The sequence below is a fragment of the Misgurnus anguillicaudatus genome, chromosome 25 (genome assembly GCF_027580225.2).
Source record: "Misgurnus anguillicaudatus chromosome 25, ASM2758022v2, whole genome shotgun sequence".
NCBI lineage: Eukaryota > Metazoa > Chordata > Actinopteri > Cypriniformes > Cobitidae > Misgurnus > Misgurnus anguillicaudatus.
In genome coordinates, this window is record NC_073361.2 from 7,410,870 (window position 1) to 7,695,578 (window position 284,709).

The window sequence follows — 284,709 nt, forward strand, 5'->3', positions numbered from 1 at the left end:
GTACTGTGAAGATTGGGTGCACATCCACACTAACCCACTCAACTCTCCCTTTCTCTCTCTCTCTCTCTCTCTAACTGCCTGTCTCCCTGGCTTTCATTGCTCTCTCTGTCTTTTACATGTCACTAGAAGATTAATGTACTTAGGACAATAAATCTGAGAAGTTATTGATTGAAGTCATGATTAAAAGAATAGTGTACCCAAAAATGTACTCACCATGTCTTTCAATTTGTTCAGTTCATTTCAAGGTACAATTTTGCATAACAATAAACAATCAATATAGATAGTATTAAAATGCAGGGAAATTTGGAAATATATAATACTATAGAGTGCAGATTAAAAAGTATTCACTCAAAAAATGATGCTAAATAGCACTAAAAGTGGTTCACTGGCTTGTAATCACAGGGAAGCACTTTAAGCGGGACATATCACCCATGTTGAACCATAAGTGGTGCTATAGACATGCATTAGCACCACTTATGGTTCTAGAGAGGTGCTATATAGGTGCTCTGTAGTGCTAAAATTGTTCCTTTATGATTACAAGCTTTTAGTACTATTTAGCAAATTTTTTGAGTGTACAGTAGTAAATGCTAAATGGGCATATCCATGCATGTCCAGTGTCAACATGCATGGGCAAAATTAAAGAGCAAGTATGGTCTGATTCACGCACGTGTGTACTTGTTTATTAGTACGTTAACGATATACAAAAGGTACAAACCCCAAAGTAAACGATAATGCAAGTTAAATCTCTTTTCTGGGACTACAACAAACATAAGGATTGTAGGCAACAGTTTACTTCCTGGGCCTGTTGACGTGGACATGACAATCATCATATCAATATTCTCACAACTTGATTTATATAATATATAGTGGCACGTCTTATATTTTAAAGAGCCACACAGATCCAAAATCGAAAATGGCCTGTATTGCAGTGTGTCATGTAGCTGTCCATCAATGTAAACAATGTGCAAAGTAGTTGAACAAAAAAGTGCACGACTAATAAAGTTATTGGCTTCTAAAGTAGGGAGTCGACTCCGAATCGCTGAAACGAGTCGTCATATGGATTGAATCTCCTGCCTGACTTTATCCACGTAATACCAACACTTTGCATAATAATCTCCACCTACAGCAACAAAAACTAAGACCTGCCCACAGCTAGTTACTGTGTAAACATCATATCACGCCATGTTTTCAGATTGTGTTGTTTTCACTACCAAAGGATGAAGATGTATGAAGAATCTGTGGTTAAAATTAATTTTTCAAGGAGGGATTTACTAAACGTTTGGCTGTAAAGAATCAGTGGTTCCCTTTCAGTCGGTCACTACGACGTCACGTTGTGACCGACGAATTGGGAATTGGGAACTCGCTTAGAGAGACCAATCTGCTTCGTATACTACTAAAACGCCAATGAACTTGGCATTGAGATATTTGCATAATGCTGGCGCCGCCCCGCCAGGTGCGTATATAAGGCGCACGTGCAAATAGGGAAATCAGCTTTTTCGCTTCGAAAGCCGGCTTTATCTGACTGAGAAGCTACTATGTGCTCTTCTGGGAACGGTTGCTGAAGTTGATTGACAAGCAGTACTAACACAGCGGACGCTCGCAGTATTCCACTGCTCTGCATATTTTTTGTTTTGAGTTTAGTGTGTGCGTTGCCTTTCCCTGTGCGCATCATCAGCTGAGCACCTAAAGAGTGATTTCCCTAAAAGAGTGATACGTGAGAGCTCTGTGTCTTTTTAAAGACAGCCACTCTCTCGTATATTCGGAGATCGGCGTCCTTTTCAGGATTGCTTTTCGTCCATGCGATCTTGGATGTGAGAGGTATAAGGGTTCCAGTTACGGTCACGAGCGCTGTCTTCATGCTTGGGCATCAAGCACTCTGAGGCTGCGCTCGTGGAGAGTTTTTGTTCTCTCTGTGAGAGCATAACCCTCTTGGATTGCGGAGACGACTGACGTTTCTACGGGAATGCTGTCCGCGTCTTTGCAGTGCTGACACCGCCATGGTGCGACTGTCAAGCGCTCGCATGACGCTCTTCGCATCACTACGCTGAGGAAGACGGAGGATGCGTCCTCCACCTACCGGCCTTTCATCCTCAGCCGGTTGAGGTTCCGGTGGAGACGGCAGAGTCGTGTTCTACGATGTCTGCCGAATCTATTGGACCTCCTTCTGGTCCCGTTCACTTCTGCAGCATCAGAGGGGTGTCCAATTTTCCTCCGAAGTGGAGTCGTTCCGGAGATGGCGGCCGTGCCCGCTCGAGCGGCGGTAACGGTAGAGTTGGAGAGGTTAACCCCTCTCCGCCCGAACCGTACCGCCCACGTGATTGGTATTTCGGAGCTGCTCGGGCCTCTCGGTCCTCTGCTCCTGTGCCTTTCTTCCCGACGGCACGAAGAGCTGACGTGGTTTGCGGCCATCCGGCCGTTCAGCTTCAGCTTTCACCCCTCACCTCCCTCACCAATGGAGCCGCTAAGGGCGGGGACCCTTCAGTGGAGCAGGGGGTTGCGATGCAGCTGCGGTCCTGGAGGGACCACCCAACCCTTCCCTCCCGTGTTTGTATACAGTCGTCCGGTGACGGGTGCTGCCCATCAGGCATGCGGAGAGGCGGCCTCAGCCCTGCGCGCAATAACGTTGCTACGGGTTCACCAAGGATTTACGAGGGAGGCCGCGACCGTCAGTCGTGCGATGTTCACGACAGTGGTTCAAGATCGCCACCTTTGGCTGTGTCTGGCTGACGGACGCAGGCAAGAACAACTTCTTGAATGCTCCTGTCTCACAGACCGGCCTCTTCGGCGAGGCCGTGGAGTCGTACAGCTCCGCTGCGCAGACTGAGGCGATCTCTGAGGTCATGCCCGGCGAAGGAGAGCTGCCCTGGGTAAAAACCACCACGCCGGCTCCTCAGTCTGCCTCTCGCCGTCGGCGTCCTGCGGCGACCACCTCCGTTCCCCTCCTCGGACCCCATCTCGGCAGCGCGGGGGAACCGGTCGTCAGCAGCTCGCCCCGCCCGCTTAGCCGCTTCCCGTGAAATCGGGAGTTTAAGTGGCCAGTAAGCGGGCGACCTGGATTGGCAGAGGATCACTCTTCAGGAGACGGTGATTCGCTCCTTTCCCCGATAGAGGGTCGGGTGGAAAATTCTTGGTTTGCATATGTTCCACCGGCTGTTTAGCCGGTACCCACTAACCACACACAGAGTGCATTCCTCTTCCCTCTCCAGGTCTCCAGAGGATCGAGAGAGCCGTGAGCGGGCACACACCAGCTCACCCTACCTCTCCTCTATCGCCAGCGGGTGTTCTGAGGAGTCCGAGCCCTCCACTCAGGAGACCGGACCACCAGCAACCCCTTCGGAGTCTGCGTCCTCAGCTGAGGAGACCGGGCGACCGTTTCCCTCAGCGGGCTCAGGTCAGTGTCACACACACACATACTGTAGATGCTTATGCTGTCACGGCAGACGCACCGGCAGTCCCGCCTGTCCCGCCTCGCTGCCCCGCCGCGGGTACACGGGTAGTGTCGTTAATTCTCCTCGTACGGTGCCTGGGTGCTTGGCTTCAGTTCCCAGCCCGTTTCGTTGGGTTTTACGCACGATCCGCCTCGGTTACGAAATACAATTACCGGCACAACCCCAAAATTCTCGGGCTTTCGTTTCACTATAGTGAAAGTGTCCGATGCACATGTACTGCGTGCATAAGTCGATGTCCTGCTGGCGAAGGATTATCGAGCCGGTCCCTCTTACCGAGATGATGATATGATGATAGGGTTTTCCAGCCTTTATCTCATAGTACCCAAAATACGCTGTGGGTTACGATCGATTTGATTTACGCCCGGCTCTACAGAGGTGGTCTTTTTTTGGATGATAACGCCGAGGCTCGTATTTCAATATTCAGATCGGTTTGCAGCCTTAGACCTGTAAGACGTGTACTTTTGTGTCCATCTCCGCTCGCCTTAGACCGTTTTTTCGCTTTGCGTCGTGGGGTGGGCATATTAATATTAAGTACACCATTCGAGCTGTCTCTCTCTCTCTCCGTGTCTCCATGAAAGTGCTAGTCACGGCATTAAAATATCAGAGAGAGAGCGTTGTTCGCATTCTGCTTTTATTTACGTCGACTTATAATAGCCCGTTCTTGGCAGACGTGCGCGAACACAGAGAGTTAATGCTTCGGCATCTCGCTCGTTTAAGTCATCAGGTCGACTGGGAAAGAGCAACTTTGCCCCGTGCAGAGGATCCTTTTTCTCAGTATGGAATTAGACTCGATCAACTAATTGGCGTGTTTTACAAGAGCGCGCAACTAGTCAGTTCTGACTTGCCTCGGTTAAATTCGAGGAAGTACGCGGTCCCTCTGATACAATTTCAGAAGCTCCTGGACATATGACAGCATGCTGCAGCCGTGACACTGCTCGAGCTGGGTCATATGAGACCGCTTCAGCGTTGGCTTTACGATCGAGTCTCGAGGAGAGCGTGGCGCACTGGCATACATTGTGTAAACACTACACCTGCGTGTCAATTAAATTTCCCCGTGGTAGACCCAGCATTTCTGATAGCAAGATATGCCTCTGAGGGGTCTCCTGGCATTCTGTAGCATACGATGCCCTAAGCACGGGATGTTCAGCCACGTATGACGGGCCTGCAGTCTGGGGTGTGCATAGCACCCCAACTGCCGCGAGCGGTGCGCTGTATATCTGGGACTTGTACGCTCCGCTATGGAGATGCGAGGGAAGGATGTATTTTTCGACACCGATAACTTTGCGACTGTTGCGTTATTTACCGTTAAGGCGGTTTTGCGCTCTCGTCACCTGTCGCATCTCGCTCGTCATCTCCTCCTTTGGAGTCAGAAGCATCTGAGGTCCCTTCGTGCCATTTACATCCTGGGATCGCTCAATACAGCGGTACGCGCTTCCGAGCTGCGCCCCCGGCGAATGGCGACTCCACCCCCAGACGGTCCAGCTAATTTGGAAGAAGTTCGGTTGTGCGTAGATAGATCTGTTTGCGTCGCCGGACGATACCCACTGTCGCCTATTTTATTCACTAACCGAGGGCAGCCTCGGCGTGGATGCGTTGGCACACAGCTGGCCGCGGGGGGTGCGTAAATACGCATTCCTTCCAGTGAGCTTTATTGCGCAGACACTGTGCAAAGTCAGGCAGGACGAGGAGAGCCTTTTATTAATCGTCCGTACTGGACGACCAAGAATTGGTTTTCATAGTTAATGCTCCTCGCGACAGCCCTCCCTGGCGGATTTCCCTGAGGAAGGACTTTCTTTCTTAGGAAGGGGCACATTTGGCACTCGCGCCCCGACCTGTGGATATCCATGTATGGTCGTTGGGCGCGCGCAAGGTTTAGGTGATTTATCGCAAGCGGTATCTAACACCATCGACGCGGTTCGAGCACCGTCCACAGGACGGGCTTACGCGCTTAATGAAACCTTTTCGTCACCCGGTGCTCTTCGCAACGCGAGGACCCAGAGAATGCCCTTTAACATTATGCTTTTATATCTTTAACATGGGTTAGATGGTAGGCTGTCCCTCCGCCATTAAAATTGATATCGCCGCTATTTCTGCTCATCACTCACTTATCTACGGCAGATCAGTTGGCCAGCATGATTTAATTATTACATTTTAAAGAGGCGCTCGCAGGCTAAACCCCTCGCGCCCTCCCTCTTTTTTCCTGAGACCTGTCCATGGTGCTGAAGCCTTCAGGTCTCCGATTTAGCCTTTGCAGTGTGCAAGTCTAAGTTTTTATCAATGAAAACTCTGACCCTGCTAGCATTGGCCTCCATGAAGAGAGTAGGAGATTTACATGCATTCTCTGTTGACGATTCGTGCCTTTAGTTTGGTCCTGCTGTCTCACTGAAGACCCAGACCAGGCTACGTGCCCAAAGTTCCCACCACTCCCTTCAGAGATAAGGTGGTGAGCTTGCAAGCGTTGCCTTTGGAGCAGGCAAACCCAACCGAGGCTTTGTTGTGCCCCGTACGTGCACTGCGATTCTACGTGGTCCGCACGCAAAGCTTCAGGACCTCAGACCAGCTCTTTGTTTGTTATGGTGGCCAGCAGAAAGGGAAAGCTTTCACTAAGCAGAGGATGTCTCATTGGATAGTTCATACTATCGCCCTAGCTTACAATTTGCAGGGCATTCCTTGCCCTTTAATTTGAGAGCCCATTCCACACGGAGTGTTGCCTCATCTTGGGCTTTAGCTCGTGGTTCCTCGATAACAGACATCTGTAGAGCTGCTGGTTGGGCGACACCTAATACGTTCATTAGATTTTACAATGTTCGTATCGAGCCTGTATCCTCTCGTGTTCTTTTCCTCACCAGGGAGGGCACGGAGAGCAGACTCGCAAGTCGGCTTGCAGCCTCCGACTGAGGCTCCAAATTGAGTTTTCAGTATGGAAGGCTAACAGAGCAAAAATGCGTAATGGTTTGATTTGCTCTCTCCACTGCCTTGACAGCCTTTGTTGCGGAGCATTGGCTGTCAGCCTTTCACTAGTTGTATTCTTACGAACCTACGTGTTTGGCCAGGGCCCCACATTGCGTCCCAACGGGTTCCTTTGTGAGTATTATTCCGTGGGGTTAATCCTACTAGCCCACGTTTCCCTTAGCAGAGCACTGCTTTGCTTACACAGCCACGGCTGTCATTTAGACCTCAACTACGGTTGACTTTCGCCCACCAATAGCCCTTAACGGGGCGGTGGCTTCCGCAGCGTCCCTATACCGCTCAGATAGGGAGCTTCCCAGTCGCTGGCACTACTGTGGGTTAAAGGAACATCTAGTGCCCGGCCTTCTGCCTTAAAACCTAATTCTCCTTATCCTTAAGTGGAACCGGAGGGCTTTACGCAGACACTGGAAGAGGTCAGCCCTCAGTGGCGTTTTGGTAGGGATTCCCAATTCGTCGGTCACGACGTGACGTCGTAGTGACCGACTGAAAGGGAACGTCTCGGTTACGGATGTAACCCTCGTTCCCTGAAGGAGGGAACGGAGACGTCACGTCCCGTCGCCACAGGTGCTGCCACCTGCTGTTTAGGCCGGTCACCTTCCGGCTTTCTCAGCGAACAGAAGCTGATTTCCCTATTTGCACGTGCGCCTTATATACGCACCTGGCGGGGCGGCGCCAGCATTATGCAAATATCTCAATGCCAAGTTCATTGGCGTTTTAGTAGTATACGAAGCAGATTGGTCTCTCTAAGCGAGTTCCCAATTCCCAATTCGTCGGTCACGACGTGACGTCTCCGTTCCCTCCTTCAGGGAACGAGGGTTACATCCGTAACCGAGACGTTACAATTACTTTTTCACGGAGGGCTTTAATTAATGTTTGGCTGTGAAGAATCAGTGGTTAAAATACCCACTTTATTTGGAACAACATGCGTCTCCTAACCACAACCTGTAAGTATGATTATAGCTACATACTTGCTTAAATTAGTGTAAAAATTATGAATGATGTGTATTGATGTTGTGTTTTAAACTCTTAATATACTATCAGAGAGGCACGTTAGCAAGCGGATAATGCATGCTGCACTTACGGTTTTGCTATGGCCCAGTTAGCTTACATAAATGCTTAAATGAGTGTAAAATGTTAGTTTCTATCGTACTTACTGCACTTACGGTTTTGCTATGACCCGGTTAGGCAGACTGAGTTGTTGAACGCCTTCACACGAATCGTTTGGGGATCCCTGAGAAATGGGGTAATTTCAAATGTATATAGGGGAGAGCGGGGTAAGATGAGCCAGTTTTTACATATGTTGCCTTATCTGCCTGAAAAAATGAGACAGAAGTCAAACAAAACCATCAACCTTTATTTAAGGATGTCTCCTGTCAAATGAAATGATAAGAATGCCATTATAACAAAGGGCTTTGAAAAGGTGGCTTCTCAAAAAAAAGTGCTCTTGTGGCTCAACTTGCCCCAGCTGAGGGGTAAGTTGATCCATGTGAAGGGGTAAATTGACCCACTAACTTTTTTTGTTTAAACCCGAACATAGTTAAAAAATTCACACCATTCTTAAATTTAATTTTAAGGGTGCCAAAGAATGCATTGAAATAATGTGTTAAATTGTTATTTGATATTTACATAGAAGGTATGTAACTTTATTAAGTGCAAACATTATCCAGAAACGTTTTTACATGTCCATTTACAACCCTAGGATTTGTCATTTTAATGAAATTGTCTATTTTTGCCCTATTTGGAAGGGTAATAATAATAATAATGTTGATTGCTCTATTTAATTTTTTTTTAACTAAACATCATGGTGGGGTACATTGAACCGCTGGTTCAATTTACCCCACAGCATTTGGTTCACTTTGCCCCACGGCCACCATTTTGGGAAAAACTGCCTAGTTTAGTAATTCAGGCTAATCTTTAGCTAAATCATTGACCTGGTTTTATACATTAGCCTATCACCAATATGTATGGTATAAATATTTAGACCTGGATAAATTTGCTTTAACATAACAGCCATTATACTTGACATGTATAAATTTAACTTTGATGGGATAAAAACAGTTTTTTGTAAAAAAATCATACTTATCTCTTTAACTTGTGCTTCTCTTTACCATAGTCAAATAGAAATGATGGTTGCTACCTGGATTTGTGGTCAGATGGCTACAAATCTGTATGGTAGCCGAGATACAGGGGGTGGGTCAACTTACCCACTGGCTCACTTTGCCCCACTCTCCCCTATTGAGAAAATTACAGTGTTTTTTGACCTTGCATGCATTTAAACCTGTTGCCCGGGACTTATAAACAAAAAAAATCGTCATCTTACTGGATCTTTAAATATTTTGAAGCTATCATGGCTTTTCGACTGTCATGTTTTTAAGTTTATTTGAAAAAGTCTTAGCCCAACGTGGCAATGTACAATTTGTGAATGAAAGATTCACAAGTAAGTCTGATATTTTTATTGAATCAGCTAATCTAGTTCATGACACCTGATTCATTCATTTATTTATAAACTGGACTGAAACTGATCTTGTGTTCTTGAACTTAAAAGGTAATGAGTGAATACTTTACAACTAATTTCAAACGTGCACTGTTTTACATAATGCACTCTCAAAAATGAAGGTCCTACATGATGTCATAGATTTTTGTTGCAAAAAAAGCTTATTGTTAAAGAAAAGGTTCTTTAGATGAAAATAATGTTTACAGTAAAAAGTTTTGACTGAAATGGTCTTTGGGGAACCAAAAACGATTCTTCCATGGCAGGGGTCTCCTGTCCACGAACCGGGTTGGAGACTCATGTTCTATGGCATCACTGTGCACCTTTATATACTTAGAGTGTGTGTAACCTATATGTGTACCCTGGAAAGACACACATAAAAGCCAACTTTTATTTTTAAAGTCAACTCTGCTCCAGTCATTTCCAGCAGAGAAAATGTGAGGTGATAGTTTTGTATTTTAACTGTGAAGTGCACCACATTGCATTGGTGAAACATGTGGCGGCAGTCAAATAAACTACAAGCATCTGAGTCTGTGACTTGTGTCAGCAGTCAGGAGGGTCACATCTGTTCTTCAGCCTGAGGTTAAAATCTCAAGTAAACACAGTGCCCTGTGCAGTCTGCAGGAAATGATGACAAAATAAGAACTGTCAACATCTGTCATTGTTGCAGTGGCATATATATTTGAGAATAATAATAATTTGGGTTATATTAGTAGCTAATATTATTATAGTATCATTATACTATTGTAATTCACACTTATTGTAAAAAAATATAATACATTTATAAAGATTGAAACGACAGCAAGAACAAATATAGATTTTGTGTTTTTGGTAATTTGCTTAGTGTTTTTGCAGTGCTAAAAAAGAATTATGAATTATGTCCATACGTGATGAAAAAATTATTTAAACATCTTAAAAAATATTTCATGTAAATGACAGCAAATGTGGGTTTGTAAATATGCAATGGTGTTATAAGTATTAACATGTTTAACACTTTTTGAATGTATGAGTAAAATAATGTGAGTAAATGTCATTAGGCATGAGCTGTGGGAAACATTCTCTTGCCTAAACACTCAAAACCATTAAATACTCACAGACTGCAGTGACTGATGTCATACTGCCATGAGCTGTGTGTGTGTGCACGCGCACAGTGGGATTATTAAATCCCTAAATAGAAACACTTGCACACTTTAGTAGTAGTTACATCCAGTATACTGAAAAGAACTACTGTATGATTTCAGAAGATATGTGTGTAAATAATTCTTCAAATGTGCTTTTGTCTTCATTTACCTGAAGTCAGTTTTATTACTGCAGTGGTATATCCTATATAGCCTATTAAGGTTGTCAAAGGGATTTTAGCACAGTTTAAGAAATTATGGTCCTCTTATCTATCCAACTATGCTTCCCGTTCGAGGGAACGCAACGCTGCATCATGAAAATACACTTGGGGATGATTATTGGGAATGTCATTAGTGTGTGCACATCTGAATAATGTGTAAAACTAGTCACGGACACAGGATGGTATAAATACGTAGTAAAAACAGTGTACGTTAGCTTGTAAAAATGAAGCACAATTGGCACAAGGAGTTATGGCAAGGACACGCAGAACCAAGTTCCCTCGAAAAGTAACCATGGTTACAGTCGTAACCGAGACATTTACAAATTTTTCAAACTTTATAAAAAAACTCTTTATACTTAAAAAAAAAATGTATTACCTTCTGTGTGGTTGTATGAAGCCAATTCAAGGTTGTTTGTAGTTTCAGTAGCATGAGCTGTGTAAGCAAAGCTGTCCTTCTATCTGTTAACTTTAAGACACAGTAAACAGACTTCAACATTAAGAGGAGGAAAAAGAGAAACAAGGATTCACACTCTCCTTTATATCTCTCGTTTTCTTATTTATGGGAGATTTTTGAGAGATTACATTTCCATTTATTTGGGTACCCAACAAACCTGTTTCACATACATTAGCATTACCCATCACCCTAATCAGGCATCTAAGGAATAACCAATACACGCCCTTTGCAATGCATTATGGGTAAAAGGAGATGATGTCTTGTATAATTGTTTGTTGCAGTAATGCTCTGTTATATTGTGTGTGTATAGAGTTCTGTAGGTAAGGGATGATGAATGTTAGCATATTATGCAGTCAACCGGCCAAAGCGTCATTGGCGTGTATTGTTTTCTCCCTCTTACTCTCTTATGTTCTTTTGTTATATTTTCAACAAATCAATTGCATGTGGACAAAATACTGAGCAGTAGGCAACTCTTAAAGATCCAAAATTTCACTTGACATCCACATGATCCTTTTATAGTGATTTTACAGGTATCACCACATTTTATTAATTTCAATAATGTCATACAAAAGGAATGTAAAAATAGTTTACCAAAAAACTAAGCTGCTCTTATACACAATAAATGTGAATCTCCATTCAGAAATTAGTGGGATGGTGACACATAGGGCTCTATCATACACCCGGCGCAATGCAGCGCAAAGCACGTCGCATGTGTCTTTTTCTAGTTTCGACCCGGCGCAATTATAATTTTCATGTTTAGTGCCACGTTGTATAAATAGCAAATGCATTTGCACCCATGTTTACGCCCATGGGCGTTCTGATCTAAAAACAAGGTGTGTTCAGGCAACAAAAATAGACTACGCTATTGACCAACAAAAACCTGCTCTAAAGTCAATGGCGCAATATGTTTTTTGTTATTTAAAGAGGGTGCTAGAAATATTCACCTATAAATGGGACGACAATGCAGGTTTGCTTATCACATATTAATGCTCAGCAGAACAAAAACGCTTATAAATATAAAAAGATTAAAGGATTGAAATGTAAAAGATTATTATTGAGTCTCTTGGCCATAAATGAGGACCGATTATGAGACGTTAGAAGGTGTAAAGAGCTTCTTCACCTGTAGCCTGGTAAGTAAATAAATGCTTTGCTTTAAACAAATGCATCTGTTTTTAAATGTTTTTAAATGCTACCTTATGGATTTATTGTATATGATGACTCTGTGGATATGGTGAGATGAGAAACTTTTTAAGTAATGCTTTTTAAAGATCCCATGGCGCTGTAGTGCTGAAACGATTCGGGTCTCCGCACGTTTATAATTTCTTTATCTCTTGTTTGTATTGAGTTCAAACCTTTTCTTGTATATTTGCAAATAATTTTATGAGATTACAATGATTATGTGGGATATAAATACATTTACAGCAATTAAAAGCCTGCTATTTTTACTTCTATGACTGAAAGAAAACGGCTTTTACAAGTTTTACTCAAAAAAATTAAAATTTCAATAAAAATAAAAACAACAATTTTTTTTAAAATTATTCTTAAACTGGGGGTTTTCTTTCGTATTTTCAAAGTCCATTATCTAAATAGGGATTAGACATAGCGGCAGCGCAACTGGCTTTTAAAGGGGATGAGAGATAAGACTCTCATTGGTTTATTGCACATTACACCCAAAACACACCCATTACTCATTACGAGAATAGGTACAACCCTTTTCGACCGTGAGCTTGGCGCACAAACCATTTTTCCCGTCGTTAAATTAGCAAAAGTGGAATCGCACATGCCCATTTAGACCGTGCGCCTTACGCTTTAGACAATGCGCTTAGATCATTAAAATAGGGCCCTTAATCTCTATGACAGGTATACAGTATATATGAAAAAACAGAAAACATTTCGGTTCACTGTTTTGTATGTTAATCTAACTTTCAGCTCCTCCTCCTAACACCCTTAACAGTTTTAATCAACCTCAACATTGATTAACGTTTTGCCGAACTCCAAAAAGGTTAACCGTTATTACAAGTCAAGCAAACCTCTGATAAACAACAACATCACAGCATCGCCTGAAGACGACACCGTGCTGAGGTTAACACAGAAACGAGAGAGCGGGGGAATAAATCTACAAAGCAATAAAGATTGCCTGTTGCTGGTTAAATTTAGGATACAGTCAGGCGCATAAAAAGCAGGCTTACTTGACAGGCTTAATGTGGGCGAAAGGAAACAATTCTGAAATGTTTGAGGATTTATCAGAAAACATAAACATTCACACAGCATTTTGGTCCCAGAAAATTTCCGTAAAATAGGCTTCTGTATAAACACAAACACGTCCCGTAAGGGGATGTGCACTCCAAAGCTTTTAAATGCGGCTGAAACACCAGGCGGACACAGACTGTGAGCTTTCAGCCGACTGCCAGCTTTCTTCAGCTGAGCGTTTTGGTGGCTGTGATACTTCTGCTTTGTTTATCAGTTGTTGAACGATGCCTCAAATAAGTTCTCTGAATAAGTAATATGTAATGTTTCCTAATGGCTTATCATTATTAATAATAATTTAATAGATCTGTGGCTTAATACCAATAGGGTTAATGTTATTCATTTTTTTATAAGTAATTAGTTATGAAAAAAATAGGTAGACCTTACCTATTTTTTTTAGTTTATCATAGTAATTAGAGTACAGTAATGCGTTACATAGTAACGCGTTATACCCAACTCTGGTTATAATGTATTCTTATTACAATAGAAATTGTCACGTTAATATTTTTCCTTGCAACAATATCACAGACAAGATAAACACATTTAGGCATCCCTGTGCCGATAAGTCACATTGCAATGACCCACATAAATAGTCATAAAACATTCCTCAGTTTAAAAAGCCAGTAAGATGCAAATTTTAAGCATCCTATCACTGTTTATAAGTCCTGGACAACGGGTTTAAATCCATGCAAGGTCAAAAAACACTGTAATTTTCTCAAAATATAAATTTAAAATTACCCCATTTCTCAGAGATCCCCAAATGGTTTGTGTGAAGCCGTTCAATGACTCAGTCTGCCTAAACCCCACCTTTCAGTAGCCTACTCTGCTCTGATTGGTCAAGCGACACATTATCGACATCAATACACATCATAATCATAAGTCCAAGTTATGAAAACGATGACAGACACTAACATTTTTACACTCATTTAAGCAAGTATGTAAGCTAACCGGGCCATAGCAAAACCGTAAGTGCAGCATGTGTTAGCCGCTTGCTAACGTGTCTCTCTGACAATATATTAAGAGTTTAAAAAACAACATCAATACACGTCATTCATCATTTGTCCAAGCAATAAAAACGACGACAGACATTAACATTTTTACACTAATTTAATCAAGTATGTAGCTATAATCATACTTACAGGTTGTGGTAAGGAGACGCATGTTGTTCCAAATAAAGTGGGTACTGAACCATCTTTCATTGCCAAACGTCTAGTTAATCCCTCTGTGAAAAAGAAAATTTTAATCACTGATTCTTCACAGCCAAACGTTTAGTATATCCCTCCTTGAAAAAGTAATTTTAACAACAGATTCTTTATATATCTTCATCCTTTGGTAGTGAAAACAACACAAACAGAAAACACACCGTGATATGATGTTTATACACTAACTAGCTGTGGCAGGTCATAGTTTACGTTTCTCCTGCGGGCAAGGCTGTAGGCGGGGATTATTATGCAAAGTTTTGGTATTACGTAGATAAAGTCAGGCAGGAGATTCAGTCCATATGACGACTCTTTTCAGCGATTCAGAGTCGACTCCCTACATTAGAAGCCAATAACTTTATTAATCGTGCACTTTTTGGTTCAGATACTTTGCACATTTTTTACATTGATGGACAGCTACATGACATGACATTTTCGATTTTGGATCTGTGTGGCTCTTTAACATGAACATGTCTGCAACCTCATGTCTACTCCTAAGTTTTGGTGGTCACAGTATTGCAAAGCTGCTCTACCAGTTAGCAGGGGTGATTGTAATGTTCATGCTTGGCATTATACCAGAAAGCTACCACACAGCACCACTGCATGTTTTTCTTCTAGACAGAAGGAAAGAAAGCATGCTGGCCCTGGCACCTTTGGATCAGGTTCAGTTGTTGTTTTCTAGTGCAAGCACATCTTTAAAATGTAAGATCCTGCAAGGCTAACAGATCCACGGAGATGAGTCACAGTCTTGCCTTTTTTCAACTGGATCTATTGATTTATTTGAAGCACCTGAGCAATCCTGACAATTCAAAAGTCCTCAGGTGTATTAGCACTATGGCTTCGACAAATACCCAACTGACATTTTCGGAGAGAGCACTCATGAAAAATTTACTTGCCAGGAGCTTGTTCAGAAATGTCACATATGGCCAAATGTGAAGGTTGTTGAGCCACGGAGTATTGAAACATGGATATGGCAATAATTTATAAGACCGAGCACTGAGGGTGGTCAACAATGGGCGATCATTTTAAAAGGTTACTGATTGCTTTAATATTTTTGTAGATTTATCAAACCATTTATCCATTTTTTTTCTCTGAACAAAGACGTCAATGCTAGCATTAAATTTATTATCAGAAACTTCATCTTGGTTTTCACCCAGACTCTGCTTCAAAGATCAATAAAATGCACCACTTTGCCATTTTTTCCCAAGCCGCACTGAAGTTTTCCTGGAACCGGCATTCTCTTGCTCTTTTATTCTAAGTGATCATTATAGACGATTGTCCTTGTGCCATTTCCACATGTTGTTGAATCATGATAATTTCCATGCCCACTTTGTAAGATTTAAAGTAATGTTGAAATGCGTTCTTTTAGAAATGGGCTTTCTCTTAGAGCTAACAGGTTCCCCTTTACCACACGAGCAATCAAAAGATCCCATCAGAATCAGCCCTGACAGCCAAACCACGTTCTTGCCCCACAATCAGAGATTCAGATAAACACTTATGTGCCATGTGACAATCTTACTGTGAGGCATTTTCATAATCACCCACTATGGAGGACACGCGAGAAGCAATCAGCCAGGCCGAGCACCTGACACAGCATGAAGCTCTCATCAGCCGAGCCCATTTCAGCCTTCTGAGGAGAACCAGATGGACGGTTACACCTGCTCTGAACTCACAAACCTCTTTTTACACACCACTAGAGAGTTTTAAGTAGTAATTGTTGAAAGTTGAACATTTGTTAGTTAAAATGAGGGCTATTTTTGGCAAACACTATTATTTGCTGTGCAACAAGCAGTGTAATTCTGTTTCAAAACGCAGCTTTTGGGGTGTTTAAAGACAGCTTAGGTTCACTTCTAATACAAAAGCTTTGATAAAAAATGGAAAGCAGCAGTATACTGCCTTTTAAGTAACATTATTTTACTAAATTTTAGAACGACAAAATGGCAACTATTGCTTGCTGGGTCAGAAAGCAGTGTGATGAACTCAAATATGGTGAGAACAAGAGCATATTCATACTAAAAACAGATACAAATACTTTAAAGGGGACATATCACAAGACTTTTTTAAGGTGTCAAATAAATCTTTGGTGTCCCCAGTGTGTATGTGTTATGTTTTAGCTCAAAATACCACATAGAGAATTTATTATAGCATGTTATAGCAAGATTGCCACTTAGTAGGTGTGAGCAAAAATCTAAGCTACTGGGTTGATCTTTTTCACCTTTTCTAGGTACAAAGAAGCACTGGGGACCCAATTATAGCACTTAAACAAAAAAAAGTTTTTCATGATGTCTTTAATGTAATTAGATTATTTTATTTTATTCTTAGACTTTATTTTATTTTATTCTTAGACTTTTTAGATTATTTTATTGCCTTCATTGCACTGTAACCAGGGCCTGAAGTTAACATTTTTTACCTTTTTTTCAGCCAGTTTTTTTTTGCCTGAATAGTGAATGATAACACTGTCTTTATTGTATGAATTAAAATATTTTTTTTAGAGCTACAAAAGTGACTTTGTCTTTGTCTTCAGTCTGTGTCATTAATGTTAATCAAACAACCTAAGTATGTTAGGTTACTGTCTCTTTAAGACCAAATAAGCACAGACTGGTTATTGACTCTCTACACTTAAGACATAAAGAATTGTTTTTTATTAAAAAAATAATACTGTGAAGATCATTTTGTTTATATGTGCCCTGTCAAGAACAAAAAGATTTTATGTACGCAGGGCCGCATTAACAATAGGGCTAGGCAGGGCTAAAGCCCCGGGGCCCGAACTAGGAGGGGGCCCGTGATTGGCTGTGGAGCAGATTGACTACTACTAGCCATCTGATTGCCAAAGCCTTACCACGCCCACTACAAATTAGCCCTGTTATTTAGTGTTTCTTTACCGTATATTCCATGCATTATCATCGAATCATTATCATTAATATTATTCAGTGCTTTAAGTATTCTATATTATATTTATGTAAAACAACTTCAGCAGTGTTTTAGAAAAATGTGTTCTCTCTGTAGTTGGTGACCTAAAGTGGTGGGGGGGCCCTGCAGTAACTCATAGCCCTGGGGCCCTGTGAGCTCTTAATGCGGCCCTGTATGTACGCTTGGTTTTTGGACGCGTCTCTCCGTATGTGCACTATTGAGTACCCTTAAACCCGCGCGCGCACACACAAACGGAGAGGGAATTCCAAACTGCACACATAAACGCCCCACATACGTTGTTTTTCATTACTCTATTTGCAAAATGAATGTAAATGTACTACAGTATAAGACACAGTAGCGCAACTCTCTATAAAGTTGACACATCAAGAGTTCTGATCTGTCACAGCAGCACTACACATCTGTGCAACTGTGATTGTACTGTAGCCTATGTCAGCATTGCATTCTCATCCCATCTCACCAACAGTGTAATACTTACTCGCACATCTAAACGTAGTCAGAGAAGTGCCTCATCTTCTTTCCAATCACATGAACGTTGCGAAACAGCAGTCGCATCCTCTCAATGAATCACTCAATTTGCATCAGTGATGTGCGGGTTGATACGAAATGAGCGGGTGCCTGTGGTCACCTGTTGGTCGGGTCGTTTGAAATTAAGATGCCTATTAAACAATTGCTACTTAAAAAAAAATGCAGGCCAAGGGAACAATATTTATTTTTTTATTTTTTTGCGTTCCGAGTTAATTGCGGGCGGGTAAGTTGAAAATGTCGGTCAGGTGCCGGTTGTTTATACATTAACCTGCGCATCACTGATTCGCATTGGCTACCAGTGTTACCCGCCAATTGCAAAATTCACTCGCATTTGGCGCGTGGTCGGATGTTAATTTCAGGCCCTGACTGTAACTAAAAGATGCATCAACTTTAAAAAAATTACTTCAATTGTTAAAAACTTAATTTTTTCAACCTAAATTTGAACATTTTTAAATATTTTAGGTGTTACCAATTTTTTTCTTTTTTTCACCTTAAATTTTCACTTTAAGTGAGAAAACGTAAGATGACAAACTTCAAATTCTAGGCATTATTTCATGAAGTAATTTTTAAATTGATCCAACTTTTACTTTTTACAGTGTGAATGTTATCTTGTTAAGTAGTTTTTGTGTCATGTGTTAGCCTGGTCTCACTGTGAATACGTAGTATTAACAAGTAAACATACTTTTTTTGTACATTTAAATAGATACTGATGCCTACGATGTAGATGTATTTGTTAAATTTAATTGCAGCATTATTATGTTTTTACAGCCACAAAACGTAAAAAAGATGGCAATGTCGCAAATCTGTGACGTACGCAATGAGCGTTTGATATCACTGCTGTAAAGCAATTTGTCGTAAAACTTCTTGAGGTGTAAAATATGAATTCAAATTCATAACTAACGCGCAATTTGATGTTTACGGTTGCTAATGAAAACTGGGATCAAGATCGCTCGATAAAGAGCTAAATTTGGATCTGTTACTTGCAATTGTATGATTTTTAAAGATGTGGATTACAGCGAATGAATAAAATGAACATCTTGTGAATATATGTTGTGTTTTGGTGAAATTATTATTGCATAGAAGAATAAAGCATAGGAGAAAATGCATTTTTGTGTGTCGTGGCAAACAAACTAAATATTACAAAATGGTCAATTGATTACAGAAATGTTGTTCATTTTGAGGTTTTAAAGTGTAGTCTTGTTTAATATTATGTGATTCTCTGAAAGTCATGAACAGTTGATTAGGTAAACAAGTAAATAAAATTAGTCTTAAATAAGTCAGAAAATATGACTGAAAACATGTCATTATTATGAGTAAAATACGCCAATGCCTGCGCTTTTAATATTTATAAATAGGAATACATACAAATTTGTACATGTCACAAGGTGACGATCATTTGTGACCCGGAAGTGTTTCCGCCCGGACCGGAAAGGCAGAACACCGGAACTTCCGGTAGCGCCGTAAGAGGGAAAATCGCCGAATTGGATGCACCTGTGCCTAGTTATGAAGAGCGGTTGGTGATTGGAGGACACGCTAAACAGGGCAGTACTTAAGACCATGTTTAATCACAGTTTGGGAAGCTTTTTGGTGTGTTGAAGCGCTGTGTTGTGCTCGTCTGGTGCGTTGCTGGTGGCTGTCTAAACTCTCTCTCTCGTAGGCTGAAGTTGTATGGTGGTGAAGACATTCGTGAACCTTAAAGGGAAACGGGAATGGAATATATTGCAAACGGAGACGAAGTGCAAAGGATTTGAGACCGGCATTGATGTGAGTACTCAGAATAAATTGGAAACGCATTGTTATTGATCTGCCTTTGTGTTAGATACCTCCAGGAGAAGGAGGGCGGCCCTACCCCTAAGATAGCGTGGTGGGTGAGCCGAAGGAATATATACTGAAGCAGCCACAACGACGACACTACCAACTAGGCCGTATATTTCATCGCCGGATCCGATCTAAGCGAAGTGGAGGAAGACGGGTGCCCTCTGTGTACACTTGAGTGTGGTGGGTGAGTCTTTGTGCTGTGGAAACCTTTATTTTGACGTGGTGCTGTATATTGCTGTGGATTGCTGTGTATTACTGTGTGTCTTGTCAGATAAACCCCCGCCTTCACACACTTCGTCGAGTGAGGACGAAGAGGCTGCCGGTCCTAGAATAATATAGTACAGCATATGTTGTGAGTGTGCTCCAGGTTTAAGGCAACAGTACGGTGCCTCGGAACGATTTTTCCCCGTCTCGACATTGGGCGGATTTGGAGAGTGGCAGTGAAGAACGGAAGGATTAGCAGATGTGTGAGTACGATCAGGGACTAGCATTGCTGATGTGTTCAACTGTGTAGAAATTGCTGTTGCAGAGAGAGAGGTGTAGAAATTCCACCGTCCCGAGGCCCCTGTCCAGTGTTGGATCGCGTAGCGAGGAGAGGGCAGCGCTCGGCCCGGTGAGACGGTGTGACGTCCACCCCTCTGTAACCATCGAGCCAGTCGAGAGGGTTCACCCCCGACGCCACGTAGGAACTGCTTACCCCATCTGACACATCGGAAAATTGTCGTAAGTCTGCCACTTTTGCCAAAAATTATATACCAACCTCTTTGAGCCCGTTGATTGACAGAGACGGAGAACGCACTGTACCCGATCGGCATGGAGTGAGCATCACGAGAAGGAAACGAGTGAAACCTGTACTTACGGTACGCTGCGTCCAGCAGAGAGGTGAGAGCCATACGAGTTGAATTAACTGCACCTTTGTGTCCCAGTCACCGTCTGTGGAGAGAGAAAGAGAGAGAGTGAATAACACGAGAGGGAAACGAGTGGAACCTGTACCTACGGTACGCTGTGTCCAGCAGAGAGGTGAGAGCCATACGAATTGAATTAACTGCACCTTTGTGTCCCAGTCACCGCCTGTGGAGAGAGAAATAGAGAGTAAGAGTGAGCGACACGACAAGAACTGTGCGAGCACGAGGGAGAAGTCCCCACGAAGAAAGCCAGGTACGCAAACAGGACATTACTTCCAACACCCACATTGTCTTGATTTCTGCCTCCAGGAAGAAGGAGGGCGCCACGGACAGCAGAGACCAGGCAGGAGCCTGAGCCTCCCACCCTGGTCCATAGAGCCTTGGACCCCCGTTGCCCCCTTTCTCCCTGTCCTTCTCTTGGCCGTGGCCCACCTGGAGGGCGGAGCCAGATATTAGTTTTAATTCCCCTTTCCCCATTTCCCCAGTACATTTTAAATATTTAATAAATAAAGATTATTTTATACTTACCTGTCCTCGTTGTTGTCTGGTCATTGGGTTGGTTTTGGGGACCTCCTCGAGGTGGAAGTTGAGAAGTGGCGTGGCTTTAGCCATTAGCAGCCAGCCCCTGGGTGTGACATACATATGAAAAGTTTCGTTGCAAAACGAGATAAATCCCTTTTTTAACATTTTTGTCAAAACATGTTTATTATTATGTTATCATGTTATTATTTTGTTTTATTGTGCTACTTAGCTGTATTTTTTAAGTTATGAAGGTTTAAATCAAAACAAACCAACTGCAGTTGCATTGAAATGAATTGGAATGCACAACCAAAAAACGCGATTTCTGAACAATTAACAAAACGGTGGTTATCTCGTTTTGCAACAAAACTCTTCATATGTAAAGCTGTTAATACATAAATAATTAATGTATTAGTCCTGTCAACAATTTGATATTATACGTTTCAGTGTGTATGAAAACATAAGTAAATGTATGTGTGTTAAATCCACACTTTATGTAAAAATACACACATTTTCTCACAAGATCACGTTGCATGTGTGGAGGTCTTATTGTTCCACATCATTTACACAATTTATCCAAAGCAACCTACAGTGCATTACTAGATATACATATTATTATTATCAAATCACTTATTTAGGAGCCTTATGCATTTACAGAAGGTTGTTGTCTAGGACAGTAGTTCCCAAACTTTTTTAGCGTGCGGCCCCCCTTGTGTACGGTGCATTCCTTCGCGGCCCCCGAAAGAAATTTTGTGACAAAAAACTGTTCTAAAACTCAACATTTTACTAAAAAACACAATAAATTATACAAAAAAGTAGTGCTTTTGGTTAGTATCCTTATTTTTTATGTTTCATTACACAGAATTCATGATAAATTAATGTATTTTATAAAATGTCATAAAACTGGGGCCCCCCTGGCACCATCTCGCGGCCCCCAGTTTGAAAACCACTGGTCTAGGAGGTGTACAGTAAGGCAGCTCATATGTCTTATGCACTGATGAGGCGAAATGTGTTATCCAAGTGCAACCATACATTTAACTGATCCAAGTGCAACTAAGCAATTAAACCAAGTGAACAACAGTAATCCAAACAACAGCAGAGAGCAGCGGACATCCATTATAAAGACCCAACACTAGAATAACAGGAATATTTATAGGGAGACTTGCAGTGTCAGATAATAGTACGACACTATTAAGGCAAGGCCACAAAACTACTTTACATGCAAACTGGGACTAAGATCTGCAATGCAAAATGGAGGCAAGACAAAACAAGATGGCTGACAAGCATGTAGACATATGACAGCTTACATTTTCCATATTGTTCAACTGGTAGAGCATATGGCATTGACAAGCCCTAATACAATTTATACTTTGAATGCACTGTTAGTTACTTCGAATGGATGCATCTACTGAATGTAAATAGGGTATAGTGTAGTGAGGTTGAATAAGTGGTTAGAGAAATGATGGAAATGACAGCCAAAAAAAAATTTCCAAATAAGAAAAAGATCATATGTCATAAATAACCCAGAAGAGCCTTGAAAGCTCTCATTGTGTTGAAAATAATCTGACAGATTCTCTCCAAAAGCAGAGATTTGATTTTTTGGAATGCTTACCAAGCGAGTAGCATGCCCCCCCTCCTCTTTTCTCTGTACAGTTGAATTAGCTTTAATAAATCTGCAGTCATTTCAATGTGACTGCTGCAGTTCTGTTCATGAAGCCTAGGAATTGGTTGATAGCAAAGAGATACGATTTTGTTCTGGTGTACAATTATACACTGACCCATCAGGATGTACTCTGAAACTTTCTGTTCCCTCAGAAACACATACATGTTTAAACATTTAACATGGTTTGCATAGCTGATTAGATGTAAAATGATAAAAAAACGAGGATTAACCAGAAGGTAATCATTTTTCTTTGTGGAGTTTGTTGATCTTAGAACTCCACTGAGCAAATATGTTAAAACAAACTGATGGCACGATTAGTTAGCCAGTATTTTTCTTTTCATATTTAAAACAGCCAGCAAGCCCCTTTCATTTCTCTGTGGTGAATAACAACATTAAAGAGAAACCTACAGGGTTAGTTATCAAGCACCTGCCTTGAAGGCAGACATCTGTCGGGTTTATTTAGAAGGCATATGAGCAATATGAGCAAAGGCCTGAGTGCCACATATTCAGAGAGAGATCACGGTTTGAGCTCAGCTGCTTAGTGCCGGTGCTCATGCAATCTGTTTTATCGCTGCAATGCCTCAAAAGACAACAGATGTCGGTGAGATACATTAGGCAATGGCTGGAATAATCAAATCTAAACACAAAATTGTTTGAAGTCATAAGACATTCGTGTATTATTGTAGTTACAATAAATAGAAAATGAAAACAATATATACATTGTAATGCAGGGAAGAAACCGCAAGCATTTCTGCTCACTATGTTCCATTACCGAAGCACTATCTAAAGCTCTTCAAACAAAATTGTATCGATAAATATCATAAGTCCATCATAGGTTCTGCGTTAGTTTTCATTTATACTTTTGCGTCGTCGTCCGCGTCGACGTGCAAACACGCGCGCAGGCCGCTGGTATGCAGTAACCACACGTGTAACCACAGTAGCAGCGCGAACGCCAAAGAAGAAGAAGCTTTGGAAGTTAAGCCACAAACGAAGAAGAAACAGCAACTTGTTGTGTATAATTTGAGAAGAACAGCAATGATGGATGTAAATAAACAGCGACTTTTGTTGCAGTTTGAGTTAAATCACTCCTCAACTTGGCCATTCTTTGTTTTCACCATCACAAACGGAAATACCTATGGACGCAGTTTTTTTTACCTGACGGGAGGGGTTCTGGTGGACCAATCACAGCGCTTGCGGTCCGCGTAGAACTGAGGCTACGGGCGTAGAACCTACGCACGACTATAAATCGCCCTTTAAAATTTAAAGAGATATCAGTTCTGCCTGTTTCAGAGTGTGGTTTTTAGCTTAGCAATATGCTAACATTAAACTCTGAGCACATTGCGTGGGAAATTATTAGATCTCTATTTGTGTGATGTGCATGTCTGAAATAAGCTAGTTTTTATTTTTTATTGGTTTATTGTTTACTTACGGAGCCCCTAAGGGACATGGAGCAAAAATTAAATAAAGTTTAGTTTCACGTGTGAAACTATCGAGTGCGGACGTGAAACTATCGCGTTTAGTATTGAGTGTGCACGTGAAACTATCGCATTTAGTTTCGAGTGCGCAGGTGAAACTATCGCATGTGCAGGTGAAACTTTTGCACACGCATGTGAAAGCGTGCGCACGCGAAAGTTTCACATGCGCATGCGATAGTTTCATGTGCGCATGCAAACTAAACTTTTTTATTTTTTTTACTCCAATGTCACATTAGGTGCTCAGTATTTACTTGACATGGACATCAAAATTACATATGTTTTGTTTGAGTATTTTAGCATACATGCACATTTTCAACACCTGTCCACAGGAGGCTTTTTTGTAAGAAACAAATCGGAGGAAAATAATTAAAAAATATAAAAAAACTTAATATATAAATGTAAATTATTTCAAAAGCTATAAAGCAATAGTAACATAATAAAACATAAATCCAGTAACAAGCTATTTATGTTTTCTTGTGATGGTTCAAATCGACAGCCTTACAGTGGGCCAAACCAAGGCAGAATACTACATTTGAAATTAATTACATTTCTTTATAGCATATCTTTATGTTTTCATTGTTTGTTACATTTTAGTGGTCTGGCATCATAGTGTAGATAAACGTCGTAAACAGATCTTTACGAATGAATAAATTCACCTCCGCCGGCATTGTGCCACCAGCCGACGTTAATAAACTGATTCATGGTGTAATGCATTCTCTCGGGTGCGGCCGTAGCCCTTTTATGCAGCCTGTTTATGTGCGCTGTGATTTCAGAGTCAGCTGAAAAGGGTTATCCGCAAGCAGACGATAAATTATGTTTTTCACACTGTAATTTATAGAGGTGAGCTTGTGTTGCATGGGCAATTTTTATTTTCCATTTCCAGTAGCACAGAGGGTTAGCAAAGATAGACCCGAGGACTTGACTTGATCCTTCACGGGCATCTCTCCTGCTAGTGCCGTGAGGAGGTGGAAAATACTCATTTCACATCCTCTTAGGAGAGGTTGACTGCAGCACAGAATGAGTTACAGGAAAAAACGCTGCAGTTTAAGGAAAATATTGCTCCTTTTGCTACAGTCAAATATGCATTTCAGCATAGTGGCTGGTAATGATAAATTATTGCCTTCCAGCTTTAAATTTTATTGTTTTGTTTGTGCATGTTTTAGGGGTATACCTGAAAAACTGTTATGTATTCTGAATAAAATTATTTTTTGCAGGCTTTAGAAAATGCATTGAAATGATCTACATTGCTTCTAAATGCAATATATATATATATATATATATATATATATATATATATATATATATATATATATATATATATATATATATATATATATTCTAATATATATCTTCAGAAAATGCCTCGCCATAAAGGCCGGAGTAAAGTTTTTTTCGCATGTATGCGAACGTACGTGCACAGTCAAACACACACCCTTGCAAGGTGTAGTTATTTTGACTCGTACCTGTACACAGATGTACGACGCATGCACATTGCGACAAAATATAATGTATCTCCATATATTACATTCTCCTGTTAGGCGTATGCACGACCTACACATACAATGTACGTTTCAAAAATCTGGCGGTGCGGCTCTTATTACAAAAAGGGTCCTCCTCAACATTATTGTCTCTCTCAGACACATTTTACTCTATGTCACTTTAACTGTCAAAAAGCTCTGACAAAATCTCATTCGTAGAAAACATTTGGCCATTTTCATTGACCATTGAGATTGAGCATAAAGAGAGAGCCCAAAGAGAAATGGTTTAGAAGGCTTCTGCACAAGCTTTTATATGTTTGCTATGCCCATGTTTACAGCGAGAATTGTTTTCCACCACGGCACAGGAAATATAAAAGTTCTCATTAGAATTAGGATTTTTCATTTCCTCCATATTACGTGAGTGGTTCTCGCTGTTTGGTTGTTGAATATTATATTGAATATATTAAATTTGTGAATATTATAATATTATAGCAGTGAATATTATAAAATTATGTTTTATACAGCTTAAAGAGCCTGGGGTCAAATTGACCCCAAAGAACACAGATGCTACAAAATGTGTAGAGGACATTGAAAAAATGTATCATCATGTACATTTTAGGTTTATTGACTTGTCTTCGTTAAATTAGGAAAAGTCACTGAATCTGAAAAAAATACAATCATGTATTAAAAGAAGTTAAACTTTGAATGGGGTCGGATTGACCCTAAACATAATAGGACGGTTAATGTCTATTTAATGTCTAAATAAGCATATTCTAGTTGTTCTCATTAATATAAAATGAGATAATGATATTAAACAAATGTTGTCAGCACATAGTATACATTTATTTTTCAGAAAATTGTCAGAATCTGTTAAACGTATGACAATTGAAATGAGGAGGCATCACATTGAAACTTTATCCCTTGTGAGTACTGAATAAAACCTGAATAAGACAGTCAGATGCATCACGGCGCCTCCTTATGTGTGGTTCAGTTTCTTAATTTCTACATTTTGAATTCTGACTGTCATCATTTGCAATGTTTCTAGTTGCATCGTTAGTGATTTTGCAACTGTTTACCAGGTCTGGTCCAAAAAGTGGATTTTTTTTAAAGTGGTGGTTTAGCAAGCACTGCAAAAGTGAAAGACAATGAAATGACTAAAGTGACATTTGTGAAAAGGCATTTCTATTACTTACTGAAAAGCAGTAAAATGACTTGCCTGATAAAAAAATGCTAATTTACAAGAAAACATGTCAGGCTCACTTAAAGGGTTTTGCACCTCAATTCTTCATATATATATATAGTGCCAACAAAGATGCATGCAACTTGTGGTACAAAGCTGATTCTTTGGGGTGTGCATAAATTACTGTACTGTACCATAGTTAATGTTAAATATATTTTATTTTTTTATTTTATTTAACCTTAATTTAACCAAATAATCTCATTGAGATTTAAAACCTCTTTTTCAAGAGAGAACTGGCCAGAATGTCAGCATAAGTTCCTGTAGCTTAACTGGTAGAGCATTGTGTTAGCTCCACAAAGGTCATAGGTTTGATTCCAAATGAAAACACATGTATAGCCTGCACTGTGCTTTAGTTTAACACACAAAAAGCCAGAAGTCCCTGAAATTACCTGGTGTCACTTTAATTAGTCTTACCATGATAAACAGATGTAGGGTTCACTTAAAATACACTCTTGGCAGTAGACCCATTTGTCAAAGATGCAGTCTGTTTTGTGGAGAGGGCAGAATCATCTCGCTGACCTCCAATCCTTACGTAGATCCTGGCCAAACATGTTAGTTCTGCAGCTCCATATGCTCCATCTACTGAGATAGGGTCAAAGAGTCACATAACAAGTAAGAGATAACAAATAAAACATTTTAATGACAGAAATGTACACTAATGAACAGAGGAAACACTAAGTGCATTCCCACCCACACATAATTGCTTGTTATATAACAGCTTCATGAGAACATCCAAATAAAATATGCTACGTATGAGAACGCAAGGTCACCATCACAATCTTTGCTGTTTATCATCGGGTGCATATGTTAACTTTGAGCTGACCTTGGTTCGATTATTCGAAATGGAGTGTATGCGGTACAAGATAAAACATTTGTGCAATTTGTCCATCTCTTATTTATGCGTTGTGCTCAGGTATTGGGTATCAGAAGAGGTTGAATTGATAGTTCCCTATCTTTCTCTGTATCTTTCTGTCACACCTACACTCAAATAATAGCAGTAAAATTCAATCTACTTTCTGCCAGATAACCTGCTGCCCTTTGTTTTTGCACTTCTGAAGGGCAAAAATAATGATTTCTGATTTGGTATGCATTTTCCCGTCTCGTATGCGGCGCCTCTGCTCGTGAAGAGAGACAAGAGGATTTGAGGCTTATTAGAAATATTCACTGTGCTCTGCTAGTATTGCAGGTTTGATAAAGAGAACTGAGGCAAGGTGAAACTGACGGGCCGCTGGAAAACAAGCTAAGTTCAAACAAACACTATGGTAATAAATTAAAGAGGAATAACTAGATTTCGGGGGTACTGTGTGTCTCCTTGGTTATTTATAAAACAGCTTAAAGAATGAGTTTTTTAGGAATTCAAATTCTGTGTGGTGAAGTTTGCAATAACTCTCATGGCCAAAGAGAATAAGTAGATATCGTAGACTTTTTTTTTGCACTTTTCTATTTCTATTCTATTAACATCTGTCAGAAATGATTGTTTTCAAAGAGGTTTTTCAAACTCTCAACCCCTGTTTATCATTGGTCGACCAAAATCAACATAGTTCAATGGTTCAGTGTTGCTCTGTCATATTGATTGAATATATAATATTTGCAATATCTAAGTGATCTGGTTGGATGATAAGGGTAAAATGTATATTTTACATGATTACTTGGGAACATGATTGCTTTGCCTATAAAAAGAAAAAAAAATCCCATCTTTTTTTAAACATGTATTGTCTCTAGGCACTGTTGAAACTTAGTAAACTGAAAATAACTTTGTATAGCACTTTATAAGACTAATTGTTTTATTGTTTTTCTTAATGTAAATGTAGTAGTGTTTATGAAAATAACCCAATATGGATGATCTACCTGACAAAAGTCATAGTAAGCATGTTTAAAAAGTGAGATAGTAGTAGATATAGCATTTTAACATTCACAATATAAACATTTAACCTTAGTTGTTAATAAAGATTATAAAATTAACTTTTATGAATGTTTAAATAGATGCTAAAACGTACAATGTGGACGTTTGCAACATTTAATCGTAGCATTATTAAGTTTTTACAGCTACAAAACGAAAACCATTTACACATCCTTCATAACCATTTTATCGAAAATGTTACCACCCTAACCCTACCCCAAACCCTTTTTATACAAAATTATTTAAATGCCCAGTGTATTATTTTCATATTCTGTAATGAAATGGACACAAATATCTAGGGAAATTTAAGCAACAATAGCATTTAAAAATATTTTAGGCCGCTAATACAGTCCTACCCAAAACAGTTTATTAAAATAATGTACTGATAGAAATAAAAAGCATAATAGACAGACCAGCGTAATCACAATAACTTAAATCTTTACATCTGTAAAGCTGTTAATACATAAATAATTACGGTATTAGTCCTGTTAACACATCAGTATTAGACGTTTTAGTGTGTATAAAAACATAAGTAAATGTATGTGTGGTACAACAATACACACTTATTCTCATGAGATCACGTTAGACTATCAAGCAGAGTGTGTTGTCTTTGACTAGCTGTCTTCCAATTTTTCACAGAACAACCTCCTGGATAGCAACTTCAAAAGCGGCCACTAAAGAGAAACTGCCCTTCTCTCTGTCATTGAAGCTCTGAGACTGTCAACAGCAGCTTCAAAATCCTACGTACTCATCCTGTTAACCATGACATCCTCCTGTCAACCCTCAGGATAAAGGGCTATGGACTGGCACTCCAGTGGTTCGAGTCTTACCTCTCAGGTAAATTGTTCAGGGGTGTCCTGGAGTGGTGAGGTCTTTAAGTCTCATCATTTTAATACCGAGGTGCCTCATGGCTCCGGACTGGGGCCACTGCTCTTCTCAGTTTACATGGCAGAAATTAGGTTCTGTCATACTGAAACATGGCATTTCTTATCATTGATATGCTAATGACACGCAACTACATTTCTCATTTCAACCAGATGATCCCATGCTCGCATCTTGGCATGTTTGAGTGATATACTGTATCTGACTGGATGAAGGACCATCGCCTGCAGCTGAACCTTGCAAAGATTGCTATGGTTCTCGGCCGACCCAACGATTCACAAAATCACAAGTCCCTCTTATGCACTTTCTTCTGGACAAAGTTCAGCCAAGTTGTTAGCCATCTTCAAGAATCAAGTAATGACACATCTCTTTCCTCAACACCTGAAATCTTCAACATCTTTCCTCTCCTACTCTTTCCATATATAAAAAATGATGTTATGTAAATTCTTATGGCTTTGGAGCACTTACACACTGTTGCTCTTTTGTTGATTTGATTTGCTTCTATTGTTACATCATTTGTAAGTCACTTAGGCTAAAAGTGTCTGCTAAATGATTAAATGTAAATGCAAACATGAGCAGCAGTTACAGACACATAAACATAGACAGATTTATAAATAGTGGTTAAACCACATTTGAGTCCAGGCCAGACTTTCTCTCTTTAGTACCGAATCATTCTCTTTTCATCTTACAACAGACAGTACCATTTTGAGTTATAGCTGAATAACACAACAAGAACTACATTTGTACACAATCTGAAGAAAATCTGAAAAGAATCAAAGAGTGCAGAGACTATGGGAAAAATAGTATGTCAGACAAAATAGTAAACACTATATAGGGTGAATTCACATCTGTGACTCTTTATCACATTGAGATGAATGTCAAAAAGTTCACTTACCTGAATTTACCCTATGATTTGTATGTATATAATTCAAAAATATATCTTATTTAAAGCTCTTTTTATTTGGATTGAAATATCAAGTCTGGTGTATAACGCTCGCCATCAATGGCAGAAAGCCCATGCTATTTTTATATACACCATGATGTCACAGTCTCTAGAGTATTACATATGAGTCTGTATCGAACACCTAATACTTCTGAATCTTCATTATTCTTTACTGTCCCTGGATACTATATGTCTCTGCTCTGATAACAAACAGATGCGTGTTACGGCTCATCTTGTAAAACTGAAAATCTCAATTACGGACATATCAACAAAATCCCACAGTGGCAATCTGTTACTGTTCAGCCTGAACAAGTTTATCACTGCTATTTGTGTACTTGATAGCAATGAAAATCTGCTATATTGAACTGCCTCGTCTTGTCATCTTGATAGCTTTTGTGTCGGTGGGTTTGTGTTTTTTGCCTCTCAAAGATTAATTGCCCCCGCGTCTCCGGATGACAACAGCATTTATGGGAGAACAGGCCAAAGAAGTGGGATGTCAGTGTTTCAGGTATACATTCCCTTATGCTTTCGCTTGTTTTCTTTTATAATTATTTTTTGGGCCATTTTTGCCTTTATTGATACACAATAGTTTTTTGAGAGATGACAGGAAAGTAGAGGGCGGAGAGAGGGATATGGAATCGACAAAGGACCTCGAGCCGGGATTCGAACTCGGGTCGAACAAATGTCGGAGCGCTGCCCACTACACCATCGGCTCCGACGACTTGTTTTCTTTTGATCTTGATCACTTGCACTCGGTTTTTTCGCCATGTCTCTGCTTGTGTGTTAAGTATGAACGACACTTTTATCCAAAGCCACTTACAGGACAGTTTGAAGAATTGAGCATCATGTAGGTGATGCTGATTTAAAAATGAAAAGATACTGTAGATACAAAATTAATATTGTTCTTCTGGTCTAAGTTTAAATACATTTGCCTCTTGTTTACTTTCACCTGCTTCGCTCCACTTTATTGCTGCCTATATCAACCTCATAAAATCGCCCTTCCGTGATGCTATCACAAGTGCTTTAAATGTGAAGGTCCAAGCGGTGTGCCTTGAATACTAATAGTATACAAAACTATCAACTTTCATAATTCAAAGGGTTTTCAAGACAAAAATGCTTTTAAAGACCAAAAAGTACTTACTTATTTTACCTGTATAACAATCACCACTTTTGGGGACACTTTTGTTGACGGCTTTGGAAAACTACACAGTTTATCCTTAGAGAGGCCATTATGGTGAAAGCCCAGGGCTGTCACATTTATCTGACACAAAAAGCCGGACTATAGAGGCACCTGGTCCTGTGTGCTGTCTCTCTGGGCTGTAATGTAGAGAGATTAGTGAGTTCTCTGATGATTTCCTCATCTTCTTCCACATTATCGGCTGTCTGTCTGGACACCTCCGGCCCTGGACACAGCGCCTCCGAAGAGTCCACCTTGAAAAAAATCCTTCACTTTTCATTAGACCAGGACAGGCCTCGTGGCACAAGTCAGCCACTGACATCAATCTTGCATTGCTGGTTGATGCCAGGTTTTTAGTCACGTTCAAGGATACACGCATTTATCCAGTGTGTTGCCGCCTTCATGGTCTGGCAGTGTGGAAATAGTTTGAATTCCTTTTTTTATGTTTATTTTTTGTAGTTTTGCAGGCAATAAACTCTTGAATGCATGTTGAAATGTAATGTTTAACAAGCCTGAAAACAGGAAGATTGCAACATGAAAGACCACACAGACTGATTCTGTAACAGTTGCTGGCCAGCATTTTTCTTTATCTTAGTTTCTTAGTCATACGTTTCAGGGTCGGTTCATTCTAAAAATATTGTCAATAACAGCAAATTGTATTCTTTAGTGGAACTAAAAAGGAGAATTTAGGCATCATTATTGTGGATAATAATATTTTTATAAATAATTTAGTTTTTCATCTTCTTTGTATTTTGAGCAAAAACTAAATTATTATTGAACTCGTGCACTATTATTCTTCATCTTATGAAATCATTTACTTTATCTATAATTGAGAAACAGACTGCATTTTCATGTTTATTGTCGGCCCCTAGGCAAAATGTTAAATGCTCTCTCATTTGTATCACTTTGGATAAAAGCGTCTGCAAAATGAATAAATGTAAATATAAATGTGATCTTTCCCTTGATAGCTCTCATTTTCACACATCGAGTACCATTAGTTCTCTCGTGTCTCATAAACATTTGTGGTCTGTCAAGATCGTTTATTTGAGGTTGAGTTATGACGAGCTTGAATAAATAAGAGCAGAATTTTTTAGCAATTCTGTAAAGTCAATTTATTTAAAAGATGAGTATTTACAGCTGTACTTTAAAACAAACCATAAATTCAGTTGACTGATGTTGGAAATATCTTGGTAGCTTTTCCTTCATAAGGCCAATAAAGCTTGAAGTGTTCATAATGAATAACAAATGTGACAAATAACAAATTATGAATTAACTTTTTACAGTTTATGTCACTGACTGAGACAAACAAAACCACTCATGGCCTAAGATTCACAACTGGAGTGCAGGGTTGCCAGGTCTGCGTAACAAAACCAGCCCAATTGCCAATCAAAACAAGCTTAAAACAAGTTCAATGATGTAGCTCCTGAATACCAAAACTCACAGCATGTCCTTAGCTTAAATACATATTTTACAGTCATTGCACAGTTTCTTCTTGCATTTTGTTGTGTAGTGCACAGTCTCCATAAATGAAATCATCTTGCTTTAGGATTGACAGCTGATGAACTAAATCCTTTTAACTTATACCTGTGGGAAATAAATAACCCATGCCAACAATTTAAAAGTAGCCAATTTTCGTAGACCGCAGACTTGGCAACCCTGAACATGGGGTTGAGCTAAGAGTCCAACATTTTAATTTATAGCTCTTTGCTTCCACCTTGTGGTGTTTTATGTTTTTATTTCCAATTGTGTACATTATTTTTTGAATGTAAGTTTGTTTTTAAATATACTGTTGAATTACCATGAATGCATGTTTTAATGATTTCTTGCTGTGGTTTATTTATAAACTCATTCATGTGGATGGTTTTTACATTAATGTAATACACATTACATTTCTTATGTTCAGATCCTGTGTTGTGTCACTTATCCACCAGGGGGCAGAATGTGGATGGGGATGTGAAATGAGTGTGTATAACAACAAAATTGTACACAACCCAAAATCAGTAGTGCTGAAATAACACTACAGACAGGCTGATTATACCCTGCAGGTGGAGTGACACCTCTGAAGGTGAAGGTCTGATAATATCTAAGACTGAGACAGTGAGAGTCTCATAGCAGTATTTGTGCATTACTACGCTCTACCGTATGCAAACCTCTTTCTGTGTGCTATTATGTAGTTTGTAACGCTGACCATAAAATCAATAAAAGTATAACAGTAGTTTAACCCGATGACATCAACAACCAACATGAAATCATCAAACTAGAACATGCTAAATGAATGACAAGTCATTGCAGTTTTTTGATTGGCTACACCGTCAGAAAAAGGGAACAAAATTGTACCTTTTTCTGTCGCTACCTTTTGTGTACCTATATGGGTATACAACACATAAAAAACTGTGTACCTCTTGGGGTTCAATATTTTACCCTTAGGACCTTGTGTACATTAAGGAACAATTTGGTACCAGTTAAAGATTGATCATTAAGGCACAGGAATGTACCCAAAAAGGTACCACATTATATTATGTTTAGTAAGGTACAAAACAGGACCTTAGGGTACCACCCCAGTGATGGAAAAGGTATAGTTTTAAACGATTTTTCTGACGGTGTACAAAAGTTTGGACAATTCCTGGCCACTTTTTGCTTTATTCAGGGCCTAGTGCTGTCACTCAGGACACCTGTACTAGTGTTATATGTAATGTGTAAAAATCATTTATGAGTTTCTCTTAAAGACTTCATTAATTTTATATGTTTTAAATTATTTTAGTTAAACAACCACACATAATGTAGTTACTAACATTCTACGATTTTAAAGTTAATTTAACCAAATTGTTTTGATGTATGCCATAAAATTTCAAAGACTTGTCAGTGGTCATGGTTCAGGTTTTATGGCTTGTACTTTGTCTTGATTTTTGACATTTTGATATCAGCTAAGCTATTGACATATTTTATCATCAATACTGTACAAAAAAGCTTCTCTCTGATGACTTACATTAAAGTAACCCATGCATTTTCCCTTGGGCTATTGTAATACAATGTCCTCTTTTGAGGACTAGATATTTAATTGCTCCAATAGCTGTTACAATCTCAATATTAATGTAAGAACACAAACATAATGTACATACACTCTTAAATTAAAAAATAAAGCTATCACTGTGGAGGTATCTTTTTTACTTGAGTGCATGTGACCCTCGACCACAAAACTGGTCAATTTCTAAATTAAGATTCTGAATATATAAGCTTTCCATTGATACGGTTTGTTAGAATAGGACAATATCTGGCGAAGATACAACTATTTGAAAATCTGGAATCTGAGGGTGCAAAAAAATCTAAATATTGAAAAGAATTCCTTTAAAGTTGTCCAAAGGAAGTTCAGTAGCAACACATAACTAATGATAAAAAATTATATATGTATATTTACTGTACTGTATATTTTTAAAATATCTTCATGAAACATAATCTTTACTAAATATTACTAAATATCCTGATTTTTGGCATTAAAAATCAAAACTTTTGTCCCATACAAATGTATTGTTGGCTATTGCTACAAATACACCCATGCTACTTATACTGTAACTGGTTTTGGGGTCCAGGGTTACAAATTACTATCCCAAAGGTACTTATTGGTGCCAAATGTACACATATATGTACCTAAAAGGCACACATTAACACATTTTCTAAAGGATACCATCCCAGTGACATGTTTTACAACTTTTTCTGAAGTCTTAAAGAGCACCTATATTGTCCGATTCATGATTTTACATTTCCTTTGGTGTGTAAGTGTTTGTTAGTACATGTTAGCGATATGCGAAAGGTACAAATCCCAAAGTAAATTATGCGAGTTATCATTTCCATCCTTAATCTCTTTTCTTGTACTACAACAAACACATGGATTGTAGGCAACAGTTTACTTCCTGGGCCTGTTGACATGGACACAACCGACATTATCATAATTCCTCCCGCTTTGACTCACAGCCTGTAAGTTAACTTCTGTTAGCATTGCGTTGTGAGCAAATCTTTCATTCAAACATGGTAAGGAGCGTCACATTTCCGTCTGACGAAGTATCAGGCCAATCACAATGAGTGTTTGAGGAAGGCAGGGCTATCTGGAGCTACAAAAATGTACGGTATAAAAACTAATTTGAATTTAACAATAAACAACGCAACACATTGTATTATACCAAACACACAAAATAACGTTGTTTTTAAGCAATGAAATAGGTGCTCTTTAAGGGAGTCATTTGTCTATATGCTTTCATAAAAAATCTTTAACAACCAAATAACATTTCTGTTTCATAGAAGGTGAATAAATGTTATTGATACTATATTAAAGCTACTTTATATACAGAAACTGGCTGAAAGGTTCTTTGGGGAACCAAAAATGGCATTGCTGTGATGAATCATTTGTGTCACCCTTAGTTTTAAGAATGGATGTAATATTGGTCTTACTATCATAAATGATACAGTAGCTGAGATTATATTTCTTGTTGAGGAGAGGTCTTTAAAAAAAATTTCCAAGCAATCAGACCTCTTATGCCTGATGGGGCAAAAAATCCCCTAGATTACATTTTAAGAGGGACACAAGCCATATCTGTCACAGAAATGCTACGCTAGGTCTGAGATCGGAGCTCTAATATAAGTTGATTCATGTGAATGAGTTTTGCAGTCATTTCTTCTGTTTGATAATAGAATCAGTTCCACATGGCCAGCACTGTTATATGAAACTAAAACCAGCGATGAAATACATTAATCTTAGCAGTTTCTCCATTCAGTCTTCTCAAATAGCAGAGCAGACACACTGGAACCTCCACAGGCTGGCAGATGGGCGGTAGGTTATAATATATGAAACGATTCTCACACCCACGTTTACTTCATGCATTTGCTCCTGCCCAACTGAGCATTGTTGTTTTGGCCAGAGAAATGCGTGTAAACTCTACTAGCCAATTCACAGTTTACCCTCAGAAACCCAAAGCTCATATGTAAGATAGACATTTAATGGTCACATAAGCAAGGCCTTTTCATTTCGTAAAACCCATGAGGTTTTACAGTGTGCAGCTGTGAGGAATATGATGCGGTTGTCAAGCAACGACTATGAAAACTTTGTTTGCAGAACTTGTTGTGCCATATGTAAACCTCTCAGCATTTTATAGTTCACGTAAGCATTTAGCATTCAAAATTAATATGTGTCACTGTTGTTGCTTCCCGTACTTATTTCTCTGTGCCACTGTAATTGATGCCACATGGTTCACGATATAGATACATATAATGCCTCTATAGTTTCTATTTTAGGGGTGTCCTAGATGGGATTTGGGCCCCTTTTGCTTGACTTCATGCGGGGCCAAGCAGACCGATCTGCGTTTGACATCACAGTACCGCAAGAGCGTTTTAAAACCATATGGAGCCCTCTACTTTCAAATCGGGTGGTGGTACTGTGATGTCACACACAGATTGGTTGGTGTGGCTCCACTGAAGCTGAACAAGCTTAATTTTGTGTGTCTTCCTAATAACCGACTAACAAGCTGAGTTGAATCAGGTGTTTTATATAGGATGACATTGCTGTCATGACCATAGCCAGCTATGAGTTCACCAAGATCCGGACCTCTGTAAATTGTTCATATAAAAATAACATCTGAATTTCTCCGAATGACTGATTAGTTTTTCATACAACTCATGTTGGCATCCGTGTATATAATTAAGTTTAGTTGGTGTAAAATTACTGAGATTGAGGGTGCGGGTGCAGAATTCGCAGTGTTGCCAGATCCCATTATTGAGAATCCTCTTTAGGCGTAGTGTTTTAGCAATTAATGAGAGACTTTGGGATATGTATAAAGTGATGATTAGGTGTAGGTTAGTGTTAGCGTTTTCTCTGAGTTAACTTATGGGGTACAAAGATGAAGAACAATTGGGTTTAAATGAAATATGTCAAATGTTAACACCCCAAGTGTAAAGCTAATCTAAACAAAACAAAACAAAAGCATTAAGAATTCTGCAGTATAATATTTCATTAAATTTAGGAGTTAACCTTAAACAAAGTGATCCTGAAAACATTCATAAGAGCACTAAAAAAATTTATTGTAAAGTTGTAAAGTTCTTGTTCATATAATATTGCAATTACTATTACAAAAATAAGCATTGTTGCATTGTTAAAAATATTTATTTTATCCAACCTTAGTCAACAGTCTCAGTCCATCCCCCAAAACAGACAGACAGAGTGTGTACCCAAAGTGTAAACTGGCAAAACAGTTAAGACAGAATAAATTAGATCCCAGGTAAACAAAATATACTTGAATGTACTAAAACTACACCTAAATACTAGCAAGTGCATTTGTAATTTATATAATGTTATGCTACAAATATACTAATTAAATGTAAAGTTCTTCTTTAGTATGGTGTCTCAAAATTAGGGCTGTCAATAGATTAATCACGATTAATCACATACAAAATAAAAGTTTGTGTTTGCATAATATATCTGTGTGTGTACTGTGTGTATATATTATTTATATATAAATACACACATACATGTTTGAATTTAAGAAAATTTTTATTTAGGTATATTTTTTATTTATATTTATAATATGAAACATATCAATATATGAAGAGTTTGGTTCCAAAACGCAATAAACGCCATTTTTGAAAAAAATGAGTTACTGCCAAAATCAGTATTATATCAGGTCAATAGTTAAAAGTAAAATCTTAATTTTACGCAAAATCCAATATCCGCCGTGTTATTCTGTCATCTTTTCTCCCTTTTTTCCCAAAATGCGATAAACGCCACTCCCCCTTTTTTACAGAACGCAATAAATCCATTTCTGATATTACAGCCCACCAGTCACGCAATGTAAACAAACAATGGCGGACGCGCTGAGTACACGGAGTCCTAGTTTTCCTCATCTACTTTGTACTTCGTGATCAACAAATAAAACAAAATAATACTTTAATTGCATCGCTAAACCTGTGATGGTTTTCTGTGATGGGAAAGAAACGTAAGCCATCAACATCTAATAATTTCCCTGTGAGGCACTCGGGAGGCGGCCGCTTGTTCTCCCGACAGCATCAAGCTTCTCATGCTAACACATTGACCCCAGAGGATCTTATGAAAAACTTTACATAATTTTACTCAAAGTCAACGAAAATCGAGCAGGACCAAAAACATTTTACAGCGACAACGCCAAGTAACCGCAATGACAGTGATCTTAATATGACAAAGTAAGTGTTTTGATTAATGCCATTAATGTTTATATTTTTAATTAGTGTGTACAACTAGTCAACTAAATGAATATAACATGGCAAAGATGAATGCACATTTATATAGGCGATTGATTCAATAGATTTATAGCATTTTGAATAAAAACTTATCATGGATTTATTGCATTTTGTGGAAAAAATAATCAGTTTTTAAAATAAATCTTTGAAAATCAACCTATGGATTTGAATTTTTTATGTTTTTATAACCTAAAGATGCTATGTGAAAGTTTGTAACAGAAAATAGTTGTTTTCATCTTGTCACTTTCTTGGTATAGAAAACACGTTTTTACCAAAATTTGTCAAAATGGATTTATTGCATTTTGGAACCAAACTCTTCATATATATATATATATATATATATATATATATATATATATATATATATATATATATATATTTTTTTTTTTTTTTTTATGTATGTATGTATGTAAGTGCACACACAAATGCAAAAAATATTTTATTTTGTTTACAATTATTAATCTTATTAATCGCAATTAATCTTTTGACAGTCCTACTAAAATAGCATGGGTATGTACACTTAAGTTCTTAAGTTAATCTTATGGGGGCGGTTTCCAAGACAGGGCCTAAACCTAGTCCCAGACTAACTTCAATGCTAGTGCTGTCTTGACCGAAAACAACTTGCTCTGTCATACCTTAAAATATATCAGTGTGAGTGTTGTGTCTGAAGATGCACACTAGTAATGTTTATTTATAAATTATACATTATTATTATTTATCTAAGGTCTAGTCCAGGGGCATAAAGCTCTACTGGGGCACAGGCCCCCCATTTTTTTTTACTTTTTCTTGAAAGCCTGCGGTGTGCAAGATACAATTTCCTCTGCTTATCCCACTATTCCAACATTGCAACAAGTACTGGGAAAGACAAACATTTATTTAAAAATAATTAAGTATCATCTTCATATATACATATATACAACATTATTAACATGTTTAAAGGCATAAAATGTTTGGAAATAATGACAGGAGAGAAAATATGTTTGTGCACATTTGCATTTTACATAATGATTTATAACTTCTTTTTTATTTTTAAGAATATTTTCATTTTATGACTGCTACTAAAAAAAATCTATCTTAGTTACTGCTATTATTTACGTAATGACTTAGAGCTAGTGAACTAAATATTAATTTCATATCTGAAAATACAGAACAGTATAACACAGTTTTTGTATGTGAACAATGCAATTTTATAGACTATTGACAGAGGTTTTCCTGAGATTTTTCCTCTAATGTTTGAGCCCTGACAGGGTAAGATGTTATGTGTCTTTACTCCCTTATTAAACTCATCATCTCTCATTTTTGCTTCCCTTTTCCTGCTTTGCACAAAGCATTTCTGATGTCCATCACATGCGTCAATGATCGGGTGAAAATAAGATTTTCATTATTATTTATAAACTTACGTTAGTCTTGTCATGTTTTCATAAACCAACTCAATCGCGTGTACTTTGTATGCGGCTGCGCACGGCAAAACAGTCGCACACGGACATGAATGGGTGCGTGGACGCAGACATGAATTGGGGCGTGCACGCGTCAGTGCGACTGCTGCGTCGCTTTTTCAAATGTGAATTGGGTAACTACATTGCATATAGATCCGTTTTGCCGCGATTGTCTTTGTAAAGAAATATAGTTAACTGCTAAAATGTAAACTTGAGATTTACACAGGGGCACAAAAGATTTACACTGGGGCATGTGCCCCAGTAAAAGGGGTCTAGCGACGCCCCTGGTCTAGTCCTGGCTTAAGCTAATCCCTGTTTGGAAAACCATATCATAAAGTACTCAAGACAAATTTGTTATATTGGTACAGTATATTAGCTACAAAATTATTCCCTTTAAGTGTATTTTAGTGCACTTTTTACCTGGGATAGGATTTGTTAACTCATAACACCCCACCTTGGACCTACGGCTATAATTGCTGTAGGTTAATTCTTGTCTGAATGTGTGTGCACTATTGACCTGCAAACCAGCCTTGGTGACCAGCCATGACTTGGTTACAGTTGATTATAGCATGATCACAGAGCTGTCAGAAGTGTTTCACAGATGTTCTGTGTGACAAAACGTTTTGGCATGTTTGGCACTGGAAATCAAGAGGAAAGATTTAACAGTTTACCTGCTAAACACTAAATGTCAGCCATCTGGAAGATGTGCCTCATTACCATACAGTAAAGACACAAAGCAGGATTTTTTATAAAATGTTCTGCAATTTCCAAGAATTTGCCATCCAACTCGATGCGGTAAATGTGGAGAGAAATGCTCATATGTAATATTTCCAGAGCTGAGGGAAGAGAACAGTTTGATCCATTAGTCTTCACTTGGTGTGGTTTGCGCTGCGTTTAGTGGAGGAAATTCCAGATGCACAAGGCAATGACCTCATGGGATGTGAGAAAGGCTAAAGAAATCATGAAGCTGTCACAAATGCCCCCAGAGAAGTTCACTCCTTATAAACTATGTCCCTCAGAAAATTAAACAGCCTACTATCGGGAACAACCATTACAGTCCCAATACTGTGGTGCTTGGCAGGAACAATTGGATAACTTGGAGAAGAACAAACTAGGGAAACTGAGCTGTTTAAAACCTTGGGTGAAGTACAACAAGCCCGGTGGCTTTAAATGTCCCTGTGAATTTTGAAATTGCTGGGTTTTATTGGTTTTCAGGGAAAAGGGATCTTAATAAGCTATACATCAAAGAGAGATTCAAATAAATTCAGCTACCATTACATCATCTACTGTGTCTATTTTGTAGTGCCAACCTTGTTGTTTAGTCTGGCTGCATTGTTCAGTCTCATTTTCCTCTCGTATTTCGCTGCTTTCTTGGAAGATATCACCAGTTCCCATTTGATATTGTTTTCTATTAACTAAAAGGGACAGCCCTTGTGCATCTGTTCTCACAGTAATGATTGGGATAAAATTAAATTCTTTAACTTATTTGTTAAATTAGGCACAATATGGTTGACACTATGCGCCCATCACCGGTATTTCAAATTTCTACCAAACGAGAAAGAGAGAAAACTAAATGGGGAATGCTTCAGCATCCAAAAGTAAATTAGACTTTGCCACAAGACCGAACCTCAGTCCTACGTCCAGAATCCACAGTGGCGAAAGTTTCTAGAGACACGCAGGCACGTCCTGAAAAGTCAAATGGGAAAAAATGTTGTCTTTTTAGTGTCTGGTCAGGATCTTTCGAGATTCTAGTGTCAAAGTCACTGGGCTTATTGTGGTTTCGGAGTTGACTTGGACTCCTTTCACAGGAAGAACAAGGGGCGATGGGTTCATACCGACAACCCCAAATGCACTCTTCTTTCCCAGGCAGAGCAGGGTTGACTTTGCTTCCACATGCAACTGGGGACTTGAAGTGGTACAGAGTATAAATGCAACAAGCCCTGTGCCAAAAGAAGCATGCAATTACCTTACTCAACCAGAGGGCACGCATAGAGCTATTCTTTGTCTGGGGAATGGATGCATGGTTGGTTATAATTGAATGGAGCATACACCGTCATGGATAGCTAACTTTGATTTAAACCACAGCTTTAGCAAACTCTAGCCTACTGTGTGGGATCTGCTGTTGCATTGTGAGAGAATTCAACCAACTTTTTCTGTAATCAAAGCGAATTTTGATTAGCATCCCAAATTTAGATTTGATCCAATGTTAAGGTCATGTAGAATAGAATCTGATATGCCCAGTGATTTAATGCAGTTGTATTTTTTTGGTAGACCTAACCATTTCATGCTCTGTGAACCAACCAAGGTGCTATTTAATTACTTCACAATCCAGTACTGAATATTTCCCAGCCTTAGAAGATATCCCTTCAATTTAAGGAAGTTTAAAGTATTCCTTCCAGCAAGAAATTCAAACAGAGACCCCAGTCGAAGTCCTTTTAAGGAACTTTGCAATGCCCCCTCTAGGTCTTGTTAGAACAACTGGGCAGTTATAATCCCTAATAAACACTGAGCAGACAGCTGTGACGCAAAACAGATCAACACAAACGCAAGATGACAGCGAAGCAAACAAACATGACAGAGAAGAACACAACAGATGCAGATTTTCCCACTGCTGTTCTCAATCTATTATCATTTATCAGAGACAAGCAAGGCTTATTGTCTTTGATTATTGTCTTTGAGACTTGCCTCTTTGACAGCCCACATGACTTTCCCAACACAAATATTGCTTGTGGTTTTCTCATAGCTCTATTTGTTGAATATCTGTGTAGTGTTTAGTTTGGTCTGGTCTTTGTAGCTGCTTTGAGACATTGATAGACGTAGAACAAATCAGGCAGCAAAAGCAACAAGGTTTACTTTATGGCCCTATTGACTCATGAAGCTGGGATTTGATGTAGGTGCATTATGGTTCACTGCTCGTGCTTAAAAATATATTACATCCATCCCGAAGTCTACCACTTCCTCGTTGTCTGGCCATACAGTAAAGAAACCCTATTGTGAGAGACAGATTTCATTGGTCCCATTCATCCTGTAAAACCGCATGAAGTCTGTCTACTGCAAGTCTATGTTGAGACAGACTGTTTGACACACAAACTTGGCTGATTTTGTGTGCTCAATGTCTGGCTGTGATCGGCAAAGCATGCTGACAGATCAGACCTTAAAGCACAGCATTTTTGTGATTACACACGTGCACAACACTTTCTAGAAACACCTCAGTGTCAACATCATAAACCTTTTGCTAAACAGGAACTCCTGCCAGCAACCCCTGGTATGGTAGCCTCAGCTGGACTCTATAAATCCACTCCAGAGAGTGCAGAATGGCAAAAAAGAAAGACAGCCATTGAGACAGTTCTGCTTTCCCTTGCTCATGAAAGTGTTTGTGGGTAAAGACCTCCTTTTGTGTCTTTCCATAAATCGATGGATAAATGTCTGGGAGTGTTGTAGATTGTTTTCCCAGAGCGTTGCTGTGTAATTTGGCTAAATGGGCTTTGCCCTGCATTTAAAATGATCCAGTAAACGATCCCATGGCTGCAAAGTAAACAAGTTGGTGCACTCATAAGTATACAATCAACCATAATTACTGTTTAAGAGAAAGCATATAGTACTCACCTGAAAAGTAGTCATGACTATGGGCGTCAGCATCAAATGACTGGTCTTAACTAGGATGGCAGTAGACATTTTTAACACATTGCACACAGGGTGGGGTCTGTCTAGCTGTACAACCTGTGAGTGCTCTAAAAAGGCCCTACAGGGACCCAAAGGCAACAGCCCACATTTAATAAACACTAAATAAAAATGAAGGACAGAGCTTATATGGGGTGTTGGCTGTGTTAGCTAGAAATGAGTCCTGTAGACCATCTGGAAGTCAGCGTGATGTCACACCTTAATAATGCCACATAAGCAAAACACTAAAGCTAGAAACCACTTAGGCAAAGCTACCAATTTTGTCTATTTGACAAAATGTCTAATAATTACAAAGAATATAACTCTTGCCTCTCACTGTCAAATTATGAGATGAGATAAGATGAGGTAAGGCAAAATAAGATGAATGCACTTGAACGCCTCCACAATGTTGTATTTACCAGTTGGAAAAAAGATATTTTCCACAATTAGAAACATTTTGTAAAACTAAAAGTGGATGTTAAAGGGTTTTTATGAAACCATACAGCAAAAAAAATGTCTTAATTCCAAAAAAATACTGGGTTGTTTTTAACCAAGCGTTGGGACATTGGGATATTTAACTGCCCAGCATTTTGGGTTAAAACAACCCAGCATAGGTTAAATTACAACCCAGTGGGTTGGGTTTGTCTCTTTCTGACCTTTTTGTCCATTTTTGGAGTGTATGATAACGTGCAGCACATGTGTAGCATGCCCACACATCACTGATTAAATGTCATTTTTAGAGGACAACACCTCTCAAAAATGAAAATTCTGTCATAATTTACTCACTCTCATGTTGAGTTACAAATATGTGTACATTTCTTTGTTCTAATGAACAAAGGAAGATATTTTGAGAAATGTTTGCAACCACATCGTTCCTAAGCCCCATTTACTTTCACAGTAGGAAAATAGAATACTATAGAAGTGAATGGGGCTCATGAACAGTTTGGTTGCAAACATTCTTCAAAATATCTTCCTACTTCTCCTTTGGTACTTCTATAGATAATCTTAAGAAAAAGTGTATTTATCTGTGCTATGTTGAGACACCATAAATATGAACATCTTGGTTATGTATGTAACCCTTGTTTCCTAAATGAAGGGAACAGAGATGTCACATCGGTGACCCTCAAAGGGAGTGGTGGGAACTTTGGGCATATAGCCGGGCCAGGGTCTCAGCATTACACTGGAGTCAGCGGGCCTTTTTAGGCACAAGTTATAGACTGAAAGCACGTTCAGGTCCCCTGCCCTCTTATCGAAGCCAATGCAACCAGGTTCAAAGATAAATGGAGATTTTGTGGAGCTCGACTCACTGCAAAGCCCGAAGGGTGAAGTCCTAAAGTGGTTTCAGTCCCAAGAAAGCATAGAGGGGGACCGAGGTGCATTAAAGCCCCTTGCCCCCCTAAGAAACCTAATGACCAGGTCATGCTGGTAAAGCGATCTACCTGTTATAGGTGGACGGAGATCGCAGCGATATACTTAAGTCATGGAGGGGACAGCCTTCGATTCAACCAATGCTGCAACAGATGTCTTCTTAGTGAGAAAAACACCACTCAATGAATAGGTCCCACTTTTAAGCGTAAGCTTGTCTAGAAGATAGTGCACTACCTACTGGGGTAAGCCACTTTAGGACCTCCGCATCCCATCCAAAGACCATTTAGAGTTTTCCACAGGTCCGAACGCGGGTGCCAAATTGTGTCCCATCAGGGAAATCTGCCAAGGAGGGCTATTGCAAGGAACATGAGTTCGGGAAACCAAGTCCTGGTGTGCCAGTAAGGGCCCATAAGTAGGATGTGCTCCTTGTCCTCCCTGACTTTGCACGTTGTCTGTGCAAGTAGGCTCACTGGGGGACCCAGAGGCCAGCTGTACACCAGTGCATCCATGCAGAGTGTTCCCTCAGACAGGTAGTAACATAGCTAGCATTGAGAGGTTTGGTGGAGTCGCCATTCTCCTGGACTTCCAGTCAGAGATGAGGTGCATGCCGTGGTGTGTTCTGTGAGTGCACGAGGAGGGCAGGTGAGTGTATGGTAAAACTTGCTTGACTCCGCAAATGGAGAGAAGGGAAGTTTCTGTTGTGTTTTATTTGGCATATTGTAAAATTCGCTGATATATCACTCCGCCGCCGGAAACGGAAAAGGGGTCTGTTTACGTGTGGTTGTAGTTTTTTCGCTCGGTTTCTCTCAGAAGAATTTTTTCCCATATTTGATGGCTCAGTGACCAGCCTTAGGTTTGAAGTTGAGCTCGATTGCGACTGTCTATTCGCTAGACACTGAGTTCCGTTCAGCGTCCTTGTACGGCAAAGTGGTTGTCGCCATCAAGTGGTCGGGAGTGTGCTAACGCTTCAGACTCAAGTATAGAGTGGAAGTATATACGCGGCTGTGAGGTATCTAAATAAATAGTTCCAATATAGCAAATAACACGGATTGCAATCATACATTGCGCCGATATATTTGTTTAATCATCAATGAACACCACGAACCACTCTGTGAGTAGCACAGTTTTGAAAATGAATGTTAAGTGTTGTTTTAATGACATGTTTGTGCAAGAGACGCTTCTAAACGAGTCAAAAAGTCAAGACACGACCCATTGTCAAAATTTCAGTGTCCATCACAATAGTGCATCCAAAACAAACCTGAAATGAGACTCAAAGTGTTAAACACCGGAATTATCCTTTAAGATTTTTATAATATTATAATATAATATTATATCATATATTATATAAAAAACAATCGGCTAGGTTTACCTGTAGGGGTTTGGGTAATATGCTAAAAATGCCTAAATCATGTATAAAATATATTTACTTTAGCTCCGCCCACCAATGTCTGGTTGGAGCACTAAAGTTTAAAAATAGTCACTGAAATTAATGGCTTCAGTAGCGCAGGCAGTTGAGTTTATGGCTCATGAAGCAGGCTTTTGATATGATGTTGCTGATTTGAATCCGCCTTTTGCCGAACTCGCTCTTCTTTCTTTACCTATCACATTGAAAATGCATTTATTTGTAGGGAGGGATTTATTTTCCCAATAATTTCATTATTTTAATAAATGTAATATTTTACATTCTATTTTATTATTGCATCCTGTTAATCTACATAAATACTGAGGTGCAAATATTATCTGCCAATATAGCATCAAATTACTATTTACACTCATTGCAAATTTAATCATTTTGGTCATTAAATTAAACTTATTTTCACTTACTATTTGCACTTAGTGCCATAAAATTATGTTGGCTTTTTTTAATTGAAAATCATATCCCACATTTATTTTCATATGACAGCGTGTTAAATTGAAAGTGATAATGTGTTGAATTTAGAGCTCATTCCTGTGATGAGAGGGTAATGTTTTTAGATGGTCTGAAAGTCTGCATTGTTTCTCTTCTAGACCTGATGTCATGCTTTGTGTCGAACCTTTTAAAGATTCCATTCATGCTGGGCAGTTTGAATGATCTCATCCACTTATTCACTAAACTTACTAAGACTAAACAAATGTAGCCAGGAAATCCATTTGGATGGTAAATATAACGCATGAGAAAAGATTTCTGGGTTCAAGTTCAGACACTTTCACGCTGAACTACTGAACTCAGAAAAATCTGCATCTTATTTGCTGACCAACAATTCAGCAATACAGTTGAACCAGGCACTATATTACCTGTGAAGTCCAGGCTAAAGTCTCATAATCCGAATCTGAGATTAGGAGCATCAACATTTTAAATTTTTCATTTTAGGTTTTCTAATAATGGGTCACATATGGTGGCCATGTGTTTTTTAAAGAAATATTTAAAAATGCATTCTTCTCAACCTGATCTGTAAACAGGTGAGATGTGACATGCATTTTGCGTTAAATTTTTTCTCTGCGTTTGCTCATTTAACCGATTTGAAGACACAACCCTCACTGAGAACCTGCATGACTGTGCTATAAAAGAAATGTTTTAAATACCTAAACTCCAGCCAGTGGGCAAACACTGCTCAGTAAGTCTGGTGTGCTTGCCAGTGCTGTGCCGGATGGCTGGCACCACTTTACGGGATCCAGCTTTAATTGTGCCTGCTGCTAAACAACTGTCTCCACCCTAACGCCACAGTAAACAGCGTGGCACCAGTCAGTAATAACTCCACCCTGCCCCACAATGAATGTGTGTGAGTTTAATTAGAGAAAAATAAAGGACAAAAACAGATGGGTGGCAAAGTTTCTTATGTGGTCAGTCCTGCACTAAGTAACCGCTACACTACCTGACAGTTGGCACTGTGTTAGCACACGTCAATTCAATTGCATATGGCTCTCAGGTTTTTCCTTCATAAACCATGATTTCCTGTCCTTGACCTTAAATAGACACACCATGGATGTAGCATTTTCTATCCACTGTAAGCAGCAGCAGCTGTTTTTAAAGCATCATTAACATTTTATATACAAAGATAAAAGTCACGTTACTTTGAAATCTTGCAAAAAATACTTAGGACCACACAATGAATGTGGGTAGCATAATGTCACGCTCCAGGACCTTTTTTTAACACATTTACAATTAATAATAATACATTTAAAAAACTTAAGAAAATCAACATATTGCTTTTGGTTAATCTGTGATGTTAGGAGGCACATTTACATGACAATGACTGTCGTAAAAACAGAAACGTTTTTCCATTGCACTTTAAATACATACATACAACAACATTGTAAAATCGACCCCAATCACTCAGTACTGCAAAAATGACAAAATGCTATATCATCTCAGCAGTTAAGTTGGCAATGTAATGCGTAATATATTCAATAAAGAGAATGCCGAGAAAATAGAGACGGAAAGTTACACTTTTCTCCTGCCGGGAGAGACAATAGGGCTCATTTAAATCTAAGCCATACCCCCTGTAAAGCCGTTTTGAGATACAGACGTTCTAGCATCATATGTAGTATTTTGTGACAGAAGTCCGGATGACAACATGCAAAAATAAACATGACTCTTTTTACCTTTATGTTGATCACAAGTCGAATCCAGTCTGTTTCAGATGTGTGAATCATCCAATTACCATTTTTGTCCGCAAATGCGTATAATCCGTGAAATATAGTTATATAGTCTATTGTTTACATCAGATTTCGCATGAACGTCTGGTAGTAGAATATAATATACAATCTGAGGACTGTTTACATCGTAACATGTAAGGGTATATGAGATTACACTTTACGTTCCTGTAAACACTTGAACCCGCCTTCGAAGTTTGTATTTAAGATAGGGAGGTAGTATAATAGATAATCCAAACAGCGCCGTTGAAAACGTGACGTCCTTAAGAGATGTTACCAATCGCTCGCTCGTTCCTCCATCACCCAATGACTTCATGAAAAATATTGATAGACAAAACATATAGCCAATTCTATAATGAATTCAATGATCTCTGTGTGACTTTTTTGTGTGTGTTTGACTTCATGCTGCGCTGCAAGAACTGACAGACAGATGACGTCAAAATACCGCGAAATGAAAGCGAGAGCGAGTCGAAATTAAAGTACTCTCGCGGTGCTTTGACGTCATGTGGCGCCGCATTAAGTCGAACAAGCCAGTGACGCAGCTGACGTACGACGCGGCTGACTGTTATATGTTGCGCCCCAGCTTTTTTTTCTTTTTTTTTGCACCCGAGCTTCATTTACAGTCTGGGGAGATGCATGCTGTAAGTTTGAAAAAAAAAAACTTATCAAGCATGTCTGAGGAACAGGTCAGCCGCGTCACTACAGTCACGTGACTTCACGCGGTTGACAACAGAACCGAAAGAGAAGACAATGCTGAATAAATTCATATGTAAATACACACAGATAGTGACTCCCCGCTGCACGCTAGAATCCCCGGAAAAACAAGCTGCTTTCAACCGCAAAATGTACGCTTTTAAATATACAAAAACTGCTATCTCAAACATGGAGAGGCTTCTTCGTGATCTCAACTAACAGATTCTGCAAAAAAAACGTCTTTTACGGAGAGACGTTTCCGTGACGGGTCACATATGTCACAAGCGAGGGGGGTTGGAAAAGGACTCGGAGCACACATGCAAGATAGTTCGGGTCTACTCAGTTCCGTTCGGCAAAAACCCATTCAATTTATATTACCAGAGGCCGCTAATATTATACCCGACTTGTGTCTGACTGAACGCATTATATGCATGCACATGATGTCACAGTTTTCACACATTTGCATTTTTGTTGTTTTAAGAGAAACAATAACAGTGCTATTCTAAAAAAATAGCAATTACACTTTTTTCAAATGTTTGTGTTTTCAGGACCCTAAAATGTTGGGTAAACGAACAGCCAAAAAGCATAAAATCCCATTTCTAAAGAGCCTCTAGATCTTCTATTGGTCGAACACCTTTTCGCAACGTGGCCTGATCTGACTTCAGATTCCCTGTGAAATTGTCCAGCTGCGATATTTTTGACTACAACTTTCCCTCTCAGCTCTATTCGATAAGTTATTCACAAAGAACCTGTTAGTTTATTAGCCTCGCTGGTTTCCTGTGCCGCTGCTCAGCATCAATGATACCTTTCAGAGCCGTAAGCAGAGGGGAGAAAAGGGCCACAAAAGGCTCTTTCTGTAGCCTGCTGCTGGGCTGCTGTCTCTGACCTACATGCCTCCCTCCTTCACTGCATTTCTCAGCAGCTTCTCAAAGCCGCAGAGCCAGACGGAAACATTGAACAAGTCAGCGAGCTCTTCCCAGAAACCCCAACTGGGAGACGAAAGGAAGGAAAAAGCTCTCACGTCTCGACTCAAAAGGCATATCCACCGCCATCCATCGCTATAACAACTTTTGACCTTTCTTCAGGTCACTACACCAGGTTTACACTGCAGATTTGTTCACACTGTCAGAAGTTTTCAATAAGAACTGATGTATTGAGGTGCTGAACAACCGTGTGACACGACAAGGTTGAGGGGATGCAAATTAGTAGTAATGTGATGTGGCAGCTACCAGCTGAGGTGAAGACAAGTGAAGCTTAAGTGATCTGCTTTAGAGCTGTAATCTGGCCTTAAAAGTTAGATCTGACAGGGCCCGAGCCTGACAGAATTTGGCCAGAGCCTGAGAAATACATTTTGATTGACAACTCTTTTAAAGTCTGGATCCTATTTATAGCCCAATGTGCACACGTACACAGCTTTTGACAAGAATGAGTCATTTATACATGTTTTAACATAATTTATTCATAACTAACGTAGGCTATAGGCCACTTGGAAGTTGGAACAAAGAAATTAAAGAAGTCCTCTATTAGATCGTAACATCTCAGCACTCTAAATAAGCCACTTAGCCTATAAATAGGCTAACACGCCAATACAAATGAGTCTTTCTTAACAAATTAAATGTAGATAACTTCTAAATAAAGATGGGTGTTTGGCAATAACAAAATTAAGATAAAAGCTTCGCGGGATTAGCTTCCCCACTTCTCCCCACAATCCGGCCTCAACGCGATCCTGCGCACACTCATGGTGCGTCCAGCAGCACTGAACACCCTTTCACTGCTGCTGCTACTGGCCAGGATGCAAAGTACTGATCTGGCTAATTTTACAAGTTTTGGGTAGGATGGTTTTTTGATCTTTCACCAGCCAAGAACATCCATTTCATTTTCCATGACAGCCATTTTAATGTAGTGAGTGACCTTGTCATCTTCCCAGTCAGCTTGCTGTACAATTTCCCACTCCGCAAAATTTGCTCTTTTTGGCGCAGGAGGAGTGGGTTCGGAGAACTCTGGGTCTTGAATCTCCACATCTATTGCACCTGCAGCCATGCAGGCATGAGCTCGTACTGGATTCCAGTCTGATTTTGTGACAACATTCTCAGCTGGTTAAATTTTGGCCAAAGGAAAGTTGCGATCTTGTAAAGATCCTGTATTATCACTTTACGCACAAGCCATTCTTCATGATGTTTTATGCATGACAGCTTGCTGAGTCGAGTTTAGATCATTGGGCTGACAGTAGGGTTTCAGTTTCTTACACCAGAGACACACAGATTAGGTGTTGGATACTGGTCTCCCTCAAGTTCTTGCTGTGCTTCATAGGATGGCTTAGGAAAGTCTATCAAAAAGCCCAGTGTGTCCAGTGCTATTTTTTCAATGTGTGCATTCTCCCCTCGTGCCATCAAACTTTTCATGGAGCTCATGATAAATGGTCTGTATAGAAGTCAGTGTGAGGTACACCGTACATTTACTATTTGCCTGACTAATGATTTAGCAGCAAAAATGGTATCTCCTATGTCTGGAGCACCGTGGGCTTTGGATAACTCTGCAGTGTTGAGTCCATATGGTGCAGTACCGTATTAATGACATGGTCAAAGCAGTCTAATCTCTGGTATGGCCACAGAGCTAATTTAATGTTTGCCTCCTCATCGGTCACCCATACAATTTTGCTATGAGAGAGGAGGCAGCAAGGCGAAACATTGGCACCAGTTTCAATATGTCTCATCTGATATTTTATTCTGTCTTTGCCTCTTCCAAAGGGAACATTGTAATTGTCAGGGGTTTGGTAAATGGACTGCATTTATAAAGCGCTTTCATAGACTCATGGCCATCCAAAGCACTTTACAATTTGCCTCAGAATCATCCATTCACTCACACATTCATACACCAACAGTGGTGTCAGCCACTCTCATCAGGAGCAGCTGGGGTTAGGTGTCTTGCTCAAGGACATCTCGACACTTGGCCAGGTGGAGTCGGAGATTAAACCACCAATCTTCCGGTTTGTAGACAACCTACACAAACCACTGAGCCACTGCCGTATTATTTACCAGTTCCATATCCTCACCTATGAAATGGCATGTGATTGTTAAAAGGATGGCACAGTCGGAATGACCACAGACACGTGGACAGAGGATTACCAGAAGTTATTTGACAAAGTCTTAATATTCTGTACTTAAGCTTCCCTCATTTCTTCCGCCATGTTAGGGCACCTCTTCACAATTATCACATGGCGGAGAATACTAGAGTTCACCGGAACCCTCCCATACACAGCCCTGACATTAATTAGTTCTTGTGCCAACTTTTCAAACCCCTCGCATTTACAATATTAAAAACCTTAATGTGGTCACCAGCAAACCAGCACCAAAACACAACATGGTCTTGCTGGTTTTTCCAGCAGGGTTGTTTTTTTTAAAGGGATGGGTTTTGATGTGGTAACAAACAATTCTATTGTAGGTTGATCCTGGGCACTGGCAGGTGTTGAACAGCTTGGATCAATATGGCTTATCAGATACGAAATCCCTGTCGTTTTGTTGTCGTACTTTAACAGAATGTTGCATTTTCGTATCACCCGCTGGCTCATAATATATGTTCTCATTATGCACAGGGTCAAAACATTTCCACACCTCAGATTTTGCTTTAGTTGCTAATGCAACCAAAACGTAATCGCCAGAGACAAGCCTCCGTTTCACCTTCTCAAGAACCATATTCGCATCTTTCTTGCGCTAATCGAAATGACCGCTCATTTACCACAAAATCTGGAGTGCAAGCCAGAGCCCGTGTAAAATGATAGAAATTATGCCTTAACCCTGAGAGGTTCAGTCGGGTTCAAGCATAATTTCTATCATTTTACAGATCTTCAGCTCTAATCGGCTTCCTATCAGATAAGCCTAATTTAGAGAAGTATCATGACCTTTTAAAATGCAAGGTGTATTAAACTAAAAGTTTCTTTGTGTCTGTATTTTTCTAAAGCTGCAGTATATTTTAAAGACTCTGTGGTTAAATTATTGGACTGTTCCCAATTTTAATCTCTCATCTGGTGAAATTGCATAAAATAATGTGCTTTGCATGACTGGTAAGCTAAATGTGATTTCACAACGTTTCTGTGGAATTTTAATATCTAATGCCAGTGAAACTAACATAATCTGTTCTGCATAACTAAATTGTAGCCTATTTTTCATGCAAAATTCAACATTTTGTCATTAACGGTTTTCAACACAAAGCTATCATTGTCAAGTGAAGACAAAAAAACATCTTTCAAAACATGTTTTATTATTTCAGAGATTTAAAAATAAGTTAAGAGATTGACCTGGATGACACATATTAAGTAAAACATTTAACATCATTCTCAGTATAAAATACATTTTCTTTGTATTTTACAATAAAACACTTCAACAAGAATTTGTCTTAAAAAAACCTAAACAGGATTCATTTTAAATCCCGTACTTCTTTGTTGTGCAAACATACACAGTTACAAATGCTTTTTGTATAAATCTTTGTTGAAGTTGGTCAAACTCTATATCCAATATATCCACACTTCATTGTTGCTGGAAAAGTCATGTAACTCTAGCAATAATGTTATTTTTGTAAACATATGATCAGGCACTGCACAGAAGAACAGTTGAAAGCATGTTATTGCATCGCCACTAACAACTTCATATACATATTTATTTTTACAGTACATTAACAAAGAGGTCCTTCTTACCAACCGAAAATAAACCTGAATTCATCCAATTCAACTATGCCCTTTCACTTTTCAGGGGGTGTGGTGGCTAAAAGTAAAATTATTGGTACGTTCAAGTCACGTCAGAATGATTGTATTTGCGTAGATGAATGCCACCAAAATGTTGCATGTTGCAAAGTCATGAAACATTACTCCAACAACTGAGGTGTCAAGGTGCATAACAAATATTATGTTCTCCATTATTATCTTTGGTAGCAGAAGATGTGACCATTCCTAAAATAAATGTTGTTGTGCTAGCACCAATCTTGTTAGTCAGGCTGTAAACATCTGTTTTATTTCCAACTGAAATTACTTGAATGCACATCATGTCATAATAATTTCCGAATGTATAAGAGGGAACTTCCCAGGAAGACCTAAAGGCAGCAATTATGAATGAGTGTGAACACTAATCACCCCAAACCAGTTTAAATAAAGTTACTGACATCACCTGATGTGTGGCCAAAGTTACAGTAAAATTACAGTCAAATCTCTCACTATGGTTTGTATGTCTGTCTGCGTGTGTGTATGTGTACAGAGACCTTCAATAAACTTCTTATAATCAGCATTTTTTCCATTTCTCTCGACAGTAGTAATGTTTTTGAAGATCACACGACAGTCACACGAAACATAAAAACTAAAAACGCAACCAAACAGATGACAATACACAAACAAGACTCGTAAATTCCTATTGTAGAAAAAAGATTAAACCAGTTGGAGGTGGCTTGCCGGTTCTGGATTTTTAAAGCTGGTTTGTCGGGTCATCAATCCTAAGCACCTAAAATGTCCAGCAAAAACAGTCTAACTGGCCAGGCTGGCAGACCAGCTAACCACCTCATGCTGGTTTGGGATGGGTTTTCAGCAGGGTGGGTGGATGCCTATGGATCTATGAAGGACACTGCAATGTAGCGTGTGCCACTGGTGGTTGGTAGTCCTTCATGGAGGTGTGTGAGTCTACCCGGATGCATAAAACTCCAGCCTTTTCTAGGAGACTCTATGGAACAGTTATATCTGTGAAATCGACATCCTCCACCCTAAAACAGAAGAAAATGTATTTAATCATGAGTTTAAACACATGTTAAGATTATATTCATTGATATATAAATATCTCCTGGGATGCTGTTTTATTTGTAGTATGCCATAAAATGGATGCCCGAAAATCATCACACAACATACACGTAACCAGTGACATCATGTGTCATGTTAAAATACATGCCTGCTGCAGACGCTTTGAATGGGTTTATGAAAAAAGAGATGCTCTCATTTGCCAGATACTCGCTTAACACTAAACTCTGATTACACCTAAGATTAAGTTAGTATCTTGTATTTCATGAACGTGAGCATTTCTTTTATATAAACCCTTTCGACGCATGTGCGGCAGGCTCGTTTTTTGACATGACGCATGATGCACCAAACACATATTTTGACATGATTAGCCACACACACTGACACTCAAAACCAGTGTTGGGAAAAGTTACTTTTAAATGTAATGCATTACAATATTAAGTTACTCCCCAAAAAAGTAACTAATTGCGTAACTTAGTTACTTTTCATGGAGAGTAATGCTTACGTTACTTTAAGTTACTTTTGCGTGACTTTTTCTTACTTGCTCTCTTGTAGGCATTGCAGGTGTTTTTTATGATCGCAAAAATGTCAAGCTCTGGCCTGCCATCTCTGTTTTTGACTCAAACTATTCCTGCTTGGGTGCACAGAGTGCGAAATTGTACGTTAATATGTTCAGTTTGATTCAGTACATTTTATTTTTAAATTGAATCAGTTAAACTGAAAATTAACTTGAATATTAATGTGTACATTTAAAAAGTAATGCATTACTTTACTTGTTACTTCAGAAAAGTAATATTATTACGTAATGCGCGTTACTTGTAATGCGTTAACCCCAACACTGCTTAAAACACATATTTTGAATTTGCACGTAACACTGTAACTTAACCTACAACGCAAGCTTACCTGGAAGTCCAACCCTTTGTTGTTCAGAGCAACATTAATAGTAATTGTTGATGAATCATGATGCGGTCTCAGATAGGCTTGTCTGTCTGGAGTATACTTCACCACAAAATTCATAACAGCATAGGCCTGAATAAAAAAAACAGAAGGCAAAATCAAAATCCAACAGAACTTTAACAGATGTGTGTTTGGAACGGTCAATGATTTTTTTTTTTAGTTATGTGATAAACAGTATATTACAGTTACATGGCGCTGTATTATACTGGAATGGTTGATTCTGATTGGAAAGTTCAGAAGTTGTTATTTATGCAAATCATCTCATTAAAACAACTGGCATCTTCGTCTTGTTTGAACTTGGTGTCTTGGCTTAAATCCTAAAAAAAATTCTTAGTGGACAGTTACAAATTAGCTAATAAAATATCAAATCAATGTTTAATGTTGAATAAATTACTCCTGGGGGAAGAAGTCATGTATTAAGCAGGACAATTTACATCAAGCAGGTTTTTAGCACAAAATGAAGTCATTCAGGGTGATACAAGACCACCTGATCATCTTGTTGGTATTCATTCTGTGATTACAACCATCTGTACATTTTCCCTTACTTAACATTTTTGCAAATAGGAGTAATACATTTAGTTATTTTATTATTATCATTATTTACTGCCTTTTTGAATGAATGACCCCAAAAAGCTGATTCATGGTGCCAAGTTCACATTCCATGTGTTAAATCAACCAGAGACCTACAGTAACAGTGCTTATCTAGTGAACATTATAGAAAGGTTTTACAAAGAACAGCAAAAAAAGAGAGGGAGAGAGAGAGAAGAAGGAAGAGAGCAAGAGAGAGAGAGAGAGAGAGAGAGAGAGGGAGGAAGAAAGCAAGAGAGAGTGAGAGCGAGAGAGGGAGAGAGAGACATTCCATGACTCAAGTCAACCATAAACTATTTCTATCATCCCTTCATCTCCTGATCTCCGGCCTGCACTCCTTCACTTCGATCTCTGCATTTGCCTAATGGTTGAGTAGAAGTGTTACCTCCCATCAGAGTTGACTATCTTTAAGTAACAAAAAAAAAATGTTTTCCTGATGAAGAGATATCTAAGTGAGAACAACTGAACTGAATCTAAACCTTGGATCTGTAAGATCTAACATTTTTGACATAGTCATGTTGGGATCAATCACTCTCAGACAGGATCAGTTGGGATCTATCAGTCTCAGACACTTCTCAGGAAGTGTTGCAGTTGTCCCTAACTGTGGGTTCACACCAGATGCGAGTTCAATGATTTACGCGAGTAGATTACATACAAAGTCAACGCAAAGACGTGATCAGACGCGTCCTCGCGTGGGGCGATGAGAATGATGCAATATGGGTGGCGCGTTTGCCGCGAAACCACATGCTATTCGCCTCAAACGCGTCTTCACCCAAGTTGAAAATATTCAACTTGAATGAAAAATTTGCATGACACGAAGTTAAATCCCAAGAGTAATCTAAAGCGAGTAATGCGATGCCCCGCATTTGATGTGTAGGTAGCATAAGACTTTTAAAATCCTGCTAATGTGCAATGTACATCAACACACTTACTGATGTGACTGAGAAATAGTGGGGTTTGGATGAGGAACACAATTTGTATTATTTTTAGATGACAGCGGTAGTATAATTAACAAAATTGTAATAAATTTAAGATGCGGGAAATCTATTCTGGCTCAGTATGTTTCTCAAATTTGGTATGGCAAAAGTTAAATATTCTCTTTGACTTTGTATTGGATTTATATATACAATATGGTTTCCCAATAATATGGAAATTGGTATCTTGAATTATGGGTTTCTGCTTTGTGACATTCCCTGAATTTGTAAACCTCAAGCAAAATTGTGGGATGGGGCTGTGGTCAGATTTTTGTTTTTGGCAATCAGAATGCTATTAATAACTTAATTTAAAAAGCAATGGGTGAATTTCATTCAGTAGTAAACACCCTTCTTACTGTATTCTGAAGGGCAGCACCCTCCTGGTGGAAATCCTGAAATAGGTAAGACAATTGTGTCTCATAATTTGGCTGCTTGAAAGTAATTTGGTGATAGGAACAACATCAACAACATTTCTCAAGATTTATGTGGTGTTTCTTTCCAGAAGTGGGCTCCAATGGTTCTCTGGAATTAACCAATTTTGTCCAAGCATGATGTACTGTACAGTACTGTATTATTGTGCGAGTCTATGAACATCACAGATGAATTTGAGAATTACAAATATATCCAAAGTATCCATCTTTCATGCATGGAATCCACTGCAGTGGACAGCTATTTAAAAGCCATTTCTTGCATGTGCATGTGGTTTTGATGAAATAGTTGCACAGCAATCTCTACTGGGGACACTTGTGAATCATCCTATATGGTGCCTATCAGTGATGGGCAGTAACGCGTTAGAAGTAGCGCGTTACTGTAATCCGATTTCTTTTTTCAAGTAACGAGTAAAGTAAGGGATTACAATTGCAAAAACAGTAATTAGATTATAATTAAAGTAATTAGATTACTGTTACTTCTCCGTAAGCAGGCTGTGTTACTGCGTTATTTAACCTTGATTTAACCTTGTTGTTGAACATGAAGAGACAACATGGAGCGCTGAAGAGAACAAGACCATGCAGCGTTTAATGCTTGGAAGTACTGACATTACTTTGAGTTTAACCCAGTTAAAGGTGACAAAAACATCGGCGTCCGCTGTACATTCTCCGTGGGAATAAAACTTTTATCTACAACGAAAAATTCCACCTCAAATCTGAGCAAACACCTAGCAAGCCGGCACAGGACTGTGAAACTTGCTGAAATAAACCCTGAACCCCCAGCTGACATGACCACTGCGTCTCCATCTCATACAATGTTACGACGTAAATAGTCCTCAGATTGTATATTAAAATTAGATTGTATATTGAAATTTGATGTAAACAACAGATTGTATATCTATATTTCATGGATTATACGCATTTGTGGATAAAAATGGTCATGGATGTATTGTATTAGACCGTTTTCATGGGTTATTCACACATCTAAAACAGACTGGATTCGACTCGTGATCGTTATATCAACACAAAGGTAAGAAGTGCTGTTTATATTTTGCATGTCGTCATCTGGACTTCTGTCACAAAATACTACATTTATGATGCTTCTGTATCTCAAAACAGAGACCATACACTGATGCTAAACCCGTAGACCTTCTAAACGATGTATAGTAATGTTAATATTATTAATGTTTGTAGACAGTAGGCTATATAGATATTGTTAGCAGCGTTAAAAAAACGACGTCATAACACCAACGAATAAGTGCGCGTCAAGAGGTTTCATTTGATTCAATTTTAGATGATGGAATATACAGAATGAATAGAATTAGGCTGAAAGGTTTGTTGCTTTATAGCATATTCAGATCATCCATCATGTTTGTGAAAAGAAACTTAGTAAAGTAACTAGTAAAGTAACTAATTACTTTCTTGTAGAAGTAATCAATAACTAATTACTATTTTCAAGTAACTTGACCAACACTGGTGCCTATATGGTGTGTACTGTAGTTGTTTTTTCTCTAAACCAAGATGGCCAAAGGCTATTTAGGAATGAAAAAGTTGTAACGTTAAGTAAGGAGTCATATTTTTGTTAAATTTCCCAATTATTGACTTTACCTGAGGGTTAGGTGTGCCATAGTCTCGCGTAGCCAGAATACTGAAGGTCTGGTGTTTTTCGCTGCTTTTTCTGGACAAAGCCCGCCCACGAGCTGTTTGACCGACATATCAAACAACCAATCACAGTTTGTTTCATCTAGCGTCACGTTTCGGACTCCCCACAATAACGAGCCGGCTGGCAACAAGTCAGGTTTTAAATAACCAGTCGCAACCGAATAGCATCTAAATAAACAACATTACTCACCATAGAACAACGTTGTGCACTTCATCAACAGCCACACCAATGAGATGCTCCCGTTAAACGTCTGTTTGAAGCATATCTCTCCACTTTTTAACACATACAAGCAATTCAGGAGAACTGAACTTTTTGACTCAACTAACTGCCTCAAGCAAAACTCTTTGACGTCTTTTAGAGAGTCGATGCCGCGAACTTTGCATATTTTTGAAAATCCAATGTTTAGCTGATCATGATAACTGCTCATTATTATCCACGTGAACACGACTGATTCTCTTCCTCAATGGAACGTCACAGCTTTGTTTTCCAGGGACCGAAACTAATCGCGACACTCGCGTCTCCTGGAAATCCGTTTTTTTCAACCAATCAAAGACGACTTTAACATTCTCACAAGGTTTCCAGAAAAGTGTACGAAAAACATCAGACGTTCAGCCAACAGTTTGTGGGCGTGACGTCTGAGGCTGAGACTAGGTGTGCCATTGCTTGACATTTTGTGTTACCTTGCTCAATTTTGCTATGCCCTCCTATACAAAACATAAGACTCACCTTATGTTGAGTCTTATGTAGGGTGAGTCTTATGTTTTTCATATGTCAAAGCAATGGCACACCTAACCCTCAGGTACAACAGGTACAACAACACGAAGGTAGCACAGTCTAAAAGGTGGCAAAAAACGAGAGAATATCAGACCACACCTCGGAGGTGTTCCCACCTGGCAGCCTATACCAAAATCGAGTGAACCTATGTGCATCACGTGTCTTGTCAAAATAAGTGCCTGCTGCAGACGCGTCCAAAGGGTTTATGACAAAAGAGACGCTCGCATTTGTCAGATACTCGCATAATCACATGCATAATCAAAGTTTACTGTTACTGTCTTGCGTGTATTTTGTGAACGTGAGCGTCTCTTTTATCATAAACGGTTTTGACACATGTGCAGCAGGCACTTATTTTAACAAAACACGTGATGCACATGGTTTACATGACACAACAAACACATATTTTGAAAACACAAGCAACACACATGACACTCATTTTGCGCCCCTCGGAAGAGCAAACACGAGCCGCCAATGCCGTCCGTGTATGTTCGCGTGCACATAAAAAAACTGGATTTTTTTTACCTAGCCTCTCATAATCCATGCGTGGAAGGGATACATAGGCCTATAAGTGAAATTGTCATGAATAAGGTCACAACGCAAAAAAAAAATCATATTGGTATGGCCCTGTCATTTTTCATTTTCTCAACATAGTCAGTAAAGAATAAAATGCCATGGAGACTACAAATATAGAGAAGGGGAGAAGAGATGGATATACCTCAAAACAAGCTCAGACGTAATGATTTAAGAACTGATTATAGCTTTGGTTCAAACCCAGACAGATCAACTCACCTTGGTGTAATAGCCAGAGAAGACCTTGAGACTCACAGGGGAGATGAATTCCCTGATAAAGTGCAGCCACTCATTTTCAAAATCAATCTGTTTCATATGTATGTCGTCCGTCGGCACACTCTCATAGCCTCCAGTGATCCGCTGGTCCTGAGGATGAACACATAATAACAGTGATAAACATCGAATGTTATCAGTAAATAACACAAACAGTGAGTTCCACCAATAAACACAGTCTGTTTTTGAAAACCCTTCATGACTATAAAGGAGTTATTTTTTAATGAACTGCTTGATTCAGTTAAAAAATCTAACTACAAATGATTCATTCACAAATCAGATGTTTTTTTGTCTTTTTTAGGTGAATAATATTCCTTTTCGAGTCTTGGATTTGAGCAATTCCTGTGCAAAGTGTGCCGACTGTTTTGAAGTCGGCAGGTTTATCTGACCTTGTGTTTTCCACCAGACCATGATCCAAAGTTTTCCATCTCCTCCACCAGCTCATCGCAGGCTTTCTCCGTCAACACAGGGAACCAGAAAACATCTGGGCATGGCTGCAGAAACATAAACAGCAGCTTAATATCACACTGACACCTCGTACAAGCACGATTTTCACATTAATAACTCCAAGTCAGCTAAACAGCATATAATTTTTTTTTAAAGGGAAATAAAAAATAAAATCAATGTTCTGCGTGTGGGGCTGTGATGCTAACTCTTATAACACTTTTAGGGATAGAATAATTTGGTTTATTGGAGTTTCACTGTGCTTGGCTTCAGCGCAAAGAAAAAAACAGTGCCACGTAAAGCAACAACTTTAAGAAGCTTCTGCCAACTGGTACCACTGGCAGACCAAACCAAGCAAATTTGCAAGTGGTTAGCAGCATCACTTTTATGGTTAATGTCTACTTATCTCTCAACAAAACACTTACTGGTGGACTAGTAATTATGACACGATTCAAGTTAAATATCGTGTCTAGTTTACTTACTGCACAAAAGTCTAATCTGATAATAATGTTTAAGGTTGTTTGTACCTGCTCCAAGTTGTTTTCTGTGAAAATCCGTGTGTAGTTGGCGTGGATGTATTTTTCTCTCCAGTCCTGTGAAAAAGAAAGAGGATTATGTCTTAGCTGTATTTGTCATTTCCCCAGCGTGCCGGCCAAACACTGTTCACTTCATCTGCTTTCATTCAACAGATGGACAAAGACCAGGCCTGATGGAGGTCAACACACGTTTACTCGTTCAGCACTCTACTTTATTATCAATGACAAATGTACCGTCTAATAAAAATAATTTCTGGATTCTGACTGCTTTTGTATTACAGAAAACATTCGGTCATCTGGTTACTTACCAGTGGATTTTCAAATATTTGCCACAAGTCATTGTTTAAATGAGATGTGTTATAGTTGGCTGTGGAAATAAGCCTTCCGAACTCGTGCCGATTTGTAATGTACATGAAAACTCCCTGTAGTGGACAAAGAAAATAAGATGAGATCCTACAAACTTTATGACAAACAACCAACAATTCAAAGGAAACTGTCAATGTAAAACAAGTATTTGATTTATTCCAGATTATTCCAAGTGTTTCAGAAGAAATCCCCAATAATCAAATAGTCTGTGAAAAGATGTAGAGGAGGTCTGTGAGTGGGAACAGAACATGGATAATTTTTGGGAATAAAGCAATTCCAGGAATCATCATTCCTGATTACTACTCTAGAAGCAGGGACAAGGATTAAGATCCAGACTTACTCTCAGTCTAGGCTTTCTTTTTAGTCTTGACCGTGTCAAAAGTAAGCACGAATGTTGAATTTAAACAGGTGCTAGATTCGTTGCCCAGGCTGAGATAAGTCAAGGAGCTTATGAGGGTAAGCTTTTTGTGCTTGGGAGGGGATTGCTCTTAAACCCAGATGTTACTGCGGGAAATGGGCTACTATAATGCATGGGATCTTTATTACTGCCTTCATAAGCCTTTCCACCACTTAACTCAAGGTGCAAGATTTTAAAGTTCTGCATACAGTATAATATGTGGTGCTTTCTCTCCAGGTTAACTCCATCAGAGAGCAGATGTAGCTTATCAAACTGAAAACAACGGCATCACCTTCCCAAAGGGATGGGCTTGTTTATTTGAACACACATCTGTCTGGGTGAGATGCGTTCGTTTCAGAATGACTGAAGCTTCAAAATAAATATTTGAAAGCCTACAGAGACATGCATCTACATTATTGGGACAGAAAAACCATATTATAATCATATACTGAACTATGTACAGTAAAATAGAGATTTATGGTTTTTCCTCATGCATCCCTGGACGAAATTTAACCATCAGCATAGATACTCTAGATTATATCATTAATATTGTTTTATAATACATATACTGTATTATAAAATATTAAATGTTAGTGCAAATTGTCATTTGAATATTTTTTTAAATGTATTATGGCTGGATTATTTCTTGCTTACCATTTGGAAAAGAGATGCCTTGCTTTACAACAAATATTTGTATTTTAAGGAAGTAATAATCAAAACAAGAGGAACCTTTGGGGCTCTGAGCATATGGAATGATTCCGGAGAAGGAGATTCTCTTTCTCTGTGTACTGTCTAAAATGAAGGAAAAGCACCATGTAAAATATATAACGAGAGAAAGTACAATGCACATAGAGAATAAGGAAAGAAATGGACCTGCCACATAAAATCTTTCCAGGGCAGCGCTTGAGAAATGCTTGCGCAGCAAAAATCCCTTATTTAGTTTTTAGTTGGCCAATTTGGTCAGAAAGGAGCTTATGCGAAGCTTTAAGATGTCCTGAGCAGTTAGTCGACATTAAGCGTTTAGAAAAAAAGCATAGTTATTAGTGGGATTGCTTTTTAGTTTTTAGACCACATCGCAGCCAGCCAGAGATTCCCATTCCTATTGGATGAAGGTCATGTGATAGATGTAACAAGAGGATGATGAAGAAACTGTAAATGAACCACAGCTGCCATAAAGAAATAAAGAAGTCATGCTTTTAACACAAACAGCACATTGATATACTTTGAATACTTGCCAGTTACATCCTGGTCACAAAAGAGCAGCAGATGTTTAAAAGCATTGAAAAATCTAACGTCATATACAAACTTGTATAGATTAACATATTTACTTTAGAAGTAAATGCATCATTTATCTCTAAAACAAAGCTTACATAAAAAGACATTTTAATAATATTTACATGTTGGCTTGTATTATATACCTAAAACCACATTTTTGTTTGCTGATTTAGATACTGTATAATGTGGTTAATGAAACTATGTACTGTACTAGTGTATAGCTCTTTGTTACAGTAGTCATACCAGGTCTCTGGCATTCCTGCACATGGCCATGTCAGGGTCCAACCTCTCCAACACAAACACATTCTTTTGGTTCAGCTCATTCCTCAGCGTTTGGCCCTTTATCAGGTAGATATGGGCCATGAAGGGGATATTCCACACACCGCTGTTATCACAAGAGAGAAGTCGGGTCAGGACGTGCATTATGCTTGAAATGTGCATATAAGAATCCTTTATAATTATAATGTTGTGATCCTAAAAGAAATCCATTTTTTTAAGTTTTGGAAATCATGAATCATGTCTACAGCATGTGGGTGATTCTCGTGAAATTAGACTTATGAGGTGTCATGAAACATTTTGATAAAGTAAATGCTATCAAAATAAGAAACATACGGTTACAAGCATCTCTTCACGTACTATTTTGCACATGATTTCAAATGACATCATAAAAACCAATTTTGTTGTTTTTTCCACATTTAAGGAGAACATTTTCATTACCGCAATGTGTCCATGACTGGATTTGGGTTCTTTGACTTGGAAATATTTATAATTAAAATTCTAAAAAATAAAAAGCTTCAGTGCATGTTATACTTTAAACATTTACAGTAAAGAAACATGTTGTACTTGGTGATCATTGTTAAATGTACAGACAATAATAAGGAATAAAATGTGTCCAAGAAAAATGTTCTCATCCTCCGCAACAATTTTCAATCATTGTTTAAGGAACTAACATTTAAAAAAATTGTTGGAAGGGACATAATTGACTGTGACACTCAAGATGGCTACCAGGTAAGCAGTTCTTATTTTTTTCTCTCCAGATAAACGTTGAAATTTTGTTTTTCATAGTACCTAGATAGCTTTTTAGTTCTCATTACCGAAACATGAGTTTGTAAATGCATATATTTAATGTAATATCATGTTGCGGTAATGATAATTTTTTATAATGATAATCTAAAAAATGTAAATAATTCTATACGAAATATTTTTAAATCCTCTAAAAATAATGGTTATAGTAAGTTCAGACCTTAATCTTATATGTGCAAAAAATTTGGCTTCAAGGGCTTTTTAAAAAATCTGATGCTGGACACCTTCTAAGTCTGGATTTCGTGAGAATCACCCATGTTTGTATGATGTAACCATCAACTCCACCACTAGTGATACTTACTATTTCATTTATTTTTTGCTTAATTGTGTGTTGATGATGGACATAAACTGCACATGCTTTTTACTTTTTAACTTTGGTAAATATTTGGTCAGCTTTGCATAATTAAAATGTGCTAATCCATGTTTAGGAATTGATGTGAGCCTTACAGTAGTTTGTATATCTAGTCTAATACATCTATTTTTGGTAAAAATGAATATGACTGAAGTTCTTTTGGCTTTAACTCTTTTTTCAATCATTCCTGTATCAGACCCAAGATACTCACACACGCTTTCCCTGCACAATATCAATGTAGTCCTCTGATCTGGCGTAATAACCATCCAGGCTCAGGGCTCCCCAAAAATTGGACCACAGTTTTCCATGACGGGTGACAAGCGGTCCGATTATTTTTCTAAGTAGAGAGATAGATTAAGGAAAAGTTAAATTACATAAAAATCACTGGGCCTTTGTCTCTGCTGCTAGTCAAGCCAATAGATGAACCAAGACACTGTGATTATTAAATAAATAAATGACAATAAATCAAAGGATGAACACAGGAGAAAGTAAAGGGAAATCTGTTGTTAGAAGAGAGTAAAAGTCCGATGTCAACAAAACACACTTGGTCTTGGACTTTTACTGGATTACACACAGTGTATAAAAAACAAGTTCAGCTTCTGAAGTCACACAGTTAAACACTATTGTGTTTTTATTGTGAAAACGCTAGAAGCGCACAAAATATCACTTTGCTGAGGTAAACATGTCATTCACATTAGTGGAAATTATAGTGTTGGTCAACAATGTGAAGCAAGAAAGTAAAATTCCACATGCCCACAGTTACGAGTTACAATTTCACACCACAACCCAGAGGTCACAAGAGAGATTTCCCAAGGTTTCTTTAAATATCCAAGTCAGGCTTCCTCCAAACTCATGCATAATACTAAATGCAGCTAAGTTTAAACTTGTTTATTGCAGGAGTCCATGCAATGCACCACAGACTCTTTCTATGCACCATGGGAAAAGAGGAAGCCACCCTGGCAAAATGTTGTGTTTGGTCCACTGTGATATGTGTGTGGTTTTAGCACTTGACCAACATCAGATTAAGATTCCAGATTCATTAAATAATTGTAGTAAAATGTAAAATTACCTGTTTTGTTCGATGAGGAGTTTAAGGGTCTGTCGGTTGGTGATCATAACATCTGCATCGATACTGAAGTAATAGTCACATGAAAGATCCTTTCTGCACAAATCCCTGTTGGAAAAAAAATAATTTTATTTAAGAATAAAATAAGTCTTCTGTGTGTTTATGTGAAGTCTTTAGCGCAAAATATCTGAGAGATAATTAATTATAACATGTTAAAATTGCCACGTTATAGGTGTGAGAAAAAATATGCTATTTTTGGGTGTGTCCCTTTAAATGCAAATGAGCTGATGAAATACAAACACTGATCACCATAATGGTGCATTGTTGATATTGAAACTTCATTGTGCTGATAATTATTTTCTCCCTCTCTGTCTGCACTAAATGGCACTGCCCTGATTGGACAGTGCAGATTAAGGGGTGGTGGTGGTATTATTATTACAAGATCCCCTTGTGACATCACAAGGGGAGCCAAATTTTGATGACCTATTTTTTTCACATGCTTGCAGAGAATGGTTTACCAAAACTAATTTACTTGGTTGTTATTATTCACATTTTCTATGTTGATAAAAGCACTGGGGACCCAATTATAGCTAAACATGTAAAAGTCAGATTTTCATGATATGTCCCCTTTAATATCTGAGAGCAAAATGAGACTTTTCCTGAATCTCCTTCTAAGATTTTTTATCCAAATGAAAAAAAATCACTAATTAAACATGCATCTCCTCAAGTTTCAGAAGACATCTCAGCTATGTCTAAGGTAGGGTGACCATCCGTGCCATTCTTCCCTGGCCAGGATTTCGAGTGCGTCTTCCGGAAGTCGTATTTGTCGACCTCATACGTCATAGAGGATTATTATTATTATTACAGAAAAGCAACCGTTAACTTTAAGGTAAGAATGAAACTACGATTGTATGTCTTATGTTTTTAACTGAATGGCGTATGCGGTCAAGAAATACGACTTCCGGAAAACGCACCGAAATCCTGGCTAGGACGCGTCCGGGAAGAATGGCACGTGTGGTCACCCTATCTAAGGCATCTGAAAAAAGCTTATAATGGAGTCATTTAAATCTCCTGCGCAATGAAACAACAGTAAAAATTCCTTTGGTTATCATGTTGATCAAATTTGTACTGCCACACTTTAAAACACAATGACAGGTGTCTGTAGAAAACATTTAACATCTGCTTTAGCAGCTTAAACCAACATTTTTGGCCTAGCAATTTAGACAAACAACTTGAATGAGATCCCTGTGGCAACAGTCACTGACTCTGAACACAGACATGAAGTTAGAATCTAGCAAGAGCACACCTATCTAGTCTCTAACTGTGCATAAGTTACAACTTATCCTAATTTTGACGGAAAGAAACACTAACTTACAACCTACACACTACTATATATTTTTGAATTGCACCATTAAACTGAGTTGAAGCGTAATGACACGGTCATACTAGAGTTTTCCATCTGCTGACTTCCATTCATGAGTATGCCAATGCTATAGACCAGAAAAGCAAAGCTCATGCATAACAAATTCATATTTCAATTCTGACTGGCAATTGTATCACGCAAAGACGTGCGACCAATAGATGATCAATATTTAGGAAAATTAAAAACTGAAAATAACGGTAGGCCTATGTTGGATAATTGTAGGTAAACGTCATATTGTGCACCCACACATTACTTTATGAGAGTTCACAACTTAGCTACATACGTTCTGCACACGATGTAACTACAGAAGAGTCAAGTTTTAAATAGGAAAAATATTGAAACTCTTTGTAAATGTTTTGCGCAATGCTAATGGTCTAATCAGATTCAATGGATTGTGCTAAGCTATGCTAAAAGTGCTAGCGCCAGACCCGGAGATCAGCTGAATGGATTACAAAACAGTAAAAATCAAATGTTTAACTCTAGGAGAGCTGGAAAATAAGCATATTTTCAAAAAAAGTGGAATGTCCCTTTAAGAACAAATGTCTATTTTACAATTGTGCATGATGAGTCCCTATGTATGGTACGAGCAAAAAAATAAAGTAAGCAACATAATGCTTGATTTAAAAACAACTTAATTAGTTTACAATTCTTAATACAGCCACTTTATGAAAGCAGACATGCAAGAGAAAAATAAAGTTTTGGTGCTGGTCTGGGAAATCTGGAAACAGCATCACTTTGCTCTGTGCCAAACTGAGGACAACTGGAAGAGTTTGCTTTTTCATTTTGTTGGCACATTGTTACAGAAGAGGTGGATTTACAGCTTTGTGGTGAGTTGTATGTTATTGTTGTGTTTTTCTGTTTATAAGGAGCTGACATGTGGCTCTCAGAGGTAGAGGTTTGCTTCAATCGGAAACGACAAGTTAAGAGTCAGTTTTGCGTTGTAATTTTCTATGTTATTTGCATATTTTCAAGAGTTACTCTCAAATTAGGGGAAGGCTTACATGCCCATGTTCCGCGCTTCTCCTTGACTTATGTTTTCTTCGGGTCCAACGACCTTAAAGCTGCGGAATACATCCTTGTTCTCATCCCAGAATTTCTGTATGTGCTTCTCGTGGTAAACCTCACTGAAGAAAGAAGAAGAACGTCCATGAACAACCTGAAATCCAAAAGGTGAAATGTTTATCATTGCTTTCTCAGCCAGACACTTACATTGTTATGAACAAAGACATCCAGTTTATCTTTGGGATAATCTAGAGTCAGGAGTCTCTGTAGGAATTCTGGCAGGAATGGAGTCGGCTGCTCAATATATACACCAACAGTCACCCGTGGAAACATCTGTTTAGATAAGGAGAAAACTTGTCAAGCATTAAACGGAGAGCACTTTATCTTGCAGTGAAAAAAGATGTTTTTACTAGGTGGACGGTATGACCAAAATATCACATATCGTATATCACAGTATGAGGATCTTTAGTTTTGGACAACTCAGCATATTAAATATTTTACTATTTAAAAGTATTTTATCTCCTTTGATTGATTTCGCTTTGTATTTAGAACTTGATGCACAAAACAAAAAAGTAAATCAATAAATCAAGTATAATTTAAAATAAATAAATGCAGTCTTGCAATTTCACAGTTTTAAGTTAAGCTGGTAGCATAAGCTGGTAGCTGGTTTTAACTGGTTTAAGGTGGCAGTAGCCTATTTAAGCTGGTCCTCCCAGCCTGGCAAAGCTGGTGTGTCAGCTGGTCTTTCAGCCTGACCAGCTAAGTCCAGCTAGACCAGCTTAAAAAATGACCAAAACACAGCTAGACCAGCTTGCTACACCAGCATTACCAGCTAAAACCAAGCTGGGAGACCAGCTAAAACCAGCTTATGCTGTTCTTAGCGGGATTTTTCAATAGGGATGTAACAATAAACCCAGGGCTCCCAAGTCTCACGGATTTACTGTGAGACATGCATTTAAGCCAGTTCACATGCCGTACCTTGTATTTTTTACACTGAGAAGACATAACTTTTCCTGCTGAACAAAAAATGGACGAGGCACAGACATACGCAAGTTCTCTGCCGTGTTCATGGCTTTCTCAAGTTTTTATATGTGCTCAACTTTACGCAGTGTCCCAAAAAAAACAACATGCAGATGACATTAAGGTACCACAAGAAGAGTCGAGCAAGTATACGGATGAGTCTGATTTCAAAATGCTTTCGCACTACTCTATGCGATGAATGCGGTAAATAATGCATGTTGGGGATATATATCCAAATTCGTGCTAAATTATCATTGATTCAGTCAAAAACTCTCAAACTGCTTTAAAACCAGAAGCTTCTTACCTGAAACTAAGGAAATTACTAAAGACTTTCTAAAATTAATGAAAGGACTAAAGATGTATTTATTATAATTGCCGTCATCAAGGCATTGTGATGAATTTGTCTGTCTTTTATCAGACTTACCAATTGTTGTAATTTCTAGTTTTGTGCCAGTCAATTATGGACAATGGGTAAAATTGAGAGGCTTGCACAAACTTGAGAGAATTGGGTGGGGATGGGGGGCCTCTGCTGCAAAAACTTGAGTGTCCCCTCCCCTAATAGAGGTAATCTCACTCCAAACTTTTGATAAAACTTGAGATCCCTGAATAAAGCATACAATTAGTATTGCCAAATGGATTGTTTTTGCTCTAACAACTTCTACTCTAACAATCTATTCACATCTTCAACATTTATTTATTTTCATCTTCTTCACCACTTTTATGCTGTATGCTTACCTCCAGCAGCCGCCTACACAATCATGTTTATTTCAGTGGAAGCTTGGGGACTTCAGGCAATATGAGCGACAGTGACCATTGGAAAAAGATCAACGACTACCAATGAGAGTAAAGTAGTGGAATTCCCTCATCCGTCTTTCATCATTCACTGAGATGACGATTACTCATTTGTTTATAATTAGTAGAGGTGTTAGTGAGACCAGCAGGGGGTGCTCACCCTGTGGTCTGTGTGGGTCCTAACACCCTAGTATAGTGATGGGGACACTATACTGTCAAAAAGCACAGTCCTTCGGATGAGACGTTAAAACGAGGTTCTGACTCTCTGTGGTCATTAAAAATCCCAGGATGTCTTTCAAAAGAGGTGGATGCTGCACATTGGTGGTGGTTGATGAGAATCCCCCTTTCATATGCAAAGTGCTTTGAGTACTGCAGAAAAGCGCTATACAAATGTAATGAATTATTATTATTATTTATTAATATAATTGTTACTAGGACCAGAACTAGAAACGCCTCCTAATGACCTAATTAAAATAGATGAGTGACAGCAAAAAAGTCAATGGCGGTGTGCATGCAGCATTTTAAACAATTAAATAATTATTTATTAGTCCACACTGATAGGTATTCAAATCATATAGAACTAGATTTCTGTTGATTGGCCATAGCCTTCCCAGAGCGTCAATCTATGCAGGAGGTCTTAAAGAACCTGGAGGTTTCTTTCCCATGACACCGAGCTTAAGGTTACATGGATCGGTCACCACTACTTTGTGGTTCTTGACCAGTCTACACAGCTCACTAGATAAAACAGGGCCTAACTGGCACCATGTAATTTTCCAGTTCCGACCCTGGCACAGTGTTTCCGAAGGGAGTGTCTGAAGATCGAGCCAGAGGTCTGTAAATTGTTACTGACAGTAGACCAAAGACTAAACAGGAGACACAGAGGATTTTACAGAGTCTAGACTGGGACGGTTTCTTTTACCAGGGTTCTTTCAACCTCAGCAGTGTGAGAATCTGAACCCTTGTCCACTCTTCAGCAACCAACCACAAAGCAGATTAAGATGATGTGACCAAGCCACTGCCTCGCCCTGACAAATGACACATTTCAGGAACTGGGTTAAATCTGAGCTCACCCTTGATGAAATACTTTCTAGCAATAAATCAAATATGACTTGTGGGCTGAAAAAAAATTTGGGACTGTTTGAGACATTGCTGAGATCTTTAGAAATATATTTGGGAGAGAGTTATGAAATTGCTGGCATCTTGTTTGAAGATGCAATGTCAGAGATCCAAGAGACTTGGAATCAAAAACTGACAATATCAATGATGAGGTGGGGTGTTTTGTAAAAAACCTTCCAGAAACGGTCATGGTTCTGCCATCTTATCCTTTGTTTAATCCAGTCTTGTGGCACAATCATGACAGGCCCATGTTTTGTGTGGGATCACGTGGTCCTAGTATGGGTTTTAGTAGACCACGTGTCTTGTCACTTTTACCTCGCTCCCTTGTCACCCTCATTGTTTAATACTTGTCACCTGTTGTCTTCATTAGTTCTCCCCTATTTAAGGTCCTTGTGTTTGTTAGACTGTGCCTGTTCATTGTTGTTTCATGTATTGTTCCATGCCACATTATAGCCGTGTGAATACTTTGTTAGTTTAGTCTTTTCCCAGTGTATGTTATTTTTGCCCCCTCGTGGGTTGTTTGTTTTGTTGTTTTTGTCTTTAATAAATTCCTTATTTTTGTACCCCCGTGTCTGCACTTGGGTTCTGTCAAACGTATTGTGACAGAATGAACAGGCCCACTGAACCCAGCAGACACATTGACCTAGCAGGTGCCTTTGCCTGTTTTCGAGATTCCAGGTTGGCGATACGCAGAACACCCTCCTCTAGTGGGACCGCTATGTCTGTTCGCGCTCCTAATCGCCAGATGGCGGCCGCAACCAGAGCTCCTCATCCCGTCCCACTTTTTCCCATCTTGGAGGGTAGTGCCAGGGGGGTTGTGGCACTAAGCGATACGAGACCCTCCTCTCCTACCCCAGAAAGCTCCACTCCACCTGTCTCCCTCCGTGGAAAACGTGAGAGGAGGGTTATGTGGGATTCGACATCCGAGGGGTCCTCGTCGGAGTTTGCCACTCCTATCACTGTGCTCACCTCTCCTGCCACGGCTTCTGCGCCACGCCTGAGGAGAAAGAAGAAGAGGAGGGGCTGATATCTCAGCCTGGTCTGTCATCTCTCACTGAGCAACCAGCGCATCTCCAGCCGTCGGCACTGCCGCTGCAGCCTCTGCCACAGCCGGCACAGCGCCTCTCGTCTCGGCTTCTCAGCCCGCTGCAGCGCCTCCTGTCTTGTCTCCGCTGCCAGATGCAGCGTCCCCTGTCTTGTTCCATGCCTCGTTATATCCATGTGAATACTTTGTTAGTTTAGTCTTTTCCGAGTGTATGTTATTTTTGCCCCCTCGTGGGTTGTTTATTTTGTTGTTTTTGTCTTTAATAAATTCCCTATTTTTGAACCCCCGTGTCTGCACTTGGGTTCTGTCAAACGTATCGTGACAGAAACATTCATATAACCACTTATCGATGCGCACCTACTACTCATGGTCCCTTTTTGCCAACCTTAGCTGAACCCTGGGAGTCTGGGACAAATTTTCAGGATAACCACTATATGTTACCCTGTGGATAAAACCCCATACTGAGCTGCCCGCTAAAGAGAGGTCTGGTTGACAGCAACACCCCTGTAAATGAAACTGTCAAAAAACCAAAAGCCATTTCCTGCACCACAGCAGAGCACAACTCTTCCTCTTCCTCAAGTGGCTCCTTATGGGCATTTATACTGTTTTAATGAATGCCTGAAGAGTACTACGGCAACTCACTTGCTATTGTTAGATACAACGTTCCCAAGCTTGACTTCTCCTGGTTTATCTCAATGTGATGATAAATTCGGGGGAATGTGTTATTTATCTTAAACATTCAGTCATTTATTATTAGAACTGGAAGAGTTTTATTGCTTTATTGGTGATTTTAGTATTCTGGTGCTGAGAAAAAAAGGAAAAAAATGTGGCTTTGGATGACTTACTTCAAGCTGAGACAAATCCACCACGTCATGGTCACAGCTGGTACAGCCTTGCTCATAGTTCCACATATTGGGGATGTAGTTAGACAAATAATTCAAGTATATCTGGAAAAAGAAGAGTTTGATTATTTTGTATGCTCAAACACTGCTAATGTAGCCCAGCTGGTAGCACATGGCATTACAGGAATACAAAGGGTGATGGGTTCAAGTCCACGTGTTAACAGCTTAGATATGTTCAGTTATTTAGATAAAAGCATTGTTTGGTCAAAAAGTTACTTTCCAAAATGTATTCCAGGTGGTAAAACTGATTTATGTTTCAGTACGGATAAAAAATGTCTATCCTTTCCCCAGCCCAGCCTATGGTAGTTTTGGTTGGAACATTAAACCAAAAGTGATTCGTGCTGTCATAAACTACACTTCAACTGCACTGCTATTATTGCAAGACTGTGAATTTAGATTTATGGCAAAACACAGATCAAATGATAAATACAAGCAGCTGTATATCTGCGCTGAAAATTTCCTGGACAACATAACAAAAGAAACATCTGATTTTCACATTATTAAAATTTAAATATATATTGGGAAAAGAACTGTGTGTAGGCATATTGGAGATGTCTGTGTTTATCTTAGATCAGGATGCTGAAACAAATGTACTTTATAACATAAACGGCTTGCCTAAACTTTGCTGAAAGCCATAAATATTTATCTTTAGTGGTTGTTGATTTGTTCGATAAAAGTGTCTGTGTTTTCCAAATCCAAACAGCCTCATCAGATGAAAAATTATTTACACTGACAAATATTTACATTCTTCCAGTAGCTGCACAGAAACGTTAAACACACAAGAATAAGCTTCATAACTTTATTCACACCCAAAAAGACCAATTTCAGGTGGACATAAACAGGAACCCAAGCCCAAGGTGGGAACCCACATGTTATTGCCTACTGCCCTACTAAGGGACCACCCATAAATCTTTTATTCTTCTGTCATGAGCACAACAAGAAAAGTCAGGCAAGCAAAAATTATATCTAAAATCTGATTGACAACATTAAAAAATTAAGGAAATGCTTCTATGCAACTTGTATCAATATTATCAGTGCCATATTTTAAGTAGGGAATAATTAACAACGGGCCGTTGAATTATTTGGAAATAATGTACACCCAAGGTGGTTATGCGGCACGACGCAAAGCCGGTGTGCATTATTATCAATAAATTGTCTCCCTAACAAGCTGATGAGTTAAATCAGGTGTTTTAAATAAGGAGACATCTAAACTTTTTGGGAGGGGGGCCTCGAGGACCAGAATTGGGAAGCACTGGCTTATACTACATTTACCACAAACATTACTTTGGTGGTTATCCATTCAATGGCCCAGTGGTATAAGTAGAGTTGTACATCATCTGAAAGCTGAATAAATAAGCTGTCCATTGATGTATGATTTGTAAGGATAAATAATCTAAATATTGAGAAAATCACATGTAGTTGTCCAAATAAAGTCCTTAGCAACACAGCACTAATGGTGAATTCAGTTTTGATATATTTACATTAGGAAATGTACTATCCTAATGATTTTTGGCATAACAAATTATAATTTTGACCCATACAACGGCTTGTTGGCTATTGCTACAAATATACCCGCGCTACTTATGACTGGCTTGTAGTCCAGGATCACAAACCTCTATTTACTTTGGATTTAGCATTTACTTTAATCCAAAGCACCCTTTTCAACACATTACAAAGTGTATTTTTTTAATTACATACATTTTTGTGTGTTCCCTTGAGATTGAACCCGTGATGGTTTGGGCCACTATCCCAATGCTCTACAAATTGTGCTATGGAAACGTACTGTACACAGATTCATTGGCACAAATTCAACTAATGAAAAACTTTAATCAACTAATTTATTACAAACTGTCCATTTGCTTTGATCAGCTTTGCGTTTCTGTTCCCTGGCAAACTCTGTATCCTCGCTTCATTTGAGCAAGTAAGCCTTTGGATGCAGACTGGCAAAAGAGCCATACACACTTTTAACATGCTGTTTTTGATTACAGGAAGTCAGAAAGTAAAACTAAGGAGGCGATCTTCAATTCAAACCAGCCTCAACCACACTACAGATGGTATCCAGATGCACTCTGTCTAAATGTTCTATGTTCGGTCATGTTAGATGGTTGTAGATAATTTAACGTTAAAGGTAGCAGCTAATGCAGACAACCTGTGGACACCAAGGTCTTGACCTTTGGCACTCCGAGGTCAATTGGTTAAACACTGCAAACTGGAAATAGGAGCTGCCCAGTCTTTGTAAACGGAAAGCCGGTGACTTCTGTTCATCACCTACTAATGTGGATCCTCAAGCCTTGTTATTTTTAATGGTCCTTGTGTTTATGAGAACATTTGTATTCCCAAGAGTCTGATAAGTATCTCAAGGAGGATTCCCATGGATTGACACAGGGCTGTCTGGACCATAAAGCATGGGTGGTAAGTTCTAGATCAGTGGTTCTCAATCCTGGTCCTGGAGGCCCACTGCTCTGCACATTTTGTATGTCTCTTATCTGACAGACAATGAGATCTCTGGTAATGAGCTGATGATTTGAATCAGCTGTGTTTAACAAGGGAGACATACAAAATGTGCAGAGCAGTGGGCCTCCAGGACCAGGATTGAGAACCACTGTTCTAGATGGATGAATATTCACTTGAAACAGCACTAATATTTGAGGAGCAGGAGAAGATGACTCAACACACCACCTGGGGTTTGTTTAATATTATACAGAGGGACATAAGGAAATTCTCAGTTAAAATTATCCTATCATTCAGACATTCAGGGAATGTAAAACTGCCATACTCAACAGCTGGACAGTAAGAACGGGGCGGTGATGCTGAAATTGTTGCGAAAGTCAAGTCTTAATCACAAATTGTACACTGACAGATTCTGAAGAATTGCATGATTTGGAGGATATTAGTGTCGTAACTACTCTGGAAAATGTCTTGACAAGTGCAGTTTAGTTTCCTGTGCTCTGAAGATGTTGTGCAGGGACATTTTGAAATGTTTATCGTTTGGTTAAACAGCCAATAGCCATGAAACAGCCATAAAACATGTTGTGTTATTTGCTAGTGACAGTCTCTGTGAGAATGGGGGATATAACTTAACATATAACTTACAGATTAGACCAGAGTGGAATTAAAGCCACAAAAGTCTATATTTAATATCATAGGTGTTGATATAATAGATTTTTCTTTTTAAATCTGTGCATGTATTTAGAAGACAGTCACCTTGGTGTTCACATTTCCGTGTATTACAGCTGGCAGACTGTTGTAGACTGTGTTCCTCACTCGCACTCGCTCCGTCCCAAATTTCAGAAGAACTTCATCTGAATGTAAAAAAATGGAATAGAAAACGTAACTAGTGTTTGGTCTCAGTGAATCTCACCACTAAATTATTAGGAATATTTATTATATTTCTGTGCAGATCCATAGATGTTTGTGTGGTTGTTAGGTGGTTGCTTACAGATCAAGTCAAAAGAGCCAAACCCCAAGTGATGCTTTTGTTCCTGGATATGGCTTATGTTTCCCCTTCAGTATAAGTCCACAGATTTTATTACTAGCAGTGGCTCGTGACTTCTTTTCCGAGGAGGCATGAATGCAAAACTCGTCAAAACATCGTCGTGTGTGGATCGTCATGTCAAAATATTTGTTCGGTGTGTCATGTTAACCCATGTGCATTGCACGTCATGTCAAAAAACATGCCTGCTACAGAAGCTTCGTAAGGGTTCATATCATAAAAGAGATGCTTGCGTTTGCAAGATACTCACTTAATCTCATGTGTAATCAGAGTTTATTGTTAAAGAAACAGTATGTAGTACCGTGGCCAAAACTGGTACTGCAATCACACAACTGGTGGCCAATACACAATATGACAACATAAACATCAGTTGAGCAACTCCACTTTTTAAATGACAATATCCTGGCCGGACCACTGTTGTCAGTGATAAAAGTATATGAAATGAAAATTATTCCTTAATGTCTACCCTGAAAAAAATGAAGGTAAGTGGTTGCAATCAATTCACCCAAGCTACATTTAAACAAAAGTTTTATATTTTATTTTACTTTACTAATCTTTTTGTTTAAATGTAGCTTAAATAAATTGATTGCAACCACTTACCTTAAAAAAACTGATTAAATTCAATGAATCATTTTTTTCAGTGACATATCAGGGCCATTTTATGATTAATTGATATACATTTATTACATACTGTTCCTTTAAAGGTTTTAGCCACAAGTTTTGTTATTGCAATACCAGTTTTGGCCACAATCCTACATACTGTTCCTTTAAAGGAACACGCCCAGATTTTGGGAATTTAGCTTATTCACAGTATCCCCCAGAATGCGAATCACTGCTACTTGGGCGGAGTGATTTGCTCGCAGCACCCAAGAAGCCCCTGGTAGCAGTGCTTCGCCTTTTGAGAATATAGTTCCCAGTACGTATACTGTTAAAAGATAGCTGTGTCTCATATGACCTTGTTATTTGTACACGGTGTGACTACACAAATCACAACACATAAATAGGAAAATTTTGCGTTATTTTGTCTCTTATTGGGAGCAGTATGATCGCTGAAGCCATTCACTTCCAGTCTTTGTGCTAAGCTAAGCTAGCGGGAGCTGCGTCAGACAGAGTTACAGCACGCACGGAGATGAGAAAGGTATGTATGGACTTATCTAACTCTGGGGGATATGGTGAACAAGCCAAATTCCCAAAATCTGGGCGCGTTCCTTTAAGTGAGTGTCTTGCGAGAGACTTAAGCGTCTCTTTTATCATGAACCCTTTCGACTCATAAGCACCAGGCACGTATGACATGACATATGATGCACATACAGTCCTGCTCAAAATAACAGAATCACAATGTGACCAACCAGAACAATCAAGCCTTTCAGCACACTTTCCACTGCTACGTGGCAAACAAGCCACCAGCAGGTTCAGCAGATCCTCAGAAAACAAACAAGACCCAGCACCCATGACATGCACGCTCCCAAGGCTGTGCAATTGGGCAATTAGTTGAAAGGGGTGTGTTCAAAAAAATAGCAGTGTCTACCTTTGACTGTACAAACTCAAAACTATTTTGTACAAACATTTTTTTTTCTGGGATTTAGCAATCCTGTGAATCACTAAACTAATATTTAGTAAGTTGTATGACCACAGTTTTTTAAAACTGCTTGACATCTGTGTGGCATGGAGTCAACCAACTTGTGGCACCTCTCAGCTGTTATTCCACTCCATGATTCTTTAACAACATTCCACAATTCATTCACATTTCTTGGTTTTACAGCATTTTTGATATCACCCCACAAGTTCTCAATTGGATTAAAGTCTGGAGATTGGGCTGGCCACTCCATAACATAAATTTTGTTGGTTTGGAATCAAGACTTTGCCCATTTACTAGTGTGTTTTGGGTCATTGTCTTGTTGAAACAACCATTTCAAGGGCATGTCCTCTTCAGCATAGGGCAACATGACCTCTTCAAGTATTTTAACATATGCAAACTGATCCATGATCCCTGGTATGCGATAAATAGGCCAAACACCATAGTAGGAGAAACATGCCCATATCATGATGCTTGCACCTCCATGCTTCACTGTCTTCACTGTGTACTGTGGCTTGAATTCAGAGTTTGGGGGTCGTCTCACAAACTGCCTGTGGCCCTTGGACCCAAAAAGAACAATTTTACTCTCATCAGTCCACAAAATGTTCCTCCATTTCTCTTTAGGCCAGTTGATGTGTTCTTTGGCAAATTGTAACCTCTTCTGCACATGCCTTTTTTTAACAGAGGGACTTTGCGGGGGATTCTTGAAAATAGATTAGCTTCACACAGACGTCTTCTAACTGTCACAGTACTTACAGGTAACTCCAGACTGTCTTTGATCATCCTGGAGGTGATCATTGGCTGAGCCTTTGCCATTCTGGTTATTCTTCTATCCATTTTGATGGTTGTCTTCCGTTTTCTTCCACGTCTCTCTGGTTTTGCTCTCCATTTTAAGGCATTGGAGATCATTTTAGCTGAACAGCCTATCATTTTTTGCACCTCTTTATAGGTTTTCCCCTTTCCAATCAACTTTTTAATCAAAGTACGCTGTTCTTCTGAACAATGTCTTGAACGACCCATTTTCTCAGCTTTCAAATGCATGTTCAACAAGTGTTGGCTTCATCCTTAAATAGGGGCCACCTGATTCACACCTGTTTCTTCACAAAATTGATGATCTCAGTGATTGAATGCCACACTGCTATTTTTTGAACACACCCCTTTCAACTAATTCAACTAATTGCCCAATTGCACAGCCCCAAGAGCGTGCACACCATGAACGCCGGGTCTCATTTGTTTTCTGAGAATCTACTGAACCTACTGGTAACTTGTTTGCCACGTAGCAACAAAAAATACACCAAAAACCTTGATTACTCTGGCTAGTCACACTGCACTGCCATTATTCTGAACAAGACTGTAGGTTCCCATGAAGCACTCAGCACATTTTGACATGACGAGGCACATGACACCCCAAAGACATATTTAGTTTTTTTTTGTATCCTTGCCACATATTACCAGCTAGTCTTTCTTAAACATAGTAAAATAATTATGCATAAGTTTATGGCTTATTAAATGTGTTTAAAATCATGCATGCTGTGCAGATTATTTAGCGTATGATATAAAATAACCAAGAGAGAGATTTTACAACATATTATGAGCAGTATGCTCTCCAATCACTCTCATGCTGCTTAATGTCCTTAATCGATCGATCCGCGTAGCGTGCATGATGTCAAAAACCCCTCTCTTAATGGGGTAATTTGGTATTCGGTGACACGTGGCTGTATGTGTAAGTTTCGCATTCCGGCGTGTTTGCCCTGACCCCGAATCAAGCGAACCGTACCCAAGACCACCTTTGCAAAACATACTAGGGCATTCTTAACATACCACACCCTTATACAGTATGGGGCAATAAGACTAGCAAAACAAACCGTAGTTTGGGATCAAACATACTTGGGTACAATACGATTCACATAATGTGAATAACAACTAAATCACAAACCAAATCACAACATGATGCAAAAACTTTACTTCAACTATGCATGGTCCAAAAATTGTGTTTTTACGGATTGACTCACCCACTGCACCATTTAAATTTTGGAAAATCTCACACTTGTGGTCCAAGGTCATATTAAGATTTTCCTAAAAATAAAGAGATGTTAGTTTGTGTACAAAATCAATATATAACCTTTGTGCTTGTGTAAATGTTCAGGTGGTGTAATTTTAAACAGTAAGATTGTGTTTATGTGCTTTGATGCATTTTTAAGCATTTTATAAGGACGCAGTCAAGTTACAAGCATGTTTATATGTTCTGTGTATAAGTCTGTTCACTAACCCTCTTAAGTGGGTCCACGTAGATCTTTGTGTAAAACAGCTGATCGTCATCGTTGTCATGAAGGTCCCACTGGTTTACAATCTTGTTTATATATGGTGCATAGCCAATAAAGCCTGTAAAAACATTACAAAGGGTTTTAATGTGTAATAAAATATAGGATGTAATAAAGGTGTGTGAACTGCTAAAATTATATAGGATGCCCAGATACTGTATGATGGGTGCCTTTTAAAAGCCTCAATCTCAGTCCAATTTATGGTGTGGCTCCATGAACCCTTAAAATACTATAAGGAATGACAAAAACCAACAAGCAAGAAGTGTTGAGTGGCGTTGTCTAACCTCAGACAGGAAAAGTTTCTACATTTACCCAGAATGGAGTCTAGTAGGGAGGTAGGGCCTCAGCTATGCATTGGGGTTTCTATATCTTTCCCTAAAGCTCACCAACCATAGTTAGAAATTGTAGGGTTTGGCTCTCACATCGGCCTCCATACAATTTTGTCATTCTTCATTGTCGTCCTTTCATTAACACAACTGTGCCATGATCCATCCCACCCTTAACTATTGTTTCTTTTACTCTTAATATTCTTATTCCTGATTCAAAAACCATGCATTCTACATACAGTAAATCCCCTGATGCTTTCGATGACAATAGTTGGAAGAATTAAAATGCACAATGTCTCAAAGTTTTACTAGTAATTGAGAACCTGAAATTCTGAAAAAGATCAACTACATACAAGTATGATGTCAATTTATTTGGTAAATTATTTTATTATCTTAGAATAAATGTAGTCAACTCATATGTGGTGGCATGCACTTAAATTACAGTCCGGTAAAACCCTTGACATAATGTTCAGGTTCGAAAGATTAAATCCAGATGTAAAGGATTATGACATGGTTTTAAATCAGAATTAGTTTCCCACTAAATGAAACATTGCTTTAACAACCTTGGATTTGGGCAATGAGTGGTGATCAAAAAAGGGATAAGCTGTTTTACAAAAGTACACAAATGGGGGATTCACTAGGAATAAATCACACACGCAGAGCACAAGTAAACAATGCTCAGTCTGCATAGTTTTTTATTTAATAAAGAAATTATGTAAATCAGATAATGTTGTAAACACACCCACAAAATCTGTGCCGAACGCATATCTCCATCTACAACAGCAGTCATGATTACTAAGTTGAGGATGTTGCAGCAGATTGCCACTATTCATCATATTAAGAGACGGTACAACATTGTCAGATTTAGGTTTTTAAAATGCAAAAATGTATTACAATATTTCATGAACAAATCTGTTGCCATTGCTGCTGAAATAATTGCGAAAATAGCGTAATGTTAATTCCATTAAGCAAATACCATTTTTTATTAATAAAATCTATAAAAATGCACATTTTCATATAGGAGGCATTTTTACACTGAAAAGATTTCAATTTGAATTAGGTGTTTTCACACCAAGTTTTTTTAAGCCCTCCAAACGCTCTTGGAGCAGTTCAGGGTGTGTATGTGAACAAACCAAGTGATCTCAGACCCCCCTTAAAGGACCCAAAAGTGAGCCATACTCAGACCATACCCGAAGGTGGTCTGAGTACGGTTCGCTTTTGGGTTCTTTTGTGGTTACATTTCTTTTTGACATGTAAAAGCAATGAGGTCCTGGTTCGCTTTGTGGGTGTTTTGACGTAGCAAAATCAATTGCTGCACCGAAAGCAGGGTCTGAGTTCTTATGAAGATGATATAGAAAGGGTATGAGATCACTTTAGGTCTGAAGAGGACCAAAAAAAGAACTGATTCCCATTTTGAGTAAAACACAGTGCTCCGAATCTTTTATGTTTCCACAAACTGATGGACATGACATCCCTTGTCCAAAAGAAACAAACATTGGTCACCACAATCTTCTGGACAGCCTAAGGGATAAAACCAGCCTTTAATTTGGAACGTGAATGGTATCGAACAGGAAGTCCAACACAAATAAATTTGTCCCGTTAATGACACAGACTCAACGCCCTGACAGGACAATACACCAGACCAGTGACCACCACATTCAAAGCAGCAATTCACTGGTTTAAAATAGCCTGGATCAAGACAGCATTAAGACAAGCAAGGACCACATGGTTTATGTGTTATGATGGCCGATGTGACTGTTCTTCATCTAAGAGCCTGAGCAGGATGGACGGACACACACGTACGCCCACGGACTCACATAAATGCACCATTCACTCGAGCCCTTGCATGAATAGAGCTCTATGCCTCAGGAAATTCCACAGGGTGACTGGCCGCTGCTTGGTGGTTTACAAAGAAAACACATTCTGTATAGTATTTCACAGATAACGAAATTTTACTGTTTTTCTGTGTTCTCTGTTATCTCTCGGTTTGCATTGTCCTAAATCCTACTAGACCAAACAAACCAACACAGCAGCGTTCGGGGAAAACTATGTTGTGAAGATCTGGGTCAAATCACTGACGGTCATGACCTTGTGTGAACAAAGTCTTCCCAGTCATTGTAGCCTGAGTTTAGCTCTTAGAGGAATATTCCACTTTGGTAATAAAACAATTGGATAATTGAATTATCTCTCCCTTTATTTAGTCAAGAAAAAATATAATTTTTTAAGGAAATTACAGGATTTTTCTCCATACAGTGAAATTAGCATTGACGCACATCTGGAGGTCTTGCGACGTGAATGAGGCATTTAGCGCGGTAGACGCGATTCCGCCTTGTTCGCGCAAATGGCTCGAATTGAGCGTCTGGCACAGTACTCGCGAATGGAGCTTTTTGTGCATTTTGCGTTTGACGCGAATTTGCTGCGGATTTTCACGCCGCGTTAACCAATCAGGAGCCTGCTTGCTGCTGTGGTGGCAGCCCCGCCCAGAGTCACGGATTCAACATGAAGGAATGCTTGATATTGGCTCTTATTTCTAGAGAGACAGGAATAAAAAGGATCTCGCTTGGAAGAGTGTCAGTGAGGACATTGGGCAACCAGGTAAGTTGTAAATACACATGTTTGAGTCACGTGACCGTGCCGTTTATTTTCCCCCTATAGTAAGGTGACCAAATACAAACCGGTAACTCCCTTGATAAATTCACAAAACATCAACATCAGCCATCTTGCAAACAGAAAACCGCATAGCACTTGCCCTTCCCACAAGAAGCAGATTTCGCCTCTGTCACGCCTCAAATGCTTGCTTTTTGTCTACTTCGCTCTAGACGCGCAAATGCATTCAAACTGTTCAAGCAGCAAACTAGGCACGGAAGACGCCTCAAATGCGGTTGGTGTAAACGCAGCATAACACTTCCGTCTGATGGTGACTATGGTCATGTTGGACAAAACTGAGAACACTTACATCAAATGTACAACGTACAAATTAATATTCATTGACTCGTATTGTCTTATGCATTTGATGTAATTTGCTCTTGTCTTGAAATTCGCTTACACTTATGGTGAGCAAAAAGCAGTTAGTGAGAGACAATAGGCCTCACTACCCTTCATAAATTCATACACTAGATGGTAGACTATGTCATTTGGGACACAACTTCTATCTTGGTTTCTTGTTGCTTTGTTTTCAATTGATTTGATTAAGTACAATGGATTTGTGGACATCTTTCATAATAACTATCATGTAAAAACAGAACATCTTGATGGGTCATTGCACAAACAGGGTGTTTCCATTATATCCCACTGAGTGTGCATGCTTTTACTCACCTCCAGAGTTAAGAAAGCGTTTCCCATTGCGAACAGAGGGGTACTTCTCTGTAAGTCGTGAATCTGGCCAGATAATACCGTCTGCAGAAAACACCACCTTATGATTGGACTGCTGGAACTTTCTTAAAATCTCCTGAGGTCCACCAGCAAAAATGAGATCATAACTGAGGGAAAAGGGAAAAATATTAATCTGTCATCCTGTTTACTACGCCAACCTATTAATCAATTGATCAGCAGTTAGTCATACTTTCAAATTAAGGATGTTATAAAACAGTTATATAAACAATATTTTCTAATCCACCACTAGTTTATTTGATCAGCTGTGTCTATATTCAGTGCTGGAATAGAATGGAGGGCATTTCATAGGCGCTTAGGTCTTGCATTACAGACACTATTAATATGCCTGGTAACGCAAGTTACTATAAATGTCATCATAGGAAATGAACTCTGGGGGAAGAACCAATGTTTTCTCTTGTCTGAGGAACACCTGTGCACACAAATTGTTTTCCTATTCCAGCACGACTGAGAATTCATCTCTGGAATATATGACACAGACTCAATGTGGCAATATGTTTTCAAATATACATGTGCATGAAATATTACTAAGAAAATATAGTAATTAAAAAATAACAATAAATAACAAAGAGACAAGCTGCATGGGAGTTACCTAATGTTTAGGTTATACATAAGGCTACCTTTTCATTTAAACACAGCATTGAATTTTGTTATCCTAAACTTCTTGTTGTTTAAGCGACCTAGAAATATCTCTAATTCCAGATTTGGTTGTGTATAAATAGCTGCGTTAAAGTTCAGAGAGATATGTTATAAGGACTTGATTTAAATGCGTTTTATATTAAGGAGGGTTTTATATAAATGAGCCATGGATAAACACAATTGCATAGCAGGGTAAACATGAAGTTAACTTCAAACACTGGGATTTTCTGCTCTGTGATTATAATAATGAGATTTCAATTCAACACCACACCCAGACCTGCATGGCATGGCAAAGAACTCTCGCTAAACTTTCATTATAAAACAACATGCCATCATTTTCCATGAATGATGGAGGTTAAATAACAGGCTATTTTCATGGCTGATTACTATAAATTGAGCAAAATGCCACCATTTCGGCAAGAGCCTTGGTTTTAAATGTAGGCTTACCAAATTGTTGAACAAATGCCTATCTATTTTGGCTTTAAAGTCTTGCTGTTTTCCATTAAGTCGTTGATAGTAACACAATGTCTCCCACTGATTGAGTATAAAATGTATATGCTTTTACATGAACGGTACATTTGTTAAAGTTGATTGAAAAGCTACTACATACATTTTGACAATTTAGCAGGAGCTGTTGATGAATATTATTACTATTTTATTACAGGTATTACAAAAAATGTCTCAGTAAGAGTATTTTATTATAAACATATATAAATTAATATTAAAGTAGTACAAAAAAGAAACTTGTCGACTGGTACTGTTACTTTATAGCAGTGGTTCTCAAATTGGGGGGCAAGATGGTGTAATTAAAACTTAAATAAATAAGGGTACCAAACAAACAGCACTGCATTATATAATTTATATATTAATATAATTCAAAATCTAAGTGTAAGGGTCTGCACCATAGACTGTAAAAAAAGATGTCGTGACGTCACCCATAGGTTTCTGAAGATCGTTTTTGAAGCTTAAAGTATGCGTTGCCTGCCGTCGCCATCTTGGCGTCATCGCGCATCATTCACGGATATCCGAAAATGGGTAAAGAGGCGGGGCGTGGGTGAAGCTGAGGTGTCTGGTTCCTGAAACCACGCCCGCCTAGCTCGATTCTAGTGACAGCAGTGGCAGTTCACCCGTCACTAAAGCGGCCTCGCCCTAATTATGCAGAACTTTAAGTCTTAATATAATTTAACCGGATGAGTTACAAAAAAATCACCCTTCTCACATTTATCACGGGCAAAATTAGCTATACAGACAAAACTATTTTTGTACCAGGCTGTAAACAAATTATTTTCTACTGTAAAGTTGGCCATTTCAACATGGTGGTCAATGGGAATTGAGTCCCTTTTGGAGCCTGCCTCTAGCGGCCAGTCGATGAATTGCAGTTTAACTCTTTCTCCGCCATTGACGAGATATCTCGTCAATCAAGAGAAAACGCTTCCCCGCCAATGACGAGTATTTCCGTCTTTCCGCAATACCGTTATTATCCACTAGGTGGCCATTCCGCAACTTTTTAAAACCAGAAGTATTGCCCTATGGCAAACAGCTGCATGTCCGTGTCTGTTTTAAAGATCGCTCTGAATGGGATCTCTATGAAAAGTCCGTCACAAAAATGGAATTATCTCTGCTTTTTGCACAAAATGTGGTGTTTTTGCAGAAACCTATCCATATTCAAAAGCTGATTACAAAAGAACTGCTGAAGGTAGGATGAAACTGTTTTTTTTTTTTTTTTGAAAGCAGAGGGTCTGTTCTTTCATTTGTTATATTGTATGTTTATATATTTGAAGAAGAACATTTTCTGGAAGGCATTAAACTTTTGTGAAAATCATGAAAAACCCTGGCGCTGGCTGGCAACTTTTTTTAAAAACGCTGGCGGTGAAAGAGTTAAGTCACTTCCGTATTGGCTTCATCAGAGAGCTCGGAAGATTGCCCCTCCGTCTGCACCCTACACAAGGGGTGTGGGCATCCCAGAAAGTTTGAGAACCACTGCTTTATGGTATATCTGCTGTCATTTTTGGGCTTGTTTTTTTTACTCAGAAAACTTACTGAATTTAAGGTTAGCACGTGATTCATAACTCGGGGTTTAAAGCATTGTTAATCTACTTACAGAATTACAAGTTTAAAGAGCTGCTTAACAAGGGGTTAAAAGTGTCCTAAAAACTTACACAATACATCAACTCATGGATGTTTTGTTTGGTCACCCAGCCTGGCCAAGCTGATGCTAAGCTACTGAACCTTAAGAAGTCTCTTAGGCCACATCCACACGAAGCCAGTGCTTTTCCTATCCAATCTTTAATTTTATCCGATCCAATCATAAATTTGGAGTCATCTCAAAAAATGTGTATGAACAAATGTGATCAAATGGCCAAAACAATGCCTTATGGGACGTGTTGTAGTGTCATTGCAACAAGTTGCCATTCAGCTCTTTGACACATAGGTTTTAAATACAGATCAACATTCACAACGAGAAATGTGTACAAACTGGAATAATGCAGAGATCAAGGAGCTCCTCACTATCTGTGCTGAAAGCGCAAGTTCATGTTTAGATCAGAAAATAAATTCACGTGTGTAGTCTATGATGACCAAACATATACATTTTTCATGTATTTTTCTTAATCTGTGTGAGCAAAAGGGCTGAAATATACAGATTGGCTGTACACACAAAGATGCAAGGGTGCTGGTTTTAGATTTATCCACTCTGGGACAAGGCTACCAAAACGCCAGATCCATCTTGACGAAGTGCCAATTCAATAAAACATTTGTGCGTATACAGCTAAACCCTTCTCCGTGTGGACGGGCTCTTAACCTCACAAGCTGACAAGTGCCCAACATCCTACTGAAGCCACCAAACCAGGCCTCAGCAGTGCAAATCAGCTGTGACTAGTTAATGCTCGCTTGTTTAAGTGTTTTTTCCAACTACAATAATTAGTTCATGCATATGACCCATACAAGCTAATGCTGAACCTACCTGTCCACAGAAAGAACCACCATGTCCTCTTGATCAGCTAGAGACTCCATGGCCTCCTTCAGTAAGCGAACCTTCTGACCACCACCAATGGAATGACCGACATCTCCTCCCTTCCAAGTCTCCCCCATTCCCAGCACCTGTGTTAGCATTTAGCACAGTTATCAAACAATTTTCACATCTCAAATAGATTACTGACAGGCCAGAAAATCATTTGTGTACTCATTGGTTTCTATACATGCAAAGTTTTTATGGTAATATGTTGAGGTCTCGTATCACCAATAGGGAATTATTTGATGTTAACTAAAACATAAAAAACTGCTAGACACATAAATGTCACACTGTTATTAGTAAGCTATGAACAAATTTACTTTGTTATATCAGTCTTACCTTCACAGTGTAGTTAAAGTAGTTGGCTGACTGCATAAATCGCAGAAAACCATCCGTCTCTTGTGTGGCAACAGTAAGTACAAGCAGTTTGTCTGTTGACAGAGGAAAATAAAGAGTAAACAAACTGGAGAATAAAACAGAACGTCAAGTATAACATTTTCATATATTACAATAACATGACAGTTTTGTGACTGTGGTTAAGTTGGGTTTAGAAAGCATATCCAGAGAGCTGTTTTCTTAATGGAAAGTACACCGTTTAGTAATCTTCAGCTTCCCAAACCCCGCCGTGCACTAAAGAGCCTCATTACCAAAATATATATGTTGCTCTTTGCCTAGCGTATGAAGTATTGGATATCTAGTTACTCCAAACCAATGTACAACCAAACCTCAAACCTAAGTCAACACTTGTAAGACTGAGTCCGAAAGTTCATCACCTCCTTGTGTGAGGATAAATACATGGTGAGTGTTTTGGCAGTATCCTTTGCGTAATGAGGAATAGTGTTGCATATGGTGGCGGTAAGCGTGGTGCTGACGGTTAGTTAGCAGATAAAGGTTTTAGTTTTTCAAGCACCCGTTACATTTCCGCTGGACGTGCCGCAGAGGAAGGACGGGCCCTGACACTGTCAACATGTATTTTATTCTGACTGCAGGAATGACAGTAAATTCTTGATTTGTATGAGCTGGTACATACATGTCACAAATAAAATATATCATAATGTGAAATGCATGACATTGTTTGTTGGTTTCTTAAATGAAGGCAGCTTAAACATGCATTTTAGTCGGGGCTAGGATAAACCCTGTCCGGAATATCGGCCTTTAAATTGGATCAGAATAAAAAAATAACAATACAATGACGTCAACATTGTGATGATCTTCAGGACATTGTTTTTTCTTGAGAAGTCCTTATCTAGAGAATGTAAAACTGACTAATGTGTTTTTCAGAATTTCATGTCTAATACTCTGAACCAATGCATGTTTTCCCTGTGGAAAGTTTTTAGACTGATATGGGGGGACTTCTCTGGAATTCTGCAGAATGCATTAATGTTTTGGCAATGTATGCTATTCCAAAGCAGTTTTACAAGAACAGTGCTTTATAAACTCACAGTGAACCAGCTGATGGTGAGAGTGAGAAGGGAAAAATCACTAAATAACATTTTTATTTCCAGAAGAAACCTTAAGGGAATCTGTGATTTATATTTATCCCAAGAGTGTTGCTGTCCAACCTCATGTATGTCTGAAGTTGAACCTTGAAAATTTCAAATAATATTTATTTTTCATAAGACCTAAGCTTGGAGCTTGAAAATCTTTGGTGTTTCAATTTTTGAATAAACCTTTATCAAGCATACGTTTGGTTTTGTTATTTTTCAATGTCGTCAGGCGGTCTAAGCTGGAAGTGCAGAGCTGAGCTATTACATGTGCTGAGAAATCCAGTTGCTCCTGCTATAACTCATAGCTGGAAATGAATCATGTGTTCCTTTCTGAAATAAAGGAGGCTGAAAACATTGACCTGGCGTTCAACTTTTAAGACACACCTAGAATACATTTAAATGTGCCGTGTATACATATTTCAATGTCAAAATACATTTTATATCACAGTTTTATGTGCAGACAACTATGAGGAAAATATTTTCACACTGTGCTTTGTGGACCTTTAAAAACATTGCTCTGTTTGTGCGACAGAGGTGTCAAGTAACGAAGTACAAATACTTCGTTACCTTACTTAAGTAGATATTTTGGGTATCTATACTTTACTTGAGTAATTATTTTTCAGACGACTTTTTACTTCTACTCCTTACATTTTCACGCAATTATCTGTACTTTCTACTCCTTACATTTTAAAAATCGCCTCGTTACTTCTATTAATTTCAACTTGTTTTCTTTTTTTACATTCCGGCTTGTCATCGTTAAAAAAAACCCTATCTTGATAAATTGCATCATCCAGATGAATGCGATTGTGATTGGATGAGAAGTATAAACATACACCATTCCGACTCCCTATTGGTTTGTACGCAATCCCCGCCCCCAGCTGACTGCAGATGATCAAAAGTTTGTTCGATAGCGCTGCACAGAGAAACATAAAAGAACCGCGAGAGCGATTAGAAAGCATGCAGAATTTCTCCCCTCGCGATGCTTTGATATCATCCACCATCTGTTTGTACAGTAACAGAACGCGGCATTCTGTCTTCAAATGGAAAAGTACGAAATAAAACTCACGCATCACTTTCAGGTCAGTTCACATTCACAAGCCTGTGTAAATGTATAACTGGCTGCTGACACCAACTCACCTGTGTGATTTAGTGTAACAATACCAATTTATATCATGTAACTTCAGTTGTTCAACTTATATGACATTGTGCTGCGTTGCGTTTTGAAGCATGGCAAAGATATCTATGCTAAAGACATTGTTGTTTTGTATATGCTAATAACTGCCGTAAATTTTATTTGCATTAACAAAACCTACTTAGCTGAATGCTTGAGTGTTAAATCAATCAAACACATAACCATACATACAAACTTTTGCTTTTGTTAATAGACATCAGCTGTTTCCTTAAACCTGACTTTTAATTTACTTACAATAAAGACATTTAGTAATTCTCCAAAATTGCTTTGATTTATACTGACTAAAGTTAAGTATACAAAAGTCCATTAGCTACACAAGTACAGATGCAGAAATATAGGCTATAATATATAATTGCATATTTATAGTTTGTGTTGCTGTCAAAATACAATTATAAATGATAACAATAGCATATTTCTATTCTCACACACACTATAGTTGTGTGATTTTGTTGTTTTTTAACTTAAGAGGGCACCACTGTAAAAGTTTGGCCACCAGCACTGCTCTGAAGATTGACTTTTTGCACCATTACAATATTTATAGGCAACTAGTCATTATATCTTCCTCTCTATGGAACACATGTTAATGCTCAGTAGTACACATATATGGATCTTTAATGCAGTTGTTATCAAACATTTTTTGCGGCCTCCCTTGTGTACAGTGGATTGACATAAATAGTCTAAAACTTAAAATTTGAATTAAACAAAACATTTTAAATTATACAATTTATTGCTTTTGTTTAGTAGCCTTATTTTTCTGAGGTTTAATTACACAGAATTTATAATAAAGTAATGTATTTCATAAAATATTATAAAACTGGGGCCCCTGGCACCATCTGGCGACATCCAGTTTGAGAACCACTGCTTTAATGTATTTGTTTGCATTGTATTGAAATGCGTTCATTTTTAATGGGCATATACCGTATGTGGTTGAAGCAGCCTAGTGCAGGGGTAGGCAACATGGAGTGCCGATGTCCTGGAGTGTTTAGCTCCAGGTCTAATCAAGCAGACCTGAACAAACTAATAAAGGTTAAAGTCACCTGAAACTACAGGTAACCAAGGTTTTATAAGGGTTGGAGCTAATCTGCAGGACATCGACACTCCAGGACTGACGTTGCCTACCCCTGGCCCTAGTGCATCCCAAATTTTTTAACATTAACATTTTAATAACACTATAGTTATTATGGCCTTTAGAAACATTTTTTAGAGGAGATAGGGTAGTGCCCAAAAGGCCCCTGTGGTGCGGCCTAGGCTTTTTCTCTAATGACATTTTTTTTCCTTTCATTACTTTTACTTTTATACTTTAAGTAGTTTTGAAACCAGTACTTTTTCACTTTTACTTGAGTAAAAAGCTTGAGTTGATACTTCAACTTCTACAAAAGTCTTTTAAAACCCTAGTATCTATACTTCTACTTGAGTAATGAATATGAATACTTTTAACACCACTGTTGTGCGAGCAGCCTGACATAGCATCACAGCTCAACCAACGGCAGATGGGAAACTTTGTTTTGTTTGTTAAAGGAATACTGGATTGGTAAATAGCTCAATGGTTGTCAAATGCATTGGTATTGGACAATTTAATTACATAATGATTGCACCAGGAATAGACAACAAATTAGGTTTTATTCTCACTGTGTGTCATCTGTGTAGTTACAGTGCTACAACTAATACTACAGTATTACGTATGGCGAATACACATCCAGTTACTTCTCTCGTGTTTTTTTAAGATTTCTCTGGGGCTGTTTCTCAAACACCCGAGATGACGGATGACTGAAGTTACCCAGTCCTTCACACCTTAGCCCAGAATTTATTTTCACACACTGCTCCACTGGAAGGTCGTTCTTCCCCCGCAGCACGTCCAGCGGAAATGTAGCCGGTGTTTGACAAACTAAAACCTTTCTCTGCTAACTAACCGTCAGCACCGCGGTTACCACCACCATATGCAACACTATTACTCATTATGCATTGCACAGGATACTGCCAAAGCACTCATTATGATATTTGTCTAGCTTCTGATATTCTTATGCTTTCAGGCATTTGCCTGTGCACAATTCGTACCATAATAAGTGATTATGTTCAGATTTAAACTATATTTGTATAGTTTATAAAGCACTGTTCTTTGTAAAGCTGCTGTGGGATAACATGCACTGCCAAAACATTCATTCATTCTGCAGCATTCCAGAGAATCCCCCCACTAATAATATAAAAACTTTCCACATGGAAAACATTCATTGGTTCGGTCAATGTAATGAAACACATGAGTCAAATATTAGACATGCAATTCTGAAGAACACATTAGTCAGTTTTGTATAGATAAGGACTTCTCAAGAAATACCAGGATATCCTGAAAATCATTACAATATAGACGACACTGTGAGGTTTTATACAAGAAATGAACCCAAATGCATACGTGACACGAAATTAATAATTTATTACAAAAAACAGGGGGAAAAAAACCCACGATGGGGCAAAACAAGACAGGATGAACGCAAGACTAACCTAACATTAAACTGAACAAAAACCAACAATAAACTCTTCACTACATTTAACAGACTAGACTAAATATTCTTAATACTCACAGAAGCAAGACACAGTAACACGACAAGGAATGTAACAAGACGCACGAGCACAGAACAGCAAACACAAGGACAATAAATAGGGAGAACTAATGACGGACACAGCTGAAATTAATGACAAGTAAGGGAGCGGGTAAAATTTCCCACATAGAACATGGTACTGCCAGGACCCCGAACATAAAGACTAGATATAATTTAACACATGATTCTGACGGGTCCTGACAGACACTGTATTGTTAAATATATATTTTTAATTTTGATCCACTTAAAATGTGTTTTTCTCATGGATGTGTCTGTGGATCTGGATATATTGTACAGTAATGTATATCCAATAAAATGTCTAGGTTTCACTGAATCTCATCTGAAAGAGACCCTTTCTTTAATGTCTGGGTTTAAGGTATCAGTAAATCAATCACAATGAAACCGGAATGCTACCTCTGATAAAATGTGATATTTGCCAGACATCCTTTTCTTTTTTATTCATTTTTAAACACGAGTAATGCTAAAGCAAAACAGATTAACTGTACAAGAAAAGAAAAAAAGCTCTTTGTTGTTTTAGACAGCAATGACATTAAATAAATAGCAAGTAGAAACTGTAACTGAAGTAAAACTGTATGTAGTAAATCACACGCATATCAATGTTTGAAAGTCAATTCTTATGAAAAAATATTCATGGTTTTGTGGTTACTGCAGTTGTTTTGTGTTTTACTACAGTTAAACTACAGGTCAGCTGAATGCTTGAATCTGATTGGCTGATGAACGTTCTGAGGTGTGCAATTATTTTCTGGGAAATGCACAGCGAACGTAGTTCCAGGCAGCTCTTGACCACATTATAGTTCCATATCACTTCGCATAGTTATCTGTAATAACGGACTAACAAAAACAACATGACAGACGATTTTCCAAGGCAATGACAGCGCTGTTTAGAGACCCACAGAGGTATCGTTCACACAATCTCTCTCTCGCTCTAAAATGACGTTTTATATCCAAGTGAAATGCCACTCACAGCCAATCACAGTGGCCGCAACACATGCTCCGGTCTTGCATAAATGTAATTGGCTGGCTCGCACTAGGTTATTTGCATAAGGCGATCAAATTGGGTGACACATGCGTTGGCACTTGAAAAGTTCAGAAATTTTTTTAACTTCTGCCGCGAGCTGCAGAAGAAGATCCACAATTCAGTTCGGCAACGAATGACATCACCCATTAAAAGTAAATGAGAAGCATTAACGCTTTCGCCCCGTGTGAATGTACCGTAAACGTGGGCATGGTTGTGCCCAAGAGACTTGTGTTAAAGAACTGGAAATAGCGGACATGATCTCTGATATACAAATGGAAAGACTCTGATTTTTGAGAACTAACTCCATTGAGAAGTTTTCAATTACCTGGAGTTTATTTCTTGACCATTTGAATACTAACAGAGCTCTACGAGCCAGACAAAACCCTAATTATACACATTTATTGTGTTAATCTTGAAATATCTCCATACACTGTATTAAAGGGACTTTTTTCTTTTTTCCCCCCTTTCATATTAATGTATTCATTCCTTATTTGCTTTACTACTGTTTATAAGGTCCAAGACTGCTGTATGTTGTTGTTTGTCTGTTTTGTGTTTATAACTGAAAACTTAAAATAAATATATATAAACACGTCAGTATTCAATAAAAGTAGTAAAGCCAAGATGGGAACGTTTGCTGTCCAACTTAAATAAGATGAAGTAAGCTCCATTTTGTTAGAAACCAACATACAATGTAATATATTAAATATTATGATCACACCATATACACACCATAAACACACCAAGTCCTACCAATCTACATTTTACTTTCATTTAAGCGCCAAGCATTCATCTTACATCCATTTGCTTTGTTTGACTCTTTATTTTGATTAAAGTTTTATGAACCACATTTAATAAACTTCTTTTTCTAAATCTGACACGCTTTTACCTTATCAAGCTCTTGTCTAAAGTTTTACAATTGTTTACACGTGACGTGTGTATAATTATTTTACAATATCTATCTGCCTTTATTCTATACCACTCTATGGCTTCAGTATACTGAAATATGAAAAATACTGAAGAGTCCCACCAGAAAATTTTAAAATTGTTTTACTCTATGCACAATTTAAAACCTATTTTCCGGCATGCCTCTCAGCGCAGTAGGCATCTTAAAACATTTACATAATGGATGAGGGGGGTAATAATCATGGGGGTTACGTTCTCTCTGTTGTTTTTCCCTAAGGCAAGCATATAAACACCAATTGCTTTGACCCAGCAGTGACCTAACCTCCACTTGGTCCCTTAAGACAACAGCAAAAATCAAATGATCACAGTAGCCAGTTAAGTTTATAGTAGCCACCCTGAAGAGATAGAGGGTTGGCTCACAAGTGAAGCTCAACACATTTGGAGAGACTCGGTTGCCATGGCTACAAATAAACAGACACTGGGTTGTGAAGAGGAACGACTACTGGCGAACAGCACCGACTGTGAAGATGTGAAGATAACCAGGTGACCTACACATTCCACACCACTTAAATACAAGATCTGCCAAGAAATTTCACAGTAGGCTAATGACTTCCAAGCCTCATTTAAGTAATGTTACCATCTGATATTTGCCCATGCAAAACTCATTTTGTTAGCGATAAAGAAGAGCGTTCTTAGGGGTTGTTGGGACCCATCCCAAAGCAGGCCTACTCAAGTCCCTAGATACTGTATGTCTCAAGAAAAGGTCACACTGCACTTTTCATTCCATTGACTTTAATTTATAAGCATGCAAATGCGTCAGACCGGAAATGCAAGTTTGTGCGATAGGTTTTGCACTTTGCTGCATTCCAAAGTTCAAGTTTGGTGAACTTCGACCTGTGAATCCATCCAAAGCGCGACCTTCTCAGGTGGAGGATAAACTGAAAAGAGTATCACACAATCCTATTTTGTACAATAATAAAAAGCAACCATAATGGTGCAAGCACGTCAGAATCAATCATGTGTGAATAAAAAAAAGTTTTAGCATGTGATATCCTATCCAGTTGCTACCCAAAGGTTTTGCATAGAAATTTGCTTGCTGAAAGTCTAGTGTGACCGCAGCTTAAGTCTATGGGAAAAATCGTAAGTCAGATCTCTTGGCCTGTAAAGATCGATCATTCTTTGCTTAGCATGTCTTTAATCTTGACATATATTGCATATGGAGAAAGTCAACTTCACAGGAACTGAGTAATAATCAGTGACTATACAGGACCTTCTACTCCAAGCCAGCACATATTACTTTAATCACACACTTTAATCATCTGTGATTTAAAAAAATTCACCTGATTTGTTTAGCTTTCAATACATTTGAAGACGTAAGAATGAGAAAAACAGAGAAGTCATATTATATTACTTATTATAATGGGAGTATTCAGACTGTAGGGCAGTAATGTGTGCTAATGGAGTGCACAGACCGTACATAATGTGCTTTGATGTACAGTCCAGAGAGGTCACTTTCCAATGCTCAAAGGAATTCAATTTTCCACCTAAAAACACTGTTTTAGCTGGAGCTAAAGTAAAATATTGCAAAAACATTGATGTGGATCAACCCGAGTCGACAGTCTTTAACAGATCAGTTATGTGATTCATATGAATGCTGTGTGAGACAGGGCCATCTGTGTAAACCTTCACATTTCTTATGATACACTCAATGAACTTTCAAGTTACAGCAGCAGAGACAGGGTCTACATTTCTAGGAAACACCAAAAGATTGCTATTTCTGAACTCTATAACCAGGAAACTAGAAAAGCCACACTGTTTTCTCTTTGGCACTTTAAGCTTGTCTTATAAGCAGTGGCTGTGGCCCCGGAGACAGAGTATGTTAAAGAAAGCTCTCAGTCTAGAATAACATGGACTTTTCACACTTTTTTGACTGGTCTCTGTTGGGCCGATTAGGTGAGTAAATCTTTAAAATGGGCCACCTCTTTGTTAAGGCATAGTGAGACCCAGAGTGATGCAGATGTGGCACAAATCATCAAAACCAGAACTATTTGCGAGTCCAACGTATCATCAGTGTCTATAAACATTTGCATACATAAATAAAAGAAAAACACACTTTATTCACATGCTGTAATGCAGTTTTTGTGTAGGGCAAAAACCCTAAATGGCATACTCAATAGGACATATTAAGGGGAAATTTCTCAGACAGGAAATTGTTATATTAGGTAATTACCTACATTTAAACTAACTTTGAACTTTTAATTAGTGTAAATAAAGAACTCTTTAGGATGCCATTGTCCTCATGCGGGTTACCAGGGTTGTGCTTGAAAAACTTTGACGTAAAATGCGATGCGGTCAAAAATTTGGGTGCACCTAACTTTTGTTCTGGTGCACCTAAGGAAAAAGTTAGGCACACAAGTGCAACCAGTGAAAAAAGTTAGTCTCGAGCCCTGAATTTAAGTAGTTTTTACAAACATACCTTAAAAAAACAACACTGGAGACACAACAATGGCACTGATATGTTAAAATACGTTAATGCAAGATATTTTAAAATTATGGCAGCTCAAACATGCATTTTAGGACGGGACTAGGAGAAGCCCTGTCCGGGAAACCACCCTATAATGTCATGGACAGTGGCAGCTCGTGACTGCTCATTCGAGGGGTGCAAAATCAAAATATGTGTTTGGAGTGTCATGTGTGTTGCTTGCGTTTTCAAAATATGCATTTGTTGCATTATGTGAACTATGTGCATCACGTGTTGCTGCACACGCTTCAAAACAGTTTATGATAAAAGAGACGCTCAAGTTCACAAAATACACGCAAGACACTAACTTAACAATGAACTCTGATTTTGCATAAGATTATGCAAGTATCTGGCAAACCTACCTGTTCTCACCAAGATGCGTACAAATGACACGCAGTGTGATTATCGCGCAATAGACACGCCAAACTCCGACCCCGCGTGCACACGACACGCCAGTCCTTCCCATTCACCCATATGGCGAATCGTTTCGTGACGTTTTATTTATTGTTTTCTCATTTGTCCTCTGTTTTTTAAACCATTTTCGCTTGGGTTAAGGGTAGATTTCACATTTGTTTAAGCAGGTTATTAAATATACAGGTTTCTCTATGTTTTTATCTATATTTAAGCCGTGGTCGCTTGGAGTTGGAGTTAGAGTTGGGGTTTGGGTTAGGATGTCATTTTTATATAATAAAAAGTTGTTCTAACCCTAAACCCAAGCGAAAATGGTAAAAAAAACAGAAAACAAATGAGAAAACAATAAATAAAACGTCACGAAACGATTCGCCATATAAGTGAATGCGAAGGACTGGCGTATCATATGCACACAAAATCGGAATTTATTGCATCTATTGCACGATAATCACACTGCGTGTCATTTGTACGCTTTTTGGTGAGAATGGGTTGGGCAAACGCAAGCGTTTCTTTTATCATAAACCCTTTAGACGCGTCTTTAGCAAGTCTTATTTTGACAAGACACGTGATGCACATAGGATCACTCGACGCGCAGAACACATATTTTGAAATTACGAACCACACACATGATGGGCCACATACATGTTGTGACGAACTTCGCATCCAGCGCCCTCGAAAAAAGAAGTCACCGGCCGCCACTGGTCATGGAGCAAATTTTTCATACAGGGTCTAGCTTTAAAGCTTTTTATCAGGTAAAATTGACTTTCAAAGTGTCAGTTTACTGTGTTTTTCTATATGAATAGTTAAACATTTGTTATTAAATCATTCTTTAAAACAATGGCTAAATAGTTAAGGAATTGAGACACTACGCCTGTCCACTATCCAAACAGAATGGCACCCGTTTGACCCCCAAAACCTGGTTTGTTTGCAAAGTGTGAGCACTTCATACCATGCATGGTTTGTTTAATCGCGTCCTGGCCAGCTTGCAGAGGGGGAGCGCAGGCATGTGAGAGGTCTGTGCGTCATCGCATCCCAAATGGCTCAAAATAAAAAGCTACAAATGTAACATTGTGATGGGCTTCAGTGTTAAGAAAGTGATTTTCTTTGCAATCTAACAACAAAGTGTGCTTGGGCAAGGACAGAAAAAGTACAGCATGAGTGCAAGCCTGTGGGGGAGTTAGACTCTGTCATGGTTTAAGGCAACCGTGTCAAATGGGAGTGCACCCTAACACAAAAGTGGTCGTGTGGGATAGACCAGGTACTAAAATTTACTCAGATCACAATCTTGTCCAAATACTTTTCACCCTTGAAGGAAACGCCAAACCCTAGATTGCTCCGGGGTGTTGCCTCTACAGTTGTCGCACTATGAATGGTTTTTAAAGGTGTCTGATAAATGGCCATAAACTCATTGTCATTGTGTCCAGGCGCAAGTTAATGTTATCAGTGGCATTATCAATGGTTTGGGGCTTGCACACATTTGGGAACCGAGATGTACAGTACAATTTAAAAAGGGTACCACCCAAGTGACGGCTTTTGCATCAGCTATGCTTCTAAAATAACATACTGCACTGCAGCTAAATTATCAATAGATTATATGTTTTAAAACACAGACTACCATCAGCTGGAATATGGCAAATCCTAACAGGGCTGCAGACAGTTCTGGAAAACAAATAAACACTTTACTGAGTCACATAACCAGTGTTGGTCATCTTACTTTAAAAAAGTAATTAGTTACAGTTACAAATTACTTCTCCCAAAAAGTAATTGAGTTAGTAACTCAGTTACCACATTGTAAAAGTAATTAGTTACTCAGCAAAGTAACTGTGACGTTATTTTTTATGTTGTATAACGCTATTACGTTCTATAACAACTTTAATATCAAAGATGTATATTAACTGATTGAAAAATAAAAACACTATATACAGTATTTTATAAAATTTGGTATTTATTTGAACTCAATAGATTGCAGCCTGCCATATAGAAATAAAAACATGTAAAAAATAAATATTGTGCAAAATTAAGACACACAAATGTAAACTTGGGTAAAAAGAAACAAAGGAAAACCTGGCCATTAGTGCAATCTCTGTAACTGTATATTAGGCCTACTGCACAATAAACAGAACACTATCCAACTCTTAAATATTCAGTACAGTAACAAAATTAAATATTGAAAATAAATAATGTTCACACATTTTGCATTCAAGTGCAAAACTAAGACACACAAATGTAAACTTGTGTAATAAGAAACAAAGGAAAATTTGGCCTTTAATTAGTGCAATTATCTGTTTCTCTATAATGCTGCACAATAAACAGAGCACTATCCAACTCTTAAATATTCAGTAAAGTAATACAAATTAAATATTGAAAATAAATAATATTCAGTTATTCACACACTTTGCAATCAAGTGCAAACTAAGACAAACAAATGTAAACTTGTGTAAAAACAAACAAAGGAAGATCTGGCTATTAAGTAGTATAAATCTCTGTACCTGTATATTATTGCACAGAACACTATCCAACTCTCTGTGTATGTAGATTAACATGTTGTTTGTTCTCAGTGAGAATGAACAATACATTAATCTATACTAAAATACTCCTCTCATCTAACAACTAAACCAGTGGTTGTAACGTAGGAGGAGAAGCTTTTCGAATCTTTTGTCTGACAGTCTGTTCCTCTTCGGAGAGAAGACAAGCTTGCCCAGGCTGAACAGTCTCTCAACAGGTGCACTAGATGGAGTAGCAGCATTGTGACGTAGTGAAATTTTCTGGATGAGAGAAAATTCACACAGAGAGTTAAAGGAACAGTATGTAAGAAATTTATATCAATTAATCATAAAATGGCCCTGATATGTCACTAGACATTAAGAAATAATTTTCATTTCACATATTTATATCACTGACAACAGTGGTCTGGCCAGGATATTGTCATTTAAAAAGTGCAGTTGCAGCCCTCAACTGATGTTTATGTTGTCATTTTGTGTATTGGCCACAAGTTGTGTGATTGCAGTACCAGTTTTAGCCACAAGTTTTGTTATTGCAATACCAGTTTTGGCCACAATCCTACATACTGTTCCTTTAAAGTTTTGTGCTGAAGATCTAATATAGTCTGCCACTTGGTTTTCTGCTGAAGATGAGGTTTCCTCCTCATCCTCCTCAAAGGAAAAGAAATCGTTCTCTTTGGCTGAATCTGTGTGATGTGAAGATGTGCTGGGACCCGGCTGTGGTTCGTCGAGGACAATTCTTCGGCACTCTGCCAGCAAACTTGCCTTAGCCTTATCCTTTAACTCCTGTGAACGCAGCCAGCGAAGTTTGAATTTTGGAAGCGTTACAGCAGCAAGTATAGCCTCTTCATTTCCCAGGACATCAGCAAATCTGGTTTTGATAGACTGAAATGATAAAAATAATAACATTAAATGTATGTATCAACACAAATCAGTGATATTATTATTATTATCATGATTAGTAGCAGTTGTATTTATTATTATGTGTACTATAGCAATGTTCACTTAATAAATAATAAAATATCAAATAAAAGTTCTTACTGTGACTATGGCATCAGGAAGGTCCCTCAGTATTTGCAGGTCACTTTTAAGGGCTTCTGTCTTCAACATTAATGTCTCGATCGTTGGTAAGAGTGTACCATAAAAACAGTTGTCTTCTCCCTGAAGTATATCCAAGGCAACTGTAAGGGGCTTCATCGCAGTACAGTACTCCTTTAAAAACTGGTGTTCCCTTTCTGTTATCGCTGCTAGTCCTAATTTGGATGAAATGGTGTTAAGGTCTACCATGGATATTTCACAGATTCTAGCCAGGGCATCATAGAAGGAATTCCATCGTGTTGTACAAGGTACAAGCAGCTTTTTTGACACCAACTCATCAACTGTTTCAGTAGCCAATGCAGATCGACTAGTCTTGTTCCATAAGGCAGTACATTTGGCAGTAGCACTTCTATAAACAGCCTTTGTTCCAGATTTTGACAGCAGCCACTTTTCAACATCAGTGCATGAAATCAGATTTAGTGTGTGTGATGCACATCTCTTGTGGGGGGGCAAAGTGATCACAACATCACCATCATCATCAGTTGCATGTAGAGCATCATTAATGTCTGTAAACGTCACCTCATCTTCATTGTCTTCTTCAGAATCACTTTCCTCAAGTGGCTGGTACCTCTTAAATGCTTTAACAAAATTAGAGCCATTATCAGTCACTGTTGCTGTGATTTTGTGTGTTATCCCATATGTTGAGTGTATATTGTCAAGCTCAACTGCAATGGCGTCATGAGTATGATGCCCCTTAAACCGTCTGCAGGCAAGAGCTGCTTTCTCTCTTTCCATGTTATTTGGATTGATCCAATGTGCTGTCACACCCAGGTAACTTTTATTGTGGGCAGTCCAGATGTCTGCTGTAGTTGAAATGTACTCTAGTTCCCCAAATGACGTTTTGAGCTTAATATTCATTTTTTCATATTCACTGTCAATGAATTTAGCAAAAGTGTTTCGGCATGGGGCAACCCCCCTTCCTCCTCCTCGTATTGGTATTTTAGCAAGGATCGCTCTGAATGACTCAGACACCACAGTTGACAGGGGGAGCATGTTTTCAACAACATACCTTGCAATCAACGTGTTCAGCTCGGGCTTGGTCACCTGTTGCTGACCCGAAAAATCGAGCGTTGCTTGTTTTAACAGAGTGGCTCCGTCTCCTTGGCTGGAGCTCAGGCTAGCTGCATCTGGGGTTGGGTTAGCGGCATGCAACAAGTGTCGTGTTAGCGTGTGTTGATGTGAGGTGCTTCATAAGATTTGAGTTGCTTGAGGCAGACGTCGATAAAGTCTTTTTTCCTGGGCATAGCGTGCATGTAACGTAAACATTCTTGCCTTTAATTTCAATTAACGAGAAGTAATGCCGGTACTTCCAGTTTGCGAACGCAACCTTTGAATTTCCCCGGCTCATCGCCATTGTCACTCACGCTGTCTTGTGTTGGTAGTCAGCGCGGGCACCGCCCACCCAGCCAATCATCATCGCATTTGAAACGGTGTCATCATCCCCACCCCTGCTCTCTCCAGGCAGCTGATGTGTAGCAAAGCATGACACCCCGCGCTTTATTCAACCAAATTGTAGTAACGCAACACTTTACATTCTCAGTAAAGATAACGGCGTTGCAACGATGGGACAAGTAATTAATTAGATTACTCCGTTACTGAAAAATGAACTCCGTTACTAACGCCGTTATACTTAAACGCCGTTACTGCCAACACTGCACATAACTGACCTTATTAAACAGTCTGATCCCTCAAGATCCAGACAATACCACAGCGCCCACTCATTCATACTGTATGTCACTGTGCTTCTCCAACAGACCAGCATTTCCGAATCGGTGTAGGGAGCTGTGTTTTTTATTTGTTCAAATTGCATAGGCACGTTAAAAAGTATGACAAGAACTCATCACATTTCTGCCAATACAAGTAACCATAAGTAGTTTAGTACTACACAAAAATGATACAGCATGACCTGATCCTCGTCTACAAACACAGACAAGCAGATGTTTAACACTTTCTAAACTTCTCTTCCGTTACAAGTTGGCAACTAAATGTGTTTTTACTTAAGGATGAGTAATCTAATTTAAAGTCTGGCCGCAGAACAAACTCGGGAAAATCGGTTCTTGAGATGATCGTTAGACAGACATTATTTTAGCAGTCCCCGACTAAAATAGAAAAACTTTCTCTGTCGGGGCCTGGAAATTTTCTTGATTGATTAAACATGCGCCTGTGTCTACAACCATGTAGTATGCTGGCGGAGGGGACACACTTTTGGGATTTAGACGAATTGCATTTGTTGTAAAAGCCTGCTGAATGGAACACTGCATGACATCATCAGCACCTGTTTTTACACAATAGTCAGTTTGGGGCTTGTACATAACAGTAACACTTATTTATAATTCCCAAGCTGGAAAAACAATTCCAATCATAAGGAAGAGAACCAATGGGGGTTGTTTGCCCGACGTCACCCAAATCACGTTTTTGACCGTACAGAAAATAGCCCACCCAAATGGTTGCTTACAGATTGTGTGGTCACTTCCTTTGCTGAGTGTTGCCATAGAGTTTAATTGGCAAGAGCAACTAGACAAGCCAACATAGGAGTTGCTTCTGTTTGTTTGTGGAAATACTCATAAACTCAAGCTCTAAGTCTGCACACAACACTTACAAATGACTTTTTCCCCTCTATAAAGGGATTATGGGAAATCTGAAGGCATGCATTACTGCTCTGCTTTGGATTACGGCTCTTGGACTGTTTGTGCTACAGAGTGAATGATGACACATATTTTATAGCTTCTTAAAGAGAGGTGTAAGCCAAGCCATATCTGAAGCCATATCCAAAATATCAAAGAGACTAATCACTACATAATAAAGTATGGCAGTAAGGAAATGTAAGTCTTTGTTACTTAAGCTGAAAAAGACCTCTTTATTCATATTATGACCACATTAAAAGCATTTTGTCACTTTACTTTAAAGGGGACTTTTCACAAGTTTTTTAAGATGTCAAATAAATCTTTGGTGTCCCTAGAGGATGTATGTGAAGTTTTAGCTCCAAATTCCCCACAGATAATTTATTATTACATGTTAAAATTGCCACTAGGTATGAGCAAAATGTGCCGTTTTTGGGTGTGTCCTTTAAAATGCAAATGAGCTGATCTCTGAACTAAATGGCAGTGGCGTGGTTGGATAATGCAGATTAAGGGGTGGTATTATCCCCTTCTAACATCACAAGGGGAGCCAAATTTTCATAAGATATTTTTTCACATGCTTGCATAGAATGGTTTACCAAAACTAAGTTACTGGGTTGATCTTGTTCATATTTTCTAGGTTGATAGAAGCACTGGGGACTTGTCCCCATTGATATGATATGTCCTCATTAAGCAATAAAAGACCACTCACAAGATATAGTAAGATAAGATAATCCCCAGCATCTCAGAGTTCTTTTCCAGTTTAAGAACACCTGAGTAAGTGTCGTTGTTGCATCCAGTAATTTCCAGTATTTCGTTGTAACATGATCAAGTTAAATCTCTAAATATCAACGAACATCAAAGGAGAAACCTGGTGGGGATGTAGCTCAGTGGTAGAGCGCATGCTTTGCATGTATGAGGTCCTGGTTTCAATCCCCAGCATCTCCAAGTTCTTTTCCGGTTTAAGAACACATGAGTAAGTGTCATTGTTGCATCCACTAATTTCCAGTAATTAGTTGTAACATGATCAAGTTAAATCTCTAAATATCAATGAACATCAAGGGAGAAACCTGGTGGGGATATAGCTCAGTGGTAGAGCGCATGCTTCGCATGTATGAGGTCCTGGGTTCAATCTCCAAGAGCTTTCCTGGTTTAAGAACACCTGACTAAGTGTCGTTGTTGCGTCCAGGAATTTCCAGTAATTAGTTGTAACTTGTAACATGATCAAGTTAAATCTCTAAATATCAATGAACATCAAGGGAGAAACCTGGTGGGGATGTAGCTCAGTGGTAGAGCGCGTGCTTTGCATGTATGAGGTCCTGGGTTCAATCCCCAGCATCTCCAATTTCTTTTCCGGTTTAAGAAAACCTGAGTAAGTGTCGTTGTTGCATCCCATAATTTCCAGTAATTAGTTGTAACATGATCAAGTTAAATCTCTAAATATCAATGAACATCAAGGGAGAAACCTGGTGTGGACGTAGCTCAGTGGTAGAGCGCGTGCTTCGCATGTATGAGGTCCTGGGTTCAATCCCCTGCACCTCCAAGAGCTTTTCTGGTTTAAGAACACCTGAGTAAGTGTCGTTGTTGCATCCAGGAATTTCCAGTAATTAGTTGTAACATGATCAAGTTAAATCTCTAAATATCAATGAACATCAAGGGAGAAACCTAGTGTGGACGTAGCTCAGTGGTAGAGTGCATGCTTCGCATGTATGAGGTCCTGGGTTCAATCCCCAGCATCTCCAAGAGCTTTTCCCTTTTACGAACACCTGAGTAAGTGTTGTTTTTGCATCTTATTTTACAAGTTTGTATAGTAGTTCCTTGTTTCTGCTTCTTGCCTCCAGTAAGATGAAACCCCTAAACATCTTAGCCACAGTGTTGTGTATCAAACTGGGGATGTAGCTCAGTGGTAGAGCGCATGCTTTGCATATATGAGATCCTGGGTTCAATCCCCAGCATCTCCAAGTTCATTTCCGGTTTAAGAACACCTGAGTAAGTGTCGTTGTTGCATCCAGTAATTTCCAGTAACTAGTTGTAACATGATCAAGTTAAATCTCTAAATATCAATGAACATCAAGGGAGAAACCTGGTGGGGATGTAGCTCAGTGGTAGCGCGCATGCTTAGCCTGTATGAGGTCCTGGGTTCAATCCCCAGCATCTCCAGGTGCTGTTCTCACTTTATGAAAAAGCTCAGTAATTTCATGATATTTCTCATGTTGTATAGTAAAAATGAAAGCTTTAAATACAACCTACTGGAAATCTAGCTTCTTGGAAGCTCTACGTTTGAGCTTATTGCACAAGTCACAAAATAATTTCCAGTAATCAGTTGTAACATGATCAAGTTAAATCTCTTAATATCAATGAACAACAAAGGAGAAACCTGATGGGGATGTACTTGGTACTTGGTAGAGCGCATGCTTCGCATGTATGAGGTCCTGGGTTCACTCCCCAGCATCTCCAAGTACTTTTCCGGTTTAAAAACACCTGAGTAAGTGTCGTTGTTGCATCTTATTTTACAAGTCGCATAGTAGTTCCTTGTCTCTGCTTCTTTGTCTCTAGTAAGATGGAAAACCCTAAACTTCTTAGCCACATTGCCACATATAAAGCTGGGGATGTAGCTCAGTGGTAGAGCGGATGCTATGCATGTATGAGGTCTAAGTTCAATTCCCAGCATCTCCAATTACTTTTCTAGATTAAGAACACCCGAGTAAGTGTCGCTGTAGCATCTTATTTTACAAAGTCGTATAGACCCTTTTACAGCCCACGATATCAAATAGTCTGCGTGCGCATTTTGGCAACAGAAGTGGTATTATTCCCCATTGGTGTGTAAACGAGAAAGTTTATTAAAACAATTTCCCAGCATCTGGTTTGGTTGCCCTAATATAATTTACTATAATATACGTATATATGTATCTGGCCACTTTATATTTGGCCATCTGCTAACGTCTTCTATCCACTACACTATAGTACACGGATCTGGTAGCTGTGTTGAAAAAGTTGTTAACTAAACTTTTAAAATAACTTTCTCTGTCTGTGTTGCTTCACTGCTGATTGCGATTATTTATTAGACAATTCAGCAAAGTTTTTTTTCATAAGGGGTTATACATGCATTATTACATGGCTCGTTGGAATGCTTGATTCTGATTGGCCAGTCGCAAAATTTGCAGATTTGTTATTTCCAGATAACAACAGCTCAAAACTAATAACACACGGTAACCCAGATGCTGCAAATAATTTTGATACAGTTTGAAATTACACCGAAAATAAATATAAATACGTATTATAATAACATATATGACATTATATTTACAAAAATTAAACCAAATAGTGTTTTATCTTAAAAACGAAAGTAAATGTATCTGCATTTGTTAAAAATGAGCAAATAAAATATTTTAAATCAATATTTAATGTTTCTTCATTTAAATGTTCCTCCGCATGGTTCTGAACACACACTGTCGGGACTTATATCTGTGATAACAGCCAGCAAAAAAATGCTCTTATAATGCAATAAAATGCAAGGTTTATAGAAAACGTTACAAAATAAAAAACATTGAAAAAGTACTTTAAAAAATACCTTATTTTTGTTAATTTTTGGTTCCGATTCCAAAATATTTTACTGTTATAGTATTTCAGCAAGTGCTACTGAAGGATGATAATCTTTAGTAGGAGCTTTATGCGCGTCATAAAGGACAGATGTGCAGACATGGCCCTCGGAGGTCATAACTGACATAAAAAATAAAAGCCGCATTGCACAGAAACTGTACATTTGGCCAAATTTGTGCAGGGACTCAAAAAAGAGAAGTTTACAACAGTTTATAAAATTTTCTTTTCGTGCTCATGTGTTTTTTATTCTCAGCCAACTTGCAAATCACCATCTGATTATTGTGCCACTGACAATCATTTAACAGTCTGCCGATCACAGGCCTCCAGCAGAACTGTTTATATAAACCAGACTTCTTCAATCAAGCATGTGGTTTACTGACACCATGTTGCACAAACCCAAATACAGGCTACCTCTGCCAGCTCCAGCAGTGAACGCTATAGACAAGCGTATATGTTGTCTTTTATAAATATAAGACTTGGTCTCGGAAGTCATAAATCTTACACAGCCGTCCAGCCTATATGGTGTTAGGACTACGTGGGTGGATGTTGAGCTCACACAAGGGGTGACAGTTCCTCCGAAAGGCATTCCAGAACAGATGACATTAGGAATGTTCAGACTTAAAACACGGCACTGTTCGGATACAGAGGCTGACGGATGGGTTACAGACTGTGGTGATGTCATGCCTCAAAAGTTTCCTGTACCTCTTTTTCTCTCTGTCTCTTTATGCTTGTCTCTCCTGTTTCTATACATTATATTCTCATGTGTTCCACAATTGTTTGCGTCATTAGATTCCAGTAACAGTTAATGTGGCAGAGGTCAATTACTGGGAGCAAACATGCACAAAATCTCAGATCTGGGGTACTTAAGGCACCCATTTAGATTTTAATCTGTTGGGCATTTTATTTGGAAAGTTACTGTGTGTTGGTATGTGGTTTGAAGTCAACATGAAATTACAGTTGATCTTATTTACTTAATGCGCATGACTGGTCCTGTTGTGCACGGGTCATTAGTGCATACTATTAAAAAAACATTTGCTTAACATAATTGTTTATTCAAAATGTAATAACTTGCTCCACCTCTGTAAACAACTTTAATTTTCAGATGATGTCACAAATTCTGCTTTATTTTTCAAACCCTTTTCTCCAAATGCCTGACTTCACTCTATTATTGCATGCAAGTCCCTTAAGGGAATTCGCGCCACTGGGCGGCCATGTCTGCAATGCCTCTGGGCAGTTATTTCAGTTATCTAAGTCTAAAGTCCTATGAGACAGATATCTCTAAAATCATGTGCTAAAATCACAATTAAAACACATATTTCTGACCAAAAATTAAACCTGACTTCAACTGTATCATAACTTTTGTTTCTTAAGCTCAAATCAAGGTAGTTTCAGCTACTGTGCCTCGTGTGACTGTACAGAGCTCCTCCCCCTAGAGAATCATCAGTGTTTATCGATTGATGATAGAGACAGAGCGCAGTTATGCAAATTTGAAAACCACGCCCACCGGGGGGGAATTCAATCCAACCGTCTCCATTGACTTTGTATTGCGAGAAGCCGCCTCCTTGTCATTTCTGGCTTATAACAAAAAACTGAATAATGCCTAAAAGCTGCTGTGTGACAATATGTACAGCTAACAAGCCAAAGAACACAGAAATAAGTTTTTATAAGCTGTCGAGCCGTAAAACCCAGTCTTTAAGGAGAATAAAGTGGATCGCCGACTACGTTTCCCCCTAGTGGACGCAGTTCTACTAATAGAAGTACTATGAAAAGTTGCCTGTATCCATTTTTGTGTCTTTAAACGCTCGTTTTTTGGGGTCGACAGCTTATAAAAACTTATTTACAGATTAAACTTAAAAACAGAATAATATCTAAAAGCTGCCGTGTGACAAGGTGTACATCTAACACGCCAAAAAAATAAATAAATAATTTTTTATAAGCTGTCGACTTCAAAAAACGAGCGTTTAGACACAGAAATGGAAACAGGCAACTTTTCATAGTACTCCTATTAGTAAAACTGCGTCCAATAGGGGGAAACGTAATCGGCGATCCACTTTATTCTCCTTAAAGACTGGGTTTTACGGCTCGACAGCTTATAAAAACTTATTTCTGTGTTCTTTGGCTTGTTAGCTGTACATATTGTCCCAAAGCAGCTTTTAGGCATTATTAGGTTTTTTGTTATAAGCCAGAAATGACAAGGAGGCGGCCTTTTGCAATACAAAGTCAATGGAGACTGTTGGATTGCTTTCCCCCCCGGTGGGCGTGGTTTTCAGGTTGTGACGCGCTGCGCTCTGTCTCTATTGGTTCTTTTAACCGGAAGGCGGGACTGCTGTTGCCAGAATGACCATAGTGAGCGTTTATAGTAATAGATTTGTTCAATCTTGTTATGCCCAATATCTTTGCTATCAAGCAGTAAATGTAAAGATTTTGTCCATTATAAATAATAAATATCTGTCCATATAAAACAGACCTTTCGGCACATTTTCCACTATGTGAATCAGATACAAGATAAAGTAGTATAAATAGGGGTGCTTTCAGCCCTGACAAAACATTGTACAACGTTTTTTAAACAGAATGGTGATGTGTTGAACACCCTGTTACAGTAACTGCACTTGCCGTCCAGAATTAAAGAGAACATTCCAACTTGGACCTATTGCGTGAGCTGCCTCTTTAGTACCGCATGGTTTATTTACATGCTGCTGATGATTTTGCTGACATTTTTGACACACCCACCAAACAAGAGAAAATGTATCTCAAACCCAATGCATACCGTTTCCATAAAACATGTTCAACCTGAAAACTGTAGCAAAATATTTCACACCGATTTGAGCTTGAACGTGCCTCAGTCAGGTTTACAATGAACATCTTACCTGATTATTAAAGGGACAGTTCACCCCAGAATTATAATTTCTTCACGCTCATTTCATTACACACCCACAAGACTGTTGTTCATTTTTGACAAGTCTAAGAGCTTTCTGACACCCTGATTGACAGCAATGCAACTACAACATTAAAGGTCCAGAAAGGGAAAGAGACATTGTGAAAATAGTCCATGTGACTGCAGTGGTTCAGTCATCATTTCATGAAGCAACAAGAAAACTTTATGTGCCCCCAAAAAACAAAAAGAAAGACTTTAATTCCACATTGTCTTCTCTTCTGTGTCATTCGAAGGATCATGGCGCATGCACGTGGTGCTGACAACAATGCGTATGCTTGAATTGACAGGCGCCGCCACATTGGTCGGGGCATGAGCACGCCATAAACACATCAATCTCTGATCTGACCTCCTGCATCAGCATCATTTTGCTGAAAAGCGTTCAATGACCCCTCTAGGCATTAATTATGTCTATGTGCACATGATGCTCGACGGAGCACTCTGCGTTCATGGCAAATGTGTGATGCTGATGCAGGAGATCAGATCAGAGATTGACACGGAATAGAAGAACATATGGAATTAAGTCTACCTTTTTTGTTTTACAAAGAGTATTCTTGTTGCTTCATGAAATGAAGATTGAACCACTATAGACCCTTTTACTTGTTGTACACAATGATGACGTGGCAACGTATGCGCGCAAAGTTTGGCAACGGAAGTATGGCAAGAATCAGCAGGACTTCATCTTTTTCAACACAGCTACCAGATCCGTGTTCTATAGTGGACTGGACAGAAGACGTTAACCGATGCCCAAATATAAAGTGGCCAGATACATATATACATATATTAGTATATTATATTAGTGCAACCAAACGCAACAACCAGACGTTTGACGCCTGGGAAACTGTTTTAATAAACTTTCTGAGTTGCTAACACGTTAGAACCAATGGGGAATAACACCACTTCTGTTGCCAAAATGGGCGCGCAGGCTAATTGATCACGTGCGCTGTAAAAGGGTCTATAACATGTTTGATTTTAACCATTTCTTGAATGTTGTAGTTGCATTGCTGCCAATCTGGGGGTCAGAAAGCTCTCTGATTTCATAAAAAATAGAAATTTGTGAAGGTCTTACGGCCTTGGGGGTGAGTAATTCATGACAAAAATGTAATTCTGGAGTGAACTAATTCTGGAGTTTTTTTGTGATTGTTGCGGCACGTTTTCTTAAAAAATGTGATGGAATATGCAGGATATATCTGTGCAATTTTATGCAATGAAATTGCGGGAACTTGCAAATATTGCGGGAACTTGCAAAAACCGCGGTTGGATGAAAAAGAGAAAAAAAGTGCTTCATCAGCATCGCAGGGTTTGCAGCTTTTCAAAGATATTCACGTCGCGTAATTACGTCACTTCACGTTCCCATGGCAACAGGGAACACGGCTGCGCTTGTGTGAAGTAAATGCAACATTTTTCAAGTTTCTTCTAAGATATATGTGACTTTTTGCTACGACAATGTGGGGATTATGAAACCATGCAAGCACTGCTTATTTTGCGCGCAAAAATCCGCAATTTATCCGGCGAAAGTGCGGCGTATTTAAAAAAATTCGGGCCCCGCATAAATATGCAGACTTTGTGCATTGCATTTTTCTGGAGGGACTGGAAAGTTCTAAATCATAAGGGATTTTCATGGATTTTTCATACCATTTTTAGTGGTAAAGAGCACCTATAGAGCACCTCTACAGAACCATAAGTGATGCTAAAGCATGACTATAGCACTGCTTATGGTTCAACATACAGTAGCACAATATGGTTCTACACAGGTTCTACACAGGTGATGTTTAGCACTAAAAATGGTTCCTGTGATTAGGAGCCAGTGAACCACTTCTAGTGCTATTTAGCACCACGGTATCTTTGAAGAACTTAAAAAAATTGTTCATATCTGGCACAACGGATCTTGACATAGCAAATTTGACAATGTATTTGTGTGAATGAGATCTGAGAGGTTTGGCAAAGGAGAAATTATTTTTAAATGAACAATGAAACAAAATCTTGTGCTGATTTATCAGAACGACAAAGGATTAGCAAACAGATCTTTAGAAAGTTGACAAGGCTCATCACTTCAAGTTACTAAAGCCATTTTAACACAATAAATTATGAAAAACCACATGGAAAATGTGTCTGGTATTTGTCCCAGGATCGTTTGAAACCCCGGATTCACACTGTCAGTGATTCGGTTCAAAATCTGAACGATAGCTTTGTTTTTGTGTCGACACGTCCTCACTACGATACATCTCTTATGGCATTGTTGCTGCCTTTTGTTCACGCAGGATGCATTGTGGAAATGTTACAGCAATGTTACTAGGTCCCCATCCTGGGAGGACATGTTTACCTTCACACAAAAGGCACTTTTATGCTAATTTTCAGGATGACTGTGCTGTGTGAAAGAGGTTTAAAACTCATTACAAATCCTTTAAATGTAAAAAAGAAGATTTACTCTTACTTAGATTGTGTTTAACTGCAGATGCTAAATGTTACTGTATTGAACCTCGATATACTAATTCATACAAAGTGAGTACCTTTACCCAGCATTGTGTATAAAGTTACAGCTGTAAAATACTCAATTGTGACATATTGCTGCATTTAGGGATTTTGGTTTTGGCAGGTTTTCAGCAGCCTTCATTCTAGAAAGATACTTTGAATGCTATGAAGTACTTGTACTTTTTCCCAGCATTTGATATAAATACTGTATAATGCTATATAATGAGCACATTTGGATACTCTTTTCTTACATGAAGACATTCTATTGTTTATAACATTCTGGCCATTTTCCCAAGTAATACATTTCATCTAAAAGCACCCATCACTTTGTCCCAGTACTGGGTTGATGGATGGGTTAAGTTAGTTGCCTTGTACTATATAAAATTTAAATGTAGCTCTAGAACTCTCAAAGTTAAAGATTGCTGTAGTCCGTGTGGCTTGGAAATGTGTTGGGAAATGATGTACGCCAAACTGTGTGTGGGTTATATTTTTCCCTCTGGTTAAACTTGTTCAGTGCTCGACAGAGCAACTTTATATTTATGTACTGTAACTAAGAAAGGGCAGCGTCTGAAAAGTTTTAATAATTTTTAAAAGGCTGTACATTTTTACCATCACAAATGAATTATTTTACAACCAAATTGAATCCAGAAAGTAGTTTAAAACCTTCAAAGAGACACTTAATCCTTTACTCTGTAAATCAGCTGTGTGCTTTCCTATTTTGTTACAGTAGTAATTGCTCTATAAATTCAGAGCCTTGTACTTTTAAACTAAGTGTTATTCCACATGCTACACAAGTCTAACAACAAATGTTTCATTTACTAGTGAAATGTGTGCAGGAAATATAATCGAATTTCAGATTTTTTTATATGTGCCCCCACCATCCCGAGCAATTCAATTGCCATGAGCTCCACGTGAGCATGGATGTAATGATTTATGTTAAATAATCCAGCATCTTATGATTTAATGCAAGCAAGAAAATCTTTTGTAAATAGTTTACATCAATGTCTCAAAAATTTCATTTGATTAGAGAATTTAATATTTATTTTCATTGACATACTTTTGGTTTAAAAATGTTCCTCATCCTTTATCATTTTGGGGTATAAATGGAAATAATAATAATCACAGACGTTTGAAGTGATCTCAGTTTTATGGACCCCACTGTTTGTCAGTCACACATCCTCTCATACAGTGACACGACTGTGTGAAAAAGTCTACCTGACATCCCTCACGTTCAAGATAGGAGGTTGAGACGGAAATTTAACACGTGTATGTATAGCTTGGGCATGGCTATTGATATGAATGAACTATTGGTCAGTGTCAATAAATTCATTAGTGATGAGCTACCACCTAATAACCGTATACTGTTATTATATAATTTATGTATTCTGATCTGGAGAGGAAAAGTTTTACGCGACACAGCAGACGCGACATCATTCAGCATTATTAATATTATAACGGACTCTTACCTGGTGAAGTATCCTTGTTTATCTCCATGCCCTGAGAATAATGAACAGAAAACATCAGCGTGAAAATAAAAGCGCGGAAACACTGCGTGGACTCCATCACTGCCTCAGCTCCCGAGAAACGAACAACTGTGTAAAATTATTGCGTCACTGATGGTCAGTGCGCAACGTCCGAGCAGCACGGGGGCCAATAAAAAAGTCAATTTTCAGAGATCACCAACGTGAAGTCGTGCGTCTATAATATAGTCTAACTGTTAATAAATGTGTTAAATATTTCCTCAGGAACAAGCTGAGTTGTTACAGTGCCCTCGATCAGTGACAGGAGTGCGTGTGATTGAACAAGTACAGCTGTGTTCGAGCGCACTCCTCCGCCTTCTCACTTGCCCTTCCTCCAGTCACAGTGCTCAAACTCAAATAATAAAGCCCCCCTGCACCGCCCTCATTTACACCCCACTCAGAATAACACCATTATACGAAACTTTATAACCAGGCATCACGATGAATTTTACTGTAACTGAAAGACCCATGCATATTCTGAGGATCGGACCTCTTTAATTGTCTCAGACTGCTATTAAAGGGATAGTTCACCCAAAAATGAAAATTCTGTCATCGTTTTCTCCCTCTCATTATATAATAAAAAATTCTGATGAAAAAGAAGGAATACATTTTGTAACCAAACCGATCATGAGCCCCATTTACTTTCAACGGTCGAAAAAAAGAATATGAAAGTGAATGGGGCTCATGAACGGTTTGGTTACCAACATTCCTCAAAATATTCCTTCCTTTGTGTTTATCAAAACAAATAAAATATACAGGTTTGTAACAACATGATAGTGAGTAAATGATGTCAGAATTGTCATTTTTGGGTGAAAAAAATTAAATTTTCATTCGGATTACTTTCAAGTTTTCTGCTGACTACATGACTAAGACAGTGAATGAATACATTTTTTATCATTAAACACACAAATATGTGGTTTCCTATACCCATGTACCCTATTACAAAACCCTTATCTGAGAATATCCTTAAGAAAATAATTAATTTAAAAATGCAAAAAAAGTTATCATTTATGGATATAATTAGTCTGTAGTAATTAACAATTACTGTAGCAAGAATCTAATAGTAAGAATCTAAGACTTTTTGTGTATAAAAATAAGATACGCTTGGTGAAATGGTATTTCCCAAATTTATATTGAAAAGTGGCATAAGGCATATTACAAGATTCTGGGAAATTTTCAAAGTACTATATAAATGTGATATATTATTTAAAAATCACAAGTTTATATATATATATATATATATATATATATATATATATATATATATATATATATATATATATATATATATATATATATATATATATATAAAATTGTGGACACACTTGACTAAAATGATCTTAAAAATTTAAGCCGAAGGTGTATGGTTAAATGCTTACAATTACTTTTGTAAACAAATATACCTGTGCCAAACAGATAATTTTTTGTTATTAAAAAAACTTACATTATATTAAAATATTATTTTAAAATATTATTTTACACTGAATATGAAGGAAAAAGCTATCAATAAGAGCCCAGATTAAATATGAACTCTTTCTATACTCTTTAAAATTCATCCTAAATTGAAAATTTTAGAAGCTTCTTAAAAAAATGACACACATACAGTTCAACAATTTCTAGGCAAAGGGTGACAGCATTTCAAATAATAAAATATTAAAAAGTTTTGGTTTATTTTGGATGCTTTTAGTCACCAATATAATTTCCAAAGTTCCATTTGTGTATTGGATGAGTTTATTATTATTATTATTATGTTATATTTAATAATGTATAAATAAAGAACGAGTGAGTGTGTCCAAACTTTTGGCCTGTACTATATATATATATATATATATTTCAAAGAAACTTTTAGGTGAAAAAGGTTTCTCACATTAGTCTTCATCCACTGCACTGCAAAGAACCACTTTGAGAACCATTTTTGGACTACATTTGTGCACTACAAATATATTTCCGCAATACTTTCAAAATAAAGACCCTCAGAGCATTGTAAACGATATAGTTGCTATAGAATTTATGCTTTTTAATATGCTTTCAAGCTTTCAGACATATGGCGTTGTTTCACACAGTTGTATAATGAGGTAATCTGGTTCATGTCTAAGACTCTTAGGAGTCTCTGATTAATGTCACTGAGGCCAACATACACATTTTTATAGATTTCAAAGTCTTACTCCTGCGTATGAGCAGTACAATTTCTCAAAACATGGTCAACAAAGATCTTCCACTCCCTGTAGCCCATAAATAATGTCTTGTCATTGACTTTCTCACTGGAGGTTAAAAACATTCTGTGCAGATATAAATAATACCAGAAAAGATAAATGATAGCAAACTGTCCTTTCAATATGTCCCATGACACTTTATGGGTTTCTGAGAGAGTGGGGTTAATTTTGACACAACGTTGGGGGGATGGAGGTGCCGGGGGGCTAAACCATCAACAGCTGAACTCACTTGTGATTTCTCATTACACAGTGAGAAACATGTTAACCTTGCAAGCTTCTGCCACATCTGCTCCTGGTTAGTCAGATGAGGGACAGTACAGATGTGAACATGCATGTTCAATTTACAAGCATCGTCTGTGGGCACTGGGCCGTTAAAGAATTATTTTACAGCTTTATAAAGAGAAACTTTCACAGAAGTGAAACAGCGTTGTTAATGCATATCTTCATTGTTTGAAGCAAAAGAACAAACAAAAAAAAAATTAATGTTATGACTTCCTCTTAAAAATAGAAATTAAGAACCCAGTTTACGACCATTAAATCCATAAGTTTTGACTTTTCATGTTGTTTCAAATTATCTTAGGAAAGAGCGACTTATTACCAAGGGAAGTGAAAGTGCATTGGGTAGGAAAACACACCCTAAAGTCTTATAAACTGTATACTTTAGCAATGAACTGATTGTAACCAAAGCTGTAGACTGACGTGCACCTCTCCAGAAATTTAACTGTATTGTGTTTCTGATGATAACAGCTGTAATTGCTCTTTGTGCTCTTAATCTTTGTAATCAGAGACCCTACCAGAGATCATTGCTGCTTGGGAAAGATTACAACTGAACCTGCATATTATTTTTTATCGCTTAAGTATGGTTTGGGCAATGCCACTTTCTGTATTGGAGTTTCACTCTTTCTCGACACGCTAGTTTACTTTCATGCATTTCAAATTGTAGTCTAGTTATGGTATCGAAACATGTATTGCCTTGTGACCTATACAACGTGAACTGTGTTGTGAGGTAACCCCCAGAATGATAAAAATGCCACAATCAGTGCACCACCGTCTCTGGTGATATGGTTGTGTGCTTGCAGAATTATATATACACGATAAATGCAAATCGATAGGTAGATCACCAAGTAGAGCATATGGCATACACTGATGCATAACAGGACCTGCAGATAGTTAAGTTAATGACAAACAATAGCAAAACAATAAAGGGTCATTTATTTTACCCCCATAATATCACCTAAGGGATTACGTTCAAAGAGAACAAGAAGAGGTCTTAATACCGAACCTTGTGGCACTCAATGCTTTACCTTAGTATTGACAATTGTTTAATTTTACAAACATCAGTTCAATGTGGCATTGGTTGGAGATCAGCAAATGCAAACATAATTCTTCAGCCTGCTCAGTAGTATCAGTAAAGACATGGAAGTAAGATCAGATGATGATGGTCATTCGTAACAATACTTTATTATTACCATTTGGATGTAATAAAGAACATAGAACAATTACATTTGAAATGGTCTCTTGGAAAAGGAATATATTAGTGTCTATTCCAGACAATTATCTTTTAAAAACAAATTTGATATCTAAAAAAGTTGAAAACCTGACGTGTTCCCTGTTCTAATGTACTCGAAAGGCAAATTCATTAGTTTTAGAAGACAGCTCCCTGCAGGCATTAAAACCCGTCATGAATCTCTCTTTAAAACTGTCATTTCTTTTTTATTTCCATCTGACAAACTCTGACAGGCACTCTGAATCTTGATGAAGAGGAAAGAACCGGGCAATAAATGAATCTGGATTAAACATTATAACAGAGCTTGGGACCATTTGTCTTCAGTCTCAATGTAATACAATAAAAGTATAGCCCACCTAGTTTTTCCACAAGTAGAGGGAGAAAACCCGAAAACATACCATATTCGCTATTTTGTGGTGCTGACTGCTCTGCCAAATGGTTTTCCGATCACAATAATGAGTCATTCATCCAAATTCCCATTTTCTCATAGACCCGATGATGCTACTGTGTAATTACTTTCAACATCAGCTTTCTTATTTTTTGTCAAATGTATGTCTTTTATCATGCCACTTGTGTTAATTACAAGCTGGCATCTATAGAGGTCCACTGCCTCCTTGATAAACCATCCGCTGTTGACCTGACCACTTGATTTCTATATCTGTCATCAGTTTTGAGTGAGGTTAGAGGCTTGGAAGACAGGGAATTGCAAAGACAAAATCACAAAGCGAACTTGACCACCAGAGAAAGTCTATCCGTCACATTATCCATCACAAAGTATCCACTTAGAACCCATCATTCATATGGGTGGTACAGCATGCAATATATGCATCCTCAATGGCGCCATCTGCAATGCTCAAAAAGCCAGATAACTGTGGGACAGACTGTTCTAGTCATGTACATTTTTAGTAAGAGGCAAAAAACACATGTGAGTCCATTTGCCACGTAACCACGGCCATGGTAACTTTTCTGAATTGAATTAAAGGGATGGTTCACACAGAGTGGGAAAAAAAGGGAAATTAAACAGAAGTTTCAAGGTTTTCTAAATACTATGTGCAAATGTGCAGCAGTCTCTATGGCTTGTTTACTACAAATCTTCTAAAGCTATATGATAGTGAGATGTGCTTCTGTCCAATGTGCTCCTGTATAGCTTAGTGGTAGAGCATTGCACTCGTAAATGTGCAAAGCTAAACAATTTCAAATCTCCGCCTTAAAACATTAATGCCTAATTAATGTCATAGACATACAAAAGGGCACCTGACAACATCCAAATCCTTTACGTGTGGCAAGAATGGCTTATATTTCAAAAAATCTGCTGCACTCGGACAAGCAAAAGCACATATGTCTCTTTAAACCCTGGCGTGGTGCTAAGCACGTTTTAAGACCGTTTTTATAAATATGAACGTTGCCGTAGATTTTTGCGTACGCACACCCTACGATGGAATCTTTGCATGCTTGATAAAAGAGGCCAGTATTGATGCCAAACTGCATAACATTATAAACATTATAAATTATATTTGAGAGCTATAACTTCAGTCATACAAACCACTTTTTGGTTATTGTGCCTTTTTGTCCTATTAGAAGCTTGACAGCATGTGGTCACTTTAAAAATGTGGCCACAGTTTAATTGTAAACAGCAGCATGCTGCTAAATTTATCTGTTTGAGTTCAAAACTAAAAAGTTATATTATGATGTTTAAATGAACAAATTTTCAGGGACATCTTTGCTTCAAGAAACCTTCAGTACAAGATGTAACCACAGAATGGCGCCATAATCTTGGCCAATGTCATGGTTAGACCTGAGATGGCTCAAAGGTGGAGCTCCACTGGACATCTTTAGTTGTCCTCTTGGGAGATTTCTCCTCAGCTTAATTATACAGGATGAGCTTTATAAGCAGTCTCTCATTAGAGTAATACAAAACGGGATCATTAGACAGGCCAGGCTAAAATAAGATGGGCGGATGTATTTATACACCCTGACCATCATTATATTCAGGACGGAGTCAAGGCCGGATCTTACATGGAATGCGCATTATAAGCAAGATTTAGTGGTCAGCTATGCAGTACAGAGAAATATGTGGGTAGCATGTTATTTTGTGGAGGAGACCAAGTGAAAAGTCTCACAGCAGTATCTCCAAACAATAACTCAGCCAGAGTGGATATCTAAACATTGCAGTTTCCAGCTGTACAGTATATTGAGAGCCAGTTCTTAACGTCCCATCTCACTGTGAAGTGTATCTCCCAGCTTTGTTTGCACAGATGTTTGTTAGACCTCTGTTTGGCTGTGTGGTCTTCACACACTGATACAGGAAATTACATTTGTTGGGCCTTGTAGCTTGAATAAGTAAGCAGTGATGTCTTTATTTGCCGATCACACCAGCATTCTTACACATCTTTCAAACAAAGCTGTCAGAGGGTCTGATCAAATAATATGAATTGCACCCAGTTAAGAAAGCACACACTATTGTACTTACGTGCACCTCAGCTGAACCCTACACTGGGAGGGGGCACCCTTTCAAAAAATATACCTTTGTTTGCAACTAAAGAGTTCATATTAGTATCAGAGGTACATACTGGTACCAAAGAGTGCATATTAGTACCACAAGGGTATGTACTAGGACCTTTATAATAGGTGCTGCCCCAGTGATAGCTTGGGACTTTTTATGTTTTTGACAGTGCATACTGTAAATCAAGGTTAAATTAAACAGGGTCTGGGTCTGAGGTAACGTGAAACTCTCCTATAATGAGTACAGGAGGCTCCTGGTATTTGATAATCAGCTAGAAAAGATGTCATATTTAGTAAGATAAAATATAAATATGTTAAAATTATGAATTAAATTTTAAGATAAAGATCAGGGTAGTACGGTATTTGACTGCAACACACATTTTATCATACCTAGACTGTAACATTACATTGCCTTTTGTGCCTTAATGAGGTTTGCCATGAAGGATATTTTTCTTGGATCAACATTGTTTGTCCTCAAACAACATTCCTATCAACCAGATTTAGTGAATTGGAAATGCTCGGGCTGGGGGCCTGAAAAACCTTGTTATTAACTTATCATTTCCTTTAGATTTTAGGGGTAAATAATGGTTAGTCTTAGGACAGGGTGTGGGATATGGTTAGGACTGTGAAGGAATAACAGAAATTGAACCAACATAAACAAAACCAGAAGGAAGCAAGTACGTATTAACCAAACCATAGTCAGTAGCATACATAAGGATTGGCTCTTAATCTCACGCTGATCACAGCTTTTAAGATTTGAGTCCAGTCCAGTGATGAGTAGTTTATATACATGGTTCAACGTCAAACCACCCAACTCAAATCAAGCATGTGTACAATTTTTGTCTTAATATCTAAGCCGTTCAAACAGTTATGGAAAGGAATAAGACCTATAAATATCTCTGTACACTACCTAATTTTACGTTCACACTCAATATACGAATACAAATGCTTAAGAAGTTGCCCTTGGGTGCAGGTTAGCAAGAATGTTTTTCTTTTCTTCCCAAATCTCCTATTCTAGTATGCTTATAATTACCAAAGACAAATGTTCAAACCGTACAACCTGGGTCATTTCACATGATTACATACCAGCCTTGACATAGTTCTAGCATTTCTTTTGGCAAACTCCTTTAGCCAGTAAGTAAACACACATTACCAAATACCAAAAAAGTACATGGTTACATCAGTCTCTTCAAAGTCTTTTGTTGTTACTCTTAGCAGTTTGTGGTAAAGCACAGCAAAACTCGAATGCAAAGTCGCCTGAGCAATAGTTGCCAGTGTGTACTCAAACCAAGCCTTACCCATAGTTCACAAGGGCATTTTCTGGCAAAACATTACATCACCATCCTGCTTGGCAAATTGGTTTGGCTCTGTCTGTTCTTGTAATATTGAGGAAACCATGAAGCCAATTAGTCTGACTGACCAGTTTAATAACAAGACTACTACTACAGCTCTGATATTTAATTTGAATAAACACTGCACATCCAGCAAATCATTTTAGGTCTAAAAAGCACATTTGTAAGTGAATATAAAACAATATCCCGTGCATTAGAGAAACATTGGCAATTTATTACACATTAAAGTGTTACAGACTGTCAGAAATACTTTATTGCATACAAACACTCCACCGTTATATTACAGTAAACTACCAGACTGCTGTGTATTCTTCTTCAAACAAACAGAGACACATAATTATATCAATCTTAATAAACAGGCCAGATTTATATTTTGTTTTAAACCAATTCCATTAGAGAACAACAAATAACAATGAGCAAACATGGCATAAAATCCTCCTGCAGGACACATTAATAGAAAGAAATAATCTGAGAGATATGAATATCTATGCCCAGGAGAGCTGAATTCTCAACCAAACCATCTCTTTATTGCATTCATGATGAAAGTGTATTGCCTCAAATCTTTTCATTACACTAATGCGATGCTAAAAATCTTCATTTCAACACAAAGTAAAGTATTCACCCACAAGACATTTTCTTGGTTCTTGTTGTACATTGTAACTTAAATAGCAGTTGGTTAGCTACACAATAATAATAAATATGAATGTATTAACAATACAAAAATCTGGAATTTATAGAATGTGACCTTAATAAATATATGCAGTGGATGAACTCGAGCATCAAAAAACGTGCCAAAATAAATAGCTTTAAAAACAGAACCAAGAGCAGTATCTTGAATAATACATTCGGTATAATAAGACATGATCAATATATGTGCATTCGTAAACGATCACATAGATGTTTTCACTGCAAGCATTGGTGGTTTGCAAACCTGAGTCATAATATATATAATAAAATCATTCAAGAGCTGAATAAAAATGTGTGTACACATATAGATCAACATTGCCCTCTGCTGGAAACTCTGAGTACTATTAAAGGGGTCATATGATGTGACTTCATGTTTTCCTTTGTCTTTGGAGTGTTAAAAGCTATTTGTGCATATTTAAGATCCATAAAGTCTCAAACCCAAAGAGATATTCTTTCTAAAAGTGAAGGCCCTCCTAAAACGCCTCATTTAAACATGCCCATGCAAAAAAGGTGGTAACTTTTGTTGTGCATTTGGAGATAATATTCCAAATATTGTAAGGGGTGTAACATTTCCACCACCACACGCTTGAGGTATTCGGCCAATCACAACACAATGGATAGCTGGCCAATCAGAACACATTGTGCTTTTCAACTTTGTAAAACTGACATGTTTCAGAAAGGCGCGACATAGAGGAGCAACAATAATGTAAGGTATGTGGAAAACACATTGCATTACACCAAACACACAAAATAATGTTATTTTTAGCAAAGTCATATGACCCAATGCCAAAAAATTCTCATTTATTAGTTAAAAACAATATATGCAATTATGTTTCCTTAACCACTTGCACTTGTTTTAGCATTAAAGCTGATTTGGCGTTTTATAGTTTTTTAGGCATTTAGTACGGGTTTTACTGCATGATATACATTGTGCTACTTATCTTAACTGTATATTTAAATATAAAATGTAAATTCATCAAATGTATCATATGGCTTCTGAAGATTTGGAATATAGAGCATGAGTCATATGAACTATGTTTATATAAAATATATTATGCTAAATATCTCTTTGTTTTCCACAGAAAAAGTCATATGGATTTGGAGCAACATAATGCTAAATAAATATTTCATTTCTACATTTAGCAGAGGTAACTTGGGCATGTTAAATTTCTGGAAAAACTAGTCCTGTAAAATGTAATTTGTGCATTTATATTATAACAGTATAACATGTATAAAAATTAAACAATACACTTTAATCATTACACAAGAAAAATATCTACACTATGTTAACATGCATTGCATTTGATTTCACATTTGTACGATGCCTAAAAATAGTTTTTCCTTATTATCACCCATTTCCATAGCTCAAAACATCACGCCACCCTCTCGTTCCTCTGCAGAGCAGTTAGTTATTCGTTTCAAAAAACATGAAGTCCTGAAAATCAAAAGTACATCAAATATGTTATAACTATTGTAACACTTTACTGAGGTGTCTCACACATCATAAAAGCGTATTCTCTATTTTTTTATACTCACAATAAGGAAGCAGGTCCCGATCATCACTGCCTTCATTCTCACATCAAGATCCATTGGAAACTGTATCCCGAAGTTGTCAGAGTCCGTGAAGGCCTCTCGGAGAAGACCTGTCCACTGTTTGCTGATCTTCCCGATACTGACTTCATCCATAGTCAAGATCTTACAGTGGACAAAACAAATTATAAAATACATAAAAACACCTTTAAATGATTGCTAATTCACTTCTAAAATATCATTATGCAAATAGTCAAACTCTGATCAATAGTTCCCCCTAGTGGGCATTCACAGACTAATCCAATCAGACAGTAGACAGCAACACAAAGACATACATTTTATTTAAGACCCAAATAAATCCATTAGCAACTACTCTATTTTATGTATGCTGCTAATCTGCTGCAAAATATTCATAATGCTACTACTTTTAAAGTTTAGCTTACAGAAACTAATAACTGTCTTAAATGTCAGACTAGTTATCCATCACATACTTTACAGTAGGGGCAGTATCCAGTACTAGGTCTTATTTATTTAGTGGCAAGAAAAGTATGTGACCTTTTTCGAATTTCATAGTTTTTTTATAAAGTTGTCATAAAATGTGATCTTATCTTTATCTAAGTCAAGGGTATAATAATATGTGTCTAAAAATAAAAATAAAAAAATTATAAAACAAAACTTCTGATCTTTTATGCCTCACCAACAAGAGCTTTTAGGGAAGCTACGATCAAGAACTGTTGCTTTACATAAAGCTGGAAAGGGTAACAAAGTTATTTCAGAATAAGACATTAGAAATTCACCAGTCTAAATGCAAACAGTCTACAAATGTAGACACTTTGAGACTGTTGTTACTCTACCAAGAAGTGGGCACCCAGTCAAAATGACACCAAGAGCACAACAAAGACTCATCAGTGAGGTAAAGAAACAACCTTGAATGACAGCCAAAGATTTAAAGGCATCATTGGAACTTGCTAACATCTCTGTTCATGAGTCTACAATACGTAAACACTGAACAAGCAGGGTATCCAAGGCAGGACATCCACGGCAGGACACCAATGCTACTAAAAAGTACATTGCTGCAAGCCTGAAGATTGCAAAAAAGCACATTGGCACTCCACAGCGGTATTGACAAAATGTTTTGTGGACTAATGAAACCAAGATTGAACTATTTGGAAAAAACACAACGCTGCATCTGACGTAGAAAGGGCACGGCATATCATCATGAAAACTGTATCATCATCCCAACTGTAAAGTATGGTGGAGGAAACATCATGATTTGAATCTGCTTTTCTGCATCAGAGTCTGGCCAGCTTGCAATCATTGAGGGGAAGATGAAATCCCAAGTATTTCAGACAATTCTTCAGGATTATGTGATAATATCTGTACGTCGGCTGAAACTTTGTGGAAGATGTGTGATGCAACAAGAAAATGACCCAAAACACCGAAGCAAGTCCACAACAGATTGGCTTCAGAAAAACAAAATCTGTTTTTGGAGTGTCCAGACCTCAACCCAAAAGGGATGCAATGGATTGACTTGAAGAGGGTCATACACATGAGACGTCCAAAGAAAATGACAGAGCTAAAGCAGTTCTGCCAGGAAGAATGGTCTACAATTCCTCCTCAAACATGCACATCGTTGATCAACAGCTACAGGAAGCAATTTGTTTAAGTTATTGCTGCCAAGGGGGTCATCCAGTTATTAATTCGAAGGGTTCACTTACTTTCTCCACTGTAATTTTGAATGTTGAATGAGTGTGTTCAATAAAGACATGAAAGATCGGAATATTTTGTGTAATCATTTTTTAGAAACATTATGTTTGTCAATACCAGGAAGATCAGATCACATTTTATGACAAATATTTTTTTTGACACTGTATGTTAAGATATGTGAGTGCAAGCTGTTATCAGTCAAGACAGCTCAAACATTAGCCCTGTCCGGGAAACCGCCACACAGTGATTGGGTAAAGATACCTCAAAGTCCACATCTGGTAGGCAGCTCCAGCCACAGAAAGGTCCCCGGAGCTTGAGAACAGGCTCTCTATCCTCATTCTCTATGGTGAATTTAGGAAGGAAAGGGTGCCACTGCTGCCGAACATAACCCACTGTGTTTCCTGGAGGAGCCTGGATTTCCAGCTAAAGAGGGAGAAATACAGGAGAACAGGGTGTGCAGAAAGAAATTAATGAAAAATTGCTCTATGACTTGTAAACATCTTAAAGAGTACTTAGACCAGAGATGGGGACTCGAGTTTGAGACTCGGACTCGAGTGCGACTTAAGTCGCACACACAGTGACTTCAGACTCGACTTGAGACTCGACCCTCAAAGACTTCAGACTCGACTCGGACTCGAGCCGCGCGACTCGTGAACAATGTTTATTTTTAGGAAACGTCTGATGAGCTCGCTGTCATAGCTCCCTCCGTTACCTACAACCTGCCCACGGCGTAACACGTCATGTGACGTATCTGCTCCGCGCGCGCGGCCGCGAACATACATGAATGCACCGGCCGCTGCTGTGGCATTCATCTGGGGCCGGTTGCACCAGCTGTGCGTAAGTTACAACGTAGCTTAGTTACGACGTAAATGGGCACTAAGTTACAACTTATGCACTAATAAATGTTTTTGCGTTGCACCATTAAACTTAGTTTAAACGTAACAATACGTTGTAACTAAATATTTACGGAAGCCCCTGTCCATGAATAACGTTTGGAATAAGATGTCATCCAGATTATATAACATCGATGAGCTCGTATTAATTATGAAGAGCCGCAAATTCGTCAACGAGTTTTCAAGAACTGTTTAATTTTCTGTGTATCCATCAATTAAAATAAGATTTAAAATTTCTTCCTGTTTATTTTCTCTTCCATGTGTGGGATATACATTTTCAATTAAAAGTGTAATGTTTTGAGTTCGATAACATATGCTTTAACGTCTTTTTTTAACTTTCAGTTTAGGCGAGACAAGAATGAGTTTGAAATTACGTACTGTTCAGAATATTTCCTGTTTGCCCATTATAAGGCTTGTGATTGGGTTAAGAAAAATAAACGTCATTCTATGCGACAACGCATTACTTTATGGAGAGCTTACGACCTACTAGCTACGTTCTGCCTTAAGAACAAGTGGTGCAACCGAAATAAGTAAAGAGTTAGTTATAAACTAGCTAGTAGTCATGTAGTCATGTGAAAGCAATAAGCAAATCAGCTTACTACCATCTCAGAAATATTGCCAGAATTAGATGTTTTGTCTCAAGACAGGACTTAGAGAAACTTGTTCATGCTTTCATCACCAGCAGGGTGGATTACTGCAATGGACTTCTTACGGGGATCCCCAAAAAGACCATTAGACAGCTGCAGCTCATACAAAACACTGCTGCCACAGTTCTGACGAGAACCAAAAAATCTGAGCACATTACTCCAATCCTCAGGTCCTTACACTGGCTACCTGTTACATTTAGAATAGATTTTAAAGTATTGTTACTCGTTTATAAATCACTTCATGGCTTAGGACCCAAATACATGACAGATATGCTAACTGTATATAAACCTAAAAGATTACTCAGATCATTAGGATCAGGTCAGTTAGAAACACCAAGGGTTCACTCAAAACAAGGTGCGTCAGCATTTAGTTATTATGCCACCTCTAGCTGGAATCAGCTTCCAGAAGAGATCAGATGTGCTTCAACAGTAAACACTTTTAAATCTAGATTAAAAACACATCTGTTTAACTTTGCATTTACTGAATGAGCACTGTGCTGCTTCACACTGACTGCACTTTTAACTCAAGTCACTTTTATTTCTGTTTTATTCTTTTTAACATTTTAAAGTGTTTTTATTGTGATTTTATTGTGTATCTATTATTTTTACATTTTCTTTTTTCTCTTTTATATATTGTTTTCTCATTTCTATGTAAAGCACTTTGAATGACCTCTGTGTATGAAATGTGCTATACAAATAAACTTGCCTTGCCTTGCCTTGCCTTGCCTAGTAGTTACTAAGCCTCTAGTTTGGACTTTACGTCCCAGTTTAAGTAAGAACTTAAAAACGACTGGTGCAACCCTACCCTGAAGCTTTGGGTAGTGAGTGTGACGGATCCGCGGTTCGGCTCGCATGCGATTTGCGGATTAATATGCAATTTAAATAGGGTAAGTTTATCATTGTTTCTAAGACTTGCAATTGTTTAAATGGTTAAATAATTTAACCGCAAAAAGGTGCTCAAGTGAGCAGATTTCTGTACGCACATGCGGTTAAGTGTGTCCGGTCCAGCTCCAGTCAGGTCCAGAGTTGCGCTACTTTGTGTCATACAGTGTAGTCCATTAACATAGATTTGCTGAATAGAGCAATGAAAAACAACGTAAAATTTTTATGTGAAGCGACTGCATCTTCTTCCTGAAGCGCTCCGCCTGTGTTTGAGCACGCGTTTAGTGCCCTCAGTAGTGTACATACAGAGAGAAGTGTTTCAAAAGTTAAGCCAACATAAAATCTTTCTTTTCTGGACAAGGCACATACATACACGCAAAATGATCTCACAGTATTCTTTTTCTAATAAAACATTTTTGTTTATGTCTTAAGAAACCAGTCAGAAACCAATCTGGGTTTATTTGTTCTTAATAAAAAGACAGTAACCTCAATTAACCTACTTAAGTCTGTGTCATTTATGTTAATCAAACAACCCAAGACAAACAGAAAATCACTTCTATTGCTCAAAAATAATAATAATAATATTTAATTTGTAAAATAAAGAGAGTGTTATTATCCATTTAATTTAATTTATGTACATAATGCTAATTTTAGACCTTACTTAATGTGCAACTATGTTCTTTTTTATAAATGTTTATAATTTCTTTATTTGTTATTAGAGTTTTATTTGTTACAATGAGACTTGAGACTTGACTTGGCCTCTAGCCCAGAGACTTCAGACTTGACTTGGACTGAAGCTCAGAGACTTGAGACTTGACTCGGACTCGAGCTCAAAGACTTGAGACTTGACTCGGACTCGAGCTCAGAGACTTGTGAGCATCTCTGACTTAGACACATATGTCAGTATCTTTGTAAATATAATTGCACTACATATCAAACCATGTGGTATCTGTAGGCTAAAGACAGCTTTTTTACGTTTTTGAGACTTTTAGCTTAATGGTGTCAATGTTTTTTAAAAGATGTATAAATTCAGTTAATCTAGGTCCTTGCAAAATGAACCTCAGATTAAGTTCATCATTAACTCTTTACATGTTACAGCTTGCACAAGTGAACAGCCTACACTACATTAAAATTCAAGGCGAATTACATTGTATAACAAGGTAAACATTTTTATCAATATGTGTATTCCCTGGGTTTGAACCCATAACTTTTTGTGCTGGTAAGGCTATATTTTACAACTGAGCCATACAAGAACCTATAATTAGTATCGGCAGATGAAACCAATTTTTAAAAACAGTTGATTAAATCCTGGCAAACAAAAGGGGCGCATCAGAAATTGTCCTATGTAATTATTATAAAATAGTTGAGAATGATGGTAGTTTGTTCTGTGCTGCTAGGATATTACAACATAATAATTTGAAACCATGTGTAAAAAGTAAAACCTTAGCCACTTTGGAGCTTATCAAGCTGGGGATGTAGCTCAGTGGTAGAGCGCATGCTTTGCATGTATGAGGTCCTGCGTTCAATCCCCAGCATCTCCAAGTGCTTTTCTATAATAAGAACACCTGAGTAAGTGTTGCTATTGCATCTTATTTTGCAAGTCGTATAGTAGGTCCTTGTCTCTCCTTCTTGCCTCTAGTAAGACGAAAAGCCCTAAACATCTTAGACACTTTGGAGCGTGCCAAGCTGGGGATGTAGCTCAGTGGTAGAGCGCATGCTTTGCATGTATGAGGTCCTAGGTTCAATCCCCAGCATCTCCAAGTGCTTATCCGGTTTAAGAACACCTGAGTAAGTGCTTTACACGTCGTATAGTAGTTCCTTGTCTCCGCTTCTTGCCTCTAGTAAGACAAAAACCCTAAACATCTTAGCCACTTTGGAGCTTATCAAGCTGGGGATGTAGCTCAGTGGTAGAGCGCATGCTTTGCATGTATGAGGTCCTGGGTTCAATCCCCAGCATCTCCAAGTGCTTTTCTTGAATAGGAACACCTGAGTAAGTGTTGCTGTTGCATCTTATTTTGCAAGTCGTATAGTAGGTCCTTGTCTCGCCTTCTTGTCTCGCCTTCTTGCCTCTAGTAAGACAAAAAACCCTAAACATCTTAGCCACTTTGGAGCGTGCCAAGCTGGGGGTGTAGCTCAGTGGTAGAGCGCATGCTTCGCATGTATGAGGTCCTGGGTTCAATCCCCAGCATCTCCAAGTACTTATCCGGTTTAAGGACACCTGAGTAAGTGCTTTACAAGTCATATAGATGTTCCTTGCCTCTAGTCCGAAGAAAAACCCTAAACAACTTAGCCACTTTGGAGCTTATCAAGCTGGGGATGTAGCTCAGTGGTGGAGCGCATGCTTTGCATGTATGAGGTCCTGGGTTCAATCCCCAGCATCTCCAAGTGCTTTTCTGGAATAAGAACACCTGAGTAAGTGTTGCTGTTGCATCTTATTTTGCAAGTCGTATAGTAGATCCTTGTCTCGCCTTCTTGCCTCTAGTAAGACGAAAAACCCTAAACATCTTAGACACTTTTGGGCTTACCAAGCTGGGGACGTAGCTCATTGGTAGAGCGCATGCTTTGCATGTATGAGGTTCTGGCTTCAATCCCCAGCATCTCCAAGTGCTTTTCTGGAATAAGAACACCTGAGTAAGTGTTGCTGTTGCATCTTATTTTGCAAGTCGTATAGTAGTTCCTTGTCTCGCCTTCTTGCCTCTAGTAAGACGAAAAACCCTAAACATCTTAGCCACTTTGGAGGTTATCAAGCTGGGGATGTAGCTCAGTGGTAGAGCGCATGCTTTGCATGTATGAGGTCCTGGGTTCAATCCCCAGCATCTCCAAGTTCTTATCCCGTTTAAGAACAACTGAGTAAATGCTTTACAAGTCGTATAGTAGTTCCTTGTCTTGCCTTCTTGCCTCTAGTAAGACGAAAAACCCTAAACATCTTAGCCACTTTGGAGCTTATCAAGCTGGGGATGTAGCTCAGTGGTAGAGCGCATGCTTTGCATGTATGAGGTCCTGGGTTCAATCCCCAGCGTCTCCAAGTACTTATCCGGTTTAAGAACACCTGAGTAAGTGCCTTACAAGTCGTATAGTAGTTCCTTGTCTCCGCTTCTTGCCTCAAGTAAGACGAAAAACCTTAAACATCTTAGCCACTTTGGAGCTTACCAAGCTGGGGATGTAGCTCAGTGGTAGAGTGCATGCTTCGCATGTATGAGGTCCTGGGTTCAATCCCCAGCATCTCCAAGTACTTATCCGGTTTAAGAACACCTGAGTAAGTGCTTTACAAGTCATGTAGAAGTTCCTTGCCTCTAGTAAGACGAAAAACCCTAAACATCTTAGCCACTTTTGGGCTAACCAAGCCGGGGATGGAGCTCAGTGGGATAGCGCATGCTTTGCATGTATGAGGTCCTGGGTTCAATCCCCAGCATCTCCAAGTGCTTTTCTGGAATAAGAACACCTGAGTAAGTGTTGCTGTTGCATCTTATTTTGCAAGTCGTATAGAAGTTCCTTGTCTCCGCTTCTTGCCTCTAGTCAGGCGAAAAGCCCTAAACATCTTAGACACTTTGGAGTGTGCCAAGCTGGGGATGTAGCTCAGTGGTAGAGCGCATGCTTTGCATGTATGAGGTCCTGGGTTCAATCCCCAGCATCTCCAAGTACTTATCCGGTTTAAGAACACCTGAGTAAGTGCTTTACAAGTCGTATAGTAGTTCCTTGTCTTGCCTCTAGTAAGACGAAAAACCCTAAACATCTTAGCCACTTTGGAGCGTACCAAGCTGGGGATGTAGCTCAGTGGTAGAGTGCATGCTTCGCATGTATGAGGTCCTGGGTTCAATCCCCAGCATCTCCAAGTACTTATCCGGTTTAAGAACACCTGAGTAAGTGCTTTACAAGTCATGTAGAAGTTCCTTGCCTCTAGTAAGACGAAAAACCCTAAACATCTTAGCCACTTTGGAGCGTACCAAGCTGGGGATGTAGCTCAGTGGTAGAGCGCATGCTTTGCATGTATGAGGTCCTGGGTTCAATCACCAGCATCTCCAAGTGCTTTTCTGGAATAAGAACACCTGAGTAAGTGTTGCTGTTGCATCTTATTTTGCAAGTCGTATAGAAGTTCCTTGTCTCCGCTTCTTGCCTCTAGTCAGGCGAAAAGCCCTAAAAATCTTAGACACTTTGGATTGTGCCAAGCTGGGGATGTAGCTCAGTGGTAGAGCGCATGCTTTGCATGTATGAGGTCCTGGGTTCAATCCCCAGCATCTCCAAGTGCGTTTCTTGAATAAGAACACCTGAGTAAGTGTTGCTGTTGCATCTTATTTTGCAAGTCGTATAGATGTTCCTTGTCTCCGCTTCTTGCCTCTAGTCAGACGAAAAGCACTAAACATCTTAGCCACTTTGGGTGTCATTAAGCTGGGGATGTAGCTCAGTGGTAGAGCGCATGCTTTGCATGTATGAGGTCCTGGGTTCAATCCCCAGCATCTCAAAATGCTTTTCTGGAATAAGAACACCTGAGTAAGTGTTGCTGTTGCATCTTATTTTGCAAGTCGTATAGTAGTTCCTTGTCTCAGCTTCTTGCCTCTAGTCAGACGAAAAGCCCTAAACATCTTAGCCACATTGGAGCTCATTAAGCTGGGGAAGTAGCTCAGTGGTAAAGCATGCTTTGCTTGTATGAGGTCCTGGGTTCAATCCCCAGCATCTCCAAGTGCTTTTCTGGAATAAGAACACCTGAGTAAGTGTTGCTGTTGCATCTTATTTTGCAAGTCGTATAGTAGGTCCTTGTCTCGCCTTCTTGCCTCTAGTAAGACGAAAAGCCCTAAACATCTTAGCCACTTTGGAGCGTACCAAGCTGGGGATGTAGCTCAGTGGTAGAGCGCATGCTTTGCATGTATGAGGTCCTGGGTTCAATCCCCAGCATCTCCAAGTGCTTTTCTGGAATAAAAACACCTGAGTAAGTGTTGCTGTTGCATCTTATTTTGCAAGTCGTATAGTGGGTCCTTGTCTCGCCTTCTTGCCTCTAGTAAGACGAAAAACCCTAAACATCTTAGCCACTTTGGAGCTTATCAAGCTGGGGATGTAGCTCAGTGGTAGAGCGCATGCTTTGCATGTATGAGGTCCTGGGTTCAATCCCCAGCATCTCCAAGTACTTATCCGGTTTAAGAACACCTGAGTAAGTGTTGCTGTTGCATCTTATTTTGCAAGTCGTATAGTAGGTCCTTGTCTCCGCTTCTTGCCTCTAGTCAGACGAAAAGCCCTAAACATCTTAGCCACATTGGAGCTTATTAAGATGGGGATGTAGCTCAGTGGTAAAGCATGCTTTGCATGTATGAGGTCCTGGGTTCAATCCCCAGCATCTCCAAGTGCTTTTCTGGAATAAGAACACCTGAGTAAGTGTTGCTGTTGTATCTTATTTTGCAAGTCGTATAGTAGGTCCTTGTCTCGCCTTCTTGCCTCTAGTAGGACAAAAAACCCTAAACATCTTAGCCACTTTGGAGCTTATCAAGCTGGGTATGTAGCTCACTTGTAGAGCGCATGCTTTGCATGTATGAGGTCCTGGGTTCAATCCCCAGCATCTCCAAGTGCTTTTCTGGAATAAGAACACCTGAGTAAGTGTTGCTGTTTTATCTTATTTTGCAAGTCGTATAGAAGTTCCTTGTCTCCGCTTCTTGCCTCTAGTCAGACGAAAAGCCCTAAACATCTTAGCCACATTGGAGCTTATTAAGATGGGGATGTAGCTCAGTGGTAAAGCATGCTTTGCATGTATGAGGTCCTGGGTTCAATCCCCAGCATCTCCAAGTGCTTTTCTGGAATAAGAACACCTGAGTAAGTGTTGCTGTTGTATCTTATTTTGCAAGTCGTATAGAAGTTCCTTGTCTCCGCTTCTTGCCTCTAGTCAGACGAAAAGCCCTAAACATCTTAGCCACATTGGAGCTTATTAAGATGGGGATGTAGCTCAGTGGTAAAGCATGCTTTGCATGTATGAGGTCCTGGGTTCAATCCCCAGCATCTCCAAGTGCTTTTCTGGAATAAGAACACCTGAGTAAGTGTTGCTGTTGCATCTTATTTTGCAAGTCGTATAGTAGGTCCTTTTCTCGCCTTCTTGCCTCTAGTAAGACGAAAAACCCTAAAAATCTTAGCCACTTTGGAGCTTATCAAGCTGGGGATGTAGCTCAGTGGTAGCGGCATGCTTTGCATGTATGAGGTCCTGGGTTCAATCCCCAGCATCTCCAAGTGCTTTTCTGGAATAAGAACACCTGAGTAAGTGTTGCTGTTGCATCTTATTTTGCAAGTCGTATAGATGTTCCTTGTCTCCGTTTCTTGCCTCTAGTCAGACGAAAAGCACTAAACATCTTAGCCACTTTGGGTGTAATTAAGCTGGGGATGTAGCTCAGTGGTAGAGCGCATGCTTTGCATGTATGAGGTCCTGGGTTCAATCCCCAGCATCTCCAAATGCTTTTCTGGAATAAGAACACCTGAGTAAGAGTTGCTGTTGCATCTTATTTTGCAAGTCGTATAGTAGTTCCTTGTCTCGCCTTCTTGCCTCTAGTAAGACGAAAAACCCTAAACATCTTAGACACTTTGGAGCTCAACAAGCTGGGGATGTAGCTCAGTGGTAGAGCGCATGCTTCGCATGTATGAGGTCCTGGGTTCAATCCCCAGCATCTCCAATTGTTTTTCGGAAAAAGAACACCTGAATAAGTGTTGCTGTTGCATCTTATTTTGCAAGTCGTATAGTAGTTCCTTGTCTCAGCTTCTTGCCTCTAGTCAGACGAAAAGCCCTAAACATCTTAGCCACATTGGAGCTCATTAAGCTGGGGAAGTAGCTCAGTGGTAAAGCATGCTTTGCTTGTATGAGGTCCTGGGTTCAATCCCCAGCATCTCCAAGTGCTTTTCTGGAATAAGAACACCTGAGTAAGTGTTGCTGTTGCATCTTATTTTGCAAGTCGTATAGTAGGTCCTTGTCTCGCCTTCTTGCCTCTAGTAAGACGAAAAGCCCTAAACATCTTAGACACTTTGGAGTGTGCCAAGCTGGGGATGTAGCTCAGTGGTAGAGCGCATGCTTTGCATGTATGAGGTCCTGCGTTCAATCCCCAGCATCTCCAAGTGCTTTTCTGGAATAAGAACACCTGAGTAAGTGCTTTACAAGTCGTATAGTAGGTCCTTGTCTCGCCTTCTTGCCTCTAGTCAGACGAAAAGCCCTAAACATCTTAGCCACATTGGAGTTCATTAAGCTGGGGATGTAGCTCAGTGGTAAAGCATGCTTTGCATGTATGAGGTCCTGGGTTCAATCCCCAGCATCTCCAAGTGCGTTTCTTGAATAAGAACACCTGAGTAAGTGTTGCTGTTGCTCCTATTTTGCAAGTCGTATAGATGTTCCTTGTCTCCGCTTCTTGCCTCTAGTCAGACGAAAAGCACTAAACATCTTAGCCACTTTGGGTGTCATTAAGCTGGGGATGTAGCTCAGTGGTAGAGCGCATGCTTTGCATGTATGAGGTCCTGGGTTCAATCCCCAGCATCTCCAATTGCTTTTCTGGAATAAGAACACCTGAGTAAGTGTTGCTGTTGCATCTTATTTTGCAAGTCGTATAGTAGTTCCTTGTCTCGCCTTCTTGCCTCTAGTAAGACGAAAACCCCTAAACCTCTTAGCCACTTTGGAGCTCCACAAGCTGGGGATGTAGCTCAGTGGTAGAGCGCATGCTTCGCATGTATGAGGTCCTAGGTTCAATCCCCAGCATCTCCAAGTGCTTTTCTGGAATAAGAACACCTGAGTAAGTGTTGCTGTTGCATCTTACTTTGCAAGTCGTATAGTAGTTCCTTGTCTCAGCTTCTTGCCTCTAGTCAGACGAAAAGCCCTAAACATCTTAGCCACATTGGAGCTCATTAAGCTGGGGAAGTAGCTCAGTGGTAAAGCATGCTTTGCTTGTATGAGGTCCTGGGTTCAACCCCCAGCATCTCCAAGTGCTTTTCTGGAATAAGAACACCTGAGTAAGTGTTGCTGTTGCATCTTATTTTGCAAGTCGTATAGAAGTTCCTTGTCTCTGCTTCTTGCCTCTAGTCAGGCGAAAAGCCCTAAACATCTTAGCCACATTGGAGCTTATTAAGATGGGGATGTAGCTCAGTGGTAAAGCATGCTTTGCATGTATGAGGTCCTGGGTTCAACCCCAGCATCTCCAAGTGCTTTTCTGGAATAAGAACACCTGAGTAAGTGTTACTGTTGCATCTTATTTTGCAAGTCGTATAGTAGTTCCTTTTCTCGCCTTCTTGCCTCTAGTAAGACGAAAAACCCTAAAAATCTTAGCCACTTTGGAGCTTATCAAGCTGGGGATGTAGCTCAGTGGTAGCGGCATGCTTTGCATGTATGAGGTCCTGGGTTCAATCCACAGCATCTCCAAGTGCTTTTCTGGAATAAGAACACCTGAGTAAGTGTTGCTGTTGCATCTTATTTTGCAAGTCGTATAGTAGGTCCTTGTCTTGCCTTCTTGCCTCTAGTAAGACGAAAAGCCCTAAACATCTTAGACACTTTGGAGCGTGCCAAGCTGGGGATGTAGCTCAGTGGTAGAGCGCATGCTTAGCATGTATGAGGTCCTGCGTTCAATCCCCAGCATCTCCAAGTGCTTTTCTGGAATAAGAACACCTGAGTAAGTGTTGCTGTTGCATCTTACTTTGCAAGTCGTATAGTAGTTCCTTGTCTCGCCTTCTTGCCTCTAGTAAGACGAAAAACCCTAAACATCTTAGCCACTTTGGAGCTTGTCAAGCTGGGGATGTATCTCACTGGTAGAGCGCATGCTTTGCATGTATGAGGTCCTGGGTTCAATCCCCAGCATCTCCAAGTGCTTTTCTGGAATAAGAACACCTGAGTAAGTGTTGCTGTTTCATCTTATTTTGCAAGTCGTATAGAAGTTCCTTGTCTCCGCTTCTTGCCTCTAGTCAGACGAAAAGCCCTAAACATCTTAGCCACATTGGAGCTTATTAAGATGGGGATGTAGCTCAGTGGTAAAGCATGCTTAGCATGTATGAGGTTCTGGGTTCAATCCCCAGCATCTCCAAGTGCTTTTCTGGAATAAGAACACCTGAGTAAGTGTTGCTGTTGTATCTTATTTTGCAAGTCGTATAGAAGTTGCTTGTCTCCGCTTCTTGCCTCTAGTAAGACAAAAAACCCTAAACATCTTAGACACTTTAGAGCGTACCAAGCTGGGGATGTAGCTCAGTGGTAGAGCGCATGCTTCGCATGTATGAGGTCCTGGGTTCAATCCCCAGCATCTCCAAGTGCTTTTCTGGAATAAGAACACCTGAGTAAGTGTTGCTGTTGCATCTTATTTTGCAAGTCGTATAGAAGTTCCGTGTCTCCGCTTCTTGCCTCTAGTCACACGAAAAGCCCTAAACATCTTAGCCACATTGGAGTTCATTAAGCTGGGGATGTAGCTCAGTGGTAAAGCATGCTTTGCATGTATGAGGTCCTGGGTTCAATCCCCAGCATCTCCAAGTGCGTTTCTTGAATAAGAACACCTGAGTAAGTGTTGCTGTTGCATCTTATTTTGCAAGTCGTATAGATGTTCCTTGTCTCCGCTTCTTGCCTCTAGTCAGACGAAAAGCACTAAACATCTTAGCCACTTTGGGTGTCATTAAGCTGGGGATGTAGCTCAGTGGTACAGCGCATGCTTTGCATGTATGAGGTCCTGGGTTCAATCCCCAGCATCTCCAAATGCTTTTCTGGAATAAGAACACCTGAGTAAGTGTTGCTGTTGCATCTTATTTTGCAAGTCGTATAGTAGTTCCTTGTCTCGCCTTCATGCCTCTAGTAAGACGAAAAACCCTAAACATCTTAGCCACTTTGGAGTTCAACAAGCTGGGGATGTAGCTCAGTGGTAGAGCGCATGCTTCGCATGTATGAGGTCCTGGGTTCAATCCCCAGCATCTCCATGTACATATCTGGTTTAAGAAACCCCTGAGTAAGTGCTTTACAAGTCATATAGCCGTTCCTTGTCTCAGCTTCTTGCCTCTAGTCAGACGAAAAGCCCTAAACATCTTGGCCACATTGTAGCTTATTAAGATGGGGATGTAGCTCATTGGTAGAGCGCATGCTTTGCATGTATGAGGTCCTGGGTTCAATCCCCAGCATCTCCAAGTACTTATCCGGCTTAAGAACACCTGAATAAGTGCCTTACAAGTCGTATAGTAGTTCCTTGTCTCCGCTTCTTGCCTCTAGTAAAACGAAAAACCTTAAACATCTTAGCCACTTTGGAGCTTATCAAGCTGGGGATGTAGCTCAGTGGTAGAGGGCATGCTTAGCATGTATGAGGTCCTGGGTTCAATCCCCAGCATCTCCAAGTACTTATCCGGTTTAAGAACACCTAAGTAAGTGCTTTACAAGTCGTATAGTAGTTCCTTGTCTTGCCTTCTTGTCTCTAGTAAGACAAAAAACCCTAAACATCTTAGACACTTTGGAGCTCAACAAGCTGGGGATGTAGCTCAGTGGTAGAGCGCATGCTTCGCATGTATGAGGTCCTGGGTTCAATAACCCAGCATCTCCAAATGCTTTTCTGGAATAAGAACACCTGAGTAAGTGTTGCTGTTGCATCTTATTTTGCAAGTCGTATAGTAGTTCCTTGTCTCAGCTTCTTGCCTCTAGTCAGACGAAAAGCCCTAAACATCTTAGCCACATTGGAGCTCATTAAGCTGGGGAAGTAGCTCAGTGGTAAAGCATGCTTTGCTTGTATGAGGTCCTGGGTTCAATCCCCAGCATCTCCAAGTGCTTTTCTGGAATAAGAACACCTGAGTAAGTGTTGCTGTTGCATCTTATTTTGCAAGTCGTATAGAAGTTCCTTGTCTCTGCTTCTTGCCTCTAGTCAGGCGAAAAGCCCTAAACATCTTAGCCACATTGGAGCTTATTAAGATGGGGATGTAGCTCAGTGGTAAAGCATGCTTTGCATGTATGAGGTCCTGGGTTCAACCCCAGCATCTCCAAGTGCTTTTCTGGAATAAGAACACCTGAGTAAGTGTTACTGTTGCATCTTATTTTGTAAGTCGTATAGTAGTTCGTTTTCTCGCCTTCTTGCCTCTAGTAAGACGAAAAACCCTAAAAATCTTAGCCACTTTGGAGCTTATCAAGCTGGGGATGTAGCTCAGTGGTAGCGGCATGCTTTGCATGTATGAGGTCCTGGGTTCAATCCCCAGCATCTCCAAGTGCTTTTCTGGAATAAGAACACCTGAGTAAGTGTTGCTGTTGCATCTTATTTTGCAAGTCGTATAGTAGGTCCTTGTCTCGCCTTCTTGCCTCTAGTAAGACGAAAAGCCCTAAACATCTTAGACACTTTGGAGCGTGCCAAGCTGGGGATGTAGCTCAGTGGTAGAGCGCATGCTTTGCATGTATGAGGTCCTGCGTTCAATCCCCAGCATCTCCAAGTGCTTTTCTGGAATAAGAACACCTGAGTAAGTGTTGCTGTTGCATCTTATTTTGCAAGTCGTATAGTTGTTCCTTGTCTCATCTTCGTGCCTCTAGTAAGACGAAAAACCCTAAACATCTTAGCCACTTTGGAGCTTATCAAGCTGGGGATGTAGCTCAGTGGTAGAGCGCATGCTTTGCATGTATGAGGTCCTGGGTTCAATCCCCAGCATCTCCAAGAGCTTTTCTGGAATAAGAACACCTGAGTAAGTGTTGCTGTTTCATCTTATTTTGCAAGTCGTATAGAAGTTCCTTGTCTCCGCTTCTTGCCTCTAGTCAGACGAAAAGCCCTAAACATCTTAGCCACATTGGAGCTTATTAAGATGGGGATGTAGCTCAGTGGTAAAGCATGCTTAGCATGTATGAGGTTCTGGGTTCAATCCCCAGCATCTCCAAGTGCTTTTCTGGAATAAGAACACCTGAGTAAGTGTTGCTGTTGTATCTTATTTTGCAAGTCGTATAGAAGTTGCTTGTCTCCGCTTCTTGCCTCTAGTAAGACAAAAAACCCTAAACATCTTAGACACTTTGGAGCGTACCAAGCTGGGGATGTAGCTCAGTGGTAGAGCGCATGCTTCGCATGTATGAGGTCCTGGGTTCAATCCCCAGCATCTCCAAGTGCTTTTCTGGAATAAGAACACCTGAGTAAGTGTTGCTGTTGCATCTTATTTTGCAAGTCGTATAGAAGTTCCGTGTCTCCGCTTCTTGCCTCTAGTCACACGAAAAGCCCTAAACATCTTAGCCACATTGGAGTTCATTAAGCTGGGGATGTAGCTCAGTGGTAAAGCATGCTTTGCATGTATGAGGTCCTGGGTTCAATCCCCAGCATCTCCAAGTGCGTTTCTTGAATAAGAACACCTGAGTAAGTGTTGCTGTTGCATCTTATTTTGCAAGTCGTATAGATGTTCCTTGTCTCCGCTTCTTGCCTCTAGTCAGACGAAAAGCACTAAACATCTTAGCCACTTTGGGTGTCATTAAGCTGGGGATGTAGCTCAGTGGTACAGCGCATGCTTTGCATGTATGAGGTCCTGGGTTCAATCCCCAGCATCTCCAAATGCTTTTCTGGAATAAGAACACCTGAGTAAGTGTTGCTGTTGCATCTCATTTTGCAAGTCGTATAGTAGTTCCTTGTCTCGCCTTCATGCCTCTAGTAAGACGAAAAACCCTAAACATCTTAGCCACTTTGGAGCTCAACAAGCTGGGGATGTAGCTCAGTGGTAGAGCGCATGCTTCGCATGTATGAGGTCCAGGGTTCAATACCCAGCATCTCCATGTACATATCTGGTTTAAGAAACCCCTGAGTAAGTGCTTTACAAGTCATATAGCCGTTCCTTGTCTCAGCTTCTTGCCTCTAGTCAGACGAAAAGCCCTAAACATCTTGGCCACATTGTAGCTTATTAAGATGGGGATGTAGCTCAGTGGTAGAGCGCATGTTTTGCATGTATGAGGTCCTGGGTTCAATCCCCAGCATCTCCAAGTACTTATCCGGTTTAAGAACACCTGAGTAAGTGCCTTACAAGTCGTATAGTAGTTCCTTGTCTCCGCTTCTTGCCTCTAGTAAAACGAAAAACCTTAAACATCTAAGGGCCTTTCCACACCTGGTCACCTCATGTGTTCTCCCCGATCGGACAGCCATCCGATCTGTCAAAACTGTTCCATTTACATTTGGCCACATAAATGCGTCTTGGCAAAACAGATATGAATCCGATCGTTTACTCCCGCCCAAAATGCAAATACACTATTTATTACTCCGCCGTAAAAAACTTAAGATGACGTTATGCATCAATATGCAGCACTTATTGTATGTTTTACTGTATGTTGGGCAGGGGACGCGCGTTTCTCCTTGCTCATGAGCTGAAGCACGCAGTACAGCACAGCAGGAAAGTGACAGCGCGGTGATTTAATGCAGGTCCATGACGGGAAAAGCATTCACAAAACTCTCTTAAAGTTTTATTTCTTTGTTTAATATCATTACAGTTTGTCATTAGACTCTTATATTGATTCTAGGAAGCTTTTTTACCCGCTGTCATCACTCCATAAAGCAATAGGCGTGTCATCTTTGTTTGTTTGGCGCTCTTCCAGCTTACCTGCGAGTGACGTGTTTACGTTTGGGAGGAGTAAAGCGCGACGTATGTGGTTTCATCAACCAGATGCATTTACACTTCTTTGAAATGCGTCCCAGACCACCTCCTGAAGTGGTTTGAGCGATCGGATTTAAATCCGTCTCGAAATCGTTTCAGAGGGCATTTACACCTTGTCTTTTTACGATCAGATAGCTATCCGATCAGAGAAAACGCATGAAGTGACCAGGTGTAAAAAGCCCCTTAGCCACTTTGGAGCTTATCAAGCTGGGGAAGTAGCTCAGTGGTAAAGCATGCTTTGCTTGTATGAGGTCCTGGGTTCAATCCCCAGCATCTCCAAGTACTTATCCGGTTTAAGAACACCTGAGTAAGTGCTTTACAAGTCGTATAGTAGTTCCTTGTCTTGCCTTATTGCATATAGTAAGAAAAAAAACCTTAAACATATTAGACACTTTGGAGCGTACCAAGCTGGGGATGTAGCTCAGTGGTAGAGCGCATGCTTCGCATGTATGAGGTCCTGGGTTCAATCCCCAGCATCTCCAAGTGCTTTTCTGAAATAAGAACACCTGAGTAAGTGTTGCTGTTGCATCTTATTTTGCAAGTCGTATAGAAGTTCCTTGTCTCCACTTCTTGCCTCTAGTCAGACGAAAAGCCCTAAACATTTTAGCCACATTGGAGTTCATTAAGCTGGGGATGTAGCTCAGTGGTAAAGCATGCTTTGCATGTATGAGGTCCTGGGTTCAACCCCCAGCATCTCCAAGTGCGTTTCTTGAATAAGAACACCTGAGTAAGTGTTGCTGTTGCATCTTATTTTGCAAGTCGTATAGAGGTTCCTTGTCTCCGCTTCTTGCCTCTAGTCAGACGAAAAGCACTAAACATCTTAGCCACTTTGGGTGTCATAAAGCTGGGGATGTAGCTCAGTGGTAGAGCGCATGCTTTGCATGTATGAGGTCCTGGGTTCAATCCCCAGCATCTCCAAATGCTTTTCTGGAATAAGAACACCTGAGTAAGTGTTGCTGTTGCATCTTATTTTGCAAGTCGTATAGTAGTTCCTTGTCTCGCCTTCTTGCCTCTAGTAAGACGAAAAACCCTAAACATCTTAGCCACTTTGGAGCTCAACAAGCTGGGGATGTAGCTCAGTGGTAGAGCGCATGCTTCGCATGTATGAGGTCCTGGGTTTAATCCCCAGCATCTCCAAATGCTTTTCTGGAATAAGAACACCTGAGTAAGTGTTGCTGTTGCATCTTATTTTGCAAGTCGTATAGTAGTTCCTTGTCTCAGCTTCTTGCCTCTAGTCAGACGAAAAGCCCTAAACATCTTAGCCACATTGGAGCTCATTAAGCTGGGGAAGTAGCTCAGTGGAAAAGCATGCTTTGCTTGTATGAGGTCCTGCGTTCAATCCCCAGCATCTCCAAGTGCTTTTCTGGAATAAGAACACCTGAGTAAGTGTTGCTGTTGCATCTTATTTTGCAAGTCGTATAGTAGTTCCTTGTCTCGCCTTCTTGCCTCTAGTAAGACGAAAAGCCCTAAACATCTTAGACACTTTGGAGTGTGCCAAGCTGGGGATGTAGCTCAGTGGTAGAGCGCATGCTTTGCATGTATGAGGTCCTGGGTTCAATCCCCAGCATCTCCAAGTGCTTTTCTGGAATAAGAACACCTGAGTAAGTGTTGCTGTTGCATCTTATTTTGCAAGTCGTATAGTAGTTCCTTGTCTCGCCTTCTTGCCTCTAGTAAGACGAAAAACCCTAAACATCTTAGCCACTTTGGAGCTTATCAGGCTGGGGATGTAGCTCAGTGGTAGAGCGCATGCTTTGCATGTATGATGTCCTGGGTTAAATCCCCAGCATCTCCAAGTACTTATCCGGTTAAAGAACACCTGAGTAAGTGCTTTACAAGTCGTATAGTAGGTCCTTGTCTCGCCTTCTTGCCTCTAGTAGGACAAAAAACCCTAAACATCTTAGCCACTTTGGAGCTTATCAAGCTGGGGATGTATCTCACTGGTAGAGCGCATGCTTTGCATGTATGAGGTCCTGGGTTCAATCCCCAGCATCTCCAAGTGCTTTTCTGGAATAAGAACACCTGAGTAAGTGTTGCTGTTTCATCTTATTTTGCAAGTCTAGAGAAGTTCCTTATCTCCGCTTCTTGCCTCTAGTCACACGAAAAGCCCTAAACATCTTAGCCACATTGGAGCTTATTAAGATGGGGATGTAGCTCAGTGGTAAAGCATGCTTTGCATGTATGAGGTCCTGAGTTCAATCCCCAGCATCTCCAAGTGCTTTTCTGGAATAAGAACACCTGAGTAAGTGTTGCTGTTGTATCTTATTTTGCAAGTCGTAAAGAAGTTGCTTGTCTCCGCTTCTTGCCTCTAGTAAGACAAAAAACCCTAAACATCTTAGCCACTTTGGAGCGTACCAAGCTGGGGATGTAGCTCAGTGGTAGAGCGCATGCTTCGCATGTATGAGGTCCTGGGTTCAATCCCCAGCATCTCCAAGTGCTTTTCTGGAATAAGAACACCTGAGTAAGTGTTGCTGTTGCATCTTATTTTGCAAGTCGTATAGAAGTTCCTTGTCTCCGCTTCTTGCCTCTAGTCAGACGAAAAGCCCTAAACATCTTAGCCACATTGGAGTTCATTAAGCTGGGGATGTAGCTCAGTGGTAAAGCATGCTTTGCATGTATGAGGTCCTGGGTTCAATCCCCAGCATCTCCAAGTGCGTTTCTTGAATAAGAACACCTGAGTAAGTGTTGCTGTTGCATCTTATTTTGCAAGTCGTATAGATGTTCCTTGTCTCCGCTTCTTGCCTCTAGTCAGACAAAAAGCACTAAACATCCTAGCCACTTTGGGTGTCATTAAGCTGGGGATGTAGCTCAGTGGTAGAGCGCATGCTTGGCATGTATGAGGTCCTGGGTTCAATCCCCAGCATCTCCAAATGCTTTTCTGGAATAAGAACACCTGAGTAAGTGTTGCTGTTGCATCTTATTTTGCAAGTCGTATAGTAGTTCCTTGTCTCGCCTTCTTGCCTCTAGTAAGACGAAAAACCCTAAACATCTTATCCAATTTGGAGCTTAACAAGCTGGGGATATAGCTCAGTGGTAGAGCGCATGCTTCGCATGTATGAGGTCCTGGGTTCAATAACCCAGCATCTCCAAATGCTTTTCTGGAATAAGAACACCTGAGTAAGTGTTGCTGTTGCATCTTATTTTGCAAGTCGTATAGTAGTTCCTTGTCTCAGCTTCTTGCCTCTAGTCAGACGAAAAGCCCTAAACATCTTAGCCACATTGGAGCTCATTAAGCTGGGGAAGTAGCTCAGTGGTAAAGCATGCTTTGCTTGTATGAGGTCCTGGGTTCAATCCCCAGCATCTCCAAGTGCTTTTCTGGAATAAGAACACCTGAGTAAGTGTTGCTGTTGCATCTTATTTTGCAAGTCGTATAGAAGTTCCTTGTCTCTGCTTCTTGCCTCTAGTCTGACGAAAAGCCCTAAACATCTTAGCCACATTGGAGCTTATTAAGATGGGGATGTAGCTCAGTGGTAAAGCATGCTTTGCATGTATGAGGTCCTGGGTTCAACCCCAGCATCTCCAAGTGCTTTTCTGGAATAAGAACACCTGAGTAAGTGTTACTGTTACATCTTATTTTGCAAGTCGTATAGTAGTTCCTTTTCTCGCCTTCTTGCCTCTAGTAAGACGAAAAACCCTAAAAATCTTAGCCACTTTGGAGCTTATCAAGCTGGGGATGTAGCTCAGTGGTAGCGGCATGCTTTGCATGTATGAGGTCCTGGGTTCAATCCCCAGCATTTCCAAGTGCTTTTCTGGAATAAGAACACCTGAGTAAGTGTTGCTGTTGCATCTTATTTTGCAAGTCGTATAGTAGTTCCTTGTCTCGCCTTCTTGCCTCTAGTAAGACGAAAAACCCTAAACATCTTAGCCACTTTGGAGCTTATCAAGCTGGGGATGTAGCTCAGTGGTAGAGCGCATGCTTTGCATGTATGAGGTCCTCGGTTCAATCCCCAGCATCTCCAAGTGCTTTTCTGGAATAAGAACACCTGAGTAAGTGTTGCTGTTGCATCTTATTTTGCAAGTCGTATAGAAGTTCCTTGTCTCCGCTTCTTGCCTCTAGTCAGACGAAAAGCCCTAAACATCTTAGCCACATTGGAGCTTATTAAGATGGGGATGTAGCTCAGTGGTAAAGCATGCTTTGCATGTATGAGGTTCTGGGTTCAAGCCCCAGCATCTCCAAGTGCTTTTCTGGAATAAGAACACCTGAGTAAGTGTTGCTGTTGTATCTTATTTTGCAAGTCGTATAGAAGTTGCTTGTCTCCGCTTCTTGCCTCTAGTAAGACAAAAAACCCTAAACATCTTAGACACTTTGGAGCGTACCAAGCTGGGGATGTAGCTCAGTGGTAGAGCGCATGCTTCGCATGTATGAGGTCCTGGGTTCAATCCCCAGCATCTCCAAGTGCTTTTCTGGAATAAGAACACCTGAGTAAGTGTTGCTGTTGCATCTTATTTTGCAAGTCGTATAGAAGTTCCGTGTCTCCGCTTCTTGCCTCTAGTCACACGAAAAGCCCTAAACATCTTAGCCACATTGGAGTTCATTAAGCTGGGGATGTAGCTCAGTGGTAAAGCATGCTTTGCATGTATGAGGTCCTGGGTTCAATCCCCAGCATCTCCAAGTGCGTTTCTTGAATAAGAACACCTGAGTAAGTGTTGCTGTTGCATCTTATTTTGCAAGTCGTATAGATGTTCCTTGTCTCCGCTTCTTGCCTCTAGTTAGACGAAAAGCACTAAACATCTTAGCCACTTTGGGTGTCATTAAGCTGGGGATGTAGCTCAGTGGTACAGCGCATGCTTTGCATGTATGAGGTCCTGGGTTCAATCCCCAGCATCTCCAAATGCTTTTCTGGAATAAGAACCCCTGAGTAAGTGTTGCTGTTGCATCTTATTTTGCAAGTCGTATAGTAGTTCCTTGTCTCGCCTTCATGCCTCTAGTAAGACGAAAAACCCTAAACATCTTAGCCACTTTGGAGCTCAACAAGCTGGGGATGTAGCTCAGTGGTAAAGCATGCTTTGCATGTATGAGGTCCTGGGTTCAATCCCCAGCATCTCCATGTACATATCTGGTTTAAGAAACCCCTGAGTAAGTGCTTTACAAGTCATATAGCCGTTCCTTGTCTCAGCTTCTTGCCTCTAGTCAGACGAAAAGCCCTAAACATCTTGGCCACATTGTAGCTTATTAAGATGGGGATGTAGCTCAGTGGTAGAGCGCATGCTTTGCATGTATGAGGTCCTGGGTTCAATCCCCAGCATCTCCAAGTACTTATCCGGTTTAAGAACACCTGAGTAAGTGCCTTACAAGTCGTATAGTAGTTCCTTGTCTCCGCTTCTTGCCTCTAGTAAAACGAAAAACCTTAAACATCTTAGCCACTTTGGAGCTCAACAAGCTGGGGATGTAGCTCAGTGGTAGAGCGCATGCTTCGCATGTATGAGGTCCTGGGTTTAATCCCCAGCATCTCCATGTACATATCTGGTTTAAGAAACCCCTGAGTAAGTGCTTTACAAGTCATATAGCCGTTCCTTGTCTCAGCTTCTTGCCTCTAGTCAGACGAAAAGCCCTAAACATCTTGGCCACATTGTAGCTTATTAAGATGGGGATGTAGCTCAGTGGTAGAGCGCATGCTTTGCATGTATGAGGTCCTGGGTTCAATCCCCAGCATCTCCAAGTACTTATCCGGTTTAAGAACACCTGAGTAAGTGCCTTACAAGTCGTATAGTAGTTCCTTGTCTTGCCTTCTTGCCTCTAGTAAGACAAAAAACCCTAAACATCTTAGACACTTTGGAGCGTACCAAGCTGGGGATGTAGCTCAATGGTAGAGCGCATGCTTCGCATGTATGAGGTCCTGGGTTCAATCCCCAGCATCTCCAAGTACTTATCCGGTTTAAGAACACCTGAGTAAGTGCTTTACAAGTCGTATAGTAGTTCCTTGTCTTGCCTTCTTGCCTCTAGTAAGACAAAAAACCCTAAACATCTTAGACACTTTGGAGCGTACCAAGCTGGGGATGTAGCTCAGTGGTAGAGCGCATGCTTCGCATGTATGAGGTCCTGGGTTCAATCCCCAGCATCTCCAAGTGCTTTTCTGGAATAAGAACACCTGAGTAAGTGTTGCTGTTGCATCTTATTTTGCAAGTCGTATAGAAGTTCCGTGTCTCCGCTTCTTGCCTCTAGTCACACGAAAAGCCCTAAACATCTTAGCCACATTGGAGTTCATTAAGCTGGGGATGTAGCTCAGTGGTAAAGCATGCTTTGCATGTATGAGGTCCTGGGTTCAATCCCCAGCATCTCCAAGTGCGTTTCTTGAATAAGAACACCTGAGTAAGTGTTGCTGTTGCATCTTATTTTGCAAGTCGTATAGATGTTCCTTGTCTCCGCTTCTTGCCTCTAGTCAGACGAAAAGCACTAAACATCTTAGCCACTTTGGGTGTCATTAAGCTGGGGATGTAGCTCAGTGGTACAGCGCATGCTTTGCATGTATGAGGTCCTGGGTTCAATCCCCAGCATCTCCAAATGCTTTTCTGGAATAAGAACACCTGAGTAAGTGTTGCTGTTGCATCTTATTTTGCAAGTCGTATAGTAGTTCCTTGTCTCGCCTTCATGCCTCTAGTAAGACGAAAAACCCTAAACATCTTAGCCACTTTGGAGCTCAACAAGCTGGGGATGGAGCTCAGTGGTAGAGCGCATGCTTCGCATGTATGAGGTCCTGGGTTCAATCCCCAGCATCTCCATGTACATATCTGGTTTAAGAAACCCCTGAGTAAGTGCTTTACAAGTCATATAGCCGTTCCTTGTCTCAGCTTCTTGCCTCTAGTCAGACGAAAAGCCCTAAACATCTTGGCCACATTGTAGCTTATTAAGATGGGGATGTAGCTCAGTGGTAGAGCGCATGCTTTGCATGTATGAGGTCCTGGGTTCAATCCCCAGCATCTCCAAGTACTTATCCGGTTTAAGAACACCTGAGTAAGTGCTTTACAAGTCGGATAGTAGTTCCTTGTCTCCGCTTCTTGCCTCTAGTAAGACGAAAAGCCCTAAACATCTTAGCCACTTTGGAGCTTATCAAGCTGGGGATGTAGCTCAGTGGTAGAGCGCATGCTTAGCATGTATGAGGTCCTGGGTTCAATCCCCAGCATCTCCAAGTACTTATCCGGTTTAAGAACACCTGAGTAAGTGCTTTACAAGTCGTATAGTAGTTCCTTGTCTTGCCTTCTTGCCTCTAGTAAGACAAAAAACCCTAAACATCTTAGACACTTTGGAGCGTACCAAGCTGGGGATGTAGCTCAGTGGTAGAGCGCATGCTTCGCATGTGTGAGGTCCTGGGTTCAATCCCCAGCATCTCCAAGTGCTTTTCTGGAATAAGAACACCTGAGTAAGTGTTGCTGTTGCATCTTATTTTGCAAGTCGTATAGTAGTTCCTTGTCTCCGCTTCTTGCCTCTAGTCAGACGAAAAGCCCTAAACATCTTAGCCACATTGGAGTTCATTAAGCTGGGGATGTAGCTCAGTGGTAAAGCATGCTTTGCATGTATGAGGTCCTGGGTTCAATCCCCAGCATCTCCAAGTGCGTTTCTTGAATAAGAACACCTGAGTAAGTGTTGCTGTTGCATCTTCTGTGGCAAGTCGTATAGATGTACATTGTCTCCGCTTCTTGCCTCTAGTCCGTCGAAAAGCACTAAACATCTTAGCCACTTTGGGTGTCATTAAGCTGGGGATGTAGCTCAGTGGTTGAGCGCATGGTTTGCATGTATGAGGTCCTGGGTTCAATCCCCAGCATCTCCAACTGCTTTTCTGGAATAAGAACACCTGAGTAAGTGTTGCTGTTGCATCTTATTTTGCAAGTCGTATAGTAGTTCCTTGTCTCGCCTTCTTGCCTCTAGTAAGACGAAAAACCCTAAACATCTTAGCCACTTTGGAGCTCAACAAGCTGGGGATGTAGCTCAGTGGTAGAGCGCATGCTTCGCATGTATGAGGTCCTGGGTTTAATCCCCAGCATCTCCAAATGCTTTTCTGGAATAAGAACACCTGAGTAAGTGTTGCTGTTGCATCTTATTTTGCAAGTCGTATAGTAGTTCCTTGTCTCAGCTTCTTGCCTCTAGTCAGACGAAAAGCCCTAAACATCTTAGCCACATTGGAGCTCATTAAGCTGGGGAAGTAGCTCAGTGGAAAAGCATGCTTTGCTTGTATGAGGTCCTGGGTTCAATCCCCAGCATCTCCAAGTGCTTTTCTGGAATAAGAACACCTGAGTAAGTGTTGCTGTTGCATCTTATTTTGCAAGTCGTATAGTAGGTCCTTGTCTCGCCTTCTTGCCTCTAGTAAGACGAAAAGCCCTAAACATCTTAGACACTTTGGAGTGTGCCAAGGTGGGGATGTAGCTCAGTGGTAGAGCGCATGCTTTGCATGTATGAGGTCCTGGGTTCAATCCCCAGCATCTCCAAGTGCTTTTCTGGAATAAGAACACCTGAGTAAGTGTTGCTGTTGCATCTTATTTTGCAAGTCGTATAGTAGGTCCTTGTCTCGCCTTCTTGCCTCTAGTAAGACGAAAAACCCTAAACATCTTAGCCACTTTGGAGCTTATCAGGCTGGGGATGTAGCTCAGTGGTAGAGCGCATGCTTTGCATGTATGAGGTCCTGGGTTCAATCCCCAGCATCTCCAAGTACTTATCCGGTTTAAGAACACCTGAGTAAGTGCTTTACAAGTCGTATAGTAGGTCCTTGTCTTGCCTTCTTGCCTCTAGTAGGACAAAAAACCCTAAACATCTTAGCCACTTTGGAGCTTATCAAGCTGGGGATGTAGCTCACTGGTATAGCGCATGCTTTGCATGTATGAGGTCCTGGGTTCAATCCCCAGCATCTCCAAGTGCTTTTCTGGAATAAGAACACCTGAGTAAGTGTTGCTGTTGCATCTTATTTTGCAAGTCGTATAGAAGTTCCTTGTCTCCGCTTCTTGCCTCTAGTCAGACGAAAAGCCCTAAACATCTTAGCCACATTGGAGCTTATTAAGATGGGGATGTAGCTTAGTGGTAAAGCATGCTTTGCATGTATGAGGTCCTGGGTTCAATCCCCAGCATCTCCAAGTGCTTTTCTGGAATAAGAACACCTGAGTAAGTGTTGCTGTTTCATCTTATTTTGCAAGTCGTATAGAAGTTCCTTGTCTCCGCTTCTTGCCTCTAGTCAGACGAAAAGCCCTAAACATCTTAGCCACATTGGAGCTTATTAAGATGGGGATGTAGCTTAGTGGTAAAGCATGCTTTGCATGTATGAGGTCCTGGGTTCAATCCCCAGCATCTCCAAGTGCTTTTCTGGAATAAGAACACCTGAGTAAGTGTTGCTGTTGTATCTTATTTTGCAAGTCGTATAGAAGTTGCTTGTCTCCGCTTCTTGCCTCTAGTAAGACAAAAAACCCTAAACATCTTAGACACTTTGGAGCGTACCAAGCTGGGGATGAAGCTCAGTGGAAGAGCGCATGCTTCGCATGTATGAGGTCCTGGGTTCAATCCCCAGCATCTCCAAGTGCTTTTCTGGAATAAGAACACCTGAGTAAGTGTTGCTGTTGCATCTTATTTTGCAAGTCGTATAGAAGTTCCTTGTCTCCGCTTCTTGCCTCTAGTCAGACGAAAAGCCCTAAACATCTTAGCCACATTGGAGTTCATTAAGCTGGGGATGTAGCTCAGTGGTAAAGCATGCTTTGCATGTATGAGGTCCTGGGTTCAATCCCCAGCATCTCCAAGTGCGTTTCTTGAATAAGAACACCTGAGTAAGTGTTGCTGTTGCATCTTATTTTGCAAGTCGTATAGATGTTCCTTGTCTCCGCTTCTTGCCTCTAGTCAGACAAAAAGCACTAAACATCCTAGCCACTTTGGGTGTCATTAAGCTGGGGATGTAGCTCAGTGGTAGAGCGCATGCTTTGCATGTATGAGGTCCTGGGTTCAATCCCCAGCATCTCCAAAAACTTTTCTGGAATAAGAACACCTGAGTAAGTGTTGCTGTTGCATCTTATTTTGCAAGTCGTATAGTAGTTCCTTGTCTAGCCTTCTTGCCTCTAGTAAGACGAAAAACCCTGAACCTCTTAGCCACTTTGGAGCTCAACAAGCTGGGGATGTAGCTCAGTGGTAGAGCGCATGCTTCGCATGTATGAGGTCCTGGGTTCAATAACCCAGCATCTCCAAATGCTTTTCTGGAATAAGAACACCTGAGTAAGTGTTGCTGTTGCATCTTATTTTGCAAGTCGTATCGTAGTTCCGTGTCTCAGCTTCTTGCCTCTAGTCAGACGAAAAGCCCTGAACATCTTAGCCACATTGGAGCTCATTATGCTGGGGACGTAGCTCAGTGGTAAAGCATGCTTTTGTTGTTTGAGGTCCTGGGTTCAATCCCCAGCATCTCCAAGTGCTTTTCTGGAATAAGAACACCTGAGTAAGTGTTGCTGTTGCATCTTATTTTGCAAGTCGTATAGAAGTTCCTTGTCTCTGCTTCTTGCCTCTAGTCAGGCGAAAAGCCCTAAACATCTTAGCCACATTGGAGCTTATTAAGATGGGGATGTAGCTCAGTGGTAAAGCATGCTTTGCATGTATGAGGTCCTGGGTTCAACCCCAGCATCTCCAAGTGCTTTTCTGGAATAAGAACACCTGAGTAAGTGTTACTGTTGCATCTTATTTTGCAAGTCGTATAGTAGTTCCTTTTCTTGCCTTCTTGCCTCTAGTAAGACGAAAAACCCTAAAAATCTTAGCCACTTTGGAGCTTATTAAGCTGGGGATGTAGCTCAGTGGTAGCGGCATGCTTTGCATGTATGAGGTCCTGGGTTCAATCCCCAGCATTTCCAAGTGCTTTTCTGGAATAAGAACACCTGAGTAAGTGTTGCTGTTGCATCTTATTTTGCAAGTCGTATAGTAGGTCCTTGTCTCGCCTTCTTGCCTCTAGTAAGACGAAAAGCCCTAAACATCTTAGACACTTTGGAGCGTGCCAAGCTGGGGATGTAGCTCAGTGGTAGAGCGCATGCTTTGCATGTATGAGGTCCTGCGTTCAATCCCCAGCATCTCCAAGTGCTTTTCTGGAATAAGAACACCTGAGTAAGTGTTGCTGTTGTATCTTATTTTGCAAGTCGTATAGAAGTTGCTTGTCTCCGCTTCTTGCCTCTAGTAAGACAAAAAACCCTAAACATCTTAGACACTTTGGAGCGTACCAAGCTGGGGATGTAGCTCAGTGGTAGAGCGCATGCTTCGCATGTATGAGGTCCTGGGTTCAATCCCCAGCATCTCCAAGTGCTTTTCTGGAATAAGAACACCTGAGTAAGTGTTGTTGTTGCATCTTATTTTGCAAGTCGTATAGAAGTTCCGTGTCTCCGCTTATTGCCTCTAGTCACACGAAAAGCCCTAAACATCTTAGCCACATTGGAGTTCATTAAGCTGGGGATGTAGCTCAGTGGTAAAGCATGCTTTGCATGTATGAGGTCCTGGGTTCAATCCCCAGCATCTCCAAGTGCGTTTCTTGAATAAGAACACCTGAGTAAGTGTTGCTGTTGCATCTTATTTTGCAAGTCGTATAGATGTTCCTTGTCTCCGCTTCTTGCCTCTAGTTAGACGAAAAGCACTAAACATCTTAGCCATTTTGGGTGTCATTAAGCTGGGGATGTAGCTCAGTGGTACAGCGCATGCTTTGCATGTATGAGGTCCTGGGTTCAATTCCCAGCATCTCCAAATGCTTTTCTGGAATAAGAACCCCTGAGTAAGTGTTGCTGTTGCATCTTATTTTGCAAGTCGTATAGTAGTTCCTTGTCTCGCCTTCATGCCTCTAGTAAGACGAAAAACCCTAAACATCTTAGCCACTTTGGAGCTCAACAAGCTGGGGATGTAGCTCAGTGGTAAAGCATGCTTTGCATGTATGAGGTCCTGGGTTCAATCCCCAGCATCTCCATGTACATATCTGGTTTAAGAAACCCCTGAGTAAGTGCTTTACAAGTCATATAGCCGTTCCTTGTCTCAGCTTCTTGCCTCTAGTCAGACGAAAAGCCCTAAACATCTTGGCCACATTGTAGCTTATTAAGATGGGGATGTAGCTCAGTGGTAGAGCGCATGCTTTGCATGTATGAGGTCCTGGGTTCAATCCCCAGCATCTCCAAGTACTTATCCGGTTTAAGAACACCTGAGTAAGTGCCTTACAAGTCGTATAGTAGTTCCTTGTCTCCGCTTCTTGCCTCTAGTAAAACGAAAAACCTTAAACATCTTAGCCACTTTGGAGCTCAACAAGCTGGGGATGTAGCTCAGTGGTAGAGCGCATGCTTCGCATGTATGAGGTCCTGGGTTCAATCCCCAGCATCTCCATGTACATATCTGGTTTAAGAAACCCCTGAGTAAGTGCTTTACAAGTCATATAGCCGTTCCTTGTCTCAGCTTCTTGCCTCTAGTCAGACGAAAAGCCCTAAACATCTTGGCCACATTGTAGCTTATTAAGATGGGGATGTAGCTCAGTGGTAGAGCGCATGCTTTGCATGTATGAGGTCCTGGGTTCAATCCCCAGCATCTCCAAGTACTTATCCGGTTTAAGAACACCTGAGTAAGTGCCTTACAAGTCGTATAGTAGTTCCTTGTCTCCGCTTCTTGCCTCTAGTAAAACGAAAAACCTTAAACATCTTAGCCACTTTGGAGCTCAACAAGCTGGGGATGTAGCTCAGTGGTAGAGCGCATGCTTCGCATGTATGAGGTCCTGGGTTCAATCCCCAGCATCTCCATGTACATATCTGGTTTAAGAAACCCCTGAGTAAGTGCTTTACAAGTCATATAGCCGTTCCTTGTCTCAGCTTCTTGCCTCTAGTCAGACGAAAAGCCCTAAACATCTTGGCCACATTGTAGCTTATTAAGATGGGGATGTAGCTCAGTGGTAGAGCGCATGCTTTGCATGTATGAGGTCCTGGGTTCAATCCCCAGCATCTCCAAGTACTTATCCGGTTTAAGAACACCTGAGTAAGTGCCTTACAAGTCGTATAGTAGTTCCTTGTCTTGCCTTCTTGCCTCTAGTAAGACAAAAAACCCTAAACATCTTAGACACTTTGGAGCGTACCAAGCTGGGGATGTAGCTCAGTGGTAGAGCGCATGCTTCGCATGTATGAGGTCCTGGGTTCAATCCCCAGCATCTCCAAGTACTTATCCGGTTTAAGAACACCTGAGTAAGTGCTTTACAAGTCGTATAGTAGTTCCTTGTCTTGCCTTCTTGCCTCTAGTAAGAAAAAAAACCTTAAACATCTTAGACACTTTGGAGCGTACCAAGCTGGGGATGTAGCTCAGTGGTAGAGCGCATGCTTCGCATGTATGAGGTCCTGGGTTCAATCCCCAGCATCTCCAAGTGCTTTTCTGAAATAAGAACACCTGAGTAAGTGTTGCTGTTGCATCTTATTTTGCAAGTCGTATAGAAGTTCCTTGTCTCCGCTTCTTGCCTCTAGTCTGACGAAAAGCCCTAAACATCTTAGCCACATTGGAGTTCATTAAGCTGGGGATGTAGCTCAGTGGTAAAGCATGCTTTGCATGTATGAGGTCCTGGGTTCAATCCCCAGCATCTCCAAGTGCGTTTCTTGAATAAGAACACCTGAGTAAGTGTTGCTGTTGCATCTTATTTTGCAAGTCGTATAGATGTTCCTTGTCTCCGCTTCTTGCCTCTAGTCAGACGAGAAGCACTAAACATCTTAGCCACTTTGGGTGTCATTAAGCTGGGGATGTAGCTAAGTGGTAGAGCGCATGCTTTGCATGTATGAGGTCCTGGGTTCAATCCCCAGCATCTCCAAATGCTTTTCTGGAATAAGAACACCTGAGTAAGTGTTGCTGTTGCATCTTATTTTGCAAGTCGTATAGTAGTTCCTTGTCTCGCCTTCTTGCCTCTAGTAAGACGAAAAACCCTAAACATCTTAGCCACTTTGGAGCTCAACAAGCTGGGGATGTAGCTCAGTGATAGAGCGCATGCTTTGCATGTATGAGGTCCTGGGTTCAATCCCCAGCATCTCCAAGTGCTTTTCTGGAATAAGAACACCTGAGTAAGTGTTGCTGTTTCATCTTATTTTGCAAGTCGTATAGAAGTTCCTTGTCTCCGCTTCTTGCCTCTAGTCAGACGAAAAGCCCTAAACATCTTAGCCACATTGGAGCTTATTAAGATGGGGATGTAGCTCAGTGATAAAGCATGCTTTGCATGTATGAGGTCCTGGGTTCAATCCCCAGCATCTCCAAGTGCTTTTCTGGAATAAGAACACCTGAGTAAGTGTTGCTGTTGTATCTTATTTTGCAAGTCGTATAGAAGTTGCTTGTCTCCGCTTCTTGCCTCTAGTAAGACAAAAAAACCCTAAACATCTTAGACACTTTGGAGCGTACCAAGCTGGGGATGTAGCTCAGTGGAAGAGCGCATGCTTCGCATGTATGAGGTCCTGGGTTCAATCCCCAGCATCTCCAAGTGCTTTTCTGGAATAAGAACACCTGAGTAAGTGTTGCTGTTGCATCTTATTTTGCAAGTCGTATAGAAGTTCCTTGTCTCCGCTTCTTGCCTCTAGTCAGACGAAAAGCCCTAAACATCTTAGCCACATTGGAGTTCATTAAGCTGGGGATGTAGCTCAGTGGTAAAGCATGCTTTGCATGTATGAGGTCCTGGGTTCAATCCCCAGCATCTCCAAGTGCGTTTCTTGAATAAGAACACCTGAGTAAGTGTTGCTGTTGCATCTTATTTTGCAAGTCGTATAGATGTTCCTTGTCTCCGCTTCTTGCCTCTAGTCAGACAAAAAGCACTAAACATCTTAGCCACTTTGGGTGTCATTAAGCTGGGGATGTAGCTCAGTGGTAGAGCGCATGCTTTGCATGTATGAGGTCCTGGGTTCAATCCCCAGCATCTCCAAATGCTTTTCTGGAATAAGAACACCTGAGTAAGTGTTGCTGTTGCATCTTATTTTGCAAGTCGTATAGTAGTTCCTTGTCTCGCCTTCTTGCCTCTAGTAAGACGAAAAACCCTAAACATCTTAGCCACTTTGGAGCTCAACAAGCTGGGGATGTAGCTCAGTGGTAGAGCGCATGCTTCGCATGTATGAGGTCCTGGGTTCAATAACCCAGCATCTCCAAATGCTTTTCTGGAATAAGAACACCTGAGTAAGTGTTGCTGTTGCATCTTATTTTGCAAGTCGTATAGTAGTTCCTTGTCTCAGCTTCTTGCCTCTAGTCAGACGAAAAGCCCTAAACATCTTAGCCACATTGGAGCTTATTAAGCTGTGGAAGTAGCTCAGTGGTAAAGCATGCTTTGCTTGTATGAGGTCCTGGGTTCAATCCCCAGCATCTCCAAGTGCTTTTCTGGAATAAGAACACCTGAGTAAGTGTTGCTGTTGCATCTTATTTTGCAAGTCGTATAGAAGTTCCTTGTCTCTGCTTCTTGCCTCTAGTCAGGCGAAAAGCCATAAACCTCTTAGCCACATTGGAGCTTATTAAGATGGGGATGTAGCTCAGTGGTAAAGCATGCTTTGCATGTATGAGGTCCTGGGTTCAACCCCAGCATCTCCAAGTGCTTTTCTGGAATAAGAACACCTGAGTAAGTGTTACTGTTGCATCTTATTTTGCAAGTCGTATAGTAGTTCCTTTTCTCGCCTTCTTGCCTCTAGTAAGACGAAAAACCCTAAAAATCTTAGCCACTTTGGAGCTTATCAAGCTGGGGATGTAGCTCAGTGGTAGCGGCATGCTTTGCATGTATGAGGTCCTGGGTTCAATCCCCAGCATCTCCAAGTGCTTTTCTGGAATAAGAACACCTGAGTAAGTGTTGCTGTTGCATCTTATTTTGCAAGTCGTATAGTAGGTCCTTGTCTCGCCTTCTTGCCTCTAGTAAGACGAAAAGCCCTAAACATCTTAGACACTTTGGAGCGTGCCAAGCTGGGGATGTAGCTCAGTGGTAGAGCGCATGCTTTGCATGAATGAGGTCCTGCGTTCAATCCCCGGCATCTCCAAGTGCTTTCTGGAATAAGAACACCTGAGTAAGTGTTGCTGTTGCATCTTATTTTGCAAGTCGTATAGTAGTTCCTTGTCTCGCCTTCTTGCCTCTAGTAAGACGAAAAACCCTAAACATCTTAGCCACTTTGGAGCTTATCAAGCTGGGGATGTAGCTCAGTGGTAGAGCGCATGCTTTGCATGTATGAGGTCCTGGGTTCAATCCCCAGCATCTCCAAGTGCTTTTCTGGAATAAGAACACCTGAGTAAGTGTTGCTGTTTCATCTTATTTTGCAAGTCGTATAGAAGTTCCTTGTCTCCGCTTCTTGCCTCTAGTCAGACGAAAAGCCCTAAACATCTTAGCCACATTGGAGCTTATTAAGATGGGGATGTAGCTCAGTGGTAAAGCATGCTTAGCATGTATGAGGTTCTGGGTTCAATCCCCAGCATCTCCAAGTGCTTTTCTGGAATAAGAACACCTGAGTAAGTGTTGCTGTTGTATCTTATTTTGCAAGTCGTATAGAAGTTGCTTGTCTCCGCTTCTTGCCTCTAGTAAGACAAAAAACCCTAAACATCTTAGACACTTTGGAGCGTACCAAGCTGGGGATGTAGCTCAGTGGTAGAGCGCATGCTTCGCATGTATGAGGTCCTGGGTTCAATCCCCAGCATCTCCAAGTGTTTTCTGGAATAAGAACACCTGAGTAAGTGTTGCTGTTGCATCTTATTTTGCAAGTCGTATAGAAGTTCCGTGTCTCCGCTTCTTGCCTCTAGTCACACGAAAAGCCCTAAACATCTTAGCCACATTGGAGTTCATTAAGCTGGGGATGTAGCTCAGTGGTAAAGCATGCTTTGCATGTATGAGGTCCTGGGTTCAATCCCCAGCATCTCCAAGTGCGTTTCTTGAATAAGAACACCTGAGTAAGTGTTGCTGTTGCATCTTATTTTGCAAGTCGTATAGATGTTCCTTGTCTCCGCTTCTTGCCTCTAGTCAGACGAAAAGCACTAAACATCTTAGCCACTTTGGGTGTCATTAAGCTGGGGATGTAGCTCAGTGGTACAGCGCATGCTTTGCATGTATGAGGTCCTGGGTTCAATCCCCAGCATCTCCAAATGCTTTTCTGGAATAAGAACACCTGAGTAAGTGTTGCTGTTGCATCTTATTTTGCAAGTCGTATAGTAGTTCCTTGTCTCGCCTTCATGCCTCTAGTAAGACGAAAAACCCTAAACATCTTAGCCACTTTGGAGCTCAACAAGCTGGGGATGTAGCTCAGTGGTAGAGCGCATGCTTCGCATGTATGAGGTCCTGGGTTCAATCCCCAGCATCTCCATGTACATATCTGGTTTAAGAAACCCCTGAGTAAGTGCTTTACAAGTCATATAGCCGTTCCTTGTCTCAGCTTCTTGCCTCTAGTCAGACGAAAAGCCCTAAACATCTTGGCCACATTGTAGCTTATTAAGATGGGGATGTAGCTCAGTGGTAGAGCGCATGCTTTGCATGTATGAGGTCCTGGGTTCAATCCCCAGCATCTCCAAGTACTTATCCGGTTTAAAAACACCTGAGTAAGTGCCTTACAAGTTGTATAGTAGTTCCTTGTCTCCGCTTCTTGCCTCTAGTAAAACGAAAAACCTTAAACATCTTAGCCACTTTGGAGCTTATCAAGCTGGGGATGTAGCTCAGTGGTAGAGCGCATGCTTAGCATGTATGAGGTCCTGGGTTCAATCCCCAGCATCTCCAAGTACTTATCCGGTTTAAGAACACCTGAGTAAGTGCTTTACAAGTCGTATAGTAGTTCTTTGTCTTGCCTTCTTGCCTCTAGAAAGACAAAAAACCCTAAACATCTTAGACACTTTGGAGCGTACCAAGCTGGGGATGTAGCTCAGTGGTAGAGCGCATGCTTCGCATGTATGAGGTCCTGCGTTCAATCCCCAGCATCTCCAAGTGCTTTTCTGGAATAAGAACACCTGAGTAAGTGTTGCTGTTGCATCTTATTTTGCAAGTCGTATAGAAGTTCCTTGTCTCCGCTTCTTGCCTCTAGTCAGACGAAAAGCCCTAAACATCTTAGCCACATTGGAGTTCATTAAGCTGGGGATGTAGCTCAGTGGTAAAGCATGCTTTGCATGTATGAGGTCCTGGGTTCAATCCCCAGCATCTCCAAGTGCGTTTCTTGAATAAGAACACCTGAGTAAGTGTTGCATCTTATTTTGCAAGTCGTATAGATGTTCCTTGTCTCCGCTTCTTGCCTCTAGTCAGACGAAAAGCACTAAACATCTTAGCCACTTTGGGTGTCATTAAGCTGGGGATGTAGCTCAGTGGTAGAGCGCATGCTTTGCATGTATGAGGTCCTGGGTTCAATCCCCAGCATCTCCAAATGCTTTTCTGGAATAAGAACACCTGAGTAAGTGTTGCTGTTGCATCTTATTTTGCAAGTCGTATAGTAGTTCCTTTTCTCGCCTTCTTGCCTCTAGTAAGACGAAAAACCCTAAAAATCTTAGCCACTTTGGAGCTTATCAAGCTGGGGATGTAGCTCAGTGGTAGCGGCATGCTTTGCATGTATGAGGTCCTGGGTTCAATCCCCAGCATCTCCAAGTGCTTTTCTGGAATAAGAACACCTGAGTAAGTGTTGCTGTTGCATCTTATTTTGCAAGTCGTATAGTAGGTCCTTGTCTCGCCTTCTTGCCTCTAGTAAGACGAAAAGCCCTAAACATCTTAGACACTTTGGAGCGTGCCAAGCTGGGGATGTAGCTCAGTGGTAGAGCGCATGCTTTGCATGTATGAGGTCCTGCGTTCAATCCCCAGCATCTCCAAGTGCTTTTCTGGAATAAGAACACCTGAGTAAGTGTTGCTGTTGCATCTTATTTTGCAAGTCGTATAGTAGTTCCTTGTCTTGCCTTCTTGCCTCTAGTAAGACAAAAAACCCTAAACATCTTAGCCACATTGGAGCTTATTAAGATGGGGATGTAGCTCAGTGGTAAAGCATGCTTTGCATGTATGAGGTCCTGGGTTCAATCCCCAGCATCTCCAAGTGCTTTTCTGGAATAAGAACACCTGAGTAAGTGTTGCTGTTGCATCTTATTTTGCAAGTCGTATAGAAGTTCCTTGTTTCCGCTTCTTGCCTCTAGTAAGACGAAAAGCCCTAAACATCTTAGACACTTTGGAGTGTGCCAAGCTGGGGATGTAGCTCAGTGGTAGACGCATGCTTTGCATGTATGAGGTCCTGGGTTCAATCCCCAGCATCTCCAAGTGCTTTTCTGGAATAAGAACACCTGAGTAAGTGTTGCTGTTGCATCTTATTTTGCAAGTCGTATAGTAGGTCCTTGTCTCGCCTTCTTGCCTCTAGTAAGACGAAAAGCCCTAAACATCTTAGACACTTTGTAGCTTATTAAGATGGGGATGTAGCTCAGTGGTAAAGCATGCTTTGCATGTATGAGGTCCTGGGTTCAATCCCCAGCATCTCCAAGTGCTTTTCTGGAATAAGAACACCTGAGTAAGTGTTGCTGTTTCATCTTATTTTGCAAGTCGTATAGAAGTTCCTTGTCTCCGCTTCTTGCCTCTAGTCAGACGAAAAGCCCTAAACATCTTAGCCACATTGGAGCTTATTAAGATGGGGATGTAGCTCAGTGGTAAAGCATGCTTTGCATGTATGAGGACCTGGGTTCAATCCCCAGCATCTCCAAGTGCTTTTCTGGAATAAGAACACCTGAGTAAGTGTTGCTGTTGCATCTTATTTTGCAAGTCGTATAGAAGTTCCTTGTCTCCGCTTCTTGCCTCTAGTCAGGCGAAAAGCCCTAAACATCTTAGCCACATTGGAGCTTATTAAGATGGGGATGTAGCTCAGTGGTAAAGCATGCTTTGCATGTATGAGGTCCTGGGTTCAACCCCAGCATCTCCAAGTTCTTTTCTGGAATAAGAACACCTGAGTAAGTGTTACTGTTGCATCTTATTTTGCAAGTCGTATAGAAGTTCCTTGTCTCCGCTTCTTGCCTCTAGTCAGACGAAAAGCCCTAAACATCTTAGCCACATTGGAGCTTATTAAGATGGGGATGTAGCTTAGTGGTAAAGCATGCTTTGCATGTATGAGGTCCTGGGTTCAATCCCCAGCATCTCCAAGTGCTTTTCTGGAATAAGAACACCTGAGTAAGTGTTGCTGTTGTATCTTATTTTGCAAGTCGTATAGAAGTTGCTTGTCTCCGCTTCTTGCCTCTAGTAAGACAAAAAACCCTAAACATCTTAGACACTTTGGAGCGTACCAAGCTGGGGATGAAGCTCAGTGGAAGAGCGCATGCTTCGCATGTATGAGGTCCTGGGTTCAATCCCCAGCATCTCCAAGTGCTTTTCTGGAATAAGAACACCTGAGTAAGTGTTGCTGTTGCATCTTATTTTGCAAGTCGTATAGAAGTTCCTTGTCTCCGCTTCTTGCCTCTAGTCAGACGAAAAGCCCTAAACATCTTAGCCACATTGGAGTTCATTAAGCTGGGGATGTAGCTCAGTGGTAAAGCATGCTTTGCATGTATGAGGTCCTGGGTTCAATCCCCAGCATCTCCAAGTGCGTTTCTTGAATAAGAACACCTGAGTAAGTGTTGCTGTTGCATCTTATTTTGCAAGTCGTATAGATGTTCCTTGTCTCCGCTTCTTGCCTCTAGTCAGACAAAAAGCACTAAACATCCTAGCCACTTTGGGTGTCATTAAGCTGGGGATGTAGCTCAGTGGTAGAGCGCATGCTTTGCATGTATGAGGTCCTGGGTTCAATCCCCAGCATCTCCAAATGCTTTTCTGGAATAAGAACACCTGAGTAAGTGTTGCTGTTGCATCTTATTTTGCAAGTCGTATAGTAGTTCCTTGTCTCGCCTTCTTGCCTCTAGTAAGACGAAAAACCCTAAACATCTTAGCCACTTTGGAGCTCAACAAGCTGGGGATGTAGCTCAGTGGTAGAGCGCATGCTTCGCATGTATGAGGTCCTGGGTTCAATAACCCAGCATCTCCAAATGCTTTTCTGGAATAAGAACACCTGAGTAAGTGTTGCTGTTGCATCTTATTTTGCAAGTCGTATAGTAGTTCCTTGTCTCAGCTTCTTGCCTCTAGTCAGACGAAAAGCCCTAAACATCTTAGCCACATTGGAGCTCATTAAGCTGGGGAAGTAGCTCAGTGGTAAAGCATGCTTTGCTTGTATGAGGTCCTGGGTTCAATCCCCAGCATCTCCAAGTGCTTTTCTGGAATAAGAACACCTGAGTAAGTGTTGCTGTTGCATCTTATTTTGCAAGTCGTATAGAAGTTCCTTGTCTCTGCTTCTTGCCTCTAGTCAGGCGAAAAGCCCTAAACATCTTAGCCACATTGGAGCTTATTAAGATGGGGATGTAGCTCAGTGGTAAAGCATGCTTTGCATGTATGAGGTCCTGGGTTCAACCCCAGCATCTCCAAGTGCTTTTCTGGAATAAGAACACCTGAGTAAGTGTTACTGTTGCATCTTATTTTGCAAGTCGTATAGTAGTTCCTTTTCTTGCCTTCTTGCCTCTAGTAAGACGAAAAACCCTAAAAATCTTAGCCACTTTGGAGCTTATTAAGCTGGGGATGTAGCTCAGTGGTAGCGGCATGCTTTGCATGTATGAGGTCCTGGGTTCAATCCCCAGCATTTCCAAGTGCTTTTCTGGAATAAGAACACCTGAGTAAGTGTTGCTGTTGCATCTTATTTTGCAAGTCGTATAGTAGGTCCTTGTCTCGCCTTCTTGCCTCTAGTAAGACGAAAAGCCCTAAACATCTTAGACACTTTGGAGCGTGCCAAGCTGGGGATGTAGCTCAGTGGTAGAGCGCATGCTTTGCATGTATGAGGTCCTGCGTTCAATCCCCAGCATCTCCAAGTGCTTTTCTGGAATAAGAACACCTGAGTAAGTGTTGCTGTTGTATCTTATTTTGCAAGTCGTATAGAAGTTGCTTGTCTCCGCTTCTTGCCTCTAGTAAGACAAAAAACCCTAAACATCTTAGACACTTTGGAGCGTACCAAGCTGGGGATGTAGCTCAGTGGTAGAGCGCATGCTTCGCATGTATGAGGTCCTGGGTTCAATCCCCAGCATCTCCAAGTGCTTTTCTGGAATAAGAACACCTGAGTAAGTGTTGTTGTTGCATCTTATTTTGCAAGTCGTATAGAAGTTCCGTGTCTCCGCTTATTGCCTCTAGTCACACGAAAAGCCCTAAACATCTTAGCCACATTGGAGTTCATTAAGCTGGGGATGTAGCTCAGTGGTAAAGCATGCTTTGCATGTATGAGGTCCTGGGTTCAATCCCCAGCATCTCCAAGTGCGTTTCTTGAATAAGAACACCTGAGTAAGTGTTGCTGTTGCATCTTATTTTGCAAGTCGTATAGATGTTCCTTGTCTCCGCTTCTTGCCTCTAGTTAGACGAAAAGCACTAAACATCTTAGCCATTTTGGGTGTCATTAAGCTGGGGATGTAGCTCAGTGGTACAGCGCATGCTTTGCATGTATGAGGTCCTGGGTTCAATCCCCAGCATCTCCAAATGCTTTTCTGGAATAAGAACCCCTGAGTAAGTGTTGCTGTTGCATCTTATTTTGCAAGTCGTATAGTAGTTCCTTGTCTCGCCTTCATGCCTCTAGTAAGACGAAAAACCCTAAACATCTTAGCCACTTTGGAGCTCAACAAGCTGGGGATGTAGCTCAGTGGTAAAGCATGCTTTGCATGTATGAGGTCCTGGGTTCAATCCCCAGCATCTCCATGTACATATCTGGTTTAAGAAACCCCTGAGTAAGTGCTTTACAAGTCATATAGCCGTTCCTTGTCTCAGCTTCTTGCCTCTAGTCAGACGAAAAGCCCTAAACATCTTGGCCACATTGTAGCTTATTAAGATGGGGATGTAGCTCAGTGGTAGAGCGCATGCTTTGCATGTATGAGGTCCTGGGTTTAAGAACACCTGAGTAAGTGCCTTACAAGTCGTATAGTAGTTCCTTGTCTCCGCTTCTTGCCTCTAGTAAAACGAAAAACCTTAAACATCTTAGCCACTTTGGAGCTCAACAAGCTGGGGATGTAGCTCAGTGGTAGAGCGCATGCTTCGCATGTATGAGGTCCTGGGTTCAATCCCCAGCATCTCCATGTACATATCTGGTTTAAGAAACCCCTGAGTAAGTGCTTTACAAGTCATATAGCCGTTCCTTGTCTCAGCTTCTTGCCTCTAGTCAGACGAAAAGCCCTAAACATCTTGGCCACATTGTAGCTTATTAAGATGGGGATGTAGCTCAGTGGTAGAGCGCATGCTTTGCATGTATGAGGTCCTGGGTTCAATCCCCAGCATCTCCAAGTACTTATCCGGTTTAAGAACACCTGAGTAAGTGCCTTACAAGTCGTATAGTAGTTCCTTGTCTTGCCTTCTTGCCTCTAGTAAGACAAAAAACCCTAAACATCTTAGACACTTTGGAGCGTACCAAGCTGGGGATGTAGCTCAGTGGTAGAGCGCATGCTTCGCATGTATGAGGTCCTGGGTTCAATCCCCAGCATCTCCAAGTACTTATCCGGTTTAAGAACACCTGAGTAAGTGCTTTACAAGTCGTATAGTAGTTCCTTGTCTTGCCTTCTTGCCTCTAGTAAGACAAAAAACCCTAAACATCTTAGACACTTTGGAGCGTACCAAGCTGGGGATGTAGCTCAGTGGTAGAGCGCATGCTTCGCATGTATGAGGTCCTGGGTTCAATCCCCAGCATCTCCAAGTGCTTTTCTGGAATAAGAACACCTGAGTAAGTGTTGCTGTTGCATCTTATTTTGCAAGTCGTATAGAAGTTCCTTGTCTCCGCTTCTTGCCTCTAGTCAGACGAAAAGCCCTAAACATCTTAGCCACATTGGAGTTCATTAAGCTGGGGATGTAGCTCAGTGGTAAAGCATGCTTTGCATGTATGAGGTCCTGGGTTCAATCCCCAGCATCTCCAAGTGCTTTTCAGGAATAAGCACACCTGAGTAAGTGTTTCTGTTGAATATTATTATGAAAGTCGTATAGTAGTTACTTGGATCGCCTTCTTGACTCTATTAAGACGAAAAACACTAAAAATATTAGCCACTTTGGAGCTCAACAAGCTGGGGATGTAGCTCAGTGATAGAGCGCATGCTTTGCATGTATGAGGTCCTGGGTTCAATCCCCAGCATCTCCAAGTGCTTTTCTGGAATAAGAACACCTGAGTAAGTGTTGCTGTTTCATCTTATTTTGCAAGTCGTATAGAAGTTCCTTGTCTCCGCTTCTTGCCTCTAGTCAGACGAAAAGCCCTAAACATCTTAGCCACATTGGAGCTTATTAAGATGGGGATGTAGCTCAGTGATAAAGCATGCTTTGCATGTATGAGGTCCTGGGTTCAATCCCCAGCATCTCCAAGTGCTTTTCTGGAATAAGAACACCTGAGTAAGTGTTGCTGTTGTATCTTATTTTGCAAGTCGTATAGAAGTTGCTTGTCTCCGCTTCTTGCCTCTAGTAAGACGAAAAACCCTAAACATCTTAGACACTTTGGAGCGTACCAAGCTGGGGATGTAGCTCAGTGGAAGAGCGCATGCTTCGCATGTATGAGGTCCTGGGTTCAATCCCCAGCATCTCCAAGTGCTTTTCTGGAATAAGAACACCTGAGTAAGTGTTGCTGTTGCATCTTATTTTGCAAGTCGTATAGAAGTTCCTTGTCTCCGCTTCTTGCCTCTAGTCAGACGAAAAGCCCTAAACATCTTAGCCACATTGGAGTTCATTAAGCTGGGGATGTAGCTCAGTGGTAAAGCATGCTTTGCATGTATGAGGTCCTGGGTTCAATCCCCAGCATCTCCAAGTGCGTTTCTTGAATAAGAACACCTGAGTAAGTGTTGCTGTTGCATCTTATTTTGCAAGTCGTATAGATGTTCCTTGTCTCCGCTTCTTGCCTCTAGTCAGACAAAAAGCACTAAACATCTTAGCCACTTTGGGTGTCATTAAGCTGGGGATGTAGCTCAGTGGTAGAGCGCATGCTTTGCATGTATGAGGTCCTGGGTTCAATCCCCAGCATCTCCAAATGCTTTTCTGGAATAAGAACACCTGAGTAAGTGTTGCTGTTGCATCTTATTTTGCAAGTCGTATAGTAGTTCCTTGTCTCGCCTTCTTGCCTCTAGTAAGACGAAAAACCCTAAACATCTTAGCCACTTTGGAGCGTACCAAGCTGGGGATGTAGCTCAGTGGTAGAGCGCATGCTTCGCATGTATGAGGTCCTGGGTTCAATCCCCAGCATCTCCAAATGCTTTTCTGGAATAAGAACACCTGAGTAAGTGTTGCTGTTGCATCTTATTTTGCAAGTCGTATAGTAGTTCCTTGTCTCAGCTTCTTGCCTCTAGTCAGACGAAAAGCCCTAAACATCTTAGCCACATTGGAGCTTATTAAGCTGTGGAAGTAGCTCAGTGGTAAAGCATGCTTTGCTTGTATGAGGTCCTGGGTTCAATCCCCAGCATCTCCAAGTGCTTTTCTGGAATAAGAACACCTGAGTAAGTGTTGCTGTTGCATCTTATTTTGCAAGTCGTATAGAAGTTCCTTGTCTCTGCTTCTTGCCTCTAGTCAGGCGAAAAGCCCTAAACATCTTAGCCACATTGGAGCTTATTAAGATGGGGATGTAGCTCAGTGGTAAAGCATGCTTTGCATGTATGAGGTCCTGGGTTCAACCCCAGCATCTCCAAGTGCTTTTCTGGAATAAGAACACCTGAGTAAGTGTTACTGTTGCATCTTATTTTGCAAGTCGTATAGTAGTTCCTTTTCTCGCCTTCTTGCCTCTAGTAAGACGAAAAACCCTAAAAATCTTAGCCACTTTGGAGCTTATCAAGCTGGGGATGTAGCTCAGTGGTAGCGGCATGCTTTGCATGTATGAGGTCCTGGGTTCAATCCCCAGCATCTCCAAGTGCTTTTCTGGAATAAGAACACCTGAGTAAGTGTTGCTGTTGCATCTTATTTTGCAAGTCGTATAGTAGGTCCTTGTCTCGCCTTCTTGCCTCTAGTAAGACGAAAAGCCCTAAACATCTTAGACACTTTGGAGCGTGCCAAGCTGGGGATGTAGCTCAGTGGTAGAGCGCATGCTTTGCATGAATGAGGTCCTGCGTTCAATCCCCGGCATCTCCAAGTGCTTTCTGGAATAAGAACACCTGAGTAAGTGTTGCTGTTGCATCTTATTTTGCAAGTCGTATAGTAGTTCCTTGTCTCCGATTCTTGCCTCTAGTTAGACGAAAAACCCTAAACATCTTAGCCACTTTTTTGTTACCAAGCTGGTGATGTAGCTCAGTGGTAGAGCGCATGCTTTGCATGTATGAGGTCCTGGGTTCAATCCCCAGCATCTCCAAGTGCTTTTCTGGAATAAGCACACCTGAGTAAGTGTTGCTGTTTCATCTTATTTTGCAAGTCGTATAGAAGTTCCTTGTCTCCGCTTCTTGCCTCTAGTCAGACGAAAAGCCCTAAACATCTTAGCCACATTGGAGCTTATTAAGATGGGGATGTAGCTCAGTGGTAAAGCATGCTTAGCATGTATGAGGTTCTGGGTTCAATCCCCAGCATCTCCAAGTGCTTTTCTGGAATAAGAACACCTGAGTAAGTGTTGCTGTTGTATCTTATTTTGCAAGTCGTATAGAAGTTGCTTGTCTCCGCTTCTTGCCTCTAGTAAGACAAAAAACCCTAAACATCTTAGACACTTTGGAGCGTACCAAGCTGGGGATGTAGCTCAGTGGTAGAGCGCATGCTTCGCATGTATGAGGTCCTGGGTTCAATCCCCAGCATCTCCAAGTGTTTTCTGGAATAAGAACACCTGAGTAAGTGTTGCTGTTGCATCTTATTTTGCAAGTCGTATAGAAGTTCCGTGTCTCCGCTTCTTGCCTCTAGTCACACGAAAAGCCCTAAACATCTTAGCCACATTGGAGTTCATTAAGCTGGGGATGTAGCTCAGTGGTAAAGCATGCTTTGCATGTATGAGGTCCTGGGTTCAATCCCCAGCATCTCCAAGTGCGTTTCTTGAATAAGAACACCTGAGTAAGTGTTGCTGTTGCATCTTATTTTGCAAGTCGTATAGATGTTCCTTGTCTCCGCTTCTTGCCTCTAGTCAGACGAAAAGCACTAAACATCTTAGCCACTTTGGGTGTCATTAAGCTGGGGATGTAGCTCAGTGGTACAGCGCATGCTTTGCATGTATGAGGTCCTGGGTTCAATCCCCAGCATCTCCAAATGCTTTTCTGGAATAAGAACACCTGAGTAAGTGTTGCTGTTGCATCTTATTTTGCAAGTCGTATAGTAGTTCCTTGTCTCGCCTTCATGCCTCTAGTAAGACGAAAAACCCTAAACATCTTAGCCACTTTGGAGCTCAACAAGCTGGGGATGTAGCTCAGTGGTAGAGCGCATGCTTCGCATGTATGAGGTCCTGGGTTCAATCCCCAGCATCTCCATGTACATATCTGGTTTAAGAAACCCCTGAGTAAGTGCTTTACAAGTCATATAGCCGTTCCTTGTCTCAGCTTCTTGCCTCTAGTCAGACGAAAAGCCCTAAACATCTTGGCCACATTGTAGCTTATTAAGATGGGGATGTAGCTCAGTGGTAGAGCGCATGCTTTGCATGTATGAGGTCCTGGGTTCAATCCCCAGCATCTCCAAGTACTTATCCGGTTTAAAAACACCTGAGTAAGTGCCTTACAAGTTGTATAGTAGTTCCTTGTCTCCGCTTCTTGCCTCTAGTAAAACGAAAAACCTTAAACATCTTAGCCACTTTGGAGCTTATCAAGCTGGGGATGTAGCTCAGTGGTAGAGCGCATGCTTAGCATGTATGAGGTCCTGGGTTCAATCCCCAGCATCTCCAAGTACTTATCCGGTTTAAGAACACCTGAGTAAGTGCTTTACAAGTCGTATAGTAGTTCTTTGTCTTGCCTTCTTGCCTCTAGAAAGACAAAAAACCCTAAACATCTTAGACACTTTGGAGCGTACCAAGCTGGGGATGTAGCTCAGTGGTAGAGCGCATGCTTCGCATGTATGAGGTCCTGCGTTCAATCCCCAGCATCTCCAAGTGCTTTTCTGGAATAAGAACACCTGAGTAAGTGTTGCTGTTGCATCTTATTTTGCAAGTCGTATAGAAGTTCCTTGTCTCCGCTTCTTGCCTCTAGTCAGACGAAAAGCCCTAAACATCTTAGCCACATTGGAGTTCATTAAGCTGGGGATGTAGCTCAGTGGTAAAGCATGCTTTGCATGTATGAGGTCCTGGGTTCAATCCCCAGCATCTCCAAGTGCGTTTCTTGAATAAGAACACCTGAGTAAGTGTTGCATCTTATTTTGCAAGTCGTATAGATGTTCCTTGTCTCCGCTTCTTGCCTCTAGTCAGACGAAAAGCACTAAACATCTTAGCCACTTTGGGTGTCATTAAGCTGGGGATGTAGCTCAGTGGTAGAGCGCATGCTTTGCATGTATGAGGTCCTGGGTTCAATCCCCAGCATCTCCAAATGCTTTTCTGGAATAAGAACACCTGAGTAAGTGTTGCTGTTGCATCTTATTTTGCAAGTCGTATAGTAGTTCCTTTTCTCGCCTTCTTGCCTCTAGTAAGACGAAAAACCCTAAAAATCTTAGCCACTTTGGAGCTTATCAAGCTGGGGATGTAGCTCAGTGGTAGCGGCATGCTTTGCATGTATGAGGTCCTGGGTTCAATCCCCAGCATCTCCAAGTGCTTTTCTGGAATAAGAACACCTGAGTAAGTGTTGCTGTTGCATCTTATTTTGCAAGTCGTATAGTAGGTCCTTGTCTCGCCTTCTTGCCTCTAGTAAGACGAAAAGCCCTAAACATCTTAGACACTTTGGAGCGTGCCAAGCTGGGGATGTAGCTCAGTGGTAGAGCGCATGCTTTGCATGTATGAGGTCCTGCGTTCAATCCCCAGCATCTCCAAGTGCTTTTCTGGAATAAGAACACCTGAGTAAGTGTTGCTGTTGCATCTTATTTTGCAAGTCGTATAGTAGTTCCTTGTCTTGCCTTCTTGCCTCTAGTAAGACAAAAAACCCTAAACATCTTAGCCACATTGGAGCTTATTAAGATGGGGATGTAGCTCAGTGGTAAAGCATGCTTTGCATGTATGAGGTCCTGGGTTCAATCCCCAGCATCTCCAAGTGCTTTTCTGGAATAAGAACACCTGAGTAAGTGTTGCTGTTGCATCTTATTTTGCAAGTCGTATAGAAGTTCCTTGTTTCCGCTTCTTGCCTCTAGTAAGACGAAAAGCCCTAAACATCTTAGACACTTTGGAGTGTGCCAAGCTGGGGATGTAGCTCAGTGGTAGACGCATGCTTTGCATGTATGAGGTCCTGGGTTCAATCCCCAGCATCTCCAAGTGCTTTTCTGGAATAAGAACACCTGAGTAAGTGTTGCTGTTGCATCTTATTTTGCAAGTCGTATAGTAGGTCCTTGTCTCGCCTTCTTGCCTCTAGTAAGACGAAAAGCCCTAAACATCTTAGACACTTTGTAGCTTATTAAGATGGGGATGTAGCTCAGTGGTAAAGCATGCTTTGCATGTATGAGGTCCTGGGTTCAATCCCCAGCATCTCCAAGTGCTTTTCTGGAATAAGAACACCTGAGTAAGTGTTGCTGTTTCATCTTATTTTGCAAGTCGTATAGAAGTTCCTTGTCTCCGCTTCTTGCCTCTAGTCAGACGAAAAGCCCTAAACATCTTAGCCACATTGGAGCTTATTAAGATGGGGATGTAGCTCAGTGGTAAAGCATGCTTTGCATGTATGAGGACCTGGGTTCAATCCCCAGCATCTCCAAGTGCTTTTCTGGAATAAGAACACCTGAGTAAGTGTTGCTGTTGCATCTTATTTTGCAAGTCGTATAGAAGTTCCTTGTCTCCGCTTCTTGCCTCTAGTCAGGCGAAAAGCCCTAAACATCTTAGCCACATTGGAGCTTATTAAGATGGGGATGTAGCTCAGTGGTAAAGCATGCTTTGCATGTATGAGGTCCTGGGTTCAACCCCAGCATCTCCAAGTTCTTTTCTGGAATAAGAACACCTGAGTAAGTGTTACTGTTGCATCTTATTTTGCAAGTCGTATAGTAGTTCCTTTTCTCGCCTTCTTGCCTCTAGTAAGACGAAAAACCCTAAAAATCTTAGCCACTTTGGAGCTTATCAAGCTGGGGATGTAGCTCAGTGGTAGAGCGCATGCTTTGCATGTATGAGGTCCTGGGTTCAAATCCCCAGCATCTCCAAATGCTTTTCTGGAATAAGAACACCTGAATAAGTGTTGCTGTTGCATCTTATTTTGCAAGTCGTATAGAAGTTCCGTGTCTCCGCTTCTTGCCTCTAGTCACACGAAAAGCCCTAAACATCTTAGCCACATTGGAGTTCATTAAGCTGGGGATGTAGCTCAGTGGTAAAGCATGCTTTGCATGTATGAGGTCCTGGGTTCAATCCCCAGCATCTCCAAGTGCGTTTCTTGAATAAGAACACCTGAGTAAGTGTTGCTGTTGCATCTTATTTTGCAAGTCGTATAGTAGGTCCTTGTCTCGCCTTCTTGCCTCTAGTAAGACGAAAAGCCCTAAACATCTTAGACACTTTGGAGTGTGCCAAGCTGGGGATGTAGCTCAGTGGTAGAGCGCATGCTTTGCATGTATGAGGTCCTGCGTTCAATCCCCAGCATCTCCAAGTGCTTTTCTGGAATAAGAACACCTAAGTAAGTGTTGCTGTTGCATCTTATTTTGCAAGTCGTATAGTAGTTCCTTGTCTCGCCTTCTTGCCTCTAGTAAGACGAAAAACCCTAAACATCTTAGCCACTTTGGAGCTTATCAAGCTGGGGATGTAGCTTAGTGGTAGAGCGCATGCTTTGCATGTATGAGGTCCTGGGTTCAATCCCCAGCATCTCCAAGTACTTATCAGGAATAAGAACACCTGAGTAAGTGCTTTACAAGTCGTATAGTAGGTCCTTGTCTCGCCTTCTTGCCTCTAGTAAGACGAAAAACCCTAAACATCTTAGCCACTTTGGAGCTTATCAAGCTGGGGATGTAGCTCAGTGGTAGAGCGCATGCTTTGCATGTATGAGGTCCTGGGTTCAATCCCCAGCATCTCCAAGTGCTTTTCTGGAATAAGAACACCTGAGTAAGTGTTGCTGTTTCATCTTATTTTGCAAGTCGTATAGAAGTTCCTTGTCTCCGCTTCTTGCCTCTAGTCAGACGAAAAGCCCTAAACATCTTAGCCACATTGGAGCTTATTAAGATGGGGATGTAGCTCAGTGGTAAAGCATGCTTTGCATGTATGAGGTCCTGGTTTCAATCCCCAGCATCTCCAAGTGCTTTTCTGGAATAAGAACACCTGAGTAAGTGTTGCTGTTGTATCTTATTTTGCAAGTCGTATAGAAGTTGCTTGTCTCCGCTTCTTGCCTCTAGTAAGACAAAAAACCCTAAACATCTTAGACACTTTGGAGCGTACCGAGCTGGGGATGTAGCTCAGTGGTAGAGCGCATGTTTCGCATGTATGAGGTCCTGGGTTCAATCCCCAGCATTGCCAAGTGCTTTTCTGGAATAAGAACACCTGAGTAAGTGTTGCTGTTGCATCTTATTTTGCAAGTCGTATAGAAGTTCCTTGTCTCCGCTTCTTGCCTCTAGTCAGACGAAAAGCCCTAAACATCTTAGACACTTTGGAGTGTGCCAAGCTGGGGATGTAGGTCAGTGGTAGAGCGGATGCTTTGGATGTATGAGGGCCGGGGTTCAATCCCCAGCATCTCCAAGTGCTTTTCTGGAATAAGAACACCTGAGTAAGTGTTGCTGTTGCATCTTATTTTGCAAGTCGTATAGTAGGTCCTTGTCTCGCCTTCTTGCCTCTAGTAAGACGAAAAGCCCTAAACATCTTAGACACTTTGGAGCTTATTAAGATGGGGATGTAGCTCAGTGGTAAAGCATGCTTTGCATGTATGAGGTCCTGGGTTCAATCCCCAGCATCTCCAAGTGCTTTTCTGGAATAAGAACACCTGAGTAAGTGTTGCTGTTTTATCTTATTTTGCAAGTCGTATAGAAGTTCCTTGTCTCCGCTTCTTGCCTCTAGTCAGACGAAAAGCCCTAAACATCTTAGCCACATTGGAGCTTATTAAGATGGGGATGTAGCTCAGTGGTAAAGCATGCTTTGCATGTATGAGGTCCTGGGTTCAATCCCCAGCATCTCCAAGTGCTTTTCTGGAATAAGAACACCTGAGTAAGTGCTTTACAAGTCGTATAGTAGTTCCTTGTCTCTCCTTCTTGCTTCTAGTAAGACAAAACACCCTAAACATCTTAGCCACTTTGGAGCTCATTAAGCTGGGGATGTAGCTCAGTGGTAGAGCGCATGCTTTGCATGTATGAGGTCCTGGGTTCAATCCCCAGCATCTCCAAGTGATTTTCTGGAATAAGAACACCTGAGTAAGTGTTGCTGTTGCGTCTTATTTTGCAAGTCGTATAGAAGTTCCTTGTCTCTGCATCTTACCTCTAGTCAGACGAAAAGCCCTAAACATCTTAGCCACATTGGAGCTTATTAAGATGGGGATGTAGCTCAGTGGTAAAGCATGCTTTGCATGTATGAGGTCCTGGGTTCAATCCCCAGCATCTCCAAGTGCTTTTCTGGAATAAGAACACCTGAGTAAGTGTTGCATCTTATTTTGCAAGTCGTATAGTAGTTCCTTGTCTCTCCTTCTTGCCTCTAGTAAGACAAAAAACCCTAAACATCTTAGCCACTTTGGAGCTCATTAAGCTGGGGATGTAGCTCAGTGGTAGAGCGCATGCTTTGCATGTATGAGGTCCTGGGTTCAATCCCCAGCATCTCCAAGTGATTTTCTGGAATAAGAACACCTGAGTAAGTGTTGCTGTTGCGTCTTATTTTGCAAGTCGTATAGAAGTTCCTTGTCTCTGCATCTTACCTCTAGTCAGACGAAAAGCCCTAAACATCTTAGCCACATTGGAGCTTATTAAGATGGGGATATAGCTCAGTGGTAAAGCATGCTTTGCATGTATGAGGTCCTGGGTTCAATCCCCAGCATCTCCAAGTGCTTTTCTGGAATAAGAACACCTGAGTAAGTGTTGCATCTTATTTTGCAAGTCGTATAGTAGTTCCTTGTCTCGCCGTCTTGCCTCTAGTAATACAAAAAACCCTAAAAATCTTAGCCACTTTGGAGCTCATTAAGCTGGGGATGTAGCTCAGTGGTAAAGCATGCTTTGCATGTATGAGGTCCTGGGTTCAATCCCCAGCATCTCCAAGTGCTTTTCTGGAATAAGAACACCTGAGTAAGTGTTGCTGTTGCATCTTATTTTGCAAGTCGTATAGTAGTTCCTTGTCTCGCCTTCTTGCCTCTACTAAGACGAAAAACCCTAAACATCTTAGCCACTTTGGAGCTTATCAAGCTGGGGATGTAGCTCAGTGGTAGAGCGCATGCTTTGCATGTATGAGGTCCTGGGTTCAATCCCCAGCATCTCCAAGTGCTTTTCTGGAATAAGAACACCTGAGTAAGTGTTGCTGTTGCATCTTATTTTGCAAGTCGTATAGTAGTTCCTTGTCTTGCCTTCTTGCCTCTAGTAAGACAAAAAACCCTAAACATCTTAGCCACTTTGGAGCGTACCAAGCTGGGGATGTAGCTCAGTGGTAGAGCGAATGCTTTGCATGTATGAGGTCCTGGGTTCAATCCCCAGCATCTCCAAGTGCTTTTCTGGAATAAGAACACCTTAGTAAGTGTTGCTGTTGCATCTTATTTTGCAAGTCGTATAGAAGTTCCTTGTCTCCGCTTCTTGCCTCTAGTCAGACGAAAAGCCCTAAACATCTTAGCCACATTGGAGCTTATTAAGATGGGGATGTAACTCAGTGGTAAAGCATGCTTTGCATGTATGAGGTCCTGGGTTCAATCCCCAGCATCTCCAAGTGCTTTTCTGGAATAAGAACACCTGAGTAAGTGTTGCTGTTTCATCTTATTTTGCAAGTCGTATAGTAGTTCCTTGTCTCGCCTTCTTGCCTCTAGTAAGACGAAAAACCCTAAACATCTTAGCCACTTTGGAGCGTGCCAAGCTGGGGATGTAGCTCAGTGGTAGAGCGCATGCTTCGCATGTATGAGGTCCTGGGTTCAATCCCCAGCATCTCCAAGTACTTATCCGGTTTAAGAACACCTGAGTAAGTGCTTTACAAGTCATATAGAAGTTCCTTGCCTCTAGTAAGACGAAAAACCCTAAACATCTTAGACACTTTTGGGCTTACCAAGCTGGGGATGTAGCTCAGTGGTAGAGCGCATGCTTTGCATGTATGAGGTCCTGGGTTCAATCCCCAGCATCTCCAAGTACTTATCCGGTTTAAGAACACCTGAGTAAGTGCTTTACAAGTCGTATAGTAGTTCCTTGTCTCGCCTTCTTGCCTCTAGTAAGACGAAAAACCCTAAACATCTTAGCCACTTCGGAGCTCATTAAGCTGGGGATGTAGCTCAGTGGTAGAGCGCATGCTTTGCATGTATGAGGTCATGGGTTCAATCCCCAGCATCTCCAAGTGCTTTTCTGGAATAAGAACACCTGAGTAAGTGTTGCTGTTGCATCTTATTTTGCAAGTCGTATAGAAGTTCCTTGTCTCCGCTTCTTGCCTCTAGTCAGACGAAAAGCCCTAAACATCTTAGCCACGTTGGAGCTTATTAAGATGGGGATGTAGCTCAGTGGTAAAGCATGCTTTGCATGTATGAGGTCCTGGATTCAACCCCAGCATCTCCAAGTGCTTTTCTGGAATAAGAACACCTGAGTAAGTGTTGCTGTTGCATCTTATTTTGCAAGTCGTATAGTAGTTCCTTGTCTCGCCTTCTTGCCTCTAGTAAGACGAAAAACCCTAAACATCTTAGCCACTTTGGAGCATACCAAGCTGGGGATGTAGCTCAGTGGTAGAGCGCATGCCTCGCATGTATGAGGTCCTGGGTTCAATCCCCAGCATCTTATCCGGTTTAAGAACACCTGAGTAAGTGCTTTACAAGTCATATAGAAGTTCCTTGCCTCTAGTAAGACGAAAAACCCTAAACATCTTAGACACTTTTGGGCTTACAAAGCTGGGGATGTAGCTCAGTTGTAGAGCGCATGCTTTGCATGTATGAAGTCCTGGGTTCAATCCCCAGCATCTCCAAGTACGTATCCAGTTTAAGAACACCTGAGTAAGTGCTTTACAAGTCGTATAGTAGTTCTTTGTCTGACAGCAAAGCCACTGGTGTGTTTCAATGACATTCTGGACTTCTGATAGGATTTGAGTTAAGTTTCAGCTTTAAAGCTGTGCCAGAGGTTGACCCAAAATATTTTAAAAAGAGTCATTATGCACAATTGATCAAACTTTGAAGGAAGTTAAAAGAATCAAGCTCCTTGAATAATTCTAGGCATAAGATAGGCTACCCAAAAAGACTCAATTAACAAGAAGGTGTATGTGGCTAATTGTCTAGTGACCATTAGAGACTGCTCGTGCCAATTTGCATGCTTGTATCACCAAATAAACCACTATATCACTTAACTGATCCACTAAGGTGCCAGCCATCTTGAAAAATGGCCACCATCTTGAAATTTCAAGTGGCTCGGACAGTTTTCTTGTCAAGTGACCCATGGAGACTGCTCATGCCAATTTTCACTCTTGTATCATTAACTGAACGTTTATATCACTTAGCTGCTCCACTAAGATGTCAATCTAAATAATCAAATATTAATAACAACACAAACATTTTGTATCGGCACAACAGTTTTACTAAAAAGTGTAATTTTGCTTCTTAAAAGTGCCCTTCCACATAAAACCATTTTACTTGTATTTTTTATATGTGTTAGGTCCATATGTGTTTGTGTTGTGTCTTGAATGTGAAAATTAACTTCTACCTCCTGTTTCAGCTCTAGCCACTGAAAAGAAATAAGCGGAGAAATCAGGTCAATTAGAAAAGCTGCTCAGTGTGACATTGAATTGATCAAGCTCATTACTATTCATAAGCTCTCCAACTTGAGACCGCGCCCACAGAATATGTGAAGAGTTTTGTTGCAAAACGAGATAACCACTGTTTTTTTAATTGTTCAGAAATCTCGTTTTTTGGTTGTGCATTCCAATTAATTTCAATGCAACTGCAGTTGGTTTGTTTTGATTTAAACCTTTATAACTTAAAAAATACAGCTAAGCAGCACCATAAAACAAAATAATAACATGATAACATAATAATAAACATGTTTTGACAAAACTGTAAAAAAAATGGATTTCTCTCGTTTTGCAACGAAACTCTTCATGTGTAGTTCAATGAGTTTTCCTAACAAGTTACAGCAACTGAACGTGAACCATACCGTATTTGGGCCATTGTTTTTCGTCGAGAAGAACGCTGGATTTGAAGAGAGAGTGCAATTAAAAATAAATGCTACTCCATCAATATTAGATCTGGACAGAATGGCGCAGCTTATGTGAGTAAAACACTTTAGTGCTATGTGTCACTATCAGTGGCGGCCGGTGACTTCTCTTCCGAGGGACACGAATTCAAGCGAATTCATGCTGCACAAGCATCGAAAGGGTTTATGATAAAAGAAACACGTGTGTGCGTGCGCTGCTATACACGCGTCAAAAGGGTTTATGATAAAAACACTTCCAAGTCGTCAATGCGGCTGGCCTATCAAAACAGACAACATACCTCAGACAACAGTATAAAACAATAAAAACGACAGAGAAAGGGCACCTTTAAAAAAATAAAGCAATAGATTTATTACTTATACATAACAAACCTCTGTGGCGAAATGTTGAAAAGTATGTCGATGCTATATTTTTCTCTAAATACCACTTGGTTTGATATTTTGTTATCTAATTCGTCACCACTAATTGGCCACCATAGACTGTATAAAACATAAACGTAGTGTCTGTGATATCACCCTTAGGTTTCTGAGGAGCATTTATAAAGCCCAAAAGTGGGAAGAGCCGGCTGTTGCCATCTTGGGAGCGTGCCACTCCTGGATAACCAAAAATGAGCAAAGAGGCGGAATATGGGTGGAGCTGAGGTGGCTGGTTGCTGAACCTATGCCCGTCTAGCTCAATGGTAGTGACAGCATGAACTTTGTAGAAGTCTTTAAAAAATTCAAATGAATGACTTACAAAAAAATTCACCCCCCTCACAGTTGTCATAAAGAACAAAATTAGCCATATAGACCAAAACCACTTTTTGTACCAGCCTGTAAATATATATATATATATATTTATCTTGTAAAGTTGGGCCTTTTAACATGGGGGTCTATGGGATTGACTGCTTTTGGAGCCTGTCTCTAGTGGCCAGTCAATGAATTGCAGTTTAAGTTCCTTCTGTATTGGATTCACGAGAGAGACAGGAAGGTTGCCCCTTGGTGGCCACACCACAGTGAAACATTAAAGGGATAGTTCACCCAAAATTAAAAATTCTATCATCATTTACTCACCCTCATGTTGTTCTAAACCTTTATGAGTTTTTATTTTATTTTGATGAACACAAAAGAAGATATTTTGATAAATGATGGTAAGCACACAGCTGATTGTAATCATTGACTTCCATAGTAGGAAAACAAATATTATATTATTATAGTAAGTATTGTGATAAATGATGAAGAAGATATGTTTAAAAATGATGGTAAGCACATAGTTGAGGGTACCCATTGAATTCCATCGTATTTGTTTTTTTCTACTATGGAAGTCAATGGTTACAATCAGCTGTGTGCTTACCATCAATTTGTGTTCATCAGAAAAAAAAATTCATACAGATTACATGAGGATGAGAAAATGATGACAGAGTTTAAACTTTTGGGTGAACTATCCTTTTAAAAGAAGAGTCACAGAGTTACGTTTGGTTTGTAAGGTTTGATCCGTATTATTTTGTTGTTATGCTTAAAATAAAAAACAGACTTTAGATTACCTCTTGCAGACAACATGGGAAGAAACAAGACATGCATTTGAGTGGGCGGTTGACTGTGATGACTTCGTGTCCAAAGTTATCGAGGATGCGAATGGTGAAAGATCGCAACGGGCCGCAGCACTGACGCGTAAGGCAGTCATTTTCCTCAACCGCGTAGAAAACGTTCTGCCCCAAGGAGTTTCGGATCTCATATTTATTGTTGCTCTCGAAGCCTACCAAAGCTGTATAAAAACACACAATCAATATTTTGATTAAGTACAATACACTATTGTTTATTGTAATAAGATATTGTACAGTATTGCATATACTGTATGGCAAACATATGTAAATATAATACAGTTTTTACCTTCAATAAGCTCCACTTTCTGTTTAATTAGAAGCTGATCTATCTAAGACAGATAGAAAAGAGGTATAATACAATAAAATAACATACAATTTAGGATAGAGTGTAGATTACTACTTTTCAGAGATATCAGTTACCTGTGTTAGGTACTCTAGTCCAGGTGGACATCCAGGTATCCCTGGATTGGGAACCATATACATATTCATAGGCTGCATGGTCACCTTTAGAAAAGATAAATATGTTCAATATTATAGGCAATCAGATTTATCACAAGCTACAGATGTGCAGTATAACAGCAATTAAGATATGATTTTAGGTTGATATCATACATTCATGTATAAGATAATGTGTATATTCAAAGTGATGTAACTGCTCCGTTTCATTCTAATGTTTGATGTTCACTTAAACACCTCCTTTGTTGTTTAAAGCTATATATATATATATATATATATATATATATATATATATATATATATATATATATATATATATATATATATATATATATATATATATATATATATATATATATATATATATATATATATATATATGTGTGTGTGTGTGTGTGTGTGTGTGTGTGTGTGTGTGTGTGTGTGTGTGTGTGTGTGTGTTTTTAGGAACACCTGTTCAATTTCTCATTAATGCAACTATCTAATCAACCAATTGCACGAGCTCACCAAAATTGGACATTTAAAGACTGGAAAAATGTTGCCTGGTCTGATGAGTCTCTATTTCTGTTTAGACATTCAGATGGTAGAGTCAGAATTTGGCGTTAAACAGAATGAGAACATGGATCCATCATGCCTTGTTACCACTGTGTAGGCTGGTGGTGGTGGTGTAATGGTGTGGGGGATGTTTTCTTGGCACACTTTAGGCCCCTTAGTACCAATTGGGCATTGTTTAAATGCCACGGCCTACCTGAGCATTGTTTCTGACCATGTCCATCCCTTTATGACCACCATGTACCCATCCTCTGTTTGCTACTTCCAGCAGGATAATGCACCATGTCACAAAGCTCGAAACATTTCAAATTGGTTTCTTTAACATGACAATGAATTCACTGTACTAAAATGTCCCCGACAGTCACCAGATCTTAACCCAATAGAGCTTCTTTGGGATGTGGTGGAACGGGAGTTTCTTGCCCTGGATGTGCATCCCACAAATCTCCATCAACTGCAAGATGCTATCCTATCAATACGGGCCAACATTTCTAAAGAATGCTTTCTGAAGGCGAAAGGGGGTCAAACACAGTATTAGTATGGTGTTCCTAATAATCCTTTAGGTGTGTGTGTGTGTGTGTGTGTGTGTGTGTGTGTGTGTGTGTGTGTGTGTGTGTATATATATATATATATATATATATATATATATATATATATATATATATATATATATATATATATGAAGAGTTTGGTTCCAAAACGCAATAAATCCATTTTGACAAATTTTGGTAAAAACGTGTTTTCTATACCAAGAAAGTGACAAGATGAAAACAACTATTTTCTGTTACAAACTTTCACATAGCATCTTTAGGTTATAAAAACATAAAAAATTCAAATCCATAAGTTGATTTTCAAAGATTTATTATAAAAACGGATTATTTTTTCCACAAAATGCAATAAATCCATGACAAGTTTTTATTCAAAATGCTATAAATCTATTGAATCAATAGCCTATATAAATGTGCATTCATCTTTGCCATGTTATATTCATTTAGTTGACTAGTTGTACACACTAATTAAAAATATAAACATTAATGTTATTAATCAAAACACTTACTTTGTCATATTAAGAACCCTGTAGCAATGAGAAGCTTGATGCTGTCGGGAGAACAAGCACCCGTCTCCCGAGTGCCTCTCAGGGAAAATATTAGATGCTGATGGCTTACGTTTCGTTCCCATCACAGAAAACCATCACAGGTTTATCAATGCAATTAAAGTATTATTTTGTTTTGTTTGTTGATCACAAAGTACAAAGTAGATAAGGAAAACTAGGACTCCGTGTACTCAGCGCGCCGCCATGTTTGTTTACATTGCGTGAATGGTGCGCTGTGGGATATATTGCATTCTGTAAAAAAAGGGGGAGTGGCGTTTATTGCATTTTGGGAAAAAAGGGAGAAAAGATGACAGAATAACACGGCGGATATTGGATTTTGCGTAAAATTAAGAATTTACTTTTAACTACTGACCTGATATAATGCTGATTTTGGCAGTAACTCATTTTTTTCAAAAATGGCGTTTATTGCGTTTTGGAACCAAACTCTTCATATATATATATATATATATATATATATATATATATATATATATATATATATATATGTTAGGGTTATAAAATATTGAATAAACAAACAATAGTAGATTACAATTCATTTGGTTAGTTTCAAGTTATTTTAGAGAAAATTGTGGGGTTTTATTTTTCATGGAAAGGTTTATGGGTGTTGAGTTGTCATTGTCAGACTGTTGCATATGTTTAACATATTAAACTACCTTCACTAACCCATAGTTCACTAAAAGAATAAAACGCAATACATGGATAAATAAATGAATCAACATCAACTATAAGGATAAATATATGATTACAATAAAATGTATTTACATTAACTTCCATATACTGTAGCACAATATCTTTCATACAATCATTATCCCATCGACAGACAATCAGATCTAAGACATTTAAATCTAAACGACTGACAAACATAAACCTAAATATGATACTAGATACTAAATATGTTAGTTATGAAATTACTATAATAAAAAACTTGGAAACAATAAATAAATATCACAAATCTGATTTCAAGCTATGTGTAGACCTAACGTTAGAGGAATCACAACAGTTAATCTCACGCAGTAAGTGCGCTCAAATCTGATCGGCCTGTAATAACTCAACTATTACAGCACTTAAACTAAACAAAACCAAAGTTTATAAACATAACGACATGTACAAAAGTGCTATTTTTGCTTTGTAAATCTGTTTATAGGATAAAAACCCACCTGCTTCGTCTTATGATAAGCAGTATAACGGGTTGCCTTGGGAATGTCAGCCCCATATTGAACAACGTATATGATTGGCTAAAATACTTCCCACGTGGTCAAAAGCTCCTCTGTCATCTTACGCTTTAGTTGAGATATCCCGGAAGAGAATCAACAAATCCCTTTCTTTTACTGTCTATGACAAATCCTACTATGGTAGACAATTTGGCGTATTGACGATTGGATTATAATATTAAAATTGCGCCTTATTTTGATGTCGTACGCCATCATGCTGATCGTTCTGAAATCAACACCCATTGCTTCATTATTACTGATTACGTAACCTGACGTTCGCCCTGTAATCTTATAGAGTGCCGAAGTCATGACGTCACTTTGTAGGCCAACCCGGAAGTTAGCGGCGCATGGGTTCCCTCGATCGAAAAGCCATTCATTTTTCCCATAGACTTTTGGAAAATCGCAAAAAATAAGATCTGTGTTCAACAAAGAGTTATGAACCTTACACGTTTTGTCTATCAAGATAATCTTTATAAGTTAAACGAAAATTTATACATTTTGAAGCCTAAATAAAGCCGTCAGATATAAAATGCTAACGGTATGCTATAAACGGACTACAGCGCACCGGTCGCGGATCAACGTCATCATCAAGCTTCCTCAAACTTTATTTAAAAAAGCACGCTCGCTCATTGTGATCTGCGCTGTTTATGGACACTTATCCACTTTTTCATGAGAAATATTGCACATTCGTTATTTCCAAAAATGTTAGAAATTTTGTTTACGCGTGATTTTTTGTTAATGTTTTATTTATTTATTAGTTTAATTATTTCGTTAGTTTATATAAACCTTAATATTATCATTGTGCCCCAAATAAACATTAAAAATTATATTTCACTGTATTATGTTTGATTGTATGTTTGCATACCATTTGCTAATTCGCCAGAAAAAAATACAATAGTTTTAAGATAACTATACAATCTCTGAACAAACAAAACACAGTTAAATTCCAAACATTTAATATAATAGTTATATATAATTATATATGTTAAATTTAAAGAGAATTGTCCAATAGCATCAATGCTTAAATACAATATATTATAATTAAACCATATATGTTCTCTAAATAAACCATATATACTAATTTTGTTCACATTTTCTATATATTTTTACCTGGTAATCCACAAGCCCCAATGTGAGAGCCTGTGTAGTAAATTGTATCTCACATTACTGTGAGCTGACTGGTGTATAGTTACAATAGTATAACATTTAATTTTTGGTATTTGTTAGACAAGGGACTTACAGTGCATTCAAGCTATAGATATCAGCGCGTTCTCTGGGAATTAAACAAAAGTTAACAAATTGCTCCAATCACTGATCCACAGAAACATTGCAGCACGTTTTGTAGTAAACATCTTTATTTTCATAAAATAAGTAAACTTTGTCTCCGGACAAAACAAAACATGTCAAACTACAGTCTCTCCACAGTACAACAATATTTGGAAAAACTACTATTTGAAAAGACTAAATATATAACGCTATGTATGTTAACTGAAAGGTAAACTTCTGAGAACGTGAGGCTGAAAGGCTAGTGACAGATTTCCTGTCATGATGACGTCTAAACTCCCCGCCAAGGATGTAGTCCCTATTAGCAACTTGTTAGCAACCACCGTTTTTAAGGCACAATAAAGTTTAAAAAAATCACAAGCAGATTATAACTGGTGTATTTTATGTCATAGAACAAAACGTGAAAATATTTAGAGGTTTTGTTAACCACATACCTTATTTCAGGCGATTTAGCAAAAACCCATTCAAAAAACCCATAGACTTCAGGGCGAGGGAACCCGTAGTGCTAAAATGCTACCTCACTTCCGCGTTTTGGCCTACAGAGTGACGCCATTACTTCGGCACTCTATAGAGACAGAGCGCAGCGCGTCACAACCTGAAAGCCACGCCCACCGGGGGGGAAAGGAATGGGCTTGTTTGAGATGAGCAAATTCTGCGCAGAATCGATCACCGGTGATCCGCGCAAGATGCATGTCGGTTAGAAAAGTGTCCGACTTACGTCCGACTTGCTCTGATGTCACGCTGACGTGTGCAAAATAACTCTCGCGATGGAGAGGCGGGCTCGTCGGATTCTACAGCCGAGCGCAGTTGCTCTCCACCGACTGCGTTGACGAAAAGCACGATGGGAAAAGACTTGCTGAGGACACAGCTTAATGCTCATTGGCCAGGTTATGTCAGCTGATGACTTGTTAATTCTAAAAACTCTAATTCCTGTAGTAGTTTTTATATTAATTCAATTGTTCTTTGACATTTGACATTTATATTTTTTATGAATTCCTGTAAACTTCTGTATTGGTGTTGATTTATTTGTACTGTGAGCTGTTTATATTTCACACAACAGAAACGAATTTGTATTACCACTAGATTTATTCATCCCAACATTAACTAAGTAACCTTTTCCAGTAACGAACAGTTCACCTTCGTTGATTCTCCTTATAAACATTTTTATGTAAATTAATTTATTGGTATTTAAGTTGCATCTATTTAATCCGCGATAAAATACGCGAACGTGATCTCTGCCTATGCTGACGTTTGTAGTCGACTGGACTGCGAGTCTGCGAGATTGGTGAAGTGTCTGACTTAAAAGCTCTTTTTTCACTCCTCCCCTTACTGCATCCGTCTGCTCTCGTCTGAATTTCAGGCAAGGCAAGCTGCATCTCAAACAAGCCTAATCCAAAGCCGTTTCTCAATGTCAAGGAAGGATCCTCGGAAGCTAGAATTTCGAGGATGCTACGTCATCGACGTCCGTCGAAGGACTGTTCCAATGTCGAGGATCCTTGAAATTTCAGCCAAGGACTGAGTCCTTCGTTCGAGAAATATCCCATATACAGGAAAGGATGCAAATTTGTATCCTTCGCGCTCTTCACGCGCTGAAATCACCCACAATCCTATGCGCGCAGCACCGAAAGCACACCTTTCAATCACGTAATGACGCAATGACGTGCACTTGCTAGCCTGTTCCATTTAACGTGTTCTCCGAATGCTTAAAAGGAGCCTCGCCTAGTCTCTAAAGGAAGTGACTTGAAAGGACTAGTCCTGCCAAGGAAGTATCCTTGACATTGGGAAACGGCTCAACAGTCTCCATTGACTTTGTATTGCAAAAGGTCGCCTCCTTGTCATTTCTGGCTTATAACAAAAAACTGAATAATGCCTAAAAGCTGCTTTGGGACAATATGTACAGCTAACAAGCCAAAGAACACAGAAATAAGTTTTTATAAGCTGTCGAGCCGTAAAACCCAGTCTTTAAGGAGAATAAAGTGGATCGCCGATTGCGTTTCCCCCTATTGGACGCAGTTTTACTAGTGGGAGTGCTATGAGGGGTTGCCTGTTTCCATTTCTGTGTCTAGACGCTCGTTTTTTGAAGTCGACAGCTTATAAAAAATTATTTATTTATTTTTTTGGCGTGTTAGATGTACACCTTGTCACACAGCAGCTTTTAGGTATTATTCTGTTTTTAAGTTTAATCTGTAAATAAGTTTTTATAAGCTGTCGACCCCAAAAAACGAGCGCTTAAAGACACAAAAACGGACACAGGCAACCCCCCACAGCACCTCCACCAGCAGAACCGCGTCCACTAGGGGGAAACGCAGTCGGCGATCCACTTTTTTCTCCCTTGAAGGCTGGGTTTTGCGGCTCGACAGCTTATAGGGGCTTGTTTCTGGGTTCTTTGGCTTGTTGGCTGTACATATTGTCCCAAAGCAGCTTTTAGGCATTATTCAGTTTTTTGTTATAAGCCAGAAATGACAAGGAGGCGGCTTCTCGCAATACAAACTCAATGGAGACGGTTGGATTGATTTCCCCCCCGGTGGGCGTGGTTTTCAAATTTGCATAACGGCGCTCTGTCTCTATTTGATTGGCTTTTCGCTTGTAATCTTATGAATATTAACTATGCATTAGTTACAAGTACCGCCTGCTAAGTAATATTCAAGAGCAGTGCATGCATTCGCCATTCTTCATTACTAAATACAAATCCAGAAAGACCCGAGTTGGAAGAGTCACCTCAAATTGCAAACAAGGATTAAATATCATTTTAATTGATTTGTAAAATAATATTAACAACTTAGTCATTATTTGTTGAGATTTTAACGCCATAAATTTAGTCTGATTCATATTTAAAGTCAAACCTAGATGTTTAAACATTAACACTAAGTGTCTGCAATATTTTCCTTTATCAAAAGTTCGTCCATAATAAACACAACCTGTGGTCCAGGACAGGTTGTAACAGGATTGCTGTGGGTAAAAACTTAAATCATCCCCAGATATTATGCTCTAAAAGGATATGTGCACATTCAGCACCCATGTTAGACATCAAGTATACACAATCAAGGTTTCTGATAAAGGATTTACAATGATATTCAAAATTGTTCCTAAAAAAAAAGGTCATGCATTTGTGAATGACGCCAGTATAAGTTAAAGTAATGTACAAAAAAGTAAATCACATTTAATATTGGTAAGCATACATTGGTACTGTGTGTAATTTATATGCTGTCTGTATTGACTTTATGCTAAGTTGTTGTTATAATTATTATTATAATTATTTTATTTATTCATTCATTTGAAAAGATCCAATAATTGTCATTAAGAAAATATGGTAAATACTGTATATGACCAGTTTATACAGTTTTACTTTTACTTACACAGAGATTTACTTATACATTGCATGTTTAGTGTTTTTCCACATGGTGTCTTGGGACAATATTTATACAGTGGACACAAGAGTGCAGTATTGAGCTAACACTACAGTTAAAAGCATAAGAATTGGAGAAGAAGAAAAAAACTCAATTGTGTGGGTTTGTAGTCGGGTCCAAGTGTCATAAATAAAATCTGTAACTGAAATACAATACAATTTAACAATATAAAAACAATATTAATTATCTAATTTTATTGGCATGACAATGTTAAAAATAAGGAACCTCGGGTGTACAGTAAATAAGTATATGGAATTTACTCAAAGAACTGCACTGTTGAAATTATTTAAAATATATATTAGTTTTATTTATTATTATTATTATTTATTTATTTATTTATTTATTTTTACGACACTAATCAATAGGAGGTTAAACAAAACAGGTCTATGACATATTCTATACAGTGTCTAAACATACTGAACATCTAAACAAAGGATTACTTTTTGTAACTTATGCTTAGACTAGTCTGTTAGCTGTTTAGACTCTGTTTGACTGCTGTTCATTTTAGCTGCTTGAGATGTTTTACAACATTGACACCTATACTGAACTGAATCAAAATCTGTACTGTTTTGAGCTGAATATAGTCATTGTCTTGTCTATAATGGGCTGTAAGTGCCATTAAAGCGATAGTTCACCCAAAAATGAAAATACTGTCATAATTCCCTCACCCTCATGTTGTTCTAAACACAAAAGAACACAAAAGAAAAAATTTTGTTCATAGATGATAAGCACACAGTTGACAGAAGCCATTGACTTTTATAGTATTTGTGTTTTTTCTACTATGGAAGTCAAAGGGTATTGTGTGGTTACCATTATTTATCAAAAATAACTTCTCTTGTGTTTAACAGAACAGAAGACAAAAACAGGTTTAGACGTTAACACGAAGGTAAGGAAATTATGATATCATTTTTTGTTTTTGGGGGATGAACTATCCCTTTAAGTGCATAAAGTGTCTAACATTTATACAAAACATACTGTTACAGGCATTTTCAATAATGAATTAACGTTACTGTAAATCTACTTTGAAACAGAGAGCACTATAAAGATAGATACCATGACTTGCTAGACTGAAATAGGGTGCATTTAACCGTGATTCAGTGGCGAAGCATCTAATGTCTGTCCTACATAATTCTAGGCAACTACAGCAGGGCATGATAACTTTTCAAAATTATGAGGTCAGAGACCATTTTGTTAGCAAACAGGCACTGTGTGGTCTCATGATTAAACTTGTCTGGCTAAAAAGTCTCTCCTCCGCTTCTGGGAAAGTAGGCTAAAAATCCTCTCAGCTGGTGCTGAAGATGCTGGTAATGGCAATAAGTTTTAGGCTGTTTATAGAATCTGTTCCTGTTTTTAGCCCAACAGAATAATTCTGGTTCAGTTAATGAGTACTACTGTAGATGACACTACTGTATTTGTTTTGATGTTTGCAATGGACATTAATTACTTATTATATGAAACAGGGGCAATCGTTTTAGAAGTGAGAGGACAGAATGTTTTAATGTTTTAACTTTAGACAATAAACTTTATTTACATTTACGCATTTGGCAGACACTTTCCCAAATTGACTTACAGTGCATTACAATATACATTTGTTTTTTATCATTATGTGTGTTCCTTGGGTTCAAACCCAGCACATTTTTACCACTGAGCTATACAGGAGCCTATATATTTATGCACTATTTAAGTGGTTTCCGGTTTGGCTACATTTTTGGTGTTAGCCATTTGTTTACAATCATAACTGGTTTGCATAATACTAATAAAATAATAATAATAATAATAATAATAATAATAATAATAATAATAATAATAATAATAATAATTATTATTATTATTATTATTCATAGTATTATTCATATTACTATTACTATTATTATTATTACTATTATTATTAGTATTTGTAGTAGTATTACTATTATTAATGATGATGATGATGATGATAATGATAATAATAATAATAATAATAATAATAATAATAATAACAATGAGAGGAACATTTTAACCAAAAGAGAACTTTCCTAAAAATCTTACACACTGAAAGCCCTAATGCTGTTTGTACTTAAAAACTCATGCAATCATGACTTAAATTTTGCATTTTGGATCCATAACTTAACTATCTGTGTTTATTTAACTTATTAACTTACATAATCCATAAATTTAAAAAAATCAAGTGCAATTAACTTATCAGTTCAAAATGCTGTGAGGAATACCCATAAGCCCTTGCACCTGGAAATTAAGATTGATTTATTTTTGGTCTAAGAATAACAACTGGTATGACATATAAACCAGTTGATTATAACATTTCTTAGAGTTTTCTTTGTTACATTATTGATTTTTTTTGTTGTAAATTATTGTTTTTTTGTGAAGTCACCATTCAGGTGATCAGTGTTTCCTTTGGTATGCATGCACCACATTTAACTAATTGTATTTCTTTCCACTATAAACAGTGCAGTGTGTTGTGTGCTTCTGTGGAGAATTAAGTTCATTCATTCATTCATTCATTAACAAAGAGTCAGTCCTGAATAAGAGCAATAGGCTGTGATAGAGGCACATTTTTAATATTTGATCTTACATACTTGACCAATCCAATTTCTGTTTGAATCATTTTGTTGAATTTCATTGTTGGAGTTCACATTGACATTGAGGTTGAACTATTTAATGTAACATGAAAAGAGGGCACATGAAACTATTATCTTGCCAACTGTGCCAGTGCATGTTTTTGCTGTCTTTCATTTTTTATGTTAAATCTAGTATGCAATCTCAATGAATGTTTAAATGCGACAAATAAAAATGAAAAACTGTAATTTGTTTTGTAATATTGTGGTATTTTTTTTTTTACAAATGACTTATTTGTGAGCTTCATTGTTTTTTAAAAATGTATGTGCCCTCATAATCTTTAATCAAAAACGCAAATCTCCTCCCCTCCTCAAAACGATAGGTGTGGTCGAGATCATCCGGCGCTGCGCAGACCGATCGCCGAGGTTTGCGTTTGCAGTCGAGGGAGGAGCTGAAGACGGAGCAGTCAAGCTGGACACCTGCTGCTTGCCGTAGTGACGTGTGTGCTGTGTTTCCTTTTTTTATCGCGAATGAAGTGAATTAGAAGAGGAATTTGATAAAAACAAACCTTTTAATAAAAAAGCAACCAGAAAAATTCTATATAGAATATTTTAATATATTGCGAGAGGCCGCGTCCTTGTGATTTCTGGCTTATAACAAAAAACAGAATAATGCCTAAAAGCTGCTGTGAGACAATATGTACTGCTAACAAGCCAAAGAACCCAGAAACACATTTTTATAAACTGTCGAGCCGTAAAACCCTGCCTTTGAGGAGAAAAAAGTGGATCGCCGACTACGTTTCCCCCTAGTGGACGCAGTTCTGGGTTCTTTGGCTTGTTAGCTGTACATATTGTCACACAGCAGCTTTAAGGCATTATTCTGTTTTTGTTATAAGCCAGAAATGACAAGGAGGCGGCCTCTCTCAATACAAAGTCAATGGAGACGATTGGATTGTTTCCCCCCCGGTGGGCGTGGTTTTCAGGTTATGACGCGCTGCGCTCTGTCTCTATGGCAGGTGGGCGGGGTCCGGGAAAAGATCACTGGGATTAGCAATTAGCAACACGACCCAACTTTAAATGATCCAATCAGATTTCGATGAACAAATTCAAATCCAGCCCTACTGTACCTTATTTCATTTCAGAAGCCAGTTTTGTGGAAAATAAGGCAATCGCGACTTCCGTTTCATGGTGACTTTAAATCAATAATACACTTTTAAGAATTTTAACCTGCGTGTTTACACTAAAATCACATTGTAAAAATCAGATGCATTTCTAATTTCTCTCCACATATGAAAGCAGCAAACCGCATCAGATTCAATGAGGTTTGCTGTTTACACTATCACAGAAGCAGAAAACACACGTGAGGACCAAACTAACTTGGGTCACATTCAGCTGGAGCTTGGGGATTGCAAAAAAAAAACCTAACAAGCAAACCTTTGCATAAACGTAGATGTTTGAATTTACAGCCATTGAGAAATCTGAGAAAAGGCAATTTCGACAGTCTTTTTAGTCTTCACACAGATACATAAAAACACACATTTACATACCTTCTTTCCATCAGATGAGTGTAAATATGTAAATGAAACTTCCAAGCTCATTAAAGTTGTGTTAAATGATGACTGCTTTCCTGGAATGCAAATATTGATCTCTGCATGTAGCTCTAATGAGAGCGTAAGATCGAGCAGGGTCTACAGCAATGAGCGTACGAAAACATATTCAATTGACTGTATGTACACTTTCATGCAAAGTGCCACTAAATATTTTAGCATATTCCATATTTGTATTCACAGGTGCATACATAAACGAAGGAACAGTGCAAAGTATAAATTATTAATTAAGCTGTCAAGGTACAGAGATTTGCACCCTTTTTGTCAAGTTATGATCAAACAACATTATGCAACATCTCAGAGATGGAAGCCAAACCCAAAACACCAACTGAACAAACACACAGAGTCATCGGGGTTCCTTTAAAAGCATGACATGTTGTCTAAGTACGCACCACAGAAAGTGAGTTTGTGTGTGTATTTGAGCATATGAGGGGTCTGTGCTTTATTCACTTGGGTAATCTGGCGGCCAATCCTAACGAGGTTGTCACAAACCCATATAATGAGTCTCAAAAAGATAAATGTAAAAGTGTATCCATTACTGGGCCATCTTCCTGTTCATTAGCTTAGCATAAGGTTACAATACATTACTCTAACCCCTAACAACGTTGCCTCCAACCCTTCGCTGCCCTAAAGAAGGAAAGTGCAATTGCACTGAGTCCGCTATAAGTATGTCTAGTCTAGTAAAACAACATTAGGCGCATTCAGGAATTATCATAGCAACGATACACAGATATGCTGTCATCTTTGTATTGTATCTGCTCTTTCTTTGTCTTGGTGTCTTCTTTTTTGCAGAGCGGAGACAGTATGGTTCATTTTGGCAGGCGGCCTCTGTTTCCACGGCAACTTTATAATTGCTTTGGAAGCGGTCCAGACGCTACTGGATGCCGAGGAATTATTGATGTCAAAAAGAAACATGTATGAAATGAGAAAATATGTGTGCAGCCATATGGTCCTGTGCACATCCGCGTACAATGAAATTGTAGCGTCGCTTTTTACGATGTTTTTCAAAGACAATTAAAACGTAGCAACACATGCTCCGTAAAACGCTTTGATGAGTGGGCATGTTGTGACCTCATTAAAGCACTTTGCATGTCGCATTATCGCTTTACCTAAATTTCGTGTTAAAAAAGGAATCTTACGTAGGTACGTACATATGTGCGTGATAATGTAAGGGTTTTTATGCTTTAGAGAAGTAGGACAGCGTGCTGGTTTGACGAAGCATCTAGTACTATAAGTCGGTAGTAAAGTGTTCCTCTTCCACCCAAACACTCCAAGAATCATAGACGCATTAACCAGGGCTCTTGTGACACTCATTAAAATAACATATAGTGTCCCCAGTTTAATTAACAGGGGATGTTTTATTGCTATACATGGGCGTGAAAATATCTTTATAGTGTGAGAAAAACACGCAATCCCCTCTGTCCTCATCGCCCAAACTGTTTTCCCGTTGTGTTATGAAAGAACGTGCTAATAGGAGATGAAAATTACTTCCTGGCTGGTCTTTTTTCCTCTCTGCTTTTTGTGGGCTTAATTTATGCCCTGCGAGGAGGAGTCCCTCTTTGGTGAGAAGAGGCTAAGATCGGTGTGAAGTTTGTTGAATGGAGCAGGGGCCAATAGGCTCGCCAAACACGCACACACACACAACGCTAACAGTACAAAGACAGTATTCACAGCTGTGTGTACAGAAGACAGACCACGATGGAACTGCGCTAAATGTTTCAGTAGATCAAGATTACAGGTCAAGATCGTGTCACGACGGCAAGCATCACTATTGGTTTTGCTCATACTTTGCATTGCTCACAAATTGTAAACTTTAGCATGTAATTCAGCGTACATTGTTTGTGCGTAAATGATACCTAAAATCATTGGCTCTCAAACTTTTCAGCGTGCATCCCTTCGTGGCCCCCTTCAATGAAAATTCATGACATAAAACAATCTAAATCTGGTTGGTAGCTATCATTTTCTAAGGTTTGATTGCACAGCATAGCATCATGTCATGCCCCCAGTTTGGGAACCACTATATATATATATATATATATATATATATATATATATGTAGATGGTTTCAGCAGTAACAACATAAAAAAACGGCTTTCGTGGTCATCACGCAACTTCCGGTAAACTCAGCGAAGAATAAATAACACGTAGATTACATAGGAACCCAAAACATTTGTTATTTTCGACGAGTTCAATTTCAGCAACTAATCAGACCACTAAACAAACAGTAAGTTAAGTTCGGACCAGACGCTTATCGCGTCACCGCACGTGCGCCTACTTAAATATACAAACATACACACACACAGACACACACAGACACACACACACACACACAGTCTCACAAAGTTTCGTTATATAGGCTAGTCACGTATTTTTTTTAATTCTTTTTTCGTGCTATTAACACGAATTTTCACATTTTTTCGTGATCGTATAACGAATTCCTGTTTTCGTGTGATTATCACGTATTGGTTACTTAACTTCTTTTTCCTATTTTTAAACCATTGTCGCTTTGGTTTAGGGTTAGATTTGGTGCTTGCATTAGAATGTCACTTTATATATTGGTTTATACTATATTTTCTGATTTTTTTATATGTCGCCTGGCGTTAGGGTTAGAGTTGGGTTTGGGTAGGGATGTCATTTTATGTAAATCGAACCCTAAACCGAAGTGACAATGGCAAGAAAATAGGACAAAACAGTTGAGCAACCAACACGTGACAATCACACGAAAACAGGAATTCAATATACGATCACGAAAAATTTTGAAAATTCGTGATAACAGCACGAAAAAAGAATAAAAAAATATGTGACTCTATAATGAAATTTCGTGTATATACATACATACATACATATATATATATATATATATATACATGAGGGTGATCTCTTTTGACTTGGGCTATTGAAAGCAGCACTCATACACCCCAACAATCACCCACAACACCCTACCATTCACATTGCAACCCAGTGTCAACATTTTAGCATCATGGATTTTTTTTTTGCATAAACAAGGACCTCAGAACATGTAAATGTATACTTTACTTTACTTTAATGTATACTTTACTGTACTGTACTGTACTGTACTGTACAAAACTGTACCTTTTCTGTTGCTGTGGTGGTACCCTGATCCTTTGTGTACATTTATAGGATTACTAAATATAATGTTGTACTTTTTTGGGTACATTACTGTACATAAAGGTATAAAGATTAACCTATGAGAGTAACACGCCCAAGCAACAGAAACTTTTTTTTTGTACTTTTCTTGTTTGACAGTGTGTGTTTGTATACTTTACAAGCTACAGTTTTAAAGCAATTTCCCACTGCTCACATTTCCCTGTTGAAAAAACCCCCAATAAAACCATTACAGAAAATTCTAATGGTTTCCATTAAAATACCAATAGGAACAATTAGCTTTTACATTAAAACCACTACACTGTAGTGTGTTTTGGGCCATATTCCATTAGAACCAATAAAATTTCCAATAAAACAAATAAAACCAATTGAATTTCTGTGATGGTGTCTATTGGTTTTTTAGCAGTACAAAAAACTTGCTGTAATGACAAAATGACATGGAGAATGCATTCACAAGGACGGGTATAAATGAAGAGGGGAGAGTATCAAAATACACATTCCTGCCAAAGCCAATGGAAATGAAAACAATCCAAAAGCAGATCACCTTTGCAGAGGGTTTGGCGACAGCGGGGGACCCTCAGCAGCGCGGGAACGCGCCCCTGGCCGTCAGGAGCGCGCTGTCAAAAAGCGGTTACCAACTGTCAACCGCGGCTAAAATGATTTCTGAAAGAGGGGTTAGAAGTTCAGTGCTCTGCTTCTCCCCGTCCCTCTCAGGCGGATGGAGGGGAAGCCCTGTCACCAGCACCAGCCCTAAAGTGATTTATTCACCTCGGAACAAACTCCACAAGCCCACCGCATCACAATCTGTGCTTTCGTTTTTCCTCAGACCAGTTTTTGTGACGCTCGTGACCCTCGTGCTGCCTGTCAGCTTTGCCGAGGACGTCATATGCAAATAACAGTGTGCATGTTTCGTTTCTGCGTGTACAACAAACAACCCAAAAAGTGTGTGAGGGGACATTTACTGCAATAAATTAATTAATAAAGTCATTTTATTAATTGTGTAGTTTTTAAGTATATATACAGTTGTGGACAAAATATTGGCACAAATATGAGCAAAGAAAGCTGTGAAAATAAATCTACAATGTTTCTCCTTTTAAGCTTTAGGCTAATAAAAAAAAACAATGCTTTATTAAAGTCAAACTATTGAAAATGGGTATGAGGCATCATATTATTAAATAAATGTTTTTTTTTTTCAATAATACACACTGGACACAATTAGTGGCACTCCTAGAAATTAGAAATCAAAAATCTAAATTTTTTTTTCCATTGACACACTGTTAAAAATAAAGGTACAGAAGCTGTCACTGGGGCAGTACCCTTTGAAAAAGGTCCTAATGAAGTACTAATATGCCCTATTTGGGTACAAAAGTGTATCTTTTTGAAAGGGTACTGTCCCAGTGACAACTTGTGTACCTTTATTTCTGAGAGTGCATTAAAATTTTCTTAGCACACCAAGGTGACCAGAAACATGATGTTCTCCAGTCATGGCTTTCTCTTTTACAGGGAATAAATATTAAGTAACACAAAGCCTAAATCCCCTTATTCATTCATCACAATGAGTAAACCCAAAAACTATATCTGATGTTCAGCAAAATAATAATCTGAGTGGACAAAGACTCCCAGATGGAGAACTTCAGAAATCAGTTGAATCTTGGGGTCAAAATGCTTGAAAAGATATTAAAGGAAAACAGCACCTCCATCACCACAAGTTGTTTGGGACACAGTTTAAGAAATCCTCTGCTCTCATACAAAAACAAACTCCAGTAGGCTATATTAATTTGCTGTACTGGGACTTTAAACATGACTGGGTTCTGTGGCCATATGATTTTTTTATTTTTTTTTTTTTTGCAGTAGGAGCACAAGATGGCTTTGGTGCACACAGGGATTAAAAGGTGCCTCATGTCTACAGTTAGAAACACCTCTGAATCTTATTGTTGTGAACCTACTTTTATATCAGATGTCCTGGACATCTTATTTAGACATGGCTTTATATCAAATACCAACAGAAACAAAAAAATTATATCTGTCATATAGCCATCCCAGTTCCCTGACCTGAACTATTCAGAAAATGACTGAAGAGGAGAGAGCAGCAACATTTAAAGTATAGAGAAATAATCTAAGATCACTTGACATGAATTCTTCATCCTTCTAAGACATCATAATACAAGACAAATAAATATAGCAAAAATGTTTAAATGAAGGGGGGGTGTATTTAAGAAACAAATAATGGTGTTTTTCCCCTTACTTTAAAATATGTTTATCAATGAAACATTGAATTTGTATGATTTTTTTTTTATTAAAGCTCAAAAGTTTTTTATAGCTTTCTGTTCTCATGGGTGCCAATATTTTTTGTTCACAACTGTAATACTTAAAATATAATTGTTGACCAGTATTTTTTTGTGACAGTGGTAAAGATTTAATAATGTTTATAATTGTTTAATTATGTCCATCTCATATTCCATTAATTGTGATAAATCGACCTGATTAATAAATCACAATCTACACCTCTTTGAAATATAAAATATTTATATCTAGTTTAATATAATATATTTTAAATATAAAAAACATATCATCATAAGATTACAGTAAGGTTGTATTTCTTAACATTACTTATTGCATTGGATAACATGAACTAACAATACAAATTACTTCCATAAAAATTATCCATCTTAGATGTTTTTTTTTCAGTATTTTCTAATACATTTTTAAAATCAAAAGTTGTAAATGTTAACATATAAGTTAATGCACAATACTTACCTAAACACTTGCAATGATAAAAAAAGATTAATCTAAAAAAAAAAAAACGATTATTGCTCATTGTTAGCTACAAATACAAACTTTGTAAAGTGTTATGAAAATGATATAACCTAACTCCCAATGACAGAGAACAGGTCTGATGTTGACTGAAACACAGATGGGCGATTCTCGCGAAATTAGACTTATGAGGTGTCATGAAAGATTTTGATAAAAAAGTAAATGCAAAGTAAGAGTATCAAAATAAGAAGCATATTACAAACACCTCTTCATGTACTATTTGCACATGATTTCAAATGACATCATACAAACCAATTTTGTTGTTTTTTCCACATTTAAGTGGAAAATTTTCATTACCGCAATGTGTCCATGAATGGATTTGGGTTATTTGACATGGAAGTATTTATAATTAAAAAATCTAAAAAATAAAAAGCTTCAGTGCATGTTATACTATAAACATTTACAGTAAAGAAACATGTGGTTTTTGGTGATCATTGATAAATGTAGAGAAAATAATAATGAATATAAATGTGTCCAAGAAGAATTTTCTCATCCTACGCAACAATTTTCAATCATTGTTTAAGCCCTCAAGGAACTAACATTTAAAAAAAAATAGTTGGAAGGGACATAATTGACTGTGACACTCAAGATGGCTGCCAGGTAAGCAGTTCTTATTTTTCCTCTCCAGATAAAAATTGACATTTTGTTTGTCATAGTACCTAGACAGCTTTCTCATTACCGAAACATGAGTTTGTAAATGTATATATTTAATGTAATATCTTGTTGCGGTAATGATAATTTTTTATAATGATAATCTAAAATATGTAAATAATTTTATAGAAAATATGTTTTAAATCCTCTATAAATAATGGTTTTAGTAAGTTCAGACTTTAATCTTATATGTGAAAAAAAATTGGCTTTAAGGGCTTTTTAAAAATTCTGATGCTGGACATGGATTTCGTGAGAATGGACACTGGATTTCGTGAGATTCACCCAGATGTTGACAATTAGTGTTGTTTTTTGTTAGAAAATCTGACTTAAAGTGTCCTCATCATCTACATTAGTAAACATACATGAGGCTCACAACAGACATGAAGAGATCTCCGAGAAGACCTTTTCCATGATAGAGGATGATAGTCTGGCGTTAGTTAAAAGGCCGCACTCTTTCTGTCTGTTCAGAGAGACATTGCCGTGGTGGCTCTTTCTATGCCATCTGCAAACCACGCTCCGTCCCGAACACGGGGGATCACAAAGGTGTTATTTTTCAAAGCAGGCCCTGTGCGCATCCCGCTGGGCTGGCCAGGCCGTTCTTCAAGGGAGATGGGGAAAACTTCTGAGGGCGTGTGGCCCTCCCTGTCGCCCGCCTCCTCCGAAGCAGCTCTTTGAGGGGGTCATAACTGTGGCCTGTATAACATGGGTTACTGCTGATGCTGGTTGGTCACACTTGATGAAGCCTTTAAAGAATTCTCCCTTTCATGCTTGGTTTCTATTAAAATTCTGCAGGTCAACGCCTGGCTCCCAGACGGGTTGAGAATCTGAGCGTTGCAGCTAGGGGGCACTGTCTAACCATGTTTCATCTGATGAGCTCTCACCCATTTACTCAAAGATAAAATGAGTACTCTCCATTTTAGCTAGAGCCGCTTTGGAAATGTGGAGACTATAGTGCTTCACAAAAATGAAATGGACTTAAAGGACTTTAGACACAAAGGATCTTCTGTTGTGTATGCAGTTTGTTTTGTATGTATATGATCTAGAATGAATAGAATTGGACATTGGATTATAATACTTATGTGATAATCACATGAAAGAAAACAGTGCTTTCATATAAATTTGTAGATGTTAAATCGTGAATCTAACAATACAAATACATAAATTGTAGAAGTTAAAATCATGATTACAGACAAAAAAAAACACACAATATGATGTACTGTTTAATTTGGTATTGTTTTTAATCCAAAGTAGACTAGAAAGTCAAATTTAGATATATATTTTTTTGTGTTTCTTTAAGAAATTAGTTAAAAATGGTTTAAACGTTTCACGTTATTATGAAACTCCTTTCTACCCCTATTGTTTTATATCTTATTCTAAATGATAACAATAATGTTTATCATTGTTATTGTGGACATTGGACTTGTATTATTATTAATTCTTCATCCAACATCAAGAATAGTTTGAGACATATGGGGCGGTTTACTAAAATAAAAGTCCAAATTGAAAACAACTTGCACTGACATAAAATGCATAAGTGCCCTTTGTTTGCCTTAAAATGTAATGTTTTAGTAAGCCATGTTTGTTAAAACTAGTTATTTCCTATTTAAACTATGGCCTAGTCATGGCCTGTCCAGGAAACCACCCCTTAGAAAATTAATTTAAATGTTTTAATTTGATATAATTTAAATATCAATGTTTACTAATTTCTCAAAAACCTTTGTCCTCTATAAAATAAAAAAAATAAAATATATCTATTTTAATTTATTTTGTTATTGTTTTGTTGTTGTTGTTGTTGTTTTTTAATAATATTAGGCTACTTCTTGAATTTTGGGCATAAAAAAATCTAAGTATTTAATTAAAATAAAACTACACGCTCAGAAAAATGTTGGGTTATTTTAACCACAATGTTGGGTCAAAGGGGGACAAACCCAGCAGTTAGGTTAAATTAACCCAAAAAATATTTATATTTAACCCAAAAATGGGTTGAAGCAACCCAGCATTTTGGGTTGAAACACCTATAGGTTAAATTACAACCCAACAAGTTTGGTTGTTCCATTTTGACCCAACGCTGGGATGAAAATAACCCAGAATGCATTTTAAAACAAAATTAGGTTGAAACAAATTGCTAAACGTATTAATAATATTACAAATTATTAGATTAAAACTAGGGCTGTCAAAAGATTAATCGCAATTAATCGCATACAATATATATATATATATATATATATATATTTTTTGCATAATTTATGTGCGTGCACTGTTTAATTATTTTATATGCACGTTAATGTTTATATTTAATAAACATTTACATGTATATTTATATATTTTGATATATTTTCATATTCTAAATAAAAATAAAAATATACCTAAATAAAAAATTACTTAAATTCATACATGTATGTGTGTATTTATATACATATAATATATATAAACAGTACACACACACACACAAATGTGTGTGTGTGTGTGTACTGTTTGTATATATTATATGCAAACACAAACTTTTATTTTGTATGTGATTAATCTTTTGACAGCCCTATCAAAACTTTAACCTATTTTTTATAGGTTATATAAAAATAGGTTATATTTTTTGTATATAAAATTAAATAATAAAATCCTTTCCTCCATCCTAAAAAAAGAAGCACATATCTCACTCTTGAGTTAAAGCAAACTTCCTTACATTGACAGTAGTGGATCATAAGAGAATAATATAGCTTAATCGTGTCATCTGTGCCAAACATGTGCACTTCAGTCCAGCACACAGAAGACAAGCCAAAGCTGTTTGCCAGTTTTTCCACTTTTCCAAACTGTAAAGCGAGAGAGGCTGAGGTTTATCTCTCCTGAGACACAAAACAGCACTGAGCCATCGCTGTGCTGTTTACACTAACATACTGTACACACACTGCAATGTGCTGTCAACACCCTCCAACATCACCAGAGTCCATTTACATATTTACACACACAGCGGGGGCAAAAATAAAACTGTGCACCAAATGAATACAAATGCGAAGTAGTAGAACTTGTTTTAATAGGTGTATAGTTTAATTAAGTCTATATTTAAGTCATAATATTTAACTAGTGACTACATTACCAGGGCTGCACTGCCAGAGAAATTGAAATTATATATAGCTTTTGCAATTTACATATATATCATACAAATAAACACATACACACACATGCATTACTTGGACCATATAAATCATATATGTTTATAAAACAAGAGACTATCACAGACTATTTAAATATGTGAACTAAAAAAAAAACATAAATTGTATAAATCATACATTTTACTACCGTAAACAAATATTATAGTCCTTGTTAAAGTCAAAGTGTCATTGTGCTGTAATAAGAAAATTGTTTTATAACAGCAGTGATAAGGTCTTATGTTACTGTATGTACTATAATCTTTATCTTCTCAATCTTCTACTATACAAATCATTGTTTTCATAAAGTGCCCCAATTGTAGAGCCAAGAGCTTGAGAAACAGTTTTTTTTTTTGCTATCACTGGATATCAGGCATTCATCCACCAGTGTTATTCCTTAATCCGATTCATTTGGCCTCAACGTGGACTGGCGTTGTGTGTTTGGAAGGGTTTCGTGAGCATGATGGATGTTATTGTCAGAAATGCCAAGGTCAATACACAACGCTCATGCAAAAAAAAGGGGCTTACTTATTTCAAAAGCACCTCCCATGTATCATCCTTGCAATCTGACCTTGCCTCCTTCTGTAATAACATTCTGCAAGAGGACAACTGCTGGGTTCATTCTGCGGTGCTGGCGTCCGTCGGTAATCTAGGCCTTTCTCACACACATACAGCAAGCATGCGATCGATTTCGAAGACTCATCCGTTTTGGTGTAAAATAAAGAATGGTATAGTAATGCGTCGTAAGTATTTTGGCATCAACATTGGTAAAGTGGTTTAAGGTTCAAACTTAATCGATAAAATACACATTTACAGCATACGCACGCACGTGCCCTGACATGGAGTATTTTACCCAGCATGTCTTGTGAAAACATCATGGATAACTTTAATGGACTTGTTTCACAGTACGTTCGGCTTTCAGGCCAAAAACGGCATCCCAGTAGTGGTCAACGGTATATCAGATTGATTGACAGTGTCATTCACGGTTAGCTTTACTATACATTAGCTCCTTGTACACACCACTTCTATGTTAACTCTGCAATTCTGTGGTCACATGGAAAATTCATTGCACCGAATTCATAGCGCTGCTGCGGTTAGCTGTAGCGCAACATGTAATAACAGTTTTTCCTTTCTTGCACATGGCATAAAACTGCATCTGTAAATTATTATCTTTGCATAAAACCACATTCATTTTATCATTAAGGCTGTCCTGAGGGGTCACAAATCAGCATGGTAAAATTGAAGCTTTCATAGGAGATATTGAAATATTTCCTTCCCTCTGATTTTCAGAAGGACAATGGTCGGTCAGCTCACCCCTCGACCGAGTCACCGTGAGATTGACCTCTCCAGCTAATGGGAGGAAACACTCCAACAGACAATTAAACGCGGCCACTTGTAAGGTTGATAATGGAAATCTTCCATGGAAATTCCGCTCGGAGCGCTCCGAGTGCTAAGTTTCCCTCCAGGACAAAAGAAAGAACGCACTACCCCGGTCTAAGAAAATGACTTCAATTAGCCATAATGTTAATCACCATAGCTCAGAACAAAAAAGTCAAGCTGGGAAATCCCTTGATGGAAATTGTTATAATTGCCAGTAACTACGGGGAAGAATATTTCTCTGCTCTTAATTACATGTGACTTAATATTTAAATATACCATTTGCCAGGGTTTCAAAGTATCTTAATCATGCCTATTAATTTTTAATATCTAACATTTGGAGTGGCAGCGCGCGCAGATAAACACCTTTTACAGTTTGACTGGTTACAAGCTGCAGGTAAGAGTAGGAGAATGTCAGCCTTTCATTATTCATGAGGCCACGCTGACAAAACCTGATCGCTGCGACAGGAAAAGGTAATTGTGCCATCCACTGACGTGCAGGACAGTAATCAATACTGCTAAGACTTTATGATCTATAGGAAATCCATTCAGACACACCTGATTCGTTATTACATAAACCTGATCTGGCTAATTCATATGAAGTGAATCGTACAAAAACATGAAAATTAAAAACAAATAATAGTTGCCGACTAAACCCAACATCACAGGGGTGAAAGCAAATCATATTATTTTTTATACATTTGTTGTATCAATTCCCCTTAAATTAACCACACTCTCAGAAAAAAAGGTACAAAATATTGTCACTGGGATGGTACCTTTTTAAAGGTCCTCATATTTACAATTTTTGGTACATATTTTGAGTTACCATTATGTACCTTATAGCAGGGGTCTCCAACTTTTTGGTGAGCAAGGGCTACCACAATGGATAAAACCATCTGGAGGGCTACTTTATCGATATATAGGCTATTTACACTAGATATTAAGATGTGTTTTCATCGATCAGATCACAAGTGGATGAGAGAGACACATCACGTTTACACCTGGTATTTAAATCCGTCTCTTTTGTCCACTTTCGACCGCTTCTGTCCTGAATACTGTGAGGGGGTGGTCTGTCGAGATGGTGGGCGAGTCTCTCCGTTGTCATTTAAACCCGAGCGGGAGTAATGATGAGTTTATATGGACGTGAAATAATATTATGTTAGAGTCCACTGCTTGTGTAGTAAGTAAACATGCTGTTCAGTGTTTTGTACGTGTATACGTTAGAGCTTTCTCTGAATTTTCAGAGCAATTGATGAAATAGGATCGTGCAACTTTCGCACACTTACAAAATGAAACTGCGGTGATCAGCCGTTTTAGTTTTATCAATGAAAGGCTAAAAATAGTGCTGTACACCGCGTGTTTGCGCCAGAAGTCAGAAAAGACGTAAAACATTGTGTTCAGTACCTCAGATTAGATAAATGGGTGGAGAGAAGGCGGTCGCGTGTGGCTGTTCGAACACATTCAACCACATGTATGTTTACTCTACAAAAGCCATCCGATCGAAAGGGGTTTCGACTACCTCTGAATGTGGTTGAAAGTGGTCGAAAGGGGATGGGCTCAAAACGTTTTGATCACCATTTACACCTGGCATTAACGTCGTCCACTTGTGATCCGATCGATGAAAATGCATGTTAATGCCACGTGTAAACAGCCACATAGTCTATCAAAAAATTTTTTTTCTTGTTGATATGTTTTATCATTAAAACGTTAACATTTATAAAAGAAGCCAAGCTAATACACAAAATATAATAAATAAATATTAAAATGGAGGCTTATTAGTAGAATGTGCTTTGGCTGGCAACTCACAAACTCCGTGTGGGCACCATGTTGCAGACCACTGCCTTACGGTACATTCACACAAGGCGAAAGCGTTTACGCTTGATGGAAAGCGTGGCCAATAGCCAATAACAGTGGCCGCAACACATGCTCTGGTCTTGCATAAACGCAATTGCCTGGCTTGCACTAAGCTTATTTACATAAGGCGATCTAACTTGCTGACGCATGCATATGCGCTTGAAAAGTTGAGAAATGTTCAACTTCTGGCATGAGCAACGGCAGCAATGCGACGCTGACAAAACCACAATTCAATTCGGCAACGCATGACGTCACCCATTAAAAGTAGCTTAAATGAGAAGCATTAACGCTTTACCTTCGTGTGAATATACCGTTATAGGTACACATGTGTGCTTTTTGAAAAGGTACTGCCCCAGTGAACACTTTTCTACCTTCTTGTACCTTTAATTTTGAGAGTGCACGTACAATTTGGCATTAAATGCTTTATGTAAACTGTGGCCACAGACATACAGTATTGTTCAAAATAATAGCAGTACAATGTGACTAACCAGAATAATCAAGGTTTTTAGTATATTTTTTTATTGCTACGTGGCAAACAAGCCACCAGTAGGTTCAGTAGATTCTCAGAAAACAAATGAGACCCAGCATTCATGATATGCACGCTCTTAAGGCTGTGCAATTGGGCAATTAGTTGAATTAGTTGAAAGGGGTGTGTTCAAAAAAATAGCAGTGTGGCATTCAATCACTGAGGTCATCAATTTTGTGAAGAAACAGGTGTGAATCAGGTGGCCCCTATTTAAGGATGAAGCCAACACTTGTTGAACATGCATTTGAAAGCTGAGGAAAATGGGTCGTTCAAGACATTGTTCAGAAGAACAGCGTACTTTGATTAAAAAGTTGATTGGAGAGGGGAAAACCTATAAAGAGGTGCAAAAAATGATAGGCTGTTCAGCTAAAATTATCTCCAATGCCTTAAAATGGAGAGCAAAACCAGAGAGACGTGGAAGAAAACGGAAGACAACCATCAAAATGGATAGAAGAATAACCAGAATGGCAAAGGCTCAGCCAATGATCACCTCCAGGATGATCAAAGACAGTCTGGAGTTACCTGTAAGTACTGTGACAGTTAGAAGATGTCTGCGTGAAGCTAATCTATTTTCAAGAATCCCCCGCAAAGTCCCTCTGTTAAAAAAAAGGCATGTGCAGAAGAGGTTACAATTTGCCAAAGAACACATCAACTGGCCTAAAGAGAAATGGAGGAACATTTTGTGGACTGATGAGAGTAAAATTTTTCTTTTTGGGTCCAAGGGCCACAGGCAGTTTGTGAGACGACCCCCAAACTCTGATTTCAAGCCACAGTACACAGTGAAGACAGTGAAGCATGGAGGTGCAAGCATCATGATATGGGCATGTTTCTCCTACTATGGTGTTGGGCCTATTTATCGCATACCAGGGATCATGGATCAGTTTGCATATGTTAAAATACTTGAAGAGGTCATGTTGCCCTATGCTGAAGAGGACATGCCCTTGAAATGGTTGTTTCAACAAGACAATGACCCAAAACACACTAGTAAACGGGCAAAGTCTTGGTTCCAAACCAACAAAATTAATGTTATGGAGTGGCCAGCCCAATCTCCAGACCGTAATCCAAATGAGAACTTGTGGGGTGATATCAAAAATGCTGTTTCTGAAGCAAAACCAAGAAATGTGAATGAATTGTGGAATGTTGTTAAAGAATCATGGAGTGGAATAACAGCTGAGAGGTGCCACAACTTGGTTGACTCCATGCCACACAGATGTCAAGCAGTTTTAAAAAACTGTGGTCATACAACTAAATATTAGTTTAGTGATTCACAGGATTGCTAAATCCCAGAAAAAAAAATGTTTGTACAAAATAGTTTTGAGTTTGTACAGTCAAAGGTAGACACTGCTATTTTTTTGAACATACCCCTTTCAACTAATTGCCCAATTGCACAGCTTTAAGAGCGTGCATATCATGAATGCTGGGTCTTGTTTGTTTTCTGAGAATCTACTGAACCTACTGGTAACTTGTTTGCCACGTAGCAATAAAAAATATACTAAAAACCTTGATTATTCTGGTTAGTCACATTGTACTGCTATTATTTTGAACAATACTGTATATTGACATATAAAGGTTATAATAGTCAGCTAGATCATCGTTGCAAATAAACCCATCCAAGAATGATTTTATACTAGATATCTTAACTCACAGTAATGGCTAAGGCAATTTTTACATGTGTTGCCTTCTTTGCATGAAAAAAATGAGACAGAAGTCAAAAACATCAACTTTTATTTAAAGGACAAGTTCGGTATTTTACACTTAAAGCCCTGTTTTCAGATTGTTTATGATGAATTTTTGTGTGTTTGTTGTTTCACCTCCCAACTATGGGTGTATAGGTGCACTGGAACAATCCTTCCTAAAATGCATTAAACTTTCGTTTACAAAGACGTGAAACTCACCGAGTGGTCAGGGGTGTTCACTGATATGCTCACACAAAAATCGCTGCAAAAGACGCATTCCAACAGGTTTTATCGTAGTTTTTGTCCAACTCCATTCACTTGTATTAGATGTGCTGTGACGTACGGTATTACTCCGCGCCGGGAACGTTGTTTGTATTCTTGCAATTGGCAAAGGTGGATTATCGCCACCACCTGGGCTGGAGTGTCTATTATTCAAGCTCTCAGCGGAAGAATGTACAGATGTGAGGCATTTGGAAAAATAGGTACACAAGTTTACAACGAATGGTAAAACACCTGTTGGGAAGCATCTTTTGCAGCGATTTTTGTGTAAGCATATCAGTTAACACCCCTGACCACTCGGCGAGTTTCACGTCTTTGTAAATGAAAGTTTAATGCATTTTAGGAAGGATTGCTCCAGTGCACCTATACACCCATTGTAGAGGTGGGAGGTGAAACAACAAACACCCGAAAATTCTCGGACCAGCATCATATGTTGAAATTTCAGTCAAAACCGTTCTATTTCATCATAAACAATCTGAAAACAGGGCTGTTAGTGTAAAATACCCAACTTGTCCTTTAAGGATGTCTTCTGTCACATGAAATTTTAAGAAGGCCTTAGTAAGTAAAAGCTTTAAAAATGTGGCTTCTCAAAAAATAGTGCTAGTTGTTGAGGACAGGAATATTGTTTCTGTGTGCCAATTCAAATGCCAATTCACAACATTTGTTAGGGGTAAGGCCATGAATCTGGTCAGACGGCTTCTTAATGTGGTCTGCAAGCTCCTTCTCTAGCTCCTCTTTAAAGACCCTATTTGCTTTTACTGTTCCACTGTAACCAGTGGTTTTCAATTCCTTTGCTTCCTTTTTTTTATACATCTACGTAAGGTTAACCTTTCTATATTTGTCTTGTGCCACAGCTCGATTTTCCACTTATTACATCATTTGCTGCTCTCTCCATGTCATCAAGGGGTATTGAGCTCCAATTCGTCTTTCTCTTGAAATGAGGATCATGTATAGCTCAGTGGTAGAGCATTACTTTAGCAGTACAAAAGGTCAAGGGTTTGAACCCAAAGAACACACAAGTCTGATTTAAAAGGTGTACATAGTAATGCACTTTGGATATAAGCGTCTTCCAAATGCATAAAATGAAAATTGTAATGTCTTGGCATGATATGTTTTTAAAATATGATATAATCAAAGTAAGTTGTGTGATACTACACTGAAATACATATTTTAACTAAAATTCAGTGGTTTCAGTACGTTATGGTGGGGTAAGTTGAACAGAATCCCACATCATTTGGATCACTTTGCCCCACAGCCACGATTTTGGGAAAAAAATGCCTATCTTAGTAATTCAGGCTGATCTTCAGCTAAATCATTCACATGGTTTTATACATTAGCCTATCACCAATATGTATTGTATAAATATTTAGGCCTGAATAAATCTGCTTTGACATAGTCATTATACCTGACATGTTAAACTTTACCTCGATAGGATAAAAACTTACATCTTTAACATTGGCTTCTCTCCACCACAGTCAAATAGAACTAATGGTTGCTTCCTGGATTTGTCATCACATGGGTAAAAATCTGTACGGTTGCCTAGATACAGGGGGTGGGTCAACTTACCCGCTGGCTCACTTTGCCCCACTCTCCCCTAAAGTCATTTTACATTGTATAATGTCATCAGACATCATTTTCACCAGCAGTACTTGCTAAAAGTTAGGTAAGTGGTTGCTGGCCATCTGTGTTGGTCAATAATTTTTCACAGTCTGTTATATTTTTACCTTCATACAGTAGCCAAAACTCTTAAAACGTGATTCTTGGGAGAGTGCATAGTGCATAGTGTTCCTATAGTGTACAAAGCCTTTTGACATTTAGCAGACACTTTTATCCAAGACCTACGAAAGTAAGGAAAGGTAAAAAGAGAATCACCTTCAGGACTTCTTAGTCAAGTTGTTCAATTGTGTATTGTTGGCTAATCCCAAATTATCTGTAGAAACCATTGAATTTTGGCTATAACTATGACAGATTCCAAATGCCATGTGTCCTTACATACTTGCACTTGTCTTTAGCCTTTCCATTATGCATATAATGCACTCCTACATACTTGAGTATTTTATTTTTCTGCTGTGTGCTAAATTGTAATTCCTTACAGTATACACCCCCCAGGAACACTAAATAGTACATATTGTATAATTTCAGTATGAGTAGGGTGACCATATGTGCTATTTTCCACAAACACGTCCTGGCCAGGATATTGGGTGTGTCCTCCGAAAGTCGCATTTGTTGGCACATACGTCATCAAGGTATATTCACATTTCAGTTAAAAACATGATAAAATTAAGATTTATTTCTCTTAAGACATACAATCATTGTAGTTTTATTCAAAAGTTGCTTTTTTAAAAAATAGAACCTGAAATATTAAACCTCAATGACGTATGCGGTCTACCAATACGACCTCCAGAGGACGCACCCAAAATCCAAAAAATGGCACTTATGGTTACCCTACCTTTGAGCAGATTATAATCAAATAAGTAAAGAACAACAGAGGTGTGCATTGTGATCGTCTTTTTCTCCGGGGTCATTACTGTCCCTGTACCTGCTGGTCATTAGAGAATCTCTGAGTTCTTTAAGCTCAATAGCAGGGGTGCTAACCCCAGAGTCCTGGCTAAAGTCCAACGGAGGCTCTTTCCCAATCTGGCCACCTTAATCATGCCCTTGTCTAATTGGTTAAATTAGTCAGTGCCTCTGCACCCCAGCTGAGACAAAGCTCAAACCTGTCGGCCTAATCCAAACTCTACGCCGTGGCTGTGGTTTAACGAAGGGCTTTCACACAAGGTTGGGTTTGGGTAATTGAAGGTCAGAACACAAATAACATGTTTTTGTAAAGGCTATTGATGAAGTGCCCTACAATTCATCGCAATGAGCTTTAACAATACCAGGAAAAATAGAAGAAAATCATATTCTTCTAAACTTAGCAGTCTAGCTAATGCTAAGCAAAAGACAAAGGTCAGAATTTTTTTAGCTGCCCTGAGGAGTCCAGGCCCCTCGCGCCGTTTGCCCTCAACTGTTGTCTGAAACTCACCGGAGCACCGCTGTGATGAAAGCAGCAAGGGTTTCTCTCTATCTCAGTGTATATCTGTGGTTGCCGGCGGGCTCGTCTCTCAGTATCTGTGCGGCCGTAGGGAGCACCGGGGCCAGAACTGCCAGTTTAATTGGCTCTCATTTACGCGGCAGCGAGGAGAGCATCATCCAACTTATTCATCAGTCCAGCATTTCCTCAGTTTTTCTAAATCTTGCGTCTTATTCCTTTTCATTTATACAATTTTTCGTTGATGGTTAAAGAGCCTGCAGTTAAGTTCTTTACTGGAAAGCACATGGTCACACATTACCCAGCATTGTTGGAGAGTACATACTTTCAGGTAAAATTCGTTACTTTACAGGGGCGGATCTAGAAAATTATTTATGGGGTGGCAAGGGGGTGGCATGAGAACTACGAGGGGTGGCAATGAAGTAAGCATCCTTGCATGGTTGTCGTGGATACAAAAAATGATATACTGTATATACTATATGCGGTGTATACACTGGACCTCAAATTTTTATAACATAAAAACAGGCAGCAACAAATGTTCCTATAAGTACCCAAGCAGCTACCTTTAGCATCCCTACTGTAGCACCATTTGTCTTAATACACAGATCTTACCAATATCTAAAAACACTGACTGTAACCATGATGAGCAAGGTTGAACATAATGGTATAAAGACTGTTATATAAATAAAATAGGTTTGCCTAGTTTATATTAATGTAAAACATATTTAAAAGGCACACATCTCTTTCTCTCATAACCCTCTTCTTTAATCCTTTCACTCACTTCATGATGGATTTCTGTCTTTTCACTTCTTTTAGCTATTTGCCATACATATGTTTCATTCTTTCATGACTTCATCTACTCCTTTCCCCACAACATATTTTTGTGTTTTATTTGTACCTTCCACTACCATAGTATTTGATTTTTCTATTATTTTTGGTTAAAAAAAATGGATATCAGCCTTCTTTTCATAGTATCATTAAGTTTTGTCTTTCAAGCTTTCTAAACATACACAACACTGAATAGTTTTGTCTCCTTAATGAAGACTATATCATAACGAGTGATTTCATATATGCACGTTTGGAATATTTTGATTGCTGCACTAGCTAACAAGACATGACGGGCTAACTAGAAAGAACTGCTTAAAAGATATTTACTGCTTACACAAACCTGCAATTCAGTTGTTTTTATATATTAATATTAAACAATCAACAGTTTAACTTTTGTATTTTTATCCTGATGCAACATTTATCTGTAAAATATGACCGTATTCAGTACTCTGATTTGCTGATGTGATGCTCAACTTAATCACTTTAAGACACTAAAGAGAAACCACTAATGTTTTGCCAGCATGTGATGATGTGAGGTACTTTATTAGATCAGAATTACTTGCTACAGACGTGAAGAGACTCTCTCTTCATGGGCATAAGTTGCACATTCATAAACATTCTTGCCTTTCACTTCAACGATGGAAAAGTAACGTTTGTGCTTTTATACTTTGTGCTTGCGTCCGCTACCTTTGTTTTGAGCTCGTTGTACTTTCCATCGCTCTGTTGTCGCGGGTTTGTGCGACTCGGATCACGGATGGACTGCAGCGCGAGAACCGGACTGCAGCGCGAGAACCGGGCTGCATGTGAATGCCTTGGATGGGGCGATGCATGCTTTCACGGCAGTTTCCAAAAGTTTCCAACCACGCCAGAAAAGATCGCTAGATTTGTCCTAGTCGTTTTAAATAAAGTCGCTAAAGGGGTCTAAAAAGTTTCTTAATATAGCGACCAAGTTGACAAGACTGCACGGACTTTTTTTACACTGTAAAAGACTTTCTGCTCTGACTGACTGTTCATGCTTGTATATGAACTCTGCTGCCTCTGGTTGGCTAACGATGGAAATTAAGCCAATCACAATCAGCTATGTGGTTGTCCCACCCCCTCTAAGACACACACACCAATCATCGTCAGATATGTGTCTCCCACCCCTAAACACACGCAGAGAAAAACTACATTGCCTTTCTGGTTAAAAGAGCCTATTTGGGTATATATTATATATATTAGGATACCAGCGCTGGGGTGGCATATGGGGTGGCAATGCTTTTATTTAGGGTGGCAACTGCCACCCCGTGCCACCCCGGTAGATCCGCCCCTGTTACTTTACATTGTTCACTTCTGCTTTCAAAATAACATAACATTTTTATTAAGATGCATGTTTCAAATGAGACAAGATGACAAATCTTTTTTGTACTGTACTGTAGCTTTAGAGCCAAGCAGACTTCAGAATTTTAGTTAAACATTTCAAAACTGTCCTCTTGCTCTTTTATAGTATTGAGAAGTTTGATTAATTGAATCAGTTAGTTCAGACACTTTATGTTTTTAAACCAATTAATAAAGATGATTCACTGAACTAAACTGTATTCCCAACCCATTCTCATTCTCAAGTGCTTGTAAATAGCACACAGTGTGAAAACTCGTGCAATACATACGCCAAATTCCAATTTTGCATGCAAATGATACACCAGTCCTTCAAATTCACTTAATACGGCACATCATTTCATTTCATGGTTTCTCAATTTGTTTCTGTTTTTTAAACCACACTCTAAAAATGGCTGGGTTATTTTTTAACCCAAAATGCTGGGTTGAGTCTGTTGGGTTGTTTTGCTGGGTTATTTTTTTACATTTTAAACACTTTTTGGGTAGTTTCAGTTTTGTAGGTGTTGGGTTAAAACTGCTGGGTTATTATGTTGGGTTGTTTGAAGAGGCTCACGTGCTTCGCGCCCTTGATGTTTGAATGTGCTCAGCAATGGTCGTCATGAAAGGACAGAGTCACTGAAGCAGTTGTTTCAAGGTAAGTTTATATGCTTTTGTGAACATTTCATGAATATAAACAAGATTACAACATTTTGCGAGACAGCAACGTGTTAATTTATACTGACTATGCGGCTTTCACATAGGATGCGGTGTGCGCTGCGCTCGCCGCTGGGTTCGGCGCAGCCAAGCGATTTGTGCTCTGATGGCCAGACCAAAGTAGGCGGGGTTTTCAATAAATTACTACAGTGTTTATATTTGCGTTAAATAGTCGACGAGGAATACAGATACTGATGTTGCTCGTCTCCATTTCACGTAACTTTAAGCATACCTACAACATGCTGCTTGACTTAAAACACACCTGACATGCCACTTGAATTGAATTGCTACGTGTTTCCATGAGACGGCTTTCCTTCCGATGTCTCTGTAGGAGCATAAACTTGTATTATAAAGCTCTGAGAATCCCGAGTATAAGCTTTCGTCCATTTTGCTTGTTTGGATGCCCCGTTTCTATTGGCCGCGCGGGTAATCGTCACAGAGCGCAGCGCAAAAGTTAAACTATGTTGAACTTTGACCGCGGCGTGAGCGCAAGCTGCGCTCCGCTGCGCTCGCGCTTTGCTCGGCGCAACAAAAAACCGCCCTCGCGCGCCGCAAGCCATTGAAATGAATGGGTTTCATAGCGCAGCGCAGCGCACACCGCTTCCTATGTGAAAGACCCATAAAGGGCTGGTTATACTCGCGCTTTGGTCCGCAACGCAAGCCTCCGCGGATCGCGCGCGCGTCTCACCAAACGGACGAGGCGTTTATAGTTAACGCGCTCGCCGTTGCACTATTTTTTTAACCACCAGGCGGGGACGCGAGCAATAAAGTCAAAAACAAACACAAAGAATAGGATAGAAGAAGTCGTCCGCTGGAACAACCCTAGTGCTTTTAACATTAGAGTTTGATATATATAAATATTAGAACATGAATAAAACAACAATCTTTTAAATATGTCTTTATTAAACATCATCATTTCATTAACGTTTTTACTAAACAAACAGGACAGACATCTTAAGGTTTATATTTTATTCCTCATCCAGTGGTTCATTCAATACAAATATAAGCCAACCATTCTGAATCATGTAAAATAATTCGTGTTTTAAACTGCAAAGTTTCCATACTTTACTTCCAGAGTGTCAGATAAATATATACATTGTTTTGCTTGGATTTATCAAAGAGATACGTCACAGGCTTGCCTGCTCGGACAGAATCGCCTCGAGTTCGGTCATTTTCGGCTGCGGCGCCGCGCGGAAAGTCAAAAAAAATGCCGTCCACCGCCCCACGAAAAATGGGGTCCCGCCCACCAAACGTGCGCGACCGCCCACTCCGCGTTGACGTCATTTTTGCCGCGCGCACCAACGCGCTCTTGCGGACGCGGCGACTATAAACTAGGCTTAAGACGACGGGTGTAATTTAGAGGAATGACGACTGTTACCTCAGATCGCCATTTACACAAATTGACTTGAATAATCGTTCTAAGATGTTTTGATATGGCATATTAATAAAATTAATAAAACAGATGTTACAAAATCCCCATCACACGGTTGATTACGTTAACTCATGACAATTTCTGTAAGCCTTTAACAAAGCGAGTCAAAACCGGTACAGAGTGGACCTCCGCAACCCACTTCGGCTTTTTGTGTCACACACGCTCATAGTTTTCCCTTTCCCAGCTTAACAAACGATAGCGACGCTGTTAAATAAAATTTAGCGACAAACGAATTGCTTTCTTGTCATTCGATATGTAAAGACAGACCGCAAAGGGCGAGGCGCGAGCAGAAGCACATGTTAACTTTACCGGCGGCGCCGCGGCGGAGGATCACGGAGCCGTCGTCTACGCTGTCACTGAGGCAAAGACAAGAAGCACATTCACTTCACAGTCGGTACGGCAGGTAAGCGGCTTTCACATAGGATGCGGTGTGCGCTGCGCTCGCCGCTGGGTTCGGCGCAGCCAAGCGATTTGTGCTCTGATGGCCAGACCAAAGTAGGCGGGGTTTTCAATAAATTACTACAGTGTTTATATTTGCGTTAAATAGTCGACGAGGAATACAGAGACTGATGTTGCTCGTCTCCATTTCACGTAACTTTAAGCATACCTACAACAAGCTGCTTGACTTAAAACACACCTGACATGCCAACTTGAATTGCTACGTGTTTCCATGAGACGGCTTTCCTTCCGATGTCTCTGTAGGAGCATAAACTTGTATTATAAAGCCCTTAGAATCCCGAGTATAAGCTTTCGTCCATTTTGCTTGTTTGGATGCCCCGTTTCTATTGGCCGCGCGAGTAATCGTCACAGAGCGCAGCGCAAAAGTTAAACTATGTATGCGCTTTGCTCGGCGCAACAAAAAACCGCCCTCGCGCGGCGCAAGCCATTGAAATGAATGGGTTTCATAGCGCAGCGCAGCGCACACCGCATCCTATGTGAAAGCAACGCGTCGATAAATTAAAACGAAACAGCGTTTCCAAGAACTGGTGTCTTATATGTATGCTTGTTCCTCTCTTTTAAAATGAAACAATAATTTAAGTGTTTGAATATGAACTTGAAAACATAAACGTATTTGTCACCAAGACGGAGGCTGCATGGAAGTGACTATCTGTTAACAAACATGTATATGTGTACTGTTATATGAATTTAGATGTGTTATTGAGTCGTATTTAGTTACTATTTTATATTCATTTCATAATATTTTTGGGTTGTCTCCTGTGATTTCAAATGTATATTGACCAACCCTCTGATCTGTGGCTGATACTGTATCAGAGATGTTATGTTTTTAGCAGAGATCAGATGTGATGTTGTTTTCCAATTCTTTTTTTTTAGAGTGTGCAGAGTTTTTATGTCCATCCATTGATGAGGCTAGCAAGACCTTCATACAACTTCAGCCAGTAAGTATAACATTTAATAATTCCTATTTAAAATATATTTAGAATGTCTTGTTGTTGGCAAAACAGTTAAAGGAGTGTAACACCAAAGTCTTATGCAAACTGTAAACAGGCTATTGCATTTTTGGAAAAAAAATCTCACACGTGGTGGTAATGCGGCCAGGGATGCAAATGAAACCCTTATAATTTTTATAAAATATATAATTCACTTGGCCCACATGGTTTTCTGAATACTTAAATCTGATCATTCAGTTCAGACCACTAAAAGTGTTTTCCTCTTTTGTAGATTGCAACAAATGTGGTGGAATTTCTTCACTGGACAGAATCCTCCAAACCCTTTCCTTTCGTCCTGGCCATGGGAAACATGCAGCAGATCTCTCAATCTTTTTTCTCAATCAGTCTCTCTGAATACGGAAGTGACTTAAACTGCAATTCGGCCAAGATGGCGACGGCACGCACCGCCTACTTTAAGCTTCAAAAATGCTCTTCACAAACCAATAGGTGACGTCACGGACACTACTTGCATATTTTTTACAGTCTCTGGTTTAAAGGCATTTTAAGTGCTTAAAAAAATAAATACCCCAGGCAATGTGCTTCTATGGGAATTCCTGTAGTCTGTCATTTTTCAAATGGATGAATCCCCCGCTGTTCGATTTCTTTGTACATCTTTGTTCGCGACGAGTAACTTTAATAAATGAAGTATTTTTAGTCAAATACATTCCATTCTGTGAAACTTAAAACATTTATTCTTTAAAAAAAACTTTACACATCTATGAATGATTTTACTTTTAATTTAACAATTACATTGTTTCTTTTTTACACTGCTGTAGTTTTGTTTATGTACATTTCAGTATTTCATATATATACTGTAAAATTACAAATTCTGTCTTAAATTCAAACGAATTGATTCAACCTGTTACATTGTTACTTCAATGTGCATAATTTATGATATTTTATAAATATATTTATACTTGGGTCAGTAAGCAGTCCTTTAAATGATTTTGCAACTTACAACTGTAAAAATGTAAGAGTTTGTAGTTATTTTGCAATCAAATAAACATTTATTTGCTGTTAACAATGGTCTTGATTTACAATAAAGCACATGATAAAAATAACCCAGCAAGAATAACCCAAAACCCAGAATATTAATCCCATAAATGGTTAAAATGACTACATGTTGGGTTTTCTCAACAACCCAACCTGCTGGGTTAAAATGTGTTACCCAACGTGTTGGGTTACTTTAACCCAGCATGTGTTCTGTCCAATATTTACCCAGCGCTGGGTTGCCAATTGGGTTGTTTTTAACCCAACCATTTTTAGAGTGCATTGTCGCTTGGGCTTTGATGTTAGATTTGGGAAATGCTTTAGGATGTAATATAATATATAGGTTTATCCATGTTTTGACTATTTTTAAACCGTGTTCGCTTGGCATTGGGGTTTGGGTAAAGATGTAATTTCATGTAACAAACAGTAGTTAACTCAACAATGGTAAAAAAATAAAAGAAACCAATGCATAAAATGACATGAAAAAATGTCCCGTATAAGTAAACGCAAAGGACTGGCGTATTATATGCACGCAAAATTGGAATTTAGCGTATGTATTCCACAACTTTTCACACTGCTTGCTATTTATACTAAAATCATGAGAATGGGCTGGTATTTTACACTTGTCGTGTAACAAAATATTTAGTTAAATGCTGCCTTTTATCGCTATTATCAACTCACTTGTGGCACTTTTCCATCGCATAGTACCCCACGGTTTGGGTCTGGTCAGCTCACCTCACTTTGGCTTGGTTAGCTTTTCCATCGAGTTTAGTAACACTTCAGAGTGGGAGGGATTATAGGCGTGTCTCTATATTTGCGTTGCCTACTGCTGTGATATCATACAAGTGAGAGCGTTGTTGTACATTCCCATACATTTATTTATTTCTAGGTCCACCACAAAATAAAAATTTACCACCAAGTTTGTACATCGTGTTTATCACTACCTCTGTCTCACATGACAGTTTCTGCACAAACACCCATGGCGACAGTTGACGTGCTCCGCTAAGCCTCATTTAAGTTGCATTTAAGCGCATATGTGGACGTGCGCGTCGCGAATGTGCCGCCACAAACTGGAAGTTTGGAAAAAAACTGTTATGGTGTCCTGATTCACAACCTGTGGATGTTTTTCATCGCTAAAAGGGAGTTGGGGAACTTATAGCAGAGCACAAATGAAAACATGTTTGCTCGAGACAGCACAAGCTAGCACTAAGTTAAAGCTAATCTTTTACATTCTTAGTGATGATGCTGGTTGTGACGATTCTCTCAGACCAGTAAGTGATCTACAGTGTATCGGGTCACGTTTTGGTATCAGCTCGGGTCGCCTGGAACACCGACCAAGGTGGTACTAAAAAAGTATCAGGTACTACGTACTGCACCCAGTGGAAAAGCTCACAAAAGTAAGCGGACCAAAACCGTGGGGTACTATGCAATGGAAAAACGCCATTGGAGTTATAAAAAACTATTTGTGAGGATTGGTAAGAACGAAAGCGCAGACACAAATGGATAAACACTTAAGACTTTAATAACAAATCAGGAAAACAAAATCCCACAAGGGGGAAAAAACATCAAACTAAATAACAAAACACTGACAGGACTAGACTATAATATATTAAACAAGACAATAAACTGGACTAGACTAACACTACAACAAAGAACTTGACTTAACTGGATAATATATGACAGGTAAGGGATCGGGGAAAAAGTGATGAAACCCAGGAAATGCGTGGTCAGAGTAAACCAATACTAAAACCACGCATCTCCCACATAAAACATGGTACTGCCAGAACCCTCTCACAAAGACTAGATATAATTCAAGACAAGATTCTGACAGGATCCTGATTGTCTTTACTAGTGGTTGTACTTGGCATTAAATAACTTTGTTCACATGTTTTGACCTTATACACTGTCAGAAAATTTTTCAAAACTGTTCTCTATCTGTTACTAGGGTGGTGTCCTTTAAAAAGTACACCTTTGTACCTGAAGGGTTCATATTAGTATGTCAGAGGTACAGTACATAGTGGTACCAAATGTAGGCATATATATGGTCAACATTAAAACACATTCATGGTCTTATTTTAAATGATTAAAGGGCTGTTCACATTATAATGATAACTATTTTAGTGTCCACATCATAGCGATAACTTTATGCTAATTCGCTCACGCGTGCGACACTTGCACAAAGCACTTGCCTTTAATGGCATTAAATAATATTGGATATTTCTTGTAATAAAAACTTTTGCAATTGTTTACATGTCACTGAATGTATGCTGTTCTTGTCGCATTTACCCAGCGGGTAACCAGCAGATGTTCTCAACATGCCGCGTTTCGCGTAACTCTAAACAGTGAATCTAATAGTTTGTGTAATCTAAGTTAATATCTTACCTTTTGGCGTAGTCAGTGTGGTAGGAATAAAGCATTACGTAGTGAATTTACGTAGTGAACTGCATCAGCGCTCGATACCTGAGGTCATTTTATGTTATAGACCTCAGCAATGAGCTTCTCCACTGTCATTTCAAGTGCGCGTGCACTTGAAGTTCAAATAGATTAGATTGGCTGTCAATGCTTTATCGTCCAGTGGAAAAAAATCATTCAGTTGTGCTTACCGGGTCAATACTGGAAGTACTTTTGGGGAACAAATCACTGGATTTGTGAATGTTTGCCAAAGTCTAGTCTCTCTGTTTTTTTAAAGTACATTTTAATAATTTTTTTGTAATAATAATGTGATTTTTATTGACACAATCTATTATTGTGGTATTACTGTTGTCAAATAAACCCACCCTTGAACAATACATAATATCAAAACAAGCTATGGTTGCTTGCTTAGCATATAGTTTTATTTTATGCTTTTGTCTTCCCACTAAACACAGGACGTCGGATAGACATGCAGATTATGTCTATATTGGGTCCGTCGGTCCATGACCAATTCTGGACATCTATTCGACGTCCAAACTAAGTCCACTATTTGGACGTCCAGCCATGACCCTACTTGGACCTCATATTTACGGGCAACATTTGACGTTTGAACTGGGTAATTTTTTGGACGTCATATGGACGTCATATTTACGGGCAACATTTGACGTTTGAACTGGGTAATTTTTTGGACGTCATATGAACGACATATTTACGGGAAACATTTGACGTTTGAACTGGGTAATTTTTTGGACGTTATATGGACGTCATATTTACGGGCAACATTTGACGTTTGAACTGGGTAATTTTTTGGACGTCATATGGACGTCATATTTACGGGCAACATTTGACGTTTGAACTGGGTAATTTTTTGGACGTCATATGGACGACATATTTACGGGAAACATTTGACGTTTGAACTGGGTAATTTTTTGGACGTTATATGGACGTCATATTTACGGGCAACATTTGACGTTTGAACTGGGTAATTTTTTGGACGTCATATGGACGTCATATTTACGGGCAACATTTGACGTTTGAACTGGGTAATTTTTTGGACGTCATATGGACGACATATTTACGGGAAACATTTGACGTTTGAACTGGGTAATTTTTTGGACGTTATATGGACGTCATATTTACGGGCAACATATGGACGTCATATTTACGGGCAACATTTGACGTTTGAACTGGGTAATTTTTTGGACGTCATATGGACGACATATTTACGGGAAACATTTGACGTTTGAACTGGGTAATTTTTTGGACGTTATATGGACGTCATATTTACGGGCAACATTTGACGTTTGAACTTGGTAATTTTTTGGACGTCATTTGGACGTCATATTTATGGGCATCATTTGATGTTTGAACTGGGTAATTTTTTGGACGTTATTTGGACGTCTATGACAGGCCTATGTCTATGTTACATGATTAGGCCTATAAAAATATGTTTATTTACAAATATCAGCATTATTGTACCAACATGATTAATACATACGAATAGTCTATATTCTTTTTACAGTACTGTTTTTCTGCTTTCTTAAATTACATACAAAATCATCTAAATGTACAATTAAAAATCTGTAATTAAATGTGTAGTTCGTTATATTAAAAGTATATGACCATACTAACAATATAACATGAAAATATTCTCACATATTCTCATAATGTTGAGTTCATGGTATGAATATACATTGTGAAGATATGGCCACGTGGCCGAAGAGAAGCTTGTTTGTAACCCAGAGAGTTCTAATCCAACAGCCGGCAGGAAATGTCTGATGTGTTTCGGTGTTGCAGTGGATGGGTGAAGTGCAGAGACAATCATGTCTTTTCGCTTTTTCATGTCTCTTTTACTTACACGGAGGTCCTACGGGTGTCAACATTTAGACGTGCAGAAGACGTCGAAAAAAAAGACAATCGCCTGGCGTTACAAAACAACCCCATTTATGGACCGGATTCGGACGTCCAAAAATTACACGAAAAAGACGTCATTCCGACGTCACTTTGCGCAGTGGGTTAGTAGGAAATTCTTAGTTGGTAAATTCAAAAGTCTGGTTGCCGCATATTTCGACCTTTAAAACTGTAGTTTACTACAAGCTACCCATGCTGTCATTCAACGCAGTTGCCGGTTTTTGACTTTGAGGCCTTATCTTACAAAATTTGAGACCTAGCCAGTAAGCATAATTTGGGGGAGGAGAAAAGAAGAAGGAGGGATGGAGGAGAGCAGGAAGAGTGAGGGATTACACCATTCTCTAATCAAACTCGCCTCAGTGCTCTTGTTCAATCAGACACCTGCTATTAAGTTGATAAATACGCTTTTCACAGTGTGGGGCGGCACTCGTAGAGTAGCCCTGGATACCGGGCTGCCTTCCTAAATCCTCGCAGGAAGGGCTCTACCCTTTATACACCTCTTTCGCTATTATCTCGCATTTCACACACAACACCAGAATACGTCCAAATGCCTCGCCAAACGGGGACATCACAACTGTATCGGTCGCCCACCACAATCGGGGCTGAGTGCATCCGAGAGCATGGGTCTCCATTAGGATTTTGTCTTCCCCTTTTTCCTTTTTGTTCCTCAGTGGTAATGAAGAAAAAAATGGAGTGTCTCTTTATGGGGTGAGATGCGAGTCGTCCCCCTTAATCTCTTGTCTCGCCTTTTCAGTGACGGCGGGTGCCCCACACCGAGGCGACCCGAGAGGATGCCCACCCGCTGGGAATCTTACTCAGCGCGGCGTCAGGCCCACTGCCGTGCCTGATAAACACTAAATAGGCGCCGTCACAAGAGAGCATGTGTGTGCGCGAGAGAGTGTGTATGACACATTTTAGGTTTTAAGGATGCTGCAGGTACAGAAATGTCACACGGCTCTATTATAAAGACAGGACAATTGTGGGAAAGCATTAGCTCTTACATAGTGTTCCACCTCTGTATTTTTCTGCTCCTTTTCTCTCCTGTCCTCTCTCAGTAGGGTTTCTGACACGTCCCTCCCGGGTTCTTCACCCCATGAGCAATACGACGGCAGCAAGCAGCGTCGCTTTGTATTGTCACAGTTATGAAAGACGTGAGATCCGGTGTGTTTTAATCTGACCAGTAAGTCATCTTCTGTGACTGCTCATCCTACTGTATATATATTTACGTAAAGTGTGGTTGTACCACACGTACATTTACTTGCATGCTGGGACTGAAATTGGAAAGTTAAATTTAAATGTAAACGCTATTTTATGTGCTTTTAATTAAAAAAAAGAATTTTAAGTGTTTAATGTTCATTTATCTTCGAGATTTAAAAGAGTTTTTGTTTCATCTTTGAGTTTTGTAGTTACCATTGTTCAGAAGACTGGTGCTTGTGCATAGACTGCATACTGAAGTATGCCGCGCTTTACAGCTGCCCAAAACTAAACTGGGTGGGCGCGTTGATTGAATAAACAATTCGTGCCCTCATCTCACAGAAAGATAAAGTCTAAATCAATGTTTATGGAAACAACAACAAACCATAAAAACGTTACCTGTACCAAGAAAAGTAAATTAAACTGATTAATACTAGAACTATTAGTTAACTCAACTTAATTTTGTTAATTTTTGTGAAGGAATTTTGTTAGAGATCAGATCCAGAATGATTATCAAAACATACACGGAGTGTAAAATTAATAAGTGGCCATCTAGTGGGTTATCGCATTATTACAGATAACCAAAAAAACGCATCAGGAACCAGTGATGCGCAGGTTGATCCAAAATGAGCGGGTGCCTGCGGTCACCGGAGGTTACCCACGATTACGAGCCATCAAAAAATATTTTTTATGATATTCAGGTCGCGGTCGGCCGGGTCGTTTGAAAAAAGATGTCAATTAACTATTTAAAAAAATTACTACTTTTAAAAATGCGAGCCATGAAGCGGGTTGAGTACAATATTGTTTTTATTTTTTGCGGTCCGAGTTGCGGGTGGGTTAGTTGAAAATGTTGGTCGGGTGCGGGTGGTTTATACATTGACCTGCGCATCACGGTCAGGAACACGTTTTCTCTTAAATGACGAGATAACTTGTAAATGCATGGAGGGGAAAGAGTTAACAGCTTTACAGACGTACAGACTCCATTCATAAATATTAAAATAGTGGGCATTGCCGTTTCTTAATCATATTAATGACATGTTTTCAGTCGTATTTTATTAATACGTATTTAAAATATTTAAGACAGTTTACTCATGTATCTAATGAAATGATCGTGACTTTCAGAGAATTGCATAATATTAAACAAGACTACACTTTAAAACCTTAAGATGAATAATATTTTGTAATCATTTTACCATTTTGCAATATTTATTTAGTTTCACATGAAACACAAAAGGTGTTTTCTCCTATGCAGTCTTCTCCTACGCAACAATGTGTACACAAAAACACAACACAATTCACAAAAAGTACTTTTATTAATTTGCTGTAATCCACATCTTTAAAATTCATACGATTGCGAGGAACATTTAAATTTAGCCGTTAATCCATCGATCTTGATCCCAGTTTCATCAGCGACCGTAAATGTCAAATCTCGAGTTAGTTATGAATTTGAATTTAAATATTGCGACTCAGAAGCTTTACGACACGTTGCAGTGATATCAAATGCTCATTGGCTCGAGCGTGCTACGTGACAGATTTCTGACATTGCCGTCTTTCATTTACTTTTGAAATTTGAAATGCGCCCCTTCCCAGAGAGAAGCCAGATTAACATTCTCATGGATTAATAACTTTAATACTTCTTTGTACTTCATAAATTTTAGAGAAGACCGTGGCTGAAGCACATCGGCATTTTAACTACTTTTGGTTCTGTTTTGAAATTTCGAAATAAATAAATGATTGTGATTATGCTTGTTATTTCTAACAGTACATGGTTTTAATAAACTGTGGCTTAAAATATCTTTATTAAATGCTATATTATTACTATTGTTACAAATATTGTTCCACACATTTCTATGTATTATGTTGCATAATATATAACGAATACATTATATTTTTAACATTTTGGTATAAAACTGGTTTGGGTTTAGAGTAAGGTTTGGCGTAGGTTGGTAACATTATCGATAAAATGGTTAAATATTTTATGTCATGCAAGTACGTCAAATACATTATGCAAATGTGTCTACATTGTATGCTTAAGCATCTATTTAAACATACAAAAAATATGTTTTGTGCTTTTGAAAGTTACATATTAATACTATGTATTAACAATAAAACCAAGCTGAATATTGAGACCAGGGGTCTTCACCTGGGGATCCGTAACCCTCTAGGGGGTCCACTGTGGTGCGGCAGGGGGTTCACCAATCATTATTTGATATAAAATTAATTTTGAGGAAAAAATTGTGAAAATATGCATTTTATTAAAATCAATAATAGGTTACTGTTTAACGAATGTAAACACATTGAAATGCAGTGTAATGCACGTGTTCTTCATCAAATAATAAGAAAGTATGTGAATACATATTTCAAATGTAAATCTTATTTTCGTTCTATAGATAATGTTATGGGGGTCCATGGTCTCCCTATAGGGCTCTTGAAAAATACATAATTATAATTGTTATAATCGAGATAACATAACTGTTAAAAAGACACTAAGTATAGTTACAGTATGGAGAATAAAAGGTCAGAGAGTGAATTTGCACAAAATGTACATTTAAAAATGTAGTCAAATATATTTTTCTATAATTTTAAAACTACTTTTCTATATAAATAGGTATATTGGGTTGGGATATTATTCTTACTCAAATTTTTAAGAATGTTATCGTTTTTTCTTGGATTGCCCAGCCCTGATGTATTGTAACAAAATCTGATTCTATTTCACCAATATTATCCAGTTTTCAGAGATCCTTTGGGGATGTTATTACTTTGTTTCACAAAAACTGAATAAATATTTGGATTCAAACCAATTTTGGTTGAAAACCACAACAGAAGCAATAGCAACAGCATGACAGGAATGACTTCAAGTGCTGTTTCGATCAAGCCTGTCTTTATATTACAGAGTAAAAATGTTTTTCCCCTTAAACAAACTCAAAATGCCGTATGGAAAGAGGCAATTTCCCTTGTTCGGGGTGAAAATGTAAACAGGAATATCAAGTGTCTGTTTATCCTCTTCGTAAGATCTCAACGTCCTACTGTTGCTTCGAATCCAAAATTCATAACTTTGCGGTTAAAGTTCACAACCCTTTGGAGAAAGAAGTCGACGTAGAAAAAACGAGCAACAACATTGTATTGGAGTTCAGAAGTTGGCATGTGTCACTGATTGAGTTGCACAGTCAATGGGAGGAGGCGTCCGGCCCGTCAGAGGTCTGTTGGCTGGATCTGCTCTCATGCGCCAGTGGAATCCATCATGCGTGGAGAGGCCTAACTCGAATGAGCCGATCCTCCGCGGGCCAGACTTCAGATCAGCGCTGCGTTTCAGCCACTATATCACCGGCACTGAATGAACAACCCCACGTTGACCCAACCAGGGGAGGAAAACACATGTTCTCTGGCTCGGCTGTGGCTGGCTACCTGCGGAGAGGGCTGGGAATTCCTCCAGCGGGAGGCCAAGGGGTTGCAGAGGAAGAGGAACGCTATCCCTACCTCTCGCTGGGTAGCCATTAGTGTGTCCGTGTGTGTGTGTGTGTGTGTATGTCTGTACGGAGGAAAGAAATACACAGATGCACATGTTTTTCACTGGAGTTTAATTGATATTTGCTGTATGATCTAGGGGAACGAGGTTTAGTAAAGGGGCACGGATGCCCTCCATATCCTATATAATTTTAAAAGTTATTAATGAGTCCTCACGTTAAGTTAAAATTATTTATAGTTTAGTTTTGATATTTGAAACATGAAGTTTGTTGAGATTTCATCCCATTTAGACAATCAGATAGAGTACAAATATAATTTTTACTGTATTTTTAGCATAAATGTATACTTTCTGTTCAGTTTTCTACTTTTATTTCTATTTTATTTAACGGAAAAAAACTGTATGCTAATAATTGTTGTAGACAAAATAGTATTTTAAATCTAGGTATACACAAAAAGGCTTTATGAAATACTATATATGGGCACTTTTTAAAATTGTTGCACCGCTTGACTTTGCCATCGCAAATCATGTGTTTTTTTCTGCTCTTCCCAGCGAGGACCATCGATACCCGTTGATTTTTTATTGTCCGTAAAATTTTTGCCGCCTCCCAAACATATGTGGGAAGTATAGCTGCTTTGTCCATCATCGCCTCCATTTTTTGGGGATTTTTATGGCCTACCTCTTATTTTTCATATCATAATCAGTTAGATCTGTATATGTAGCTGGGGTAAGAATACATATGGACCCCAACCATGGCTAATATCTGTTCAAAAATCGTTTACTATGGACTTAAGAACCATTAAAAAAGGAACGGCGGTTAAATAAAGTGGCTGTCTAGAGGTGGGAGGGGCTTGCGCAGGAGGCGGGGCATTGAAATGAGCCCCATGAGATAGAAAGGAGAGGGGGCCGTACATTCAGCCCTAGTTATTTACTTTGACCCACAATCGACGGGGTGTACTCGCAGGGCACATGCCAAACTCTGCGGGCGGGCGGAGCTGCTCTGCCCCCTTCTTCACCTCTACATGTATGTTTCCATCGCTTCATCTGTGTCTTAAATACACGCTGAGAATTCCTCCTATATCTTACATAGAAATCAATAATCTACTTTAGGACTGTGGTACAACAAACTCAAACCAGTGGCTTTATCCCACCCAGATGTAGCTGTTTATTTTAACCTAAAATCCGAACATACAGTGTTTTTGTAACTGGATTAGACTGCACCAAACAAAACACATTGCGGTTAGCATAAAATCGTTTGTTTCAGGTGGAAGCAACTAAACTAATTTTGTTCATGGTTTTTGAGGTTCAGGACAATTCATACAAGCTTTCCATGTAAGCATCTGTCAAATTTAACACGGTAGAGACTTTAATGTCAATAAAAAACAGGTTAACTTACCGTTTTTTGATGCTGTAAGTCTACTGGTTATGCTATGCACCATTATAAGCTTAGTTTCATGTCAATATTTACATTTAGCATTGTTTATTCCCAGCTGCCCTGCCATCCATTTTGGGGTCACGACCCACCAATTGAAAACTAGTGTATTAACAAGCACCAGTCACCATCATGATCTCCTCACTGGCTTGGATAACCATTAGCGTGAGGTTGCAAACAACGGCTGGAAAAGCACATACTTAGAGAGTTTCTTATGAAGAGGTTAATTGGTTCGGCGTTTCGCGTCTACGGGTTCGAGAAAAATCAGGCTTCCGTCGGCGCGCCGTAGCTGGAGGACACAATTATCCAAATCAATTTCGACGACGATCTCCGCTATTGCGAGAGCCATTAAAATTTAATCCTAAATAAACGTAACATTTGTAATTCGGCGAGACAATTTCATAAACGTGTAAAACTCTCTGATAAATTATGCATGGCGTCGACTTCGGCACATAAATAAACTGGCAATTAAATGCGGCATTATGTAGAGGGAAACGGAGAAACAGTTTTAAGATGTTAATTATTCAAATGAGGAAAGCGGCTGAACTCTACCTGCCTGCTATTGATGTGATCAAGGTGATTAATACGTCGCTATTAGTACGGTGATCCCATTGCAGTGGCGAGGGACAGCCTTGATTTATTTACTTTGTACAATTAGGCTATGTGATTAGAAGTGCAAACATAATTGGATTTTCAAGACCCGTACGCATGTAATTAGAGCTGCAATGCATCTCGCTTTGTGATCTGAGCTGATGGGCTACCGGGTGATGGTTGAGTTTAACCCCTGTTAGGGACGAAAGAGGAGTCGCTGGCGTCGCCTTGAACGCGGATCAGAAGCCTGTTTCAGAGCGCTTAATTGATTGTACAGTGTTGTCAGAGTGTCATAGCGGGAAATAAAAAGAGCGATGTGAAGGCGTGGGAGAGATTGCCGCGGGGGGAATTGTGCATTGTGTCCTCTGCACGTATCGCCCTCGGTTAGCCGCGACTGGATACGGGAGGGCGAAACCTGCCGCGGTGCCACGCTGGATACGACGCCCCTCCGTTAGAGAAGATGCCAAACGTCTCCATGTCATTTCAATTACCACCTCAGAGGTGCGGCAACCTGAGGAGACAAGGAATCAATGTTTTAATTCATTTACTTGTTTTTAATTAAAACACCATGGACTGGCATTAGTCTGCCTTAACAAAACAGTCTGTTGTTCGACAGTGCCATGATGCGATATGTAAATATCATGATACTTTACAGTATAAAAACAACCATAAAATCATACAAAAAATTATTGCAATATTTACATACCAAGGTATTATTTGATTAACAGTGGAAAAAATGGCTTTACTATATTAACCGTAGTTTATATAGCAGAATGATGGTTGTTTTGTAGTAACCATGGTTTAGTTCACTGTAAAACCATACGTAAGCTAAATACACTGAGTATTTTAAAATAAAATAATTAGCCAGTAAACGACATCACTTCTGCCCATTTATGGCTAAGCGTGTGACAAAAAAACTATTTATTTCCAGAATTTGCGCAGTGTGTAGCACAGACAGCAGAGGTTTGTGACCAGCGGTTGCAGGATTGGACACAATTTGAGTTTAAAGGGGGACGGCTCTTAGTCAGCTGGGCATCCAGTGTGATTGCCGGCCCCGGGCCCTCAATGGAAAGTTGTGGCGAGAATCCGTGGTTGCCAGGCACCTCCTGAGGTGACTCTATCAGAGCCAGTCAAGCCTGAAATCAATCACTCAAACCTATCAAAGGCTGCCCTGCCCCGCCATTGTGAACCAGCCATCTGGGCCTCTGCTTACTGTCTGCAATAGTTTCTTTCTGTGTGAGCGTGCGTGTATTTGCATGTTTAACTAAACGAATAGACGGGTTTATGACAGCTTTCACCGTCGCACATGTTTTTTTGGTGCTGTTAAACGATTTGCACTCGTTCCCACTGCAAGTGACGTCTCGGCTCAGGAGTGCAGTTGATGTGCATTAAAAACCCCAGTTTTTGGCATCGGGGTCTGAGGTTGTAGCTCCCTAACCAGGTGCAGAGGAGAAAGGCCACGCTCTCGGCCGGGCGCGGGCAGCCCTCCCAGGCCTGCTGCTGACCAATATAACTATCTGTCCTGAGCCGGGGCTATAAACATATCATCTGCCATTGGAGGGCAGTAGAACACAGAGCATATATCAGTTTATTGTCTCTCTCGCACTACAGGCCTTTCACGGTAGTGCCGGAGCGTGGAGATACCGTGGAGAGGTCAGGCCGGTGAACGGGTTAGCCGTAACCATAAGATGTAAAGAATGTCTAAGAAATATTTTTTCAACTGATTTTTACATTAAAAACAAGCACCAGCCCTTCTCTAAGACAACGCAGACCTCTTGTACGTCCCTTTATGAGATAACTCCGGAATTGTTCTCCCTTGAAATTTATAGAAGGGTCTCAGTTTGCTGTTCGAATTGGACGGATCTGCATTTTTATGGCATTTCCCGCAGCTCCAGCCGCAATCACCAAATGCTAATTTTATGAGCAACTGTATTTTCCGGGATGGCACTTGGAAAGATCAAAGCTATTACAAAATGAACCTAACACAGCAGAGGTGCAAGCAGTTTATTACTCCGGTCGGAACGCAATATAGACAATCCCTCAAAACCTCACCTAGGATAAGTGTAGTCCAACACACATTACTGTCCCCGATCAATTTAGAAAGTCTGTTCTGGGTTGAGGACACCTTTCTTTTGTAATACCCGCTCAGAAAATCCTCTCATATGCATTGGGCTGTGATAATCTATCATTCCACAAATTGAGATATAAAGCCTAGTTTAGCTCTATTCTGAATTCGATTACTTGTACGTGGCCATGCCGGTAAATCTTCAATCTCTGTCCTTTATCGGGTAATATCAATGTATAATTCACCAAATCTAATTTTAGCAATATGTGTTTTTGGACGGATCATCAAAAGATACCGTGATCCTCAAATGTCCTATTTGATTATTTTTGTAGATTCTATTTTAAGTTTTTCTATCTCGACCTTCAAGGTTTATCCTCAAGTTTACAAAAAGCAAAAGACATATAGAAAAAAACGCAATAAATGTAATTTTTTTATTTTTAACACTATTTATTTTTAACATTATTTATTTTTAACATTATTTATTTTTAACATTATTATTTTTAACATTATTTATTTTTAACATTATTATTTTTAACCTTTGAAACCGTTAATTGTTTAATTGTATTATTATTTGTTTTAAATGTTTTTTTTTTAGGTGATTTGTAGTTAATAATTATTTTCACTTTTTTATTTTATGTCTCTTTACATTTATAGAGCAAACTTTTATTATATTTTGTAATAGCCTTAACATATTTTGCAGTATATTAGTATGTTTGCTCAAACATTATTTTAACATTTTACTGCTTCAAATCGAGTAAACACTTTATGAAAAAATATTTTCAAGCACCTCAGAAATATATTTTTTTATATATAAAAAATAAGGCCAAAAAAGAATATTTAAAAAAAAATAAACACTATGATCAAAGCAAATATGCTTATACCAGAAACTTTTTCGTATTGTGATCAAATTGTTGAAAGAATGGATTAAAAAAAAGAAACAATTTCCTCTAAATTTCGTTTTGAGAGTATAAAATGTTGTTTGCTCTTGTACATGTATATATATTTTGTCTCGGTCCATTTTGTAGCATGTAGCATTAAGCCACGGCCCGTTCAAAGTCCCGCGTGCAATGTTTCAGATCTGACCTGCTCTTTTATGTACACGTTACCTCCTCGCTGTGAGGGAGTCCCAGGGTTAGGAAACTCACTTAGACGGACTTCTCTATAATCTAACTGAACCCCAAAGACCGGCTCCAAAATATCTCACACAACTATCTGTTTGTTAAAGTTTAACATTATGCTGTTTACTTTTTTACCAAGTTTAGAAACTTAAACAAACGAGAATGCTTAAAATATTATGTATAAAACATTACCGCACAAACATGCACAATAATAACAAACTGAGAAATATAAAGCATAAAGGATGATGTTTTGCTTTGTGATTTCAAATAATAATAATGATAAAAAAGAATATAAGAATTAGAAAGGTCAAAAATTCATAGACATAAAGAAACTAGAGGAAGAAAGAGAGCGAGAGAGGGAGAGAAAAAGAGGGAGAGAGAGAGTTAGTCAAAACCTGGATAATAAAGGCAACATTTTCAAACATGGTTGCCATGTTTACAAGTGCCAGAGGGCAAAGCAAGACCTTTATTTCCCTCCTGCTAATTGTTTGATTTCTGTGCCACTTGAGAGTCAAGCATTGTGGTGAGGGAGCGAAGCTAAGAGCAAAAAGAAAAAAGAAAAGTGATAGAACGAAAGAGAGAGAGAGCAAATTTGCAGAGATCACACATTGCCCCTTCTTCATTTGTCTGTTACATGATGGTAGCTTGAGGCATATTTCTCTCTGGAGCTTTGCAGAAATACCAAGTGGTGATATCCCCTGTCGCTCGTCTCTCAGCTCACAACACACACACACACACTCTTGCTGTGCCACAAGCGCTTTGTTCTGATAGCAACACAAAGTTGCATTGTTATAATGCAACTGTATAGCGATAACGAATGGCGATATGAAGTGGTGGTTTCGGTTCATTTCATTAAGAGTCCTCGAGATGGACTCTCACGCACAGATGCATGTTGGGTAGATGGAGGAGCCGGGTGCACGGCGTGATCTTTAAAGCTCAACGCCATCTCCCCATGACACGGAGGCTGTCATCGGTTTGTTTCCGTGGAGATATTGTCGTCTCCTCCTGCGTTGATCCTGGTTCTCGCTACGGCAGGAGGTGCCTCTTAAAGTTCCTGTTAGCGAGTTACCGTGCAAGAGACAACACATTTAAGACAATCCACACAGCTGGACGGAGAGACAGGCACATTGGGAACACCAGGGAAAAAAGCACCAGGGAAAATCTTGGGCATGAAACAAGGCAAAGAAGGCCTGAGTCTTAGCCTCCACTGCCTTATCGCCTTGCGTTTATTATCATGCAAATAAACGTTAATCAAAAGACAAGGAGATTGTTTTAATCGGATTTTGAAGCCATTTTGCTCATGCTTGCCTTTCGAACCAGGGGAACAAAAAGGAAGCGTTGTTAGGCAGCAGTGGGTCGGAGAAACTCAGAGCGGTTTTAGCCTGCGAGAGACCCTGGCGACGGGGGCATAGCTTCACCATCACAGCTCACCTCAGGACCTGAACGCTCTGTATTTAAATTAGTTTGGAGGGAGGGGATGATAATGGCAATTAGAAGCTCTCCGTTTGTGGCCAAAGACCTAAAGTAGATAAAATGCAAAATGAACCTTTCGGCTCCACTTTAGCAACATCAGAAAAAGAGACCTTTACATAAAATGTGTCATAATTGTTGTAATAAATTACATCATTTGTGTAAATCATTTATAAATTTCATTCAATTTAATATCACTATGAATTGTATTATGGTTAATTAATAAATAAGATCCCAGGACTGATATGGTAAAATAAGTTACACTTCCTGAACCTACCACAAACTACTATAAAAAAAACCTTTAAGAGTTGCATATATTCATTGTTTATTATGCTATACACTTTTTGATACTTTTGAAATGAGGTATTCAGCACTGGTAATACTATTGACTCCTTTATGATGAATTACTTGCATTTTTCCTCATTTGTAATTCACTTTAAATAAAAGCATCTGTTAAATGAGCAGCTGTACATGTATATAAAACAGCCACGCAGTTTCATGCTACACTGCTACTTGTTGGAAAACATTTACTGCTAGCTACTGGAAAAACAACACTATTTCGAATAAAGCTGAGCTAGCATATTGCTAATGAAAAAATGTGGTTTAGTTTGTGGGATTTTTTTTCAGTAAAATCCCCAAAACTTTTCTGAAGACATACGATGGATTTATCAATGATAATGTTGAAAGTATTTAAACTTTAATTAATATAAATTTATAGTGATTATTCGTTGTATTTTTTATAATAAAAATGTACTTCATGGAGTTGAAGTACAATGATACAATATGGGTTTTAACTCATTCCCCGGCAGCATTTTTTTTTAAAGTTGCCCGCCCGCATTTTTTTTTATTTTTACAAAATGCCTTCCAGGAAAATTTTCTTCTGAAAATATATAAACATAAAAATATATCAAATGAAAGAACAGACCCTCTGCTTTCAAACAAACAATAAACAAACAAAACAGGAAAAAACTTTTTTTCTCTGCTTATAAACTCTTAAATATAAGTGTATTTTTTAAAATAAATTTTTTAGCAAAAAGCTGAAATAATTTAATTTTTGTGTAGGAATTTTGTTAAAGATCAGATTCAGAATGATTATCAAAACATACATAGAGTTTAAAATTAGTAAATAATGTTTTGGCTTCAGTTTTTCATAAATTGGTTAAGTCCGCCTTCAAGTATATATTGCAGATTAAAGGATTAGTAAATTTTCTTTAAAAAATCCAGATAATTTACTCACCACCATGTCATCCAAAATGTTTCTCATTTTAATGGACTTTAATGGACCTCAACACTTAACAGTTTTAAAGCAATTTAAAACCGCAGTTTCAACGCAGCTTCAGAGGACTCCAAACGATCTCAAACGAGGCACAAAGGTCCCATCCAGCGAAACGACCGTCACCCTCGGCAAGAAAAACAAAAAACATGCACCTCAAAACCACAACTTCTTTTCTTCCTCCAGCTGTGTGACATTGTGTAATGATGTGGAAGGGTCACGTATTACATATATGAAACGCAAATTTGTGGACCATTTTAAACAATAAACTGACACAAAGACATTAATTAGTATCATTCCACATACAACAACGTCGGAACGGTCCTCTTTCTCCACACTTGTAAACACTGGGGCGTAGTTTCTCATATGTCATCCGTGAACTCTTGACGTGATGACGTATTACGTGAGGTCGCGTTGGCAGGACAGCATTTCTTGCCAAAAATGAGAATCGTTTTGCTAGATAAGACCCTTATGCCTCGTTTGAGATCATTTAGAGTCCTTTGAAACTGCAATTTTTAAACTGCATTAAAACTGTTAAGTATGGGAGTCCATTAAAATGAGAAAAATCCTGGAATGTTTTCCTCAAAAAACATAATTTCTTCTCGTCTGGACAAATAAAGACATCAACATTTTGGATGACATGGTGGTGAGTAAATTATCTGGATTTTTTTTAAGAAAATTGACTAATCCTTTAATGTAATGTTCTTCAGAAACACTTTTTTAATGCAAATGTTTTCTCTTAATTGACGAGATAACTCATCAATGGAGGGGAAAGAGTTAAGCAATATATGAAGAAATAATGACAGAATTTTCATTTTTAGGTACATTTTCATTTAAGGACAGAACTTGATCATAGAGGAAATCATAGTTGTTTTACAAGATATTAATTTATACAATGTGAATCATATAAAAACATGTGATTATTACAAAAAGCATGCATGAAGGTTCACCCTAAACACCGGAAATGGGTTGAATGCAAATGGGACGAAAACATTATTAGCCACCGATTTGATAAAATGTAAAATACTTATGAAATATGAGATCGTGTTTGTAAATTATATAACTAAAACTAAATTGTTCATCTGTTCTTCAGAAAGTGACTGACGGTGACTGACTTTCGCCTTGTAGCCGAGGGTGCAGAGCGACAGATGCCCCTGCCAGTTTTAGAGCCTGGGCCCCGTCAGCTGCCAGCAGGCCCCTAATCCTTCCTAATGGGGATTGTCTTTTCACCGCTAATTTAAACCCTCAAACCACAGGACTGCCTCAACCTGAAGGCGCTCAATCCCAGCAGCCCTCCGCTACCCCAGAACCCCTCACCCCTTTGCTGGGCCCAAGCTCCACTCAGGCCTGGGGCCCTCAAACGCCACTGTGACAACCACCTTTCTGTCATTCCACACACTGATTGTATTAATCTTATCTTCGTTTAATTACATTTTTCAGGACTCTTGCCGCCTGCCATCTTTCCTCGCAGTGGGAGTCACCGAGAGGCCCTCATTTCACATACCATCTCATTTGGGTCCAAAAATCCCTGACACAATGGTTCATAGAATGAACATACTGTACAGGCGTAGGTAGGAAAATACACGTCCAACTATATTTCCGATGTGAAATCTATAAATTGCAAATAATCTTGAAATGATGCATGCCCAAACACATAAACGTTGCATTGGCATTAATGGGCCGACCCACAGCTGATGTCTGTTTGTTACTCGATTCTGAATGAGAACAGGTTCTTGGTTTCCAACCCTAAAAGTGACGCCTGGTAACAAACTATTTTTATAGCTCAGTACTAGAGCATACGATTTAGCAAAGCTTATGGGTTTGCTTTCTGAAGAATACAAAAACTGAGAAAATAACCAGATGCACTGCTAAAGGTAAACAACGCTTCAGTCGGAAGTTGCTTTAAGTGAAGAAAATGTACAGCAAAGTCTCAGTGAATAATGACTTGCTCACCTCCAACGTACAATCTGTGTACAGTTGTAGGAAAAAATGACATTGATAAACAAGGCGACACTTGAGTGCTCCTGAGTCTCTCATTTGAAGATTCTGTACTGTGAGACAGGTGGGTTTAATTGCGTGATGTCTAATTTGGGCCTGGTAGAGGGATGGATATGTGTGAATGTGTGTGTGTGTGTGTATGTGTATGTGTGTGTGTGTGTGTGTAGTCCAGATTAACAAGAGCAGCGTAACAGGTGTGCCTGTGATTTACGCTCAGTCTAATTAACCCATTCCAACAAGGAGAGAGTGGGAAAAAATCACATGATTACCATGCAATCAAAGATCATCTATTTTTCCCTCTCTCAATCTTTTTTAGCAAATAAACAACATGCGAGCTGATCAAACAGAGCCTAAATCCGAAAACTGCATACCATCCAGAACATTCCTCAAATTAACGTTACGCACTTGGTGTGCTGTCCAGCAAACAGTACCCTAGATCCAAACAAAAAGGATTACTTTAAAAATATATAGCATTGCAAATTATATGTAAATGTAAACAGTAACCAAATATCAAGACAATAATTATTTTTCTTTTGGATTATCTCCATGTTACATTCACTGTCAGAAAAGGTCCCAAGCTGTCAGAAAATCTACCATTTAGGTACAGATATACAGATGTGGACTTGTAAATATTAGCCTCCTTGATAAATATGAGCAAAGAAAGCTGTGAAAATAATTCCCAAAATGCAGTGTTTTGTTAAAGTAAATCAAATTGTGGGAAATTACATTATTGAATAAATGTTTTTCTCTAATACACACTGGACACAATTATTGGCACCCTAGAAAAAATGAGTAAAATATATCTGAAGTACATTACCATTGATATAAACATTTTCTTAGCACACCGACCGTAACGCCGAACGTGATTTCACCAAGTAGGATGTGATCCTGGATCAACACCATTGTTGGTCCTGGATAAACATTTTCATTAACCAATCAGATTGCAGGATTAGGATTAGTGTATATGTTAGGTTTAGGTTTAGGATTGGGTTAGGGGCTTTTAAGAAATACTCCTCAAACTATTATTTCACACTAATTTGAGGGTTTAAAAATGGTTAGGGTTTGAGTTAAGGGTAGGTTTGGGTATCTTTGATTAAAACATTGATCCAGGATCAACAAAAAAGTGTGAAATCACGGCGACCGAAGAGAACATAATGTTGTCCAGCAATGGCTTCCTATTTTACAGGGGAATAAATATTAAGTAACACAGTCCAAATCTCCTTAATCATTTATCACAATGGGTTGGGCTACACAAAATAAAATGTGGCTTTAAAGGGGACATATCATACAAATCTGACTTTTTTCATGTTTAAGTGCTATAATTGGGTTCCCAGTGTTTCTACCAATATAGAAAATTTGAAAAAGAACAACCCAGTAACTTAGTTTTGGTAAACCATTCTCTGCAAGCATGTGAAAAAATAGGTCAATGAAATATGGCTCTCCTTGTGGTGTCGGAAGGGGATAATACTGCACCTTAATCTGGACTATCCAACCACAGCACTGCCATTTATTGCAGAGATCAACTCATTTGCATTTAAAAGGACACACCCCCAAACGGCACATTTTTGCTCACACCCGCAAAGTGTCAATTTTAACATGCTATAATAAATTATCTATATGGTATTTTGAGCTAGAAATTCACATACGTACTCTGGGGACACCAAAGAATTATTTGACATCTTAAAAAGTCTTCTGAAATGTCCCCTTTAAGGAAATAGTTATACCATAGAAAATCTATTTCCACAATTTCCACAAGGGCAATAATAAAGACGTTTTTCGACGGGAGATGTTGCGAATCTTCCTGACAGAGGACGTGTGTCTATATCATCTTAATGCTCAGCAATGAGAATAATTTGAGTAGACAAAGACTCTCAAAGAATCACAGTTGGAGAACTTCAGAAATCAGCTGAATCTTAGGGTCAGAAAGCTAAAAAAAAATAAAAGTAAAAACAGCACCTCCATCACCACAAGTTGTTCTGGACACAGTTTAAGAAATCCTCTGCTCTCATGCAAAAACAAACTCCAGTATATTTATTTGCTGTACTGGGACTTTAAACATGACTGGGTTCTGCGGTCATATAAAACATAAAAGAGTTTTTTTGGCAGCAGGAACACGAGATGGCTTTGGGGGAAACACAGGGATTTAAAAAGTGCCTCATGTCTACAGTTAAATATACATCTGAATCTTTATTGTTGTGAACCTACTTTTATACCAGAGGTCCTTATTCAGATATATGGCTTAATAGATTATATCAAATACAAACAGACAGAAAAGTCAAAACCTGACTTGCTCTGCTGTAAATCTTATAATGGGCCATGGTTAAATCTTCCATCAAGACATTGGTTCATAACAAATATCAAAATCAACAAAAATGGGTCACTGAGCAAAAATATATGTCATAGTCATCCCAGTTCCCTGACCTGAACCATACAGAAAATGACTGAAGAGAAGACAGCATCAACATGAAGGGTCTGGAGAAAAAATCTAAGATCACTTGACATGAATTCTTCAACCTCATCAGACATCATAATACAACACTAAAAGCAGTTATTCTTTCAAATGGAGGTAGTAAAGATGATTAAATGAAGGGGGGGGGTCTATTTGAGAAAAAAAATACATTTATGTGACCCGCCCCACTTGAAAATATTTTTATCAATGAAACATTGGATTTTTGTGAAATTTTTCAAAGGAGAAACATTGTAGATTTATTTTTACAGCTTTCTTTGCCTATATTTATCAAGGGTGCCAATATTTTTGTCCACAAATGTACATTTGGTACCAATATCTACCACTGAGGTATTACTATAAACTCTTTAGTTGCAAAGGTGTACATTTTGAAAAGGAACCACCCTAGACCCAGAGTGACAACTAGGGGACTTTTTTAACTTTTTTTTATAGTAATAAAGGCAAGGGATACCAGTAGCTCCTGTAACAAAACTTCGGTCAATGTTACATGTTGAAAAGGAAAGAAATCTTGTTAGTTATTTACAATATTATCGGGTTAACATATTTAAACAAGCTTATAAATTGAGTGATGTCTAATTTGGGTTGAGGGTTATTTTGGATGTTTAAAAGAATAATTTACCCCCCCAAAATTAAATATCATATAATTTACTTACCTTCATGCCATCCCAGATGTAGATGATATATATGTCGAAAAGGAACACATATAGATATGTTCCTTTTCGACATATATATATATATATATATATTTTTTATATATATATATATATATATATATATATATATATATTTTTTTTTATCAATGTATGTCCTAGTATGGGACTCAACATACACAAGTGGTCCAAAAAGAACATGCGTTAATTTCAAAAGTCATCATGAAAAGTTAACCAAATCTCTTATTTATGTCTTCTAAAATGTAACGTTAGATGTGTGTGAGCAAATAATTCATATTTTGAATTTAAATGAAATTGAATATAAAACCCCCCATACATCTTAACGCTACAATGCAAAAATGTATCTGTTTTTGATAAGTGATTATTTTTGGTTTTGCTAAATAAGTTGAAAATAAAATAAACCACTGCTGTAGGTTTATAAAACGCCATTTAGATTAGATGTATGATGCATGTATGTGCTTTTTTGAGGTTCAACATGTTAAGAGTCCTGTATAAACATAGTGACGACATTTGTTTTTTAATTCTTTATTTGTTTCCAGCTAAAGAAGTCAATCAATAGGTTGGTTAAAGGTGCAGTGTGTAAATTTTGCGGCATCCAGTGGTGAGGTTGCGAATTGCAACCAACGGCTCACTCCACTGCTCACCCCTCGTTTTCAAACGCATAGAGAAGCTATGGTACCCGCAACTGAAAAAAAAACATGTAATTGACGGAGACAACTTAGTAAAAAAAGTTTGTCTGTTAAGGCATTGGTTCCCAAACTTTTTCAGCGTGCGGCCCCCCTTGTGGATGGTGCATTCCTTCGCGGTCCCCCTAAGAAATTTTGTGACCAAAAAACTGTTCTAAAACTCAACATTTTAATAAAAAAACATTAAATTATACAAAAAAGTGGTGCTTTTGGTTAGTAGCCTTATTTTCTAAGGTTTAATTACACCAAATTCATGATAAATTAATGTATTTCATAAAATGTCATAAAACTGGGGCCCCCCTGGCACCATCTCGCGGCCCCCAGTTTGAAAACCACTGTGTTAAGGGCTTCTGTAGAAACATGGCGGCACAAAATGGCGACTTCCATGTAAGGGGACCCTCTGTGTATGTAGATAAAAACGTCTCATTCTAAGGTAATAAAAACATAACGGTACATTATAAAAAGGTCTTTATACACCCCTGATAATATAGTTTTGTATATTATTTTGCATTTCTGTCAAGAGATCCTTTTAAAATTACACACTGCACCTTTAAATTTTTAGGGAAAAATTTGCATTGCATAAACTTCCCTATTAAACTTTAAAAATTAAGTTTTTATTTAACCATAATTAAATACAGCTAATTTGTATCACATTTTATCATAAGTCGTGTGACATGGCTAAGGGCGTAAGCACATGCTTATGTGAACAAACCCAAAATTACACTTCATAATCATAACCCTTGTCAGAGGTGCAGAAGCACAGGAAGTGTAAAGATGTCAAATTCCCTTGCCACTCAATTGTCAGACAGTGAATTGGGCTCGTGATGCGTGGTTAATGTGCTAAAAAGCTAATATAAAGGTGCTAAGAATACCACAAGCAAATATGTACACAAGCATAAAGACGGTGCAAGACATAACTAATGAAAAATAGCCATGGCTGACCCAGAGAGCCCTGCGATATTATTTACTATGCATATTGAGTGCAAGTTTCAGATATACCAATAGTTAAATCCATGAAATCTCATGACAGACTTGATCTTGGTGGACGCCCAGCTCCTGGTCTAAGCAGTGTAATGGGATCAAGGTACAAACATGTGGGACACTGATTACAAGTGTGCGCTGAGGTTCAAAAGGTGTATGGATGCAAAAGAGGGCAGCAATACACCAGATTTCAGTGCTTCGAACCTGTGCTTCAAGTGGAGCTGTGAACATATGTAAGTGTGCAGATAGGCGGGTGCATTTGAATAATTTGTCAAGGGATTGAAGAGATAGAAAGCTTTTGATGGGATGGCATGCACTAGACAGGGACCGAGGGGGGGGCGGGGAGGGGACATGGTATCAGACAACGGCCCGCTTTCAAAACTTCAAAGTTTATTTTGCGATACAAGAGGAAACATCTCTTGCTTCTTTTATTTTTTGGTACATTTTATGGATTTTATGCTTTTATAAACATGAGTGGCTTATGTGCGAATGAATAATCAATGTTCTTTAGCTAACAAAGTAAGTAACAAAGGATGAAACTAAAACAAACATTTCAAAATGAAATAAACTGAAATAAAACTTCACAGATGCCTTCATTATATTTGCTAAAATGTGTTAAAAAGGGTCTGTACTGTACATCAAATGACAAATCAGAGTATTTTTTTGCAACAGTTCGATTTATTTATATATGTTTGTACAAATGAAATCAATTCACTCACTTATTTTAACTTATTTTTTATCTCTTAGATATAAATAAAATGAAATGAAAAGCAAATGAAGATTTCTGCTTAATCGTAAAAAAAAATCATGAGCATTGATCCTCATATTTGCGCACTTTTGTTTTAAAAATGCATTACTTTTCGATTACATTACGATTCGTCAAGCCCCATCATATGAGCACTGTGCTACCCAAAGATGACAATGACCAACCGCAACAACTGTGTAAACAATAACATAGAGTTGGAGCTGCGGCTTTGCAAAAGTTCAGCTGTTCAAACTCTCTTTATAAGCACATTGAGTGGTTTATTAATTACACAAACCCTAAAACAAGTGCATAAGCACTAAGATGCATGTTTTTACCACTAATAAGAACATATAACATGACAGATGACTTTAATGTGAAAGTGCATCATTCGTATTCTATTAAATGGAGGTTTGCATTAGGGATGTCAATTTATGCAATTTTCCATATTCGATGATCGTTTAAATTAACTTTATGCAATTTTCCATATTCGATGATCGTTTAAATTAACGATCAATTAATCGAATAATCATCAACAGTAATCGTGCAATAAGCCTTTACTGCAGTAGAATACACTGTAAAAAAAAATCCGTAGAAATTACTTGCAGCTGGTTGCCGGTAACTTACCGTAGATTTAAATTTATGTTATTTACTGGCAACATTTTGTTCAAACTTAAATGAACATTAAACATTTACAAGTCTTTGTCTTTACAGAGTAAAACTAAAATAACAGCATCAAGTCAAAGCATTCTGGAAAACAAAATCTGAAGAAAAAAAAATGAAAAAGGTTGATGATGATTTCTGGTTCCCAGAATGCTTTGCATAAGGCTGCTATTGTATACTTTTATTCTGTAAAGATAAAGACTTGTTAATATTTAAAATTTATTTAACTTTGAACAAACTTTTGCCAATAAATAGCATAAATTTAAATCTACTGTAAGTTACCGGCAACCAGCTGCACTTAACACTATAAGTTCTAAGGAATTTTTTTACAGTGTATAGCCAATGACATAAAAGTGTGCGTAAAAATGCCAGCTTCCTCATGCGAATGAAAATATTTTATTTTGTCTAAATAACATGCTAGTGGGATTGCAAAATGAGTCAATGTTGTTGGTGTTTTGATAAAAATCATCAATTTAAACCTTATCTCGTAATGAAAATATAATGACTAATAGACACAGTGTATAACTCTGCCTCACATGGGCACTTTGCACAGTCGCATAAAAGTCCATGTGTCCATGTCAAAATAAAAGTTTCATTATCATCAGGTGTTATTTTTCTAGTTGTTCACTTCGCTTTGTTGTAATTATATCCAAGAAGCACACAAAGGGCACTTTTCCCGTCGCCACCTCAGCTTAGACCTGTGGCGTACTTTCAACAAAGAGGCCTATATTATGGAGATGGCAACCTTCCATTAAAAATCAGCCAGTAATAATGATCATCAATAATGATGATCAATGATATATGTTGCGGCTTTTAGAGTGTAACGACAGTCAGTTACAGTTTACATTTTAGTTTCTTGCCAGAATTTAAGATTACATTTGAATCTGTTAATTAAAATCGGCGTCTGGTCTTCTTCCCTGTGTATAGCAGCGTTAGCAGCGTTGCTAATCTTGCCGGCTTCCCTGAAGAGGGTCTTTGCTTTCAGTATCCTAACCGTATTTGCATGTTCTGCATCGGACCCTCTTAGATCCACTGCGGATGCCATTTCGTGGCATTGGCAGCCAGCCTCGTCTCGCATGACGTTAATAGCCCAGGTGTGTGTTTGGCATCGAGCATCATTGTGGTCATGGCAAGTTTAACTTCTGCGAGCTCGCTTAATTTTTGCGCAGGCGCCGCACACACATTAAATTCTTATCGATAATTAATCGAAGATCGATTAATTGTTAACATCCCTAGTTTGCATCCTAAATAGTGCACTTAGTTCAACCAACTATTGCCACAGACTACAGTATAAACGTTATATCAACTTGTTTTAAACACGTATCCGCTTTGAGCTGCAAACTCTGTCTGTTTCTGTCATGTGCAGTATAAATTCACACCAGGGGCTCGGTTATAAAAGTAAATACAAATGGTGAAAAAGGTAAAAGCCGTTGTGCAGTTATAACACTGTGGCAGACCACATGAGCAAGAGGCAAACTATTATTTGAGCTCTTTCACACTTGTACGTGCATACTCAGGCTGCGTCAAAATATCCAAATACCTTACAGTCTTTGTACTTGACTACTTACATGACGTATTTCCAGTATTTGGGCCAAGTGTTCTAGTGGATGTGAAGATCCCAAGTGTGCACGTAGAATTATTCACATGATGGGACACACTTAGCAAGTGTAAAAATGTCAATCCAGGTGGCAGCAATTTGCACCAAAAAAGCTATTTGTTTTTATTTACTTTTAATTTATATTTAACAAGTTGTCCTTTAAATAAAATGAACATTTAAACACACTGAAATGAACATTTTCTGTGAGCTTCATTATTAAAAAACATATTTTCATTATAAAAAAAAAAAAAAAAAATAATGTGCCATCATAATCTTCGATCAAAAACACTAATCTTCTCCCCTCCTTTAAACGATCTCTCTTTACTTCCGATCATATGGTATGGCAGGTGTGCGGGGTCCGGGAGAAGATCGCTTCGATTAGCAATTAGCAACACAACTCAAATGATCCAGTCAGTTCTCAGAAGATGAATTCAAGTCCAGCCCTACCTTTATTTCATTTCAAAAGCTGGTTTTACTCGGATATACGTCACCACATGGAAAATAAGGCAATCGCTACTTCCGTTACATGTTGACTTTAAAGTTTATTGTTTATTCACTAGTCCCTTAATAAATGACACATTTAATGTTGTTTCTAACTATGTGATACAGGCAGTTGCAGATGTTTTACAAAATACATAACAATGCAGTTTGTACCAATAAATGTGCAATTAGAAGTTTGCGAGGTCTGGGCGAAAGTTTCACGATTTACATGCAGATCATGATGCATGATGGGATACGCTTAGCTTTGAAACTCTGGTATAGACGAGGATCTTTTCTTTTTTTTAATGGTGTAGTGGCTTTTGCATCTGAGCTGTTCATTTTTTTATGTGATCCTGTAGCTCAATTGGTAGTGTAATGCATTGACATTGCAAAGTAATAGGTTCGATCCATATGGAGCACACAATGAGAATCAATTAAGTACTGTATATATTAAAAACACTGTAAGTTACTGTAAATTAAAATGTCTGCCAAATGCGTACATGTACCAGATAACTCATATTTTTGAAAGTTGTGTGCTATTACTATTTCAACAATTTGTGTCTTATTCTTAAAAGCAGTGGTTCTCAAAAGGGGGGCGAGTCCCACTTGAGGAGGCCCCAGTTTTATGACATTTTTAAAATACATTAATTCATCATAAATTCTGTGCATTAAAATAAGAACACTAACCAATAGCACTACATTGTATCATTTTAATATGTTTTGTTATGTTTCAAAATTTAAGACTGCTCTAAAGGAATTTACAAAAGACCAACCTCTGACCAATTATGTTCTGTTATGCCTCTTAATTAAAAATCTCTAATGCTGCTTGAAAATCATCTCGCCGTCCGTTCTTTTTCGTCTTTGAAAGGCGTTCTGGAAATATTGGTTTTCATTGGATCGTTCCAAGTTGAAGACGAGCCCCCACGCTTGTGAAAGTACAAGAGGGTTCCTATAATACCCCCCTTCAGCTAAAGATCACGGAGAAAAGGATTAACAAATTCAATTAACAAACCAAAGTACTTTATAACTGTTAATTATGTGCCTCCCCTAACTGCTGTAAGGCCACCAGTTTCCTTTGTGCAGAGAAAAGCTCATCTGTCCTAATTGACCTCTGGGGAGCGTTCAGGGGGAGCAAACATCTTACGCAATCCCACAGCTTGTATAAACAAACTGACAATTCACTTTGGTGTGGAGTGACACCCTGTGTAACTGTGACACAAACTCAAATGACCCTGAATGTGCCCCTAGAGAATAGACCTCCCTCTCTCTCTCTCTCTCTCTCTCTCTCTCTCTCTCTCTCTCTCTCTCTCTCTCTTGCGCTCTCTCACTCTATTAAGATGAAAATAAGTATACGTGTAGAATTGACTCAGGCGTACACAGATAGTTTTGTTTATTCCACTTATAATTGTGAATGACGTCTATTGGAGACCAATTAATATTCTGTCTAATCGCTGAAAAGTTTGGCAACAGATTGTCCTGTTTCTGAGTAAACACAATCAATTTTGCATGGATTTATATTTTTCAAAACATTGCTCTGTTTGAGAATCCCAATCAGCACAACATAGCAACACTGACTCAACCAATGGCATGTGTTTGGGGCGGGGCCATTTGTTTGCCAGACTTTTTTGCTATTTGGTGTTATGACACTAGTGACACAAAAATGATGTACTTTACATTTAAGTTGATCTATTAACTATAAGGAGCTCAGATGCAAAAGGCGATAAACGCCACATATTAGATAAAAATATTAACCGAATGCTCTCAGCACGTATTATACGTTCATCAAATACTTTTGCTTCAAATCCCGGCCTCAGGACATTCAGAAATATGCTAATTTACAAAAAAACATGTCAGATGCATTTTATTATACATTTATATCATATACACCTTTAAAACTTTATTTACATCTATATAATTTTTAACTATTAACTACTTTTATTGTGATTCAACACAGTTACATTGTTGGTATGTTTCTCAGTAACTTAAGGTAGCAATAAAAAAAAAAGATTCATCACTGCACTTGATTTTTTGCGAAACATTTTTCATGAAGTTTCTGATTTTGAAAGGCATACAATTTGAGGTGGGGGAACCATTAAAATAGGTGCCGGATGCAATTCCAGCTTGTGCTGGCACAAATCAAGCCCCTGGTCTCAAACATATAAGCTTCAAGTTTAACAAACTGCTTTTAATTTTAGTCATTGCACTCTTGAGCGTGATAATCGCTGTCTGCGCAAATAGACTGCGAGAGTATTGTGTGTGTTTCCGTGCACAATAGAGGGAGGGCCTGTCTAATTTAAGGGCTGACCATATCACGCACCCCTTTCCATACCGTGACCCCATCTCCTCACCCCACCAGAGTCCCGAAACTCACTTTCTTGACATACAGCCGATGCCATTATCAATCTCTCAGCTTCCAGAGAACGTCCGGCCGTCCAGCCGTGGCACAGGCCCATTCCTCCTTTTCCGAGTCATCACCGTCGGCCGGCAGCCTGGATCTCCGGCCGTAATGACCTCCTCCACGGCCCATCCATCAGTTGGCAATTACAACATCTGTCGCTATTGCCGAGAAGCGTAGATGGCTCAGGCGAGTCTTTTCCTTTACAGCGCCACTGCCCGGATCCCCCCGATTATGTCTGAAACTAAAAAGGGTGGACACGCACGCATTCACTTTGTGAAGGCAAATGCGGCAGCCTCACAAAACAGACAGACATGTTGACAGCAAACACAAACATGGCTAAACAAATGGTTCACGCCTACCTCTTTAGATTTCCATTCCAATGCACTTGGCTACTCTGAGAAAGTTCTCTATCTTCAATGAACGGAGAGGACCCTACCAGCTGCCATCGGCCCTCTCTACTACAAAGAGGAGCTTTCAGCGCTGAACAATAAGAAGCTCGCCCCTTTTATCCTCTTAAGTTCTGCTCCGGCGTATATTAACTCAAAAGGCAGATCAATCCCTGACAAACATCTTAAAAAGGCCATTGGCCTTATTTGATTAACGACTTGTGCCGAGGCGCTTTCAAACTCATACTTTGCATCTTAATATCTCAATGCTTGTCATATCATTAGGGTGGAACATTTTGATATTCCACATCTAAACAAACGGCGACCTTCAACGCAGATTACGACGTCAGCGTAAATTGCAGCACGCAGAATCTTGCAGCAAACAATGGCTTTAATCTGTGGAGATGAGTTGTTTGTGCAGTTTCAGGTGGTAATATTTGCAGATAATGCTTTCTTTTCAGTCTCGTGGAGGGATGACAGTGTGGGACCGTGCCCCCCCTTTCTCCCGGCCCTTTAAGAAGAGCGGCGGATAGATGGCATGACATCACGGGCAAAGCCGGGAACACAATGCAAAGGTCAGGCAGCCCATTGATCTGGGGGCCCCTGATAGAAAACCTGCGCATTACGGGCCCTCTCCCCACACACTGCGCCATAGAAACGACCCACAAACCCAGCCTTGTTGTCTCCCCATTCATCGGCGGCAATCAGCGGATTTACACTTTGATGTGTGGCAGAGAAATAAAACCCTTTGGAGTAGTGACCTTTATCGACGAATGGATTAAAATCCATAGCCGTCTTTCTCTCTCCTTACACTACTACATATCACGGGTACAGTCAGCCTGGCTTTCCTCTCAATGCCAAATGTTTTCTTTAGAAAGCCTTGCTTTCACGCTTTTCCCTTTGGCTTTTGTGTGCATGGCTAAAGTGAAGCATTAGTATTTTTTCATTTTCTTTAAGAGACTACGACAATGCACTCTGCCCAGCAACAGAGTGCCAGAGTCAGTCATTTACAGAGGTCTGCAACAGAGATGTTAGAAACGCTGTCACAATATGATGTCATTGGTATTTTCTAAGTGCAAGTCTAGCAAAAATGCATTATGTGTTTGACAGGCGTAGCTTTTAAAACTTAAATGGCAGACAAGGCTTAAGCCTAAAATAAACATTTGAGCTGTCTTAAGCAAGGAATAATTGACGGCGGGCCGTTGAATTATTCAACAATAAAGCATGGATGTGCACTATTTTCAAATAATTCAAAGGACCGTCAATTGTTTTGCATATTCCACTGTTACCACAGACATTGTTCTGGTGGTTATTTTAAGATATTGAACAGTTTAGTTGTGCGTGTATTGAAAATTAATGCACACCCGTGGAACATTTCTTTACCATGCAGAAAAAAACATTCAACAGGCCCGTGATATAATTGAACATAGCTAGCCGGTTGTTTTTTCCCAGGATGCACACCAGTAAAGTCTAAAGTGTGTTTATAAAAGTGATTTAAATATCCTAATTTAACTAAGGTTAGGCCTGGCTTAAACTAAGCCTTGTCTGTGAAACCAGGCCAAAATAACAGTACAAACTTTAAAAAATGTAATGGGTTTTATATAGCGGGGTGCATGATCTCTGAAAGCCAATGTTGATTTTTTTCACCTAAACAAACACGCCTCTACCCCAATAGAATCTGGACATTCTTTTGATAGACCCACCGAGTGTTGTTTTTTGTCAACCATGACGATAACGAAATGATTTCGTTGACGCACCTTTTTTATGACGATAATGCAACGATGACTAGCTAAAAATGGCTCTAAGGTAACTAAAACATGACGAGACGGAATAAAAATCATTATAAGTCTGACGTTCACAATGCATGTCATTTCTGCCTTTTAAATCGGTCTGTTTTTAGCTAAAACGTATCAGCAATTCCTATCCTTGTTTTGGATACGTCCACCACCCGGCTGCCGCCATGCCGCGCACCCGCACCAGAATTCACACAACAAGAACAACACACCTGCGGCTGTGGCAAGTTCGAAGGACCGTGGAGGTGACGCCAATAATCGGAAACGACAAAATGATTTATAGACATACTTTCAGTATAATCCATCAGAAAGAAAAACGGAATGCATATTGGGAGACAACGGTAAATGTGGCCACAAACTAGGTGGGAAGGATACCACCAACCTCAAGCGCCACCTGAAGGCTCATCACGCTGATATTTTTTGGAAGGTAACTAACAAGTCACGCTGTTAACATATCATATACATTCAATTTTACTCGACAGGCTTGTGACACATTAAATGGTAAGCTTAAGGTTTTACATGTATCTACTTGTCAAACCTAAGCCCATTTCCAATAATTTTAACCTAAATTAATTTGTTAAAGACTACTTTTTTTACTAAAATTGACTTAAACTTGACTAAAACCTTTTTGCATTTTCATCGACTAAAACTTGACTAAAACGATAGTTTTATAAAACGAAGTTTATAAGTGACTGAAATGTGATTAAAACTAAAAAGCATTTTCGTCCAAAAGACTAAGACTAAAACTAAAAGGGCTGCCAAAAACAACACTGAACCCACCCCACACATACGCAACCCAGGCAACAATGTTGGTTAGTAGACACGCCCCTTACTGCTGATTGGCTACAAGTGTGCTTGGGTACTAGGTCCGACTTCCTTTTCCAAAGTGTTTTTTCAAAAATCAAGCACCCCGCCTTCAACAAATCTGCTATTGTTTGTGATTTTTTTGTATTTTGTGAGATCTGTAAAAACTGGTCAGAAACGTTATGTGCACATATCCAAACAAATCATAATAAATTTGTTACCAAAATGACTTCATACTTGTTGAGATTTGATGTTATTCATAGTCAGCCTTACAAAACATTTACATATTTCCACCATCTCTTGCCATCTTAGTTTTGTTTATAGATTCAAATTGACCATTAAAAGATCTCTAACAAACTTATTCACTTGCAGCGTTACTCTCTCAAGCATCTCATTAAGTCCAATCATCAGAGTTAGGGATGCTAACATCATATATGTGTGTGAACTGTGTATAATTACTTTGTATATATAAATGCACACACATGCATGCTAAGGAATGTTTACATGTGTATATACATTTGTGTATTTATGTATCATTTATATTATATATAAATCAAAATACTTGTACATGCATGTGTGCATAGTTATGGACATAATTATTATACACAGTTGACGCCCATATATGATATAATCTGCTATAGATTAATCAAGATTAATTGTTATGCATCCCTTATCAGAGTATATGTCTCTGAAGTTGTGCAGACATAAAAGCATTTTCTGTTTTAGATGCTGTCAATGTGTTGCTATTCTATGTCTGTCTTCACAAAAAAGAAAACGTGTACATTTTATGCAAGAACTCCTGGTAATACAATTGAGATTATCCTGGAAATATGTTTTAAACAAAACGAACAAAGTAAGAAGACAGCAACTAGAGGACAATTCCCACAGAGCTTAAGGATTTAACCACATTCTCTATAATGAAAAGCCGTTTTGGTGGTGCTTTAACTCTATTTATCTCTGTAGAAGAAAACAAGGACCAAACTTTCCTTATTTTAGTTTTGAAGCCTTATGGGAGAGTGAGGCTTGTGGAGAAAATAGCACAAATAAGTCAGTTATCTCTGCAGAGGACCGGTTTCGAGCGCTTTCTTTATCTGTATCTCTGCGTAGCACTTTGGCTAGATGCCGTGGCTATTAGAAGCCTCTCGGATGTCTCGTAAGATACTTCCAGTGGCTGCATTGTTCTGCTGTGTTGTAAAACCAAATCTGGGCCATTTCGGACCACTGCCTGTGCCCTTGTGCTTTTAGTTTATTCTCATTTATCATAATATAATTATATAAATACAATTGCATTCAATAACAAGAAAGAAATAGTTGGAAATCCGTGTTGGCCAAAAGAACACTATGTTTGAGGTAATGGCGCAGTCAGTCAGACATCACTGATGGTCCTCCAGCACTTAATACAGCAAATACCTGCAAAGAGTCGACCTGAGAATACAGAGACCGCCCGCAGAGCTCAGGCCATCAGAATTAAAGTGCATAACTAGAGCAATTCTGCCATTTTCACCTCTCGACAAAGTACGAATGTTCTCAGCAAAGGCATTTAGTGTTAATGTCCATTAAAGCGAATGTTTCAGGGTCCTTCCTATTATACGTTGGAAGCTGAACATGTGGATTATTTTAAGTGCTTGAAAAATGCCTCCACTTTTTTGTATCATTGTTTAGGCATTAAAAGCAACCACAATCAGTGCCAACCTGATTCGTACAAATTTTACAAGTTGGCATATCCTACAAAGTCAATCGTACAAAAACGTGTGATTAGAAAAAAACCCTGTATAATGAAACCACACCCCTTACCTATACGTCGCAGAAGTGAAAGCAAATTATACAAAAATGTATGAATGTGGTTGTACAAATTCATACGAATGATCCACTTTACAAAATACGCGCAAATTGCGTCGTCATTTCTTGTTTTTGTACTTTCCTTGGCTTTGAATTTCATAAATGTTTTGTAGAAAAAACACGTACCTGTAAAAAGTTGAATCCGTATCAACATCAGGCTTTCGTTTTACTTTAACTAAACAAATTAAGTTAAATAACTTCAACTTGTTTATAAGCTATGTCAACCAGTGTTGGGGAAAGTTACTTTTAAAAGTAATGCATTACTCCTCAAAAATAACTAATGGCCATTGGTTACCTTTAATGGAAAGTAATACTTGCATTACTTTTAAGTTACTTTTGCATTACTTTTTCTTACTTGGCTGAGGCTTGATCTCTTTCAGACCTTGCAGACTGAGAAGTTCTGCATTCAAAAATTGCATAATTTCATTGCAAAAATGTCAAGCTCTGGCCTGCCATCTCCGTTTCTGACTGAAGTGCGTAATTCCACGCGACTACGTTTAGTTTAAATCAGTACATAATTTTTAAAAAATCGAATTAATTAAACTAAAAAGTAACTCACATTCTCAAATATTTAAATATTAGTGTGTACATTTATAAACTAATGCGTTACTTTACTCGTTACTTTAGAAAAGTAATATTATTACTAGGGCTGGGAAAAGATTAATCGCGATTAATCGCATACAAAATAAAAGTTATTTTTGCATAATATATGTGTGTATACTGTGTGTAATTATTGTGTATATTTAACCACACACACACATACATATATTCATGTCAGATTTTTTTATTTATATATATTTTTATTTATTTATATAAAATATAGAATATATAAAAATAATTAAATATATATACACATGTAAATGTTTCTTAAATACATACATGAATGTGTGTGTATTTATATGTACATAATAATTACACACAGCACACACTCATATATAATGCCAAAAAAATCACTTTTATTTTGTATGCGATTAATTGCGATTAATCTTTTCCCAGCCCTATTTCATAATGCACGTTACTTGTAATGCATTACCCCAGCACTGATGTCAACTTTATATTAGTAAAAAACTTAATAATAGCCTCAATTGACTTGCATAACCAATTTGATTAAACTCGCATGTAGCACTGCTGCATTTTTTTTAGTGCATTAGTTGCAATACTACTGTAGGCTGTGTTTTAAATAGTATACAACCCATTTCTGATGTAAAAATACAGATTGTTGTTCATTGATTAAAGCTTTTTCGAAATGTGTAAATGTAATGTAAAGCACTGTATCCCGTAATACACCATATCCCACAATGCATTGCTCTTGGCTTGACGTATGTCCAGCTTAATAAATATATGAATGTACAGTAATACTGCTAATAGTTCAACACCCTTAGATAAAATTGGTTAAAAATGTAATTTGACAACAAATTAGCATGCCACTGTTATGTAAATAATGCATCCTGTTTCACATACAGTACTGTTTTTAAAGTTGTACACAGTCTACTGTCTGTAGCGCGCAGTATTCAGCAGGCGTGCTAAAGCATATATTGAATTCCCAGCTTAGTCATTGTTTGTCTCTGAGGCTAGTTTTAAAACAATAGCACAGGCGTTGCGTCCCCAGGCTTTCAGGGGTTTGAAACATGAAGTAGCAAGACGTGTTTCTGCTGATGAGCATAAGAGCTACATGCTCCATTCAGACAAATGGAAGGGAAAGTACATGATGTTACACGTGGGGAAACGGCAGCGAAGGAAACATTGCCACATGAAATATTCATCTGGTATTTACTCACACACATGTTATCTCAAAACAGTCTTAGTGGCACTCGGAGAGTGCTCACATGTGATTGACGTATGCCAGGGAAATGTGTATAGATGGCGAGGAAAAGGGTTGGGAAGCATGGGGTAAAAATATGACCATGCCAAGATCTTTTCCTTTATGGCTAAATATTACAGCTGGCAAATAGGTGAAAATGTCTTCTCTTTTATAGGGGACAACACGTGGCCTTTTGTTTGGTTTAAGGTACACTGAAATCCTTTAGAGTTTAGACTTGGAGGGGTGATGATATTTTTGCACTCTTTTCAGCAGCTAAATAATTGATTTGATCTTTTAGTGCTTTTTAGAGATATTTTTCCAAGCTCTTAATCGCTCTTAATCTTTGTGTTATCTTTCCCTGCACTTATTATTTCCGCCTAACTTTTCTGTACCCTCTTTCTGCTCTAAATTTCAGCCTCTCTTACCTAATTCTGCAGCATATTTCTTTGCCACAGGAGGTGGTTATGACAAATTAGAAGTCTACAAATGTTCTGATGGTGTAAAGACTCCAGCTGTCACCGGGGAGATGGTGATCAGGTTTCCAAGCCGCATGGTCTCCTGGCGCCACAAAGAGTTCCATATGGTCATCCAAATGCTGCGCCTAAATACACACGAACACAAACATACACAGGCGAACACACACATTCACATAAACACACACACAGACGTGCACACGCTTCCCTTCACGATGCAGCGAATTTACTAAATCAAGCCATTTTGCTTCTCGGTAATACCTCTTTATGTAAACTCACATGGAAATTAGCTTTGGTCTCGCTTTCAGGATATAATAAATCAAGGAAAGATGATTAATAAAAACGAGCCTTATAAGAGAGTAAGTTACAGTAATTTAACATATGTTTGAGGTGTTTTACCTAAAACTTTCTTAAGTGTGACATCACTATAATGCACCCACTATCTTTTATAAAATTAAAGGAATATTCCATTTTCTTAAAAGAAAAATCCAGATAATTTACTCACCACCATGTCATCCAAAATCTTGATGTCTTTGTTCAGTCGAGAAGCAATTATGTTTTTTGAGGAAAACATTCCAGGATTTTGCTCATTTTAATGGACTTTAATGGACACCAACACTTAACTCAAAATATAACAGTTTTTTTTCAACGGAGTTTCAAAGGACTATAAACGATCCCAAACGAGGCATAAGGGTCTTATCTAGCGAAACGATTGTCATTTTTGACAAGAAAAATAACAAATATACACTTTAAAGCACAACTTCTCGTCTAGATCCGGTCCAGCGCGACCTAACGTAAATTCGTAGTGACGTAGGGAGGTCACGTGTCACATATATAAAACGCACATTTGCGGACCATTGTAAACAATAAACTTACACAAAGACATTAATTAGTATCAGTTGACATACAACAACGTAGGAACGGTCCTCTTTCTCAAGACTTGTAAACACTGGGGCGGAGTTTTGCGTTCGTCTTCTGTGACCTCTTGACGTCATGACGTATTGCGTGGGGTCACGCTAGCGCATCACGACCGGATTTAGACGAGAAGTTGTGCTTTAAAAGTGTATATCTGTTATTTTTATTGTCAAAAATGACAATCGTTTTGCTAGATAAGACACTTATACCTCGTTTGTTAATAGTCCTTTGAAACTCCGTTGAAAAAACTGTTAAGTGTTGAGTTCAGTATTAAATGTTGGTGTCTTTTAAAGTCCATTAAAATAAGAAAAATCCTGCAATGTTTTCCTCAAAAAACATAATTTCTTCTCGACTGAACAAAGAAAGACATCAACATTTTGGATGACATGGTGGTGAGTAAATATCTGGATTTTTCTTTTAAGAAAATGGAATATTCCTTCAAGGAAATACTATTATGAAGTTGACATGTCCTGTGGTGTGACATGTTAGATTTAATCAAAACAACATTTTGTTAATACTTTTGTAATCATGCAGCTTTAACGAACTGTTAATTGATAGACAACATGAAATATTTGTACTTTAAATGAATTTGCAAATCATTTAAAATAAACCGATGAAAGCAAGAACTTACTTTAGTAAAAAATATTCTTGAAAAATTTACCAACCCAATGTTGGGTTTAAATTAACCTATAATGGGATGTTTCAACTCTGGATCAAATATGGATTTTTTCTAGGTTTATTTAAAGCAGCGATTGGGTTTATGCATTTTACTCAACCATGGGTTAAAACAGCCCAGCATTTTTACGGTGTAATGAAATACACTTTGTTTTATACACTAATTTCACAATTATCACTATGTATATTATTATTTATACATTACTTACAGTAAATACATAACTTGCCACATTAATGTGAAATGTACAGTCACAGGTGACATTGGGATTTTATAACGCGGCTCATACACAAATCATCCAATCAGAATTTAGAAGCAGAACGATCCATTTTATAATGGAAAACTCAAATTTGTATTTCTATTTATTTCTTGAAGCTGTATTCTTGGCATGGCGATGGTCCAGCCGAGCACCAAGGCTGCCTCATCCGCTGTCATTGTGTCCCTCATTTGGGCTCTTTTGCATGTAAAAAGGAAGCAGCTACTGTAATTGCCTGCATCGCTGCAATAATGGAAGGTCGTGTGTAATTACGGCTCTGTCGTAGCCCTCAGCCATGTCTGGCCCATGCCGGCCTGTTTGAAGGGATTAGCAGCCATCAGCACAGAGATAGACAGAGTCACGCGACCCCCTGTGCATCCGGACAACAGCCTTGTGCTTTTCCGCCTAATATCAGAGAGAAAATGGAGTAACAAAATGGAGTTGGGATAAAAAGAGAGCCATATTTGACGCAAAGGAGATCGAACTGGATTGAAGGAATATGCACTGTTTGCATATTTAAAGAATTTAAAATCCCCAAAAAATAACTTTGTTTTTAGCATTTAATCGAGTACTTTATTAAAAATGAAATTGAATTAGGATGCTTAGTGCATGCTAATACTTTACACTGCAGGTCATTACAGCAGAACTTTGAGATGTCAGAGTGTTACAGTGTTGAGCTCTAGAGGACTATAATTAAACAGTGCTTGATGCTGATGTCATTACCCCAGCGTGGAGGTGGACAGTGGCCATGCCAAGGCACCTGTTGTTGTGAAGAGAGGCATCTGATATCATTACCCACCCAGCCGGATTGCCACAGTCTCCTGCTGCGGTGAGAACTGTACCAAACCCAAATCCCAATGCATAAGCTCCAACACTTACCCTGCCAGGGGAACACATGGTAAAACGGGTGGCTTTTATTTTGGAGAGTACACTTATTAATATAATTATATATACGTGGAGGTAAACATGGTGCAGGATGAGCTCACCTTTGGCAGAGGAGGAAAGCTCGTCTGAGCGATAAGTGTTCAAGGGAAGAACATGAACATTCATAAATTGTTTTGCATTTATATTTACTGTATGCTTTTAGCAGATGCTTTTATCCACATCGACTTAGAGCGCATTACAAAGTTATACATTTATTTTCTGCAAATGTGATTAAACGCACAAGCTTTTGCGGTGCTAATGCAATGCTCTACCAAAGATAATTATTAAACAGTCCCTCCAGAAAAACGTGATTGTGCGATCGCGCGATATATTGCATAATCAGCCAAAGTCCGCATATTTATGCGGGGCTGCATTTTTTCCAAATACGACGCACTTTCGCTGCATTAATTACATATTTCTGCGCACAAAATATGCGGGGCTTGCATGATTTCATAATCTCCGCATTTTCGTAGCACAAAGTCACATATATATTAGCAGAAAGTTGAAAAATGTTGCATTTACTTCCCAAAAGCGCAGCCGTGTCCTCTATTGCCATGAGAACGTTATGAAGTGACGTGATTATGTGAATTGAACATCATTGCAGCTTTTGCAAGTTTCCGCAGTTTTTGCAAGTTCCGCAATTTTCGCAAATTCCCGCAATTCCATCGCATAAATATCCCGCATATTACATCGCATTTTTTAAGAAAACGTGCCGCAAAATCGAGGATTTTTGCGCGCAACAATCACAAAAAAACTCCGCGTTTTCTGGAAGGACTGATTAAAGAGTAACTAAACCCTAAACCAACTTTTTTTAGTTAATGTTCTGTAAGAATGGGGCTTTATTAGTGCTGTTCATTGATTGAGTAACTTTTTTGACATTTGGGTATAAAGTGTTTCAATGCTACAATATATATTATAAAAATATCTGAGTGCTGCCCTCTTCAGGTTGAACGGTGGTTACTGCAGTTGAATTTGCCTGTTGAATGTTGCGGTACTGTGTGACGTAAGCGGTACGATCCTACGTAAGCAGGTTCAAGCTCACCACGCCCTTGTTACGATCCCACCACACACTTGGTACGAGCTCAGTTCGTCCCCTCTCCGTTAGGGTCTGCCCACTTTTCTTGCGTTTTTCAAATATTGTGGGTGGAGTCAGGCTCTGACCAGGGATTTAGTTAGTCTTTAAGTATTTACAATGTTAAATACTTTAGTTTTTGATTAGGTATGTTTTTAGGTATGTAATTTACATTGGCATTGATGACATTTCATTAGTAACTTGACAAACTAGGTTTTCAAAGTAGCTTCCCAAACTCTACTCTCCAAACCAGACTGATCTCACGGAAAGTCGTGTTATAGTCACCAAAAAATCTGATTAGTTTATTTGTGTCCATGGCATGAAATCCATTTTTTTTCGTGTCTTGAGAACAAATTTCTTTTCCGTGCCATTTGCACAAATTTATATAAATATTTTTTGTGTCCATGGCACGACTTTCTTGTTCGTTTCATTTTATGTGTTGTTTTCTCATTGTTTTTTCCTATTTTCTTACCATTGTTGCTTGGGGTTAGAATCACTTTCTGTTACATTTTTAGACATCCTAACCCAAACCCCAACTCCAGATGAGAATAGTTTTAAAAGCAGATGAAAAACAAGTAGAAACAAATACATAAAAGTATATCCTAATACATAAAATGACATGAAAAAAAAAGTTGTGCCACGGACATGAAAAACTAATTATAGAAATTCCTGCTGAGTCCACCAAAAGGATCTCCGTGCTCAACACTGTTCGACTGTTCAACTGTAATTTCTACAGTTACTTACCACAAAATGCCCAGTAAAATACCATAATTTTCTTTTCCAGTCCATTACTGTAATATGCATTGGATTATGGGTATTAACATTTAATTTACAGTGATTTACTGTATGTTTTGAATTTGCGGTAGACTGCTGTAAAACAACAGCAGTAGTGCTACTGTAGTTGAATAAAACAGTGTTTTAAAAGCATATAAAATGGAAAGTAAAATATATCTATGAAATGAAATAAATTTTATTTGTTATGCTTTTAGCAGTGAAGCAAATTTTAAAATGTGAATTGTTTTTCAGCAGTGTAAATAATTTATTGAGAATTGTAGATAGAAACAAGAAAGAGATTATGGATAAATGCTTGACCGTCAGATTTGAATTTGACCTCAAGACTTCAAAACACTAGTGACGCCAAGATTTCGCTCCTCAGAGTGTTGGGAGAGTGACAGAAGAGGCTACTTGGGGAGTGTAGCGAGTTACTTTTACTAAGTGACTCTGTGGCACTGTGGTTGTGTAACGGACCTACGACACGGTTTTGATTCCCCTTTAAGGCAATATATTTTTTAAAACTAGGTTTCAGTAAGGTTATTTTACTGCGAAATGGAACTGCGGTAAAGGCATCATACTGTTAAAAACATGTACATTGAGTTTCTGCATATATACAATAAAAAGTCTAACAGTGAAGGCTAAAAAAGCTGAATTTTGTTCACAAATCCTTTAAAATTGTCCATATCACCTACAGTATGACAATTGATACAGTGGAGTTGCAGTCTATATAATATTGTTAATATTGTTTTCTTTGGATTTCTTTCTTTGGCCACATGCACAGTGAAGCTAAATTCCATTGAACTGGAATTGAACTGAACAGATAGTTGTTAATGATGACATCATTAATGTGCACTCTCTTGCTAGGTGGCTAGTTGACTTGACAAGATGGCAAAGAGAGGTGTGTGGAGTGACAAGAAGACCCAACTGTTGATTGCAATTTGAGCTGGGAAAGGGATTCACAAGGATGGAATGACAAAAAATGGACAGTTCCAATTACTTTTAAATAAAAAAGGAGTTTAATTAATAAAAGGTATAATGCTACCCACATGAAAAATACTATAGTATACTACAGAAGTATTTACTAGAGCAGTGGTATTTACTAGAGCAGTGGAGCCTGTTTCTGGAGATATACTTTAGATCCAACCCTGCTTAAGCACACCTGCCTCTAATTTTTAGGAAGCCACGAAAAGCTTGATTAGTAGGTACATGTGTGTTTGACTGGGGTAGGAGGTGAACTCTGCAGGAAAGTAGATATCAAGGAACAGGTCTGGTGACAACTAAGGTTCAACACACTATAGCATTTCAGAATATTACTATAGTTTCCTATAATAGTTTTACTATTGTATTTTCCATGTGTGTAATTTTGATTTCATGGCTTAAATAACACTTCAGCATATATAATTCATAGCTGAGACACCAAACCGGTGCTATGGTGATCAGTGTCCTCCACAGCAATGGAGTCATAGGCTGTTTCTCAATATGTGTTCTTCAGCGATCTTGCATCCTCGTGTTCACCGGCGAAGTTCAATTCCAATTCTCAAGAACGCAAGTACAGAGGACGCATAAAAATGTGTTCTTGATATCGAGGATGCATCCAGTGCAGACTTGCACGCTAAAATCTGGGGAGGTCAGGTGACCAACAGGAAGATCGCACACATCTCAATTCTCACAAGTGCGTTCTGTGTTCTCGCGGCCTTCTGAGTTCGTTCTTCCAAGGTCGCCTGGCAAGACCAATCTTCACGAGAACACAAGTCCGTTCTTTGCGTTCTTGGAATTGAGAAACAGCCATAGGCTTGACTACATACACTACACAATCTACAAGTGGTTGCTACTCATAATACTTTGTGTGCACATTTGTGCAGTTGCAAAAAAAAAAACATATCAAATCAAAGTGATATATAATAAATAAAAACCATTGCTTATTAAGAAGAAATATGTAATACATAGATCTAAAAAGCGTAAAATTGTTTCATACTTGTACTATTTTGTAGTCTTGATCACTGTACGTACTGTACTTATTTACTTAGTTTAATAATTGAGGCATTCTGCTAACAACGGTGTCATAAAATGTCATGGGCCGTGGGAAAACATTTTGATGGGCCCCCAGTCCATTGAAAACCATGTAAAGGATTTTTGTGCGCCCCCTCATCACAGTTTCCCGATGACGGCCCTGGCTTCAGATACAAACTTGTCATTGTGTCTGATGTTTTAATATGACAAACTGAGCTGAGGGCGATGAACCAATTATCATACTATCAGAACCGCTGAATAATTGACCACATGTGGTTGTTGTGGATAAAGGACGATGTGATGTTGTGGATCTAGGCTAGCAGACACAATTTTGTAGGTTTGAGCCTGCAAGGGATGAATATTTTCCTCTCAAACTATTTCCCAAAGTATCTAAGACAACAGTAATTTGATTTGCGAGTGTGACTGATCTTGTCATCTTGAACCAAGCACAGTGATATAAAACGGAGGGCCAGTTTCCCGGACATAGCTTAAGTCTATTCCAAGACTAAAAAAGCTTGTTTGATTTGTCCTAACTGAAAACAGCTTGCACTGACACACTTTAATATACAGTATTTATATATCAGTGCCAAAGTTTTGTCTCAAGATGCACACCAGTATTGTTTTTGTAAGGTATGTTTGTTAAAACTACTTAAATGCTCCAATATATCTAAGGCATAGTCCTGGATTAAACAAATCCCTGTCCGGGAAACTGCTACTGAATGAAAGTGTTCGACAAGTCCAAAAGACTAGTTAGACGGTTATTTTTTATCTTATGCAAATGAAAAATGTCATTCAGCATGAGCCGTCTTTCTATTGCTGTGTTGACTGACTGCACAGATCCCCTTGGTAGATTTAAGCAACATGCATTGTCAAAAATGATAGAAAACCATCTTGTCCATTCACATATAGTGTAGGCTAACTACCTCATAAGTTTTGGGGTATTTTGGTAACATTTGAAAACAAGTGATAGTATGCAGTATAGTGCAGTTTTTGATAACATACATTGGGCTCATTGATTATTCACTTGTAAAGATGCATTACATATATTTATACCACATGCTTTATTCTGATTGAGAAATGTTCCACAGGTATGCATTATTTTTTTATAAACGCACACCTGATCTGTCAAATGTCTTAAAATAACCACCCAATGCATGTAGTTACCCTTGGTATCAGCAAAGTAATTGAATAATGGACAGCCGCTGTCTAACAGCATTACCACCACACTGTAAAAAAAATTGCTGCCTTAAATTTTTTTGTTTAAAGTAATTCAGTTTTACAAGTAATTTCAATTTACTTGACTAGAGATTAATTGTTATAAATTATAAAATGTTATTGAAATATTTAAACTTCATTTTATAAGTTGTAGCAACTCATCTCTTGTCAAGATAAATAATAATAAGTTGAATCAGTTAATTAAACAAAAATAATAAGGCAGCAAATAATTTTTTACAGTGCATTATTTTAGAATAATTTAACAGCCTGTCGTCAATTATTCCTTATATATGTGTTACAGGTGTTACAGGTTATTATAAAAAGTAGAATATAAAATGCAGCTGACAAAATTTTTCATGTTGGACAATTTGTGTATGGGTTTTTCTCAGATTAAGGGCCAAATTGGGTTGCTGCAATTTCGAAAATTAAAATTCCAAATTTGACTAATTGGTATACATCAAATTATCAGTCCTTAAAGGAATATTCAATTTTCTTAAAAGAAAAATCCAGATAATTTACTCACCACCATCTCATCCAAAATGTTGATGTCTTTCTTTGTTCAGTCGAGAAGAAATTATGTTTTTTGAAGAAAACATTGCCGGATTTTTCTCATTTTAATGGATTTTAGACACCAACAATTAACACTTAACTCAACACTTAACAGTTTTTTTTCAACGGAGTTTCAAAGGACTATAAACAATCCCAAACGAGGCATAAGGGTCTTATCTAGCAAAACTATTGTCATTTTTGACAAGAAAAATAAAAAATATGCTCTTTTAAACCAATTTATATTGAACTTAATGAGATTTTTACTTGCAAGATGAATTACTGTATAGTCATTTACGTATCTACATTTCTGATTCATCAATCAACCCTGGCTTGGAATATAAGCTTATTTTAAATGAATGCCATATATAAAAACATAATTTAGACATTGTCAGAAAAGTTTAATTTTAGGATGCCTTTGTTATTTATACATAATTTATTGGCAAAAATATGCATGGTACTGGTAATGACTGTGCTGGTAATGACATTTGTGTAAAAAACTAGCTCTACTAGCGAAAATGATGACTAAGCAAGTGTAGCTAGCTTTCTACATGTAATGTACACCATTTTAACTATTAAAGTGATACAGAAATACAGAAATACAACACATATGGTAATGGCGCACAATAAGTGTACATGCCCAACACTACTTTTCTGGACATCAAGGCATCAGTCTTGCAGCTTGAAACCCATGTGCTCCACTATGTCCCTAGGTTACCATGGCTACCAAATATTTTTGATGAAAAAACAGTAGGAAAGTCCCTTTATGCAGAGCGTGTTGGTAATGACAGCTAAACCATGGGACAGGTTTAAGCAAAATAAAGTACAAAATGCATATATGTGCTTAATCTGTGCATGTAGTTTATTCGTTCAAGTAACATTTAATTCATATGCATATTTTTTTTTATTAATTTGTGATAAGATATGGCATGACGTGTAAAAACTCTGGTGAAGGACAACACCAAAACACAGATATTGTACCACAAAACACCAATAAAATGTGTTAAAATGATAAGTAAGAGCAGCCATAAAAAAGTCTAGGCTTGTTTTTGTTTATACTAATTAATGGTGCTAAAATTTATTAGATTTAATTAGTTTTTAATAGAATTACACCCTGTGGACATAAATAGGCCCGAATTCTGGGAAATACCCGTATATAGGAATCCAGAAAGCAATTTTGCATTTAAAATACATCTTATAGTTGGGCAAACACAACTCAAGGCAAGCTAAAACAAGGCAAAACAAATTCTGTCAGTGAAAATTTTATAGACGTCTAACCATAGCCCAAAACTAAATGAGATAAACTAAATGAATAAATGAAACCAAACACACAAAGGATTATCTTCTCACAAGTCATTTAGTCAAAAAAGTCATGTAACCAAATTCAATTTGATTTTAGCTAGAAGTGGATTACTCATAGCCAGAATATATCGACGGGTCTATAGTTAGCCTAGACAGTGAAATGATGGCTATTGCTTGCTGGGAATATTCCTTCCTCTGCCAGGCAAGCTTACATTAAACCAGAACAACTAAAGTCATGCGATCCACTACAGTAGTAGCTAACACAGTTGGTGCAATTCACTGTCATGCTTTGTTACATAATTTACAAGCACAGACCATGAACGTATCTGTGAACAGTAGAATAAACTGCATATTTGGGTCTAAAGCATAATGAAAAGTAAATACGCTTCCCTTCTGTTTAACTGTAATTCACGTACTTGCATCATTCTAGCAGATACCCTGTGATGTTTATCATAAATGTAGCCAAAGTTGTAATTTTGTTTGTTTGAATCTCATGACCATGCACCTCAAAATCTTGCATAACACATAACTTTAAAAACGATCTGAAAATGATAAAAACGAAGATGACAGCTTGTCTATTTCTCGCTCATTTAATTAGCAATGTGCAAATATGAGGCTAGCAATGGGGCTAATATGATTTTAAGATGCAATATTCTCCCAGGGTACACCCCTCGGATAAGACAATCTCTTTGATAGTATTAATTCCACAGAATTCATTTCCAAACATCTGTGTGAAAAATATCTCACTGTGCCATTCATTTTCTACCTGTTTCTTTTGTTCACAACAGTCTGGAAAATCATTAAATAAGTGTCATAGCTCAAAGTTGGTATCAATTACCGAAGTTGCTATTGTGTCTCTCTTGCTCTAATCGGTCTCGAGGGATGGCTCTCTAATGAGTATGTTGTCTTCTTAGAGGCTAAATCATTTCGACTATTACATCTGTCAGAAAGCACAGCTCTATCTCTCATGAAGACCCCCCATCCCCACCCAAACACGACTCTTACTGGGTCAATCTGCCAACCCCATCCCACGCGAAGTATTAAAGATTAATATTTCTCCCTTAGCATAAACAAAACTGCTCCACCTCATTTAGTAGGGAAATGCTTGCACTAATATCACAGTAATTGCACAAAATAAACTTGGGAGCTTTTAAATTCATAAAAGCTAAACACACTTTGGATTTCAATAAAGCGTTTGGAGTAACGTGTACGATTGTCATTTGCAAGAACATATAACATATGTGTCGTGTAACATATGTGCATATATATTTATATACAGTATGTACTGTAGTACCTCCATTAGTATCTGAAGGCTTGTTCTCTTTAACTCGGTTCCACTGGGGCAGTTTCGCTGGTCAGTGACTCAACATGTTATAGCCTGACAGCTTGAAAAATTGGCGTAAGTGCTGTAGCTGTAATGGAAAAAGGATGAACCCTTGAGACCCGCAGTCAAGGACAAAAGGGAAATATCATAATCTGCTTTCAACTACTCCCCTGACCCAGAGGTAGATGTTGCCGCGCTCCTATACACGCAATGCACGCGCAAATATACGCTTACATCTGGACTGCATTGCGATATTCGTTGGCCTTCAGTGGTGGTGCACCAGCAGTAGATCACGGGTGAGAACCAGGGCAGCATGCACCATAGTGGGAGCGCTCCATCACTCTGGTCCCTGGCTTTGACAGGCCTGATGCTGGAATGCAAGCAGATGCATGCTGGGAAGGTATTCAGTATCAGACTAATGGAATACTCACCCACATCACCTGTCCGACTGCATTCTTCTGACGGACAGATACACACTCGTTCACCCAAACACACACACACACACACACACACACACACACACACACACACGTGTGCGCACAAAGCCGGGTTAAGGAAACCACTGCACAGTGGGTGTGACATGCATCAACAGAAACTCACTTCACGTACACGCACCTCATCAAAACCACACATACCTAGGAAAATAAAGTGCTTGTGTTATATTTGGCGATTTACAGTGGATGGGTGTAACTTTATCTTTGGTAAACTACTTCATCATCTTTCAGTTTAATTTGCAGAGACAGCTATGAATAAGCCAATCTGTTTGTCTGACCAATACCAGAGTGTTTGTTAAAAGTGATGCCAGTGGTGTAGAAATACAACAGGACAGGCACACTGCTATTTTTATCTTAAAAAATCAATTTACAATTAAGTTTACAATAAACGTTTCGACCATTATGTGGTCCGATGAAGACCATTTGAAGGTCGAAATGTTGTCATGTAATTTTTTTATCAAATGTAATCATTTGCCCTGCCTTTAAATCAACATATATTGTATGTTACTTTAACTTAACATGAAATCGTTTAACTTCATTTGTTATGTCGCCCGATGATTTTCCCAAGTAGTTGATGTCCTCAGGGCAACATTATGTTGACCCTAGGACAACATTTCAATCAACTAAACAGATTTCAGGTCTAGAGGTCTTCTCGGGTCCAAAGAAATGTACCTGACCCGAAATGACCGGAATCACTTTATAGACCGCTTCATCGGGTGCATGTGCGGTGACGCGATTAGCGTCTGGTCTGAACTTTACTTCCGGTTTCTGTTTGTTTAATGGTCTGACTAGTTGCTAAACTTAAAGCAACACTATGTAGTTTTTTACCTTTAAATAATGTCTCTAAAATTATTTCAGTGATAGAACAACTTTTAACTGGACAATTGTACTGTTGCTGCAACCTGAACAGCCTCCTAGCTGCTACAAGCACACTCTGAAAGTGGCGGTGGAGGGTATGAAACACAGCCCCGCCCCTCCCCCTGCCTGCAGAAGAGTGTCTGCTACCAGGCACTGTTGCGCTTTTTAACCACATGGGGGAGATGTAAGTCATTTTTACATGGAAACTACATAGTGTTGCTTTAACTCTTAAACAAATACCTCGTCGAAAATAACAAATGTTTTGTGGTTCCTATGTAATCTACGTGTTGTTTATTTTGCTTGTAATATAAATAAACTACTTTAACTCTTATGCCGCCATTGACGAGATATCTCGTCAATCAAGAGAAAACGCTTCCCTGCCAATGACGAGTATTTCCTGCTTTCCGCAATACCGCTATTATCCACAACTTTTTAACGCGGAAGTATTGCCCTATGGCAAGCGGCTGCATGTCCGTGTCTGTTTTAAAGATCGCTCTAAATGGGAACTCTACGAAAAGTCTGTCACAAAAATGGAATTATCTCTGCTTTTTGCTCAAAATGTGGTGTTTTTGCAGAAACCTACCCATATTCAAAAGCTGATTACAAAAGAACTACTGAAGGTAGGATGAAACATTTAGTTTTTTGTTTGAAAGCAGAGGGTCTGGTCTTTCATTTGGTAAAACGTATGTTTATATATTTGAAGAAGAACATTTTCTGGAAGGCATTAAACTTTTGTGAAAATCATGAAAAACGCTGGCTGGCAACTTTTTTTAAAAAACGCTGGCGGCGAAAGAGTTAAAAGGACTTTGTTGTTATTTATTCTTCGCGAAGTTTACCGGAAATTACTTAAGGACCACAAAAGCCGCGTTTTTATGTTGCTACTGCTGAAACCGTCTATACTCGAACCCGACATGCATAAATATAATTTTTTTAAAGAAAGACCCGACCCGAGACAAACCCGAGAAATTTAGACCCGAGTCTGACCCGAACTTGTGCCATTTTTTTAACCTGACTGGACTCGAATGTAAACGGCACAGATGTGTGTGCATTCTGCAGACCCACATGCAGCTGTCAGGCAGAAAGAAACTCTGGTGGCCTCGCAACCAATTTGGCGAGCTGCCCCATTTGTTTTACTTTGTTATCTGACGACGACACCAAGGTAACCGTTAACAAGTACATTTAATTGACTGACATGTCTGTCTCAACGAAAATTAACGTACCGCCAGCCATACAATGTCGCAAGCGCTCTTGGCAAACAGATGAGAGGTTTGAAAAGGACATTGACGCACACACACAAGAGAGTTCGGGTCTTCTCAGGTCGGTTCAGTAAAAACACTGAGACCCGATGCTGCTATTATTAAAACCGACCTGTGTCCGAGGTGCATGTGAAACTTTTAGACCTGAACCCGATCGGGTCTCGGGTCGGACCTCGGGTTTTTGGATCTAAGTGTACCCGTGAAGACCTCTATTCAGGTCTACAGTTTGTTTGAAGTTTAAATTTACAACCAGGATTAGCTGCTTCTAGAAAATTGTTGATAATTTCCCTCTGATTTTAGGGTTTAGTTATGGTTAGGGTTGGGGTTTGGGTTTTATCTACAAAAATCTTGTCATTGGGTCAACACAATATGTTGCCCTGAGGACATCTCTCACTTGGCAAAATGAGGTTGAGGTCAACCTATCACAAGTCAAAACTTAAAATAGTAGGTTTAATTGACTTGCATAACCAAGTTGTATTAACTTCACACTGCATTTTTTACAAAGTCATGTCACAAACATCTGTTACTTTTCAGCCCCCCCACCCCAACCACCTAGCTCAGTTCAGGTAAATAAAACCTACTTGTCATGATCCAATAAATCTCTGATAAGTTCTGTCCTACATTTTAATATCCCATTTTACATCAGATGTGAAAGAAAATGGTTCCACATTGACATTATGATTATTCCACACCGCAAAACATTTACTGAAGTTGCAACTCGAGACAAAATTTGAGTCGTTCGTCTTACATCAGGGTGAATACATTTATGCATGCAGTCCTCCGGCACATCCCGTCCTCTACAGTACACCGTCGGTCTCTGTCGCGCATGGAAAGGTCACGTCTTTTTCCTCATCATTTACCCCTAATGCAGCCGGAGTGGTGGAGAGGTCAGGTGTCATGTGGTCAGGATCGGTGGGCAGGGAAGCGTACGGCCGGTAATCAGCATCATGCATTAGTGTCATGTCTAATGACCCACTTACTTCATGCGGCAGAAAGGCCAGCCCGGGAGATTTTACTACGTCCCCAAAGGTCTCAGCTAATGGGCACCTGGGAACCGAAGTGCTGGGAAAGGTATTGTTTTTGTGCGAAGGCAATCCAACCTGCACAAATGTCGGCCCTGCGCGACACGGTTCTTAGGACACGGGCGCAGCGGTCGTCTGGGTGTGGATTTCCGCACATATTTATGGCGGGTCGGCATGAGATCGGTCACGGTGAATAATAGTCATAGGGTCAAGTATTGATTTAATTTGGAGAGCTTCCCTGAGGGAAGGCTTGCTTTATTATTGCTATGTAATAAAGTCATTACGTACATGAGTTTGACAGCCGTACTGCAACGCTGATGGGTATCATGCTAAGGCAATGAAAGCTTAATAATGGATTATCAATGATTTTTATGGCATGTCATATATCAGCACTTGATGTTAAAATAGTCGCCCCGACGTAACAAGAAGTACAAGCTCAAGTTTAACCCAAACATACGCAACTGCCCACTTTCACCAGATGAACCAACGGTGAGAAAGCGCTCTCTCAAAGAGATGAAGCTGCATTAGAGGAAAGTTATATTGAAGTAACCTTTACATAAGCACTGATATTTCATGTGCACTACATTACCTCCACATGTAACCTGCTTGTTAACGCAGTCGCACCAAAACCTCCTCCATCAGGCGGCGTCTATTAGCTTCAGCACAGTATCAGTCAAACACACTCTAAAAAGGACAAAAAGAAGTATCCATCTAAACATAACCTTTCCAGCTTTGATATTTATGATAAAAGCTATTAGGCCCGAGCGAAGCATTGCTTGAACAAGGGCTGTAAGTTCAACACAGAAGATGAGATGTTATTCAAAGCTTTTGTCCTTCTGCTACAGAAAGTGAAGACAAGAGGTACAGATCACAGCAGATCACGTGGATGAAAATAAATGTTATTATTTGTCATGACCAAATTGATTGGTATGTTTAATATTGAAATACTATGAAGTGCATCACTAGATTTGATAATGCACATTTGATTTATTTGATGCATACACTGGTTATTTTCAGCCCAGCGTTGGGTCAAAAAGGGTCAAGTCCAAGCAACGTTTGGTTGAAATTTAACCTATTCCCGGTGATTTTAACCCATTGAGTAAAATCTAAACCCAAATGCTGGGTTTGTCCATTTTTGACCCAACACTGGGTTGAAAATAACCCAGCATTGTTTCGTTTTTTGTTTGTTTTAACAAATTAAATGTGCATTGAAGAAATAGGCCTAGTTTTGAGCAAAAATAGTATTTAATGAAATCTTTTTAACGTTTATACATTTTTTTTCCAAATGGAACATAAAAGAAGGTAACACTTTAGTGTAAGCAACACAAATTCACTTTTGACTGCAAATTTTTCCCTCAATAAACTCCTTATTTACTTCCTATTAACACTATGTAAACTGAAAAAAAATTATTCATTCAATTTACTCAAATTTTTTAAGGTAAGGGGTTGCAATCAATTTATTTAAGCTACATTTAAACAAACAAACAAACAAAAAAAGAAAGGCAAAACAAAACAAAAAAATTAAATAAATTGATTGCAACCACTTACCTTAAAAATCCTTTTTTTTCAGTGTAGGGTATGTGTTTATATTAAGTGTACTGTAAAGGGATGTAAAATGTGGCCATCTAGAATAAGGCATGTATGGCATTTTATTTGCTTTATAATAAATATTAAACAGCCAATATGCTAGATATATGCAAACTTATAGGCAACTAATTAAAAGTAAGTATTGACCCCATATTAAAGTGTTACCAAAAAGAAAATGTTTGAAGAATCTTCAACAGATTATTAAAACAGTTCATATAAGTTAACGCTGTAACAGTAGTTAATGCAACTCATTATATGTGCCAAGTCAGATAACTCTTTATCTGAAGCTTTTAAAATCTCTTTTGTGATTATGTGCACATTTAACAATAGCACATCAATGCACCATGCCAAGATTGAAATCGTTGCTCTGGAATGGTTCTTGTGTGAGTCATATTCAGACGTATGTGTGACAGTTCAAATAGGAGTTTTGAGTTGATGTAATCTGAGTTTTTATCTCATGTGATTGTATAATTTTTAATCATTTAAATATTGTAAGGGATGTCGGAGCTGATAGTTTAGTGGACAGTGCTTCGACATACGGTGCAGACACGCTTTCTGCGACCCGAGTTCAAAACCCAGCTCGAGGTCCTTTGCCGGGCCCATACCCCTCTCTCTACCCTGTACTTTGTTGTCGTCTCCTTAAATACTGTCTATCAAATAAGGTAAAAATTGCCCAATTGATAACTATACGGGTATATAAATGTTTATATTTCTTTAAAAACACCCACACACATATATATATATATATATATTTATTAGGAATAAATAATTTTTTTAAAAAACATTAAAAAAAACTGTTTATTACTGCAATACAGTTTTTCATGTCGCAAATAAGTCGTGTTAGTTCATGGTGCATTAACTAATGTTAAAGGATTAGTCCATTTTCTTAAAAGAAAAATCCAGATAATTTACTCACCACCAGCACCACCATGTCATCCAAAATGTTGATGTCTTTCTTTGTTCAGTCGAGAAGAAATTATGTTTTTTGAAGAAAATATTGCAGAATTTCTCTAATTTTAATGGACTTTAATAGAACCCAATATTTAATACTTATCTCAACACTTAACAGTTTTTTTCAACGGAGTTTCAAAGGACTATAAACAATCCCAAACGAGGCATAAGGGTCTTATCTAGCAAAACGATTGTCATTTTTGACAATAAAAATAACAAATATACACTTTTAAAGCACAACTTCTCGTCGTGTAGATCCGGTCGTGATGCGCCAGCTGACCCCACGCAATAAGTCATGACGTCAAGAGGTCACAGAGGACGAACGCGAAACTCCGCCTCCGTTTACAAATGTGTTGAAAGAGGACCGTTCCTACGTTGTTGTATGTCAACTGATACTAATTAATGTCTTTGTGGCAGTTTATTGTTTAAAATGGTCCGCAAATGTGCGTTTTATATATGTAACACGTGACCTCCCTACGTCACTACGCATTTACGTTAGGTCGCGCTGGACCGGACCTTGACGAAAAGTTGTGATTTAAAAGTATATATTTTTTATTTTTATTGTCAAAAATGACAGTCGTTTTGTTAGATAAGACCCTTATGCCTCGTTTGGGATTGTTTATAGTCGTTTGAAACTCCGTTGAAAAAAACTGTTAAGTGTTGAGTTAAGTATTAGGTTCTATTAAAGTCCATTAAAATTAGAAAAATTCTGCAATGTTTTCTTCAAAAAACATAATTTCTTCTGGACTGAACAAAGAAAGACATCAACATTTTGGATGACATGGTGGTGAGTAAATTATCTGGATTTTTATTTTAAGAAAATGGAATATTCCTTTAACAGATACAACTTTTAATTTTAAAAATGTAATTTGAACTACAGTAAGATAAGAAAGAGAGAAAACGTGCATTCTTAAAGGCCACATCTGTAAATGATGAAGTATTGTTTATTGTTAGTTCAGCTTGAATATTCTACAAACTTGGTGCACATGTAGCATAACTAATTTTTGTAAAATGAGTAAATGACCATTTTTTTTCTGGTTAAACTGTTTCTTTAAATATCTGACTATACATGTGTTGTGCAAAACACATAATCTCCCCCATTGTTTCTCTCTGTCTGAAGGTCACAGAGGTTTTGTGGCTCTGCTCTTGTCACATGGAGGGAGGTATAGACTGCAGAGATTACTTTAGTGTAGTTGAACGTTATGGGTTTCTGCACTGGGTTCTGAGTTTTATCACATTAGTAACTTCACAGGGTTGAGAGTGGTCTCATACCATGGCTTCCTCTTTCAAATCTAAAAGAAAAAAAAAACATAAGCATTTTGACAATGTTTGACAACTTTTATAGCAGGGGGTGGTAAACCTGATTTTTAAAAGTTCTTGCTTTGAAACCAGATGGGGTTGATATATTAAATTCAACATTTTAAGCTGAAATGTTTTTTTTACAACTTTATTTAACCAATTTGCAGTAATGACTGCATTTTAGTAAATGAGAGCTAAATATATTAAAGTGGCATTTGAACACTATATTTTCATTTACAATTTATGCCGCAGCATGAAGCGTGACAATTTCTTTGTCATCAGGATGATACAACGAGATTGAATTCAGGAAATTCAGGAATAAGTATTTCATAGAATTTCCAATGAGTGGAGGCATAAATAGCCTTTTGGCAATTTACAATGCTTATGAAATCATATTAAGAAACATATTTAGATCACTGATAGGTTAGCTATACTGAAATAAAGCGATGTATCATGACGCGATGCAGGCATGATGAACCATATCAATAGTGCGCGATTTCCTATGAATATATGATTGTGAAGCATGACACTTTTATTGTCCTTTCATTTGTTCTTGGAAACGAATCCGAGACATCCGTCTTTATAAAATCTCAGAGCATGTTGTCATACAGAGCTGATTTTTGGGCAATGTATGTACCTCTAATTTATCATCCTCCGCCACAGGCGCTCCATTCCCAGACCGGGAGAGTTTCAAAAGCCGCCGACTGTCCACTCAGTCAATCAGACAGACACCCCGCTGTGTCCAAATGCAGACATGTTGTTTTCTCCGCGGCCTTCAAACAAGTGTCTTTTCCCTTCGCCCATGTAAATAAACTCTCGCACTGTTTGCTCGTATCATTACTGGAGTTGATATTTTGCCTGTGGTACTGATCAGTGTGGGACACAAAGTGAACTTCAAAGCGTAGGCCTAACTGAGATAGCATGTGTGTGTGTGTGTGTGTGTGTGTGTGTGTGTGTGTGTGTGTGTGTGTTGGAAAGTGGGGGTGCAGGGGTCTGTTTGAGGAACAGACAGCGCTCAGCTGTCCAGCTTAATAAAGCTACAGGGGAACAGGGGGGTTTAAACCAAGAAACAAGCGCGCAGACGTGCTTTATCAAAGCCACGGACACTTGCTAAAAAACACAATGTTGCTGATACTCGTATTTATCTCACAGCCTCGCTGTAATTCTGACAACTATTATGTATCAGATAACTTTCACCTTATGTTGCATACCGCAAACTCATAAACACTTGCGACTCCAGGGAACTGTTGTCCAATCTCTTTGTGGGGTTATGGGATAGTGTTTCAATGGAAAATGTTGCTCTGTAATACCACTTTTGACCTCTAGAGTGCGTTTGAGAGCAGCATATTGATTGCAGTCTGAAATGGTCCTTTATGTACACTACACAAGGAAATGAATAAAATATAGTGCAAAAAAATACATGCAGTGATTCTACTAAGAAAATGAAAATATACACATTAATGGACATGCAAAATATTATATCAAACCAAAAATCCTACTGTATGCTTATTTCCTTTTATCGCTTTATTTACACCAGTGGTCTCAAAGTTTTGGGCTTGCGTCCTCTCTTGTGTAGGGTGCATCCTTTCGTGCCCCCCCAAGGAAAATTCATGACATAAAACAATCACAAACTTTAAATTTGCACAGAATTTAGGATAAAGTAATGTATTTTATTAAAAATGTTATAAAAGCGTGGCCCCTCTGGTAAGATCTTGTGGCCCCCCGGCCCCCAGTTTAAGAACCACTGAAGCATTTTTTTTATACCACAAAAAACAACAACTCAAAAGTACACAGGACTGCATTTAAAAAAACGGCATGATGCAAGGGTTGCTAATTGTGTTGCTCTTATTGTTAGTGCACTGTTATGCTGTTTTTAAGTTGTTCTGTGTGGTTAGGTGGTAACTCATTCAAGCCCAAATTGCCCTCCTAAGTCTTTATACTGTATGTTTCAGTCAATAAGCCTAGTTTTCTTTTTATTTCACTTTATTTACAACCTGCATAATTCACTTCTGTATCACAAACATTGGATTATATGTATACTGTATGTGCCAAAGAAGATTAGGGTTATTTAGGATTATGGGTTTATAAAAACCTTAGCACTGCTCTTTCCCCTTTCAAACTAGTCGATATGTAGTTTCAACTTTTTAACAGCAAATGAGTCTTTTCTCAATGTACAGTGTACATTGCAGCGATGTGGGACAAGATGTATTACAGGTTAATGCTTTGAGTTAGATTGATCTGGCAAAGGGCATTACTTGTCTGTTCTAATCACATTAGCCGGCCATTACTCATGTGTCCATTAATTCATTACTTCATTTGTCTCCATGAATATTTAACAATGTCTTGACATCTTTATGGACTGCTTGTTCTGCCGCGCGATTAAAAAAAAGACCACCGTACCTCAATAGCCACATGCTTGCTATCAAGCGATAATTCGCCTCTTGAATTTATGGGTGGGTAATGTAATGTGGGTCTGAAAGCTTATTTTTTTAATTCAGTGTATTTGTCAGCCCGTGTCTCTATGATATTCCAGCTGGTTGAGGGGGAATTTTCTGACTGAACAGAATAATCCTATTTTCTTTGTGCTGCCGACAGGATGAAAAGGTGAGGATGTAGCACTGTCTTGATCTGACACATTTGATTGGTTCTAACACCATCTACTTTGCAAAAATAATCAGAACGCTACATCGACCATACTCGGCTCTGTACTGTATACTTAAGGCTATACAGGAAGCTTGCTGGCTAACTAGCTTTGCAGAACCGCAAAGCCATAAACACTCACCAGGGTACATGGCAACCATATTTACAGTACACACCACTGCCCAGTCTTTTTGTGGCCAGAAGAAAGAGGGGGCATTTGACCACCTGAGGTTACTATGTTTTCTTGTGTGGCTTCACAGGGTCATATTTTGGGTTGCAGTATCTTCTACCACAAGGTTTTACAGGTTAGGGAAAGACTAACAGCATGCTAAAAAGTGTACTTGCCAGTTCCTAGGGTTATGACACATCTCTGCGAAAAGGACTGTTGTGCTTTGGATTCTGTTGTTTTGTTTGTTGAGATGCTGGTTTTACGGAAATTCGTGTTATAGTCACAAAAACAAATTATTAATTAATTTGGGTCCATGGCACCAGTGCTTTAAGTGGTCCAAAAAGGTGCCGGTACTCTTTTTTTTTTTTTTTTGCTGACTCGACTCCTCCTATATTCAAGGGGTTTTATATAGACGGTTTCAGCAGTAACAACATATACAAGCGGCTGTCGCGGTCCGCATGTAACTTTCGGTAAACTCCGCTAATAATAAATAACCACAAAGTACTTTAAACGTAGTTTATTTATATAACAAGCAAAAAACAACACATAGATTACCTAGGAAACCAAATATGATGAGGCATTTGTTCAAGAGATCAGTTTACCAACTAGTCAGACCATTAAAAAAACGAAACCGGAAGTAAAGTTCGGATCCAGACGTGTATCACGTGCGTCCGATGAAACCATCTATACAGCAGTCAACAGACGACCTTGTAAAAAATAATAAATCCTTTTATAAGTTTGTGGATTTGATGAGCTAGAAATAGCTGCTGAACATACATAAAATGTGCAAAAGGATTTTGAAATAATACCCTTAGAAAGAGCTACAGTAGAAAGAGCTATTGAACATAAATAAAATTTGCAAAATTTATGCAAGTAAAATTTTCAACATGGTTAAATGCTAAAACTAGTTGTTTAGATAAAAAGAGCTTGAAAAAAACTTTAAAATGACACCAAGACCATGTCTATACAGTAGGTTCAAGAATAACAAAATACTGGCCATTTGACACTAGAAAGCCATCACTTTGTTTTGTCCCATTTTTTTCCGTTTTGCGGGTGGTAAAACTCCCGTGTGCGTCGTTCAAATTCATTGAAATTTTGTTCAATTGTAGTTTAGCAATTAAACTAAATGTATATTACAATTTCAATAATGTTTTCACTCTGCACATCGCCTGAGGAAATCCGAAGTTGCGTCGAGGGGAACCAAACTGACAGCCGCAACAGCGGAGATTGTCACATACCTACAAAAGGGTATTGGAAAAAGCTTGCGTCTGACCTGCAGCAATATCATTCTGGCTTGGTGGGATGTCAGCCAGCGAGTCCTCTGATTCTGACCTTGTTATTTTACTACTCAGAGTCTAAAACAAGGAGGGCATATTAATTGTTCATTGTATTTTCATTTTACCCGAGAAGCTTTGGTTGCGCATTTCACACACAAACACACACCTCTCCAGACCACGTTGACACTGACTCACAGCAGCAAAAGCGATGCATACACTTTTAACTTGTAAAACTCAAGGGTGTATGGTAATGTAGTCTCTGCTCTTGGTGGGACGAATTAGGAAGCGTGCATTGTGAAGGGTGCTCTGAAAAGCAGCAGCGCAGCCAAAGGATTAAAACCTCTGATTTAAATGAGTGCAAATGAGTGTTCCGGTATGCTAAAGCACGTTCTGGGCACACGGAGAGGTGGTGGTACGCTCAAGAGCTATATTTGGAAGCGCGTACCGGCACACTTAAAGCACTGCATGGCACGAAATTCAGCTATTTTTGGTGCTTTGAGCAGGAATATCTTTTCGTGTCACTCACACAATTTTTTTTATAGTTTTTTGTGTCTGTAGCATGACTTTTTTTCATTTTATGTATTATTTTTTTATTGTTTTTTCCAATTTTCTTACCATTGTGCTTGTCTTACCAAGTGACAAATATTAAAAAAACAGAATGTTTTATTTATTTATAGACATTCCTGCGAGTGACACAAAAAAGACATTCGTGCTCAAGGCACAAAAAAGCTGAATTTCGTGCCATGGACACAAATACATTAATAAAAATTTTCGTGACTATAACACGACTTTCCGTGACATCATGTTAATTTTTGATGTGTATGCGAATGTACGTGCACTTTCGAACGCACAGCCTTGCAAATACTTTATTTGGCTCATATGTGTACACAAACATTCAACGCATGCGCATTGCGACAAAATTTCAACGCATGTCATGGGCTAAATACTACATTCTCCTGTAGGCACATGCACAACCTAAATGTACACACAAGTAACCGATGCAGGGTTTGACAAATCCAGCAGTGTGCATACTGTACATGCGCACTTTTCTATTGACGAAAATTGTGTCACTTGCATTGTGTGCGGACCCTGCGTATATGTAAAAATGGAACTTAACTTTGGCATTTAGATCTTTAAACAACCTGCAAGAATTGTTGTTTTTTTTAGTTTCAACAAATGCTAGATCAATCAGTTTCACCAGTTAAGTTTGGTCAGAGAAAAGAAAGCCTATGCTAGACCAGCACCAGATCAAAAAACAATTTAGCATCAATGCCCTCACTTTTCTTCTAAGAAGAGTCACCAATGCAGTAGACTGACCTTAAAGCTATCACAGAACTCAAAATCAGCTATGCCACACCAAAGGGGCAATTTCAGCCAATTGAGACACTGGACCTCCTCCAGTGTGCATGAACAGGACCTCAAATGACAAACCTAGGCCGGAGCCGGTCTGGTGAGTATTCTGGGATTGGATTAGAAAGGCCGGCTCTAATCACCAGTGCTTTGCTCGCCAACCATTTTCCTCCACAATGCCGAGGCCTTTCAAGACCAGAGATGGTCGTCAGGGTGACCTACGTACCTGCTGTGGTTTTTTGAAACCCAGACATTTTGCATTGGGGACTACGCCCCCTCTCCCCCGCTTCGAATAGCCCCCTGAAGATTATCTCGAGTTCATATCACCAATTCAAATCGCTGGATAATCAGCATCCGATCAAACAGCATTCGCGCCTCTTGTTTCCTCACCGCACATCTCAAATGGGTTCCTCGTCGATCACAATGAAATGGCCTTTTATTGTGTCTTTATACTTCACAGTCATTATCTCTCTTCATATTCCCCTTTCCGAGAAAATATGCAATTTGCTAACATAAAGAACGTGCATGTACGAGCGCGTGTTTATCAGCATCCTCTTTCGCTGTATTAATGAAACACTATCGCAAGCAGGACGCTGGATTCTTTTTCGTTTTCTCTGCCTGCTTTGATGAGAACATTTGTACAAGGCCTTTGATATCCGCACACTTTTAAATGGATTTTGTGTACTTGGAAAACACACTCAAGATAGGACACACACACACACACACACACACACACGGAGAATGGTAGCAGTTTGTGAATGGCTGATTTAGAGGGAAATTACACAATCAAATTAAGTGAAATAAAGTGAAATTTCCTTTAAGCAACACACCAAGCACCTGTGATAGATTCTGCTTAACTTTGGTCAAGCACAGTATGCAGTATAAAAAGTATGCACCCGCTTTTATGTGCACTTCAAAAAAAGTCACTTTGTTTCTTAAATGTTCTGTCAATTATAACACAAATTATGACTTATAAAGCCAAAAGAAATGAAAAAGTTACAGTAGGTTTATATATATTTATACATTTGACAGAAACTATTTTCTAGAGAGACTTTTACTCTTAAAAATAAAGGTGGTTCACGATGCCATGCACTGTAAAATAATCCTGTAGAAATTACAGTATTAGGGGAGAACTGGGGGAAAAGTAACGTGAGACAAAAGTAACAAAGCGATTTTCTCTGAGCCCTGATAGCATTTGCATTCCAAACTATGACAGCATCTTTAGCACGCAAACCCTTGAAAGACCTGACAAATATTGCGTTATTTACTCACCGTTTTCCGCATGTAAATCCCGAAATATGTTTTCAACCATGATAAGTAAATTCCAAAAGCGGTCATTTTTTTCTTATAACGCACTGTTTCTCGTTTCATGTGTTACAATACTGATCAATCTACAGGTTATTTAGTGTTCTAACACATCCTGAATTTTGCCTTCTCAGAGTTTTTCAAAATAAAAGTAAAGGGCTCGTTATAGTCGTGCGTAGGTCCTACGGCGTAGCTGCGACGGCGTAGGTTCCGTGTCGGTTTTCATTTATACTTTTGCGTCGTCCTCCGCGTCGACGTGCAAACACACGCGCAAACCGCTGGTAGGCAGTATCCATGCGTGTAACCACAGGAGCAGCGCGACCGTCAGAAAAGAAGAAGCTTGGCAAGTTAATCCACAAACGAAGAAGAAACAACAACTTGTTGTGTATGATTTGAGAAGACCAGCAATGATGGAAGTAAATAAACAGCGACTTTCGTTGCAGTTTGAGTTAAATCACTCCTAAACTTAGCTCATCTTTGTTTTCACCGTCGCAAACAGAAATACCTATGACGCAGTTTTTTTACCTGACGGGAGGGGTTCTGGTGGACCAATCACAGCGCTTGCGGTCCACGTAGAACTGACGCGCTGTTAAAATTTTTGCGAGGTGCACGTCAGGCTACGCAGAGCTACGCACAGGCTACGGATAGCATTTAAATGTGAGGAGATCCTGTCGGGTCGAAGTAACACTTGTTACTTTTGTCCTGGTGCTAATACTGTTGTATATGTTGAAAATTGATATAACTCTAATTTGATTTAATTTAATTTTCATAGTGTTCAAACTGCTGAAAATTTTTTTATTCTCAACTATTTAAGTTTGTACTGTTGGTTGCTTTTAAAACATTTGATAAAACTGAAATTTAAAATAAAAATGTAATTTAATTATTGTTACAAAGGTAAATGAAAAAATAAGTTTGCAATTACATATTAACGAGGTCATAGTCATGTATATTTAATAAAAACAAGTGTAACACAAAACTCTGTTGTGTTACTTTTATCCACCTGTGTGTTACTTTCGTCCCAGCTGACAGGGTTTGATAGTAACAATTCACTACTTATGTTTAAAATGAAATTAAACAGAAGTCGTTTTACATTTGTTCAAAATTCCACCTGGTATTGATAGACCACACTTGTGAGTTATTGACCACAGCAAAATATATCTCTGTCTAAAACATCTTTTAAAATGATTTTTTTTCTGAAAAATGGTACTTTCGCCCCTGCTCTCCCCTACTGGCAGCTGGTGACTTACTATAGATTAAAATGTATGTTATTACTGGTAACAGTTTGTCCCAGAATGCTTTGCATGTTATTTTATAGTTTTATTCTGTAAAAGATAAAGACTTCTTGATGTTTGATGCTCACTTAACTTAAAAAAAGTGTTGCCAGTAAATAACATACATTTTAAATCTACAGTAAGTTACTGGCAAACAGCTGCACAACTATTTTTTTACAATGTAGAGAAACCATGGCTCCAAAAAGAACCTTTAAAGCCCCTTTAAAACCAATTTTAAAAATAGTTTCTAAACACATTACAAATGTTAAAAATGTATTGCTGAAACACAGGGGCGTCAGTTTGTTTAGAAAAGTGGTGGAGACAAAAGATCAGATGAAACAACATTACAGCAGGACTGGAAAAAATATTGAATAGTGGCGCATCAAAACTGGGCAAAACATTGACTCTTCAATGTCACAAACCCGACTCAACAGTGTGGCTGTTTGTCATGTTCACAGAGAGAGAGAGAATGTATTACTTGGACAAGATAAAACTGTGTCAAGAATGTTTTTGGGTCATTTTAGAATCAGTATAGTTACTTTTTTTGGACAATGTACATTGTTTTAAACTGCATTGCATGTTTTATTTTGTTCAAATACATCTTTAACATTTCTTGGTTCGCTTGATTTTTCAGAACATTTTAACCGAATGCTTTCAAAAAGTGGTGGCGACATGTCCCCAGCGTCCCCAGTGTAAATTACACCTATGCTGAAACACGCCAAAAAGACTGTAAACTATGTAGTACTGAATTGCAAAGTTAAATCGCTAAACAGTTTTTCACTAGTTTTTCTGTGTTCAGAATTATTTGGGCATGGTTAAAACGGTGGCTCACTTGAGCACCATGGCCCTGCCCCAAAGACAACTGCGAACATCTATTCAGGTTGTAGCGATATTTGAAAGTATTAGAGAGACAAGTGAACATGGTTTCAGCGCTGACTAAAAGATTAATAGCCTAAAAGTTTTGCTTACCTTGGCTGTTGTGTGCGGGAGTGAAAACACGAAGTGGAGTTTAAACTATATGAGCCAAGTGGAATGGATTTGAGGAAGCAGCAGTGTGGAAATCAAGGCTGTAGCTGGGATCCAAAACAGAGTTTAATTTATTAGTGCTTTCCTCTTGTGGAATGGATTTAATTGACGGACCTCTGACAAGTCAACAGACATATGCTCTAAATTAGAGAACAAGTAAGTGAGTCCAATATAATTAAAAAGTGTGGGTCTTTAACATAAAATCATGTTGATATGACTTGAAACCACATACATTGCAGTGTATGCAGTATTATTTAACATTTGATAACTTAATAAAATGTCTGTGCTACCTTAAACCACAGTCCAACCTGAAAAAAACAAAACATAAAAAGCACTGTTTTTTTTCTTCAATTTGAGGGTAATTTCCCCATTTACATAACAATATTTTATGTGCAATTAAATGTGATTTATTAGATCATGTAATTAATTAAATAAAAAAATATTGTTAAAAACACATTTTTCTGTGGTGTGATAAACTCATAACACATTTAATATCTGTCTTTACAGGGACGTCTGAAAAACCTTCTTCGTAGTGAAAAGCAAAGAAATTGTTCAAAATAACTTTTGACTTAATGGTTCTTTGAGGAACCAAAAAGGGTTCTACAATTGCATGGTTGTGAAGCACCTTTATTTTAAAGAATGTGTGCATTCAAGGTATACATTTGAATCAATCCCATGACCTTTTGCGGTGTTAACACAATGCTCCACCAACTGAACTACATGAACATTTTTAATTTTTTACAATATTTTAGTTGAAAAACTGGATGCAACTAGCAAAGACACGGCATAGTAAGCAATTCTGTTGTCTGCATATTTTGTTAAATAATTTGTAACTCTGTTTGAAATCATATTTTTCAGTATATTCAAGCATTCATTCACTCTCATGGTCCCTGAGCAGAAGATCCAGCAGATACAGTGATGAGTTTGTGGGTAATCCAAACCGCTGTGCTCTGGTCTGGGCTGAAGTCTGCTCAGCACATTGGAGACATGTTTTGCATTCCGCTGGGCCTTTTGAAACTCATCCAATGAAATGGAAAGCCTTGTTCCTAAGCATGTTTCAGGCATTGAACAGCCATCCACACCACAGGATGTTTTCAATCTAATGACTCTGTCAGGAAAAGTGGGTCAAGTTTGGGTCGTGAATCCAAGAAGACAGATGGGCTGTTAAAAATTATCATTTTCTATATGGCCCTCTGCGCACTTCCTTAAGTACTCTTAAAGACATTTTATACTGATATTGATTTCAGATTTGATTCTAAGATTTATGAAGTACAGTATAATTTGGTACCGATGCGGTCTACCTTAACTTTCTGCAAACACAAAGATCAAAGACACTGGCTCGCTCTCATCATTTCACACCTTTGACGTCACAAACGTCACTTTGTGCACGCCGGCCTGGTCTACATATGTTCCGACACATTCGGTTGCAGCTCAAGCATTTCTCTTTCAAAGGCAGGAACCAATGAAGCGGGGCGTTGTGTGTGAGGGGGCAACGATTCAGGGCGCACCCTCCCGGACGTTATGGTATTATTTTAACATGGCGAGCTGCAATTGCTTGGAACAGCCTCCCATTTTTTCAGAAGGGTCAAACTGAGGACAGCCCGCACGGCAGCCATTCGATCCCCGGCTGGCCTGCAGAGGTGGCCCTGGTCTGAGACCTGT

The 284,709-nt window shown here is 39.0% G+C and overlaps 3 protein-coding genes, 1 long non-coding RNA gene and 115 other non-coding genes across 122 annotated transcripts; 115 read left to right on the plus strand and 4 right to left on the minus strand.

The window, feature by feature from the left end:
* Positions 1-54,129: 54,129 nt before the first annotated feature.
* plod2 (procollagen-lysine, 2-oxoglutarate 5-dioxygenase 2) lies at positions 54,130-116,447 on the minus strand. 3 transcript variants are annotated; one of them, XM_073863575.1, is made up of 20 exons: positions 116,058-116,447; positions 89,563-89,654; positions 89,176-89,312; positions 85,500-85,663; positions 81,807-81,919; positions 81,550-81,613; positions 77,673-77,770; positions 74,412-74,513; positions 69,800-69,926; positions 69,593-69,713; positions 67,172-67,276; positions 66,314-66,439; positions 64,911-65,052; positions 64,122-64,184; positions 62,938-63,051; positions 62,621-62,686; positions 62,039-62,143; positions 61,596-61,742; positions 56,326-56,451; positions 54,130-55,391 (listed from the first exon to the last, which is right to left on the minus strand). In XM_073863575.1, exons 1-20 carry the CDS (start codon positions 116,152-116,154, stop codon positions 55,236-55,238), a joined length of 2,265 nt encoding a protein of 754 aa, XP_073719676.1. In that variant the 5' UTR covers positions 116,155-116,447; the 3' UTR covers positions 54,130-55,235. The 3 variants fall into 3 exon arrangements, with proteins under 3 accessions (XP_073719676.1, XP_073719675.1, XP_073719677.1); XM_073863574.1 differs by having other exon boundaries at positions 69,593-69,716; positions 69,803-69,926; positions 116,058-116,446; XM_073863576.1 differs by lacking the exon at positions 64,122-64,184 and having other exon boundaries at positions 69,593-69,716; positions 69,803-69,926.
* On the minus strand, positions 101,974-104,357 carry LOC141362017 (uncharacterized). Its single transcript, XM_073863582.1, has 3 exons — positions 102,913-104,357; positions 102,439-102,756; positions 101,974-102,135 (listed from the first exon to the last, which is right to left on the minus strand). Exons 1-3 carry the CDS (start codon positions 103,960-103,962, stop codon positions 101,974-101,976), a joined length of 1,530 nt encoding a protein of 509 aa, XP_073719683.1. The 5' UTR covers positions 103,963-104,357.
* On the plus strand, positions 106,464-106,535 carry trnaa-ugc (transfer RNA alanine (anticodon UGC)). The gene has a single exon. It is a non-coding gene; the product is annotated as a tRNA-Ala (tRNA).
* trnaa-cgc (transfer RNA alanine (anticodon CGC)) lies at positions 106,860-106,931 on the plus strand. The gene has a single exon. It is a non-coding gene; the product is annotated as a tRNA-Ala (tRNA).
* trnaa-cgc (transfer RNA alanine (anticodon CGC)) lies at positions 107,260-107,329 on the plus strand. Its single transcript has one exon. It is a non-coding gene; the product is annotated as a tRNA-Ala (tRNA).
* Positions 107,477-107,548, plus strand: trnaa-ugc (transfer RNA alanine (anticodon UGC)). The gene has a single exon. It is a non-coding gene; the product is annotated as a tRNA-Ala (tRNA).
* trnaa-agc (transfer RNA alanine (anticodon AGC)) lies at positions 107,676-107,747 on the plus strand. Its single transcript has one exon. It is a non-coding gene; the product is annotated as a tRNA-Ala (tRNA).
* Positions 116,448-123,878: 7,431 nt separating the features above from the next.
* Positions 123,879-184,896, minus strand: LOC129426409 (phospholipid scramblase 2). 2 transcript variants are annotated; one of them, XM_055182673.2, is made up of 7 exons: positions 184,678-184,896; positions 181,822-181,905; positions 181,688-181,726; positions 181,342-181,562; positions 127,871-128,032; positions 125,909-126,067; positions 123,879-125,807 (listed from the first exon to the last, which is right to left on the minus strand). In XM_055182673.2, the coding sequence occupies exons 2-7, from the start codon at positions 181,850-181,852 to the stop codon at positions 125,778-125,780; spliced, it is 642 nt and encodes a 213-aa protein (XP_055038648.2). In that variant the 5' UTR covers positions 181,853-181,905; positions 184,678-184,896; the 3' UTR covers positions 123,879-125,777. The 2 variants fall into 2 exon arrangements, with proteins under 2 accessions (XP_055038648.2, XP_055038647.2); XM_055182672.2 differs by having other exon boundaries at positions 181,688-181,730; positions 184,678-184,893.
* Positions 131,720-131,791, plus strand: trnaa-cgc (transfer RNA alanine (anticodon CGC)). The gene has a single exon. It is a non-coding gene; the product is annotated as a tRNA-Ala (tRNA).
* trnaa-ugc (transfer RNA alanine (anticodon UGC)) lies at positions 131,922-131,993 on the plus strand. The gene has a single exon. It is a non-coding gene; the product is annotated as a tRNA-Ala (tRNA).
* trnaa-ugc (transfer RNA alanine (anticodon UGC)) lies at positions 132,154-132,225 on the plus strand. The gene has a single exon. It is a non-coding gene; the product is annotated as a tRNA-Ala (tRNA).
* trnaa-ugc (transfer RNA alanine (anticodon UGC)) lies at positions 132,344-132,415 on the plus strand. The gene has a single exon. It is a non-coding gene; the product is annotated as a tRNA-Ala (tRNA).
* On the plus strand, positions 132,782-132,853 carry trnaa-ugc (transfer RNA alanine (anticodon UGC)). The gene has a single exon. It is a non-coding gene; the product is annotated as a tRNA-Ala (tRNA).
* trnaa-cgc (transfer RNA alanine (anticodon CGC)) lies at positions 132,985-133,056 on the plus strand. The gene has a single exon. It is a non-coding gene; the product is annotated as a tRNA-Ala (tRNA).
* trnaa-cgc (transfer RNA alanine (anticodon CGC)) lies at positions 133,188-133,259 on the plus strand. Its single transcript has one exon. It is a non-coding gene; the product is annotated as a tRNA-Ala (tRNA).
* trnaa-ugc (transfer RNA alanine (anticodon UGC)) lies at positions 133,597-133,668 on the plus strand. Its single transcript has one exon. It is a non-coding gene; the product is annotated as a tRNA-Ala (tRNA).
* On the plus strand, positions 133,792-133,863 carry trnaa-cgc (transfer RNA alanine (anticodon CGC)). Its single transcript has one exon. It is a non-coding gene; the product is annotated as a tRNA-Ala (tRNA).
* trnaa-ugc (transfer RNA alanine (anticodon UGC)) lies at positions 133,982-134,053 on the plus strand. Its single transcript has one exon. It is a non-coding gene; the product is annotated as a tRNA-Ala (tRNA).
* Positions 134,201-134,272, plus strand: trnaa-ugc (transfer RNA alanine (anticodon UGC)). The gene has a single exon. It is a non-coding gene; the product is annotated as a tRNA-Ala (tRNA).
* Positions 134,419-134,491, plus strand: trnaa-ugc (transfer RNA alanine (anticodon UGC)). Its single transcript has one exon. It is a non-coding gene; the product is annotated as a tRNA-Ala (tRNA).
* trnaa-ugc (transfer RNA alanine (anticodon UGC)) lies at positions 134,856-134,927 on the plus strand. Its single transcript has one exon. It is a non-coding gene; the product is annotated as a tRNA-Ala (tRNA).
* Positions 135,075-135,146, plus strand: trnaa-ugc (transfer RNA alanine (anticodon UGC)). The gene has a single exon. It is a non-coding gene; the product is annotated as a tRNA-Ala (tRNA).
* trnaa-cgc (transfer RNA alanine (anticodon CGC)) lies at positions 136,382-136,453 on the plus strand. The gene has a single exon. It is a non-coding gene; the product is annotated as a tRNA-Ala (tRNA).
* On the plus strand, positions 136,601-136,672 carry trnaa-cgc (transfer RNA alanine (anticodon CGC)). Its single transcript has one exon. It is a non-coding gene; the product is annotated as a tRNA-Ala (tRNA).
* Positions 137,455-137,526, plus strand: trnaa-ugc (transfer RNA alanine (anticodon UGC)). The gene has a single exon. It is a non-coding gene; the product is annotated as a tRNA-Ala (tRNA).
* On the plus strand, positions 137,674-137,745 carry trnaa-cgc (transfer RNA alanine (anticodon CGC)). The gene has a single exon. It is a non-coding gene; the product is annotated as a tRNA-Ala (tRNA).
* trnaa-agc (transfer RNA alanine (anticodon AGC)) lies at positions 138,544-138,615 on the plus strand. Its single transcript has one exon. It is a non-coding gene; the product is annotated as a tRNA-Ala (tRNA).
* On the plus strand, positions 139,199-139,270 carry trnaa-cgc (transfer RNA alanine (anticodon CGC)). The gene has a single exon. It is a non-coding gene; the product is annotated as a tRNA-Ala (tRNA).
* Positions 139,635-139,706, plus strand: trnaa-ugc (transfer RNA alanine (anticodon UGC)). The gene has a single exon. It is a non-coding gene; the product is annotated as a tRNA-Ala (tRNA).
* Positions 139,854-139,925, plus strand: trnaa-cgc (transfer RNA alanine (anticodon CGC)). The gene has a single exon. It is a non-coding gene; the product is annotated as a tRNA-Ala (tRNA).
* On the plus strand, positions 140,058-140,129 carry trnaa-ugc (transfer RNA alanine (anticodon UGC)). Its single transcript has one exon. It is a non-coding gene; the product is annotated as a tRNA-Ala (tRNA).
* On the plus strand, positions 140,261-140,332 carry trnaa-ugc (transfer RNA alanine (anticodon UGC)). Its single transcript has one exon. It is a non-coding gene; the product is annotated as a tRNA-Ala (tRNA).
* trnae-uuc (transfer RNA glutamic acid (anticodon UUC)) lies at positions 140,464-140,536 on the plus strand. Its single transcript has one exon. It is a non-coding gene; the product is annotated as a tRNA-Ala (tRNA).
* Positions 141,554-141,625, plus strand: trnaa-ugc (transfer RNA alanine (anticodon UGC)). Its single transcript has one exon. It is a non-coding gene; the product is annotated as a tRNA-Ala (tRNA).
* Positions 141,990-142,061, plus strand: trnaa-cgc (transfer RNA alanine (anticodon CGC)). The gene has a single exon. It is a non-coding gene; the product is annotated as a tRNA-Ala (tRNA).
* trnaa-ugc (transfer RNA alanine (anticodon UGC)) lies at positions 142,426-142,497 on the plus strand. Its single transcript has one exon. It is a non-coding gene; the product is annotated as a tRNA-Ala (tRNA).
* Positions 142,645-142,716, plus strand: trnaa-ugc (transfer RNA alanine (anticodon UGC)). The gene has a single exon. It is a non-coding gene; the product is annotated as a tRNA-Ala (tRNA).
* On the plus strand, positions 142,849-142,920 carry trnaa-ugc (transfer RNA alanine (anticodon UGC)). Its single transcript has one exon. It is a non-coding gene; the product is annotated as a tRNA-Ala (tRNA).
* On the plus strand, positions 143,996-144,067 carry trnaa-cgc (transfer RNA alanine (anticodon CGC)). Its single transcript has one exon. It is a non-coding gene; the product is annotated as a tRNA-Ala (tRNA).
* trnaa-ugc (transfer RNA alanine (anticodon UGC)) lies at positions 144,432-144,503 on the plus strand. The gene has a single exon. It is a non-coding gene; the product is annotated as a tRNA-Ala (tRNA).
* Positions 144,651-144,722, plus strand: trnaa-cgc (transfer RNA alanine (anticodon CGC)). The gene has a single exon. It is a non-coding gene; the product is annotated as a tRNA-Ala (tRNA).
* On the plus strand, positions 145,087-145,158 carry trnaa-ugc (transfer RNA alanine (anticodon UGC)). The gene has a single exon. It is a non-coding gene; the product is annotated as a tRNA-Ala (tRNA).
* trnaa-ugc (transfer RNA alanine (anticodon UGC)) lies at positions 145,306-145,377 on the plus strand. Its single transcript has one exon. It is a non-coding gene; the product is annotated as a tRNA-Ala (tRNA).
* trnaa-ugc (transfer RNA alanine (anticodon UGC)) lies at positions 145,944-146,015 on the plus strand. Its single transcript has one exon. It is a non-coding gene; the product is annotated as a tRNA-Ala (tRNA).
* trnaa-ggc (transfer RNA alanine (anticodon GGC)) lies at positions 146,380-146,451 on the plus strand. Its single transcript has one exon. It is a non-coding gene; the product is annotated as a tRNA-Ala (tRNA).
* trnaa-cgc (transfer RNA alanine (anticodon CGC)) lies at positions 146,599-146,671 on the plus strand. Its single transcript has one exon. It is a non-coding gene; the product is annotated as a tRNA-Ala (tRNA).
* trnaa-cgc (transfer RNA alanine (anticodon CGC)) lies at positions 147,906-147,977 on the plus strand. The gene has a single exon. It is a non-coding gene; the product is annotated as a tRNA-Ala (tRNA).
* trnaa-ugc (transfer RNA alanine (anticodon UGC)) lies at positions 148,342-148,413 on the plus strand. Its single transcript has one exon. It is a non-coding gene; the product is annotated as a tRNA-Ala (tRNA).
* On the plus strand, positions 148,763-148,834 carry trnaa-ugc (transfer RNA alanine (anticodon UGC)). The gene has a single exon. It is a non-coding gene; the product is annotated as a tRNA-Ala (tRNA).
* Positions 148,966-149,037, plus strand: trnaa-cgc (transfer RNA alanine (anticodon CGC)). Its single transcript has one exon. It is a non-coding gene; the product is annotated as a tRNA-Ala (tRNA).
* Positions 149,170-149,241, plus strand: trnaa-ugc (transfer RNA alanine (anticodon UGC)). Its single transcript has one exon. It is a non-coding gene; the product is annotated as a tRNA-Ala (tRNA).
* On the plus strand, positions 149,373-149,444 carry trnaa-cgc (transfer RNA alanine (anticodon CGC)). Its single transcript has one exon. It is a non-coding gene; the product is annotated as a tRNA-Ala (tRNA).
* Positions 149,576-149,647, plus strand: trnaa-cgc (transfer RNA alanine (anticodon CGC)). The gene has a single exon. It is a non-coding gene; the product is annotated as a tRNA-Ala (tRNA).
* trnaa-ugc (transfer RNA alanine (anticodon UGC)) lies at positions 150,012-150,083 on the plus strand. The gene has a single exon. It is a non-coding gene; the product is annotated as a tRNA-Ala (tRNA).
* On the plus strand, positions 150,231-150,302 carry trnaa-cgc (transfer RNA alanine (anticodon CGC)). The gene has a single exon. It is a non-coding gene; the product is annotated as a tRNA-Ala (tRNA).
* trnaa-ugc (transfer RNA alanine (anticodon UGC)) lies at positions 150,435-150,506 on the plus strand. The gene has a single exon. It is a non-coding gene; the product is annotated as a tRNA-Ala (tRNA).
* trnaa-ugc (transfer RNA alanine (anticodon UGC)) lies at positions 150,638-150,709 on the plus strand. Its single transcript has one exon. It is a non-coding gene; the product is annotated as a tRNA-Ala (tRNA).
* On the plus strand, positions 150,841-150,912 carry trnaa-cgc (transfer RNA alanine (anticodon CGC)). Its single transcript has one exon. It is a non-coding gene; the product is annotated as a tRNA-Ala (tRNA).
* On the plus strand, positions 151,496-151,567 carry trnaa-cgc (transfer RNA alanine (anticodon CGC)). The gene has a single exon. It is a non-coding gene; the product is annotated as a tRNA-Ala (tRNA).
* trnaa-ugc (transfer RNA alanine (anticodon UGC)) lies at positions 151,932-152,003 on the plus strand. The gene has a single exon. It is a non-coding gene; the product is annotated as a tRNA-Ala (tRNA).
* On the plus strand, positions 152,151-152,222 carry trnaa-ugc (transfer RNA alanine (anticodon UGC)). The gene has a single exon. It is a non-coding gene; the product is annotated as a tRNA-Ala (tRNA).
* On the plus strand, positions 153,007-153,078 carry trnaa-ugc (transfer RNA alanine (anticodon UGC)). Its single transcript has one exon. It is a non-coding gene; the product is annotated as a tRNA-Ala (tRNA).
* On the plus strand, positions 153,443-153,514 carry trnaa-ugc (transfer RNA alanine (anticodon UGC)). Its single transcript has one exon. It is a non-coding gene; the product is annotated as a tRNA-Ala (tRNA).
* On the plus strand, positions 153,662-153,734 carry trnaa-cgc (transfer RNA alanine (anticodon CGC)). Its single transcript has one exon. It is a non-coding gene; the product is annotated as a tRNA-Ala (tRNA).
* On the plus strand, positions 154,752-154,823 carry trnaa-ugc (transfer RNA alanine (anticodon UGC)). Its single transcript has one exon. It is a non-coding gene; the product is annotated as a tRNA-Ala (tRNA).
* trnaa-ugc (transfer RNA alanine (anticodon UGC)) lies at positions 155,188-155,259 on the plus strand. The gene has a single exon. It is a non-coding gene; the product is annotated as a tRNA-Ala (tRNA).
* trnaa-ugc (transfer RNA alanine (anticodon UGC)) lies at positions 155,609-155,680 on the plus strand. Its single transcript has one exon. It is a non-coding gene; the product is annotated as a tRNA-Ala (tRNA).
* trnaa-cgc (transfer RNA alanine (anticodon CGC)) lies at positions 155,812-155,883 on the plus strand. The gene has a single exon. It is a non-coding gene; the product is annotated as a tRNA-Ala (tRNA).
* Positions 156,016-156,087, plus strand: trnaa-ugc (transfer RNA alanine (anticodon UGC)). The gene has a single exon. It is a non-coding gene; the product is annotated as a tRNA-Ala (tRNA).
* On the plus strand, positions 156,219-156,290 carry trnaa-cgc (transfer RNA alanine (anticodon CGC)). Its single transcript has one exon. It is a non-coding gene; the product is annotated as a tRNA-Ala (tRNA).
* trnaa-ugc (transfer RNA alanine (anticodon UGC)) lies at positions 156,423-156,494 on the plus strand. The gene has a single exon. It is a non-coding gene; the product is annotated as a tRNA-Ala (tRNA).
* trnaa-cgc (transfer RNA alanine (anticodon CGC)) lies at positions 156,626-156,697 on the plus strand. The gene has a single exon. It is a non-coding gene; the product is annotated as a tRNA-Ala (tRNA).
* On the plus strand, positions 156,829-156,900 carry trnaa-cgc (transfer RNA alanine (anticodon CGC)). The gene has a single exon. It is a non-coding gene; the product is annotated as a tRNA-Ala (tRNA).
* trnaa-ugc (transfer RNA alanine (anticodon UGC)) lies at positions 157,484-157,555 on the plus strand. Its single transcript has one exon. It is a non-coding gene; the product is annotated as a tRNA-Ala (tRNA).
* On the plus strand, positions 157,921-157,992 carry trnaa-cgc (transfer RNA alanine (anticodon CGC)). Its single transcript has one exon. It is a non-coding gene; the product is annotated as a tRNA-Ala (tRNA).
* trnaa-ugc (transfer RNA alanine (anticodon UGC)) lies at positions 158,357-158,428 on the plus strand. The gene has a single exon. It is a non-coding gene; the product is annotated as a tRNA-Ala (tRNA).
* On the plus strand, positions 158,576-158,648 carry trnaa-cgc (transfer RNA alanine (anticodon CGC)). Its single transcript has one exon. It is a non-coding gene; the product is annotated as a tRNA-Ala (tRNA).
* trnaa-ugc (transfer RNA alanine (anticodon UGC)) lies at positions 159,665-159,736 on the plus strand. Its single transcript has one exon. It is a non-coding gene; the product is annotated as a tRNA-Ala (tRNA).
* trnaa-cgc (transfer RNA alanine (anticodon CGC)) lies at positions 160,101-160,172 on the plus strand. Its single transcript has one exon. It is a non-coding gene; the product is annotated as a tRNA-Ala (tRNA).
* Positions 160,536-160,607, plus strand: trnaa-ugc (transfer RNA alanine (anticodon UGC)). Its single transcript has one exon. It is a non-coding gene; the product is annotated as a tRNA-Ala (tRNA).
* On the plus strand, positions 160,755-160,826 carry trnaa-cgc (transfer RNA alanine (anticodon CGC)). Its single transcript has one exon. It is a non-coding gene; the product is annotated as a tRNA-Ala (tRNA).
* Positions 160,959-161,030, plus strand: trnaa-ugc (transfer RNA alanine (anticodon UGC)). The gene has a single exon. It is a non-coding gene; the product is annotated as a tRNA-Ala (tRNA).
* On the plus strand, positions 161,162-161,233 carry trnaa-agc (transfer RNA alanine (anticodon AGC)). The gene has a single exon. It is a non-coding gene; the product is annotated as a tRNA-Ala (tRNA).
* On the plus strand, positions 161,365-161,436 carry trnaa-cgc (transfer RNA alanine (anticodon CGC)). Its single transcript has one exon. It is a non-coding gene; the product is annotated as a tRNA-Ala (tRNA).
* trnaa-ugc (transfer RNA alanine (anticodon UGC)) lies at positions 161,795-161,866 on the plus strand. The gene has a single exon. It is a non-coding gene; the product is annotated as a tRNA-Ala (tRNA).
* Positions 163,753-163,824, plus strand: trnaa-cgc (transfer RNA alanine (anticodon CGC)). The gene has a single exon. It is a non-coding gene; the product is annotated as a tRNA-Ala (tRNA).
* Positions 164,189-164,260, plus strand: trnaa-ugc (transfer RNA alanine (anticodon UGC)). Its single transcript has one exon. It is a non-coding gene; the product is annotated as a tRNA-Ala (tRNA).
* Positions 164,408-164,480, plus strand: trnaa-cgc (transfer RNA alanine (anticodon CGC)). Its single transcript has one exon. It is a non-coding gene; the product is annotated as a tRNA-Ala (tRNA).
* On the plus strand, positions 165,498-165,569 carry trnaa-cgc (transfer RNA alanine (anticodon CGC)). Its single transcript has one exon. It is a non-coding gene; the product is annotated as a tRNA-Ala (tRNA).
* trnaa-ugc (transfer RNA alanine (anticodon UGC)) lies at positions 165,934-166,005 on the plus strand. Its single transcript has one exon. It is a non-coding gene; the product is annotated as a tRNA-Ala (tRNA).
* trnaa-cgc (transfer RNA alanine (anticodon CGC)) lies at positions 166,525-166,596 on the plus strand. Its single transcript has one exon. It is a non-coding gene; the product is annotated as a tRNA-Ala (tRNA).
* Positions 166,729-166,800, plus strand: trnaa-ugc (transfer RNA alanine (anticodon UGC)). Its single transcript has one exon. It is a non-coding gene; the product is annotated as a tRNA-Ala (tRNA).
* On the plus strand, positions 166,932-167,003 carry trnaa-ugc (transfer RNA alanine (anticodon UGC)). The gene has a single exon. It is a non-coding gene; the product is annotated as a tRNA-Ala (tRNA).
* Positions 167,135-167,206, plus strand: trnaa-cgc (transfer RNA alanine (anticodon CGC)). The gene has a single exon. It is a non-coding gene; the product is annotated as a tRNA-Ala (tRNA).
* trnaa-ugc (transfer RNA alanine (anticodon UGC)) lies at positions 167,571-167,642 on the plus strand. Its single transcript has one exon. It is a non-coding gene; the product is annotated as a tRNA-Ala (tRNA).
* trnaa-cgc (transfer RNA alanine (anticodon CGC)) lies at positions 168,007-168,078 on the plus strand. Its single transcript has one exon. It is a non-coding gene; the product is annotated as a tRNA-Ala (tRNA).
* On the plus strand, positions 168,443-168,514 carry trnaa-ugc (transfer RNA alanine (anticodon UGC)). The gene has a single exon. It is a non-coding gene; the product is annotated as a tRNA-Ala (tRNA).
* Positions 168,662-168,733, plus strand: trnaa-cgc (transfer RNA alanine (anticodon CGC)). The gene has a single exon. It is a non-coding gene; the product is annotated as a tRNA-Ala (tRNA).
* trnaa-ugc (transfer RNA alanine (anticodon UGC)) lies at positions 169,749-169,820 on the plus strand. The gene has a single exon. It is a non-coding gene; the product is annotated as a tRNA-Ala (tRNA).
* Positions 170,185-170,256, plus strand: trnaa-cgc (transfer RNA alanine (anticodon CGC)). Its single transcript has one exon. It is a non-coding gene; the product is annotated as a tRNA-Ala (tRNA).
* trnaa-ugc (transfer RNA alanine (anticodon UGC)) lies at positions 170,620-170,691 on the plus strand. Its single transcript has one exon. It is a non-coding gene; the product is annotated as a tRNA-Ala (tRNA).
* Positions 170,839-170,910, plus strand: trnaa-cgc (transfer RNA alanine (anticodon CGC)). Its single transcript has one exon. It is a non-coding gene; the product is annotated as a tRNA-Ala (tRNA).
* On the plus strand, positions 171,043-171,114 carry trnaa-ugc (transfer RNA alanine (anticodon UGC)). Its single transcript has one exon. It is a non-coding gene; the product is annotated as a tRNA-Ala (tRNA).
* trnaa-agc (transfer RNA alanine (anticodon AGC)) lies at positions 171,246-171,317 on the plus strand. Its single transcript has one exon. It is a non-coding gene; the product is annotated as a tRNA-Ala (tRNA).
* On the plus strand, positions 171,449-171,520 carry trnaa-cgc (transfer RNA alanine (anticodon CGC)). Its single transcript has one exon. It is a non-coding gene; the product is annotated as a tRNA-Ala (tRNA).
* trnaa-ugc (transfer RNA alanine (anticodon UGC)) lies at positions 171,879-171,950 on the plus strand. The gene has a single exon. It is a non-coding gene; the product is annotated as a tRNA-Ala (tRNA).
* Positions 173,620-173,692, plus strand: trnaa-ugc (transfer RNA alanine (anticodon UGC)). The gene has a single exon. It is a non-coding gene; the product is annotated as a tRNA-Ala (tRNA).
* On the plus strand, positions 174,276-174,347 carry trnaa-ugc (transfer RNA alanine (anticodon UGC)). Its single transcript has one exon. It is a non-coding gene; the product is annotated as a tRNA-Ala (tRNA).
* On the plus strand, positions 174,479-174,550 carry trnaa-ugc (transfer RNA alanine (anticodon UGC)). Its single transcript has one exon. It is a non-coding gene; the product is annotated as a tRNA-Ala (tRNA).
* On the plus strand, positions 174,915-174,986 carry trnaa-cgc (transfer RNA alanine (anticodon CGC)). The gene has a single exon. It is a non-coding gene; the product is annotated as a tRNA-Ala (tRNA).
* trnaa-ugc (transfer RNA alanine (anticodon UGC)) lies at positions 175,771-175,842 on the plus strand. Its single transcript has one exon. It is a non-coding gene; the product is annotated as a tRNA-Ala (tRNA).
* trnaa-cgc (transfer RNA alanine (anticodon CGC)) lies at positions 176,201-176,272 on the plus strand. The gene has a single exon. It is a non-coding gene; the product is annotated as a tRNA-Ala (tRNA).
* Positions 176,848-176,919, plus strand: trnaa-ugc (transfer RNA alanine (anticodon UGC)). The gene has a single exon. It is a non-coding gene; the product is annotated as a tRNA-Ala (tRNA).
* Positions 177,067-177,138, plus strand: trnaa-ugc (transfer RNA alanine (anticodon UGC)). Its single transcript has one exon. It is a non-coding gene; the product is annotated as a tRNA-Ala (tRNA).
* trnaa-cgc (transfer RNA alanine (anticodon CGC)) lies at positions 177,503-177,574 on the plus strand. Its single transcript has one exon. It is a non-coding gene; the product is annotated as a tRNA-Ala (tRNA).
* On the plus strand, positions 177,693-177,764 carry trnaa-ugc (transfer RNA alanine (anticodon UGC)). Its single transcript has one exon. It is a non-coding gene; the product is annotated as a tRNA-Ala (tRNA).
* trnaa-ugc (transfer RNA alanine (anticodon UGC)) lies at positions 177,896-177,967 on the plus strand. Its single transcript has one exon. It is a non-coding gene; the product is annotated as a tRNA-Ala (tRNA).
* On the plus strand, positions 178,331-178,405 carry trnaa-cgc (transfer RNA alanine (anticodon CGC)). The gene has a single exon. It is a non-coding gene; the product is annotated as a tRNA-Ala (tRNA).
* Positions 184,897-229,239: 44,343 nt separating the features above from the next.
* On the minus strand, positions 229,240-249,064 carry LOC129426625 (uncharacterized). Its single transcript, XR_008638490.2, has 3 exons — positions 248,795-249,064; positions 248,409-248,676; positions 229,240-230,337 (listed from the first exon to the last, which is right to left on the minus strand). It is a non-coding gene; the product is annotated as an uncharacterized lncRNA (long non-coding RNA).
* Positions 249,065-284,709: the final 35,645 nt, after the last annotated feature.

What these genes read in the sequence shown, in the direction of transcription:
- LOC141362017 (XM_073863582.1), bottom strand. Translation starts at nt 103,962, where the DNA reads ATGCTCCCCCTGTCAACTGTGGTGTCTGAGTCATTCAGAGCGATCCTT. An exon ending in TTCCTGATGCCATAGTCACA is followed by an intron (nt 102,757 to 102,912) that starts GTAAGAACTTTT and finishes TTATCATTTCAG; the next exon opens with TCTATCAAAACCAGATTTGC. An exon ending in CACAAAACTTTAAAGGAACA is followed by an intron (nt 102,136 to 102,438) that starts GTATGTAGGATT and finishes TCTCTCATCCAG; the next exon opens with AAAATTTCACTACGTCACAA.
- plod2 (XM_073863575.1), bottom strand. Translation starts at nt 116,154, where the DNA reads ATGGAGTCCACGCAGTGTTTCCGCGCTTTTATTTTCACGCTGATGTTT. An exon ending in TCTCTGGCTATTACACCAAG is followed by an intron (nt 56,452 to 61,595) that starts GTGAGTTGATCT and finishes TTTTTTATTCAG; the next exon opens with GCCTATGCTGTTATGAATTT. An exon ending in ACAAAGGGTTGGACTTCCAG is followed by an intron (nt 55,392 to 56,325) that starts GTAAGCTTGCGT and finishes CTTCTGTTTTAG; the next exon opens with GGTGGAGGATGTCGATTTCA.
- LOC129426409 (XM_055182672.2), bottom strand. Translation starts at nt 181,899, where the DNA reads ATGCAGCCTATGAATATGTATATGGTTCCCAATCCAGGGATACCTGGA. An exon ending in GAAAGTGGAGCTTATTGAAG is followed by an intron (nt 181,563 to 181,687) that starts GTAAAAACTGTA and finishes GTTTTTATACAG; the next exon opens with CTTTGGTAGGCTTCGAGAGC. An exon ending in TACCAGATGTGGACTTTGAG is followed by an intron (nt 126,068 to 127,870) that starts GTATCTTTACCC and finishes GTCCACTGTAAG; the next exon opens with ATCTTGACTATGGATGAAGT.